Raw genomic sequence first — 288,358 nt, 5'->3', positions numbered from 1 at the left:
CCCAATGGCTCCCGCTACCTGCAGCCTGCCGTGCGTGGAGGGATGTGTTTGCGACAGCGGGTACCTGCTCTACAATGACCAATGTGTGCCCAGCCAGCAGTGCGGCTGCTGGCACAACGGGCAGCACTACCCTGTGGGCTCGGAGTTCTGGGAGGACAACACCTGCTCCTCCAAGTGCACGTGTCCCGCACGGGGAAGCAAAGTGCAGTGCTCCAGTGCCTCATGCCCTGCAGGCCAGTACTGCGGGGTGCAGGATGGGAGACCAGAGTGCCTCGAGCAGTCCTACGGCATCTGCCACGTCCATGGTGACCCTCACTACAACACCTTTGACAAGGTGACACATAACTTCATGGGCAACTGCACCTACACCCTGGCCAAAGTGTGCTCCAACACCACCTCCCTGCCCTACTTCAACGTTGAGGCCAAGAACGAGCATCGTGGCAACCCCAGAGTGTCCTATGTGCGCGAAGTCGTGGTTGAGGTGTACGGAGAGCGCATTGTCATTGTCAAGAACGAGAAGAGCCAAGTGCTGGTAGGCAGTGGCGCTGGCATGAGGGTGGCGCGGCTGCTAGGCAGGGATGGCTTTTCTTGGAGGGGCCTGGCATGTAGCTGACACCTCTACTGTCCTAGGCAGGGGGCAGAGGGCTTTCTCCCAAAGCCAGTAGGGTTCTTTGTTTTTTGGTTCTGGGGGGGTGGAGGAGGAAGGGGCTATCAGAGAACATTGCCCAAGCCACGGGGCGTCTGGGTGTGAGGGCATCACAGGCACTGTTTTGCCATGCCTGGCCTAGCAGCTTAGGGACACGGCCAGGGCCCATTGTGGTGTGTCTGCCCTAGGTGAACAACGTGCGCCGGACCTTGCCGGTGAGCGCAGCACAAGGTGCCATCACGGTGAGCAGGAGCGGCCGCTACATCGTCCTGGAGACAGACTTCAACCTCCGAGTGTCCTACGACACTGACCACTCAGTGGAGGTGAAGGTGCCCACCACCTACTTCAACCTGACCTGTGGCATGTGTGGGAACTTCAACAACTACAAAGAGGACGATTACATGATGCCCAACGGGCAGCAGGCAGCAGACTCCAATGCGCTGGGGGAGAGCTGGCAGGTCCCAGATGAGGACGACTCCTCTTGTGGTGTCCCCGTCCCCTCCCCACCCTGCAGTGCCGAAGAGGAGAAGCTCTACCGTTCTGACCAGTTCTGTGGCATCCTGACTGCCAGGCCTGGCCCTTTTGAGAAGTGCCACGGCGTGATCAACCCCCAGAGCTACTTTGAGACCTGTTTCTATGACCTTTGTGCCCTCAATGGTGGCCAGGACGTCCTGTGTGGTACTCTGGAGGCCTACGCTGACGCGTGCCAGGCAGCCGGCGTGACTCTTCTTCCCTGGAGGAATGCCACCTTCTGCCGTGAGTACCAGCCTTGCAGTGCCAGAAGGGAAACGTGCCGCTCCTTGAGCACAGAACCTCTGGCCAAAGCAAGTCTTTGCTCTTCCCCTTCCCAGAAGGTCATGCTTCCTTGAAGGCTTGCTGATCCTAATGGTGCCCTTCCCAATTACAGCCCTGCAGTGCCCTGCCAACAGCTACTATGACCCTTGCATGACCGGCTGCCCTGCCACCTGTGTTGACCGACAAGCCCCGCAGAACTGCTCCAAGCCCTGCATGGAGGGCTGTGCGTGTACCTCTGGCTTCCTCCTCAGCGGAGACACCTGCGTGCCCGAGGCCCAGTGTGGCTGCCTCTTTGAAGGCAACTACTACAGCGTGAGTGAAAACCCTGCCCCGGCTTACACCCCTCCCAGGGCACTCCCCTGCCTCTGCTTCCCTGCCTGATGTGCTGACGCTCGGTGCTTCTCCACCTGCAGGAAGGCGAGTACTCTGTGAACGAGGACTGCACTCGCCAGTGCCGCTGTGAAGCCAACGGCCACATGGCTTGCTCTGAGATGTCCTGTGGTGAGGACGAGGTCTGCAAGATCCAGGATGGCCAGAGGGGCTGTTACCCGGCCAGCATGGGTACGTTCTTTGGGTGTTGGTGTGTTTGGGAAGGGTGCACCAGCTGCCTGCAGCAGAACTCTCACGTTGGTGCAGAACTCCTCTCACTCTCTTGTTTGTTTCAGGTCCATCAACCCCACAACCTGGAACCACAACGCAGACTTCACATCCAACCAGTCCTACACCGAGCTCAGGTACTGCCATGTTGCACCTCTGTCCTCTTGTGGCAGGTGTTCAGTGAGCCTTTGATATGACTCGTTGCAAAGAGATGGAGGGTCTGTGGGGAAGGAGCACGTAAGACATAGCCAGAATGGCGATGTTCTCCAGGAAAAAACTTACTCCTCAACCTGTCTGTCCTCTGGTTACTCTCTGATACAGTAGCCTACTGCCTACCTCAACACGGTTGGCCATCCTCACCTGGCCATGAGCATGCCAGGGATGTATGTATGCCCTGCGGGACACAGGGCAACAGTGGTCTCACCCTCACTCTTGAAACTTTCTTTTCTGCACCGTATCCAGCTGCCCCAGCAGACTGCAATCTCAACTGCACATTTGATGACAACTTCTGTGAGTGGGTGCAGCCAGACTCCAACAGCATTGCCTGGATAAGGCACAAGGGTCCGACGCCCACACCAAATACTGGCCCGTCCTCTGACCACACAACAGGAGGTAGGAACAGCATTCAGACAACAAAGATGCGTCACGTGTTTCCTGGCCTTCCTCTAGAGCCATGTGTGGCGGTCTCCTCCAGAGCCAGAGCCTTACTTTTGGAAGTGTTGAGTCCTGGGAATCTATCTGTGGTACCCTCAGGGCAGGCAAGGCCGTGCTGTGCAAAGAGGGATGTAATGCAAAGCTTGATGACCCAGCTGTCTCGGGGGAATGGGTCTCTCTTCCAGGACATGCTGGCTTCTTCAGAAGCCAGTGATGAGTGGGTCCCAAGGCAATGGGCTCAGGCAAGGATTGTGACGATTCTTTGGAGCTGGTGCCATTGCCCACTCCAAGCCATGCAGCTGCCACGGCCCAGAGACCATGGTTCGTGGGTGCACTCAGGGCTGGAGAGGGCTATGGCTGGCAATGGAGCTCTCCCCTCCTTTTGCCTGCCTTGAGCTGGAGCTGAAGGTGCTCCCCAGACTGTTCTTGGGCTGTCCCTTGCTGCTTTGTCTAGAGTTGATGGTGTGTGACAGTGTAGCTCCCGCTTTGTTTCAGATGGCTACTACATCTACCTGCAAGGGAACGCTGACTCCGCCGGCTTTGTGGCTCTGCTGGGCAGCCCGGTGTGCGGTGCAGGACCGCACTGCTTCCGCTTCTGGTATCACATGTTTGGAGAGGCTAAAGAAATGGCCCTGCGGGTGTATGTGGTTTACAACGGAGACCTAGTGGAGGTCTGGAGCAGCACTGGGAACCACGGGGACAGATGGCTCTTGGGAGAGATCACTGTGAACAGCACAGGAGACATGCAGGTAAGGGGCAGAGGCTCTCACTGCCATCTGAGAGAAACCATGCTTACTAATGGCACCTGACACATGTGGCTGGAGCTAATGCTGTGAACCATCCTTTCCCGTAGATTGTCCTGGAGGGTCAGTGGGGTGAAGTTTTGCAGAGTGACATAGCGCTGGATGATCTGTCCATTGAAAAGGGACCCTGTGAAGGTAAAAGGCTCACCTTGGGGAAGGGCAGCTGAGATGATACTGTAAAATTGTTGCTTGTCTTCTCTGGGCAGAGTATTGGGGTGTTTGGGAAGGGTGAACCAGCTGCCTGGAGCAGAACTGACTTGTTTGTAGACAAGTTCTCTCACACTCGTATTTGTCCTAGCTCCACCAACCCCAGAACCTGGAACCACCCTGGCAGGAACCACAACACAGACTTCACATCCAACAAGTCCTACATCAAGCTCAGGTATTGCCATGTTGCACCCTTAGCATCTTCTCCTTGTTGCATGTGTTTTGCTGGCTTTCATTGGGGCTCATGGCCAAGGGATGTTGGGTCTGTGGGGAAGGAGCTGCATGTCTCCTTTCATCATCCAGAAGTGCTCTTAGGAGGTGCCTTGAGTGCAGACATTGGTGCTGAGGAGTCACTGTGCCATCCCTGCCTTGGGCGTTTCTGGTCACGGTGTTGGGGTGTTTGGGAAGGGTTAACCAGCTGCCTGAAGGTCTAAACGGACATTGGTGCAGAACACCTCTCACTCTCTTATTTGTGCCAGGTCCATCAACCACAGAACCTGGAACCACCTTGCCAGGAACCACAACGCAGACTTCACATCCAACCAGTCCTACACCAAGCTCAGGTACTGCCATGTTGCACCCTTGGCATCTTCTCCTTGTTGCAAGTGATCAGTCAGCTTTTCTAAAGGCTTATGGTCAAAAGAAGAGTCATGGGCCTCATGGTCTTCGTCCCGGGTGGGCTGCACAGAACAGACAGACAGAAGTGCCAAACTGAACATTTCCTCTGGTCTTTCCCCTCTCAGGGACATGTGTGGTGGAAGGAGACCCTCACTACCACACATTCGACAAGCAGCTACACCACTTCATGGGCACCTGCACCTACACCCTCTCTAAGTTGTGTGAGAGCAACAGCTCCCTGCCCTACTTCAACGTGGAAGCAGCCAATGAGCACAGGGGAAGCAACACCCGCGTCTCCTATGTCCGCTACGTGGACATCGATGTGGCTGGGCAGCGCATAAGGCTGGACAAGGGTGGAGTGGTGACGGTGAGCAGAAGGGGGAGAGGCGGTGGGGGTGTGCAAGAGCGGAGAGCTATGCCAAACGGGTTGCTTCATCCGTGCCTTGGCTTCTGTCCTTCCAGGTCAACGGAGTGGTAGAGGTGCTGCCCTGCAGCCCATCCCCAGGCGTACAGATCTCGTCCAGCGGATTTTACACAGTGGTCACAACAGACTTTGGCTTGAGAGTGAAGTTTGATGGGAACCATCGGGTGGAGGTGACACTTCCAAGCACCTTTGGGGAGAAGGTTTGTGGTATGTGTGGCAACTACAATGGGATAGCAAAAGATGACTTCCTGAACCCGGACGGTTTGCTGGAGCCAGACTCCAACAGCCTGGGCAACAGCTGGCAGGTGTCCAACGACAGCAGGTAGGTGCGGCCCCCAGCTGGTCTGGGGACAAGTTGGGTTGAGGAGAGGGAGGGAGGCACCAGGAGAAGCGCACAGATGACCCAGAGGCTCTGCTCCCTGTCTTCCCACAGCTGCTCAGCTGGACCGCTCCCCACCCCAGCCTGCAACGAGACGGACAAGGAAATCATTGCCAGCAGCTCCTTCTGTGGGCTCCTCAGTGACTCCAGTGGCCCGTTTCAGATGTGCCATGCCGTGCTGAACCCCAGCAGTTACTTTGAGACCTGTCTTTATGACCTGTGTGAGCTGGGGCTGGACCATGACATCCTGTGCAAGAGCTTGCAGTCCTATGCGGATGCCTGCCAGGCGCTTGGCGTCAAGATCCCTGTGTGGAGGAATGCCACCTTCTGCCGTAAGTCCACACGCAGTGCCATGGATCCTTACTCTCAGGAAAGCACAGAATAAGAATGAGAGAGTGGGGGGGGGGGCATGAGAAATAATTTTATCATGTGCCGTGGGGTATCATGGGCAGTTGTTAGTGTCAGAGGGGCCTTTTTCTGTTTCATTTGATCTGGTGTTACTGAGATTGCCCATGGAGCACAGCAGACCACAGAGAAAATAGACTCTTAATTTTTCAAAGGGAAAAAGTTAGCACAAACAAGTGTTGTGTTCTCCAAGTAACAGCCATGTCTTCTGCCTCGACAGCCATCACCTGTCCCGCCAACAGTCACTACGAGCCCTGTGCTGCAGCCTGCCCTGCCACCTGTGTTGACCCAATGGCTCCCGCTACCTGCAGCCTGCCGTGCGTGGAGGGATGTGTTTGCGACAGCGGGTACCTGCTCTACAATGACCAATGTGTGCCCAGCCAGCAGTGCGGCTGCTGGCACAACGGGCAGCACTACCCTGTGGGCTCGGAGTTCTGGGAGGACAACACCTGCTCCTCCAAGTGCACGTGTCCTGCGCGGGGAAGCAAAGTGCAGTGCTCCAGTGCCTCATGCCCTGCAGGCCAGTACTGCGGGGTGCAGGATGGGAAACCAGAGTGCCTCGAGCAGTCCTACGGCATCTGCCACGTCCACGGTGACCCTCACTACAACACCTTTGACAAGGTGACGCACAACTTCATGGGCAACTGCACCTACACCCTGGCCAAAGTGTGCTCCAACACCACCTCCCTGCCCTACTTCAACGTTGAGGCCAAGAACGAGCATCGTGGCAACCCCAGAGTGTCCTATGTGCGCGAAGTCGTGGTTGAGGTGTACGGAGAGCGCATTGTCATTGTCAAGAACGAGAAGAGCCAAGTGCTGGTAGGCAGTGGGGCTGGCATGAGCGTGGCGCGGCTGCTAGGCAGGGATGGCTTTTCTTGGAGGGGCCTGGCATGTAGCAGACATCTCAACTGTCCTAAGTAGGGGGTGGAGGGGTTTCCCCTAAAGCTACTGGGGTGCTGTGTTTTTTGGTTCTGGGGGGGTGGAGGAGGAAGGGGCTATCAGAGAACATTGCCCAAGCCACGGGGCGTCTGGGTGTGAGGGCATTACAGGCACTTGTTTGCCATGCCTGGCCTGGCAGCTTAGGGACACAGCCAGGGCCCATTGTGGTGTGTCTGCCCTAGGTGAACAACGTGCGCCGGACCTTGCCGGTGAGCGCAGCACAAGGTGCCATCACGGTGAGCAGGAGCGGCCGCTACATCGTCCTGGAGACAGACTTCAACCTCCGAGTGTCCTACGACACCGACCACTCGGTGGAGGTGAAGGTGCCCACCACCTACTTCAACCTGACCTGTGGCATGTGTGGGAACTTCAACAACCACAAAGAGGATGATTACATGATGCCCAATGGGCAGCAGGCAGCAGACTCCAACGCGCTGGGGGAGAGCTGGCAGGTCCCAGATGAGGACGACTCCTCTTGCGGTGTCCCCGTCCCCTCCCCACCCTGCAGTGCTGAAGAGGAGAAGCTCTACCATTCTGACCAGTTCTGTGGCATCCTGACTGCCAGGCCTGGCCCTTTTGAGAAGTGCCACGGTGTGATCAACCCCCAGAGCTACTTTGAGACCTGTTTCTATGACCTTTGTGCCCTCAATGGTGGCCAGGACGTCCTGTGTGGTACTCTGGAGGCCTACGCTGACGCGTGCCAAGCAGCCGGCGTGACTCTTCTTCCCTGGAGGAATGCCACCTTCTGCCGTGAGTACCAGCCTTGCAGTGCCAGAAGGGAAACGTGCTGCTCCTTGAGCACAGAACCTCTGGCCAAAGCAAGTCTTTGCTCTTCCCCTTCCCAGAAGGTCATGCTTCCTTGAAGGCTTGCTGGTCCTAATAGTGCCCTTCCCATTGCAGCCCTGCAGTGCCCTGCCAACAGCTCCTATGACCCTTGCATGACCGGCTGCCCTGCCACCTGTGTTGACCGACAAGCCCCGCAGAACTGCTCCAAGCCCTGCATGGAGGGCTGTGCGTGTACCTCTGGCTTCCTCCTCAGCGGAGACACCTGCGTGCCCGAGGCCCAGTGTGGCTGCCTCTTTGAGGGCAACTACTACAGCGTGAGTGAAAACCCTGCCCTGGCTTACACCCCTCCCAGGGCACTCCCCTGCCTCTGCTTCCCTGCCTGATGCGCTGACGCTCGGTGCTTCTCCACCTGCAGGAAGGCGAGTACTCTGTGAACGAGGACTGCACTCGCCAGTGCCGCTGTGAAGCCAACGGCCACATGGCTTGCTCTGAGATGTCCTGTGGTGAGGACGAGGTCTGCAAGATCCAGGATGGCCAGAGGGGCTGTTACCCGGCCAGCATGGGTACGTTCTTTGGGTGTTGGTGTGTTTGGGAAGGGTGCACCAGCTGCCTGCAGCAGAACTCTCACGTTGGTGCAGAACTCCTCTCACTCTCTTGTTTGTTTCAGGTCCATCAACCCCACAACCTGGAACCACAACGCAGACTTCACATCCAACAAGTCCTACACCGAGCTCAGGTACTGCCATGTTGCACCTCTGTCCTCTTGTGGCAGGTGTTCAGTGAGCCTTTGATATGACTCGTTGCAAAGAGATGGAGGGTGTGTGGGGAAGGAGCACGTAAGACATAGCCAGAATGGCGATGTTCTCCAGGAAAAAACTTACTCCTCAACCTGTCTGTCCTCTGGTTACTCTCTGATACAGTAGCCTACTGCCTACCTCAACACGGTTGGCCATCCTCACCTGGCCATGAGCATGCCAGGGATGTATGTATGCCCTGCGGGACACAGGGCAACAGTGGTCTCACCCTCACTCTTGAAACTTTCTTTTCTGCACCGTATCCAGCTGCCCCAGCAGACTGCAATCTCAACTGCACATTTGATGACGACTTCTGTGAGTGGGTGCAGCCAGACTCCAACAGCATTGCCTGGATAAGGCACAAGGGTCCGACGCCCACACCAAATACTGGCCCGTCCTCTGACCACACAACAGGAGGTAGGAACAGCATTCAGACAACAAAGATGCGTCACGTGTTTCCTGGCCTTCCTCTAGAGCCATGTGTGGCGGTCTCCTCCAGAGCCAGAGCCTTACTTTCGGAAGTGTTGAGTCCTGGGAATCAATCTGTGGTACCCTCAGGGCAGGCAAGGCCGTGCTGTGCAAAGAGGGATGTAATGCAAAGCTTGATGACCCAGCTGTCTCGGGGGAATGGGTCTCTCTTCCAGGACATGCTGGCTTCTTCAGAAGCCAGTGATGAGTGGGTCCCAAGGCAATGGGCTCAGGCAAGGATTGTGACGATTCTTCGGGGCTGGTGCCATTGCCCACTCCAAGCCATGCAGCTGCCACGGCCCAGAGACCATGGTTCATGGGTGCACTCAGGGCTGGAGAGGGCTATGGCTGGCAAAGCTCTCCCCTCCTTTTGCCTGCCTTGAGCTGGAGCTGAAGGTTCTCCCCAGACTGTTCTTGGGCTGTCCCTTGCTGCTTTGTCTAGAGTTGATGGTGTGTGACAGTGTAGCTCCCGCTTTGTTTCAGATGGCTACTACATCTACCTGCAAGGGAACGCTGACTCCGCCGGCTTTGTGGCTCTGCTGGGCAGCCCGGTGTGCGGTGCAGGACCGCACTGCTTCCGCTTCTGGTATCACATGTTTGGAGAGGCTAAAGAAATGGCCCTGCGGGTGTATGTGGCTTACAACGGAGACCTAGTGGAGGTCTGGAGCAGCACTGGGAACCACGGGGACAGATGGCTCTTGGGAGAGATCACTGTGAACAGCACAGGAGACATGCAGGTAAGGGGCAGAGGCTCTCACTGCCATCTGAGAGAAACCATGCTTACTAATGGCACCTGACACATGTGGCTGGAGCTAATGCTGTGAACCATCCTTTCCCGTAGATTGTCCTGGAGGGTCAGTGGGGTGAAGTTTTGCAGAGTGACATAGCGCTGGATGATCTGTCCATTGAAAAGGGACCCTGTGAAGGTAAAAGGCTCACCTTGGGGAAGGGCAGCTGAGATGATACTGTAAAATTGTTGCTTGTCTTCTCTGGGCAGAGTATTGGGGTGTTTGGGAAGGGTGAACCAGCTGCCTGGAGCAGAACTGACATGTTTTTAGACAAGTTCTCTCACACTCGTATTTGTCCTAGCTCCACCAACCCCAGAACCTGGAACCACCCTGGCAGGAACCACAACACAGACTTCACATCCAACACGTCCTACACCGAGCTCAGGTACTGCCATGTTGCATCTCTGGTGTCTTCTCTTTGTGGCAAGTGTTCAGTGAGCTTTTCTATAGGCATGTAGCCAAGGGATGGAGGGTCTGTGGTAGAGAAGCTATGCATCACTCAGCAGTGCTCTTTGGATACACCTTGAGTGCAGAAATTGGTGCTAAGGAGTCACTGTGCAATCCCTTCCCTGGGAGTCTCTGGTCATGATGTTGGGGTGTTTGGGAAGGGCGCACCAGCTGCCTGCAGCAGAAATCTCATGTAGTGCAGAACTCCTCTCACTCTCTTGTTTGTTCCAGGTCCATCAACCACAGAACCTGGAACCACCCTGCCAGGAACCACAACGCAGACTTCACATCCAACAAGTCCTACACCAAGCTCAGGTACTGCCATGTTGCACCCCTGGCATCTTCTCTTCTGGAACGTGTTCAGTTGGCTTTCATTGGGGCTCATGGCAAAGGGCTGTTGGCTCTGTGGGGAAGGAGCTGCATATCCCCTTTCATCACCCAGAAGTGCTTTTAGGAGATGCCTTGAGTGCAGACATTGGTGCTGAGGAGTCACTGTGCCATCCCTGCCTTGGGTGTTTCTGGTCACAGTGTTGGGGTGTTTGGGAAGGGTGAACCAGCTGCCTGGAGCAGAACTCCTACACTGGTACAGAACTCCTCTCACTCTCTTATTTGTGCCAGGTCCATCAACCACAGAACCTGGAACCACCTCGCCAGCAACCACAACACAGACTTCACATCCAACACGTCCCACACCGAGCTCAGGTACTGCCATGTTACATCCCTGCTGTCTTTTCCTTGTAGCACGTGTTCAGTTGGCTTTCATTGGGGCTCATGGCAAAGGGATGTTGGGTCTGTGGAGAAGGAGCTGCATGTCCCCTTTCATCATCCAACAGTGCTCGTAGGAGACCCCTTGAGTGCAGACATTGGTGCTGAGTAGTCACCGTGCCATCTCTGACCTGGGCACCTCTAGACACAGTGTAGGGGTGTTTGGGAAGGGTGAACCAGCTGCCTGCAGCAGAATTCCAATGTAGGTGAAAAACTCCTCTCACTCTCTTATTTGTGCCAGGTCCATCTACCACAGAACCTGGAACCACCTTGCCAGGAACCACAACGCAGACTTCACATCCAACAAGTCCTACACCGAGCTCAGGTACTGCCATGTTGCACCCATGGCACCTTCTTGTGGCACATGTTCAGTGGGTTTTAGACGGGGCTCATGGCAAAGGGATGTTGGCTCTGTGGGGAAGGAGCTGCATATCCCCTTTCATCACCAAGCAGTGCTCCTAGGAGGTGCCTTGAGTGCAGACATTGGTGCTGAGGAGTCACTGTGCAATCCCTGCCCTGGGAGTCTCTGGTCATGGTGTTGGGGTGTTTGGGAAGGCTACACCAACTGCCTGAAGATCTCAACCCACGTTGGTGCAGAACACCTCTCACTCTCTTATTTGTGCCAGGTCCATCAACCACAGAACCTGGAACCACCCTGCCAGGAACCACAACGCAGACTTCACATCCAACAAGTCCTACACCAAGCTCAGGTACTGCCATGTTGCATCCCTGGTGTCTTTTCCTTGTTGCAAGTGATCAGTGAGATTTTCTAAAGGCTTATGGTCAAAAGATGAAGGGTCTGTGGTAGAGAATTTGTATGTCACTCAGCAAAGCTCTTTGGAGACCACCTGAGTGAAGAAATTGGTGCTGAGCAGTCACTGTGCAATCCCTGCCCCAGGAGTCTCTGGTCATAGTGTTGAGGTGTTTGGGAAGGGTGCACCAGCTGCCTGCAGCAGAACTCCCACGCTGGTGCAGAACTCCTCTCACTCTCTTGTTTGTTCCAGGTCCATCAACCACAGAACCTGGAACCACCTTGCCAGGAACCACAACGCAGACTTCACATCCAACCAGTCCTACACCAAGCTCAGGTACTGCCATGTTGCACCCCTGGCATCTTCTCCTTGTTGCAAGTGATCAGTCAGCTTTTCTAAAGGCTTATGGTCAAAAGAAGAGTCATGGGCCTCATGGTCTTTGTCCCGGGTGGGCTGCACAGAACAGACAGACAGAAGTGCCAAACTGAACATTTCCTCTGGTCTTTCCCCTCTCAGGGACATGTGTGGTGGAAGGAGACCCTCACTACCACACATTCGACAAGCAGCTACACCACTTCATGGGCACCTGCACCTACACCCTCTCTAAGCTGTGTGAGAGCAACAGCTCCCTGCCCTACTTCAACGTGGAAGCAGCCAATGAGCACAGGGGAAGCAACACCCGCGTCTCCTATGTCCGCTACGTGGACATTGATGTGGCTGGGCAGCGCATAAGGCTGGACAAGGGTGGAGTGGTGACGGTGAGCAGAAGGGGGAGAGGCGGTGGGGGTGTGCAAGAGCGGAGAGCTATGCCAAACGGGTTGCTTCATCCGTGCCTTGGCTTCTGTCCTTCCAGGTCAACGGAGTGGTAGAGGTGCTGCCCTGCAGCCCATCCCCAGGCGTACAGATCTCGTCCAGCGGATTTTACACAGTGGTCACAACAGACTTTGGCTTGAGAGTGAAGTTTGATGGGAACCATCGGGTGGAGGTGACACTTCCAAGCACCTTTGGGGAGAAGGTTTGTGGTATGTGTGGCAACTACAATGGGATAGCAAAAGATGACTTCCTGAACCCGGACGGTTTGCTGGAGCCAGACTCCAACAGCCTGGGCAACAGCTGGCAGGTGTCCAACGACAGCAGGTAGGTGCGGCCCCCAGCAGGTCTGGGGACAAGTTGGGTTGAGGAGAGGGAGGGAGGCACCAGGAGAAGCGCACAGATGACCCAGAGGCTCTGCTCCCTGTCTTCCCACAGCTGCTCAGCTGGACCGCTCCCCACCCCAGCCTGCAACGAGACGGACAAGGAAATCATTGCCAGCAGCTCCTTCTGTGGGCTCCTCAGTGACTCCAGTGGCCCGTTTCAGATGTGCCATGCCGTGCTGAACCCCAGCAGTTACTTTGAGACCTGTCTTTATGACCTGTGTGAGCTGGGGCTGGACCATGACATCCTGTGCAAGAGCTTGCAGTCCTATGCGGATGCCTGCCAGGCGCTTGGCGTCAAGATCCCTGTGTGGAGGAATGCCACCTTCTGCCGTAAGTCCACACGCAGTGCCATGGATCCTTACTCTCAGGAAAGCACAGAATAGGAATGAGAGAGTGGGGGGGAGGAGGGGGCATAAGAAATAATTTTACCATGTGCCTTGGGGAATCATGGGCAGTTTTTAGTGTCAGAGGGGCGTTTTTCTGTTTCATTTGATCTGGTGTTACTGAGATTGCCCATGGAGCACAGCAGACCACAGAGAAAATAGACTCTTAATTTTTCAAAGGGAAAAAGTTAGCACAAACAAGTGTTGTGTTCTCCAAGTAACAGCCATGTCTTCTGCCTCGACAGCCATCACCTGTCCCGCCAACAGTCACTACGAGCCCTGTGCTGCAGCCTGCCCTGCCACCTGTGTTGACCCAATGGCTCCCGCTACCTGCAGCCTGCCGTGCGTGGAGGGATGTGTTTGCGACAGCGGGTACCTGCTCTACAATGACCAATGTGTGCCCAGCCAGCAGTGCGGCTGCTGGCACAACGGGCAGCACTACCCTGTGGGCTCGGAGTTCTGGGAGGACAACACCTGCTCCTCCAAGTGCACGTGTCCTGCGCGGGGAAGCAAAGTGCAGTGCTCCAGTGCCTCATGCCCTGCAGGCCAGTACTGCGGGGTGCAGGATGGGAAACCAGAGTGCCTCGAGCAGTCCTACGGCATCTGCCACGTCCACGGTGACCCTCACTACAACACCTTTGACAAGGTGACGCACAACTTCATGGGCAACTGCACCTACACCCTGGCCAAAGTGTGCTCCAACACCACCTCCCTGCCCTACTTCAACGTTGAGGCCAAGAACGAGCATCGTGGCAACCCCAGAGTGTCCTATGTGCGCGAAGTCGTGGTTGAGGTGTACGGAGAGCGCATTGTCATTGTCAAGAACGAGAAGAGCCAAGTGCTGGTAGGCAGTGGGGCTGGCATGAGCGTGGCGCGGCTGCTAGGCAGGGATGGCTTTTCTTGGAGGGGCCTGGCATGTAGCAGACATCTCAACTGTCCTAAGTAGGGGGTGGAGGGGTTTCCCCTAAAGCTACTGGGGTGCTGTGTTTTTTGGTTCGGGGGGGGTGGAGGAGGAAGGGGCTATCAGAGAACATTGCCCAAGCCATGGGGCGTCTGGGTGTGAGGGCATTACAGGCACTTGTTTGCCATGCCTGGCCTGGCAGCTTAGGGACACAGCCAGGGCCCATTGTGGTGTGTCTGCCCTAGGTGAACAACGTGCGCCGGACCTTGCCGGTGAGCGCAGCACAAGGTGCCATCACGGTGAGCAGGAGCGGCCGCTACATCGTCCTGGAGACAGACTTCAACCTCCGAGTGTCCTACGACACCGACCACTCGGTGGAGGTGAAGGTGCCCACCACCTACTTCAACCTGACCTGTGGCATGTGTGGGAACTTCAACAACCACAAAGAGGATGATTACATGATGCCCAACGGGCAGCAGGCAGCAGACTCCAACGCGCTGGGGGAGAGCTGGCAGGTCCCAGATGAGGACGACTCCTCTTGCGGTGTCCCCGTCCCCTCCCCACCCTGCAGTGCTGAAGAGGAGAAGCTCTACCATTCTGACCAGTTCTGTGGCATCCTGACTGCCAGGCCTGGCCCTTTTGAGAAGTGCCACGGTGTGATCAACCCCCAGAGCTACTTTGAGACCTGTTTCTATGACCTTTGTGCCCTCAATGGTGGCCAGGACGTCCTGTGTGGTACTCTGGAGGCCTACGCTGACATGTGCCAGGCAGCCGGCGTGACTCTTCTTCCCTGGAGGAATGCCACCTTCTGCCGTGAGTACCAGCCTTGCAGTGCCAGAAGGGAAACGTGCTGCTCCTTGAGCACAGAACCTCTGGCCAAAGCAAGTCTTTGCTCTTCCCCTTCCCAGAAGGTCATGCTTCCTTGAAGGCTTGCTGGTCCTAATAGTGCCCTTCCCATTGCAGCCCTGCAGTGCCCTGCCAACAGCTCCTATGACCCTTGCATGACCGGCTGCCCTGCCACCTGTGTTGACCGACAAGCCCCGCAGAACTGCTCCAAGCCCTGCATGGAGGGCTGTGCGTGTACCTCTGGCTTCCTCCTCAGTGGAGACACCTGCGTGCCCGAGGCCCAGTGTGGCTGCCTCTTTGAGGGCAACTACTACAGCGTGAGTGAAAACCCTGCCCTGACTTACACCCCTCCCAGGGCACTCCCCTGCCTCTGCTTCCCTGCCTGATGCGCTGACGCTCGGTGCTTCTCCACCTGCAGGAAGGCGAGTACTCTGTGAACGAGAACTGCACTCGCCAGTGCCGCTGTGAAGCCAACGGCCACATGGCTTGCTCTGAGATGTCCTGTGGTGAGGACGAGGTCTGCAAGATCCAGGATGGCCAGAGGGGCTGTTACCCAGCCAGCACAGGTACGTTCTTTGGGTGTTGGTGTGTTTGGGAAGGGTGCACCAGCTGCCTGCAGCAGAAATCTCACGTTGGTGCAGAACTCCTCTCACTCTCTTATTTGTGCCAGGTCCATCAACCCCACAACCTGGAACCACAACGCAGACTTCACATCCAACAAGTCCTACACCAAGCTCAGGTACTGCCATGTTGCACCCCTGGCATCTTCTCCTCTGGAACATGTTTAGTTGGCTTTCATTGGGGCTCATGGCAAAGGGATGAAGGGTCTGTGGGGAAGGAGCTGCATGTCCCTTTTCATCACCCAGAAGTGCTTTTAGGAGATGCCTTGAGAGCAGACATTGGTGCTGAGGAGTCACTGTGCCATCCCTGCCTTGGGCGTTTCTGGTCACGGTGTTGGGGTGTTTGGGAAGGGTGAACCAGCTGCCTGGAGCAGAACTCCCACGCTGGTGCAGAACTCCTCTCACTCTCTTGTTTGTTCCAGGTCCATCAACCACAGAACCTGGAACCACCTTGCCAGGAACCACAACGCAGACTTCACATCCAACCAGTCCTACACCAAGCTCAGGTACTGCCATGTTGCACCCTTGGCATCTTCTCCTTGTTGCAAGTGATCAGTCAGCTTTTTCAAAAGAAGAGTCATGGGCCTCATGGTCTTTGTCCCGGGTGGGCTGCACAGAACAGACAGACAGAAGTGCCAAACTGAACATTTCCTCTGGTCTTTCCCCTCTCAGGGACATGTGTGGTGGAAGGAGACCCTCACTACCACACATTCGACAAGCAGCTACACCACTTCATGGGCACCTGCACCTACACCCTCTCTAAGCTGTGTGAGAGCAACAGCTCCCTGCCCTACTTCAACGTGGAAGCAGCCAATGAGCACAGGGGAAGCAACACCCGCGTCTCCTATGTCCGCTACGTGGACATTGATGTGGCTGGGCAGCGCATAAGGCTGGACAAGGGTGGAGTGGTGACGGTGAGCAGAAGGGGGAGAGGCGGTGGGGGTGTGCAAGAGCGGAGAGCTATGCCAAACGGGTTGCTTCATCCGTGCCTTGGCTTCTGTCCTTCCAGGTCAACGGAGTGGTAGAGGTGCTGCCCTGCAGCCCATCCCCAGGCGTACAGATCTCGTCCAGCGGATTTTACACAGTGGTCACAACAGACTTTGGCTTGAGAGTGAAGTTTGATGGGAACCATCGGGTGGAGGTGACACTTCCAAGCACCTTTGGGGAGAAGGTTTGTGGTATGTGTGGCAACTACAATGGGATAGCAAAAGATGACTTCCTGAACCCGGACGGTTTGCTGGAGCCAGACTCCAACAGCCTGGGCAACAGCTGGCAGGTGTCCAATGACAGCAGGTAGGTGCGGCCCCCAGCTGGTCTGGGGACAAGTTGGGCATGCGGAGAGGGAGGGAGGCACCAGGAGAAGCCCACAGATGACCCAGAGGCTCTGCTCCCTGTCTTCCCACAGCTGCTCAGCTGGACCGCTCCCCACCCCAGCCTGCAACGAGACGGACAAGGAAATCATTGCCAGCAGCTCCTTCTGTGGGCTCCTCAGTGACTCCAGTGGCCCGTTTCAGATGTGCCATGCCGTGCTGAACCCCAGCAGTTACTTTGAGACCTGTCTTTATGACCTGTGTGAGCTGGGGCTGGACCATGACATCCTGTGCAAGAGCTTGCAGTCCTATGCGGATGCCTGCCAGGCGCTTGGCGTCAAGATCCCTGTGTGGAGGAATGCCACCTTCTGCCGTAAGTCCACATGCAGTGCCATGGATCCTTACTCTCAGGAAAGCACAGAATAGGAATGAGAGAGTGGGGGGGAGGAGGGGGCATAAGAAATAATTTTACCATGTGCCTTGGGGAATCACGGGCAGTTGTTAGTGTCAGAGGGGCCTTTTTCTGTTTCATTTGATCTGGTGTTACTGAGATTGCCCATGGAGCACAGCAGACCACAGAGAAAATAGACTCTTAATTTTTCAAAGGGAAAAAGTTAGCACAAACAAGTGTTGTGTTCTCCAAGTAACAGCCATGTCTTCTGCCTCGACAGCCATCACCTGTCCCGCCAACAGTCACTACGAGCCCTGTGCTGCAGCCTGCCCTGCCACCTGTGTTGACCCAATGGCTCCCGCTACCTGCAGCCTGCCGTGCGTGGAGGGATGTGTTTGCGACAGCGGGTACCTGCTCTACAATGACCAATGTGTGCCCAGCCAGCAGTGCGGCTGCTGGCACAACGGGCAGCACTACCCTGTGGGCTCGGAGTTCTGGGAGGACAACACCTGCTCCTCCAAGTGCACGTGTCCCGCGCGGGGAAGCAAAGTGCAGTGCTCCAGTGCCTCATGCCCTGCAGGCCAGTACTGCGGGGTGCAGGATGGGAAACCAGAGTGCCTCGAGCAGTCCTACGGCATCTGCCACGTCCACGGTGACCCTCACTACAACACCTTTGACAAGGTGACGCACAACTTCATGGGCAACTGCACCTACACCCTGGCCAAAGTGTGCTCCAACACCACCTCCCTGCCCTACTTCAACGTTGAGGCCAAGAACGAGCATCGTGGCAACCCCAGAGTGTCCTATGTGCGCGAAGTCGTGGTTGAGGTGTACGGAGAGCGCATTGTCATTGTCAAGAACGAGAAGAGCCAAGTGCTGGTAGGCAGTGGCGCTGGCATGAGCGTGGCGCGGCTGCTAGGCAGGGATGGCTTTTCTTGGAGGGGCCTGGCATGTAGCAGACATCTCAACTGTCCTAAGTAGGGGGTGGAGGGGTTTCCCCTAAAGCTACTGGGGTGCTGTGTTTTTTGGTTCGGGGGGGGTGGAGGAGGAAGGGGCTATCAGAGAACATTGCCCAAGCCATGGGGCGTCTGGGTGTGAGGGCATTACAGGCACTTGTTTGCCATGCCTGGCCTGGCAGCTTAGGGACACAGCCAGGGCCCATTGTGGTGTGTCTGCCCTAGGTGAACAACGTGCGCCGGACCTTGCCGGTGAGCGCAGCACAAGGTGCCATCACGGTGAGCAGGAGCGGCCGCTACATCGTCCTGGAGACAGACTTCAACCTCCGAGTGTCCTACGACACCGACCACTCAGTGGAGGTGAAGGTGCCCACCACCTACTTCAACCTGACCTGTGGCATGTGTGGGAACTTCAACAACCACAAAGAGGATGATTACATGATGCCCAACGGGCAGCAGGCAGCAGACTCCAACGCGCTGGGGGAGAGCTGGCAGGTCCCAGATGAGGACGACTCCTCTTGCGGTGTCCCCGTCCCCTCCCCACCCTGCAGTGCTGAAGAGGAGAAGCTCTACCATTCTGACCAGTTCTGTGGCATCCTGACTGCCAGGCCTGGCCCTTTTGAGAAGTGCCACGGTGTGATCAACCCCCAGAGCTACTTTGAGACCTGTTTCTATGACCTTTGTGCCCTCAATGGTGGCCAGGACGTCCTGTGTGGTACTCTGGAGGCCTACGCTGACATGTGCCAGGCAGCCGGCGTGACTCTTCTTCCCTGGAGGAATGCCACCTTCTGCCGTGAGTACCAGCCTTGCAGTGCCAGAAGGGAAACGTGCTGCTCCTTGAGCACAGAACCTCTGGCCAAAGCAAGTCTTTGCTCTTCCCCTTCCCAGAAGGTCATGCTTCCTTGAAGGCTTGCTGGTCCTAATAGTGCCCTTCCCATTGCAGCCCTGCAGTGCCCTGCCAACAGCTCCTATGACCCTTGCATGACCGGCTGCCCTGCCACCTGTGTTGACCGACAAGCCCCGCAGAACTGCTCCAAGCCCTGCATGGAGGGCTGTGCGTGTACCTCTGGCTTCCTCCTCAGTGGAGACACCTGCGTGCCCGAGGCCCAGTGTGGCTGCCTCTTTGAGGGCAACTACTACAGCGTGAGTGAAAACCCTGCCCTGGCTTACACCCCTCCCAGGGCACTCCCCTGCCTCTGCTTCCCTGCCTGATGCGCTGACGCTCGGTGCTTCTCCACCTGCAGGAAGGCGAGTACTCTGTGAACGAGAACTGCACTCGCCAGTGCCGCTGTGAAGCCAACGGCCACATGGCTTGCTCTGAGATGTCCTGTGGTGAGGACGAGGTCTGCAAGATCCAGGATGGCCAGAGGGGCTGTTACCCAGCCAGCACAGGTACGTTCTTTGGGTGTTGGTGTGTTTGGGAAGGGTGCACCAGCTGCCTGCAGCAGAACTCTCACGTTGGTGCAGAACTCCTCTCACTCTCCTGTTTGTTTCAGGTCCATCAACCCCACAACCTGGAACCACAACGCAGACTTCACATCCAACAAGTCCTACACCAAGCTCAGGTACTGCCATGTTGCACCCCTGGCATCTTCTCCTCTGGAACATGTTTAGTTGGCTTTCATTGGGGCTCATGGCAAAGGGATGAAGGGTCTGTGGGGAAGGAGCTGCATGTCCCTTTTCATCACCCAGAAGTGCTTTTAGGAGATGCCTTGAGAGCAGACATTGGTGCTGAGGAGTCACTGTGCCATCCCTGCCTTGGGCGTTTCTGGTCACGGTGTTGGGGTGTTTGGGAAGGGTGAACCAGCTGCCTGGAGCAGAACTCCCACGCTGGTGCAGAACTCCTCTCACTCTCTTGTTTGTTCCAGGTCCATCAACCACAGAACCTGGAACCACCTTGCCAGGAACCACAACGCAGACTTCACATCCAACCAGTCCTACACCAAGCTCAGGTACTGCCATGTTGCACCCTTGGCATCTTCTCCTTGTTGCAAGTGATCAGTCAGCTTTTTCAAAAGAAGAGTCATGGGCCTCATGGTCTTTGTCCCGGGTAGGCTGCACAGAACAGACAGACAGAAGTGCCAAACTGAACATTTCCTCTGGTCTTTCCCCTCTCAGGGACATGTGTGGTGGAAGGAGACCCTCACTACCACACATTCGACAAGCAGCTACACCACTTCATGGGCACCTGCACCTACACCCTCTCTAAGCTGTGTGAGAGCAACAGCTCCCTGCCCTACTTCAACGTGGAAGCAGCCAATGAGCACAGGGGAAGCAACACCCGCGTCTCCTATGTCCGCTACGTGGACATTGATGTGGCTGGGCAGCGCATAAGGCTGGACAAGGGTGGAGTGGTGACGGTGAGCAGAAGGGGGAGAGGCGGTGGGGGTGTGCAAGAGCGGAGAGCTATGCCAAACGGGTTGCTTCATCCGTGCCTTGGCTTCTGTCCTTCCAGGTCAATGGAGTGGTAGAGGTGCTGCCCTGCAGCCCATCCCCAGGCGTACAGATCTCGTCCAGCGGATTTTACACAGTGGTCACAACAGACTTTGGCTTGAGAGTGAAGTTTGATGGGAACCATCGGGTGGAGGTGACACTTCCAAGCACCTTTGGGGAGAAGGTTTGTGGTATGTGTGGCAACTACAATGGGATAGCAAAAGATGACTTCCTGAACCCGGACGGTTTGCTGGAGCCAGACTCCAACAGCCTGGGCAACAGCTGGCAGGTGTCCAATGACAGCAGGTAGGTGCGGCCCCCAGCTGGTCTGGGGACAAGTTGGGCATGCGGAGAGGGAGGGAGGCACCAGGAGAAGCCCACAGATGACCCAGAGGCTCTGCTCCCTGTCTTCCCACAGCTGCTCAGCTGGACCGCTCCCCACCCCAGCCTGCAACGAGACGGACAAGGAAATCATTGCCAGCAGCTCCTTCTGTGGGCTCCTCAGTGACTCCAGTGGCCCGTTTCAGATGTGCCATGCCGTGCTGAACCCCAGCAGTTACTTTGAGACCTGTCTTTATGACCTGTGTGAGCTGGGGCTGGACCATGACATCCTGTGCAAGAGCTTGCAGTCCTATGCGGATGCCTGCCAGGCGCTTGGCGTCAAGATCCCTGTGTGGAGGAATGCCACCTTCTGCCGTAAGTCCACATGCAGTGCCATGGATCCTTACTCTCAGGAAAGCACAGAATAGGAATGAGAGAGTGGGGGGGAGGAGGGGGCATAAGAAATAATTTTACCATGTGCCTTGGGGAATCACGGGCAGTTGTTAGTGTCAGAGGGGCCTTTTTCTGTTTCATTTGATCTGGTGTTACTGAGATTGCCCATGGAGCACAGCAGACCACAGAGAAAATAGACTCTTAATTTTTCAAAGGGAAAAAGTTAGCACAAACAAGTGTTGTGTTCTCCAAGTAACAGCCATGTCTTCTGCCTCGACAGCCATCACCTGTCCCGCCAACAGTCACTACGAGCCCTGTGCTGCAGCCTGCCCTGCCACCTGTGTTGACCCAATGGCTCCCGCTACCTGCAGCCTGCCGTGCGTGGAGGGATGTGTTTGCGACAGCGGGTACCTGCTCTACAATGACCAATGTGTGCCCAGCCAGCAGTGCGGCTGCTGGCACAACGGGCAGCACTACCCTGTGGGCTCGGAGTTCTGGGAGGACAACACCTGCTCCTCCAAGTGCACGTGTCCCGCGCGGGGAAGCAAAGTGCAGTGCTCCAGTGCCTCATGCCCTGCAGGCCAGTACTGCGGGGTGCAGGATGGGAAACCAGAGTGCCTCGAGCAGTCCTACGGCATCTGCCACGTCCACGGTGACCCTCACTACAACACCTTTGACAAGGTGACGCACAACTTCATGGGCAACTGCACCTACACCCTGGCCAAAGTGTGCTCCAACACCACCTCCCTGCCCTACTTCAACGTTGAGGCCAAGAACGAGCATCGTGGCAACCCCAGAGTGTCCTATGTGCGCGAAGTCGTGGTTGAGGTGTACGGAGAGCGCATTGTCATTGTCAAGAACGAGAAGAGCCAAGTGCTGGTAGGCAGTGGCGCTGGCATGAGCGTGGCGCGGCTGCTAGGCAGGGATGGCTTTTCTTGGAGGGGCCTGGCATGTAGCAGACATCTCAACTGTCCTAAGTAGGGGGTGGAGGGGTTTCCCCTAAAGCTACTGGGGTGCTGTGTTTTTTGGTTCGGGGGGGGTGGAGGAGGAAGGGGCTATCAGAGAACATTGCCCAAGCCATGGGGCGTCTGGGTGTGAGGGCATTACAGGCACTTGTTTGCCATGCCTGGCCTGGCAGCTTAGGGACACAGCCAGGGCCCATTGTGGTGTGTCTGCCCTAGGTGAACAACGTGCGCCGGACCTTGCCGGTGAGCGCAGCACAAGGTGCCATCACGGTGAGCAGGAGCGGCCGCTACATCGTCCTGGAGACAGACTTCAACCTCCGAGTGTCCTACGACACCGACCACTCAGTGGAGGTGAAGGTGCCCACCACCTACTTCAACCTGACCTGTGGCATGTGTGGGAACTTCAACAACCACAAAGAGGATGATTACATGATGCCCAACGGGCAGCAGGCAGCAGACTCCAACGCGCTGGGGGAGAGCTGGCAGGTCCCAGATGAGGACGACTCCTCTTGCGGTGTCCCCGTCCCCTCCCCACCCTGCAGTGCTGAAGAGGAGAAGCTCTACCATTCTGACCAGTTCTGTGGCATCCTGACTGCCAGGCCTGGCCCTTTTGAGAAGTGCCACGGTGTGATCAACCCCCAGAGCTACTTTGAGACCTGTTTCTATGACCTTTGTGCCCTCAATGGTGGCCAGGACGTCCTGTGTGGTACTCTGGAGGCCTACGCTGACATGTGCCAGGCAGCCGGCGTGACTCTTCTTCCCTGGAGGAATGCCACCTTCTGCCGTGAGTACCAGCCTTGCAGTGCCAGAAGGGAAACGTGCTGCTCCTTGAGCACAGAACCTCTGGCCAAAGCAAGTCTTTGCTCTTCCCCTTCCCAGAAGGTCATGCTTCCTTGAAGGCTTGCTGGTCCTAATAGTGCCCTTCCCATTGCAGCCCTGCAGTGCCCTGCCAACAGCTCCTATGACCCTTGCATGACCGGCTGCCCTGCCACCTGTGTTGACCGACAAGCCCCGCAGAACTGCTCCAAGCCCTGCATGGAGGGCTGTGCGTGTACCTCTGGCTTCCTCCTCAGTGGAGACACCTGCGTGCCCGAGGCCCAGTGTGGCTGCCTCTTTGAGGGCAACTACTACAGCGTGAGTGAAAACCCTGCCCTGACTTACACCCCTCCCAGGGCACTCCCCTGCCTCTGCTTCCCTGCCTGATGCGCTGACGCTCGGTGCTTCTCCACCTGCAGGAAGGCGAGTACTCTGTGAACGAGAACTGCACTCGCCAGTGCCGCTGTGAAGCCAACGGCCACATGGCTTGCTCTGAGATGTCCTGTGGTGAGGACGAGGTCTGCAAGATCCAGGATGGCCAGAGGGGCTGTTACCCAGCCAGCACAGGTACGTTCTTTGGGTGTTGGTGTGTTTGGGAAGGGTGCACCAGCTGCCTGCAGCAGAACTCTCACGTTGGTGCAGAACTCCTCTCACTCTCCTGTTTGTTTCAGGTCCATCAACCCCACAACCTGGAACCACAACGCAGACTTCACATCCAACAAGTCCTACACCAAGCTCAGGTACTGCCATGTTGCACCCCTGGCATCTTCTCCTCTGGAACATGTTTAGTTGGCTTTCATTGGGGCTCATGGCAAAGGGATGAAGGGTCTGTGGGGAAGGAGCTGCATGTCCCTTTTCATCACCCAGAAGTGCTTTTAGGAGATGCCTTGAGAGCAGACATTGGTGCTGAGGAGTCACTGTGCCATCCCTGCCTTGGGCGTTTCTGGTCACGGTGTTGGGGTGTTTGGGAAGGGTGAACCAGCTGCCTGGAGCAGAACTCCCACGCTGGTGCAGAACTCCTCTCACTCTCTTGTTTGTTCCAGGTCCATCAACCACAGAACCTGGAACCACCTTGCCAGGAACCACAACGCAGACTTCACATCCAACCAGTCCTACACCAAGCTCAGGTACTGCCATGTTGCACCCTTGGCATCTTCTCCTTGTTGCAAGTGATCAGTCAGCTTTTTCAAAAGAAGAGTCATGGGCCTCATGGTCTTTGTCCCGGGTGGGCTGCACAGAACAGACAGACAGAAGTGCCAAACTGAACATTTCCTCTGGTCTTTCCCCTCTCAGGGACATGTGTGGTGGAAGGAGACCCTCACTACCACACATTCGACAAGCAGCTACACCACTTCATGGGCACCTGCACCTACACCCTCTCTAAGCTGTGTGAGAGCAACAGCTCCCTGCCCTACTTCAACGTGGAAGCAGCCAATGAGCACAGGGGAAGCAACACCCGCGTCTCCTATGTCCGCTACGTGGACATTGATGTGGCTGGGCAGCGCATAAGGCTGGACAAGGGTGGAGTGGTGACGGTGAGCAGAAGGGGGAGAGGCGGTGGGGGTGTGCAAGAGCGGAGAGCTATGCCAAACGGGTTGCTTCATCCGTGCCTTGGCTTCTGTCCTTCCAGGTCAATGGAGTGGTAGAGGTGCTGCCCTGCAGCCCATCCCCAGGCGTACAGATCTCGTCCAGCGGATTTTACACAGTGGTCACAACAGACTTTGGCTTGAGAGTGAAGTTTGATGGGAACCATCGGGTGGAGGTGACACTTCCAAGCACCTTTGGGGAGAAGGTTTGTGGTATGTGTGGCAACTACAATGGGATAGCAAAAGATGACTTCCTGAACCCGGACGGTTTGCTGGAGCCAGACTCCAACAGCCTGGGCAACAGCTGGCAGGTGTCCAATGACAGCAGGTAGGTGCGGCCCCCAGCTGGTCTGGGGACAAGTTGGGCATGCGGAGAGGGAGGGAGGCACCAGGAGAAGCCCACAGATGACCCAGAGGCTCTGCTCCCTGTCTTCCCACAGCTGCTCAGCTGGACCGCTCCCCACCCCAGCCTGCAACGAGACGGACAAGGAAATCATTGCCAGCAGCTCCTTCTGTGGGCTCCTCAGTGACTCCAGTGGCCCGTTTCAGATGTGCCATGCCGTGCTGAATCCCAGCAGTTACTTTGAGACCTGTCTTTATGACCTGTGTGAGCTGGGGCTGGACCATGACATCCTGTGCAAGAGCTTGCAGTCCTATGCGGATGCCTGCCAGGCGCTTGGCGTCAAGATCCCTGTGTGGAGGAATGCCACCTTCTGCCGTAAGTCCACATGCAGTGCCATGGATCCTTACTCTCAGGAAAGCACAGAATAGGAATGAGAGAGTGGGGGGGAGGAGGGGGCATAAGAAATAATTTTACCATGTGCCTTGGGGAATCACGGGCAGTTGTTAGTGTCAGAGGGGCCTTTTTCTGTTTCATTTGATCTGGTGTTACTGAGATTGCCCATGGAGCACAGCAGACCACAGAGAAAATAGACTCTTAATTTTTCAAAGGGAAAAAGTTAGCACAAACAAGTGTTGTGTTCTCCAAGTAACAGCCATGTCTTCTGCCTCGACAGCCATCACCTGTCCCGCCAACAGTCACTACGAGCCCTGTGCTGCAGCCTGCCCTGCCACCTGTGTTGACCCAATGGCTCCCGCTACCTGCAGCCTGCCGTGCGTGGAGGGATGTGTTTGCGACAGCGGGTACCTGCTCTACAATGACCAATGTGTGCCCAGCCAGCAGTGCGGCTGCTGGCACAACGGGCAGCACTACCCTGTGGGCTCGGAGTTCTGGGAGGACAACACCTGCTCCTCCAAGTGCACGTGTCCCGCGCGGGGAAGCAAAGTGCAGTGCTCCAGTGCCTCATGCCCTGCAGGCCAGTACTGCGGGGTGCAGGATGGGAAACCAGAGTGCCTCGAGCAGTCCTACGGCATCTGCCACGTCCACGGTGACCCTCACTACAACACCTTTGACAAGGTGACGCACAACTTCATGGGCAACTGCACCTACACCCTGGCCAAAGTGTGCTCCAACACCACCTCCCTGCCCTACTTCAACGTTGAGGCCAAGAACGAGCATCGTGGCAACCCCAGAGTGTCCTATGTGCGCGAAGTCGTGGTTGAGGTGTACGGAGAGCGCATTGTCATTGTCAAGAACGAGAAGAGCCAAGTGCTGGTAGGCAGTGGGGCTGGCATGAGCATGGCGCGGCTGCTAGGCAGGGATGGCTTTTCTTGGAGGGGCCTGGCATGTAGCAGACATCTCAACTGTCCTAAGTAGGGGGTGGAGGGGTTTCCCCTAAAGCTACTGGGGTGCTGTGTTTTTTGGTTCTGGGGGGGTGGAGGAGGAAGGGGCTATCAGAGAACATTGCCCAAGCCACGGGGCGTCTGGGTGTGAGGGCATTACAGGCACTTGTTTGCCATGCCTGGCCTGGCAGCTTAGGGACACAGCCAGGGCCCATTGTGGTGTGTCTGCCCTAGGTGAACAACGTGCGCCGGACCTTGCCGGTGAGTGCAGCACAAGGTGCCATCACGGTGAGCAGGAGCGGCCGCTACATCGTCCTGGAGACAGACTTCAACCTCCGAGTGTCCTACGACACCGACCACTCAGTGGAGGTGAAGGTGCCCACCACCTACTTCAACCTGACCTGTGGCATGTGTGGGAACTTCAACAACCACAAAGAGGATGATTACATGATGCCCAACGGGCAGCAGGCAGCAGACTCCAACGCGCTGGGGGAGAGCTGGCAGGTCCCAGATGAGGACGACTCCTCTTGCGGTGTCCCCGTCCCCTCCCCACCCTGCAGTGCTGAAGAGGAGAAGCTCTACCATTCTGACCAGTTCTGTGGCATCCTGACTGCCAGGCCTGGCCCTTTTGAGAAGTGCCACGGTGTGATCAACCCCCAGAGCTACTTTGAGACCTGTTTCTATGACCTTTGTGCCCTCAATGGTGGCCAGGACGTCCTGTGTGGTACTCTGGAGGCCTACGCTGACATGTGCCAGGCAGCCGGCGTGACTCTTCTTCCCTGGAGGAATGCCACCTTCTGCCGTGAGTACCAGCCTTGCAGTGCCAGAAGGGAAACGTGCTGCTCCTTGAGCACAGAACCTCTGGCCAAAGCAAGTCTTTGCTCTTCCCCTTCCCAGAAGGTCATGCTTCCTTGAAGGCTTGCTGGTCCTAATGGTGCCCTTCCCATTGCAGCCCTGCGGTGCCCTGCCAACAGCTCCTATGACCCTTGCATGACCGGCTGCCCTGCCACGTGTGTTGACCGACAAGCCCCGCAGAACTGCTCCAAGCCCTGCATGGAGGGCTGTGCGTGTACCTCTGGCTTCCTCCTCAGCGGAGACACCTGCGTGCCCGAGGCCCAGTGTGGCTGCCTCTTTGAGGGCAACTACTACAGCGTGAGTGAAAACCCTGCCCTGGCTTACACCCCTTCCAGGGCACTCCCCTGCCTCTGCTTCCCTGCCTGATGTGCTGACGCTCGGTGCTTCTCCACCTGCAGGAAGGCGAGTACTCTGTGAACGAGGACTGCACTCGCCAGTGCCGCTGTGAAGCCAACGGCCACATGGCTTGCTCTGAGATGTCCTGTGGTGAGGACGAGGTCTGCAAGATCCAGGATGGCCAGAGGGGCTGTTACCCGGCCAGCACGGGTACGTTCTTTGGGTGTTGGTGTGTTTGGGAAGGGTGCACCAGCTGTCTGCAGCAGAACTCTCACGTTGGTGCAGAACTCCTCTCACTCTCTTGTTTGTTTCAGGTCCATCAACTCCACAACCTGGAACCACAACGCAGACTTCACATCCAACCAGTCCTACACCAAGCTCAGGTACTGCCATGTTGCACCCCTGGCATCTTCTCTTCTGGAACATGTTTAGTTGGCTTTCATTGGGGCTCATGGCAAAGGGATGAAGGGTCTGTGGGGAAGGAGCTGCATGTCCCTTTTCATCACCCAGAAGTGCTTTTAGGAGATGCCTTGAGAGCAGACATTGGTGCTGAGGAGTCACTGTGCCATCCCTGCCTTGGGCGTTTCTGGTCACGGTGTTGGGGTGTTTGGGAAGGGTGAACCAGCTGCTTGGAGCAGAACTCCCACGCTGGTGCAGAACTCCTCTCACTCTCTTGTTTGTTCCAGGTCCATCAACCACAGAACCTGGAACCACCTTGCCAGGAACCACAACGCAGACTTCACATCCAACCAGTCCTACACCAAGCTCAGGTACTGCCATGTTGCACCCTTGGCATCTTCTCCTTGTTGCAAGTGTTCAGTTATGTTCTTTATAGGCCAAGGGATGGAGGGTCTGTGGTAGAGAATTTGTATGTCACTCAGCAAAGCTCTTTGGAGATGCCTTGAGTGCAGACATTGCTGATGAGGAGTCACTGTGGAATCCCTGCCCTGGGAGCCTCTGGCCACAGTATTTTGGTGTTAGGGAAGGGTGCAGCAGCTGTCTGCAGCAGAAATCTCATGTAGTGCAGAACTCCTCTCACTCTCTTGTTTGTTCCAGGTCCATCAACCACAGAACCTGGAACCACTTTGCCAGGAACCACAACGCAGACTTCACGTCCAACAAGTCCTACACCAAGCTCAGGTACTGCCATGGTCCACCCCTGGCATCTTCTCCTTGTGGCACATGTTTAGTTGGCTTTCATTGTGGCTCATGGCCAGATGGAGTGTCTGTCAGGAAGGAGCTGCATGTGCCCTTTCATCACCCAGAAATACTCTTTGGAGACCCCTTAGGTGCAGAAATTGGTCTCAAATTTTTTTGTCTACATTTCTTTCTCAACCTCTATTATAGATATCTATGTATAGATTCTTTATGGGTCCAAAACCAGGTTGCAGAGCCGGACTTTTGAATGTTCTTGACTGATGTCATCACTGCTACATCTGAGCAGCAATTACAAAGTCATCCAAAGTGTAACAAAGCACCTGCAGAGGTCTGATAGAGATTCAGAGGGATTTACTCATTCTGTCTGTCTTCACAGGCCATGCTTCCTGCACTGCCTCCGGAGATCCACATTATAAGACCTTTGACCAGAGAGTTCATCATTTCATGGGAAATTGCACTTACACCCTCTCCAAATTGTGCAATGTCTCTGAGAGTTTTCCATACTTTGATGTGTCCACAACGAATGAGCACAGAGGATCTAACACCAAAGTCTCTTATGTGAAGTCAGTTCATGTGGAAGTCTATGGCAACAATGTGTCTTTACTGAAAAACAAGAAAGTGAACGTAAGAAAACACTTGATTAAAAGACATTTTTAACATTCTTAACCTGACATGCAGAAAATGAGATATTTTCTCCAATTGTAGAGTTCATAGCAAACTTTCTCTTTTTGTTAGTTAAATGTTCCTCTCTTGTCCAACAAATTTCTTTAGGTGAAGAGTTCTTTAATTGCTTCCACTTCCCTTGTGCTCGAGATCATCTCTTTCACTAATATATTTTAGCTGCTGGTAGTTGTAGGAGTCCCAGCAGCCATACACTAATTTTTAAAACTTGCTGTACAGGTGAATGGCAACAGGATGAATCTGCCCATATTTATTGAAAAGAAGATCAGCATTCGAAGCAGTGGTGGATATGTTCTCTTGGAAACTGACTTTGGACTGTGGGTGAGATATGATGGAAATCATTATGCAGAAGTCACTGTGCCCACTAATTACAGTGGTCTGCTCTGTGGCCTCTGTGGTAAGTCACAGGTTTAGTCACTTTTTAGTGAATTGTGAATACTTAAGCTTTTTGTCTTAGCATGTCATACACTGCACACAACTAGTCCTTGTCAAATGGACCATCATTATTTACCACACAGATAAAAAACTGCAAGAATTTTTCAGTTTCTGAGAACTGTTAGAAGAAAACTCCTAGTAACGTGCTATCCATTTGGAATGCTGTGAGGTAGAACTACTACTGGTATTTAGCCAAATAAAAAATCCTCACTTCAGTTCTACATTTAAATTTAGGAAGAGCAAAGATTTGCATGCATCTACTCAAGAATTCCAGGAATACATTTTTCTGTTATTTGCTTTCTGATGTATTGGCCTTTTCTTGGGTGTGAGGAACGCTACACCACTTAATTGTCTGAATCATAAAAACTTCAGGCTGTTTGCACAGCACAGAGCAATCTTCAGAGTAGTTTACCATCAACATCCTCCAACTTCCCTGTGGCTGTTTTCGTATGCTGCTTTAGGAGATATTTATGCAACCTGAATGATCATGTTTATAAATCCAGGGAGGCGGGGGGGATAAGTTAAAAAAATCTGAAATCCAGATGATTATATGAAATGTATTTCAGGATTAAAGTGGGGCTGTCAAAATTATAAGAGTAGCTCCTCTTTCAAGTTTCTGATTATTACTTGATTTGGATCATCTGAAATTTCCTAGTTCAGTTATCTCTCCGTGTGCTTTTCACACTTTCAATTCAGAAAATCTGCCTAAGAACATAATGGTGCAAATAACATTTCATCTTTAGCCCAGAATTCTACAAGTAGGATCCAAGAAAATGAGTTGTGGGGGTTTTTTAGCTAAGCAATTCTATCTTGTATGCAATGCCACCTTGTGACATAGGTACTTACAGACTCCTTGCTTCAAGTCCACAGTCTTGTCAATGGTCAAAGTCTAAAACACAACTGAGCCTTTCTTATTTTGCCCAGTACTCAATGATGTTGCATATATCTTTTGCCCAGTTCATTTTGCAGCCTGAAACCTAGGTTTATTCTACAGGTGTGAACTTCATGTGCCCCATATATCTCTTTTTACCTTCACAGGTAATTATAATGGCGATCCCAATGATGACAACATAAAGCCCAATGGTGACATTGCAAGTAGTTCCACTGATCTTGGGGAAAGCTGGCTTGTCCCTGAGAATAACACCTAGTATGTATATTCATTTAATCACACAGCATTTGCTAATCAAACTATAAAATCAAGCATCCATCCACTCACTGGGTTTATAACCCAGTACCATTTTACATCTTCCAACTGTCTGTTAGAAGTAGGGAGCTGCCCCTTTACATTAAATAGGGTATAAGAGGGCATGTATCAAAGTCTTGTTTTCCAAAGCAGAAACTGCTGAATGTGAGGTAGTATTCAGTCCCGTTCCCTGACTGGAAACCAAACTGTTTGGAATCCATAGATCTTTTTTTCAGCCGAGAATACACCTTTGAACAGCCCAGAAGGCACATAAAACAGAGTCCATTCAGTGACAGGACTGATGTCAGCATTTCAAAAAAGCTGGATAAAGTCTTGTGACCATAATAAAATACACTCTATTGTGCACTGTTGTCATCAATCTTCCACTGACAAACCAATAGTAAGATATGTGAAACACACATTTGTTCTTTCCCCAGCTGCTCTAATGGGGTAGAAGAGAAATGTGATCCTCTGCTGGAGAGTGAAGCACAGAAGAACACAGCATGTGGCATGATCACAGACCCAACAGGTAGTATGCTGGTACTTCTCTGAGAGTCATGTGACAGAGCACTTTATAGCTTGTGTTGTCTCCTCTCTACAGTCCGTTGTTCTGAGCTCACACTGGAAGCATATAAAACCTCCAGTGTGAACAGCCAACTGATGCATGTTCAGTCAAGTTATGTCAGCTATTCAGACAGGTGCCAATGTGTCCATGAGGACTCTGAGAATGTGTGCAGGGAGCTATAGCTGGTCTTTGCTTTATAGTGACTTGCCCCCTGCTTGCTACAAGAAATAGTTGAGAGGGCACTGACATTCCATGTATTACAGGTGATTTATCTGAAATTCTGTAGATGTTCCCTGCATTGGAGAGCCCCAGCAGTTGTCTAGAATTAGTGGCTTGCCTAGCCAACAAGTCCTAATTTATGTAAGCTATGTTGTATTGATCATGCAAAAAGAAGAAAGCCTGAACCACAGACCAAGTCTCATTGTGCACACTCCATTTCAACGTTGGTTTAACTTACTAAAGGAGTTAACCTGGAGCACTCACATTTGCCGTGACATAAAATAGATAGTGGTAGTGGCCTTATAATTAGCAATATTTTTTTTTCTGTACTTATATATATCTTTCTTGATTCACACAGGAATCTTTAAGGATTGTCACATCAAAGTGCCTCCAAAGAATTTCATTGAAAACTGTGTTTACGACATGTGTTTGACTGGTGGACAGGCAACATCTTTATGCTATGGACTGCAGGCCTATGCTGAGGCGTGCATCAATGCTGGGATATGCATAGAGTGGAGGAATGCTACTCTTTGTCGTGAGTGTTGTGACTTTTAAATATCTATTCTGGATTTAAACCTCAAAAGTATGCACATTCTCCTCTACCTCCTCTACCTTTTTCACACGTATTACTTCATTTTATGTAATGTTTTGAGTATAGTCTATCTTTTGCCATGTCTTAGGCCTGCTTCAGTTTCAGTACCACTCCAGTATTTGTATAAAACACTAATTTGTGGATACATGTAGATCTAATCCTTCAAGTTTTAAGGTCAGTTTTCTGCTTGCCAGACATCTTCTAAAGAACGTTTTATCCATAAACTACACACCTGAAGAAAAAAGAAGCCCTCTAAAGGTTAAAAACACTGAAATAAAATAATTCTTTTCCATTTTTTTTCTTTTACATCAATTTTGATTATACCATTTCCCACTGTGTTACCTTCTGCAGATTTGCACTTTTGTTTCTGTGATCAACAATTAGCTCTGCATTGAAACTAGCAAAAAGAAAAACCCAAAACCCCACCCAACCAAAAAAACCCCAACCAACCAACCAAACCATTGAGACATTCTGGGAGCTTCTCAGTTCAGAAAAAGAATTATTGTGACTTTTGAATGGCTTTAAATCACCCAGTAAGTCAGTCCTAGGAGAACAGAGCATAGAGAATTCATAAAAACAAGACAGAACAAGAAACAAGCTTCTAACACGCCAAATCAGATTAAATCTATGGACATCCAGAGTCCATAGTCTGAGGCCATAGCCGAGGATCTAAATTTCTATTGTTTGATTATAGTGATAGAGAAGACTCAGTCACATTAAGAGGATTGGCTCCCTCCATCAGCAATTCAAACAAAAACTCAACCTCAATAAAGGGCAGGTACTCTGCTTAGATGACTAGACATGTTGGCTGTAATTGTCTGGAGAGGACTGAGAGATCCTTCTGTAGCCACAGAAACAAATGACAGTCATATGTAGTGATTTATCACAGAGTCTAGTCAGAAACAGTATTTAGGGTATTTTTTAAAAGACAGAAATGTGCAGATGCTTCAGGATTTCTGTAAAATATAATGTCTTCCCTGGGGAGTATGCTTTGAATGATGGAAGCAAATTCTACCATGAGCAGGAGTGGTGTAACAGTATAATGTATCTTCCTCAAGGGGTCTCAGTTAAAGACAGAGTCTGATTTTTAGTTCTATTTTTAAATATATGGCAGATGTTCAAATAGTAACTACAGTAATGGGACCATATCAGGTGGTACATGAAGAGATTCCTCTATTCCCTTAATGGAGTGGCTTTATGTTTTTAAGCCTGCAGAAAAAAGTTTACTGAACCAAGCACAATGATCCTGTATGATCACATCAGACCTCAGGTCAAAGCAAGGCTACAATGTTTGACTGACTTTGTGAGGGGAAGTGCAGGGTGGCCCACCTGTCTTACCCACCTCTATGAAAAGCCACCCATCTCAAACTGCAAGAAAATCCTTTGTACGCAACACTCTCCAATGTCAGTTCCTAACACCATTTCTTAGTCATTTTCAGAAGAAAACAGGGAAATCACCAGGGAAAAAAATATTATTGTTTTGCACTATTGAGTGATTTTTTTTTTTTTTCCTTCTTCTCTCCAGCAATGTCCTGTCCTGGAGGCAGTATCTACAATGGCTGTGGTACTAGGTGTCCCTCTACCTGTCTGAACTCAGCAGTTGATTCCTGCAGTCCCTTACCAGTGGAAGGTTGCTTCTGTAAGACAGGCTATGTTTTGAGTGGAGACAAATGTGTGCCAGAAAGCAGCTGTGGTTGTATTGACGAAAAAGACCAGTATCACCAGGTAAGTTACCCCAGATACTTAAAGCAGGGGGGAGGAAAAAATCAAACCAGAATAGGGACCTCATTCTTTATCACCACAAGAAAAAAATATGTTAACAACACTAATGCAATTATTATTTACACCATTAATTATAACAAAATAGACTCACTTTGCCAGCCACCTTGATCCACAAGCTGCGTGGCTGCAATTACCCAAATGATCATACATCGTGCACAAATACTAATAATTTGATTATCCCTTATGGTACTACCCTCCAGTTTATCTTACAGTATATACTTCTACACTCTTTTTTCCCACTCAGCTGGATGAAAGCTGGTTCACCAACGATTCCTGCACTGAACGCTGTACCTGCAGAGCTAACAATAACATTGCATGCACACCCTGGGAGTGTGGAGTCAAAGAGGAATGCAGTATTCAGGATGGTGTGCTGGGCTGTCATTCCAATGGTAAGTCCTGTCTGAAAATGGTCCTCAATGTCAATTCCATAATTAGAACCTTCTCCTTCTAGCTTTATTATAAATTTCTTATGTGATGGCAAAGAAGTCCCAACTGACTTCTGCCAGTGCTAAGAGATGAAGAGACATGATGGTCTGTCTTGCAAGCACAGATCTCCCTCTGCTGTAGTGGATATCAGCAAAAATTGATGCTACCCAAAAGTTGCAAGGTCATTTGGGTTCCTCTGGTCTCGATAATACACATTCAAGTGCTGCAAGGTCTAAATTTATAAATAGAGAACTGCATTTCTGAGACTCTGGGTGATGGCAAATGCATTAAGTATCTATGTACATAAATATAAACCTATTTACTTTTTATTTACTCTTAGTTCTATATTTATACATGTAATTATGTATTTTTATATAGCTGACTAGAAAATCTCTGTATTGGTCCTAATTTCACCTATCCTAATCCTATGATTAATCCTAATCATAGCTACAACCACATATAGAAATGTTTAAAGAGGTTCATTTGCTGCCAAGTTGACCATTTGTACATACTTTGCAAGTTAAATTTAGGAGACTCTTTCTGGAAAATTCTTATTTCCAAATAAATGTCATTGGCATGAACCTGAGATACCTCTGTGAAGGTTTCCCACATAATTATCAGGATTAGGTTGCTGCACTAATGCAAATGTCTGTGGTCAGCTGAGTCCATGGTGATAGCCAGTTCAAAGTTCTTAGATCATTTTTTCACCTTCAGGCGAAGCAACATGCCAAGTGGCAGGAGATCCCCATTATTTCACTTTTGATGGACTGATGTACACTTTTATGGGTACGTGCACCTACACTTTGGTTGAGGTTGTTGACAGCAACGGTGTCATTCCCATAACCATCCTTGGCAAGAATGAGGACAGAGGACTAAGAGGGGCCACATACTTGAAAGAAGTCTACATAGATGTCTATGATGTACGAATCACCCTTCAGAAAAGCCAAGTAATCCTGGTAAGTGGTGGTGCTTTTTTTTCCATCAAGAATTATCTTTAAATTAGCTCACTACAGTAGCTGTAGGAAAAAGGCTTTTCATGGTTAGTAAGGAATATGTATGTGTATGTTTAATATTTGTGGGAACCTCAATTAACTGAATGTCATGGGGAAATGTAATTTCTCACTAGATCCCAAGGCTTCTGTTTTGAGTTTGTATCTTGGACATGTAGCCCAGACTCTCCAGATCAGAAAATTGTTTCCTGAACTAAAAATGGGGCTCAAGGGCTGTTGTCAACCCAATTGCCTATAGCTAGCTAGGAAGAGCAGAGGAAAAGCCAGTCATGTTGTATTAGTCTAGAGTAGCACTGGGGGCTGTGGCAGTACCACCCTATGGGTGGGTACAAGCTTGCACACTACTAGGAATCTTTCCAGCTCCCTCTTAAAGGCACAAGCTACAAGTCCTGCCCAGCTCTCCTCAGCTGAAAAGCTGATTTCTCCAACCTAGAGTTGGAATATAAGATGGTGGAAGTGCAAAGGAGCTAAACTTGTCACAGAGAAATATTCAGCATTGCAAAGAATAGAGATTGTGAGCAGGAAAGCTTTCATGGAAGTATGGACTGACAAATGACATGTCTCTCCAGCTGAACGACGAGAGAGTCTACACTCCAGTGGAGAATCGGTTGCGAGGCGTGTCCATTGGAAGTGTTGGCAGATTTATAGTAGTGGAAACTGACTTTGGTGTGGTAGTGAGGTATGATGGCAATCACCATCTGGAAATCACCCTCCCACATTCTTATTTCTCAAAGGTAAGATTTAGTATGTAACCATCTGGCACTGTTTCAAAACAGCTGCTTTGCGTGGTGACTGGCACTTTTATTCCCGTGTTTTGCTGTCCTCTCTGCTTTGTAGCTGCATTGTAACACATCATTTTTTTTTTCCTTTCTACTTTTTTCTTTTCACAATAATTTTCTTGTGTTCCAAGGGGGTAGAAAATGGCCTGGCTAAGGAAATGCATCCAGCTTATAGAATTAAATACCTTTAAGGGTTAGGGAACCACAGATTACTGCAGTTCCTGTTTTATTTCTCCATGGGTGCAGTAAGACACTAGTGAGTATGTCTGAAATGTCTGGTACAAGACTGGGAGGCAGTGGTGATTTGGTCACATCGTTTCATAGGTAATGAATAAGAAGTTATTGTGGAAGCTGATGTAGAACAGATTGTGCTTAGAATATGGTTCTTGTTCATTTCCAGGTACATGGCATGTGTGGCAACTTCAATGATAACCGTGAAGATGATCTCTCCTTGCCCAATGGTACAGCTGTCAGTGTCCCACAGTTTGGAAATAGCTGGAAAGTGGAGGAAGACAGTGATGAAGGGTAAATGTGACTTCATGACTTCCAGTGCCCTTGGCAAACAGTCTCTTTTCAATTGTTTTCATTGTTTGCTACTTTGTAATGTGTGAGAAGTGTATGTGAGACTTCTGTTTGATTTTGAAGCTCAAGAAAAAGCCATCACTAGATGAAACTGCTGCACTGGCCACAGAGAAACCACAGCCATTCTATTGACCTCCAACCACACCTGGGGAATTAGGGGCAGTCCACACTGTGGCATAGACTCTGTTTATTTTACTCTGGAAACACCTAGAGCTGGACTTGTTGCACTGGGGCACGGAGAGGGACAGCAGGTCCCCAAGGGGCAGGGAGTAACACAGATCAGAAAAATGTGGCCTCACCAGCCAGTTCCCATCCCACACTACCCAAGGGTGGAAGCCAGCATCAGCCAGGAGTCCAGATCACCACACAAGTTTGCAGTGACGAGACAGGTCTGAGGTCAATCCTCTAGTCATGATTGAGTTCAGTGGGAGTAACAAGATACAGGCACAGCATGGCAATTGTTGGGCAGGTCTGCTTCTACCTAGTCTTTCGCTGGTGGGCAGAAAGAAGACTGTAATGCCTGGAGTTATTTGTTTGATACCTTTCAGTAGAAACAAACTTTTCTGTATCAGTCTCCCTCTCAGTGATGACTTCGAAACTTACATGCACCTGTGTCTGTGCTTTCATGCAGCTGTTTTTCGGACTCAAGAGAAGATTATGATCCTCCTTGCACTGCTGAAAATAAACCAGTCATTGAAAGCCAGTGCAATGTCCTAAAATCAGACAAATTCAAAGCATGTCATGATCTAGTCAAGCCTGAAGACTTCATACAGAGCTGCGTCTATGACATGTGCCAATATGATGGCATGAAGTCTGCTCTCTGTGACATAGTTCAAGTCTATGTGGACACCTGCAGGAATTATGGAGTCACCATTAAATGGAGGAACAGCACATTCTGTCGTAAGTGCACAAGCAAGTGATAAACCTGAAACTTGGATGGCTGATAGCATGGAAACAAATTAGCAGTATTAGATGAACAAGTTATGTGAAAGAAAATGAAACCCAAATTCTCACAAAATTCAATTCTATTATTATGATTTTTATGACTGTGTTGCACTGAACTGTGTTCATGTTGAGATAAAGCCAGGACTAGACAAGTTATGGATAGCAACGTGGAGTTAGAATGCATTTAGTAGAATGCCATGAGGTATTGCACTGAGTCTAAAGTGGAAAAATAATATAACCAAAAGACTAAAACAAAGTGGGATACTGTGTTAGGATACAGGGCTCAATGCCTCTCACTGTGTTTTGGATGAAAGCTGGCAGCTTGACAGCTGTTTAATAAGGGCTGCATTCTCAGATTAGTTTCCAGTGTATGTGCCTCACTCCCCCTCATTCAACAAAGCTACAAACAAATTATGTAAAAATGAGTAAAGATTACATAGTGAGTTTCTTTTCACAACTTAGTATTACATTGTGGAAATAATTCTCACATAAGCAAACCAGATGAATGCTGAATAGGTCCATCAGAAATTCCTAGTTGCCCCCTTTCCATGATAAATATTGAACAAATGAACAGAGTGTTCTGCTATCCTGTTTCTTGAACTACCCCCTTACACATCCCTAGTCACTGGCAGAAATAGGGTATAGAGCTAGATGAATCTTCACTCTGACAATGCTTATCTGTTGTTCTTGCATGTGTTTATGTCTGTGGTTATGCTAGATATACAGTTGATTTGCATCACTGGAAGGCTGAATATTCTTAGGGAATTTTCCCTAAACACTCCCCTTCCTAGCAGTGCCCAAAGAGGTGTTTGCAGCTGAACTGGAATACTGAATGTGAACAATGTAGTGCGAGGTGACACCGGGCCCACCTGTCACAGAACCGAATCGACAGCTCCAGAGAGGGTTCTCAGTTTTGTTGGGTTTTTAAATAAAATATTAACAATTAAAATTAGTTGATGATAAAAATCAGCTATTAAAAGGCAATTCTGTACTACCATCCTACAGGCCAAGCTGTAACTTTCAGGCAGGCACATGTGTTGGCAGTGCACTTTCTAAATGTGTTTAATAACACTGGTTCTATTCTCTTCCCCCACACAGCATTGTCCTGTCCAACCTACAGCCATTACACCGACTGTGTCTCCACCTGCCCATCAACATGCAACGACATTTTTGCCTCTTCCCTTTGTGACAAGACAGAAGAGTGCACAGAGGGCTGTGAGTGTGATGATAAATACGTGCTCAGCAATGGCAAATGTGTACCTCTGGGCAATTGCGGCTGCAGGGACGATGACAACAATTACTACAGCGTAAGTACCTTACCAGTGGAGCAAATCTGGCTGCAAAGCTAGTAGCAAGTTGGTCCTGTGTATATCTGAATGAGAGAGAAAGACAGAAATCTTCAGGGTCTACCTCTTAAATACCTTTCATCTGATTAGTAAAAGCTGCAGGCTCAGGTATTAGGAGGTGCAGGAGCTTGGTACGTTGCACCTGAGGCCAAAATTAAGGGATATTCAAAACTAATCAATTAGAGCTATTCAGGCAGTCTTTCCTAGTCCTGTTTTGTGTCAAATTCTCATGCCAAAGACAGTGAGATAAACAGACTGGGACCCCCCACCCAGAATCTCAGCAAACACTACACCTGAGTTGAGCAAATGTGAACTTGCTAACTAGACAGGTTGCACCTCGCCAGCCCCCGCACCCTTTGCTATTGAACGTCCATTGCTTTGCAAACATGAGCACCTTGGTAACGTATTTTTAACAACACTCATGCCCAGGCTGGGGAGACCTGGATAACTCCACACTGCAGCAGAAGATGCCAGTGTAAGAAGAACGGTGTCATCGAATGTAACAGCTACAGCTGTGATTCCAGAGAAACCTGTGTGATCAAAGATGGGAAAAACAAGTGCAGTCCAACAGGTATGTGCAGGCACGTTTTCACTTGGTGTTCCATGAGGGCTGGAGAAGGTGGAAGGATGTGGGTGTCCATTCGTTCTTCCACAGCATTCCCAGAATTTTCCACAGGGAAAAAAGGCAGCTTTGGCAGTCCTATTGACAACACATTACTGAACACAAAAAGGCCTTAGTTCTCTTCTGTTTGAATAATCCATGGCACCTGACTCCTGTATATTCAGACTTGAGAGTAATGAAGTGCTGTCCCTCTAGGTTTTGGGAAATGTTGGATCATGGGAGACCCACACTACGTCACCTTCGACGGTCTGGTGCACCACTTTCAAGGGAAATACACATACATTCTGGCTCAGACCATCCCTGACCTGCCTGACACTCTGGTGCAGTTTAGCATTGAAGGCACGAACTATCCTTTCCATCTAAGTCGACACATTACCTACCTGAAAGAGATTCTCATCAATGTTTATGATCACACAGTGAAATTCAAGCAGAACAAGCAGATTCTGGTAAGTCTTCCACTGACAGCAGAGCACAGAATAAGACTTCCCCTTGAGTAAACACCTATGAATAATAAATGTATGTTCTGAAGAAGTTAAGTATTAAAGCTAACTGTATTATTACAGCAGTGCTATTGTGCAACCACAAATGTGATTTTCAGTTGTGTCAAGTTTTTTTTTTTCTCTGTAGCTACAAAGGATATGATTCTACTTAAAACAAATAAATTAATAAATAGATTTTTAGAAATAAAACACTGAATATCCCAAAACTTACAGTAAAGCCATACAAGTTTTTATCAGTGGTAGGGAAAAGTGTGAATTATGCTAGGAAAATTGCATTTCTTTCCTCTTTGTTGGTTCCTAAGTGTATACCTAGCTCACATACACAGTGTCCAGATCACTTTTCTCCACACACGATTTTGTTAACTTTAGAAAACTTAATACTGAAGTTTTTACCTGGTTAAATTACCCAATAAAACCAGAGGAGAGTGTTCATTTGTAGCACTGACCTGCGCTGAACCCAGATTTTAATTTGGTCTATATGTTATGAATTTAAACTTATTCTCTCCCTACTAGTTGGATGGTGTGAGGGTGAGACCCCCTGTTCGGCCTCATGAAGGTATTCGTATATATCAGAGGACATCAAGAATTTACCTGGAAACAGACTTTGGCTTATACCTGAGCTTTGATGGTGATCAAAATGCAGGTAAGTGATACTAAGACAATGTGCAGGAATATTTATGCATTGGCTCAAGAACTGTTCTCATTCCAAAGGAGGTCTAAATCCAAGGCAAAATTAGAAACCTTCACCCTTTGAGTCTATGGCCCTTTGTGATAAGAACTTCCAGAAAATTAAACTAAAAAGTACCTCCCAGGAACCAGTGGAAAACGTAAAACTGGCATTTCTTTATCTGGATCCACCTGAACTTAAAAGAAATGAGATGTAGAGTTTGACTGTTCTACCTTTTTTCATGTCAAGTAAGGCCAGAGTGATAAAAACAAAAGCAGATTACTTTAAATTGCTGATCAGGATGATGGGATGAAGTCTGGATCTGTCCCTTTGCCAGCTTAACTCAGTCATAGGACTGAGGTCCTCAAGCTATACAGCTGTGTGTACATCCTTTTCCACGCTTCCTCTCAAGCCTATTCCAGATAATCCCATTCTTCAGTGTTTTTCAACAGGACTCATATCATCACCTACACACAGCTCATGTAAGGTGAACTCCTATTACCGCCTCTGTTCAACGCAGCTACTCGTGATTTATAACCAAATACAGCCACGTTACTTCTGAGTGTATGGTGAAAGTGCCAGGACACTTATACACACGACCATCATTCCAAACCCTAAACTTCAAACTGCAGAAAGGAAAGGTCTGGTTTATAGGAATGCCGTTTCTCAACAAGCAAGTGAATTATAAGTGAAGGTCAAAAAGTGGGTGGCACATTCAACTTGTTCCAAAGCAGTAAGCAGTATGCACTAAGAGCACTTAGGTGGTAATGTCATATTATTCAATAGCTTATTGGCTGCAAGAATTTACTTTTTTTCATGGCAGAGCACAGAAACAGCCATGAATATATGTATGAACATGAATGTTAAGGGCTGTGCATATGCTCTGCATGAGGCCCATTGTCATATGACCAACTCTGCTCTGAATCACGAAATGGGGTACTTAGCACTGTTTCCCACCTCTTCTGTACATTCAGAAGCACTGATTTCTGTGTAACGGTTTGTGGGTATTCTTCTTCCCCTAGATATAAAGCTGGCCAACACCTACATGAACAGAGTGGAAGGCTTGTGTGGTAACTTTGATGGGCAACGCAGAAATGACTTCACGAACCCAGATGGTGTTTGGGTGAAGAGTGTGAATGTATTCGGTGAGAGCTGGAAAGTTCCTCTGAAAAGAACATCTCGTGTCAGGTACTTAATTTTCTACTTATTATCCCTGGCAAGTACAGCCACTACAAGTGAGTGAATTAAGCCATAGTTAGTATCCTGTCTTATTGCCAGTCTTTCTTTTTCCCTTGGTCTGAGTGTAGGGACTTTTTCTGCTCATCACTAAGGTGAACCATCATAGAATTGGTGCCCTTCTGTCTAGCCAAAAGAGACCTGAACTATCACTGCATTGCTCCAGTTCAGCATCCCTCTTTGTAGCCACAACCATTACAATTGCCAGGGCACAGGGATTAGTAAGATCTTTCCTGAAAAAGATAAATGCACCATGTTATGCTGAATGGGACTGAGGGAGAGAAAATTTTGGTTTAGCATCATCCCTCCCGCTAGAACATGAAGGTAGCTTTGAGCATCAAGATGAATTCACAGGTCCTCCCAGGAGGCTCTTGAAGAGTTTGATTTCCTTACTTTCATGGCTGTCTAGTGTTTTCTGCCATTACACAAAAAGTAAGGACATTCTTTTCAGTATAAACAAGTGTGGTATTTGTGGTCAGGTAAATTCTGTGCTAATTAGTCCATACAGAACACTGAAGCAAGCAGGGAAAATTGTTTACTTCCTTCTCAATTTACTTTAAAAGACCTTTGGAAGTTGCTTAGCCTCTAACACAGAACTTTTTCAGAAAGTAAATGGAGTTGTATTAGCTGTCAGGATATAAATTGGCTGCAAGAACTTGTCTGCCACAACAGCAGAAAGCTGTTGCCAGAAGAGCAGAAAACTGTATGAAGGCTACTGCTGAGCATAAAGGAGCTCTGAAAGCTGTGCCTAGCAGAGAATTCTGGCACTTCAGGCACGCAGCCAGTTGTTCAGTGGAAGTGAGCATATGTCCAAGAAAGAGTGTCCTATGCCAGTTGTATAATTCTAACATTCAAGTTTTATTGAATACACTGGATGAAAGAGGCATTGGATGAAGCCTGTGTCATGCAGAATTTCAAAAGATACAATTAAAGCTAGCCCTTTTGATTTAAATATCTCTAAGTCTCTGAGATGCTTGGAAGTGTTCTAGTAGGTCTTTGATTTGCTTTATCTGTCTCGTCATTCAGGAATAATCATGAGAGACAAATAAGCTTACACTTATACCACAAGAAGTAGTACTCTTGTGGTGTTACTTAGCAAGTAGTACCCTGCATGTTGCTGTACAGAGAACTGATGGTTTCATAATGACTTCATTTCCAGACGAGATGTCAGCCCAACAGCTGATTCTGAGGAGGAACCAGATACAGGGCTCTTCCAAGGCTGCAATGAAAATCAGCTGGGGAACGAAAACAAAACATCCAGATGTCAGATCCTGACTGACTCAAATGGTCCTTTCAAAAACTGTCATTCTGTGGTCTCACCAGATTTCTATTTCACGTAAGTGTCAACTGTAGACAGTTCCTCTCCCCGTCTGCAAAATCATTTTGGTGCTAGCTTCTGACAAGAACTTTGCATCTTCAGTGTCCAGGGTATTAACAGGAATTGAGGTTAGTACGTGTCATTGGAGACCTTAGCCCAATGCTTCCATTGATACATTTAAATCCCCTTATTTATTTTTAAATAATTGTGATGATGTGTCTTTCCATCTATTTAGAGTTTCACTTTTCACTTACCTTTAGAAAGCAGCTTTCCCCTTTTCCTACACCGACAGAGCAGCTGTGATAAGCATCATCCCTGAAGGCTGGGATTTCCAGCATGCTCACAGTGCCTATCCACCTTCAGTGAGAATTTGCTTCCTGGCTCGATCAGTTTCCTTTTAGCAATTCTAAGTCCAGCCTGTGTGCTATAGCCACAAGTGCTGACACTGTCAGTGACACATCTTGAATCTTTCATGGAGAAGTGCAAAAAACAGGTTAATGAACAGTAACTCATTTGGCATCTTCAAGAAAGCTGCCTCTGCTGTGTTTCAAGGCTGCTCTGGCCTCCTACATCTACAATTCCTTTTGAGCTGTATGAAACCTGTTGATTCACCCCCACATACATCATTCATCCATCATCAGCCACAAAATTGCCAAGTAGCTGCCAGTTTTATTTAGTCATATGGTTGTAATTAATGTTTAAAGATGCCCACTTCAAGGCCTGTCTTAGCTGTGAGAAGAATGCTAATTAAGCCAAATAACCACTGGCTTCAAAGTATATATCCCAATTCTTCACATAAGCCTACTTTCCTCCTCATCCTAGAACTTGGTAGGGGAGCCTGTTTTACCTTCTTTGTGGTTGCCTGATTTTTCTGAGGTGCCACATGCTTGCAGACCCCATCCATCTCAGATGTCAATGCCTCTGAAAGTCAGGCCATGGATATTCAGATGATAAGCAAAGCTGAGAAGCAAACAAACACCAAGTAAAACTGAATTCTGTGTCAATATTTAAGGCATACAGACATGGAGAGGACACCTATGTATTGAAAGATGTGTATAGTCCAGCTACAAGACTTAGCAGCACTAAACAGGGCTTTATAAGCAAAACATAGCCCAAATCAGAGGCAGATAGCAAAGAATAACTTACTGTGACAAGTAGTCAGGTACCTTGTTCATATCCTCACATGCTAGCAGTAGCTGCACAGCAAATGACCTGATCTTCCCAGCCATGTGGCTGTTTGGTTTTTTTTATTCCTTTTTATTTCCTTTATCCCCTCCTGTCAGCAAGATACAGGAAAATGGAACTAACTCAGAGCTGGGCAGAAAAGCAACTGCAAATAAACAATAACAAAGGTATTGAGAATGAATTCTTTCTCATGTTGCACATAGGAGCTGCCTGTTTGATGTGTGCGTGCAAGGAGATGAGGATGCTATCTTATGTCGCAGTCTGGAGGAATACGTGCTGGCTTGTCAGCAGCAAGGAGTCAGCATGGATGGCTGGAGGCAACAGACAGTTTGTGGTAAGCACAGGAAGGACCAAAGTATGGTTTCTGCCTACAGGACTCTCAAAATCTGAGTTACAAGGCTTTTTCTAGACTCACCGTATATCAAAGCTTCTCAGGGAGTAGAAGTATGTTGATTCACGCTTCAGTCACTGTTCAGTGTTACATGCATATTTGCTCTTCTTTCCTCTCTTCTGTGTCTTACAGTGGCTTTCACATTTAGAACCCCACTTAGAAAACTACTTAGGAAAGCAGAGCAGTCATCAGAAGTTTTGTGTAAGAACAAAAAATGTCCCCATTCCCAACTGGGAAAAAAAGTTACAATTTTTGGAGACCATCACAAGCCACGAATCTGAAGGAAAAGCATTTCATTTCAATCTGGTTTTAAATCTATAAAACATACTGACTTTTTTTTTCTGTGAAATTTCAAGATTAAAAAAAAAAGATTCAGCTGAAAACTCAAAACGATCCAGACTAAAGAATACTGAAATAAAACTTAAAATAACCTCAATCCTTTTCCCTCTAATTTTTTGTCACGCTGGGGGATTCATCAAGCCATATTTCCCCTGCATCACCTTTGAGCAGATGACTTTGAATTCCCGGTGAAACACAGTTCCCAGAGTTGTGAAACAGCCCTGATACTTGCAGGGCAGCTACCCTGAACATCTGAGAAGTTATTTGACACCAGTGAACACCATGAATGAGAACACAGCATACAAATAGCTTTGTTTATGCATTCCCTGTCTTCTGAACGCTTTCCTTACAGCTTCAGAACTATCACGTGTGCATGCACGTCTCTGTGTGTGCCTGCATCATATTGCCTCCTTCAGAACAGTAGCATCCTCTGGATGGATTCAGTGCCCTCAGAGGGCATCGTGCAAGCAGTGCCCAGCAGCCTGCTGTAACTAGACTCTCCTTATTTTTACAGGTATATCGTGTCCTGCCAACAGCAACTACAGCTCATGCACATCCGCATGCCCAGCATCCTGCAACGACCTGACCAGCCCCTCTGAGTGTGAATCCCCCTGTGTGGAAGGCTGTGAATGTCTCCCTGGCTACGTTCTTAGTGGCTTTGACTGCGTGCCTTACAGACAGTGTGGCTGCACATACCTGAACAAATACTATGAGGTACAGTCTCTCCGCAGGTCAGACAGCTCCTGCAACATCAAACGATATTTTCTTCTGCTAATTATTTTTACAATCTCCTTATTCTTCTCAGCACATAATTTTGCATTAGAAACAAAGAGCAACTGTTCAATAAAATTTGGTCGCTGGAGGAAAGGAAGAGAGACTAGATCACTTGCTCTGCCTCTGCAAAATACTTTGCCTGCCAGAATACTCAAGGCAGGCACTTGGAGAAAATCACCTCCATGCTAATTCTTCACCTTTACTATGCTAAATAATAGCCTCAGAGGCTCTAAAGTTTGCAACACACCAGTTGCAGAGAATTTTTGCCAGTCACTCTGGTCCCTCTCCTCTCAGTGGCATAAGCAGGGTTAAAGGTCTGTAAAGTTGCTATGACACAAAGGGAGCCCCGAGCAAGGCCAGATTCTGACGAGTACCCATTGCCACTGCAGGACAGAATAGCTTTATAATCTCCTAGACTTCTAGTTTTTGACACTACAGAACTGGTACAGAAAAGGCCTAGGCCAGCAAGGATTGTTTTTATGGCAGGAGGGAGACACTATGAACAGGTGGCACTTGCCAGAAAACTGGCACGTGGCATTTCCCTGTTGCACTGGGGGCATGATGCAATGCATCTGCCCATCTCTTACCTCCAGCAACCAACAGTTAGACATTGTCTCATACCCCAAACGCTTCTTTTGTCTTCTTGAGTTTCAAAGAGCTGGATTACTAAGATGCTTCCTTTCTTTTTTGTAAAAACTACTAAAAATAAAAAAATCTGCCATTACCATTCATCAAGAAGGCGTCACAGAGAGCAGCATGGGGCCCCAGTACTCCCATGTTTTTTTCTGGCTGATTTTAGTATTTGTTTTAACTTTAAATTGCTGTCTTTCAGATTGGAGAAATATTCACCACTGATGACTGCTCTCAGAGGTGCCAGTGCACAGAAAGCTCCACTGTCTCTTGCTCTAACATAGTGTGTGGAGCTGATGAAATCTGTGGCATTTCAAACTACAGTCGTGGATGTTACAGGAGTAAGTCAACCACTATCATGTTGTCTTTGATGCTAAGAAGCCTTGGCTTACTGCTTATAGGACATTGCTGAGGTGGGGATAGTTGCAGCAGTGTGTACAGCATACCATGACTCTTGCTCTGATGTTTTGTCATAGGAACAGTCTATCTTTCCCTTATTCCAGTTGTTAGGTACAAGTAATGTGCCTTAAAATACAGGAGATGTCCAGCACTGGGGGTCAGCAAAATCTAAGGAAGAACAATTCTCTCAGGGATGGGTTATCTGAGAGTCTGATGTATTTCTCCTTCCTTTTTGCAAGGTGGACCCTGTATGCCAAATCCTTGTAAGAATGATGGAGTTTGCTCTGAAGCCACCAACAGCACCTCACACCTCTGTGAATGTTCCGACCTGTACACAGGACCAGTCTGTGAGGATGAGAGGATAGGTAATAACACTATTTCTGATCCCACCCTCTGCATTACACACAATGTTTCCAAAAAGAGGTGTCCTTATGCAGAGGACTGACCTTGCTCTTCGCTTCCATGCTGTAATTTAGTAACCCAGTGGGTAAGAGCCTGTGGTCACGCAAGCAGAAAGAAGTGGGGGCAGATCCCCCAGTGGAGAGGTACCAGAGGACATGATGGCAGGGCTCTGTAGAGCATACAGGGCCTGGGCCTGACACCACTCCAGAAAGGTACATTCATCAGAGAACACAGCATAAACCAAGCAGACAGGCCAGAGTTGAGGGAAAGGTTCTGTCCACAGTATGCTTAGCTTTCACTCACAGGGCTCTTATTTCTTCTTCAGTTGAAGATCCTTCCTCAGAGGATGTCGAGGGTGCCAAGGACCATACAGTTGCCATCGTCGTTGGAGTTGTGGCAGGCGTAGTTGTCATCGTCATTATCATCTCCTCTACCGTGTACCTGGTCAGGTAAGGTTTTTCCAAGCATTGCTACATTCAGCAGAGTCAGGACACATACACCCCTAACCCTTAAAAAACCCATTAATCACATACCCACGGGGCCAGAAAGGAATACAGCATTCAGCATCTCATCTGAATAATGCCAGGGAAAAGCATCACTTTTTCCCAGAATGGAGCACGTGCCATTTCCTTTACACAGGGCATTGGCATCTCTACCACAAAACCTGGCCTTCTCCAGTATCTGACCTCATTCATGCTCACACTGTTGCTTTTACCTCTCACTACAGATAAGACCAGAAATTAAATCTGGTTGTTGGTTGTGTTTTTTATCCACCATACAGAAGGAAGAGGGACACAGTTACGATATCAAGGGAATCTTCTTTGAGATGGTCCAGGGACGGATCAACTGACAGAATAGGCCAGCAAGATTTTGGCTACATTGTGAACTCTGCTTTTGATCAAAATGAATCCTGAAATACACACCTGTAATTAGCAGTGTTTTTCCAATTGATTGGTATTACTTTCAGCTCTTTTACTGTAACAGTATTTCTAGTACTTTGAGAAGATGTAATAAATAAATAAATAATTGCTTTTGCTGGAAATCCTTGTTTCTCTGAAGTCTCTCTCAGATCTCATGTTGTACCCCAAAATTGAAATATGTCCTAAATCACATTATAGACACTATTGTCTTCAGAGGTTCTTTGAAATACACAAAACCCAGACAGAATTTGTCAGCACACTGATAAGATGCACAAATCATAGACTGATGAGGTCAGAATTAATTATAGCATCCCAGGCAGGTCTTCATGAGATCATGTCACCCAAATCCTTCTTCCATGGAGAGGGGAAGAGTTGGACACAGTTCTTGCTCCTCTCCTGGTAGGGTATGTCCATCTGAGGAGAGAAATAGGTAAGATGACACTGAGCTCATTTGATGACAGGTGGAGTAAAAAAAGACAACCCTGTTGCCCCCACTGGCAGTCCTGGACTAGAAGATGGGATTGTTTGAAGCAAAGCCACCTCCTCACTGTGAGGGTAGAGTGGACAGGAAGCAGGGCTGACATCAGCCTGCGGGTGCTAGGCAAGAGCATACCTTAACAAACACTTTCTGAAGGATGAGATGGTGTCAAAAATTCTCCTTGGGGTTTCTGCAAAGTCTGAAGCTGCCACTCTCTGATAAACCTGGGTAAAGATCTGCATCAGCTCAGTCCCAGGCCATGCCAAGGACCCCCTGCAGCAGAGGATGAAGGCCTAGTAACGCACCAGACCCAGCCAGACCCCCATGGCTCAGGAGACCAAGGCTGCCTGAGCCTTGTCCAAGCCCTGAATGAATTTTCAGTGCTATAAATGAAGCTTTGGGACATAAGGAAAGCATCATTAACCCTTCCCTGATGCTTTCCCAGTCCTTTGTGAGTTCACATCTGATTACAAAAAAGAACAGTGTGGGCTTCCCATCCTTTCTGCCATAATGCTGGTTGTTATTTACTTGTGCTTTCTCCCTTTTCCCTTTTATCCATAAACTCATGTGTGCTGTTAAAAATACTTTTCTGGCTAACTTCCACCAACAGTTAGGTAGACAAAAGGCATTTTATTCTGGTCCATTCACGAGCATGCCAGCTGTCTGTACACACACAGAACAGCTACTTCGGACGTGAATGGCAAGGGGCTGTCAGCCTCATTACAGGATGAGAACAAATCAGCACGAGACCTGCTCAGGCACAAACGAACTGTCAACCTTATGCTGGAATTTCACCACCATTATAAAAGCATCTTTCCTGCCTGCTCAGCAGCAGCCTCCCATTGTGCCCTCGTGCTTGCTAACAGCGTGATTCCGTGCCCGCTGAGTGGTGCCGACCATGCTCTCCTCCCCTTGCAGTCAGTGGGAGGACAGGCTGGTCCTTTCCCTGCAGGATCCCAGCTCTCCCAAGCAACAGAGCCCAGCAGTGCCTGGGTACAGCAGAGTTCTGGGTTTTCGTGGATAAGCTCCCCCCCACCCCCCCAAGACAAGAAGAATTGCCTTGGCTTTCCACTGCAAAGTTTTGCAAATACTTCAGGCTTGAAACAAGTGCAAAACTGCAATTCAATGCTCCACCACATTAACCATGTCAATAGAAGGCAGCCAGATGATCAGTCTGCTGCTGCTCTGATCTTTTAAATCAACCAACTTGCTCACCTGACTTTGAAATGCTGAGCTTTAAATACACTGCTTACTCATTGTTTACTCCAACTCACCCAGAGAGCAGGTTAGTTGACAGCAAACCCTCCTTCTCAGCATCCTGTGCTGCCAAGAGCCAAGGAGAACAGCGGTACCTGTGCTCGGGCTGCCTGCCCCTAGGTCAGAGGGCTCTGGCCAGGCTTGATCATGAGACTCCTCTGATGTCCCCAAGGAAATTCCTGTGACACAACATGAAAGACACATGAAAAGCCCTCCTATAAATCTTTTTGCCTAGAACAGCCATTTGAATTTAGCCTGAGCTCCACCTCTTCACCAGGAAAGAAGTGAAACGGCAGCATCCCCTTTCCCTCTCGAAACGTTCCCTGGTGAGGGATGCTCACTTACCCCCCGGCTCCGCACACCGGAGCCCACCCCCGCGGGCTCGAGGGGCCAAGGGAACCGTGGCAGAGACTCCAGGGGAAGAGGAGGCGGTGCCCCATCTTCCCCGAGGATGGGACGAGCTTTTCCACCCGACGGGCGGCTGTGGGAACACCCTCTGGAGCGGAGCCTCCGCAGGCGGAGTAGAGCGCCTGCTTGGCTGCCTGGCTGGCTGGCAACCCCACCATCCCCTCCCCGCCCCTAGGGATCGTGGAAATGCCGCCTGCCCCGGAACCCGGCCATTTATAGCGGTCGGGAGGAGCCAGGACCCGGCCTAGCTTCCGCCGCTGCCCATCACACCCCCACCCCGCCCTCCCCGGTCCCCGGAGAGGCAGAACGGTCACGGCGGCAGCGGGACGGGAGCTGGGGGTAAGCGCTATGGAGGGGGTGCGGGGGATTTGGCCCGAGCCGGGTGCTAGACTGCAGGGGTAACCCGGAGCCTGGGGACGGGCTCGGCACGCCAGGCGCCCCCCTGGGAAGCTGTCCCCCCTCCACCGGAGCCGGTCCGGACCCGGTAGGAGCAGAGCCCCAAAGGAGCGCGGCCGGGAAGGGACCGGCGGGGTCTTGCGGTGGGAACCGTTCAGGCCGCTGGCCGGGAGGCGGCCGTGCGGCGGGTGAGCCGGGCACGGACTCTGCGGGTTGGCTGCCCGCCCGCAAAGGCTTCACCCTTCGCGGCAGCGCTGGTCGGGAGGGACGGCCGTTTCGTTCCGTTCCGTACCCCGCGGCAGCCCATCGTTCGCAGGCAGGACCGGCCGCCAGAGCCAGGGCCCTGCAGAGAGGGGGACCGCAACAGCAGCAGCAGCCAGGGGGCTCCTGTCTGGGGTCTGCGTGCTGTATCACTGTGCCCTAACGATGTCCCTGCCTGCCACCCCCCAGGCTCTCCACTGTGCCTCTCGTTGAGCCTGCCCAGCAAGAGGGGCATGTCCTGACCTCACGCTCTTGAGATGGCAGCTGTCGCCAGCTTCAGCACCACCTACCCCGGCAACCCTGAGCCCGGGGACCTGATCGAGATCTTCCGGCCAGCTTACCAGCACTGGGCCCTCTACCTGGGGGATGGGTACATCATCAACGTAACACCTGTAGGTAAGGCGTACCTGTAGGTAAGGCTGGTGCAGTGCAGCAACATGCAGAGGGGTCTTTAGGGTGACCTGGGAGCCCTGTCATCCACCATGGGTTACTGTTGGAGCCCGTGTGCAGGTGGCCTTTCTAGGAGCCAGCCTGAAACCTCTCTGAGGTCTTGGAGGGGCCAGACAGGGCCTGCATGGCTCAACTCATCCCACCTTCCCCAGATGAAGGGCCCCCAGCCACGTTCTCCAGCGCCAAGTCAGTGTTCAGCAGAAAGGCCCGGGTGAGGATGCAGCTCCTGAAGGAGGTGGTGGGAAACGACACCTACCACATCAACAACAAGTACGATGGTACCTACCCTCCCCTCCCGGTAGAGGAGATCATCCGGCGCGCCGAGTACCTTATCGACCAGGAGGTGTCCTACGACCTGCTTGGCAACAACTGCGAGCACTTCGTGACGCTGCTCCGCTACGGCGAGGCGGTCTCGGACCAGGTAAGTAACCGGGGTTTACCCCTGCACACCCCACAGGGCACCTCCTTGCTGCTCTATGTGAGCCTCAGGACCGGGGTACAGCCTGAAGACTGCACCAGGACAATAAAGCCCCAGGCATGGGATCCAAACCACGCCTCCCAGGAGGCTCACCCTGTGGTCCGTCTGCACCCTGGTAGTTCCCTCCTACTGAATAACAAAGCCCGAGGATAAACACCCGGGTGTTACCACTCCTGCCTGCAGGGCAGGTGCCTCTCATTTAATTGCCTTGATTATCTCTGCCTGCTCTTTATTAACATACCTGGGGGGTTAAAAAAAAAGCTTATTGCTTTCCCAGCTTGTGTTTCGTTTCCCCTGTGCAGGCCAAACGAGCAATCGGCGCCATTGGGTTTGTAACAGCTGCTGCTGGTGCCTTCTCCTTGCTGGGCTTGCTCCGGAGCAGATCCAGAGAGAAACAGTACTGACGGGCTGCAGGGCAAGCTCGGAGCTGGTCAGCAAGCTCCTGGCCAGGAGGGACCCAGGACAGTTTGCAGCCACAACTGACGCTGAGACTTACTAACAACTGTGTTGCCCTTGCTGAGAGCAGCACCAGCCTGCTTGCCAGGCTGATTTTTATTGCCTGTAACGACTTTTTGTAGTAGTCTGGGAGTACTTGCAAATCCTCTGTTCTCACAGCCCTGGTGTTCTGCTGAGGGCTGGCACAGGCTTTCTCCACACACCCTATTTTTATCAGTTATGTCCTCTAGGCTCTTTTTGTGAATAACCTATTTCATCCTTAATATTTTTACTTTTGTTTGTTTGATTTGTTGGGGGGTTTTTTAATCGAAAGTAATGGAAAAGCATTGCTGAGGGTTTATTGTGCAACCTCCAGCTTGGCCTGTGCAAGTGGAAAACCCCAGGTTCCCATGCCTGCACAAGGGCAGACAAGGCAGGAACCGTGTCTCAGAGCCTGTGCCTGCAGTGCTAAACTGAGATGCTCCTGCAAGGGCAGGAGGGAGGAAGGAAGGAAGGGTGGGTGGGACTTACAGGGTGTATCCCTCAGTGTTTTAAATGAGTGCTCTGGTTTTAGCATGATGGTGTTTTGTTTGGTTTTCCCCTGCTTGGAAAACGTCTCTTTCCCTTGGTTTCTCTGTCTCCCTTTGGGAGCAGCAGACCCCCAAACTCTGACAAAAACCTAGCTAGCTCTTTGTCTGTCATTTGTTTGTTCCTTCACAAGTACAGTAATTGTTGGCACTGGACCTAACCAAGCTTACTAGATGATTTTTAAGCTCCCCTCCAATACTGTGATTCTAGCCTGGCAGATTCTAGTCTGCCAGACCACTGAGTTTAAAGACAGACCACCATGGACTGCAAGGGCAGCCAGGAGCCTTTGCCCCCACCCCCACTGCCAAAGCTGGAACCATTGGCTTTTCAGTGACCAGAAGGTGAACTTAAGCAGTTTGTAGCCATGGCACAAGCAAGATCTTTCTCCAGCGAGCAGGAAGGCAAAGCCAGGGTCCCTATAGTGCTGTGGTCAGTGCAATTGAAGAATGAGTTGTGCAGCACCTGTGCCCCATCTCCAAACATACTGAGCCCTGCTATTCCCTTGTCACAAAGCTGACGTGTGGTTTGTCTTCGGGGGAAAAAATGGGTTTGGAAAAGTGCAATTTATTACTCTTCACTGAGAGTATCTGGCTTGCATGTCTGGGACAAAGTTACTTGCAGACCACGTGTAAGAATATTAAATCCTGTGTTGCTTTTGCTACATGCAGCTGCCTGGACTGTAAGAAGAGATGAGAGCAAAACAGCTGTCTCTCAGAGGTTTGCTATTTCTGTCGATGCTTAACATGTACATAACAGGATCAGAAGGGGGTTTTTTTTAACATCAGTTGTTTTGATATTTGAAATAACAAAGCCAAGACTTCTGGTTGTATTTTGTAGTGGCCCCTCTTACAATATTTAAATAAATGTTTTTTTTAATATGGAAAAACATGTAATAAAACTGAAAGTCCTATTTTGCTTCTTGCAAATGTAATCAAAGCTTCTTTCATGACTAAAGTAATTAGGTGGTTCAACAACTTGAAGCTAAAAGAGCAAGCAGAGGGGCTCAGCTGCTTGTACCCATCCAGCAGCTGTGCTTCAGAGCCCACGAAAAGCCCTGTTTCTAAGCACAACCAAACCTAACAACCTGCTTTCTGTCTGAGCTGGGCCAGGATGTGGTGGGGGCAGAGCACAGGCTGGAGGGATCACGTGTGCCTGCAGCAGCTCTGCTGCACTCCACAAGCTTAAACCATGCATATCCTCCCCAGTCTGGGTTTACAGCAAGCTGGGAGCTTTAACCTTTCCTATTCTCAGGGCATTATGTCTGCAAGAACTGGCAAGGGAGCACTGGGCAAGGACATCGTGCATGTGTGCCCTCTCCCATCTGTAATTCACTCTGGCACGGAAGAAAACTGGGATTACTTCATCCGGGGAGCTTTCCTGTGGTTCTTGGAAACTGCAGTATTTAATTCAACTCGGGGTTTTGCAACTGTGTGTGTGCTCCTCTGGGCCATCAGCATGGGGTCACTTATTTTGGGCTTCCTTTCCATCAAGCCTGGTGGGGGCACTGGTAGAATTTGGGTGAGCGGTGTCTGAGGGAGTGAACGTGTGTCACGGAGCAGCAGAAACCGTCGCTTTGCTGTATTCGGTATTTCTGAGTCTTTGTAGTTCCAAGACCTGCTGTTGCCATGGAGTAGAGGCAGAGCTGTTACTTTACCAGCAGCTGAGAAAACCATCATTGCCTGAGCTGCGAGGCACAGCCAGCGTGGGCCCAGCCTGCCCTGAACGGGAGGCTTTGTGCAGGGATTCCAAACGTCTGAGCCGGGAGCACGTGGCAGAATGAAAACCCAGGCTGTTCGGGGCCAGCGGGGAGGGCTGTGAGCACCACGCAGCCCTGTGCCCAGCAGCAGAGTCTCACCTAGTCCCCTTCCCGGTGTTCATAGGTAGGGTTAATGTAAATCTCATCCGTGGATTCTGCTGCAAAGCTCTTTGTGTTTATGGGAGGCCAGTTGGGATCCCTCTGCAGCATCCTCTGCCACTTTCGGTACTGGCTCTTCGACTGGTACCCAAAACAGGCTTTAATCAGCAGCCAGAGGTGCTTGTTCTGCAAGATAACATCCTGTGGAGTGACATGGCACAGGGTCAATGCTGCTGCCCTCCACAGGGAGGGAGGACCACTCAGGGACAGAAGCTACATGTGCAGCCCCTGAGCCCTGAGGGGAGCATCACGCTGGGCGCCCACACCCACTCCCCTTCCATAGTGCAGCTGCTGGATGCCACAGGAAAGCTCTGCTTGATTGTATCAGGACAACACTGATCTCAGTCTGTTTAGCTGGAGGGGACAACCCAGGGGCATGTTTTTCTTCCTAGGGCCGTGGGATGACTGGTCACTGCCCCTCGTTGGAGGGGACAATACCTGGTGCTGGACACCACCAGCCTCAACCCACAAAATGCTTTTGGGCTTAGTCATTACTGCAAAACCCGACTGCACAAGCCAGCACATCTCTGGCTGGTTGATGGTCGGGCAAGAGGAAAGTGGTGGTTTTAAAATCACTGACCCACGCTGCAGTCTGCCCCCCCTGCAAGCCTGGGCAGCGGGCTCCTCCCAGGCAGCTGCACTCAACGTCATCGCTGCATAAAATGGATTTGACTGATACACATCGAGTCTTACGGGGAAAAGGAACAAAAAAAATCCTGGTTGAGGGTTTATGGTCTGCAGGAGGACAGTGCAACTGCAAACAGGGGTAGAAAGACCTAACTGCACAGTGCTCCTGTTCACCCCAGGGAGGTGGTGGTAAACAATTGCACTTACCTCTGTAAAAAATGATATGCAGAAGGTGACCAAGAGCATCAGTAAAACATAAACCCTCCAAATCACAGGCGTGCAAAGAAGCTGTTGGAAAAGACACAAACAGCAATTAGTTTCAAATGCCTTGCCAAGATTTGCATCTGTTCCTAATGATTTGAGAGGCTGACTAACATTTTCCCAGTGGCAAGCATGGAGGAGGCAGTAGGAAGTGACAGTAATTCCTTGTCACAGACATCATGGAAGGTTTGATGCCAGATTCCCCACAGCACGGAGCTGCCTAACTGATCTCAGCCACTGAAGCTGCTGCAGAAGCCTGCAGATCAGGGACAGGGTCTTGTGCCCAAATACTCTCTGGGAGCTGCAGCTAATGCGCATGTGCAGCTCCTCTGCGTGTCCCTAAGGACAGGCCTCCACCTGAATCCATCCCCCATGCAGGATGACTGGGGCCAAGCCATGGGGCTCAGCTGTTCCAGACGCTGGGCAGCATGCTGGAGGCAACTGCCTGCACTGAGCCCTGGCTGAGGGCCTGGCCCTGCGTCAGCTCATCCAGCTCCAGGAGGCAGCGGGGGCAGCAGCAATTCCTGCCCTCTCGCTTCACTGGCCAACAAGCCGCCTCCAGCCAGCAAAACCACAACCCACCCCATTGTGCTTTTCTGTTCAGAAGAAAAGCTCAGCAAGGTATAAGCATTTTTGCTTCTCCCCAGTGCCACCCAGTCTTTAGAGGAGAGGAGGACCACCTCATTAATCAAGCCCTTGTCAGAAGGACGTTTAGAGCAGTTTGAAAGGGTTGCCCAGTCAGCATCAGGTCAGCAAATTCATTTCCAAGATTACTGTAGCTGCAGCTTCTGCTCTGCCTGCTTAGGTAAAGGGCCATCAAAATATGTGGCATGAAAAGGTGTCCCGTTTGTGCTTACCTGCATGCTGCTGTACACAGCATCAATGTCTGCGAAGAAGAGGAAGAGGCAGACTGCAAGCTGGAGGGCCAGGAGGACTGAAAATACATCTGGAGGAAGAAGAGCATTTGTGGCCCTTGCAAAGAGTGGTTTTGGTGACCAAACTCTGCAGATAAGCTGACAGGAGCCCCAAATGCTAGTGCTGTAAAACTGCCATCAGGTAAAATGCCTTTTGCTTATTTCCCCCCCGTTGAACTGAAGGTAGAGGAGATCCTCCCCAGCAGCCTGTCACAAAGCTCACCACCTACACTGTTTGTTCTTGCACAAGTGATTTGGCACATCCTGATTCTTACACAACCACAGAAAACTTGCTTGAAAGGGCACTGCTGTGAGGCACACCAGCATGTCTCCTCCTGCGCTCACTCCTCTGCGTGCTCAGCCATATGCCGGCACCGTAGGCAGCAGAGGAGGCTGCTTGTCCTCATGGGCTGCCTCCCAGGTGGGGCAGGGAGTGAAGGTGGGCTATACCTGCACCTTCCACACAAAGAGTGTGTCGGGCTTTGCATCGTCTTCCAATGGAGCCGGAGGCCACAGAGTGATGAAAATGGCTCAGAGGTCTGGAGGTGCCAAACTCATGGCAATTACCAGGAACTGGGCATCTTAAAACTAGCCAGTACCTTGGGTCAGCAGCTCCCAGCCATCTCCTGGCAACATTCTCACTGCCAGGGACTGGGAAGGGGGACAGACAGGGCTAAGTGGCAGAAACAAGGCACTGGCCCTTTGCTTCCTCCTAAGGATTGTCCCCAGACAGGGATATAACACATGGAAGTGTGTGGAGATTTCTCAGCTGAGTCTGTCCCATTCTCAGCCTGGCTGCTTGCAGGGCAGCTTCCTCCTGGTCCCACCTGTCTTCTTCAGATGACCAATGCTCTGTGAAATGGGTTTGGGACCTGCCTTTTAATGAAATACCTACAGAAAATCAACTCTGCTAAGATAAAGCAAACTCCTGCCCTCAGTCAGCCAATGGCCATAGGGCTAAACCACCTCTGTAAAACTCAGACAGAAAAGAAAGATGATTGTGAGAGGATTTTAACATTGGTATCACAGGCTTTTCTCTCTCATCCCTAGGAGTGGAAGTCAGACAAGGTAAGACCATGAATCTCAGGGGAACTCCTTTTGATGCGTGTATTTGGAAACAAATACATCTGATCCTCATACACTGTGTTCCCAATGCTGCACAGGACTGTGCTAAATCCAGCACATCGAGACACACTCTCCTTTTTCAGCTCTGCTGCCCTTTATCTCAAGGAAGAAGCTAACACAGGCAGTGTTCACCGAGCTGCTTTGAAATGGAGAAGTGGGAGCTCACACCCACCAGCAATTATTTTACACACCAATAACTGGTGTGGGTACAGAAAACCCCACAGCATCCCTTCCCCAGCAGTCACTTACAACAGGGCGATTTTGAGGCAGGAACAGGAGTCTGTGGAGTACACGATACTCCAGCTCTACTTACAGTTGGTGTAGATGGGCTTCCGGAAGGGTTTTCCCTTGGAAAAGACAAAGGCCACAATGATGCAGTTGATGGAAGACAGTGGCCACAGAGTAGTGCTTTCGTAACTGAGGACAGTAAGGGCACTGCTGCTGGTGTCGTTTCCCCCTGGGCTGGTCGGGGACACGGTCTGGTTCCCAGGAGAGCAGTGTCTGTCAGGTAACACCCAGCATTATGTTCCCTGTTCTTCCTGACCCAGCCAGCTACATATCACCCCACAGGAGTGAAAACCACGTGTTTAAAAAAAAAACAAACCAAAACCCCCAGGAAACCCCTTCTTAATTTTCTGGTTTGTGCCGAATCGTCAGCTGGGCGATGGCAGCTGTGTTTGAGAGACATGGCTGTGAAGACACGTGCCCTGGCTGCCTGTGCACCACTCTAGGACACTTGCCCTCTGGTGTCCATGTGCTTCTGCACTTGCAGCCATTTTTTAAGTCAGGTTGGGTTCCAGAAACCCCAGACCCTGGACTGTTCATTCCTAGAGGAGCTGTGCAGCCGGACCCAGAGGAGGACAGCAACATTGAGCAGAGGGAGGCAGGTGGTCCCCAGGCACCCCAGCTGCTGCCACTAGGCCAGTGATGGGTGTCTGCCACAGCTCCATGACATGGGCACCACCACCTCTCCCATGCTTCCACATTTCCAGGTAGGGAGCACCACATGTGCATGGAAAACATGCCTGTGTTAGCCCTCAGGTTGGCCCTTTACATCTCTGGATGGCATCTGCAACAACCTAATTTTGCCTTGGCAACACTCTGCTGAGTATGCACATGGATATTGGGGGGGGTGGGAGGGGAGGGAGAGGGGGGCAGAATTGTCCCACTCAGGTCCTGCAGTGTGCCTGGCTGCAGCCCACAGTGACAGCTGGTGTGTCCCACACACAGCAGCAACTGATCTGCAACTGGGATCAGAGACAAAAAGAGGAACTTACCTCTGGCTGGCCAGTGCTACATACCAGGGCTGCTGCTTCACCAGAAGGAAGCCACAGGTATGCAGTATTACAGTAAAGATGACGTTGAGGGTGATGGAGAGCAGCAAGGGAGGAGAGATGAGCTGGCCAGGAGGGCGATAAGGTGCCAGCTTTGGATAGGCTTCAGTCAAGCTCACTGGAGAGAAACCAGAGGTGTTTGCAGTCTGTGGCAACCCAACCCACCAGCATCCCTCTGCACTGGCTGGGCAAAGAGCTGCACGCGGACGCCCCCATCCACACACCACAGGTGAAGGCTGCAAAGCCTGGCCCTGGTAAACAGGCAAGAAAAGGCTTTGGTCTCTGCTATTTCCCACCCAAACCTTCTCTGAATCCCCCTCTCAGGAAAACATATAGAGAAGGTAGAGAATATCATCCCATCCATGGGCGTCTCCTTGGGTATCTAAGAGCCATGCTGGGTCTCACACTGGGATCACATGGGAGAGCCAGGAGACAAGTTACACTATCTGAGTCCCACCAGCAGTCACCAGAGCAGCTGCTCCCCTTCCTGTCGAGTCTCACACTCAAACCTTATTGGTTACACACAGAATTTGCAGCGGGTTTCCAATGAAGTCAAATCCCAGGCTCTGGGCCCCAGGAACTGGTCTAGCATCGATGGTTATGATGTTACAGCAGAAGGTGGCTTCTCATTTTAATTTTTATTGGGAAATGAAGTCAACTCTTTATGCTCAGGCTCTCAAACACACACAGCTGGCTTCCCCGAGCTGCTTACTTGTCAGGCAAACTGGAAGGGTGATGATGACATCCTGTATCAAACACTGGTAATCCCCAAAGATCTGCAGTTGCTGGAACAGAGACCAAAGGCAGCACCACCTGAGAGCTGGTGACAGCTTTGATGACACAAACTGTAGCATGACATGCTATTTCTGAGCAATGTCAGGCCAGCAACAGCACCTCATGTCCCTGGTGCAACCCCATGAGGACTAGCAAGCCCAGCTTTCCAGTTGTCAGCCAGGTCTCACTTGAACCCCTTGCTAACTCATAGCATTGTTGCTGGCATTTTAATGTTTTCCCACCCTTCCTCCAGCAGATACCACTGCCCCTTGGACCACCTAGAGCAGGTCACGCACCCCCAGCCCACAGTAACAGCAGCGACAGAGCTTCACTTTGTGTCAGGTTTGAAATGTCTTTGAGCAGTGGGAACACAGACAAAGTTACATGCTCAAACTAATGCCTGGGGAAGCTTGCTTCACATGGTGACCCACCAGCACTGCCTGTTTGCTACCAAGCCTCAGATCTACCTTGCAGGTTCACAGCAGCTCACTTGGCTGTGGGACTGCACACAGGAGGCTTGCATGAGCTAAGGCCAGAGAAGTGCCCAGAGTAAATCCATACATTAATTTCTTTTGCCTTTTTCCTTTGTTTGGCTTTTAGGGATTAAAATTTTAGGCCGTTCATCACATTCCAGTGATATACATGGTAATTCTTCCTTAACTACCTTCCTTCATCTGCCCGAGACACTCACTTCTTTTAAAAGCTTTTTTCCCAGCACAGAAGGCACCTGCTCTCCCAAAGTCCCCAACAAATCCTGCTCCTGGGTCTCCATCACCCAGCCACGCAGGATTCACCCCCCTTCTAATTCCCTTTCTTCATTTGGAAAAGACAAAGTTTTATCACTGGGCTTTTTCCCTGATTCTGTGGATCCCGACAACCAACCTACCCCCTGCCATTAATTATCCAGCTTTTCACATATTTGTTGTTCCTTGAAACCCCACGTGCCTTTTCTTCCCTGCTGAGCAATACCACTAAAGATAAAAACATACGGTGAGCACTGTGCTGATAAAAGATGGGCACGAAACACTTACCCAAAACAGCAGAGCAGCGCTGACAAACACAATCAGTCCATAAAGGGTCAGGTATTTAACCACAGCGAAGGAGGCAACCAAAGCAGCTCGACCTTCCCTGCTCAAAACACAAAACAAAGCTAACACCCCCCCCTCCCCTTACAGCTGCAATGCTGCAGGTTTAGTGCCACAGGTGGTTTCTGCTTCCCAGCAGGGCAACTCCTTTTGTTTAGGATCTCCAAGAATAGGAAACAGTTCAATTTCCAAATACAAATATTTTGGTCATAAGATACTGCAGAGCCACTTAACTACCCTTATCTGCAGCATTTTGGTTCTTTGTTTTTATTCTGCAGCTAAAATTTTAATAACCTGGCTTAAGCTGCTATTGCTTTTTCATTACTAATCTGCTCAATGGTTTTGTGGGAATCAAACCCATCTGCAGACAAAGAGGTACTTGTGCTCACGTACCTCTGGTTAAAAGGCACTATTGCTGGCTGCTCCAGGGCAGCACACAGTGTGTGGATATCAGTATTTTGAAGCAATGACAAGCAAATCTGTTCTGTGGCAACCGGTATACCTGAACCTGCCCTTTCACTGGACTCCTGTGCCTGTTCAAAAAATACCAGCCACCACGGGCAATGCCCTCCCAACACCACAAAGAACCTCACACCACTCAAATTTGAGGATCAAAAGCAACTCAAACCCCTTCAAACTCAAACCCCTTCAAACTCAGCACCCTCCCTGCTGTATTTTACGTGGGTGGTTTATCAGCTCTCCCACTCACGCCACCGCAGACCAAGCTCGGAGCAGGCAGCAGCGTCTCACGACTGCGCCAGGCAGCACCCAGCACACTCACCTAATCAGCTCCGGCACACACTGGATGTTGGGGATTTGGGAGGTGAAAGGCGAGGCCACGGATGCCTCCTGCTCTGACAGCGATATCCCTGCGTGGGCCATTTTCAATGCCTGAAATCCATGGGAGCCAGAAGATGGAGATACATCCACCCACCCTTCCTCCCCTCCCACCCTGCACAGTGTGTTTACTGGTGCTTTACAAGTTCTGCTTCAAGTGTCCTTTGTAATTGATCTTCTTCTATTCTGTGGCCCAGCTGATCTCATTTTCCAGATATCTTCCCTTCCCCAGAGCTTAAATATTTCTTTTGTTCACTTAATCCCATTATACCTATTTACACTCCTTTGAACTGCCCTGTGTGCTGTTTCCCATGCTGGAGTTTGTGCCTACCTCTCCTGCTCGACAGTCTCCTGAGGTATTTAAATTGCCATTTTATCCTCTTTCTATTCCTTTCAGTCTCCTGTTCATATTTCTTTTATTGGTGTCTTATGAGCTCCCTGTCACCTGGCCTTGTCACCTCTGGTTTAGTGCTCAGGTGTGGCAAATGCTAAAGCATTATTACAGAACTAAAATAAAATTTATTATAATAATATAATATATAATATAATACTTATTTTTGTGGCTAAGACCCTCAAATTTACAACTGTAAATTGGAAATCTGAGCAAGTGTGTAAGAAAAATGTTCCCTGCCCTGTTTCGGGGAGGGGGCTGGGGACAGATCAAAACAGCAATCCTCTATGATCATGTATGTTAGTATTAAAAGAAAAAGCATGTAAATAGTATTTTAGTTACATGCTGACCAAGTGTACCAGAAAACACTAGTGACAAGTGGCGCTGGGCTTGTCACAGCACTCCTTAGGTTGAAAGAGATGCAGTTTAACAGGAACGTACGTACCCCACAGTCATTGGCTCCATCACCACACATGCCCACGTAGTAACTGATGGAAGAAGGAGGAGGAAAAATATGTTAAGTCTTTCATGTAGCTGTTGGATCCATGGTGGAGCACCTGCTGGCTTGGCACTTTTGGGTACATCAGAGCAGGGGCCTCATGTTGGCCCTGAAGTAGGCAGCGAGGCTCTTTTGACAGGACAAGTGTTGGGGCAGAGTACACAGCAAAATTAAGATTAAGTTTTGAAAGATACTGTAAGGGAAAGGGAACTCTGCCACTTTTTTCCAGACTCTGTTTTCCCTCTGGTACCAGAAGCCATGGAAAGCTAGAAGTGTGCACATTTGCAGCAGCTCCTGTGGCAGCAGCTTGGCTTTGACTGGCATTTTTTCCTTGGCCATCTTTGTAGACCCAAGGACACTGGAATTGCCAAAATAATATAGCACCTCCTAAACCACAACACATGACATCCCTCTGAGAGGGCAAGGAACTTCATCCCAAGAGAAAGCACCTCATAACCAATAATTCACTCTCTTTCAGGAAGGTATCACACTATGTTTATGCAATATCCATAGTTAGCATGAGTCCTGTTTGGGGAGGAAGCATTCCTTTGGGGGACCTGAAGGCTCATCTTTGGGGTCAGACTCCCAGTGGCATTAGGTTGTTTTCAGCTTTCCTAAAGCTGCCTCCAGGACAGCACCAGCAGACACACAGGAGGGGCTGGGGGAGGGGGCTATTTGTATACATGGGGGTCTGCCTCTGTATGTTTCTCTCAGCCTCATTTAATGCTGCCTTCCATAACACACCGGTGAGCAGTGGTGGCTGCGTCTGCACAAGGGGTGCAGGTACCCCTGAGGCAGAGGGATCTCTGTAGGGAAACTGGGAAGAAGGTGGACACAAAGAATATGAGCAGGGGTCACGTGAGGAGCAAAGGAGGGTCAAAAACATGGGCCTGGAGCAGTGCTAGCTGGGACAATCACACTTTAAAGAAAACTCGTTATTGATTTGGTTCAAGGAAATAAAAAAACGAGAGAACCTTACTTGAGTTTCTGAAACTCTTCAATGAGGCTGGACTTCTGGCCAGGAGACATCCTGGCAAAGACAGTTGCATTCACCAATATCTGCATGAAAGACCAATGGGTTGCCTTGGGGAGGCATTGGTGCATCCATGGCTCCACCCAGCCAAGCCCAGTCCTCCCTGACACATTCATAAAGCCTCTAATCCCATCTCCCAAGGTTTTTCTACCCTCAGGGTTTGGTTTTGCTCTAACATCTGATTCATCCTGCCTTGTTTTCTGCTTCGCCTGTTCTGCAGGAGGTGCTGGGAAGCCAGTGATCACCACGTGCTCTACAGCAGCCTTTAGAGCAGCAAGGTGTTGTAAGTGCTTCCCAAGTGCAGAACAGATGGTTGATGACAGCAACAATAACGCCACTCAGCCTGAGGTTTCTCCTACCTGAAAATCTTGGCCAGAGAGTATAAAATGCAAAAATCTGTCCCAGCACCAGCTATTTTATGGTCTGTGTGACAGGCATCGAAGATTTCTGCTGCTAGATGTGGGAGTTTGATGTTCCAGATGCCCCTGCTGAGCCGAGGCCACTGCCAGCTATGGCAGTTGCACGTGGGAATGGGGTTGATGATTTTTAATTAAACTGAAACTAAGAAGGTGACCATGGAGCAACTCCACTGCACAGCTGCTCACAGTACCACCGCCACCCTTGTCACCTGAGGTCTTAGAAAATGCTGAAAGCAAGTTGTTGGGGTTAAACCTGAGGCGCGGTGGGAGGCTGCCCGGAGTTGTCAAAATGAGAAGTGACAATGTTACAGCCATCCACAGAAAAACACCTTTCTCTAGCAGGAACACCACCTCCACTTAATAAACAGGGAGGGCAAGCAAGTGCTTTGTTTCCTCTGGACTTACTTTTGGCAGCAAGCTGTAGAAAAACTTCATAATAACCTGATAGGACTTTCCATTCATTGCAAAATGGTAGTTGCAGGTTTCTCCGTCCAAGGTGATCTTTTCCTCGGTGTTGGCACATGCCTCCTAGGAATAAGACAGACAGCATTTATTCTCAGCCCGAGGTCGTGACACACCATTTCACTTCCACCTCAATCAGCCTCCCGCCAGGCAACCGGGGCACAGCCTTTCACAGCCGCCTTTTGTAAAGCTTTACTCCGGGCAGTACTTATTTTCAAGCCGCCTTTCCACGCGTAACTAATCCCCCTTAAGCCAAAGGCTGCAAGTTCAGGCACTTAAGTTTGGCCCAGCAAAGAGTCGACACAGACCAGTACGCGTCGTCACATTGATTCTGCACCCTTCAAGTGTGATCACAATGCCTGCTGCATCTGCAGAACCTTGCCAGCTATCCCTGTAGTTATTCCACTCATTCCCCTGAGTGAAGAACTGCCGGATTGATCATTTCTCCCACACAGGTGTTCAGCCCATGCCACACCTCCATGCACCCTGGGGTAGATACGAACTAGCCCCTGGGTTTCCTCTGTTCCTCAGAGCTGCTTCCAAGTCCCCAGCATGGAGCCAGTTCTTAGCCTTTAAGAGCTCTGCTAATTCCCCCCGGCACGCGAAAGCAGCTGCCCCTGGCTGTGCTGACCCGGGGAGCAGCTGTGTTTGCTTTGCAGTTTTCTTCCAGTCGCCAGGCAATGGAAGCTGGAGCAGAGCCCTCCGGTTCGTTTGCTTCCACAAGGATGACTTTGCTACCGGCATGAATCATACCTGCGCTCCTGGCCACTGTGACAGCTGTCTGCAAGTTGTCTCCTGCAAGGACAGTGGAGAGTCAGGCTCCTCACACCTGCCATAGCACGGTGGCAGCCCAGGTAGAGACCATGGACGTGCAATGGAGCATTTTGGAGAAGTGAATCTCTCTCCTTTGTGTGTGCCATGGCAGCGAGGACAGACACAGAAGCAGCCTGGGGGATTTACCTGTAACCATGACACTCCTGATGCGAGCAGCAGCCAGCTCTTCCAGCACAGGCTTTGTCTCAGGCTTCAGACGGTTCTCCATCACTAGGAGGCCCAGGAACACCATCCCAGACTCTGCCTCCTCTCTTGGAGCAAGGACAGAAACACACGTGCAGTTTCCCATGGATGGCACAGAGCAGGAGAGTCTCCCTGTGTTTTTTGTTCTATGGGAAAGCCGTGCTCAGTGGGAAACACACTTGCTCCACAGGGAAACACAACTGCTATGAGTTCAAGACAAAGAACACTCAAAAAATGCCAACATCTCTGCAGCTTCAGCCAAGCTGCTGATCCTCTACATCATTGCCTCTAGGACAGGACAACACAAAAGAGATGGGTGTGCTGAGAGAGGGACAGGGATTTGCAGGGACTGGCTGAACCTCACAGATTACAGCATACAGACTTTCTGTTGCAGCCCCAATCTGTTGCCATGTAGAACAATAACCAGCTTTCATTACCCTTTGCTAACGGATTTTGAAATTCAGCTCTGTGAGCCTTGTAAGAGCAGTAGTAAAGCAGACAATTAACGTGTAATTGGCATCTGTGGGAAGGTGTTAGAGGTACAGCTTCCCAATAGGTTTCCTTTGGCAAGAGGGGAGGGTTAGGTTTGGGTCAGGGCAGCCTGTAACAAACAGATAGGAAAGCAATGCCCCATCAATACCAGCAGCTCACCAGCACGCCTCACCTCTCCAGGTTGCTCACATCTACATCCTTGCCCAGGTTTAGCACTTTATGAGCCAGGGCAATGACTCTGAAGCCTTGGCTCGTGTATGTCTTCAGCTCCTTTAGGAAATTATCTGGGACTGTTTACAGGAGAAAAAAAAGGTTTCATGGTTAGAATATTCCATCCTTGCTGATTGCTTTTCTAGGGTTAAATACCTGTCCTTTAAACCATTTTATAGCCATCAGTACAGCACTGTGGCCTCTCGCAGAAGTCAGGTGTGAGGCTGTGCTGCTGGCTGTTCAAATAAGCCATCTGTGCATCTGTTCTAAACACATGTTAAGGTGCAGGTAGATAAGCTGAATTACTGGCCAGAGGACAAATGACTGACTTCATAATTCTGTCCTAAGCTTTACCACAAACCTTCTGAGTGACTGAGGACATTGGGTTTGTGTTTCTGCCTTAATGTAAGAATCCTCCCAGATCCTAAACTTCCAATTCTCTGATCATTCCTGTGACTCTAAAAGCAGAGTTCCTTTTAACTTTGCAGTATTTTGTACTCACCAGGTACTGCAATCACAGCCCTACAGTGCGGTACCTAATTATTCATTAAGCCACAATCAATACAGAAACAGTCAAAGCAGGATAAGAGGGAGCTATTTAGAAACCTGAGGAAGCGCAACATAATTTTGAAGACATTTTTCTTGCTGATGTTGATTTGTTTGGAGGTTTGTGTCATCAGATCTTAGGTGGTTCTAAACTCTCTTTCCATTGCCCCTCAACACTGTTTTCAGGTCAGCCCCATCTGAAATCGCAGACCACAGATCCACAGACCACTGGTGCTGGGTTTGCTTCACATCCTTTTGAACTACTCGGTGAGTGCGACCCGAGTTTCAAGTTTGCAGACAAATTTGAGTACAAGACTATAATCGTCTTCACGGATAAAAAAGAACAGCTGATGTTTACTTGCAGAGAAAGGACAGAAGTCTTGGCTCAAGTGTTAATACCAATTATCCCTAATAACAGTAATTTGCATGTCCACAGCAAGTTTTCCATTTCTGAGACTGAAAGCTTTACAAGCTGGGTCAGTAACTCAGTGCTGAATTTACAGGGCAATAAATCAGGAGGAAATTTAAGACCTTGTACACACTTGCAGAGACATGTGCAATTACCATGATCCTACATCTGCTCTGGGTGTTTTGTTGTACCATTATTTATGCTCTATATCTTTAGCTGGTGCTGGCCAGCTAAGGGATGTATAGTAGCTGTGCATCTTTAATTTATAAACAAAGAAAACCTGCTTGTAGTTATTAACTAATGACACTTAACAAGCCCAGGGCTTGTTTCTGGGAGGAATTGTACACATGGAGTTGCGGCCAGTGGAAATCCTTTTAGGACTTCAACCCCAGTATAAGCTCTGGTCTGGATAAAGTCCCAACATATACTGCAAAGTTGCCCTTTCCCAGTTCTATACCAGTATCTTGTCTGCAAAAGCTGGACACTATTTCTGGTGCTCCTTTCATGTACAGGTCGTACTGTTCCTCTCCGATTTTCTGTGAGACAACAGACATCCTCTGCAGCGCAGAAGAAAACGGGAATTGGTGCAGGATTGCTATTCCTTCCACAGGAGCCTGGAAGAGGTCAGGAAAGCGAGATGTTATCTGAGTCATTGAGGACACAAAGCAAATCCACTCTGAACTTTAGCTCATTTGAGTCTTTCTTGCTAAGACGATTTATTAATAGGAAACTGTTTCACTTTTGCTGCCTTCTGGCTATGGGATCCTATGGTTTAGGAACCATGGTCTCAAAAGATCTGTCTTTCCAACATACTTCCTAGGAACCTCAGTGTTTACCTTTATATTTAACCTATTTTCCAGGCTTTCTCCCAGACTTTCACTTAATAGCCAGATATTAATTCAATATTCCTGTATCTACAGTCCTGGAAACTGAAATTTGATGAGTTACAGACATTACCATGGGAACAGAGCAATCCTAGAAACGAGACTGATTTCTTTGTTGCCACAGCCCTGTCTTCCTGGTATTGCCAGCAGAAATCACAGTCCTTCCACTGGGAAGAAGCTGGCAGGGTTGACATTTGGATTGGAGACATAGCTATTTTCATATTTCAAAACACAGAGCTTCCCAAGGGGGCTTTTGAGATCAAGGGTGAAGCAACCACCACACTTTGGGATGAGGATAATAAATCTGCTAGTAGAGTTGCACAATCGCTATCAGGACTCACAAACCCATGGCCATGCCTCTCAGTCTTGTCCTTACTCACATCAACTCTTCCTGAAGATGAACTCGTCCTTTAGATATTTGTGCCATTTACATGGTTTCTCTGCACTGATCTTCACTAAAACTGATTGTGTGGTTTCATTTTGCTGGCAGCTTTATAGGGTGAGGACTTAAAGGTCTGTACTCTTTGCAGTAATAGAAGGCAGAGTTGGAAATGAGGGGCTGGTCAGGAAGTGGTTTAGATGCCACTTCAGGACCTGCACCTCCACTTTAATCAGAATTTGCTTTTCTGGCCTTAGGCTTCTGGGGGCTCAGTTTTGGTGGTAGATGCAGCACAGTACCAAGAGCATTTGAAAGGCAGTTTGCAGCTGAGCCCAGGTAAATGAACAGCATGTGTGCCAGGAGTTTGCCCTTGCTGCAGGCTGAAAACAGAGAATATTCGTGCTCAGAAAGAACTGGACTTACACTGCTGGCCTTCGGCCCCGGTCTAATGATGCAGGTATTGAGAGCACTCGCCCCATCCTGAACTGTGCTGGAGTCTTCTACCTCCTGTACAAGGAAAATTGTTATTTCTCAAACTTTATTTTTTTGCTTCACACCAGCCTCTTAAAGCAGCAGCAGCAGCACATGGCAGCCTTTCCTGCTTACTGCTGGCATCCAGTTGCAAAGTATTTTGTTATGATCTAATAAGGCTTCCTATCCATCGTCAGGGACAGCTTCCCTGCAGCCTTGCTGGTAGCAGAATCCTACATGGCCCTGTGTCTTTTGAATTGAGGAGAGAAAAAAACTCTCTCAAATTTTGTGGTTTCTCTAAACTCAAGTTCCACACATTTAATGCAATATCAATGATGAAGGGGAAAGGAAGTAATTATTCTCATTTTGCTGGCTTTATGTTCCAGTCTCCTGCTTTTAAAAGCCTCTCTCACTGATGTTCTGTGCAGAAACAGGGTGATAATTTTCAGTGTAGGTTGCTTTTAGTCCTCCAGCTCTGTTACTTTACATGCTGCCAAGGCTCATTCACCCTCTCAGTCCCCTTCTGCTGTCGCGTGGCTCTGCTGCTGCCTGCTCTTCCACAGGAGCAAGCAGCAGCCTGATGCCTTCCCGCAGCGCTGCTGAAAGAGCTGCCATCTGGTTTACTTATTGATTAATCTCTCCTGAGCAAAAGGCTGAAGGAGAAAGGATGATGAGGCAGTTACTGCAGAGACCCAGAACCCCTCCAGGCTAGGATGTGGCAGGGAGAAGAGCAGCCCCTTTCCTTCTCATGCCTCTCCTGCTCCCACCCACCCAACTCCCCATCCCTGCAGTTGAGCCCTGAGGCTCAGCCTCTCACCACCTCCCCAGCTCTGAGATTTGATGTTCATTCAGCTGGAGGCTCCCGCCTTGATTTCTCCATAGGGATGTGCCTTTGCTTATCAGAGAAAACAGCCTTTGGCATAAGGGCACAAAAACCTGCCCATGCATTTCCCTGGCTGACTTGTGGTCTCTGTACCATGCAGCCAACAGCATTGGCTGATCATCTGCTTCCAGCAAGCAGCAACCAGGCTCCCCCTCTGCTTCCCCCCACTCCAGGGTTTCCATATCAATTTAAGAGAGGAAATGCAGGCAGCCCCAGCAAAAATGACTGCTGGACTGTCAAGAAGCAGCCAGAGTGCTGCAGATCCATCGTGAAGTCAGTAGAAAATTCCAGCTGCTGTCACCAGGGCTGCAAGAGATTTTTCCCTGCAGACAAGTCTTTGAACTTGACTTGTGAGTAAATCCCTGTGGGCTGGGTTGGGGTGTCTGTGCTTTGGCTGTGAGCAGAGCACACGAGTCACATTACCCAGTGTGTACCCTCAAACATTTTCAGATCCAGGGGATCTCCTTGAATCTTCTTATCCAAAACAACCAGTGAATGACAGCTTGCCATGGCTCCGCACAACGGTCCCCAGGGCAGGGGAGTGCTGGATGGGAACTTATGGATTTTCTGAAACCTGATTAAAAGCAGAAGGTTAGTGGGATGGCTTTTAAGAGGGAAGCAGAGACACAAGTCCTCAGCTAACACGTACAGGTGTTGCTCCACCATGTTCAGTGGAGCTGAGCCCAGTCACTGCAAGCAACATGCTGTTCTATCCATCCTTTGATAACAGGCAGGATGCTTTGAGGAGGCCAAAAAGTACCCAATAATTAACTGGCATGAGTTCAACTTGATGTGAAGTAACTGAGACAATAAAACACTCAGGGGGCTGGCAGGGAAGTTCTGCTTGGCAACTGCTACTTGGTATGAAACAAAGCAGAGAAGACACTATCTGAGAATAAACAACTTGCAACAGGGATCTCAAAGAAGTTTGGCAATATGCCCTCAGAGGAGACTGTGAAGGTGCAGCATGGAAAGGGTGGGCATCTTCTTGGGCCAGTGCTGTACACCCACCAGGGTGGATAGGCACCCTCAGCCTGCTCAGTCTGGGAGCCACAAGCAGCCTGACCTTTACTTCCAGCTGTAGGTGTTACATCTGCATAGCCACAGATGTCCACAGAGGGACACCAGATGCTTGTCCCTCACACCTGGGTTGTAAAAATGGGAAGTTATTTCTCAGAATCCTCCCTTATCGCAATTTTCCCTCTAGGAAACTGGCTGGCCGACAATCTGTGTCTGCCAGACCACAACACAGCCCATTACCATTCAGGCTGGTATATTAAGGAGAAGTTTAAATAGATTTTATTTGCCTTTGATCACCACTAGCATCCCCTGCTACTAACACACGTGCAGTGAAATGCATTTGGAAGCAAACAGCGTGACAGCTCACAGCACTATTAGAAGGAACAATGAATCCAGGTCCTGTTGTCCCTCTGGGCCATCCAAGCCTGTTCTGTTTCCAGCAAATTATACCTTGTTCTCAGGCTGGTCATAATTGGCTTATTAATTAATTAATACTTGAGAGACACCATGAAACTGCTTAACATCACATAAAACCAACAAACATTTATATCTTATTAAGCATACAATAGGAGATTTTGTAAGTTGAATTAAATTCCTTTGCCGTCGCTGCCTCACAGTATTTAGCCTTGCTGACAGCTAGCCTTGTGTTTAAAACGGAGCATTTAACAAAGAATGATTATGCAAATAGGCTAATGAGATCAATGCAGACAGCAATAGCTCCTCCTTGTGTTTTGGCAAGCCACCAGCACTGGTTCCCAGCTGGGGGCACAGACTGGACGTGCCTGCAAAGACACTTCTGTTTCCATACCTTACAGAAGGTGGGTTTTATTACATTAACTCACTCTGATTTATGGACCCAGGTTTGTTCTGCTGCTCCTGTGACCGGACACAACTTGCAGGCTACCCGGGTGGAAATTGCTCTGGCATTACCATAAGCTCTCTGCCTTTGGTGGGCTCCGAACCTGTTTGACATGCACCCACATCCAGCCTCCCTGCGGCACCGCGGGGGCAGCAGGAAGAGATGGAACCATGTGCCAGTGTATTTGGTCCCACCAGAAGAGTGTTTTATGGGTTGACACTTACTAATCACTGCTCATTAATTTGCATCAGACAGTAATCTTCTCTCTGTCCTTTGAGGAAGTATTGGGAACGTGAATTTTCTGCTCTCGCAATGAATTCAGCCTTTCATTCATTATGGAGTGATTATCTCTGTGGTGTTGAAGTATCTGATATATTAACAACTCCTAATGAAGCCTGGGAATAGATACAGGGTGTCTGATTTGTCCTGGCCACTGCAGAAGATTAATATTTTGAGTTTGGCATAGCAGGCACATAACAGAGCTGAAGCCTGTCATTATATTCTAGCAATATAAATTAAATAGTATAATGCTGGATAGAGTCCAGCTTAATGTTTACCTAGTAGGTATTTCTTGAGGATTTCGGTGGTCTTTGGGCTTGGAATCAAGATGGAGCCTGCTATGGGCTTGAGGGAGTCCCTAAGGACACACAAGCTTTGCAGGTCTGATCTGTGGCCTCATGAATTTTTTCACAGCATTTGCAGAAGGCAGGTGAGATTTGACAGGCACCAAAGTTGGTAACACTTCGTTTCAACAGAAGGAGTATTATCCTAACATTTAAATGATGAAAGGTTTATTGACTATCTTAAGAATATTTATTGAGCTGTGCTGAGAATGACATAATTGAAAAGCTCTGTGTATATTCTCCAAATCCCCTCATGGCAATTAAAGGCACTCATACTGCTGCTGACTTACTTCTGTTTGTCTTGAATTAGCAGTGACCTTTAGGGCTACACCTGCTGCAGAGGCACCCAGATGCTCCCTCAGAGAGAAGGGGCTGAGCTGGGACACCCATTGCACTCTGCCCCCACAAACACACCCCAACATCTCTTGCTGCATGCTACTTGCTGTCATGCAATATCCTATTCAACTGCCTCCCTCCTAAAGAGATGTTTGGGCAGTACATTCACACTGGAGATTGCTTCTCTCACTTAAATCCTTCCTTACCGGCTCCCCTCAGAAGGGATGACTCCCCACAGGTCCAGTCCATCTTCTGTCAGTGTGCCTGTCTAAATTGAAATAAACATCTAGTTACCCTGCTATTGCCCACCCCTTCACCATGCCACATCCCCAGAGGTCCTTCCCCAGCTCCCGGGCAGGGTAAGGAAAGCCTCCTGCCACAGCATGACCACACTGCATGGACACCTGTAGAAGACTTTTCCCTAGGGTTAAATCAGGGTAGATGGGGTGGGGAAAACCATACATAATCCCACATCCCTACCAGCCCCCAACATCTTTCAGTGCCCCAGGAAGCACCTTACTTTGTCAAAGCAAACAAGGTTGACCTCCCCACAGATATTAATCCTCTGTGGGCTAATGCAGAAAATCTTCTTCTTCTTCAGCCTCCTTTGGGCATAAACAGTGCCTGTTGTCAAGGCAGCAGGGATAGTGGGAGGCACAGTGGCAGTGAGGAAGAGGAGGGCCATAATCACCATGTCTGTCCCTGGCTTCTGCAAACAGTGAGAGCAAAAGTTGTGGTGGGGTGGGAACAGCATCCCTCCGCTGCTGCAGCTCTGCAGGGGGGTTCCAGCACTCCTGCCCAGGAGCAATGTGTCCCAAGCTCTACCCCTGGGGATGACAGATTTATTCTGCTTTGTTCTGTTCATCTCCCTGCCCTCCCCACCACCATTTCTGCCATCTGAAAACTTGATTACAGAAGTGGGCAGTATTCCACGGATCTCAAGTGACCGAGGGCTCAGAGCTGCTACCTGCAGTGTGGAGGCATCCCTTGCTCTTACCTTGTGGGACATGAACACACACACTGTGTAGATGAATCCAAGCACACCAATGGCAGAGAGCCCTATGATGAACTTGAAGGCATCTCTGTAGAGTTTGAAGTTCACTGGCTTGGGGTAGAGGATGGATCTCACCAAGTCACCTTTAGCCGTATTGAACCCTGCGTGAAGACACGTGCGTGACGTAACAGCAGCGCACCACGTCACTGCTCTTCAAAGACAGGTAACACTGCTGGAGCCTTAGCCATCAGGTGGCCACGAGCACTTCTGTGCTGGACTTGGACTATAAAATGAGGTCAGCCCTCCTGACAGCTGGTTAGTAAAGAATGAAAGAAAGAAATACCAGTTTGCAGCACAACAGCTCTCAGTGGCCTTCTGCCCGTCGTCTTCGTCTGTATGACTTCTGTCCCGCAGAAGAGGACGTGTCTCCGATAGTCCTCCATGCTGTGTGTTTTCCAGGGCATTGGAGACTCCGTCAGGGGTAAGGGGGTTTTGTTAACTGGAATGCTTTCACCTAAGAACAACAGGGTGAAGCTTCACTTAAAGGGGATTTAAAAATCTATCCTATTAAAAGACAATGGCACCCTTTAGGTCCTCACGCTTGCCTGGCTAATCAGCTTGCTTATGTACTTACACACATGGCTTTGTGGCGATGGCTATTATAGCTTTAGTTTCAGATTAAACCAGATGGTTTCTCCCAGCAGTTTGTGTCAAGGAGCTCGAGTCAAATTATGCCCCTAAACCAAGTTCCTGCCTTGTGGTGGCTGGATGTTTAGGTCTAACCTTGGCCCCCGAGCTCAGACACTGCCTACTTGAACAGAACTGCTGCAAGATTGCACTCCAAAACCTCAGAAAATACATATTCATTGTATTTGAGGATTTTCACTTCCTGCTCCTGACATTATATTAATCCTACTCATTTTTAATGTGGATAAGAAATGCATATTACACAATGGCAGTGTTCAAAAGCCCAAGACAGCTGTGAATTATTCAGGCACAGTTTTGTCACCTCCTGCTGCAAACTGTTCTAATAAATAGTAAACAATTTGCTGTCAGAGCAGATAGAAATATCTGCCTGACAGAGAACCTGCACAGGGCTTTAGCATTTCAAACTCCAAGACTGCACCTGTGAGCATCCCTTCATTCACAGTGCAGCTTCCATCAATCAGGACAGCGTCACATGGGAGAGCAAACTTTTTTCCATCTAAAATAAGCATGTCTCCAGGGACTAGGTAACTAGATTCCATCTCTTTGCAACCTGTAGAACAACACAGAAAAGAACTTTACTTGGTCAAAAGTTCTGGGCAATTAAAAAAAGTCTCGAAGCACACATCATCATCACTGATCTTCTACACTGCATGGTTTAAGGCCAGCGCTTCTTAGAAATAATACTGGCTGAAAAGCAACAGAACAAAGATTGGCTCTTGTCTAAACATCTCCCTCCAAGTGATTGTCTTCAGCTTTATTTGCTCAGTGTCCATAAACCACTCTGACCGAGAAAACCTATCCAAGACCTTTACGTCTCCTATCACCCTAGCAATTGCCCATCTCAACATCTTTGGGAGGCAAAAATAGCTATAATCACTATTTTGCAGGCAAGGAACAGACACAGGAAAGAAAGCTCATACCTCAGTGGGAGCCACATATTGGCTTCTTGAAAATTACTCACAAGCAACTCGACAAGATTGTGAAAGCAGCCTATAGCAGAGCAGGGAAGCAGGTCTCAGGAGGCCAGAGCTGTTATCTAGCTGCTTGTTTGTGAAATTAAATTTTTTCCAAGCTGTTCTCAACTCTTAACACAAATTACTAGGTTCACCTGTATCATTACAGATGCTGCAGATACAGATGATAATGATACTGATGCGTCACTACTGAACCACACAGGCTGTGCCCACATTTCTCCCTGCCCTGCCCAGCTCACCTTCCTCTGCCCTGTCCTCCCTGCAGCTCACCCTTCATGTTTCAGCCAGAGAAATCAAGAGGAGCACTGCAATTCCAGATACATTTCAACATGTCAGTTAATTATACAGGCTGGTGAGGAAAATGAGGCAGAGATGACTCACCTTCGCCCTTGGTGCAGACTGTAACCTTGACTTTGTTATGCTCCTCAACAAGGTCATGCAGCTTGGTAGACTGCTGTTGGTGGGAAAGCGATTGCAATGTTGCAACACCAATACTCCAGTGAAGCAGGAGGCTACAATTCACTCATCATGCTAATGTGGCAGAAACTGAACCCTGCTGAGCTACGCAGGCAAGGTTTCACATCACTTGCTAGAAGTCAGGATGTGAGTTCATTGGGTTAACCCAGAACTAGCTGTCATGGGAACAGCCCTAATTTTCTGCTTGCTTCCGATTCACGCTGCTGTTATCTCCCTCAACATTATTTTTTTAAGGACTAGTCCTGATTCATACCAGAATAAGTCTCCTCAGCTGCAACAATTGCTATCTGCAGTCCCTTTGGTTTCTTTGTGCCTAGTTTTATCCACGCTAGGAGCCTATCAACAGGACAGCCAAGTAAAAGGTTATCATTAAAAACCTGCCAATGCAAGAAGAAAAACAGAAATTCTAATTTAGTTGGGTGTCTGGGCTTTGCCAGTTTTTGCAATCTAATTCAGAAAATTACATATCCTGAGATAATGATGAAGTTAACTGTCATTGCAAGGCCATTAGAGAGAGTGCCTTATCTTGATTTAAAAGTTGCAATCACAAAAAACTAATCCTGAGTGTGGTTTCTTCATTAGTGCTGTTCATGTGAAGATGCCAAGCCAGCCTGAAGAATATCCAGAGGCCCCAAACATTGTCATTCTTCCTGCCCAAATTATCAGTCACATGATAAAAATGGCCTCCACAAAGACAGCTGAACAGACCATGTCTGTTTGTCACCCCCTGCAATGTGAGGACAGACACCAGCACTTTCAATACAAAGGTGTGCTCCAAGAGACATGACTGCATGTTCAGTATGGGAGCACCAGTCACCCCACAGATATCAGTCTGAGATAAGAAACACCATGAGCAGCCAAGACACCTGCGCTGGCAAAAGCCCCAGCTATTCACAGAGCCCTTGCTGAGATCAGCAAGAGGGCTGGAGCAATAACAGCATTCCCTTGGCAGGGGATTCACATGGTTTCTCTTCCCACCCCCCCCACCCCCCCCCACCCCATTATACCCATTCTTGATGTGATCTCTGCCTTCCCTGTGCATTTAAAGTGGGTTCAGAAATCACAGAAATGTTTTCCAGATTCCAGGGGGAGTGTGTTCTGCAATTCCCACAGGAAGCACCAGGAATCTCACCAGGCTCTATGGGGATACTGAATATCAGGCAAATACTAAGTCAGGCTCAGCTCCATCAGCCTTTGCCATGGAGACAGAAGGCTTCAGGTTTGTCACAGGTGAGTGCTCGAGGTCAAAAAGTGAATGAGCTGAGATTTAGAAGATTCTTCCAAGCTGCTGTATCCATGACAGAAGCACTGAACAAATTTGAGAAATAAAAAGTCGCATTTCTTTTTGCTGCAAGACCTGTTATTTAGCAAACCTTAAGAGGAGTGAATCCTCCTGAAATGACAGTAGGAGCCAGACTCACAGTATTAGCCCACCTCCATAAAGTCTTACAAACCCCAGGTATCAGACTTCAATCTCCTTTAATTCTTGGGAAGTTCAATACCCAGGTATGACCCCTTTAACTCTTCTACAGAAACAAATCTGTAGTGATACAGCAGAATACACAACACCAAAAAAATAACCAGCAAGAGGATACAAACAGCTACTCGTGGTGTCTGACAGGTGAAACTGCTCACAGAGCACGGGATGGAGAGCTGGCAGGTTGTGCAGCAGACTCACCTGTCTGAGGTCATACACAGTTAAGCCCACAGAAATGATGGACAGGATTATGATGGCCACTGAAAATTCAATGTAGCCTTGGCTCAGCCACAGCGCGAGGGTGAAGGCTTGGAACACATAGAAGGGGGTTAAAATCTGCAAACACCAAATGTAAGGCATGTCAGAAGAGAATGAGTGTGGGAAGAGGTGAGAACATTTCATTACAGCGTCCAGGAGTCTTGAATTCCAATCTGAAGGGCTGCTTTGTCATCCCAAGGCATCATTCTTTCATGGCTGTTTTAGAACATTAAGAGCCTCCAGCTCTGAACTTAGCAGCTTACACATAGTTCATGGTGTTTGTAATTAAAAGCTGTTGCTACCCAGTTACTATGCAGCAGCAGCTAAGCTGGCAACTTAAAGTCAGGCTTAAGGGACTTTAAGTCAGTTGATTTCCCACCGTAACGGTCTAACAAAGGTGACCTTAGCATTTCTGATGCTAAGTAATTGCTACAGGGGAGACACTACCTGAATGTGAAAAAGACTGCATGGCCATAAAAGTCTTTAATACTTTGTGTTTTCAGAAATTCTCTGTGAACATGATATTTATTTGGAGGGAGAAAAATGGTAAAGAACTAGTGGTCTGTGGGGCTGTCTTAGGCTCCAGCTAAAGAGAAGGCTTGACTTCCTTGTACTTCCACGTTTTTAGCTACTCTACATTGTATCAGCCTTACAGTAGCAGCCATCCCTAACATGTTATGCTACGGGCCCACTCAAGTCTGACAAGATAACATTGGTTCTCGTGGTATTTAACAGAATGGATTCCCAGAGATTTGCCCACTGCTTGGCTTGTCTGAAGGACTTTTCTGTAGAGCTGGTATAACTAAAATAGTCACTGAGAGAACTTTCTGCATAAAGATTGGGACTGAAATGAATTATTCATCTGACAAAATTTGGTCCCTCAATGAAAATTTAATACTTTCTTCGACATTCACTAGGACAAAGAGACAGACACTAAATCAGGGTGCCAGCCTTCAGACACTGAAGCTGTATCTGGACTGAAATACCACAAGCTTATGAGGACCAGTCTGCCTCCAGGCACCATCATTAATATTTCAAACATGAAGCTTCAGCCTCGGATGGAAGTGCAAAGTTCAAATTAAATAAACCTTTTAGAGTGCTACACTGGAGTTCTCTTCAAAACCATCTCCAGTGGGCACTGAAAGGTTGGTAACATCAAATCCAACCAATTTCAGGAGCCCTGGAGCTTTTAATGTATTTTGTAGGGTTTCAAAGAAACTTAAAGTCCAGACACATACTGTCTTGGAGTTCCAGCATTCTCAGCACTTTTCTGTTTTAAAGGCATTCAGGCAGCATCCATGGTCCACGAAAGTGAACACAGATGGCACAATGGTATCCCACATGCAAAGCCTCTGCTTACAGCTTGGCTAAAGTATATGTCCAGCATTTCTATATGCAAATTCAGCAAGTAACCATCCATAAATGTCTCTTATCCAGTCTTGGGAGTGTGTCCTTACTTAGCGGGGAAAAAATTGTCTTGTGTCTATGTTGGGACAGTTGGAAGTTACTGAGCGAATAAAGTGACTACAAAATAGGAATTCTGGAAACAATTTCCTCTCTTCCAAAGCACGCTTGGAATTTACACTGCTGCCAAGGCCACAAGCAAGCCCAGCAGCAGCATTTCTCTAACACTCTGCACTACCTCTGGGCTACTAAAACAAAGCTATTAAAGAGGAGCAAGCATGTCTCTATGTCTGTCTTAGTTGTACCAGTAAAATTTCTCTGAAGATCATTATCAAGAGCCAACATGAAAGGACACAGTTACTGGTGTGGCTCTGGTCAGCCCTAGCAGCTGCAAACAGCACAGGTACATCTCACTGCTCAGTCACAAGGCAAGATGCCCCAGCTGGCAGGAGATGTGCAGTCAGGAATAAAAACTGACAGCAGAGGAGGAGGAGGAGGAGGACATCAGTCTTCCAAATGACTGCTTTCCAACAAGGGACACAGGAATCGTAAGGGAAGCATTTAGCTGTTACAAGTACACAGCACCAAGCACCCTCTTAGCTTCACATTCTTCCCAGAAACTTTCTGCCAGGAATGTGTGCTAACAGCCAAAATGAAGGTTCGCCAACTTTTCTCTGTGATTTATGCCTATGAAGCATCAATCACCCCATCCCAGAGCACCCAGGTGAAGTCTTCATAAACCTCTCCCACCAAGTGCCAGCCTTACTGACCTCTTTAAAAAGTAACTTCCAGATAGGACGAATTTCAACTTCGATGGCATTAGGTCCACACACCAGCTGCCTGTAGGAAGGTAGGAAAGAGTTCCCCATGTTACAGCTTACTCACAAGGTAAGACTTCACATGGAAAACTGCACACCTAAATAAAATTAACACTTATCTGACAAAGTCGGTCCTGATGGCACCATATGGCTGAGCAGGACAAATAAACCTGCCAGGAAGCTGTTCTATCAAAGAGGACTTTGCACAGAGGCAGATTTCTACCATTTTCTGCTGAAGAGACCATCAGTTTTATGCTAATCCCTGTGATAAGCTTCCTAGAGGGTTTTTTAAGCAGAAAATGGCAAAGACAGTCAAAGGAAGCTACTGAGCCCTGATGCCCAGGTGGAACAGGTGCTGTTTTCCCAATACTTAATCTGGCATCACTGAGAAGATAGTGACCTCAAAGAGCATAAGGGATAATGATTTTGCACCTTTCTGAACGTCACCCACGCAGTTTACACTGTCTTATTACTACAGTGAGTAGGAAGAAGCTGACATGAATTTGAAAGGAAGGACTAATAGGTCCCACTGTCACGATTAGCTCATAGGTCTACTCATATGTACACCATACCTGATCTTCTGTTCTTCCCTTGTGAGGCCAGCTCCAAACTTGTGGTGTATGCTGTGACACGTGTTCTTGTCTTCTAACGATCTAGGATAACAGGAGAAGGTTCAGACAAGGGAATCCTTTACCACAGTGGGTTTTGTAACAGGCCATTGACACTCACCCGACTTTCTTGAATTCTTTTACAGAAAAGTCCCAAATATAGCGGATTTTCTGCACCTGGATACATCTCACCTGCAAGACAGCAAAAATTCCTTTTACCATTCAAGGGAAAACCATCTCACTGTTACAGGAATGCTTCCCCATGCTTTAGGAGAAAGCTTGATCTTACATAAAGAGGGTTTGCTGGAGGATGCTGACAGAACACCCTTGGGAGTGCCCAGTTATCTGGACTCCTATTTTCACCCACCTCCTCCCTGCCACCTTTCTTCTCTGTTTTATAGGTGACTTGCCTTTAACTGTGGGTTCATTATGGCTCTGCTTATGACACAGTCTTTATCAGCAACAAAAGGACTGTCTGAATTGCTGCCAGCAGGTAGTGCCCATGTGGACAAATCAATCTGGGTCACTTTCTTCCGGGTGTATCTGTGAAACTCATCCTAGAGAAACAGAGTACAGATCAGTGGCAAAAGGCTGCCTGTGATAACGTTTACTGACTCTAGTAACTCTGTGATAAAGTTTACATGAGGTTCAGAGAACTACTGTGGTGTCACTGCAGTCACGGAAAGTGTAACCCCATAGTAACAGGGAAGTTAGTATCAGGGGTTTATTACTAATGTGTAAAGCACTCTGAGGGCAATCTTGCAATCACCTCCCCTTGCTTTGATTCATGCTGTGGAGAAATTTCAGAGAAGATGAAACTAAACCAGCAGATACACTTCATCAGCTGCTGGGTGGATGAGCTAGTCAGCAGTAAAAACCCTCTGAAACACTCCTGGTGCTTCAGCACCAGGTACTTGGCTGTACAAAACTCCTGTAACACTGTGCTATTTGTCATACATCCATAGCCAAAAGCAGCTTTACTGCTACAGGCTGAATTGTCCCTTAATCAATTCAGTCTAATGTAACTAGTCATAACAAGCAACAGAACACGTGTTTAGTGGTGTGAGTGCATTTGTTTCAGGAATATCATTGCAATGTTGAGCATTAGGTGTCCTAAGCATTTGCTCTGATAGAATCAGCTTGGCTTTTCTTTTCAGTCTTGGAGACCTATAATATAACTAATACCTAAAATCTAGCTCTCTTAAAGCCATCTCCTCTACATTCTCCAGTACCTTTAAAGCAGAAAGGCTATTGATAACCACATCTTCTGAAGACAGTCCCTCACTGAAGCAAGTTGGGCTCATGTACCTAACGGAAGGGGAAAGGCAGAACTGTGTTAAGGAAGATGTTATTGGCAGAGGGCAGCCAGAATGCCTGAGGTCTGCATGGTACTCAGCCTTCAGCCAGAGTAGCTGCACTCTTGTTAGTGTAAACAGGATCTACAACATGATACTTCAGACTTCTCAAATACAAATGGATAATCCTCTGAAGCTGGAGTCACACCTGCCCTCCACTTCCAAACCTGGACAGTGTTCATAACCTGCTCCATCATGGAGAGACAGACAAGCTGCTCTAACTGTGAAAACTGCAAAAGACAGTGAGCTAAGAGGGTTCACCTACCGTGGTCCTAAGGAGAATAACATCTGCTTCTTCCAAGCTGCAGGGGATGCAGTTTGCCCATACATCCCACTCTGGCTTCCAGTAAAACAGCAGCAGCAGAGCCCCACAGGACAGGATGTATCCAGCGATGCACAAGGCCTTTCGGCATCTTTGGGTTTTGTAGCCAAAAATCTCCTGTACAGTGGAGAGAAAGCATCCTTTGTTAACAAGTTTGACCTTGGCATTTCTTCCTCAGGAAGGTCAAGCTCATTGAAAAGAAAGGCAGATGACTGAAGCCCTCCTTCATAACTGCTTGAGGTCATTTTTGGAAATGAGAGCATGCTGATTGATACAACAGAGTTAGGAATACTGCTGAAAGGAGGATGCCACTGGGCTGCTGCTGAGAGGAGTGTTTTCACATCAGGTCTCTCAGGATTAATGAAGAATTAACTCCAGTCTGGGGCTTTTACCATCAGCTCTGCAGCTGACCCATCAATGGTGACACTTCTTTATCTGCAGTGCTAGCACCAAATAGCCCCTCCTGACACCCAGGAGGGAAGAACTTTGGTTTAAGGCTGAGATGAAAACCTAGAGAAAGAAGTTTAATTTGTTGTGTTGCACTCACTGCTGGGAAAAAAATACTCTATTGCTTTGCATCAGGTGTCTCCATTCCTGCTGCAGGGACTCATTTGTTTTCCTATACAGAAAACTTTCTGGGCATCTCTCAGCTCTCTTTCCCACACCAAAAAGCCCAACTCATCCTTGTGATTTCACCCTAGGCAAGGACAGGAGAGCACTAGCTCTCAGAAGCAAGCAGAGGTGACAGCAGCATCACCTGGCCCACTGCTCTGGCACCAGCACAGATGCTGCCAGCCACCCATTGCCCATGGGTGCTGCAGGAACAATCCCATGTCATCATCAAGGTGAGGTACACAACCCACACCACAGGTAAGAGTTACACGCCCCCAGAGCGGCGGGTGCATGGATCACCAGCCCCTGAGGTAACAAGCAACCCTGGAGATGTAGGTAGAGGTAATGAGTAAAAGGAAATGTTCTTGCCTGTCTACTCATGACTACACTGAATGTGTTCTTTAGAATAGTTGGCCAACTTGTGTATACAACACAGTGGGGTGGTGTAACCTGTTGACATGGCTTATGTGTTTGAGAGGAGGCAGAGAAAATGGTGGTTTAAATTATAAAAGAAAGAAAGAAGGAAGTGTCACATCTGAAATATGTGTCAGATAAATGTCAGAAGGACAATTTGGTGCTTTACAAGATAGAGTTTGAACAAAGCAGAGTTCCTTGGAGAGGGCTTGTACAAACAATTGCACTGGTCTGACTTCAAATACAGTTTTCAAGTGATTTAAAGCCTGTGGAGTAAGCATCTATTTAGGTTTAAGAGAGCAATTAACTTGATCTATCTGAACTCTGATCATGATCAACATAAACTAAGCTGAAATCAATGCAGCTCAACTGAAATCAAGATAACCATGAGGCCCTTATACCAGGTTAGCAAAATCCATTTCAAACCAGCTCTGTAGCTTTTAGATGTGCAGCCCTGCTCTATAGAAAATGTTATTCCTTCAGAGACCACAGAAGTTTAAAATCAATAAGTGGTGCTTTCATGGTGGAAGGACAAACTGCAGCATCCACTACTAAGGAAATCCAAGATGATTATTCACTTGCCTTTTTACAGCAGGATTTTTATAATTACACTCCAAACACAGGCCTGGAAAACAAGGAACCTGTTACAAGGAGGCTGGAATGATAGGGAGCACTGGGGACCAGAATTCATCTATCCCCACAGGGATGGGAGAGGATCAGCTCAGCAGCCAGAGGTGAAGGGAAGGCAGAGGAAGAGCTGTGGCATTAGCACAGGGCGAGCACAAGGACAGGAGTCACCCTGTGAGAGCATCCAAGGGTTTCTAGTGTGAGCTGAACAGGAGCTGTTGCCAGCAAGTGGGGCTCTAGCACACAGCTACATGCTCAGCATAGTAACTGAGGAACCCAAAAATGCACAAGACACAATAGAAGATGATCAACAGAAGTAAATCATATGTATATAAAAGGGCTGGTTTAAGTGAGCTGTGAGCTCCTGACATCTGGGGTGCCTGTTCCCACAGGCTGCAGGACCCCAGGACAGCCAGGTCCTCATCACTGTGCCAGCACAGGGCCAGGCACAAGCCTTCTGTCACAGACAGGACCCCAGGTGCCCAGGCAGAGGGATGATCTCAGCTGGCACCCACAGTCCCTGCACAGCTACAACACATGGCTGATCAGCTGGATCACTGTGTGCTGGCAAGGTGCAACAGCAGCCTGTGCTCCTGCACAGCCTGTGCTCAGAGAATACACACTGGCACTCACACAGTACTTGGGAGGAAGCATTGAGGGCCAGAGCAGAGGAAACCAATGTTCATAGCCGATTGACCCCACTGAGCCTGTCCACAGTGAGAAGAGGTGTCCCAGAAATGCAGTACACAGGGACAAGCCTGCTCCAGCAAGCAGGACTGCAGGAAGATGGTTTGCAAAAGCCAACACTCAGCCTGACACAGCCAGCCTTGCACAAGACAGAGTCATGTCAGTGGCACTCAGGGCAGAGCCAGGGCCCTTCTCTGCTTGCAGGGGTGCAGCCACATGCCCAAAGGGGCAAGATAGGTGTCTCTTGGAAGCAGGTGCAGCTCATCCAGGGTGCACAGTCTTCCAGCTAAAAGGCCACTTGCAGCAACAACCTCCCTCCACCCATTCATCCTGACCCTTCATCCTCACAAGGGAGTTGGCATCCCCATTGCTTCTTCAGCAGGTAGAGGCAAGCATTGAGGGCCATACCCACATACCAGCCAGTGACACACTGAAGAACACAGTCTGGAGCAATCAGCATGACACAGATGATCCCTAGCTGACTCCTTACCTGCCTCCCACAGCAGATTGCTCATTTTGTGCTGGATCCAGGTTGCTGCAGTCAGCCTTAAGCTCCCTAGTCTAAAACATCTCACACAAGCAGCAGTCAGAACCCAATAGGTATTTACTGAAGGCAACCAGAGAAGCTGCTGCCCCACCACTATTAATAGCCCTGCAAGAAATCCTGATGCTGAGGTGCAGGTGTGCTCTGCAGGGCAGGATGGGTCCCACCTGTGGATGCCCTGAGCACCACCTGCATCCCCATGATGAAGGCACTTTTTCAGTCCCAGAGGATGGGCAAACAGTGACACTGAAGATGCTGAGAAGCACCTCCCAGCAGCTTCTGCTTGATGAGGACACTCCTATCCCGGGAAAGTGTGCTGGTGCTCCCAGTGCATGCAGCACATGTACATCTCTAACAAATATGGGAGCGTCAGGACTCTATTTTACACCTGTGCAGAGTCATCTACTTCTGTGCCCACTGTGTGCATTAGAAATATCTGGATTCCAGTTGCTCCTTGCACTAAAAGGTGGAGGAGAAAGTCTCACCACCCTCACCAGACTCTGCATAACCAGCCTGCGGTAGCAGGAAGAGATTCATTGTGTTTGCAAAGCACCCGGTGTGGCCCTTTCAGGCTGCTGCACATGAACAATAATTGACTGCAATCAAAGACAGAAAGCAGATTCAATTAACATTAATAAAAACCCTTGTAGGGACAAAGCAGCTCCTGCTGTAAAAGACAGAGAAACAAGGAACGCCTGCTATGAGAGCTGTGGTAGACCTGCTTCCTAGAAGTGCTAGGCAGCAAAGACCCTTGGATTTCAGGAGAAGTGATTTGATCACTACTTCAGATGTTTGTCCAGGATAAAATTCATCTGTAAGCACTTCCCCTATGAGTTGCTTTCTAATACATAATGACCCAGTCATCAGTGTACCCGTTAGTAGGATGGAAAAGATGATGGAAAAGACAATGGAACAGGCAGTGGGGAAAGGGATGCTGCTTACTAGCCAAAAGACTTCTGGTGGGCAAAGAGCTTTCGTGCCTCTGGACTGAAGTGTTACATTCCTTACTTAGGTCTTACTTTGCAAAAATCTATCTCAAGTCAGCCAGGACTGGTTCAGGATTTTGCCTTCACCAGAGCTGTTGAAGAGATGGTGCTTGGATGGGGAGTGGAGGTGAAGAAGAAGCATGGGCATACCCAAAATGAGCATGTGGCATAAAGGGCACGTGAGTAAAACAAATCCCAGAGCAGCCCCCCTCTCCTTACCAGCTCATTCTCTTCATCCTTATTGAGGAGCATGTAATGGTCCTTCCAAAGTTTTTCCTCCATCTGACCACGTTGTTTTCAATCCTGGATGTCCTTGTTGGTGGGGTCAAGCAAAACTTGAAAGCAGTCAGCTCTCACCATGGTCCCATCTGCTGCCTGTGAAAGCCTCACAGTGCACACGCTTCTTATTATGCTCCCGGGAGAGGAGGAAAATCCACCCTCACATGTTAAGCCCTTAAATGCCTTCCTTATGTAAGCTCTGTGTTTCTCTGCCTCCCAGCTTTGCTGCGCTTGCTGGGGTGGGACTGGCTGGAACTGAGCTCTGGTGGCCGAGGGAGGGAAGGAGAGAGGGAGGGAAGGAGGGTATCTGCCATCCTGTGCGGGGGAGATGGCTCCGCACAGGGCTCGGGGGGAAATCGAGGCACACGGCAAGGAGAAGGGTGGGAGAGTGCTGCAGCCCCACGCAGAGCTGACCCCAGAGCAGCCACCCTAGTGCCAGGCACCACCTCCAGCGTGCCAGAGAGAAGCATCTGCTCAGCAATGAGGCTGGATGGCTCCTCGGGAGAAGACAGCTGGGTGACACAGGAGCCTTGAACAGCATGCAGCGTGAATCCCCCCAAGGAGGGAGACATGGGGGCTCCATCCAGCCCCCTTGGCAGGGACAGCAGCGACAGGCAGGCCTGGGAGCCCCACTGCACATCATCCAGTCTCTTGTGTCCCTCCTCTCTCTTTTCAGGTATTAACCTGAAATTACTCTGTCTTCCCCCATTCACCTTCTGTCACAAAGTCTGGAAACAACTGTTGGGCCAAGCAGGAAAAACATCCTGTGAATAGAGACAATGGTGCTGAGTATGCTCAGACCCTTTTTGGCTCAGCCACAGAGGAGCGATTTTCTATCACCAATGAAACCAGGAGATTTGAACTCCATAGAGAGACCCAGCCTTTGCACACAGTGTTATTTCCCCAGTGATGGCAAATCAGGAATTCTTCCAAATTCTTCTTCCCCCAGGTGGGAGAGAGGGCAATGTCCAGGGACTGCAGTGCAGCATGTCTGGAGTCCTCAAGTCTCCTGCAATCTGCAGCACCATCCTGGAAAGAGCTCCAACAACTGAGGGAAATGCCTTTCCCCAGGCAGACTAGTGGGTAAAGAAAAGCATAGATCCATGTTCCTTAGAAACAGAGCAGGGAAAGGCCAGGCTGGCTGGCCCTAGGATGGCCAAAGAGCAATTGTGGCTTTGCTTCACCCTGAGTCTACCTGGGGCTGGGTCTGCATATTCCAACCAGACCCATCAGTGGGGGGTTCTACCAGCTGCTGTTGTGTCCATGAAACAGCAGAGTTGGAACAAACACTGCTGAAGCCTGAAAAGTCAGGTGAGTGGTGGGAAAATAAGGGGTTTTCCCTTTTTTTTTTCCTCCTAAGCATCCTCATTTTGAACTGTCGAAAGCCTGAACTGAATCAGATTTCAATGTAAATAAACAGTCCCCCTTTGTCTCTCCTCTGAGAGGGCATTGATAAACTCATCCAGCAGACTGTTCTGAACACCAGGCACTGCCATGCAGCTCCCTGGACATGGTACACTCGAAGCCATCCAACTGCCCAGATTTCAGAAGCAATGCCCACTTCTGAGGGCCCTGTGCCTGGCCCTTACACAAAGTCCAGCTGTTGTCTTTTGCAGACATTCCTGTTGCAAAAGGCTCGTTCACCAAGAGAGGCACAACCCATTGTCAGGAGGTGATTGCCTGCCACCAGCCAATGCTTCCTGTAACTCTCCACAGGAAGGAAGACTCAGGAGAGGTGTCATTAGCTGGGTGGTGCTACTAGTTCTCTCTATTTGGTTCATCTAGGGTGAGGTGCGTTTCATTTACAGGAATATGATCTCCAGTCTCTGGACCGGAATCTCAGCAGTTTCCCTCAGGATTTGGCTGGGATAGAGTTTGTGTGCTTCATAGTAGCTAGTGAATGGGGATGTGTTTTGGCTTTGTGCTGAAGGCAGCATTGCTAATAGAGATGTTTTTGTTATTGCTGAGCAGTGGTGACGCAGAGCCAAGGCCTTTTCTGCTCCTCACCCCACCCGCAGTAGGGTACACAAGAAGCTGGGAGGGGCCACAGCTGGGACAGCTGACCCCAACTGACCAGAAGGATATCCCACATCACATGACATCATGCTCAGCACATAAAGGCGGGGGAAGAAGACAGAAGGGGGACATACAGAGTGATGGTGTTTGTCTCCCAAAGGCAGCGTTACGCGCGATGGAGCCCTGCTTTCCTGGGGACAGGGGAACTCCTGCCTGCCCATGGGCAGTGAGGAATGAATTCCAGAGTTCGCTTTGCTTGTGTTTGCAGCTTTTGCTTTACATTTTAAAACACCTTTATCTCAACCCAGGAGTTTTCTTACTTTTATTCTTCCAATTCTCTCCTCTATCCCAGCAGGGGTGAGTGAGTGGCTGCATGAAACTCAGCTGCTGGCTGGGGTTAAACCATGACAGATGCCCACCACTACCACCGCAGCCTGAGCTTGCAAAGTGCTCCCCAGGCTGTGCAGGACACCTCCAGCCCCAGTCCACTCAGATATGGAACCAGCACCTGAAAAGGCAAAAAAGGACTGAGGGAATTGTAGGCCAGCCAGCCCAACATGAATGCACAGATGGATGTGAGAGAAAATTCTTAATCAGTCAGCATGGAAGTACCTAGGGGATAATAAAGTGATAAGGAGCAACTAACATGGATCTGTCACGGGAAGATCCTATCAAGCCAATCTCATTTCCTCCCTGACAGGCAGATGCTCCAGGGAACAAGAGAGAAACAGCTAATGTGGCACACTGAGGCTTTTGACAGAGCTTCCCCTGAGATATGAGGATACTGAGAAATAGGGTTCTTTTGTGATGTGCTGAAAGGCTGAACCCTAAGTAGGTGTCAGTGGTTCACTGTCCATCCCTGGGGACCCAGAATATTCATGGTTTTTATTAGCAGCTTGGATAACAGGATGGAGAGGACAACTGAAAGGCGTTCACGACACCAAGCAGATGGAAGCACCTGCTTTAGAGGAAAGAAACAATGCAGCATGATCTAGGGGTGCTGGCCAAATAGCCTGAAGTGACCATATGAAATTCAGCAAAATGCTGCACTTAGTAGCTGGAGGAAGCAAGTACGAAACAGTAGTGGCCAAGCTGGTGTGTGGCAGAGAAGGAGATGGAGCTGGCTGCAGGCTGTTTCCTCTTGCCAAAAATGTGACTGTCATTGCGAGTCACAGCAGCAGGAGACTGGTGTGGTCTGTAAGATGGGAGGAAATAATTCCACCCAGCTCACTGTTAGCAAGTCCTCAGCTGGAGTTCAGGCTCCAGGAAGATGTGACCCAAATGGCAAGAGATGAGATGGAAGATTTGACCCATGAGGGTCAGCTAAACAAACTCAGTTGGATAACTGAGTTTGTTTAAACACAAAAGGAGAAGGCTGAAGGGAAACATAATAGCTCTTACAATATACAAAAGAAGACAGCCGACTATTTTTCTTCTATTCTTAATAGAGACAAGGAGAAATCAAACTAATGCCATGTTAGATTAAGCAATTAGTTTTTCAGAGTTAGTTACACATTCAGGAAGATTTTCTAATTTAAAGGATAGTAAAATGCTCAAAACAGGCCACCTAGGGCAGGAGAAATCTTGTACAAGAGAAGATTTCAAGGAAAAGCAGGACATAATTTGCCAAGGGTATCTAAGGGCAAGTAGATCTTGCCTCAGAGCAGGGAGATGGACCAAATAACCACGTCAGGTCCCCACCATCCTCATGCTCCTGTGATTTCCACAGGAATCCCTGTCCAAGCTCAGCAAAGCACAGCCCAGGCTCTAATTGCAGTGGGGCAATGGCTCTCTGTGACTTCAGATCCAGGGAACCTTATTTAACAGGGCCATCCCATTTATTCCTGGCACCAACCAGGCTGCAATGAGACACCTGCACAGCAGTGTTCATCAGGACTTATATTTGTCCAGTCCCACCTTTGTTTTTTTCTTGTATATTTTCTGCTGGTGTTGTGTTTCTCCTGACATTCCTGTCATTCTGCTCTCTTCTTTCTCCTCCCCAGGGCTCTGCTCAGGTTCATTCCCAGCACTGGTGAGTGTCTGATACCAAGTTATTAAAAAACTTGGCTGTGTTGAACAGCTGAACAAAGCTATTGAATAGCAAAGCCAGGCTTGATCTCAAACCCTTTGTCCCAGCGCCCAACTGCTAGCACCTACCACCTGGATCTCTTACCCTGAGTGCCCTTGCTCAACCTCTACACACTGTGCCCAGCCATCTCACAGGTTGGGTTATATCTGAGTGCAGTCCTACTAGATGTCTGAGATGCACATGTTTAGAACTTTTAAACACACCACAGGCTTAATGAAAGCTTAATGAATGCATTCTTCATCTCATCTGCAGGCAGGGGAACCTTGAAGGGATGTTTACTTAGAAGCCCCCTGGCTTGCTGAGGGGAAGCATGCTGCTCTGTGTGGTGAAGGGTGCTGCACTGCGTGGTGCTCGCTTCAGCCCTGCGCCCACGGGGAGGAAAGAGCTGGAGAATTGCTCTAAAACACAAAGCCCACCAGCAAAGCAAGCAAAACATTCAGAGCTCCATGCAGATGGACTGAAAGTTGATAGGGGCCATGGCATGGCACTTTGTCTTGGGGGAAATGGTGATTTCAGAATCACTGCTGGCTCCTGCTGCCTCCCCCAGTTCTGTTCACCTGGCACAAGGACGTGCTGCAGTTCCTGGGGCCTCTGCAGAGCTGTGCTGCTTGACAGCAACAGGCAGCCCTGCTCAGAGGAGCTGTTAGACACCGTCTGGCACGTGTACAGTGACCATGTACAGCAATAAAACGTTGTTCAGTGAGGAATGGCTGAGGGAGCGTTGCTGGTTTTCATGGCTTGGAGCAACTGAATCAAGATTTACCTGGCCTTGGGCAGGGTGCAACAAGGGAGCACGAGAGAAATGAAAGGTGTCTCCTGGTCTCTGAACTGCTTCCCAGGTCCCAAAGCACTTCTTCCAGCACCTCCCAAGTTATCTGTAGGTTCAGGAGAAAGAGTCTGATGTCCCCTTTCTCTAGCCTCACCCTCTTCTTAAAAGGAAGAGGGTGATCAGCCCTTTACCTGGACGAATCTATCACGTGGGCTAGGAAGAAGGCTGGGACAGGTACACAGTGCAGTGGGAGGTTTTATTCTAACCCCTCTGCTAACCATCTAGGAAGTACCAAAGTGATCTATTAATTTGATTTAAACAAGTCATACAGGCAGATCCTTTGACTCCCTGTTGCCTGCAGTGACCTGTATGGAGTAAACAAAGCAATGCCAGTGATAAGCCCCTGCCACAGTCACCAGCCACAAGGGACGCTGTGAAAACAGGACGTTCCCGTGCAGGGACAGAAATGCTTTGTATTTCAGACACACGGGATGTTTCTTCCAACATGAGGACTTCTAAGGGTGAGTGTTGGGCCCTGAGAATTCAGTTGCTGACACCAGCCACCTGCAGTGTACAAGAACTGCATTCTCTGTTTCCTTCCTTCGAACTGGGTGGCCCAGGCAGCAGCTGCTTGTGCTTTCCTTCCCCGCTGATCCTTGGCAGGTACATTGTCTCCACAGCCTCCTCCCTCATTCTCCCAAAGAGCCGTGTTGTGCATCAAGTTTCTTAGACAAAAGGCACAATGTGAGTGGAAAGCTGGTACGCCTTGTAAAAAGGCTCTGGCTTGTTCATATTATGCACACCTACAGCTATTATTGGCAAAGGTCTGCAGCTCTCAGAAGGAGCTTTGTTGGTTGTGTGTGCTGCCGAGCAGGCTGAGCTCTCGAGTGGTGATCAGCAGACAATAACTGTGATGACTGTATCAAGACAAACAAGTAATAAATAAATGGGAAGGACGAAAATAAAAGTGATTTTTCTGTTTCCATTAACTAGGACAAGTGCATTTCACAAGGAAAATCAAATCCCGCAATTAGCTGTTCGGAGCGGCTGCACGGCTCAGTGACTGGCTGTGCTCCAGGGAGGCTGCCCCTCTCCTTTCCCTGCGGAAGGCTAACCAGGGTGGACAGTGTCTGCTGGCAAAGATCACTGGGGGTCCTTCCAACTGCTGGCCACTGCCAGTCACAGAAGGAGAAAGTGACCCTGGAGCATCATTCCTCTCCGGGATTCTTCAGCGGTTTGGATTGCTTGGGCTGCAGGCAGGGAGTGTGGAAGCCACATCCAGGGCTGCCAATCTGTCTCTGCCTTATGCATCCTTGGAATTTGCAGAACATCCCATAATACCCCCACAAAACAACTCTTTAAATGGCTGGGATTTATTTCTGTTTCTCTGCTGTTCTGTCAGTGTTACAGGCTGGGAGTGCCAAGTAGAAAGTACAACTGCTCAGACAGACCTGAGCACCTGCACTGTACCTGCCTCTCTTCCACCCATGTGGGGACAGGCCAGAGCAGCACAGCAGGTAGACAGGCAGGGAGCTGCTTGCTGCCATCCTGATCTCCAGACACAGAAGATCCTTTGAAATTAGAGACACCCTCAAAATGTAAAATGCAGGAGTGAATCTTAAACACGCTTGAAGTTCTGTTTTTGCTTTTTCTTCAGTCTGACCCTAAATACATTCCCAGTCCAAGTTTTGGGGACCAGCCCAGTGCTGGGATGCAGACTGGAACCTCTGATGTTCCACCAGAGGTGAGGGAGAAGAACACAGGGTGTGCACATGAGCTGGTTTCTGCAGCAAGGATGTGCCTAACACATCTCTCCTCTCCTGATGGCCACTAAGTGATGCTACGGAAGCTCAGGGCAGCTGGAACACACCACAGGCAGGGCTCTGCTGTATGAACTGTGGCTGATGCCACTGAGGGAAGATAATGTGTCCTAGTATGGCTGGAGACATCAGCCTGGCACAGGAAGATGGAACACAAGACTGACACCTCAGAGTGGCAGAAGTTAAATATAACATAGCATCTGAATTGTGTTTCTTGCAGGTAAGGCTGTATTTCAGCAGCAGGCAAGCAGGTCTTTGCCTTGCTGACCCCACAGGCAGCACAGGTTTGCCATGAGTTGCTATTTTCATGCTGTCATTTGTGACATAAACATAAATGACATGCCCAGGCTGCAGCATTACTGCAGTCGCTGGCTCATCACATACAGCAACATATTTCTTGTGTGCAGCTCATAACTAGGACAGTGAATTTGGTCTTGTGTTCGTGTACCTGAGAGGTCAGCAGGAATAACTCCACTAACCTGCTCTTTGGTGTCTCTGTAAGCTGCAGGAGCACGTAGAGCACCCAGCCTTCACTTCCCAATGGATTTTGCTGCAAACTGGGAATTCATGCTACCTTTGAAGACACTTTTATGAATCAATGTGAGCCCTTTCTGCCTCATGTCAGGTTGTGTGGCTTTGTGGGAGGTGTTTACCATTAGGCAAACTGCAGCAGGTAGGAAGGTATTAACTCCACTTGCTTGTGTCAAACTTATCTAACACAGGGAAAAATGCTTTGAGTCAGATAAATGTTTTATTAAAGTTGAAACATTTTTCTTTTCTTTTTAGAAAAATAATTATTTTTGATGCATGGTAAACAGTGTTCAAACACTGCTCTGGTACAGACAGATGGAATCAAAACAATCCATAACCTCTTCTGATTTGCTCTTGGTTTTCCACAGCTACTTTTACTCTTAAAAGACCAAAGGAATCTTTACCATGACTCACAACCTATCTGATTCTCTGGATTTCTGTGGCAATGCTTTAAGATCAAATAGTGGGAACAGAGAGTCCCCAGCACTGAAATGCTCCCACACCAGGAAAATCATGGGGAAGCTCCAGCTCAGTTCAGAGGGGACAATTCCCCTGCAGACCTTATCCAAAGAAGCGCTTGTCTTGGACTGAAACCTCCCTGACCCATCCCCTCTTCTTTCATCCATCTGGGGACCAAGACTACAAAATACAGTGAGCAGGGTGTCAGCCCAGCATCAAAGGGCTAAGAGATCATGTGCTGGCAGAAGGTTCCTTTTTTTTGAGTGGGTAAGACCTGCAGAAATGTGCAGTGTTACTGTGTTTATGTACAGCAGAAGCAACACAGCAGAGTGAGTCAAAGTCACTATCAAAGGTTAACAGAGGAAGGATATGAGTGAATGACACGTTGTGTAGCATGTTGGAAACCAGGGCTAAAACCTCACATGGTTCAACTTAAGAGCATGCCATGGAATTTAATAAAATTATTCTGAGACCTGGCTGACTCTCTGTCTTTTAATTCAGGCCTTTGGCCCACGGGAGTAGTAATCCCTTGGATGTCTGCTTCTTCTGGCACTGGTAAACCAGGAGCTGATGCCAGGTGGCCACCCAGCTATGCAGTGGCAGCTCTAGTACAGCAAGCTCACACCACAAGGTGTGTAGACCCACAGGATGACATCATAATTTGCAATTATTGTGTGTTTCATTCTACTTTTTTAATAGATAACCCTCAAAAAAGAACTGTTAAACAATGAAGTCGTTCTGCTCTGTAGGTCAGTAGATTTTTCACCTAGAAATGCAAGTACCACGTGCTCTGAACTGAGAAGAGGACAAACAGAGGGCCTGACAGCAATGAGCTACCAACAGAGCTCTGCTTTGGTTCCATCATGGGAAGTACTTAATGGTGCTGGGAGTAGATGCTTCTAGAAGGCTTTTGCTATTTGCAGCTCCTTCCAGCTCCAGAAAGCCAAGAAGTAACAGAAGGGGCAAGAACCCAAACAAACACCAGGTAACAGTATCTGAAACCCTGAGAGCTGTAGGAATCCCAGGACCTGCTTATGTTCAGCAGCCTCTATCAGGAGTAAGTTCCACATGTTTTCTCAAAGCAGATCTCCCCAGAGGAGCCCTGGTACCAGAATTAGCTGCAGGAGCCTCCGCTGCATAATGCAGTTCAAGAGAGGGATGTAGCAATGGGGTGTTTCAACCACGAGTACTTCGCCAATATTCAGCAAGCTGTTCCATTTACAGCTGGCAGCCATTCAGACATGGGCAAGGACACGGGAGAAACACTGTTGTGACTTTATGCTGCTGCTGCAGCCAGCTTTTCTGCTTCCAGCTAATTTAAAATAAGCCAGAGCTGGTTCGTCTCAGGAACAGGGTCCTTCCTCTGCAATAGTCCTTCTGCAGCCAACTGCAATTGTCCTGGATATGTGTCCTCTGCAGTTTCCTTCAGAGCTTGTCCTCATTGCTGTCGAATGTTGGATTGCTATGGCCTCCCATATCTTCCTGCACTGATATTGCCACAGAGTCTGAGAAGAAGGTTTCATTCAGAGGTGGCCAGGCTGAGTCCTGCTCCAGCACTTGCTGCAGCCTCTTGTAATGGCTCTTCGAGTGGTACCGGAAGGTCTTTTTCAGCAGCAGCCATAAGGGTCTATTCTCAATGACAGCTTCCTGTAAAAGCAAGAGCAAAAGGAGGGTTCTGGAGGACTTGGACAGCACTTTTCCCTCTTCATCTTACTCATCCACATCCCTTAAAAAACCTTTCACTGACCACTTCTCGTATCACCAGAGATCCCCACCAGAAAACTGGGATGAGCTCCTCCTGACAGGCTTCAGTATCTGAGTAGAAAACAGCACAGACTGCCCATATTCCTCTAGCATGGGGCAGGGCCTCATACATCCCACTTAAAAGAGTAAAAAATAAAAACTGGATGACTTTGTATTCCCTTATATCTCATCATTCCAATGCAGGGCTTTGAGGAAAGAGAGTAAGAGGTAGCAGCAATGGCTTCTGTTTTACTACATACTCCCAAGCTGGGCTGAGGAGGAGGAGGGGGAAGGAGTGAGACCTGACCCTTTCATCTCTCCCATTAGTGCTGACAGCTACGTTCAGTGAAGCATCCTCACCTCGACAAGGAAGGACACAGCAAGTGTGACTGCAAGCATTATCACCATGGAGATCCGCCACGTGGTAGGGGTGCAGACCAGCTGGGAACAAAGCAGGAGAAGCTGTAACTACATGTGTGCACACCAGACACGGGTGGGAGCTTAGCTCATACAATCATTTAGCTTGGAAACAACCCTCAAGATCATTGAGTCCAACCACAAACCTAACACTACCAAGTCCACCACTAAACCATGTCCCTAAGCACCACATCTACATGTCTTTTAAATACTCCAGGGATGGGGACTCAATCAGTCCCCTGGCCAGCCTGCTTCAGCATTTGATAACCCTTTTGGTGAAGAATTTTTTCCTAATATCCAATCTAAATCTCCCCTGGCGCAACTTGGGGCCATTTCCTCTTGTCCTGTCACTTGTTACCTGGGAGAAGAGACCAACTCCCACCTGGCTACAGCCTCCTTTTAGGTAGTTGTAGAGAGCCATCAAGTCACCCTCTCAGTCTCCTTTTCTCCGGGTTAAACAACCCCAGTTCCCTCAGCCACTCCTCACAGGACTTGTGCTCTTGACCCTTCACCAGCTTTCTACCATCAAAAGCCAGAGTCCCACACTGGCTGTACACTGCTGATGAGTCAATATTGCTACTTGTCTTGAGGAATTATTGATAAAGATGCTTTTAAACTTACAATGCAGCAAAGAAAACTGTGCTCCAGAACTGCAACAAGAAATCTAAATGCTTCCTTTCTTTCCAATACAGGAAATAGTTTGAAGTCTGAGTATTTCAGCTCCAAACCCAGCTCAAGCTTCCCACAGCTGGCAGCACTGGCTTTCTGGCTGTAGCTCAACTTCTTTTGGAGATGCTACTCAGATCCAAAATCCAGATCAGCAGTTTCTCCACGGTTTGCTTTCTTACTGGTTTCTCATTGCCACTCCCTCCTTTTCTCTACTCAGCAAATCCAGCGTGCTCCCTCCAGACAGCCTGCGAGTTTTGCAGCTCTCCCCGAAGGCAGTTTAGCCCCCCACAGCTGCAGTGCTGAGTGTCCTGTCACCACAGCCCACAACAGGACTAAGAGTTGCTTTCAAGTGCCATCTTGTGGTAAATTCTTTAACTGGGTCTGAGCCGCTGCGCTGGAGACAGGCAGCCTTAGCTGGGCTGCTTGGAATTCAAGATCCAGCTCCATTTCCCTTGTCTGTTTCTCTTTCCATGTTTCGTGATTTCCATTTCTAAGTCATACAGGGCAGGAAGCAGCTTCTTGTCCAGTTCTTTTTATCCAAAGTCACCAAACTTCACTCTGATTACCAATGTACTGAAAAAAAAATAGCTGTGTGCTGCTTGTGCTGTTTTGTTCCTGTGACTCCTACTACAAGGCTGTGAGAGTGTCACAGTGGAGGAGGTCAACATCTCCCAGCCTCCACACACTACTTGCCAGGTCCTCTGACAACCCTATCCTATGACTGATACAGAGCTTATCCTTCCCTTACATTTCCCCTAGGATGGATTTGCTCAGGCAACTCCCAGCTTCCATTCTGCCAGACTAAACAAGCCAAGCCCCATCGGTATTTATTAACCAAGGATCAAGACGGAACCTCTACTGCCACGACAGCCCCACTAGTGTTTCTCTAGAACTGTTCTAAACCCAAATGCTGCTTTAGGAAACTGCAGGCTGTCTGAAATTTAAACTGGGAGCCTGAAAATATTTGGGACTGAGAACTGAGAGCTGCTGTGAGTGCTGACCGGTAGGTCTTTGCAAGAGGAACTGTGTGCACGGTGCATGCAGCCAGCCTGAGAAACACACAGTGCATGGTGCCTTAGTTTAAACTTGCAGGGCCCATCCCCTTTCTTCTCCTGGCTTCAAAACTATAAAGCCACCAACAAGCATGGTAAGCTTGGTGATGTCATCTTCTGTTGCATGGACAATGTGCTAAAACAATCAAAAGTACATGTGTGCAGGTGCATACCTCCAGAAGGTTTTTCAACCCTATCATCTAAAATCCATCCCTTTAAATCTGATTTGTCTTTAGAGGTGCCATGTATCCCTGCAAAAGTCTGTGCCATTCATTAAAAACAATCCCAGAGCACTTACAAAGGGAGTGGCTGTAGGAAGAAAATCCACCTTGGAACAATACTCACATCCATCTTAGAGTAGAGATCATCAATATCAGCAAACACCAAGAAGAGGCAAATGCCCAGCTGCCCTACAAGCACCAGTACAAAAACATCTGAAGGGAGGAGAACAAGCAAATAAAACCACAGGTGTGTAAGCAATCTCAGCTGGTTACCTTTACCACAGGAGACTCTAATCATTTTCTATGTCAAACAGTCAAAAAAAAAAATTCCATGAGATCAGAAGGAACTTTCAGGAACAGAAAAAGGAAGAGATTAAAACCCCAGCTTTACTTAGTCAAACAGATATATGTAAGGTTGGGACAGGCCAACAGATTGTAGCCACAGATTTAAAATGCCGAGAGAGTATTTTGAACATTTGGCCTGACCTCTCACATCTGAGAAGCTCAGCATATCCTGTCATTCTGAAAAATGTCCAGGATGTAGTCTTGCTCTTCTTGATATGATAAGGAGCTCTGCCTTCAATTTCAGTGATATCAGGACTTTGCTCTTGATCAAGATCTAAAGACCCCAGGTAATGGTGCATCCATAGGCAAATGCTCCAATGACGAGTAAATTCACTTTCTCCTCAGCTGGCATGCACCAAACTTCATCCCCCAGCCACTCATGCTGATTTTGCCTGTTTTTTTGGAGACTGATGACCCACTCATCTGCTATCCAGAAGGAATGTCTCTTCTTACTATACCAAAACAGCAAAGCCATGAAACCTGCAGCAAACTCTTCAGCAAAAACATTGAACTCAGCTTTGTCTGAAAAACAGCTGCAGAAATTGTCCCCTACAGAAAAAAAAACCCATCTCTCCCATGCCTCACTGCAACTTCCAGAAGTGTCACAGTCACATGTGCTCATCTTCCCTTCACCTGACAATCTTTCAGAGGCAGAACAGACCTATTAGACTGCACTGCAGCCCCTTCAAGTTACTGCCTTTGATGTTTCCTCTTCAAAGAAGTTACTCACCACTGAGTTAAGCAAATGCTAAACACCTTTGGTTCTGGAGGAGGAAACAGGGCCTCTCCAGATGTGAGGATTTCAAGGTATGTTTTCTTCTGAGACAGGCCCATAAGAATGCCCTGAACATGAGTTCTCTCAAGTACTGCTCAACCAGCATGCTTTGGGGACAAAGGCCTCATCCAGAGTTATTCTAAAGACCAAAGCAAAGTGACACCACCTAATTCTCTCTCTTCTCAAGATGTCTCATTCAAGCTGCCTTAAGTTTTAACATGATGCTTCTGCCAGCCAACAGCACCTTCCTGCTACTCCTTATTAGTTTTTATCAAACTCCATTTGTTTCAGACCTCCAAATGCCAGGGCCAAGTTCTTAGCAGTACAGAAGCACAAAGTATGGGCCCAGCTCAGAGAGCTGCTGGTCACCAGATGCCACTGGCACTAAAACTTCTGAAAAGGTGGCCTTTAGTCATTTAGAAATCTAATATTTGGCTCATGGCTTTTTGGCTGGCAGCACTTTGCTCAAGTTTTTATTTTTCTCTAGTGAATTGAGGGTCTGAGTTGACTTACAGATCCTTCCCTCTCTTCCTGTACTTACAGTTTGTGTAGATGGGCTGCCTGAAAGGTTTTCCCTTGGAAAACACGAGTGCTACAATGAGGCAGTTGATGGTACTGAGCAGCCACACTGTGGTGTTCTCATAGCTCTTGTAGCCATTGTCTGTTTCCTCCAGGGCTCCATCTCTCATCCCATGGAGCTCCGGACTGGAAGTAAAGGAAGAATTCTCCACACTGTTGTTCTCTGAGAGGCAGGCACTGAAAAAGAGTGTCACACTTGTCATTGAAACATCACTGTCCCAGTTATTTCCCACAGCTTTCACTACCACTATCAGAAATCCTCCCTCACATCCTTGACCTGCTCCTGCTATCACAAGGTTATTGGCAATGTCCTCAATCTCACCCATTGCATTGATCTTGCTGAACTTGGCAGAGCCTAAGCTCAAAGCTAGTTGGATACCTGGTCTTCCCTGCTATCAGATACCCCCCTTAGTGCTGAACAGAAGCATTCTCACCATATGAGAACTGGCTGGATTGCAGACAGCACTGCTTAATTTGTTTGCACACTGTGGGCAAGTATAGGATATACCTGCCTGTAGCTACTGTAGTTAAGCTAATATACAGTAACATGCAGACCTGTCCCACTAGGTCTGCCCTGTGTCACCCAGAGTCCCAAGAAGGGGACCTACCTGTGTATATCAGTCTTGGAATACCAAGGCTGCTCCTGGACCACCACAAAACCGAAAATCTGCATGCTGAGGCTGAAGAGGATGTTAAGTACAACAGAGAGCAGCAACGGGGGTGAGATGAGCTGGCTTGGAGGCCTGTAGGGAACCAGCTTTGGATAGGCACCTGTGAAGCTCACTGAAACATGCACATGTTTACTAGTGTGTCCAAATACAAGCAGTGCTGCTGGATATACTTGTCATCAATGGCCAGCACTTCTACAGTCTATAATGCTTTCTCTAACATACAAATGCTATACCAAGTATACAATATGGAGTTATTTTCTCACAAGATTTTATTGGCCAGACATTAATTAATGACATTTGATTATTATGATGTATTTTGGGAAAATAAAATTTGCTTTTTTTGTTTTTAGCTCATGTCAGAACCAAGGATATAAGGGTATGTTCAAGCTCTCCATGGTTTGGGACTTTCCACTGCCCATGTTCCATGCATCCTCCTGGACTAAGCACCTAGTGATCAGTTATTTGTGCAGATGGAGGACTGCACTAGCTGACCCAACAGGTTTTCCTCTGTTCTCAGGTTTAACAAAGTTAGCCAGACTTTGGGTAAAAGAGCTATACAGAAAGGATTTATGTAGTGTTCCAAATGGGCTACTTAAAGCAAGGTAGCTTTCAGCAACTGGTATTGTGGCTGACCCTTTAAAGCTTGATTTAATCAAGGCCTTTTCCAGTTGACTGTGTTCCAGCAGGGATGGAAGACAGCTGTGTGGTTTTGCTATATGCTTGTAATGCCCCTGTCCTTGCCATTTCAGCTTCTAAAGCTCTCCCTGCATTTACTCTATCTCAACAACCCCATCTTTCTCTTTCTCCTCCAACACTGGTTTCCTTTCTTGGCTTACAACTTCCTATTCTATAGCACCTGAGATCTGTCATCTCTTCTCCATTTTCATCTCTTTCCACTCATGCCTCCTGCCAACACAGCCTCAAATACACATTGGACTCAAATCAATCTCTATAGTTTTTCATTTGGGTGTGGATTCTCAGGTGTCTTCTTAATCTTTCTTCCCAAATCAAGAGGAAAAAGCCAGAATAGACTTTCCACTGCATTACATCTGGTTTTGCTCCTTCTAGAGATAGCAACCCAGTTACCAGCAACATACATGCACCACTAAGAATTACCCATCTTATTTTAGAGAATTTCTCAAGCAAGATGCCTCCTCTACTAATCTAAACATCCTGTACTCTGTGTAGTCTCTCTTTTCTTCATTTCTGTACATAAAAATATGCATTTCCAAGGAGGTGAAAAATATTTGAGATCTTTCTCTCATTAATGCATAGGATGACTTAAAGAGCTTACTTGTTACACCAATTACAGTGGTAATAGCCAGATCTTGGAACAAAAACTGGTAATTCCCAAAGGAGTTTAGTTGCTGAAAAGAAGAACAAACACAACAACAACAACAAAAATCACAAATCAGACATTTGCCGCAGGCTTGTCTCTATCCTTTCCAGAAAGTCATGTTAATTTCATGGAATTAATGCTCTGCTGTTTGTTTTGAAATGCCACTCAGCAGATAAGGGGACCACACAACCCACCACCCTGCCAGCAGATTTGTCATCATTGGGCTTGCAGTGAATACTCTCCTTTTGTGCATTGTTCAGACTAAGGACACTTCCAGCTCCCTGAATGCAATAAAAAAGAAAGCTATTTGAAGAGATGGACTTTCTCAATGCTGGGTGACTTCTGAATGCAAAGCTCTCCTCTCTATTTGGGAAGAAGCCATGCAAAAGTGGTTTAAGGCACTCCAGGGGGGTTTGTTTACTGTCAAGTTAATTCATGCTTTAAATGCTGAATAGATTGCAACAGCATATGCTTAGACCAGATTCTCCCTTTTCACAAACATATGCCCTCATCCAAAATACTGTTCAGTATCTCAGCCTTCTTTTTGCCCAGCTGGGATCCTGACCCCACTGGCTGAAATTAATGGGAAGAATCTTTCCATTTTGGGTTTTTTTTGCCATAGAAGTTTGCAGCTCAGATAAAAGTAAAGCTCCACACCCTAGTCTTAGTGTGGGTTTTATACCATGTTTCTCCTACAAGGGACTAGCAGCCAACACATACCCAGTACAGTAGGAGAACACCAAGGTACTGAATGGTGCTGTACAGTGCCATGTACTTGAACATGCAGAAGGAAGTGACAAGGGCAGCACGGCCTTCCCTGTGTGAAGACATGAATAAAGGTCAGCAATTAGGTGATGGGTCTGCTCCTGTTGCAAGTCCTCTTAAAATGCTGTTGAAAAACAAGGTATGTGTCACAAGTAGAGAAGTCTCTGCCAGTATGTTCCAGCAGGTGAAATAAACAAAATCTGGCCTGAATTAAAGTAAAATCTTCACTTGCAGAAATCTTGCTGCAAGCAGAAGGGCTTGATTCCAGTCATCTATGTTTCCAAGGCTACAGTTTACCCTGGTGAGTTTTCCTGCTGACATTAATCATGCAGGTAACAACTCCATGTGAGGAAAAGCCAAGCAACTGCTCAGTGAGTTCAAACAAACAAGTCCTCTCCTCCTGCAGCGAACATCTACCCAGTGAAGCTAACACACTCTCTCTGGTTATTCATCTGCTCCAGGAAGCAAAATCAGGACCCTAGCATAACAGATGCTAACACTTTGCTTGCATAAGGTAACAGAGGCAGAGCCTAACTGTAGTGTGCAATTGTGGACATTTGATTCAGCTTTATGGAGCACTGTTCATTTTGCTATTTCTTTTGCATACAAAACACTGCTAATGACATAAAGCTCTGCTGTAGATGACCTCCTCCTGTAGTTTTGAAGGAATTAATACATCCTAAAGGGATTTCAGATGGGAACTAGACAAATGGCAATCTCAAGGTCATAGACATTTATTTTTCTCTAAATATGTGCATTCTGGCCTGGTGGGAACACTCAACACTAATATTTGTCTCCTTTATGTCATAGGAAAAAAAGCCATGCTTACCTGATCAGCTCTGGCACACATGCTATGCTGGGGGTTCGGGATGTGAAAGGTGAAGCCACAGATGCCTCCTGCTCCGACAGGGATATCCCTGCATGTGCCACTTTCAGAGCCTGAAAGACACATTCTTCTTCAGTACTCACAAAACAGGAAGACACAGCAACTGACATGTCTGCTAACAGCAGTCCTTTTTCACTCCTTGTGTGGGCTTTGCCCAAAAGGTTCCTCCAGTGGGATGTGGTTGAGGCATCAAGTTCAGAGGAGTGGGATCAAGAGTGCAGGAAAAGTCCATTTCCCACTGACCCCAAAGCCATCTACCATCAGCTGCAGAAGACAGGTTTGGCTTTGTGTCCTCTGTCAGCATTTATTTGTAGTCACACCCTGTGTAGACAGCCTAGGTCCCCTGCGTGCTTCCCTCAGGAAAACCCTTGGGATTTTGTGTTAAAGCAAGGGTTTCACTGCCTAGGTGATGCTGCTCTCACTGCCACAAAGATGTGTGAAGTGATGGAGTGAGCTGAACCTGCCCAGAAGGGAGCTGAACATGGCTGAACATGGGCCCTTCCTTTTAGGAAACAAACAAGCAAACAAAAAACACCAAAGAAACCACAACAGAACTTTCTTGCACATCTAAAATGTGCATTTCCATAAACCTTGTAGCCCTACAGCTGTTTCCAATGGAAACTCCTCCTCCCTCTCACCTTCCCCACCCCAAGACACTGAAGATGTTGACAGAAACCCCTGTGGAGGATTTAGAAAATCTTCTGGTGTTTTTTGCAAAGGAAATTAATCATTCCTTGAGACCACAAACTGCAACAATCTCTGGTCTAGGACAGCTTTTGAATGGTAAGGACCACACTGCTGGATCAGGCCTGAACTAGTGCTGAACAAGCTGCTCTGTGAATAAGCACAGCACTCCCACCTGTTTGGGGTATTCTCATGGCATTGCTTGCATTTTTCATTTTAAAAATAATTATATTGTAAAGGACTTTCACTTACCCCACAGTCATTGGCTCCATCTCCACACATCCCCACAAAGTAACTAAAAAAATAAAGCGACCTGCAATTCAGTGCTGGGGAAAGTGAGACACATAAACAGGAGGGAATCAAAGACTCCTCCATGCATGTCATTTATGCAGGTCATGTAAGCCCTTTGTTAAAAGCTCTTCTGGAAAGCTGAAAGACTGAAATACAAGCCTAAGACTCTGGACAGTGCATGGGCCTTAGGCTTGCACCTCAGCAAAGAGTTCCTACTGTGACAGCCTGAAGAATACATTAGCCTGCAGTTTCATGTTCATTACAATGGACACAGTCTCCCACCCTCACTGGGTTTAAGGTCAATGCTAACAGAGAAAAGGGCTAATGGTGACAACCCTGCTCAGAAAGGAAGGACTGCAGACACCAGCATCTCCTGTTCCCTGGGAATAGACATGAATGAGAAGGCTGCTCTGGGGTCCAGTCCTGATAGTATCTCCTGGGGCAGAAAGGGAGTGACAGAGGCAGCTGGAGTAGGAGAACATGGGTTTAAGAGGGTACCTGGAGACAGCTCCCCACCCTGAGCCTGAAATCACATTATGAAATTATGAGGCCTAAAGTAAATCCTTGTATCTGCAGCACCCAAGTAAAATTAACCTAGTGCTTCAGGACCTGACTCAAGGTTGTGTCATTTACTGCTGAGACCTGAATTTCAGTGCAAGGGAAGTTTTCACCAGGAGGCACTACTGGTGGTCCAGGGAGGCCAGACAGGAGCTGGGGTGCTCATAACTGGTTATACCAGGCTGATAATCTGATAATCTGGTACCTGCTCTTGGGAAAGGCCAGGGGCTAGCTAGCTGAGGTGAGGGTTGGAGGGTCTTCAAAAGACTTGGGAAACAGCTGAATAACAGGCAACAAGACACCTGGGACTGAGGGACACACACACACACACACACATATCTGTGGCTGTGAACTGCACAGGCATACCAATCCAGACCATCCTGCTATGTTTTCTAACCCATCACAATGAATCATCAAAAGACTACTAGTGTCAGAGAAGCTGCAGTACTGATGTTCTTAAAAATCTTGGGTAGACAAGTGCCCCTTCCTCCATCCCAGAGAGAGAAGAATGAAGGGTGATGTTAACAGTCAAAAGCCAGAAACAAGAGAGTGCTAGGTCTTTGATAGGTTGCCAAACCAACATGGACTTCAGTGTCTCTTTTTTCACAGGCTTTTGGAATTTAATTGCCAAGCTGTTACATCTGTGGAAGTTTCAGTTTTGTGCATGTTAGACAAAAAATAGCTCTTACTAGACTCTTTCCAATCCTGGAAAATCATCAAAGTCTTCCTATTTCCTAGTGCTCATTAGGAACTTACTTCAGCTTCTGAAACTCTTCTACAAGGCTGGATTTCTGACCAGGAGACATTCTAGCAAAAACTGTTCCGTTCATCAGGAGCTGTAAGGAGAATAAAGGAAGTGATTATTTAAGCACTTGAGGTAAGAGTCACAGTAATAAACTGCAGTAGAAACCACCAAATTCACATTTCCAAACAACCAATGCTAGACTCCAAAACAAGAAAGGCTGATGGTCAAAGATAGAAGATAATCTTAAGTTGTTTTTTTTTTAAATAACAGTCACAATAAGGACAAGAGTCCTGGTGTTTCATTTGAGTTACACAGATGAACTGATGATCACAGATTACCAGGCAGCCACTTATTAGAAGGGAATTCACAAGACCATCCTTTCCTTAAAACAGACAAGTCAAGCTGAATTGAATGCTGTGTGATACATGTTCTCCCTCCTGTTCTCCAAAATAGGAGAGAATTGGTGTTGTGCAAGGGCCACCTGTATGGGCACAAATGTTCTAAGTCATGTCCTCACACCATGAGTCAGGTCTTTTCCTCTCATGTACAGAAAAGATCCAGGGATTTTCAGATTTTTCCCCCTATATAATGTCAGAGATTCATCCAACTCATGAGTATTTTAGGGTTGGAACTGTTCCCAAAAGATGTCCTAATACAGATCTTTTCAGCTAATTATGTCAGGACAATCTGAATCTACTGAATGGCAAGCCTACTCCAGTTAAATAATCCAGAACTTACCTTTGGAAGCAAGTGCCTGAAATGCTGTCCTACGATTTGGTAAGTTTTTCCACTCATGGCAAAATGATATTGGCCTGATCCCAGTGCCAGCCTGATTCTTTGTTCAGTATGACTGTGATCCTCCTATCAAACAAGAGAGAATGAGTGCTGGTCCCAGGCCCTCAAAAGCTGCTGTGTGCATTTACACAAGCACTACTACAGAAAGAGAAAGGGACGTATCGTGGGGAGGGCACTTGAGAAGACTCTGGGAGACCAGGGTTCAAGGCCTATTGCTTTTGCCTGAATTTGTAAAGGGATTTAGGTGTATAATGCCACTAATTTCACTGTGACTGGGTGCTTCATATATCTTACAGGTGGCCCTGTGCATTGCCACATTTGATAGAACTTACACAACAGGGCCAACCTGGTAGGCTGCACTGGAAGTGAGAGGGGCTAGAGAGAGGATATGGGCACCACAGTTAGGCATGTCTTTTTGCAGTGAAATACAGTGAACATGCTGTTCAAGCTGAGCTCTGGTAGAAAGGAGCCACTCAACAGCCCCTGCAGAGATTTCCTACCATCTGCCTGACTAATACTTCTCAGAGGAGGGTCAGCACCTTCAGACATACTCTTCAGGAAGAGAGTAACTGGTCTTTGTTTCAGTTTCTTTGTGGAGATGCTTGAGGAAATATAATTTTTTAGCACAGGTAGCCTATATTTCACTGGGTATATGCAGTTTCTTGACAATCTGTGTTCTAATTCTGCAGGTGTGGAAAGTGTTAACTCTCTGCCTGTTGAATACAGCTGGTTCATTCAGTGCAGTTCTATAGATTTTAAGTCCACATCTATACTACTGAATTAGTAGTGAAGCAAAACATGCTTTAAACTGGAATCAACTAAGCATGGGGGCTAAGGACAAATCTTCCTTGGGTTTGTGCAAAGCTCTTCTCAAATCTAGCTAGGCCCTTAGAAAAAATCAGTTCACAAGACAACATGCTAGGAAGGAAGCTCTGGGGGAGCACATTTTTATAAAGATCCCTTCTTTTTAAACATTCTTCTAGCACAAAACATTCTGGCATGCAGATGATAGTGAATGACTGATCTCTCTTACACCAGCCTAATCCCACTGCATTATTTAAAGCACTCCAACTTTGTTTTCCTGCTGCATAACACCTGCTTTGCATTTGCTCACCAGGCTTCCATAATCTTTAGGTTTGTTTTCTTCCAGTAGTTTCCAGGTTATAGATGCTGAAAAAGATCCAGGTATTTTGTTTGCTTCCACAAGAATCACTCTGTCTGTTGGAGGAATCATCCCAGCATTTTTGGCAACAGTGACAGCTGTCTGAATGTTGTCACCTAGCAAAAACAAGGAGACTGTTATGTAAAAATTTCCATAATGAGGATTTGTTTATGGAGGAAACATTAACCTTTTCCTCAATTCTGAGTTTTCAAATATATCCACAAGAATTAGTAAGATTTCAGTGTCTGAGCCTAAGGAAGTTTTTGACATAGATTAAAACTTTGCTGATGAGGTCTGTCTCAATAATTAAATGTATTTTCATCTGGAGGATTTGTCCTGCCATTCATGCTCCATCTCTGCCCATTTATGACAACAGAATTTCATTAGGCCCTATAAAGAGGGGATGTTGCATGGCATGTTTTTGTGTATGTCATCTGACAACCTTACCACAGAGAACAAATGGACTCACTGGAAAGCATCAGAGGAATAGGAAAGCTCTGACACAAGCCTGTATGGTTCAGCTCATGTCATTATTAGAACACAGATGCTTCTTGGACTATAATTGTCTGAAAGATACAAATATTTGTGCCATCCTACCAGTGGTGGTGACACTCAAATATTGTTGAACTCTCTGTCTGGGCCAGTGGCCACATAAATAATCCACCATTTTTAAATACCTGTAACCATAACACTCCTGATACGGGCAGCACTGAGCTCTGCCAGGACAGGCTTTGTCTCCTTCTTTAATCGATTCTCCATTATCAGCAAACCCAGGAATGTCAGATCAGATTCTGCCTCCTCCCTAAGAGTAAAAAACAGACAGATAGATTAAATTCTTCTTTTTGCCTGTAGTCTGTCTGTGCATTGGATTTGCTGATAGCAAGTTCTAACTGCTAACCATCCCACCTAACCCAAAAGAATTAAAATAGCTCATTAGTTTTCAGCAGTCCTTTATGGTGCTATTTCAACACCAGCAGAGCTTAATTCCCACTGGCAGCAAGTGGTGCTGGTTTGTGTATGGAGGATCTTCACTTGATCTTTCATCTTTCTATTCTCTTCTTCCCTTCTGAAGAGTGAGTTCAGTACATAGCCAGCTTCCAGCTTATCTTTGCTTAATTACCAAATCAAAGAACCAACTTCAACCTACCTGCTCCACACACAAACATGGAGCCTGATGGACTGTTTGGACTGTTTTCCATTCATGCACCACCCTCAGCCAACAAGAAAAAGCACCCTGAATTTCCTGCAGGATTCCCAAATTGCGGTGGTCTGATTTTGAAAGTTCATGCACACTAGTCCTTCTAATTTGAGGACTGTACAAGAAACACACCTTAGTAAACATACCTGCTACTCTTGACAGTAGGACCCAAGCAAACAGCATTGGGAACTCTAGTTCTGTTCCCTCCTACTTTTTCCTTTACACCTGTGCTATTGTCTGGTTTACAGTTGAGAACATACAGTTGAGAACAGAATTTGGTAAGCATTCCCATCTCTGAGTCATAAAGTAGAGGTCTCTAGGGGAGACAGGTCGACTCTGAAGAGACTAGAAAAAAAATAAAAGCTTTCAAATACTTATTTTAGCCCTTGCAGTAAGGAGGAGGTGATGCCAAACACTTGCATGACAGTCAGAGTAGCTGAGTCAGGTGGTGCTGAATAGTCACTGCTGTTACAGCAGATCTTGTTTGACCTCCAGTTTTCTTTTTTCTCCTGGCAGTATCTACGTCACACACACTGTAACTGCACACACAACTACAAAATCCATGCCACATGACACACTGGGCTGGATAAGTCTGTTATAACACCTGTCACAAGAATTAAACAAACCACTTGCACTTTGCCCCAGTGTCACTGGCCCTTTCTGCAAAGCAAAAAGCCCTGTGAAAGAGCAAGTGAGCCCCATTTGGATTAGGACCTGCAGCTAATAAACACAAAGGACAGCAAATGCTATGAGTATCACAAACAAAAGCTAGAGGGATTTGGGCAAAGGCCTATGGATTCATGTGTAGGTGTTCTTGTGTGATGCTTGTGGAAAACTAATATCATAAGCACAGCAGAAGAGTTTGCTGGCTTCTCTAGAAACTAAAGAAAACAAAAGCTAGAAAGCTGAAAGATTGGACCAAGACAGCAGCAAATGATAGTCTGCTGACTTTGACTGGGCTAGAGAGCCAGTGGTGTAATGGGGGTCATCTGCTGCGTTTGCTTGATCAAAGAGTCAGGATAACAAAAAAGAAAAGAGAATTCTCTTCAGCTGAAAGCCCAGATAAATGTGCAAGAAGAGGGGTAGAAATTCTGGGCTGGGGGGCGGGGGGGGGGCGTACTAGGCTTCAGAGTGTACTAGAGTTATGCTTCCTATATTGATCCACTGTTAACAAATGTGTAAGGATTTGGGGCATATGCTATAAGTATGGAGTAATGAAGTGCCCTCCACCCATTCTCAGGCAGATCTACATCTAGATTTAAATCAAATCCTCTCTAGCCTAAATCTAACAAAACTGCTTTTGTAGGGTTGTTGTGGTAACAGTACTATGTGAAGCATCACTAGCCCATGGTGGAATATGGCTGATACGAAGCAGTCAGTGGCTTACCTTGTTACATCAGTAGATTGCTTCCCTGCCTGTAGAGATTTCCATGCCAGTCCAATGACCCTAAAGCCCTGTGCTGTGTAGAGCAGAAGCTTGCTTTCAAAGTTCAATGGGACTGTGCAAAAGAGGAAAATAAAGTTCATCAGGGCATGTGACTGCTTTCTAATAAAAAGGAAGCTTTGGAGCAGAGATGGTTCCTGTCCCAGAGGGCAAGTACACCTATAGCCTACCAATAGCCTGAGGAAATCAAGCAAAGCTGCTAAATTGAATTCTTCTTGGTAAGAAAATCATTCCCTTTCCTCAGTCACTTTGCACTTAAGATCCTAAACTATTCTGCACAGACTTACCTTCTTCCAGTGTGTCTTAAAGCTGTGCTATTTTAGCTGCCCTCCCAAGGCTTGGAGAAAACTTTTTTGATGTATACTGGACCAGTAGACAACTGTTTTCAAATATCTATTCTGACAGAGGCTGTACCCCTTCTACAAGAGTTGGTACTTGCTTTTATCTCTGGGCATTCTTTCTTTGCTGAGAAGGTCTGCGTGAGATTTTAGCCTTAGACTAAGCACAACAGACAGACTCTAACTTCTCAGGCTGAAGTTTCAAGCCTTAGACCCAGAAATCTCATTTGGACCTTCTACTTCATTGCACCATCAAAGTCACTTATATATACATGTATCTATGAAGCATTTAAAATGCCAGTTACCTGTTTCCGCTCTACATAACATGGCTACTGTTTCTGGAGCCCCTTTTGTGAAGACCTGTTTTTCTCCACCAATCTCCTGAGCAATGACAGACATTCTCTGCAAGGCTGAAGAAAATGGAAACTGATGTGAAATGGTAACTCCTTCCACTGGGACCTAGGAGAAAAGCAAACTGGTTAGATAGTGCAGCAAGGATTTCAAGCTCAGGCCAAAGGATTCTAAATCTGTCCTTTGGGCCACAGCAAGAAGCTAACCATGTATAACAGGCTGATTTGTCACAGTGGGACAGAAAGACTGATATATAAACAGGCAGCAAAATTTGTACAGAAGTATTTAGCTTAAGCATGTCACTGACAGTTTTAGCAGACTATTAGACATAATTTACTGTAAGGAACTCACTAGTCCTGCTTCTTTAACAAGATTCTGCTGGGTCTTACACTGGTCTTGCAGAGCGAAAAGGGATGTCTGAAAGTGCCCCCTTTGGTGTATGTCACCAGTAACAGTTTGACATCAGCTATCAGACTCCACTGCAGTGCCAAGTGCTTTTGGAGATCTTCACCACTCAGCTGATTTTGGATTGAATCTCAAGCCACCAGGACAGGCAAATTCCTGAGCTGGACAATCTGGCATCCAGCATCCCCTGCTTCTGTTGTGAGCTGCAAGCTCCTGCCCAAAATCTCTTTTTAATCAGAGCAAGCAAGGTAATCTCTCTGCAGGCAGTACAAGAAAGACAAAGTGTGGAAGAGCTGTCTTAGACTAGGAAAACCAAGTGTTTCTCTACTGAAAGGTAACTTTTACACTGACTTGATTATGAATGTGAATCTTGAAATAGCTTACACTGCTGGCTTTAGGCCCAGGTCTAACAACTGTGGCATGTGTGGATCCTTGACCTTCAACTTGGTGTCCACTGCAGTCATCTATCACCTGTATATTGAAAGACAAAAATGTTTCAGATCACAGCACCAGCAGAGCTCAAAGGGATCTCAGGAATCATTCACAGCCTTGTCTTCCCTCAAAGCAAGGCTTCGTATTTATTCTTATGGGGGGTTGTCTGATCTCACACTAAAAAGCCCCAGCAATGGAAAACCTACCACCTCAATTGGCAATTAAATACAGAGCTTCACCAGCTTCACTAGAATAACTGCTGTACTCTTGCACAACAAATAGATTATGCCCTCTCACTGCCAATAAATTCCTTATTCATTGCAACCCACTTAAATATGTGTTGTGGTTTAGCCTCAGACGGCAACCAAGTACCACACAGCTGTTCGCTCTCTCCTCCATCCTTGGCAGTAGGATGGGGAGGAGAATCAGAAGAAAAAAGAGTAAAACTCATGGGTTGGGATAAAGACAGTTTACTACAGCAGCAAAGGAAGAGGAAAACAACAACAGCAATACTAATAAAAGAATAGACAAAGCAGGTGATACACAACGCAATTTGCTCACTGCCCAGTTGGTCCCCAAGTAGTGATCCCTCCTCCCCAGCCATTCCCCCCTTATACACTGAGCATGACGTCATATAGTATTGAATATCCCTTTGGCTAGTCTGAGTCAGCTGTCCTGGCTGTGTACCCCTCCCAGCTTCTTGTGATAATTAACTCTATCCCTGCCAAAACCCAGGACAACATGCAAAACTCTTTAGATATAGCACAGACCCAGTGGGAAAATAATAATTGTTTGTATTAGTGTAAAAAGCACATCCTGTGCTCTTGAAGTACTCCACAAATCAGCTGGGTTTTTTAATCATCACACAACATGACTGTGAGGAACAAAAATATTTTATGGTGTCAAAGGGCACACAGTTGTTCATGTTTCACAGGAATTATTTAACAGTATTATTCCTGTTTAATTTATAACTTTGATGGGTGTCTGCCTAAGGCTGACATGGCAAGGTGATGGCCCTGGGGCAAAACACCCTCTATCTCGTGTCATTGAAATTTATTCCTTGAAACTTGGTTGTTTTACATATTTTGCAGATACAAAACAGGCATTAATATGGATGTTGTCACCCACATAACTAGTTAATCCTGCTCTGAATCTCTTACACCTTGCATCAGCAATGGCTTGTGGCTATACCTTCCACCAGGTAATTATGGGCTGATTGGCTCTTGCCCATCTAAGATTTGCAGCCTCTTAGTTTTCATAAATACTCATTTCCCCCCCAAAACCTCTTCCGCAACTGATCAGAGAGTGAACAGCAACACTGATGGCTGCTTGTAGGTAATGGGACAGAGGCTGAGAGCATTGCAACGTGCTTTCACAGCATTCAAACCTCAAGACAGTAGAAATACCTCCACATTGACATACCCCAGTGGGGTCTCCATGATATCCACCACTCCCAACCAAATGAAAGAAGTACTCAAAGTACCCCTAAGTGAAAGTTCTAGGCAGAAAGAGTGAACATTTCTCCAAAAGCCTAAGCATGTGGTATGTCTCCTGGGCTTTAGCTGATTTATTTATGTGTCAGAAGTGGCTACTCGCTTGGAAAGGCTTGGGACATTTCTGCTTTGCAAGAGCACCAAAACTCCCCACCACCATTACCATAACAACAAAGTACAGCTTTACCCAGTTTGTGGCCTCAAACATTTTCATATCCAGTGGGTCTCCTTGGATCTTGCCCTCCCAAACAATCAGCGAATGACAAACCACCATTGCTCTGAACACTGGGCCCCAAGGCAGGCTGTGGTCTGCAGGGAAGCTATGAACATCCTGGAAGCTAATGCAAAAGAGAGCATGAAAAATATCATCAGAGAACAGCAAAACACATACAACTAAGAGAAAAAACAATCCTTAGCCAGGGGACTGTTAAAGTTCTATCCTGTGGTCAAACCATAAGCATGTTTCTGGGGACTTGACCTCCCCCATGAGTTATTTCTCACACGCCTGTTAAAGGCTGGGATGTCCATGCTCAGAATAGGTGTATTCTGCATAGTTGATTAACAGATTAACAGATTATTATTAAATATCATCCTTGCAGCTTGTGTAATGACCATTGATCTGTGAAGCTGATATAAGTTTGTGCATTTTTGTGCATGCACATTTCTGGAAATGCAAATGGGCACTGAAGGAACTGAGCAGCAATGTCATAGGCAGCAATGACTTCCTGTCACAAAGAGCTGGGGCACTGCTGCAGCTTTGAGATTTCACCTAGCATGTCTACTTGCAGACTATCCTGCCTAGGTATGCTATGTCAAATGCTGATGAGAGTGTCTGCATCTTTTCATGTGGAGCAGGATCCCTAGCATGAGGAAATAAACTCACTTTCCAGAGGCTACAGAAATAGTATTTGAAATCTAAACATGGGGAACTTCAACCTGTTGTTTCACATTAATTATCTTTCAGATCTGTTCATATATCTACCAAGAGAATCCAGTCACTATCCCACCAAACTTAAATGCCATTGGTGTGTCAAGGAGCCTTACCAGTTTCTTTCAGAGGGCAGCAAGCCCCAAAGATCCAGGCCATCTTCTGTTAAGGTGCCAGTCTAAGTTAAAATGTACATTTAAATTAACTTCCCACATGAGAGGTCCAAGAGGAATAAAAAAGAAATACTTATTTTAAGAAATTATTGTCCAGAAAATGCCAGCACAGTGCAGAGCAAAAGTGCTACCAGCCAATCCTACATTCCAAGAAAATCAACAATATGGACCAGTGTCCATTCAGACAACACAACTATACAAGGTTGCTCAGTGTGTTTCTAAAATACAATAGAAACACTTGATCAGAGCCCATACTGTCCCACCCCCTAGCCTGGCTCCCATTAGTAGCACAGGAGTAGTTACTAACACATAGCAGTTACTTTGTCAAAGCAGACGAGGTTCAGCTGTCCACACATGTTGATCCTCTGTGGGCTGATGCAGAAGATGCCCTTTTTCTTCAGCCTCCGCTGGGTATAAATGATGCCTGTTGTCAAGGCAGCAGGCAGAGCGGGAGGGACAGCAATGGTGATAACATCCAAAGCCTTCTTCACCACTTCCCCTGCCTCCTCCTGACATAAAACAAAAAGTGGTTATCAGCAAGAGGCTGGCAAGGAGTGCTGCTTGAATTGTCTGAGTGTAACACTCTTCACCCCACCTCTCCTCCACTGCAGGTGCTTCAGGCTGTGCTGCTTTCTGGTCCATCACATATTCACCTCCCTAAGAAATTAATTGCTTTGATTTAACCAAAGTTTTCAAGGCTACAACACTGCTAAAGAGCAGCCTCTATGCCTTCCTTCATTCTCCATGCCAGTAAACCTGCCAGGTAGAGCTCACAGTCTACTCCAAAGCATGAGTTCAAATATGCCAGCTAGGTTATTGCACCCTCAGTCAAGCCATTATGCATGATACAGCACACAATGCCAGTTACATGGGCATTCTTTGCTCTGGACTTCACGTTAGGCTGACAGGTGAGACATGGGATGGTGCTGAAAAGGAGGGCAGAATGCATGAACTGAAGGTTTTTTCTGACCTTACGTTCTAGGAGTTGTGAAATGAAATTGCTTTTACCTGCAGGAAGAGACATGGAAGTAAAAGTTACATTTTTGAAAGCGATCTCTAATTTGGGAGATTAGAGGTTGGTGTAAAAATGACTGCCAGTATGCTGAATGTCAGCACTGTTATTCTTGGCAGTTAATATCACTGCTAAAGGATTGAATGCATTTTAAATTGGGGTCCCAGAACTGAGACACTGCAAACTAAAGAAGATTTGCTGTTCAGAAGGATCTGCAAAACATCATAGAGTTCTATTGTTACTGCTTCTGAGCTTGGGACTTTGACCATAAATCATGTTGCATTTGATGAGCTGAATTTTTATCATGTTCTCGTTCTGCCTTCATTGATGTTGTTTCAGATCACAGAAGGCACCAATCTGATGATATTTTTTATCTATTTTACATTAGAATGAAGCACTTGCCACCTTTAGACATACAAACTCACAGAAGCATTGAGTACATCGTGTGACTGAATTTTACACCAGCCTAACAAGACAGTTTCAGCTGCTGTGATAACATCAGCATGTGTTTTACATATTACAAGCAGAAAGTCAAAAAAAAAAAAAGGAAAAACCACAAAGCTGACACCAGGACGTGTTCTTAAACACACTCTGTTTGATATCCCAAGGGGAATTCATCTTCTGAGCCAACTGATTGTAGATTATTCCAAAGGAGGAAAATTATTCAAAACCTGAATTGCGGAATCAACCTTGCAACTCAGAACTCAGACTTTACCTTGGAAGATAATTATAAGGGCATACAATGATTTCTTGAAAGTTTCTGAAGAAGTTCTGTAGGAATTAGGCTTTAAAAATTGCAGAACTTTGATTTACAATGTAGAACTATTTCTTACATTGAACTTGATGCATGAGAATCAGTGAATTGTATATAAAGGGGTTTCAGGCAAACACTCCAGAGCTTTAAAGACCAAAATGGCAGGTGCACAAATAGCCCTTAATTATCCTCATTAGCCTCACCTCCACCCACCCTCTCTGCACATGGGTTAAGGAGCTCCATTTAATCTCAGGCCTGAGCCTTCAGTCCCTGTCTGAGCCATGTTCTAGGTGTACCTCGCTCTAGCACTGTCTCCTGGATGTACACCTTTAGACATGTGTTGCAGCCTTGTCTTGTCCTCCTCTTGCCCTCATCTCCTTCTGCTTCTGACTGGTGTGTCTTGATTATGTAACATTTTGTCTTACCTGGGACTAGTGATGGGCTGTGACCAGCACCCAGCTATTCCCACCACATTCCAATACTGTGTGACTGCACACTGGTCAGTGAGGGCACTACCTGTGCTCTGGTCACCCTCAGCTCCTGGCTTGCCTTCCCCTGGGGAATAGCTGGCCCTTACTGCTGCCAGTAAGTCTTAGTTCTACACTGAGAAACTTGGTTAAAATTATAATGCAGAATTAATTGACCATTGGTGTATACGACACATTACAGAACAGCTAACACAGACTCCACAGAGGGAATTAATATCCCATAAACTTCCTTGAGAACTCTGGAAAATATCAGCAGAGATGTGGGTGACCCAAATGATATGGGATAGTTGGCATTGCAAAAGTAATTTTCCAAAAGCTCTCACGGATATTAAGCTGAGTGATACCTAAATGAAGGTTATCTCCCTCCCACCCCCAACAGCAAATGACTATACAAAGATACTCCAAAAAAAGGGCAGAAAGAGTTCTTTGAAACTTCAGTAATTTCATGGATCTGTGTTTACTGTTCAGGGGTCTATAACATGGAAGAAAGGTGGCTGGAGGGGTGGCTTATGATCTCTAAATCATGAACAGTACAGAAAACATCAAATGGAAAATAGTTATTTGCTACTTTGAAACAAAAACCTACAGCGCCTTCAATGATTTAGACAGCAGCTTTAAAAACATTTTTCATACAGTACATAATGAAACTGGGAATCATTGCCATGGGTGCTGTCAAATCCAAGTCATAAATGAATTCAGAAATATATTAAACCACACTCTAGGAGATTTTCTGTGGCTATTACAGCTAGATGATCTAGAAAGAAAAGACTGCTTACTGAACTGTTAAACCTTTGAGAAGTTAGAAGACTATACCAGGAAAGAATTCTTCTATATTTGTCCTGCTTCCTAACCATTTTCCCTAAGCATTTGATACCAGTTCCTCTCAGAGACAGTGGACAGCAATAGATGGGTCTTTGATGTAAACTGAAATTTTTGTAAAGCCGCCTTTTCACAATGACACATCAGTCTGTGCTCCATATAACCCATGACTCACTTCTGATTCTTCTAGGAATGTACAAGAAGCACCACAAAAAACTTGGTAAAAGCTACTTAGAGAGGGCTAAGCTCCTGGGATCTCTGATTTTCAGAGCTCTAGAAAGCATTATGCTAAATCCATGCATTGATAATTACATGTGTCAGCAAGCATAGGGCAGGCAACACACAGAGGCAGCTGACAAACAGAATGCTGAAGATAAAGTATGCAGGGCTTGCAGAGGATTTGTTAAGACCTCAGAAGAAATTACTACTGGGAAACAGCGGGGTTTTGCACCTTTGAATTTTTGTACTGTCACAAATTCAATTCCATAATAAAATGGCCTCATACACTGAGGCAGAAAGGAGTGACAAAGACCACATTTTTATTTATAAACGTATATGAAGCCATTAAAGTTTCAAGTTTCTTGAAACTGGGTGTGAACATCTCTCCTGCCTTCAGTAACTCACCCCATTGAGTGCAAACACACACACTGTGTAGATCATTCCAATGCCTGCAAATGCTACAAGGCACATCAGGAACCGGAGGGCATCTCTGTACAGCTTGAAGTTCATGGGTTTAGGGTAGAGAATGGACCTCACCAGATCCCCTTTAGCTGTATTGAAACCTGGAAAGACAAACTAAAATCATTCCAAGGGGAAAACATTTCAAAAAGTTCTTTACAAAAAAATTGAGGGCTCTAAAATTACTTGTAATTTCTGTAAATTCAGAAAGATGGCCCAGAACTTTCATTTCAGTGTGTGAGCTGCTCTGCAGAATATAGAGGAAAGTTGGTTTTCTCTTAAGGAGAAGGATTTTTTCCAATGTCTCTGAAGCAAAACAAAATTCTTCTTTTTAATCCTATGCTAGTGGGTTTTTTGAAAAATCATGCCAAGCAAACGGAAACAGTGCAAAACAGCTCAGCTCAGCCCAGGATATCAATTCTCCATCTGACTGTTGTGAATTTGGATTAACACCTTTAACTTAATGTGACTGGACACATTATAGTGAGACTGTAAGAAAAAGCACGAAAGTAAAAGCAAACTCAAGTGTTGACCAACCAGTCCGCAGCACCACAGCTTTCACAACTCCTCTGTCATCTGCCTTGGTCTGTATAACCTCTGTTCCACAGAAGAGGACGTGCTTTTTGTAATCCTCTGCACAGTGCATTCTCCAGGGCTTGGAGTTATCAGCTTGGGGTAATTGTGTCTTTGTAACTGGAATACTTTCCCCTAGGAAAGATTAGCTCAGATGAGGACACCGTAAAATCAGCCTGCTGACTTTCAAATAAGTACAGTATCTAGGCATCTAGATGGCAAGCTATTTACTAGAGAAACCAGTTCAGAAAAATGTTACATTTATATTGGGAAATCTTCAGAGTAAGTAAGTTTGAAGCCTAGCAAGCAAACAGACACTGCAGAGAAGAGCTCTCCTTTGCATCAGTACAACAGCTTCATGTAAGTCTGAGAACTGAAAGCTGTCCAAGGACTCCAAACCCTGGCTGCAGATACACAGACTTGAAAAGAGACCTGATCTGGTGATGCATGACTCCACTTGATGGCCACAAGTAGTTTACCAAGTTTGAACCTCATGTACAGGTCACTACACTATTCCCTCAGGCAAATTAAACATGATGTTCCCTATTTGCCTTTCCTGGTATAAGGGAGAGCACTGAGCTCCAGGCTTGACAGCCACTATACATCCTATTTATGTCACAGCAGATGCCAAGGTAAAGCAGAAGAAATATTTTCTGACAGCTGAAGCTTTGTAAATGAAAGGGGGATTTCTGGAATTTCGCATTTACATGATATTTCAGAACTGTGGGTTTCAGTTCCATTCAGACCAAGACCAAAATTAAAAACAAGAAACAGAACTACAAATATCTCCTGCACCCAAAATCCTGCTTTGCAGTGAACCCTCCCACATGGTGTGTCCTCCACTGCTATAACATAAATGTGGGACTAAATGTCTGGAAGGCTGATGCTCCAGCGAGTTGGAGATGGCAGAATGATCAGTGACAAGACATTCAGAGTGACTAAAAGAAACCACTACAGCCTGAGTCTGGACTGTGGGCCCTGTGTGGGAACAGCTTTGCTCAGTATCTATTGTTTCTTTTTCTGTCCTGGTCGCTCCTCTTCAGTGTCCACTCTTTCCTTTCTAATCAGAGGATCCCTTCCTAAATTCTGCATGCCAGTCAGGAAGAATGAACTGCATTTCCTAAAGTTCATCTTGTCTATCTAGATAAGCTGGGGCTAACTACAGTTCTGTCTTTATTATAGCAAACACCTGAAAGAATCCCCTTCTATGACTATCTCGTAGTAAGGGTGATACATGCTAACACTCTATGTTCTCTGCCCCTGGCTGAAGCCACTGTGCTATGATGATGTTTAGATGGTAAACCAGGGAGGGATGAGCTGTACCTGTCAGCATGCTTTCATTTACAACGCACTGCCCACTGGTCAGGATGGCATCACAAGGCAAAAGGGTTTTGCCCTCTTTCAAAACCAGCATATCTCCAGGAACAAGGTGGTGTGATTCCAGCTCTTGGAAACCTGTAGGTGACATGTAATGCAAACTTTGTGCTTCATATATTTTCCCATGGTAAGGGAAAAAAAACCAAGGAAATAACTGTGAATAGATTGTTAGTTCTTTATAATGGCTGATAAACAAAGGACCACAGGCAGGATGTAAGAATACAGCCTCAAATATTTAGTAAAGCCTAGGCATCACTTCAAACTGCAGAATGCCTTATCTCTCCAGGAGCCCAACCAATGCTAATTGTTCCAATGCACTGACCTAACTGAAGAAACTTGGATCTATGTTTCCCAGTTCGACTCCAATTTTTTGGATTGTGCTCTAAATACTATGGCAATGACCATGCTTGAGTGAAGCAATAAGGTGGACTCAAAGCCACTTAACATGGTTGGTTTTGCCAGCACAGCTTTAAGAAAAATGACATCGATTTCCTGGTAATTTTTTGCTAAGGCTGTGCTCACACAGTTATGAATATGCTTGATGTGCCATAACCTCTATATCAAATTCACCTAATCTGCAGAAGCTAGTTAATCAAGCTGAGAGACAGAAGGGGAAACTGGTCTAGAAGGAATTTGATACTATATATTCTTAGGTTTGATATAAATTGCTATAGAAATGAAACACATTGAAGAAAGAAGTGTAGAGGAATCACCTTCCTTATTTCTGTAGACCGTGACCATGATGTTGTTATGAGACTCAACCAGTCTGTGCAGTTTAACCGATTGCTATAAATCAGAGGAGAAGACACAAAAGTGATACATCTTGCATGATGCAATCCATCTCTTAACAAATATTTCCTTTTGTTATGTGTGGTTCTGAGAGCCCTTGTAAAGTGGGGCTCTGCCAGGAACTACTCAATCATACAGAGAAAGAAATTCCCCACCCTAATTATTTAGAAGGTGCAACAAAAGGTTACAAAGCAAAGGACTGGAATGGGGAAAGGAGATGTGGGTAAAGAACCACACGGAGGTTGTGATGATTCAGGCCAGGCCATTGCACTTGCTACTACACAATGTCACGAGACTAAACCTCTGAGTAACTCTCCCAGAACTACACATGCACATGTTGCAACATCCTGGCCTTTCCCAGACATTAGAAACAAATCCACCTTGTGGAAAAAGGTGGGGTGTCTCACCTGTCTAAGATCATATACAGTCAAAAAAATTGAGAGGAGAGACATGATTATGATGGCAACAGCATACTCCATGTAATCTTCAGCAAACCACAGACACACACTGAACAGCTGGAACACGTAAAATGGGTTTAAGACCTGTTTGGAGAGAGAGAGCAATAGTCAAGAGCTTGCCACATTTAAATGGCTCAGTCCACCTTGTTAGAAATGGGCTGGAATAAAAGCTACTGAGACAAGTGTGTCTCCCAACCCCCCTTCTAATTTTGTTAGCAGCAGCTTCAGTCTAATCAGACTGGACCATCTCCATCTGACAGAAAGGCCAAATAATCTGGACCAAAAGGATGTTATGTGGGGTGTGAATGGCTCAGACCAAGCCTTCATTTGCTTGCTTCTTTACAAGAAATGTAACAAAGGTGAGAGAAGAGCAGGTTGTGCTGTGAGGCCAGAGCTCACATTCGATAGGCACATCTCCACTAACGCTCTGTTTAGCCCACATATAGCCAGTTCCTGTCTGAAAAAGATACTGGTGCTTTATGTGGCGCTGTGTCCAGAGGCATGAGCTCACTGGATCTCTCTGCAGCTGTAGACATTGCTTTTACTTCACCTCTGCTGATTAAGAGACAGACTTCACTCTTAGAGAAGCTGCTCTGAGTAGGTTTGATTTCCAGTGCAGCTTCAAAACATTCACTGACCCAGACCACCAGAAAGAGCTCCCAGAACACAGACCCATACAAACACCAAGCAGCTATACAGGCATGGGGATGGAGGATTCAAAGCAACAGAGAAAAATGAATTCATGGGAACAGCTTTACACAGGATTTGAAAAAGGAATGTGCTTGATGAGTGAGTACTGGGAAGCTAATTCAGACACAGAATCCATCACATTCCATATGCACACTCTGCCTCCCCAAGTAGCTTAGAATAAAAGCAAAGAAATGCTTAACCTCTTTGATGAGTAGTTTCCAAATAGGGATCACTGGAACATCAATAGTGTTTGGCCCACATATAACTCTCCTGTATGGGATAAAAATACATCACACAGATAAATTAGTAACAATGTAGCTCATTCAAAGAGCTGCAGCTTTCAATAGAACTGAGAGTGAGAGCTTGTATCAATCCCAGTTTAAAGGCTGTGAGCATCTTCCTCCAAGAAAAAAGTAAAAAATTAAATGTCCCTATGTGCTTATGTCAGAAAAGATGATTTTACCAGTGAAATCTACTTAAACAGGAGGTGCAACACAGCCTTTCAGGCAAATTTTTCCATCATGTAAAAATTTCTTTGAAGCAACATAAACAAAGGAATTCTGCACCTAAAATTAAGTGATCTAAGCCCAGATAATTTTGCATGAGGTTAATGAGCCCAAATAATTTTGCATGAGTGATTGGAAATTAAGATTCCACATGAATTAAGGTCAGGAGCTGAATTTTCAGTATTCAATCAACTGAAGATTATTTCTTTATTTAGCAGTTTCAGGAACACCTATTCTGTAAGTTGCCCAATAATACAGTAGTTTGTGAGAATAAAGAACTAATTGACTTAAAACTTCAATACAATTATGTGGAGTCCCACTGAAGAAGCACACACACAACTTATCTGCACCATCTCATGGAGAATTTCTCTTGCTCCAGATAAAAACTGCTTAGAGTTAGTTACAGGACATAGTTATCTCCTGACTGAGAACAATAAGTGATGAATACTGAGACATTTCAAAAACTTTGACAAGTAATACACAACATTCTCTAGTCCTTTTCATTCAATTTTTCATACATGGCCATTTAATCTAAAATTATGTGTGTATTAATGGATACACAAGAAACTCAAGAAAAGTGCACCAACAGCAGTGAATTTACATGTCTTTGAAATTTATATGTTGAATACTTGTGTTTTAAAATGTGTACCTGAAATTCTGTTCACAGCAGGTGAGACCAGAACCAAACCGAGCATGTATAGCTGAGCAAGTGAGATGGTCTTCTAGGGCTCTAAAATATAAAGGAAGTGTTTTCCTTAGGACATTATTCACAAGGAAGATTGACTTCCTCAGAGACCAGGGCATTGAACTCACCCAACTTTCTGGAACTGTTTTGCATAGACATTCCAGACATAGTGGATTTTTTGTACTTGGATACTTTTCACCTGCAAAACAAAACACAGCTAACAATATAAGCAACATAGCAAACAAAACCACTACCAGGCCTACTCACAGATCTCAGCTAGACATCTTCACTGGGGTCAAGCACAGATCAAGCAAATTATATGGGAGCCCAGAGAGGGAGAGAAGACAGGATTGCATGTACTAACTCCCTAGTTATGTTATAGAGTGGGATCCCCACCTCAGTGCAGGTTCCAGTCAGCTTTACAGACCTTTAGGTCAAATAAATACAAAGCATCATTATTCTCTCCCCATTTTCTGAAGCAAGGAACAGAGCCCTCACTCTCACAGAATGAGGGAAGTGATGTGATGCACTGCACTGAGGCAGTGGTCGGTACACAGGCAGTTGTCAAAGCTCATATTCAGTCAACAACTCCCTTATCTTCTGTCTGACAGGCATGGTGCTGTGTCCTTCAGCTGAACAGATATGTCAACCAACAAGAAAGGCCATCCCATGATATTTCCTGACTCACTGCTAATGCTAAGCTCTTACAGAGCAGTTACCCATTAGGAACACACACGGCTATTTGTAACTCGCAGAAGGAGTCTGTCCTGTCCTGCACAACATACCAAAGCTTATTAGAGATAATGGCTCTTCCTATCAGCTGGAAGAAGGCAAGGCTTAAGTATTTAAGTAATAAAGAAATCAGCTTCAGGGAACTCTCCCTACCCAGTGCAGTAAGCAATATCATAGCCCAATGAAATCTATACTCAACTTATACACTGGCTCAAAACCAAACCATAACTCCAGTCATTAACCTAACAAGAGGTTTGTAGTCAGGATTTCAAACAATAGGAGCTGCAGTATTTGCAATGCTAAAAACTGGAGTGGGAAATGAGGGCCTCAACTCCCTGCCGGAACAGGTCCTTGGACAGCTCTCAGGCACTGCACATTACTCTGTGGACTTAGGTAGCTAAAACGTCAAAAAGGGTTTATAATTGACATGCAAGTAGAGGCTTTTGAATTGCCAGTGAAGGATTAAACTGTTTGCTCTTTGCTGCTTTGAAATCTGTTCTTATCCATCTAGATGTTTTGAGTGATATGAAAGTGTTGTTCAAAGGGCCTATTATTTGATGGTTTTATTGGGCTTTTTTATGTTACTTATTCAATCCTCTGAAGAATGTTACAAACCAGTCTTCACTTTCATACTGTGCCAGTTGATTAAACTAGCTGGCACTAAACTTTCTTATGTACATTAATATATGCCCACACAAAACAGCAGTAATAGCAATGGCTTTCTCAGCTGAAGTTAGGTTTATAATGAAAATATCTACTAAAAAATTGTTGTAGATATAAAAATAGATGCTAATGAGTTAGAAATCTATTTCCTGGAAGGGAATACAGCTCCTTTATGGGTTCCCCAGTGCAGTGATCTAGTATCTATAATCAAGAGACAGATATTAGCAGACGTACCATTGCATTCCCATTGCTCACACCAATGTAATGTGTAATGCTAAGGAAGACATATAACTGAACTGTCTGGTACTTCTTCTAAGATGCAGGTAATTATATCAACTCATGAGAAACCTTGTGATCTGCTTGGATCAATTAATTGTTTACCTTCACCCCACCCAGTGTCTCACTAGGATCTCAAAGCTATGGAACTGGCAGAGGCAAAGATACATTTTTTCAGGAACAGTCAGCAGTGCAGGACCTGACTCCAGCAAACGTAATTGAAAGGACAGATTGGAGCATACCAACGTGAGAAAGCAAAATGTGTTTCAGACCCTCCTTGGTGAACCTTTTCTGGAAATAGATGCAGCTCTGCCTGAGCACTTTTTTGTTCTATTCCCCTGTAGCTGCATTCATTCCTGTTCTCATGTTACTGTGGGAGCTGTGATGTTCAGTCCCTCAGAGTTTCCCTTCAGACACATAGCCACCCCTAGATTCCATGATTCCTATGCCACCAATGAGTTTTATATCTGGAACTCTGAATCTTCACTACCTTGTCTTGTCCTCCCTATAACATAGGTCTTCTCTCAGGAGCAATGAGGATGCTTTTTTCATAACCCATCTCAGAGTAAGAGAGGATTTTTACAGAGGTCAGTGCAGTTCTCCAAAATCTCTGCCTTGTTTTCAGTGTTCATGGAGCTGCAGCTTTCTTGGCTGGGTATGTTTCACAGCTCACTTGCACTCTGTGAATCGTGTCTGAGGTTTGCTGTCATCTCCCAGGTGCTGCAGGGAATACTTTACTTACTTGCAAACTCGGCTTCATTACGGCTTTGCTGAAGATTGAGTCTTCCTCAGCAGGGGCTGGATAATCCGATCTGCTTTTGATAAGTGCAGACACAGAGATCCACGTCACAGTCTTACGAGAATAAAGCTGAAATTCATCCTAAATGAATATAAAAGAGAAGTGTCACAATTTCTCTCAAAATCAGACCAAACTCACTGTCACCTTGGAGGGAGTGATTACAGTAGGCCTTCCTAGAGCCCTGCTCCAGCTTTTTTTAAAAGGCTAACCAACAGGGGCCTCTCAGCACCTGTGACTGGCAGATAAATCAGCTGAGTGGGAGTAGAGCCACAGTGCTCTCAAAATGTGAGCATTGCAAGTAATTCATGGACTGCACGCCTGGTGTTTGGCTGATAAGGACAGACAAACAGTACAGGACAATCTGAGATGCAGTGATTATACTGTTAAAGGGATGATCAAAGGAACATAGTGCTGTGTTGCAAAATGGATGTTTAGTGCCAGTCCCTTTTCACAGTCACTCCTGTGTCAACATTTCATTGGAACAAGCATGTTAGCACTGTGCCTCTCTTAACAGTACATTAGAAAAGGGTTTGCCACAAACTGAGTTCACAATCCTGTTTGGATTTTGTTTTGGTTTTTTTTTCCTACAAAATAAGTTCACCTTTGAAACTGACTGACCACTAGTGTCAGTAGTACAGTCTTAGAGATTAGAGCAACTACTGTAATGAGTACCCTCATGGTAACCTTTCAGTCCCAAACACTGAACCAGGTGCATTAAAGCCAACTATTAGCCTGACTTATACCATACTCGGTGTCTCAGCAGTTTGGCTGATTACCTCAGCCAGGCAGGTTCTGAAAGCAGCTATTAAACCTCATTTGGAAATGACAACAGAAGAAAAAAGTTCTGTACCAAGTATGAATCCTTTTCAATAATTTAAGGCTTTAAAAAAGAACTTTAACAATGTTTGTATATCTGCGTGCTTTTCTTCTTAAACTTGCATTTTGAGTAGAATAAGATTTATTTTCTGATATTTATCTTTACATTTCAGAATTAATAGACATTGGGATGCAAATTGAGATGGGAAGCAGTAAATAACACAGGTACTCATTGTTTGAACTAAAATGAGTCAAAATTCAATACCAGAAGTAAGTTAATAGGTTCTTGTATTGCAGTTGCAGAGATGATGAATGAAGAATGAATTATGAATGAAGGTTTTATGTGAAGCAAAAGAGAATTCCAAGGATCATGCTGATGGGATTACTTGTATCCTCATTAGCAGTAGCCATCACATTTGAGAACTGACATAATCAGAATGTAGGGAAGAAACCAAAAATGCCATTTTAATACAAAGAACCATGAAGGAAATCTGAAATTGTCAAATGCCCAGAGCATACTTTAAGAGAGCTTCCTGATAACAAGAATGTACAATATGATTCTTGTTTAATTACGTAAAGGATCATTTGAAAAGTTCTTGGCATGGCAAATCCATTTAAAAAGACACAAGAATAAGTAATTAAAAATGCAAATGGAACTGAAGGGAGCTAAAACCTAATATGCTTCTATTTAAAAAAAAATACCCCGAGCCTATTAGGATGCAGATTGTTTCAACATGAATTATTCAACAGGCAACTGAATATTCAAAATATTAAAAAACCTGAGATTTTCAAACCCAAGATTTTAACTGCATGCTGCTCTGCTCCTTTGAGAAGCTAGCTCAAATACAGTGGTACAAGAGATCCATTTTGCAATTGCGTGCTTTGCAAATGCCATTGTTCAGGAATCTCTGAAGCAGAACAAAACAAACTTCTTGAATTAAACCACTCCTGCCAGACCTTGGAGTTTTTGGCCTCAGCTGTGATTCAAAGTCTCAGTTTCCTTCTTTTAGTGTTGCAGTAGCTTGAATGAAATGAAACCATGGTTTGCCTGTGCTGCAGTGCTTCAGTACAGTCCTCAACAGATAGAAATCTGTATAAGGAAACTGCTAGCAAAACATAACAGCCCTGAAAGCATTAACTTCAGGATTGCAGGCTTGTTCAGCATGGGGAAGGGCTGATGGAAAATGGAAATATATAGCCAAGAAAACAAGCAGTCTCAGCTTGCCCTCTTCCCTACACTGATCCCTTATCACAGGAGCATGAGGGATGAGTTGGACACTGCTGGGGACAGAGGTGGACTAATCTTTGGTTTGGCCCACTGGCTAAATTTTGGTAAAGGGGCAGCTTCACCAAGACAGCCAAGTGATGGAAAAAGTATCTGCTGGACCCTGCCAATCAAACAGATGCTTTAGAATTTGGAATCTGTAATGTAGAAAGCACAGGAATAGTGGAAGGGAGGAATAAGGACTGAAAGCAGATAACACAGTCCTGAAGCCACAGGTATTACAGGTTTTTCAGCCCAATTTCTTTTAGCTTGTTGTCTGATCAGCTGTTATCCTCCATTCCAATCATCATTTTACAAATAATTTGGTGAAAACTTGAGAGTTCTTTAGACCAATCATGATAAGCATAAGATATTATCACAGGAAACCAGCAATGTAAGAGTTCATCTAACTGGATTCCTTCCAATTAACTCATCTTCCAATTAACTTCATACTAGGGACTAATTTAAAGATTAAAGTAGGCACCTACTGTGGTTCTAAGCAGAACAATGTCTGCTTCTTCCAAGCTGCAGGGGATGCAGTTTGCCCACACATCCCACTCTGGCTTCCAGTAAAACAGCAGCAGCAGAGCCCCACAGGACAGGATGTAGCCAGCGATGCACAAGGCCTTTCGGCATCTTTGGGTTTTGTAGCCAAAAATGTCCTGTACAGCAAAGGCAAAGAAAGAATCATTACTATTTCTCTTAAAGAAACACCTGGAATACTACACGTTCCCATCACCCACTGCTCTCCCATAGATATTGTTTGTTATAGCACTATGAAAAAACAAGTCATAGAACTTGTATTTGACCTCCATGTTCCACAGAAGTTTTCATCCACCTTCACAAAATCTGGATTGCTGTAATCTGACCAAACCTTTAAAATAGTTTTATGTAGTTGTGAAACTCAGCATGAGACACTATTATGTGTGTGGATGAGTTGGAATGGTATCAAAATAGGCCTTTTAGACTCAAGTCAGGAGTACAGACTTGCCTGCTCAGCTTTTTTAAGGTCCCTGTGTGAGACAGCTGAAGAACTTGAGTATGTCTGCTCCAGGGGGTGGAGAATGGTGCAGACCCACTGCAGCAGCTGAGACAGTGCCTGCTTCAGAATGAGAAGCACTACTGCTGTCCTGCCATAGCAGTGAGTTTATGTTAATGGACCTACACTTCAGAGACTCAGTGGGTGTCTCTGCATGGTGTCAAACAAACAGCTCTGTGTGGCTGTACAAGCTGGAGCTGCTTTGCACAACTCGGCACAGACACAGATGTCAGTGCTGCTTCCACCTTTTGTGACAGCTCCAGTGTGTGGGGTTTGGACCTTACAATGTATCATTGCCCCAACATCCCAAAATAGTAATAAGTACTGCTAGTGAGAACAGCTAATGAACACCTGCAGAATGCTTTACATGTTCAGAGAGCCAAAGGAAGCAACTCACTGTAGATGTACATGAGTAGGTATTATTATTCCATTTTTAAAGCTGGGGAAATTGTTACAGTGACATATGGTGACTTGCCCAAAACTTCAAAGTGATGACTGTGAGCAATACAGTGTAAGAGCTGCCACATCTTGGTACCATGGCTAAACTCCTTCTCAGTAGTGCCAGCATGGACTTGGGAAAGGTGAAATGAAATATATACAGTGAGTTTACAGAGGAGACCCAGCCCTGATCTAAGATGGGAGATTGAATGGCTGCAATTACATCAGGTAACCAGGAGAATTTGCTAACATAAGGGTTAAGATTCCTCAACCTCTTTCCTCCTAGTACATCTGCAGCAATTGTGCAATCTGCTTCTGAAGATCAGATATCTGCAGCCACAGATACTGTAAGATCCATTCATAAGGTGAGAAGAAAAGGCAATGTAATAGGAAGGATGAGTAATGCATAATTCCTGGTTCTGCACTGGTGTCTTTGCTTGTTATGCAAAAAGCAGGCCCTACCCAATGGTTCCACACACTGCCTTGGCCTAACTGCTCTATGTTGTTCTCCAAAAAAAAGATTCTTTCTTCTTAGGTAATCCCCATGGGCTTTCTGAAGGGAAGAAAATGCCAACTGTGGGGAAAAAGGTATAGTACACTACACATGGAAATGGCCTGCATCTGGTGATACCACCTTGAGATGCACACATTCAGCATTTTTAAAAGCTTCTGTAACCTCTGGACAACCCAAGAGAACAAGGCCAGTCTGCAGCAGAGAGAAGGGAAGCCCAGTGAGGCCAGCAGAAAGGCAAGGTGGCTAGAAGGTTGGTGTGGCAGTCATGTGCTATCAATATTCACATGCTCCTACAAATAAATAGGTAAAGGGCTCCATTCACCTCTGTCTAGTTGCATCATTAAAAAAAAAAAAAATCACAAAATTCATGTCAGCACCAGCATGCAGAACACGAACACCCAGAACATCGTGAACTTATTGTTCACAGCAGTGGCTTACTAGGAAGATCCAGATGTTTGGATCCAGACTTTGCAGCTTGTCAGCAAGGCTATGGAACTCCCAAGGAGACAGAGACAGCTAAGGGCAGAACTGTTAAAAGAACATGCCTTTGGACTTCCCCCAGCAAATGAGTAGACCTGGAATAACTGGAATAATATTTTCAAATTGGGATAAACATGAATATCAGGGTGGGGAAGAATGAGATTGCTGCCATGTGCATCTTGTTTCTATCAGTGAATCATTCCTTTAATTTCCAGCCTTTGTGCCTTACACCCAAAGTCTGAGAAGTCAATAAAGCTGTGGTTAATGCAATTAGAAAGAAGGTGGGCATTTGGCATGTCATTTGGGATTATATTCTGTTGGCAGTGTTCTTTGCTGAAATTCTTAATGACTCCCCAAGCCTTTTATGACAATATAACATAGAGCTAGGGCAGAGTGTGTCTTTCTCTGCCTAGAAAACCATTCATCTATATATCTCAACATGTACCTGATCCCCCCTGTGCCTGCATATTTCCAGGGCTTTGCTTTCAAGAATAGTTTCCCTGAAAAAAGAATTGTAACCCCTTAGATCTCAAGACATTTCCCAAAACTAATCATGTCTCAGTATTCCTCATCTTGAAAGACAGGAGAAAGGAAGACAAGGAAAACAGTTCAGGTGGAGAAAAATGCTCTTAACATATCCACAACACAGCCTGCTGGATCTTGCTGCTACTCACAAGGCACTTTCCTGGGATGGATGGATGGATGGATGGATGGATGGATGGATGGATGGATGGATGGATGGATGGATGGACGGACAAACAGATACCCTCAAGATGTTCTAACCCAGTGCACATTCTGCCCCATGAACACAGGATGTTGGTTCAGGTTCTTTGGTCTTGATGAATCACAGAATTGTAGGGGTTGGAAGGGACCTCAAGAGATCATCAAGTCCAGCCCCCCTGCCAAAGCAGGTTCCCTAGGACAGGTCACACAGGTTGGCATCCAGACGGGTCTTGAATATCTCCAGAGAATATGAACATGACATGAATATAGGTGTTCAGAAGCTCTAAAAGAAGTAAGCTGGGAAAGAAAAAACATCAGATGCTAACTGCTGGTTTGTAGCTGGATGTCCATGAAGGAACCTAAAGCCGAAGCAAAGCATTTTCCACAGTTTGGAAATGTCTGGAGCCGGTTACCTGGGCCATATCCTTCAGAAGTAAAGCTAGGCTGGGAAATAGACTGAGCTCATACCTAGCTTGTGCCAAAGCTCCCTGGGCTGGAACCTTTCAATACTTCAGAATAAAACATTCTGTTTGGTTGAGACTATAGCAATGAATGCTGCATTCATAAGCATGCAGTACCTAAGTAACTTCTTGTTAAAACAGTATTAGTACAAGCATTTCTCACTTGTCAAGTCAGTCAACAGTGGAACTCTTTAGAAGGATTCTCAAAACCATTATCTTCTTAAAAAAAAGTGAATATTCAACCCACAACAACCCACAACAGAGGGATACCCACAGAGTGGATACCCACAACGTGCATGAAGAAGGAGGAAGAGGAATCAGGTTTCCAAGCAGGTTTATCTAACCACATGAATTACAGTAATTAGGGTTTGGAAATTCTTCAAGCTCATTCAGGATTCATTAGGCCTATACTACAAAAATCTCCCAGTAAATCCATGTCCACTATGGCAAACAATACTTCTGGGGCTGGCAGATATCCTAGTGCTGACGTCACCAGAAAGAACATGTCTGTCAGGTTGGTTTTATGTTGTTAAGGAAAAGATAATAACTTTTGCTGGGTTGTACTTCATTGCACAAAGAGGCTGCTGATGCAGACACGCTTCTTTTGAAGGTGGGTCTGATGAATACAGATTTACACCTTGAGAGCTTTTCTACTGTGTGAGCTGTTTTTTAGGGCTCAGTGCGTGCATTTGGCATATATAACATTACATAGGCCAGATCACTTGGGTTCTTGGGGGCACCAGACTAAGAGATGGTGGAAAACAAACTTAACTCTCTGTAAGACTCCAAAGGACTCCTTGTTATCTCACAGGAGGTAGCACTGTCTACGACGGAGGCTGGTATGCAGGGCTCATCTCTGTAGAATAATTTATAATAGATTTTAGTGTATTGTAAAACTTTCTTCCCTCATCCATTAACATCCTGTTTCTCTTAACACTCTCAACAGTGAGAACAGTGACTGAAACAAAATGGTTTAGCTTGTGAGTGAAGGGTCTAGGAAGGGGCCATGGATTATTGGACAGAAAAGGCTGCCAGACCTGCTCAGTTGGCAGAAAATATGCTTATTCCAAGAAAGGTTCTCAGCTGCTTTTACAGTCATACAAAGCCAACATTCAAGGGCTTATCACTCTAGTACTGAGCAAGTCTTTGTTATTTATGTTTAAAAGAAAAATTGCCTGTAACTGCCAGGTCATCTGGACAGCAGAACTGAAATGCAAAAGTCAAACAAGTTCAGGCACCCTTTTCTCTGGTGAAATCAAGGACTGTAGCTACCAGCAAGGAGCCTAAAGAGTGGCTGTGAACTATCATATTTCTAACAGCCCAGTCGCCAGGTATCCTATTACCAACAACCTGTTGCTATAACAACAGGTAATAGGATTAGACTTGAAAGACTGGTTAAGATTCACAAGGAATTTAATAACTGAATCTCATTCTTACCAACCAGAACCTATTTCATCAGATGTTTGTTTCTGCTCCCTCTGAAGCCAGTAGCAACATTCTAATGGAACTATTGTTCCATTAAGAGTAAGGTTGTACCTTTTGGATTCCACCTTTGTTTTTTTTTTTTTTTCCTAACTCAAAGTTTATAAAATTCCTGGCTCAGACTTTTATCATTTCAGAATTTTGGCACCCCAAAGGAGGCAGACAGCTGCCAATATGCAGCAGAAAACAGGTTCACCAGCTGACTGATTGCAAGTGTGCCATTCCTTCAACCATAAGCAACTGGGGAACATGTGCTGAAGATGGGAGTCTGGTAAATCTTTCCTGAAGCATCACCCTGTCAAAGTCTATCACAATCTTTTGCATGACAGGACTTAACGCTTTGCACTTTAGAGTTTGTGCAAAGGGAATGATTTGTCCCAAGCTGCATAGAAAGGAGCATCAGATCAGCAGAGGGCATAAAGCTGTGTTTTTCCTCCCTCTTCCTACTTGACCAACAATTACTTCTCAAAAATACCTTCAAGGAGATTTTTGTGAAAGGGGGAAAAAAAAGCAAAACAACTAAGCTAATTCCTAAAATAAATCCCCTCTTATTGCCATACTTACAGCCCTTTCTGAGGCAAGCTGCTGTGTCCACAGTGCTGCAACACTACTGAGATCTTTCCAGGATTAGGAAGAGGTGCTCTGAATATACATTTCTAAGTTTAGTTGGGTACTAGAAGAGTGAACTCTGGAGGAAATATGCTCCAGCCACATAAAATAATCCCAAAGATGTGCACAAGAATATATAAGTCAGAGTGATTATTCTTAAATACAGGACTATCTAGCATCTCAGCGATACCGAGAAAGGGAAACACTGAAGAAAACTTAGAAATATTTCTTCTCATTAGAGCTCCCCAACTTCCCTCAGCAAAATGGACAGCACAGCTAGTTCAACACAGGAAAGCATGGCCTGTCCAGTGTCCAAATGCACTACTTGCATGCTTTCAAAATTACTTGAACTATTTCACTCTGGAAGAACTGGCACCTGCAATGTCAACTGGTACATTACTACACCAAGTGATATAATCTTGTTTGAGGACTCAAGAACTGCTTGTTAGTAATTTAGTTCAGATGCATTGAAAATAACCTTGAAAAAATATTTTTCATGGCTTAGAATTTAAAAAAAAAGAGATGTTGCAGGGTCACTGAGCCCGTTATGTGCCAGTGAAACTTGCTGTGGCTGCCAATAATTTTAAATACATGATTTTAACAAAGAATGCCTGCACATAGTTCTTTTTACCCCATGTACTCTCCTTCTCTTCTCTGCTTAAATACAGCCTTCTTTTTCTCTTTCTTCCCAGCTTCTCTCACCTACCTAGTACGTTTTTCTTTTTCACACAAATACACACAGAAATTGTTCTCTCTTTCTACACACATGCTGCTTTTTCCTCCTTCTCTTACAGTGCTACAGTACCTCAGACAGCCTCACAGAAAACTTCCTCTCCCTCATACTTGTAACTTTTTTCTCTCTTTTACACATACGTAACAAAGACACATAAATACCTGCCAAATCTAGCACCTCCTACTCAACTGGCTTACCAGTCTTTTTTCTGTGATTTGCACTTGAGAACCCCAGGTGAATGAGTGCTGCTCATGCACGTGGCAGGCACAGAAGCATGGCAACTACCAGGCACCCTGAATCCACTGACTGGACACTGTGCACACACACCAGCTGTGCATGGAAAACCTCCGACTCACAGCGCAGCCCCCAGAGCACTGGACGCACACACGTGCTCAGTGTGAGACTGGTGACAGACAAGAACATTACTGGGTCAGCTGGGTCTGTGCAAGAACCACTTGGGTATCTCAGTAGTCACAGCTGGAACTGGACACATGCAGGGTACAATGATGTGGCTTGACACAGCACCAGACAGTCTACTTAACCCTAACTTGCTCAGGTTTAATTCTGGCATCACTAGTGACAGTGACAGTGGTGGGGAGAGAGTGACAGGGTGTTTATGGTCCTAAAAGGACAGGGGCAGGGTGGAGCACTGACACAAACCAAGTGCCCTTTGGATCTAGAGAGCAGTGGCACATCAGCACCAGGGCTAGAGCCAGGAGCGGGGTGCTGTGATCAGGTTTAGTAACTCCATGGCAGAGCAGATTGTGTTCTGCATTGCACCCAGCTAATTAGTCTCCACCCTCAGAGCCAGTGACTTGTGCTTCCTGCAGTGCTCAGCTCATGCTGCTGGGTGACTGTACTGCATTCTCCAGCACATCCCAAATTACCCAGGAAGAATATGACGTTCCTCCTTGCCTGGATGGCAAAAAACAGACTGAAAATCTGTGTTTGTATCTAGGGATAACAAATACCCATGTTTTTTTCATGACATGGTCTCTTTTCCACTAAAATGAAATTATCAGTGAGTGAATTTTGAAGATTTCTCCAGGATTCCTGGAAGTGAACAGTCATGTTGGCTTGTAAATGACAAGCCCTAGCTCTGCTGGGGCTGTTGCACACGCAGAGATCCTACGCACACTCATAGCAGAGCTATGGTGGCTCTGCAGCACAGGAATTTTGAGAAGCACTGCATTTACCAGACATGCATGAAAAATGTTGTGCTGTACAGCTACATCATGTGTCTGCTATCTCCAGAAGAATCTGTTAGACAGACAGAATGTATACATAACAAATAGCTGATCCATAACATGGAAATAACATAACATGCCAAAGCAGCTAAGAAGCACTGAATCTACTACAATCATGCACTGGGATTACTATTTTTAAAAAATGCCATGCAGCAGATCAGATATTTCCTGTAAACACAGGACTTATTTCCATATATTCTGGAATGCATATAAACATACTCCTCCCTGGAAAACTCTGGAAGGAAATCTGGTTGTTCTGTATTTACAAATCCAGGTTTATACAGGTGCTCAGGCTGGAATAGTGTTTCCAGATTCCATGTGCTAGTAATTTGTGCAAACATAACACGTGTTTTTATGTTCCAGAGAAAGCCAAGGTTCCCAGTCCTCATCTAACTGGAGCTGATCCTAGAGATTCAGCTGTCAAATGGTTAGGAACACCATCTGGCCCATCCTTTAGCTCATATAAGACCAGCTCTACCTGAATCTGTGATTCCACATGAATCTTCTGTTGAGCCACCCCCTGATGGAAGGGATAACCAATTAAATACAGTGGATACACAAAATGTTTTTATCCACTGAAAAAAATTATATCCCTTTTTAACTGTATGTTTCTGCTATTGGAACACTCATATAGCATAACTAAATTACAGACTATACCATGTTATCACAGAACATGTGCCATCTGCTGCTTCAATTGAGAAAGACCTAGACAGAGATAGAACTCACCATCTCATTCTCTTCTCCCTGGTTAAGCTGTGCATAATGGTTCTTGGCAGGATTTTCCTCCATGAAACGAGCCTCTGGAGACTTTCTAGAGCACCCTCAGGACAGGTCTTCAGCCTTACGTGCTTGAACTTCCACACTGAGGAAGTGCTCCAAGTACACGCCTTTCTTATAACTCTGCTGTTTGAGGAATGGAGCTCCTCCCTCTCTGTGGGGTTAGCAGGTAACATTCATCCCTCCCCTATTCTCTTGTTGGGAGTATTGTGGCTGTGAGGTTACATGTGAAATTCACTCAAAGGCACTGCAAGAAAGAAAAAGTTAGATCTCACAAGTGTTTGCCACAATATGACTTCGTGTCCGAACTCTGACGGGTGCAAGCAAGTACTGTTGGCATGCAACTTTCAGGGGAGGGCAAGAGGGCAGTATTTTAATTCAAGAGATTATGGAATCACTGGAGACCAGGAGTGGGTCCAAATGAGAAGGAAAATGGCATTGCTGTTATTACACTCTTAGCAACCAGCCTGTGATCCCCACATGTGCCCTGGAGAAAAATTCAAGCTCTGGAATTGCAAACAGGGGCCTGGGTTTGTGTAAGTGGATTTAGGCACTGGCTGTGGGTCAGCATCCAGCCATATAGGACCTGTAACCAGGATTTTTATTCATTATTTGAAATATCATCACAGAATGTCTTCTGACCTCACCATATAACTTTGGGAAATGTCAATGACGTTATTTACTCACTCATGGGGGGAAACTGAAGCTCCCCACTTACATCACTGAGCTGGATGCAAATGTCTCTCTGACCTTCAAATTGTGGCCAAAAGGAAACTGGCAGAAAAAGTGTGCTGAGGGGTTTATCACCTCATTTGTTGCTGTTGCACTTGTTTTACTCTTTCCTTGTACTTTGGTAGTTAAGACTGCATCCCAACAAAGAGGAAGTCAGTCAAGAATTCCAGGAGGCTTGCATGGATGAAAGAGGAGCTCCTGGACAAACTCAAACCAAAAAAAAAGGAAGCTTACAGAGGCTGGAAGGACAGGCAGGTAGCCTGAAAGGAATACAGAGAAACTGTCTGAGCAGCCAGGGATGACGTTATGAAAGCTAAAGCCCTGATAAAATTAAATGTGGCTAGGGATGTCAAGGGCTAGAAGAAAAGCTTCTATAGGTTTGCCAGCGATAAAAGGAAGATTAAAGAAAATGTGGGCCCTCTCTGGAAGGAAATGGGAGACCTGGTTATCTGGGATATGGAGAAGACTGAGGTATTCAACCATAGTGCCCAAGCCTCAGAGGCAAAGGCAAGGTCTGGAAGAGTGAAGAACCACCCATTGTAAGAGATGAGGTTCAAGACCATCTAAGGAACCCAAAGGTGTACATTTCCATGGGACCTGATGAGATGCATTTATGGGTCCTGAAGGAACTGGCAGATGAAGTCCTAAGCCACTATCCATCCTATTTGAGAAGTCATGGCAGTGAAGTTCCCACTGGCTGGAAAAGGGGAAACATAACTCCATTCGTAAAAAGAGGAAAAAAGGAAGATCCAGGGGTCTACATGCCAGTCAGTCACACCTCTCTGCCTGGCAGGATCATGGAGCAGATCTTCCTGGAAACTATGCTGAGGCATATGGAAAATAAGGAGGTGAAGCCAACATGGCTTCACCAAGGGCAAATTATGCCTGACAAATTTGGTGACCTTCTACGACAGGATTACAGTGTTGGTGGACAAGATGATGTCATCTACCTGGACTTGTGCAAAGCATCTGACACAGTTTCACACAACATCCTTGTCTCTAATTGGAGAAACATGGATCTAACAGATGGACCACTGCATGGATAAGGAATTGGCTGGATGGTCGCACTCAAAAGAGTTGTGGTCAATAGCTCAATGTTCAAGTGGAGACCGGTGACAAGTGGTGTTCCTCAGAGTATCGTGACAGAAGCTGTTTAACATCTTTGTTGGAAACATGGGCAGGGGGATTGAGTACACCCTCAGCAAGCTTGCCAATGACACCGAGCTGTGTAGTGTGGTGAACACACTGGAGAAAAGGGCTGCCATCCAAAAGGACCTTTGCAGGCTTGAAAGGTAGGCCCATGTGAAACCTCATGAAGTTCAATGAGGCCAAGTGCAAGGTCCTGTACATGGATTAATTAGGGCAATCCCAAGCACAACTACAGGGTGGGTGGAGAAGGTATTGAGAGCAGCCCCAAGGAGAAGGACTTGGGGATATTGGTAGGCAAGAAGCTCAACATGACCCAGCAATGTGTGCCTGCAGACCAGGAAGCCAACCATGTCCTGGAGTACCTCCCAAGCAGCATGACCAGCAGGTCAAGGGTGATGATTCTCCCACTCTACTTTGCTCTTGTGGAATGCTGTGTCCAGCTCTAAGGTCCCCAGTACAAGAAAGACATGGACCTGTTGGAGCGCGTCCAGAGGAGGCCAGGAAGATGATCAGAGGGCTGGAGCACCCCTCCTAAGAAGACAGGCTGAGAGAGTTGGGCTTGTTCAGCCTGGAGCAGAGAAGGTTCCTGGAGAAAGGAAGGGGAGACCTTATAGCAGCCTTCTAGTGCCTCAGGGGGGCTGACAAGAAAGCTGGAGAGGGACTGCTAACAAAAACATGTAGTGACAGGAGAAGGAATAATGTCTTTAAGCTGAAAGATGGCAGATTTAGAAAGAAATTCTTCACTGTGAGGGTGGTGAGGCTCTGACACAGGTTGCCCAGAGAAGCTTTGGCTATCCCCTCCCTGGGAGGGTTCAAGGCCAGGTTGGATGGGGATTTGGGCAACCTGGGCTAGTGAAGGGTGTCCCTGCCCATGGCAGGGGGTAGAACTAGGTGATCTTTAAGGTCCCTTTCAACCCAAACCTGTCTACGATTCTACGAAGTTACACACCAAATATTTTAGGAATGAGGACAACAGAGGCAAACCTGTTCTTCCAGCAAATATGTTTAAGGAAACTAAAATATTATTTCTAGGGTGCCTGAAACAGACCATGATGTGCCACTTTAGTTCCAATTTATTAGCATTTTACTTCCACGTGGCGTGCACTTGTACAAGTGCCAGACATCTAAGGCACCTGGAGAGACCACTGCCTATCCTGAGAGGGCAGGCTCAGAGAAACTGATAGAGGAGAAATGCAGAGAACAAAGAGACAGTGAGGCAGGTAGGTCCATTAACACAAGAAATAGTGCTCATTTCTGACAATATGAGGCAGGCACAGACCTGCAAACCTGAAGTGCACATATGCACAGCACAGGGACAGATATGTTTATAAAATGCTGGTAACAAGAAGTTTGCATTGGAACGATGTTGCTTGGTCTTGACACTTTAAAACACTTTCAAAAGGAACACAAACCAGAGGCTGGACAGAAAAGAATGTAATTGTTTCAGGCTGTGTAAAGGGTGATTTTTTGCAATGAGATCAAGGGGGAACAAGGTGCTCTCCATACCCCAGCTTCAGCATTACCCCTTCCTTCCCTGCACTGCACTGAGGTTACCTTTGAGGCTTTCAGCTTTTCATTTTGTTCTTCTGAGACCCAGCAACAGCATCTCCAGTTATGACATATGAATCACAATTTTCAATTAAAAATTAAAAAGAAAGAATGCATTTATGTCTATTTCTGATAAATCTGATTATATAGGAAAAAACTGAGCAGTACTATCTAGAAGCTATAAAAGATAGAAAACAACTGCAAAGGTACCTTTTTCAAGGCAGGTGATGATTCTGTGAAATGACTCATTATTTTGGGAGGTTCCAGGGATGGAAAATAGGAGTGCCACACATGCTTCTTCTGCCTGCTTTTGCTGCTTCCTCAAATGTCAGCCTTGCTCTTTCTAGTGTCATAGAAGACTAGGGTGTAGTAGAGGTCCTTGACTGCCCTTTCACAGGGAGGACAGATGAGCTACACATAGATTATCCCACCAAACCTGGGTCTCCAGGAAAGAATTAAGACTCATCTATTCATTATCCATAGGCTTATTCCAGCTTCTGTTGATAATTTCTGCTCCTACACAACACCCTTACTAGTGAGAGTCCTATCTTCACAACTGAAAACAAAGAAAAAAACAGATTAAAGGTGTAAAACACTTGTAATTTCCCTAGTTTGGTAACCTAGCATAATAGTCCAGAAAAATCTGTTAATCCAGAACCAATGCAAATGGTGAAATTTGTTCATTTTCTTAAGCGGGTTCACTTACTCCTAGAGAAAACACCTCTAAAGCACGCTTTATTAGAACCTTTAGTTATACGATGCCCTCTACTGTTCAAAGCAAGAATTACGTTTTGGTTTTGTCTTTTAGCCCCAGACTGCAGCTGAGCATCACTGTATAAACACAAGCCCGACCTATAAAACACTCCAAATCTCTTCCTCGGATTATCTTAGCACAGGATTCCCAGCTCTGGGAAAGGTAACTGTGGACCAGCTGGTGACAGCCCATAGGACACAACGGAGAAGAACAAGAAAGGGATCAGAAAACACAGAGGAACTCAGGATTGTTTAAAGAAAAGGATAACAAGACAAGTCATGACAGCAGTTTTCAAACATGTAAATGCTAGTTAAACGTCAGGTGAAAAAAATTTTCTCTGTGCCCACTGTGGATGGAGCTAACTTGCTGCAAAACAGGCATAAGACAAAACTTCCCATTGATGGCAGCGAGCACTGGCATTGACAGGTGAAAACTCCACCTGAGTTTTTTACTGGGTGAGGCACACACCTCTCAGACATGAGGTAACTGCAGGTGATTCTGTCGGAGGGCAGATGGGCAGGTCTACTGAACTGCCCTGGTTACTCCTCTGCCTCCCAGCTCCACAGCATCCTGCCCACAAAAATCCACCAACAGCTCACAGAAGCCCATAGAGACACACCTTGTGTTTTCCAGCTTTCAAGGCAGCGCTGAGACCCATTTCACAGGCTTCTTCAGCGCCACAACAGCTGGGAAATCATGTACCGGTCTTATTTAAGAGCCTGGTACAACCCCAGGCCTGCTCCAGGGGCTGGGCCTCTCTGCTCTGATCAGCCATGACCGGGCGGGACAAGCCACAGAGGCGAACCCAGGCAGCCTCCGTCCGGCCGAGGGGGACAGAGGTGGGGCCCTGAGGTCTGGCCCCACCGTCTCTAGGGTATAAGGGGAACACGAAGCCTGCCTGTGGAGAAGATATCACCTCTCCGCTTCTGGGCGGGAAACCTCCAGCGCTGCTCCCTAAAAGCCCGCCCTCCCTCGCCGCCGCGCTCGGAACCTTTGTGCGGGGAGGTGCTGTTTCCAGCCGGCTCGGCTGCAACGGACCGCGGTGCCCGGAAGCGGCGGCAGCCCTGTCAGCCCGCGGCCGCTCCACCTGCCCTTGCCCGCGGTAGCCCGGGGCGCCAGGCGCAGTAGCGGAGCCCCGGCCGGAGACCGCGGTGCGAGCGGCTCCTGCGGGCCCTCCCCGGCCGTTAGGATGTGGCGGACGCGGGCGGCAGCGGCTTGGTGAGCGGGGCGGGCCGTGGCAGGGGTCAGGGCGGGCGCTGAGGGCTGCTAGCGGGCCTGATCCCGGGGCGCGGCGGCACTGCCGAGCGAGCGGCTGCCAGAGGCGCGACCCTCTCCTACCTCCTCCGGCCGCGGGGTTCAGCCCCGGGCGCGGCGAAGGTTGGAACAGCCACCCCGGCTGAGCAGGCCCGTGGGAACGGGGCTGCCTGCGGGGGAGGCCGGAGCCAGGTAGCGGTGCGGGGGGGAAAGGGTGGGTGGCGCCGGGGTGAGCCCGAGGCCTGCTCTCAGGCAGGCTGTTCCCCGTCCTTCAGCGCCCCCGGGACGCGGGGGTGCGGCCTGGAAGGGAGCTGTGCCCTGCGTACCCGCCCTGGGGAGTTGGGCCCTCTTCGTGTCCGGACGCCGGCCCTCCCCAGCAGCTGCCCACCTTCCTCTTTCTTTTCCCCGGCGTCGTGCACCGTTGTAGGCAGGAGTGGTGAAACTGAACGGCTGGGGGATCTCGCCGCCTTCCTCGGCAAACGTGGGAGCAGCAGGAGGGAAACAAGTGCTGTCTAGTGCTGAATGAGAGAAAGGAAGTGCCACAGAGCTTTTTATCAGGTTACATTGGAAAGACTGCACCACAGTCATAGCTGTCAAAAGCGGGTGAAACTTGTCTTCCCAGAAAGTTTGTCCCAGCTGAGGTGGGGATTTATTTAACTCTTAAAGTGGAGCAGTAGGTGTAAAGCGTTAGATATGGTGAATTCCAGATGGAATGCTTGGCTATTGTAGTAAAAGCCCCACTTTTTCTTGCTTTACAATGTATCTATAATCTCATTGCAGTGCTAGAGTAGTCAGGCTGCAGGCCTGCACAGGCACACACTAATGGCAGAGCTGCTCATGTCTGAAAGGTTAATTTTTGTTGGTAGAAACAGCTTGCCAGAAGCTTTACATTTGAAACTTAATACATACTTCACTTAATGGCATTGTTCTGGTACCCTTTTCAGTGTAGCTGCAACTTTCAGTGACAATTTTATGGTGGGTTGCTTTTTTGATCAGCATTCATCTGTAGTTTTCAGCAGGAGGAGAAAAGAAAAAAGGGAGGTTGTGATATAATGATAAGATTAGATTTTTTTTAACAAAATACAAGTTTTGCATGTACAATTAAAGTAGGTAGGGTTTGAATTATGTGTAGGACTCAAATAACAAATGTTGATCAAGTTCTTGCCATAACAATTAGTGGCACAGCTGAACTTTTCCTTCAGTTTAATCATACAGAATGAAAGTTGTAAAAGACAGTGCATTTCAAAAAAACAAGCACAGAGAAGAAAATTATACCATACTTAAAACTGCCTTAACGCAGATGAAAGCTAATAATGAGAAGTGGCTGCCATAGTTTGTGCTACCTCTTGGCCTCTGCTGAAAATCTTAAATATCTACCTAATAGTAGTGACTGCAAAATAAAATAATGGCCTAGTCATCAGCTTGCTTTCAGGACTTAAAGCAGTTCTAATGTGGAGGTACTTACTTCTATTGTTATGTAACCCGTTCTGTATGGGTACTATCTTGTGCTTAATTTCCAAGCCTCCTGTAATTCCTTGTCAAAGAGGAGAAACTTGTTACTACTTTAGGGATTATTGTGCTTTTGCTTATTGTCCTTTTCCTAGGTGCTGTGTTTGTTACTGCAAAGGCACAGCCTTCTAGATAATTCTAAGTAGTACAGCAGCAAGAGGATGCCCTCCAAAATTGTAGTGACTCTTACAAATGAGGACTTTCATAACAGGCAGTGAAGTTCCCTTTTTCTCAAGCTTTCTAAACGTAGGTTTTCAGGAGTATTGGTCTTCAAAGAGAGGAAGCTATCTCAATGCACACAATTCTGATTTTACAGTTGTCTTCCAAAAGCTCAATTTCTGGGTCAGAAGTTCTTTTGTAACAAAGTCTTCCACTTCTTTGGATGCTAAGAGTATGCCTGTGGTAGACAATGTCATCTCTAGTACATTACATGGAAAATCTTTATGCAGAGAACCATGTGGATTGCAGAGCATGTTATTGGAAAATGCTGTTATCTCCATTTCAGATGGTTCATTTACTGTCTTTGACATCTGTTAATTTTAAATTATAAATTGTAGGATTGTAGAGTGAATAATTTGCCTTATCAGTGCTGTGAAGCACTCTTGCTTTATATTTGCCCCCTTTGTAAGTAAGTACAATTGGAAATCTTGAAAAGCACCAAAGACAAAGCATTAATTTCAAGACTTAAGTCATATTTTACATCCATTAAATGATTTAGTATTAAACATTTTGATATGATTTTGAGACTAAATGTTACAGAAGAACTTACTTTTCCAGAGCTGTTGTCTTTTCCCTAAACTAACAAAGCTACAGAACTATCAGAACATTGAAGCATGCATATAGTGTAATTTGAAGATATGTAAGGAGATTTTTTTTTCCAGCCTAGGAGTATGTTCTAATAAAGTTAGGATCATAAGTTCCTTTGTTTCAACATGTACATTTCATGGTAGAGTTCTGGTTTCAGAGTTGAATCTTTAAGATTGAAATTTTCCATCTTGCATGAATTGCAGTTCAATGAAGCCTTTCAACAAACATGGTGCAGCCATCTCCAGAAGTAATCTTGTCTATGTATGACCAAAGGCATAATGATAGTGCTGTAATCCTAGAGGTGCAGAATATTAGAGTGAAAGGAAACAAAAGATGTCATCAGTGGATGCTTCAGCTCCTAAGGAGAATCTGTTTTGCAAAGGAAAAGACAAATGTATTTTAAAAAATAATTTTGTCAATGGATTATTTTTTGAAGCTTAAAAATTCTCCACAAAATTAATGTTATCACAGAGTTAATTTTGTGTGACATTACAGGCCAAACTCAAGTCTTCTTTATGTTGGAAGATAATCATTCATCTGTGCACTCCTAACTTCTGTGTGCCCAGATGGTGTTTTACCACAGACATGTTAATTGACTCAATCCAGCGTGGAAGTCAAATTTGATTCATAGTAGACTTCATAAACAGCATTTCAGGTTTTATTATTAATCACTAGAAATGCTATAGCAGTTAATGCTGTTTACAGCTTTTTCTGGTAGCACAATAGCTGGAAGTTGTACATGAAGAATGAGGCTGTAATTTATCTGTAACCACCTAAAACGTAATGTGGATTGCTTCTAAAGAGTTTGAGTTGATGGTGTGTTGAGGAAATCTGTGACTTAAGGCTTTTGTTTCTTTCTTGTAGTGTCATCTGCCGGAGCCTGGCAAACAGCAGCTATGGAATGAAAAGGAAGTCGCCACTCCAAAACTTGCACCTTGTGTCCCGCAGTATTCATCACCCCCACTACCCCAGCTCAAAATTTCAGAGGCCTCCACTAAGGATATCTGTTCAGCTGTTCTCTTCTCTCAGTCGTCTTCCCCTCCACAAAACGAAACTTTTAAATGTAAAATGTGGATACCAGCCCCACAGGAACTTTTGGCTGGCCAGGCTAGCCTCAAGGCTTCTCAAAATTCGCTATCTTATATTAGGATCTGCTGTAGGTGGTGGTTATACAGCTAAGAAGGTATTTATCTGTGGAAGCTATTTTAGTGTTTCATGTTTATTGTTATGATATACATCAGAACAGTAGTTTCTGATATAGCCACAAACATACAAGATGTCATTGTTTGGTTAACTAACGACAACAAAGATGAGTGAATATGGAAAGCAGATCTTAAAATTTTTTTTAAGAGAAGTATTATAGATTTTAAAAGATCCTAGTGGTATTAGTCAAATCAAAAAGACGGTAGGTTAGTATGTTTTATATGTTGGTATTACTTTTCAGTAGATGCTCACATGCTTCTCTACATAAATTTCTTTTTCTATTTCTACTATTGTTTTTTTCCCTTTTTGTATTAGACATATGATCAGTGGAAGGACATGATGCCAGATCTTGATGAATATAAGTGGATTGTTCCTGACTTCATTTGGGATCTTGATGAACATATTGACTTCGGTATCACAAAAGCTAAAGCTCGTATCTAAAGACTAGTACATGCACACCTTAAGCATAAGGGCGTAGGTCCTCAGTGCCTCTCTCCAGTACTATCTTTGTTGCTTTAATTTGGCCAAATTTGCATTGTTACAGTTTGGTTTGTGTCCTAACACAGTGTTTGTATCAGTGTGTTTGTAGGAAGAAATTAAGCTTCATTTAGTATTGATATTCCATGATTCAGTAGGCTTTTTGCATATTTGCAGAGGAAAGTTAGAAATCTAAAAAACAAGCACTGAGTTACTACTTAAATCTGCTGGGTAGTAAGGTGGTGGTGTTGGTGGGTGGGTTTTTGGATGGGATTTTTAAGGTTTATGAAGATTTCATTACATGTGTGAGCATTGCACAGATAAATGAAGAGATTGAATATCAGACATATGCTTTGTGTTCATTACTAGGTGACACTAAACTTTTATAGTACACTAAAACTACTAATTTTTTAACTTTTTCAATATTGGCTTATTTATGAAATTGAAAAATAAGTTTTTCTTAAACTGTACAAGACATGTGAGCGTAGTTAGTGTCATACAGTGTTTAAATATCCTGTACAAAGAATGTGAGAGAATAACACATGAAATGTGAAATGCAGCCTTAGGTTTTAGCGAATTTTCAAGTACCTGAGGCAACCAACATATTGGGAAGTTCAAAGTCTAAAAAAGCAATTGGTTTTCAGGTCTGGTATTTCCCAGCACTGGTGGGGGGAGGTGCATGTTGAAAGAAACTTTAAAAAAAAGCCATGTCCTGTTCCTAGGTTTCACAGCCTAAGCCATTTTTGTTCCAAAAATAATAGGAAAAAACCACTACTCATTTGCTGTTGTACTGTTTTTCTAGAAAAACTTATCAAAGCCCTTCCTGATGCAGATGACCTTGCCAAACTTCTGCCTGACTTTGACAAGATCGGAGAGAGCTTCACATCACTGAAGGGATTTTTTTCTCCTGGTGAGAACAATTTTTCAGCTTAGTTTATACTTTCAAAATTAAAACTATTACAAGATGGGGTTACAGATATGTCACTAGACCCTAAAAGAAAGTGGACCCTGAAAATGCATGCCTTTGCATTGAATATCTCATCTGAAAGTGGTATGGACACAGGTAAGTGTAATGTATTTTTAAAAGGAAAAATTCTGGTAGCAAGTACAGAGGACCAAAATGTGAAACTGAATAGAAAACTAGAATTCTTGTGCAACTCTAAACAAACAGATTGACAGCTAGGTTGCTTCAGTGAATTGTAGAAGCTGGACAACTCCAGCTGGAATTTGGCAAGAGTGGTGCTGGACACTATCAATACCACAGGTGGCACAGGACAAAAAGAGTTGGGATACTAAGAATGATGGTTCTTGATCTTGCAAGCATGTGAAATGAGATTAGTAACAAACATATTCTTTTGGGTTGAATAGTCCAGAAGGACTTGCTTGAAGATTTATCTTAACGGCTTCATTTCAAAGGAGTAGGAGTCCTAATTCCATCACAAAAGACAGTGGGGTGGTTTCTCAATTCGGTGTGGCCAGGAAGTAGTAGGCTTAATGGAATTCAGGTTTGAAGGGACTTAAGTTTGTTTTCATGAAAGGTTGTATGTGGTGTGATAATTAATTATTATGGTATATAATAGGAATAGTCTTGCACTTTATTACATACCTGGGTGAAGTTTTGAGCTACGCTCAAAAGCAAGCCAGAGATGATGATCAAATCAATCATTTTCAGTTTTAAAAAGCCCACTAATCAGAGACATTTATTGGAGGTGTTATAGTCATTGCTCTGTGTTTGAAAATGTTTCTCTCTCCGTGTGCATTGAAAGTGTACTTGAATTTTCTTAAAGTAGTGTCAATGGCGGAACTAGTTTATTAGTCTTAAACTCAGTGAGCACCTAAGTAGGGATCAAGTTCAACAGTGACAAGTAGATTACAATCTCCTATGTAATCTGGCTGTTAAAAATTTTGACTGCTTAAAGTAGTGGTGTTATTGACTTGTATTATGAGATGTCATCTATTATTTGTTGTACGCACGTGGACATAGATGCCATTTATGATTGTGTGGTCCTCCAAATGAGACAAAGATCCCTAATCTTTGTTTTACACTTTGTTTTGTGTTTATAATTTTTATTTCCCCTCTTCTGCTGATTTTTCACAGGTTACAATTTGGTTAGTGAAGTCATAGGAGCTTCTGATCTACTTCTGTTGTTAGGTGTGTAAAAGCCATTTTTACTGCCCTTAACCTGCCTCTTTAAAGCAAACTCTTAAAAGACAACCATACTGAGAGGAGTGAATATCAACATAAACACAACTGTGTACAGCAATTTAATGTCTAATTACAAATATTTTCCAGCTATTTTAAAAATACTTAGATGTTCCCCTGTGAGGATGTGTAGAGAAATAGCTGTAATTTCTCTGCCACAGTCCTTAGCAGATGCTTTTTTATTTTCAGAGGCTTGTTCTGAAATCTGATGTCATTACAATGGAAAAGACTTTAAATTTTTTTCTTGCTACAATAATACCAATGGAATTTTGTGTTTTTTGTTCATGTTTATCAGAAGTTATTGATTTTAAAATGTCTTTGGAACTTCAGTAGTCCGATTGTAGCTATCTACTCCCTGGTGCTACAACTAGAGTCGCAAACTAGATATAAAATTTTCATATTAATTTTGAACTGAATTGCTTTTTCTGTTTCTTCAGGTGAATGTCTTTCTGTAGGAACTTCAAAGATTCTTGAATTAATGATTCATATGATTTGAAACTTGAATTTTATATTAAGTGTAGTTTGAGAGTTTGTAAGTGCCTCTTGTACGTTACAGTGAATTTCTGTAATTATGTCTTAGGTTCTCCAGGAGAAACAGCATTCAGAGCTACTGACCAGGGATATGACAATGACAAACAGTACAAGAAGGTAATTGCTTTCTCTCAAAACTAAAAATACCTTGGCAACGGCTGATTTTTTTTAAATGCTTCAGTAGCTAGTTGTGGGTATTTGAAGCAGCTTGAATAGAATTTATCTCTGAAAATTACTTGAATATGCATTGTTGGTTTTGATATATAAACAGAAGGATGATAATAAACATTTTTGTGTAAGGAAAATACAAAGCAGTCATAAAAATATTTAGGTATTGTATTCTTGAGAGACTTGGTTTGTAATAGGAATGTAATTTTAGGTATATTGTGTGCATTTGCAATTTTTCAGGGAATGTTATCAGCAGCACTTGAGCTTGTAGCTTAGTACTGAGATTGGTTTATGCCTTTATAGTTACTTTCAGGCATTTATGCTTGCAACCTCATTTCTGTTGATATTTTTGCAGTTGTGATTCTCACTTAAGGATATCTGCCTTAATAAAGAATTTCTGTTTCTTAAAGCAATCTGTCTTTTTACTGTCTTTATTTAGGCAAAGTGTGTATCATGTTTTTGTTACTATATTCTGAAAAGAAAAGTTACTGTATTTTGCTGACTAGAAGTTGTAGCATTTTTTTCCTTGAACTAAAGAAGGTGAAGTTTAGCTTTTTGTGTTTTTGAATAGATCTTATTTCTATTTAATATATAAACCATGATATGCCTCATTCTTTAAAGGCTTTGCATTTTTCCTTTGTATATTTTAAGAAAATCCTTTTTTAAAAAAAGAAGGAAAAAAATCCGTAAATTTGTAAATTCTTAAATATTTACCTCTGCAACTGAAAGTGTCTGGAGCTTTTACATAAAAGATATTTCTGTATATGCAGGCATGTATACATTTATTATACATTAATTCTGCATGGCAATCTGTAGTGAAACCTGTACGAAGCTTGCTTTATATAATAGGGGTTTTTTTCCCCCTGTGGAACAGTGGTGATTTGTAGATAAGAAATAAATTTAGCTTTTTGTTTCCCCTTTGTAAGTAAACTTGTATATATTGCTTTCAGTGATTGCTTGGCACAGGTTTCACTGTTTAAAATGAATAAAAATCTTTACAACTGACTTGTGAAAAATTGGCCATCTTAGCTTATTGTCTTTGATAACTAAATTAACTGAGATTTTTACTGAATACAAGTAATATCACTAATAGTTTTTATTCTTTTTTTTGGAAGCAGCAAAAACTGCATTTTAATTTTGCCAACAGAACTCTGGCAGTGGTACAGGAAATACCAGCCCATATGAAGTCAATATGATTTGGAAAATTTAGTCTACCATGCTAATTTTTCTTAATCCAATTATATGTGCTATTCTGCGCATGGAAACTGTTGGTTTGCTAATAAATGTGATGAATTCTGGTCATAACATTTCAAGCAGGGCACATTTGAGTACCTTAACAAAGCATAATCAGTTTATTGACAAGGGAAATTCTTACTGTCAAGACAACAAACGGGTTAGGTGGCCTTTTTTTCATTCGGTGCTTTCCACTGCCAATCAATATCAGTTTGAGTTGTGATTGTATGGATACATGAAGTGCTGTAACATGGTACTAAATGTGCCTGCTGAGCTGATTTTCTTTGTTTCATTGTGAAAAGATGAGTAACTGGTAAAGGAATCTAGGAATTGCTCTTTAGAAGGAATGGTCTGTAGTACTGTTATTGGGCATGGTCCTCAGATAGGTCTCAAATTCCCACAGAATAAGTAAGAAACCAGTTTGCAATTAACTTTGAGAGAGTGAACGTTGTCCTGCAGACTGAATCAGGCTGTACTGCTTCTTGCCAGTTAATACGATGTTTTTATCATAATCTCTCATTTAATACAAAAGGTACAGTTTTTTGAAAAGAGAATGAAATTAAAATTACTGGAGTGGTCAGATAAATAATTTAAATGGAGTTTAAATCTAGTAGTACTTGGATTACAATAAGAAATTTTGGTCTTGAAGGGGAGAAGTTAGCTTTGAAAGCTCCAGTGTAGTAAAATACTTTATTGTAATGTATGTGTGGGACTAATTCAGGTTTGCACTTCCAGTAGCATTGTTACCTTCTTAGAAAATTATCTTGCGCTATTGTCTGTGTCCAAAACCAAATTCCTAAGGAGTTTCAGCTTCCTTTTAAAGCAAACAAGTTCCAAAGCTTAACCCAATTTTTCAAAATAATAATATACTGGTTATAGCTGTGATGAAGTGGGTGTGAAAAATGTGACTCGAGTATTGATCTAGGGCTTAGGAGCCAGACAAATAAATAATTCAAACCCAACCACAGAGTCTTTTATCTGCCTTTGGTTCTTTGATAAAATCTCATGCCTTGAAGAACCTGGTGCACTCGAGGATTTGGCTGGGTGTCGACTGCCTCGTGCAGCTGACAGACTCACCCTCAGTCTATGAGAAGTTTCCATCATTTTTCTATTCATAGCATCCTTACATTCCCAACTTAATTCCCAATTTCATGTTATAGGTACTCTGGATAAAGTCACGACATTCATTCAGATTCTTGGGTATTGATCTCTTTGCCTTCCCCATCATTTTCACCCCTTTATATCCCTCAGCATTTAGTTATTTTTCCTGCAAAGGCTCAGCTATGAGCAGTGACACTGCAGGCAGTGGGAAATAGTGGAAGGAGTCAAGGCATGCAGAAAGATGGGGCTTTTGTTGCTGGAGATAATGGGATGCATACTTTAGTCATGAGGAACTTTAAATTAAAGAGTTAGTCAAACCTAACTGAAGTGCAGCATATTAACTTTTCATGGAAAATAATGTATGTTTAAAGTATATGCAGTAACATTGTCAGCACACTTGTTTTGCCTTATTCTATTTATTGTGGTCCCAGGTTCTTCTGATGCCTTTGGAGGGTTTATGCCACTGTGTTTGTCAACTGGTGTTATTCCCTTTTACATTGTTTCTTTGCTAATGAAAATAATAATACAATGATTGTAAATGTTTTGGGGTTTGAAATCCCTTTAATTGATCAGTGTTTTCTGGGTAAAATTCTTTATAATAAACGTAGTGTACACTGAACTGATTCATTTTGAGGAGGGGGGAACTCTGGTAGTGATATAAACATTCTTGTGTCCTGCTTGTATGTTGAATTCTGTGCTTTATAAGGTTTTTGGTACTCCTTTGTAATATATATTTTAATTCAAACCTATAAAGTAAGAAGTCAAAAATAAGATTGAGTGATATGTACAAAGAAGGTGTTATTGAGAAGCCTTTTAAATTGCTGTACTTTTTACATGATGTTTTATTAAATGGTGTAAATGCAATTGAAAAAGGCTTTTTCATACTTTGCTGTTCCAAATGTCTTTAGAAAGTAATTGCACAATTACATTTGGTGAATTACAACACTTGTTACAGTGCCTGTTTCAAAGCTAAAAGGCCTTCATGGCAGGCTTTGTTCAATGTTTTTATCTTGTCTGTTCTTGACCCACAGCATAATTTTTAAAGGGACCATGTCAGGTCATATTGAGAGCTCCCTTGTTTGTGGAATGGCAACATTTTATTACTGTCCCTCTCATACCAAGGATAGCCATGAGGCTATCTCTCCTCACTGTTTCTGTTTTGCCTGATTTCTTGGCACTGTTCTAATGCTTCTGCTAGTCTGGCAATATAGAAATTTATTAAATCTTAAAGTGGTTCAGTAAAATACAAAAGTGAAGGTTTTTCTATTCTTAAAATGTTATGCAAATCACTGTTTGACAAATGTTTATATTTGTTCATTTGATTATTTCTCCTTTTATCCATCCTCTCCTGTGTTGTTTATCCTTATGTGTACATGCCTGTGTGTGTATTTTGTGCAACAAATGTGTAACTTGATGGTAGATATCTTGAATTCTTACACCAAAGTTCTATTTTGGGATTTGTTTTGATTCCTGCAGTGCATTTTTTTAAATCTTTCATGTTGTTGAATGCTTTCTTAGAAGAAGATGTAATTATTTTTTCTAAAGAGCTTTATTTAAATAGCTTGTCAATAGTTCATTCTGCATTCCCTGAAATAAATTGTACGTAAAGTTCCAGTAGGTTCCATGGTATTTCTAAATCAATTTTGAAAGACAGCTTGCCATTACTAGAATATTGGGTGTGGAGAGAGAGGAGAGGAAAACTGAGCTCTGTGGAGATGCTGAATAGGTCAAGGAATAAGCGTCAAGTGGCAGGGATTTTTAAGTGATTAGGAAGGTTTATGACAGCATGAATTTAAACCACAGCATGTTACAGAAGTAGAAGGGGCTTTTTCTTCCTTTATGCTCTAGAAATTCTTTTCCTTGTACTTGAAAAGTTAAGAAGCAGGAAAAATCATCTTTCTATAACCTGTCTGTATTGCTGAGTATAAGAACAAAATGAGGTCTTTTGTGTTACTGATAAAGTTGAGCCCATTAGCTGCTGTGCACAACTTTGTGTGGAATATCCAGAACGTGCTCTCTGAATCCAGGCCTGGTTAAGTTGTGAAAAATTGCTAAGGCTTAAGAAGTTCTGGTCTGAATAAGTGAAATGAAATCCTGAGTGTATTTTAAAGCCAGGATAGTTGATTTATATTTAGATGCTTAGTTGAAGTTGAATATAATTACATAATGTAGCTAAGTGTTTATTGTCTTGTTCTGCCTGGATTTAAATGCAGTTTTGCTGGCTGTATCCACTCCCAGCTGGCCAGCAAGACACCTTGCTAATGAAATGTCATTTTTGTTTGAAGTGACCCATTCATACCTGTTTTTCATCTGTCTTTGTCTCGCCCTTTGATTTAACTTTGTTCTCCTTACACCCCAAATTTTTCCTCTCCTTTTTATTATAAACTCATGGCAGGGCCTGCTGGGGGAACTCATTCTGTTACAACAACAAATCCAGCAGCATGAAGAGGAAGCACGCCGAGCCGCCGGCCAGTATAACATGGGGTCTTCACAGCAGAAGCGAAAGGTGATGGCTTAAGGGACAATATGTTCTGTATTCACACTAATCAAATACTTCAGCCTTCTGGTTTTGAGCTAGAAAAATCTAACTAATTAAATCATGGGCCCAAATAATTATTGCAACTTCACTACTGATGTATGTATAGTTCTGTTGCAGTTTAACTGAGCTGCATTTAAAGCATGGTGTTAAAAGCTGAAGAAGTACTTGTGTCACTTTGAAATTGTATGTTCTCTGCCTCTATATAAACTGTTATTTAAAGTTCATATGTTAAAAATGCATTGAAGGAAAGTATATGAATAAATGATAAATTGGATTTCTCTACTGTTGGTTACTGTAGCTGTATAGTACAGCTCTTTACAGGTAGTGTATATTTGGGAACGTTTTTTTCTGCTTTATACTGTTACCAATCTGAAAATGACAGTGACTCCTTAAAACCAACTTTGCACAGACAAATAAATACTGCTGTTAAGAGTCTCTACTGCATATTCACCAAAGGTATTCCTTTGTCTATTTTCTTTCCTAAAGCACGGTTTATACTGATACGCTGTGGCTGTTGAAGATCTGCTCATCATTTTATTTACTCTAATTTGAGCTGTGATCATTTTATTCATTATTATGCGGCTGAGGTGAATTGGAAATACTTCATAAATGGGGATATTCAAGTTGGCTAATCTGTTACAACCTGTAATTTTTAACCATGTTGTGTTGTTGGCTGCTTTTGTGTCCTCAGAAAATCTTTCTGATTGCTCAAATTTTTGAACAGCTTTGGAATTGAGCACTGGATACAAAACTTATTCTTCTGTACATCTGCAGATAACTCCCAAAGAAAGAGGCACACAGTAAATGTGAATTTTAGACAGCTGTATGGCTGCAATTGTCGGGTTTTTTAGTCTGTCAGGAGAGTAAATCATCGATCTCTGAAGCTAAAGTACCATTGTAACTTTAAATATTTTACTTTCTTGCTATATTATTTTTTGTGGTTTAGAGTTATAACCCTGACCACTCTAAACTGTTGTTTTAATTTAAAATATAAAATGTGGTGAAAGACAATTTTTCTTCATATTTAATTTTTCAAATTTAGTTAATATTCTCACTGGATTTAAAATAACACTGATTTATTCTGTCTTCAGTAAGGAATCTAGGCATTGTGTAATGAAATATAATGGGAAAGCAATTCCTTGAGATTATTTTTTCTCAAATGGTGTCCTATAAATGTCCTCTCATTCATTCCCTTTCACATGGGTATTTTAGTAGAAGATTACAGATGTCTTCAGTGTTCTAAATAGTCTCTGTTTATTCAGTTTCTCTCTTTTTAATAGAGAGTTCCTTCGGCCTCTCTCATATTGTATACAGTTTGAGAGAGCTTGAAATTTATTACAAAGTATTTGAATAGGATTACTGGAAAGGCAGTATTTGATATATAAAAATGTGTCAGCCTAATAAACACAATCAGGAAAAAAAAATCAGGAGTTTGATATTACATTTGTTTCTGACTTAAATTCAACCTTGTCAGTACCTTCTTGCAACTAATTCTACAATTGCCAAGGTGTCAAATAGTTGTAAGGGCTATCTTTGTTAATGTCATCCTGACACCCAGAGCAGGTACTCTATGTTTTTGGAGTGTTGAAACTCTAACTGCCCTTGCATATAAAAAAATAATAATAATTTTGTATTCCGGTGTGCTGTTTGGCACATGTGCCTATTGACAAGGAATGTGTCCTGTTTGTGACACTAATCTTTTAGCCTGAAACAAATTGAAGGAGATTCTAAACTATTTTCTTTAATATCTTGAGATGAGGGTGTAACTGAAAGATGCCAGTCATTGATCAAAATTATCCTTTGGAAGAAGAAATCGTTACTGTCATTGGAATAAGCCATTCCATGCCCTTTTGAGGGGGCACAAGCTGACCGTGTTTAATTTTAAACTCAGTTGGCTCGTTTCCACTCTACCTGAGAATCTGATCATTCCGTTTCTGGAAGTTCTGTTGCCCAGTTTGCTTCGAGGTTTTCCATTTAAATTATTCAATATGAAAACTACTTCAGTTGTAAACTGAGTAAAAGTAAGAATTCTTTCACAACCAGGAGAGGTTATTGTAAACAAAAATGTAACTGCTTCATGTTGATTCCTTCTGTCAGGCTTTTGATAAATATTTAGCACTGTAATTGATTGGTAGAGCTGCACTGTGCATGGCTGCTTCCTCATGCATTTTGCCTGGGCCTTGATATGTTTTGTTTATGTTGCTGGAAATCATTGTAGTACTTCTGTAGATGATCAATTTAGAATTACTTATAGTCTGGTTGGAGAATGTACAAATCCAATAACTGTGGTTTCAGAGGCACTGAATTTTCAGAGGCACATGCCTATTTTATACAATATGTGGCAAAGGCTGCTGGAAAGCAACCACTGTGAAAAAATGAGTAACGAGGAGGAGGTTCTGGTATTCTTAGTAAGCAGGTATCTGCATTTTTGTGTGCAGCAACCCTTGATTAAAAATGACCCTACAGTCTTCTTTTCTAGTCCTTTATGGTGACAATGGGGGAAGAGGTGCAAACCATGCTGAACAAATATTGATGTGCCTATATGGAGATTTTTTTTTTAAATTTATTGTGAGTAGAAATAGATCATAGATATTTATGTGTGACTGTTAGTACTTCAGATTGTTAGGATAATTCTAGTTTTTATTGCCAACTTAAACATTTTTAGTAATACTTTGAATTAAACGTTCAAAATACTGTATCTACCAACTGCAGCTAAGTGTTGAAAGCCTCCCTAAACCAAATGCTGAAGCATATATACTATTCATGAACTCTCTGTTACTTTTGACATAATTTACCTAATTGTCCCTGTTAGAATTAATCATCTAGATAACTATTGGCAACATGTAGCTGTGCTTAGCAAAAGTATAGTGTAAACAAAAGTATGTTATTGTACTTAAAAGTGCTCATGTGGATAGAGGTAATCTGTCTATACATATGTATTTCAAGGATAAACCAGGGCTCCAGAAGTACTTTCATGAACAACTTGCTTAAGAGCAGAGTGGGGAAAACATTAACAGCTCTGAAAATCTGCCACACGTGGAAACACTTTGTTTTCCTTTTCTTTCCTTTATTTTCTTGCTTCTTCTGACTCTTCACACTGTTCTCTTTGCCCTGCTATTTTTATTTTTTCCTCATGTTTCTGAGGTGTTTAAAGTGTATGTAAATGTTTATTACATGCACCATCCTGTGGCAGCACACAGCAAACTGTGCTGAACTAACCCTGTTCCTAATGCGCTTTTGCTGTCACTGAACTAATCAACAGAAATGAGAATGAGTTACATTTGCAGCTCTTCCTCTTTGCTATTTGTGAATAAGAAAATAATTTGATATAGGTGGAAATACCAGCTTAGATTGCTTTCTATAAAGTGCAGTATTTAATAGATAAATAATCTAAGTGACTGTGAATAACTATGAATTTTTTTGTTTAATCTGTAACAGCTGGTGTGAAATTACAGAAACAAAGTTGATTTGTGTCTAAATGACAGCTGTCCTCTGCATGTTAGATAATATGCTCTCACTGATAGGAAGCTACTGGAGTTATAAATGTCCTGTGAGCTTTATTACATGTACACTTTATTTATTTGAATTTTGAAGCTTTTACCTACATCAGTCAATAATTTTTTAGGTTATAACTTTTTTAAAGTTAATATTTCATCATGCAACCATTAGGTTTTATATTATTTGTAAATATTTACATCATATGAACTTGTGTTGGCATATTTACGCTTTTGTCTTTGTGTTATTAAAAATTGATTGTTTTGAACTGTTACTAAATCTTCTTGATGAACCTATTTTTAAGAATATTTAACTTAGAATGGCTGTAATTGCCTGATCTTATTACATGTGCCTTGAACTTCAAAATGTTTTGTGTTCTAACATCCTATTTTTTCCAGTTTTTAATTTAAATAATACAAAAATAACCTTTCAAGACTGTCCTGACTAAGTATAGGAGATGGAGTTGTGCAGGTACACTTTGGAACAGAACTCCAAAAAAGAAATATTAAATAAGAATCCCCCTGAAGCTTCAGAAATAGTGAAAACTCTCCTGAAAGTAGTTTCTTTAGCAAGCAGGGGTTTTAGTAATTGCATCCCATTAAGAATGTGCTAGTTCAGGAAATGAATATATGAGATCCCCACAGTTTGACCACTAAAACTGTGTTTAGGTCAGTGGCCAGAAAACCCTGAGCACCATATAGAGGTTTTTTTTTACCCAAAGCACACTTCCCTAGTATTAAGTCTGGAAAGGTTAAGTTTTGCATTTGCATGGCCTGGAATTTAGACCTTTTTTATGTGAACATCCTGTAGCTGATAAAACTTTCTATCAGCCTTAAATCTAAAATATTAATTGAAGAATTTTACTTGCTTTAAAATGCATGTAAAGTTAAATTTCTTATGAGGAATGAAGCTTTTGGTTTGTGATGTGGTTAATTGCAATGGATAAGCTAAAGAATGTGTTAGTAGCCATGATTATTTTTCTTTGTAGGTTTCTGACAAAGAGAAGATTGATCAACTCCAAGAAGAACTTTTACGCACTCAGGTAAGTTTTCTCAGTTACTCATGTCTTCAGTAGAGATTTATGTGCAGTTTTTACTACATAAAAATACACCTGTAATTGAGATCTTTGGGAAAAACAAAGTGGTGTTTTTCAATCTTTTTGCTTATCAATACAGAGTTAGCTGTGTGTGTGCTGACCAAAGGTCAGCCTAGTCTGTTCTTTCTCTGACAGTGGCTGAAAATGCAAGGGTGGAGTGTAACAGTAGGACAAATGTGTAACCCTCCTTTCCAAAAACACCTTTCTTGCCTTCAATGCTGTATATTCTTGAAATATAAAGTTAGCCAAGAGTCTTGTGTAAATACAGTGTTGCTATTGCAGTTTTTAACTTGCTATTGTGCATGCTAACTTTACTCCTAACATTCTACAGTTCTTTTATATTTTCAGTGTTACTAAATACATCTTTTATCTTTTGTATGTTTAAATGCTGCATTTGTTGCACAAAGGAAATGGGTTTACTTTTGAAGCAGTTATGCTTTTAATCCCTTAATCTAGGAAATGTCATTGCTAGTAAAGAAGCATTTAAATCCATTTGCTGACCAAGTTATCAGAGATCTGAGAGGAAAAATAGACATCATATAGGATATGTGGGATGAAACATTCAGATTATAGTACAGTGGCATTCAAGAGAAGCAAAATACCTTTTTTGTTTTCTTCCATCAAGAAACCTAATTGCAGTTACAGTGCTTAGGTTCTATATGAACCATACAGTGTTGTTCAAAATCTGTTTTGTGTAGCTGTCAGCAGTTATTTCAATTAAAGTTGTTCCTCTGATTAGACTATTTGGGATGAAAATTTCTGTGAGCAGATCAAAAGTTTTTTTTTCTTCCCCCTCTTTGGAATTTAAAAGAACATTTAATTCATTTAAAAAACTGAAGAGAATGGTGCTGTTAAGAGTGGTGTCCTTTAAAAAAATCCAAAAGAGAAAAATTGAACAAGAATGACAGTGATTGGGAGGATTTTTTCATACATGTTTCTAAAAAAACATCACTTCACAAACCCCAAGCCACTTTGAATTTCTGAATGTCTTCCATCTAGTGAGTTGAACTTCAATATAATCTGAGGGAAGATGTGCTTTTGCAAGTGAAATCCTGTTTTCAATAATTTCTCTGTTACTTCTGTTAAAGAGAAGCCTGCTTCATTATCTGGCAGAAAAGGAAAAGGTCTGCGGAGATCAGCTTTAGGATCACTGCTTTTCGAACTGGCCTCTTAAAGTGCTTGGCCTAACTTCAGAGGACACAGGAGTTAGTTGAAGAACAGACATTTGAAAACCCCATTTTTTAATATCAATTTCTGTATATAATGAATACATACAAGTTCCTTTGATCCCCTTACATACAATTTAGTTATAAAATCTGCTAGCTTTAAAATAGCTGTGAATCTTACTTGCATACTTCATAGAAGATACTACCTATGAGCATATGTTATTTAAGAGCAAAGTCAGGAAAACCTGGTTTCACATTCTGAAATCTGATCTTGCCTTCGGTAGCTGGTGTAAGAGTTCCCTGCACCAGCTCAACCAAGGAGCATTTCCAGAGCATCTGGGTCAGCTCTCGTAACATCGGCCAGTGCATCGTGCAGCTTCAGGTCTGGTTTACAAAGAATATCCCTTAGGGAGTCCTTTCGGAGCTGGAACCACGATTATATGACTTATGTGTCTTGTTTAGACAGCAACACTGTCCTTTTAGGTGTGTTGCCTTATGAAGCCCTTATATGTTTGTTTTGTTTTAATGGTGCTTTTCAGTGCACATGTTGTGTAAGGTGGGAGACACTTTCTGCCTCATTAACTGACTTGAACTTCACCAAATCTCATTCCAGAGTAGTTACAACAGCTTGAGATTTCATTTGTTCTTAAAAGTAAGGCCAAATGTATTTCCACATCATAAAAAACAGCTTTAAGAACAGTTATCAAGACAATATTAATGTCTTATGTTCAGAGGGCTCTCATAATCTCCTAAACAGGACTAAGCTGGTACAGTTGTCTCTTGAACTGAAGGTATATGCTGAAGAAAGTCTAAACTAAACTTGCAAGTTCACATTTAAACCCTGTGGTCTTTTTGATTGAACAGCAGTTCCCACTGATGCTAATTCTGTCTGTGTGTAGCTCCTTTGAAAATGATGCTTGTTTAAAATGCCTAAAGTTAGATGTATGTGCCCAAAGTTTGAACGTTGTGGTCTTATTAAAACTTTTGAAGCAGAGGTGGTGTGTTGCTGAAAAAAAGTCTTCTCTTGATGGACTTGTATTTTCAATAAGCTCTGGTGATCACTAAAGTCTCTGTATTTTGAAAGAATTGCCTGAGTGATAATATATTTTTGATAAATAAAACTTTGTTCATGTGAGTTACTATTTGTGTAATTTCAAGAGTGTATTTGTACCACTGTTTTATAGCTCAAATACCAAAGAATGCTGGAGCGATTAGAGAAGGAGAACAAAGAATTGAGAAAATTGGTACTACAAAGAGATGACAAGGGGATTCATCAGAGGAAGTTAAAGGTACTTATGTGCTACTAATCAGCATGGAAATGTAATTATGCTGTAATTTCCATGATGCTATTCTAAATTGTATTTCTTAATTCATACATGAACTTTTAACATTTGCTATATCTGTGCTAAATTTTTGGTATGTTAAGGCTTTTGTAAGTATCTTCTTTCTGTTTTTTTACCTATACAACTTCTGACAGTGGCTTCAGTTGAAGATCCCAAAGAGTTTACCAAATCTAACTGAATAACTAAGTGGGAAATGTAGGTTGGGTTTTTGATGTAGCTTTACTATATTTGCTAATAAATATTATTGCAACTCTTCTTACAGAGTCTCTGATACTTTTGTGCTTTGTCATGGGTCTTACTGAGTTTGGTAGGAATATAGATACAGGTTTGGAAAATGTCTTTTAAGAGCCCTGTATAAATCCAGAGATCAACCTCAGCATGTATTTGCTTTTGTCAGCCAACATCCTGAGCTATCTATAAATTGACACTCTGTCACTTGCTGACCAGTATGGATCTTCTCTTTCATCTGGGAACATCTTATTTTTACAGGATGAGGGTGATATATCTGTACCCTTCTTCATGCTTATTGTTCATCAAGCTGAGGAGTCTGTAGATGTTTAATTCAACTTCTTAACTTGGAAACTCTGAAGTCCAAGTACTCTTGTTCTCTTATGCTATATGCAAGAGTTCTCATTTTGCTCTTTTGGCAAGATATGTCTGCAGCTGTAGCATTTTCATCCACAAAAGGAAAGGGATGACTTGACTTGGTGGTGTACTTCCTAAGAGAGATCTGTGCTGCAGTGTAAAAAGTAGGCTTCAAACCATCAGGAGCAAATAAACACATTTTTACAGATGAGTTTACAGTCTATACAGATGAAGTAGTCTGAAACCCAATCTGTTCTGTTAATTGGTTGTGTTCTCTCTACTTTTTTTGTAGAAATCCTTGATTGATATGTATTCTGAGGTTCTTGACATCCTGTCTGATTATGATGCCAGTTATAACACTCAAGATCACCTACCTCGAGTAAGTAGATAAAGAATTTAAGACTTCACTGAAAGACATATATCTGAATAGAGGATTTATTTATATTCCACAATAACTCAGAGCTGGTTCTAGGCTATTTTCTTGTAACTCTGGGTTTTTGCCTAAGGTATGTTCTCCATTTTAAATGCAGCAAGAGAATTTTGAGAATAACCAGTGTAACTATGTTAAAATCTGCCTTGGTTCATAGATGGCATCTAGATGCAGAGATTGCTGCTGTGCTTAGCCTTTCATTTTAAGTTTTTTCAATGAGGGCACCCCAACCACTCCTTGCTAACTCCTGCCAGGAGTGCTGCTGTTGAAGTGGGGGTTGAGAAGGGATTTGGCTAGCCTAGCAGCTGTAGGAGGTGAAAAGCCAGGAATGCTTCCTGCTTGCACAGCCAGCTGTAGCACTGGTGGATTCTGTAGGAGGCCACTAGAAACCAATACGATGGGGAAGTGACAGCAGCTACATGAGAATTCAGCCTTCTTCATGCAGAAGCAGCATCTACCAAATGAGTGGCCTTCAGTGCTTCACCTGCTGAAAGGATTTTGAACAGAGAAGCAACTGCCCACCACGAGAACAGCAAACCCTCTCTCTCTTCATGAGGTGGCCTGGCAGGTTAGGCCTGTAGGGTGCTTTATGGACTCTGCTGTCTTAAGCACAAGTTTTTGTTTGTTTGGGGGTTTTTTGCATGACTAAAAGTTAGCATTTATACAAAGATTCCATATTTAAACCAATGCATTTATTGTTAAACATGTCAGCCAGTCTGGATATAGATTAACACCTTTAGGCAGCTTTTGTCTAAGCTTCCAAAATGTCTTGCTGAAAGCTAATGTCTGTTCTAACATTCACTTAAGGTGGTGGTGGTTGGAGATCAAAGTGCAGGAAAAACCAGTGTGTTAGAAATGATTGCCCAAGCCCGCATGTTCCCTCGAGGGTCTGGGGAGATGATGACACGTTCCCCTGTTAAGGTAAGAAACATCATAATCTCTTCATCAGCACTTGCTGTACTCTTTTTTCCCCTCTGATTATGCAATTAATTCAGGTATTTCTGAACATTTGTTTATAAAATGACCTGTAAGCAAGTGAGTTGTTGTAGTCAATGATCTTCTGCCGACCTCTGTGATCCATGTATACTTACACTGTCAGAGTAGTAGCAATTCCTACTACAACTAGTCCTATGCTAAATAATCATTACATGTAGTTGTGTGTCTGCAGCAGGAAGTACACCTCTGCAGTAGGAAGTGTACTGCTCTGTTTTAGTTTTACCATGCTTTCTCATATAAGGCTCTTGCTGTTTAGGTAACTCTTAGTGAAGGTCCCCACCATGTGGCTTTATTCAAGGACAGCTCTCGGGAGTTTGATCTGACCAAGGAAGAAGATGTAAGTATCAGGGAAGGGGATGGAAGTTAAAGTGGTTTTTATTAATTTGTGTCTTTGTGGGCTGTTAGGCCCTGTTTAATTAGGATGAAATATGTTTAGAGGGGAAAGTCAATATGTATATATGTGTAGTTATTAAATTACGTCTTTGTATGTGTTTTTGGCTGGAAGCAGGTAAAATGTAGAAGTTCTTGTGCCATTATGGTTTACAGACTGTGTGGCTCTGCAGGTAATCTGTCATTTAGCACCCGACGTACCAGACTTAGTTATTCAACATGAATTTGAGAGAGTATATATAAACTGAGATCTTAATCCCTAAGTAAACTTGCTTTGCTTACGTTCATGATTTTTCTTCTACCGCAGTTGTAAGGAGTTTGATGTTCTGTTTCTCTCAAAACAGCTTGCCGCTTTGAGAAATGAAATAGAAATCAGAATGAGAAATAGTGTGAAGGAAGGGTGCACTGTTAGCACTGAGGTAAGCCTTGTCAGTCTTTACTTGCAAATATCTGTATCAGTACAATATACATGTACAATAACTTTTGTAAGTATCCTTCAAATAGGAGACTGGTGAATCCAATCTGTGTATACTTAATACTTTACACAATACCAAGTGTATTTGGACTGCTAAAATCACTTCTATATCACAATTACATGCACATAGACTTCCCATTTAAAATTGCAGGCTGCTTCTGGTTTAAAGCATATCTGAATGTAAATATGTGTCTATTTAATTTTAGATAAGTATGTTTTTGTATGTAATTGCATGCAAACTAGGTGTGTGTTTAAACATTTAATTTCAACTTTACTTCACAGACCATCTCCTTAAGTGTGAAAGGTCCTGGTTTGCAGAGAATGGTGTTGGTTGATTTACCTGGAGTCATCAGTGTAAGTATGCAATAAATAAATTTAAAAAATAAGTCTTTAAGACATTTACATGAGGTAGTGTTACGGGTGAGAATATTAGCTGTTGATTTTGGGGAGGGTTTTTTAAGCATTTCTGTTTTTCTTTTTTCCTTTCAATATATATTTTCATTTATGTATTAAAGACTGTGACATCGGGTATGGCACCAGATACAAAAGAAACTATCTTCAGCATCAGCAAGGCCTACATGCAAAATCCTAATGCCATCATCCTTTGTATTCAAGGTAATAAGAGTCTAGATGGTTATCCAACTAGCAGGTTTGTTTATTTTTTTAATTCTGATTCTTTTGTGACTCTGAGGATTCTGATGATTTTTTTTTTCATTTGTGGTAACTTGTATAACGTGCAGAACAGCATGCTATGAATGTCTATAAATAAAGGCACCTTTGGCATCCATTTTTGATGAAAATTTTTTTAACATTAAATAAAATTCCAGATTTCTTCAAAATATTATTGGAGGCAACAGACAATATTAGACTTTTTTAATATTTTGAGCAAGGTGGTACTTGTTCAAAAAATTGCACAGCTACAACAAACTAATAGTTTTATGATACTGAGAGCAAAGGAAATTTTCGTTCTGTATACCCAAAAATTGACTACGGGTGTCATTTTACTGGTTTTAAGTTGCAGCACAAATCTTATGTGATGCATATTATATCTTCAGTACTTCATGTTAGATTATATTGTCCCCAAAATATGACTTTGGTTTGGTTTATTTTAGATGGATCAGTGGATGCAGAACGCAGTATTGTCACAGACTTAGTCAGCCAAATGGATCCCCAAGGAAAAAGGACAATTTTTGTGTTAACTAAAGTTGATCTTGCAGAGAAAAACGTGGCTAGCCCAAGCAGGGTGAGTTGAAACTCATTTTTCTCATATTGTGAAGGCTAAAATCACGGATGGAAAAATACTTGAGAACCTGTCAGAAACATTGGACCTCACCTACCTTTTCTATGTGGCTTTGAGTGCTTATTGGCGTATTCAGTGTTATTTTTTTAATTATTGTTTTTCTTTGGGGTGCTGCTTTGCCTTTCATGATTAGTTACATGACTTCAGTCACAGCTTGGCTACAGCTTATAATACCGATTCCTTTCATGTAGGCAACCTTAGCAAGTTCCATTTTCTGAGACGGTTTTAGGATATTCTAGGAAAGGCCTTTTCACTTTATTTTGTGGTTTGTTATGTTATGTCTCATTTGCTTTGTGCCTTTAGATATTTTTTTCCTTTTCAATATGAATAGAACTCAGTCCCATGACAAACAGTTTCTTACAGTAGTCTATGCATAGATCTGGTTTTAAAACTGTGCTAAAGGAAAGAATGTCTCTGTGCAAAGTTAAACATGTAATATTTAATCCCTTATTTTTGTAGATCCAGCAAATAATTGAAGGCAAACTCTTCCCAATGAAGGCTTTGGGTTATTTTGCAGTTGTTACCGGAAAAGGTAAAGGGAGCTCTGTTTCTGCTTATTTTCTCCTTGATAGCAGAGAAAACCATCTAAATGGAACTGTTGCAGCACTCTTTTCTTTCTGCAGGGAACAGCAGTGAAAGCATTGAATCTATTAAAGAATATGAAGAGGAATTTTTTCAAAACTCAAAGCTGTTGAAGTATGTTGCTATTTATTCCTTTTACTAAAATGAGCCTGTGTTGGTAAATGCTAGCATTAGTCTTTCCTTGTTGAACTTTGAAATTTAGTCTGTGTAAATTAAGTATTCTTGTTCAAGTGACCAAGTTAGCTTGGTTTCCCAACGCTTGCTCTAAGTCAGTGGAATGACACCAGCATCTTCAGGCAGCAGTTGACACAACTGCAGGTCTGAGTCTCTTTTCAGAGGTTTTTGTGTCTCTCCCTTGGTTCTAGAAGAGCTAAGTTCACAGATAGGTACTTGATAGAGCTGGGAGGACTGAATCCCACCCAAATATGGATTGTAGTGCCTCTAGCTATTAGTTGTCTTGGTGTAACAACATTTCATTCATTTGACTAGCTTGTATGTTCTGGTGCAAGTTGATTGAGCAGAGCTTTGATTTCACAGGCTTATATTTTTGGGGAAGGTAAGCTGCATGGTGTTTGGGACTACAGTATCTGCACTGCAAACTCTAGAATGAACATTTGGAGGGATGATTGGGTTGTTTGGGTTTGGGTTGTTTTGGGATTTTTTTCCCTTGCTTTGGTGGTTATCTGCATTGAATATTTTGGAGGAAGAGACTGGAATTTGGGTGAGGTGCACATTGATGTGCTATTGTCTACAATAAAACCCAAAACTTCATTCTTGTGAAGAGAAAACGGGAGCCAGAAAGCATGAGTAGGTGTAGAAGAATTTCCTCTAGCTGTCTTTCTTTACAGGACATCTATGCTGAAGGCACACCAGGTAACAACAAAGAACTTAAGTCTTGCTGTGTCAGATTGCTTTTGGAAGATGGTGAGAGAGTCTGTGGAGCAGCAAGCAGATGCTTTTAAAGGTAAACATATTTTCAAATAACAATTGAAATAGCAGCTTACTGTTAAATAGTTGGATCTTCCACACACATACAGTACTGTTTTGCCAGCATGCTTGGGCAATTGTGGTTCATATGTTTTATATGCACCATTTCTCATGTATTGGTAACTGCCAATTTAATCTTTTCAAAAGCACATTAAAAAATTCATGGCATGAAGGATCTGCTTGCTCTAAAAGCCAAAGGAGTAAATAAATATGAAGAAAAAAAAATCAGGCAAAAATTTTATGGGTAAACCACAGTACTTCATTGGATTCAGATGGTTTTTAAAATTACTTTCTATATAAAGATACTATTTGATCAGCCAGGGCAGGGCTGACTTTTACAGAGCTGCCAGTTGAATGGCTCTTTCCACTGCATTCTTTGAATGCATGAATCCCACAATTTGCAGACATAATATCTAAGAATAGACAGCACAAAACCTTTGCTTAGTTGTAGACGCCCTTAAAATTCTTAGAGTGTTTGTCATAAGCAAGATCTGTGGCACTTTTAGGAGCAACTTAACTTTGAAGATAGTCATGAAGTACGAATAGACAATTAAAAAATGAAGGCTTTGTTTCTGATTTTTTGCAGCCACACGTTTCAATCTTGAGACTGAATGGAAGAACAATTACCCCCGGTTGCGGGAGCTTGACAGGGTAAATTACATTACTGCCCTAATTTGTGTGCTACAAAGTGTTGAAGATTAGGGATTAAAATTTACGCCATTCAATTTCATTTGTAAAGTTTTCTTAAAGTTAATGTAAATTAAATTTTAAAATGTGAAGACAGTGTAATTTATTCTGGGGAAAGAAATACAGCGCTCTGTCTTATGAAATGGTGTGCTTGCTTCAGAACTGTGATACTTGAACACTTAACTGTATACTAGAAGAGTTAAGGACTGACCTAACTTGCCCACAGGAAGAAGTTGGTGTTTCTTTGTGATGTATTCCCAGGTCTTTGAAACACAGTAATGAAACAGTTATGATCCAATTTTCTAATTCTTTTGTAGAGATCCTGAATATTCAAATGTCATGCCTGGCCAGAGGCATGCAAGGGATGGGTGGGAAGGTGTATGGGAGATCAGGGTAATGTGACAAGCACAAACCTTGTCCAGAAAGTGTCAATTTAGACTTAAAGGATGTAAAGAAACAGTTTTGTTTTTTCACACTTTTTTGATGGAAACATGATCAAACTATACTTAATCTTATTCTTTCATGTTTTTCCTTTTGTATAGAATGAACTGTTTGAAAAAGCAAAGAATGAAATTCTTGATGAAGTCATAAGTCTGACTCAGGTCACACCAAAGCATTGGTACGGTAATGCCCGCTCTCCCCTCCACACACACTTCTTTTGTTCTGTTTTTTTAACAGTATAATAAACAATAGATATTACTCAAAATGTAAAGTATGTTTTCAGATGTTCACTGGAGGTGTGAATCACTAATTCCTTTTAACTTCTTGTTTGGGGATTGGCATTGTGCGTACCAAATATATACACCACCCTTCTTTAAGGCAGACTTAGGTGTGAGACAGAGATTGGCTTAAGTATTTTAACACAGTAGCAACACTGCATAGTAAAGATACTGTAGATGCAGGCTGAGAGAATATCTAATGTAAAGGATTAGTTTGAGAGCCTGTACCACAGCTAAAAACCATGAAAAAAGATTTCTTCAATGCCTTTGCATTTGCAGCATCCTGCATTGAAGTGTTGCTTAATCATAGATTAAAAACCAAGTTAAAATGTCTGACTCTTAATAACATTAGAAGAATTCTGGGTGTGTGGATGTGTTTAGAGAAAATGGTGTGGGCAGTATATTAGTCTGAAGCTTTGTTCTAGTCCAAGCATCACGTGGGTTTGCCATTTTGGTTTGCTGGGTAATAGATGCTGAAGTACTGGAGCCCATGTCTAACCCGCTGCCTTTTATGCTGTGGATCAGGTGGGCACGTGACATGAGTATTTCTGTGCACTTCCTTGGAAAATTACAATGTAGTGGTGATTTTAGTTTTATAACACTTAATGAGCTATAAAGTAGAACTGGAAACCTAAGTCGTGAAAAAACACTTCTGTTAGCCATTATATGCAGCCTAAACCCAGCAGGGTATTTGATGAATGCAAATGTTTCTATCCTGTTAAAATTTCCATTCCTTCCAATTAAGCTTGATTTGAATTAAGCAAAGCAAAAATGTTTTGTTATTGACATGTCAGTAAAGGAGGAATGAGATTGCGTTTGTTCTTAATCGGAGGACAGCCCTTCTCCAATTATTTCAGTTTTTAAATCCATAACAGATGGTTTCCAGCACACTCTGTAAGTGAAATAAATTTGCCACATCCCCAGTTCTTTTAATGGTGATCAAGAATGACCAATAATTGGTCTTTGAATGCTATCCAAATCATTCTATTGTGAACAAAGCTTTTTAAGGAAAATATATTTTACTGGTGGCAGCTTTTTATTTTTAATGAATTCTTTCAACATTTAGATGCTTGAGTTCTTTTTAATTTTGTATAAATACTTCTTCTAACCTAAATATGTCAAAGATCTGTTACAACAGTACAAGAACTAGTGGCTTTGATCCCCATTTATGCTGGTACATCAGAAGGACAACTTCATAATTGTTAAATATCAAAAAAGGATTCTTTAAACTCAAAAGAGATGTTTTCAGCTGTGCCATTGTTGAAGTGAGGGGATGAGTGATATTTACGAGAAGTTCTTCAGCCTTTCCCCGCAAGTGGCCGAATTAGAGTAGGAGCATCATCAGGGACGAGGCTTGTGTCCTGAGCTTAAGCCCATTTGCTATAAGGGGCTTAGTGAATCTGGTAGTCTTGAACCACCAAAAAAAGCAGGTTTTATTCTTCAGCTCTTACCTGTCACTATTCTACCAAATTTGGCATTCATATGACCTGTTGGTAAGCTGATTTAGCATGCTGAACTAGCATAAAACTACCCTGCAAGAAACCCTCAACCTGTATTGGAGACTGTGGCAGGAGCAGTAGGAACATGCCTGCCCATGTGTACTGGCTGCTGCATCGTACTCTGGCTTTTAACTCAGTTCTCTTACTGCAGCTGCAGAGTTTCCTGAACAAGTTTCTTGTCATTTAGAGAGGTTAAAGTTTGTTTCCATTTTTACTTCTTGAAATGTGTCATAAAGAGGAGAGTGGTGCTTAGTTTTATTGTGACGTGGGGCACATTTATAAATGAATGTCAATATACGTTTTAGTAAAAGGTTGGACTACTCCACTTGCTTCATTGTTTATGAAGTCTGGGAACAATCAATGGAAATCCCAGATGGAAAGCTACAGCATGTTCCAGCAAACAAATCAGAATACTACAGAAACAAATCCCACATACTTTTTTGGGAGTGTGGACTCTCTTCAGTCAAATCATTTCGATGCTTTACAGTCTGTCTCCTTGTCGTTCCCCCACCTGCCATGCATATGTGCACATACTCTGAATGGTTATATTGGTCTAATTAAAGGCTGCAAGGAACTGTTGTGCAGTGGCAATTGTGAGAGTCATATTGGCCAACTTCTGAAGCTGTTTGTGCTGCTGAAAACATATTTTTGTGTCCTTAGATACAAGCAGATTTTGGTTGAAATTGTGTCGTGATGTTAAGGAAAATTTCCTGTGTTCTGTAGTTGTTTTCTCAGTGTTTCTAAGAAACTGCATGCATACTTGTTGCACACTTTTGTATTGGAAGCCATCATGTGTGTTACAACTTCCTATTTTAGGGAGGAGATTCTTCAGAAAACATTGTGGGAGAGGGTATCTACTCATGTGATTGAGAACATCTACCTTCCAGCAGCACAAACTATGAACTCAGGGACATTTAACACCACTGTGGACATCAAACTCAAGCAGTGGACTGACAAGCAACTGCCTAATAAAGCAGTAGAGGTGAGAATTTAGTTATCTAAAATACTGTTTTTAATCTGTACAAAACCTGTTCCAGTGTAAGCATAGGTCTAGAGAAGTAAGGTGGTGGTTTGAAGGGCTGACCATGGTTCCTCTAACCAACTTTCGTGTCAGAAAAAGCTAGCAAGATCTTGATGTTGAGAAGGAACATTGTATTTTTGCTCTTCTGATTAATTTTCCCTATTAAAGACCACAGAAACCCTCCTTTTAAAAGGTTCAAGAAACCCTTAAGTACATTCATATTTAGTGATTTATGCAAGTTTGAGAGAATTGTAGTTGCTACATCGTGCCAAAGCAAAGGCAATGGGTGAGACATCAAAGGAAAAGGCAGTTACCTACTCTTGGACATGTACGTTGTTTTCAGAAGTATGCACGCTTTCATACTTGCCAGAATCATCATGAATTTTCCTCTACCAGCTGGTGCATGGAATAATGGTCCCTTTCAGTAGGTACTGTTTGCTGACTTTCTAGGTGGCATGGGAGACTTTGCAAGAAGAATTTTCCCGCTTCATGACAGAACAAAAAGGAAAAGAGCACGATGATATCTTTGATAAACTGAAACAAGCTGTCAAAGAAGAAAGTATTAAACGACACAAATGGAATGAGCGAGCAGAGGATAGCCTGGTACAATGTAGTAGGGGGTTTTTGTGGTGTTGACTATGTGCACTTGAAATCTTTTACTGAAGCTGAATGATCAGCGTTTTTGCAGTCTTTTAATGTAATCATAAAATGATAGGGTGGTGTGTACATCTCTCCTTTTCTGTATAATGTTTTAATTCAGTATTTCTCAATTCCTTTTATTATAACTTTTTGTTAATTATTGCCTTAAACCAATTCTAATAGATGTTATTTATTTGATTAAAGTGCTCTGCAATCCACTTGCTGCTTAAGTACAGCCTTATGAGAATTGTTTATTTGTCATTAGTTCTGTTAAATATAGCCACATAAAATAGCAGCATTTATTATTATGTGTGCCAAATAAATGCTGGGTTTATAAATATTTTTTTAAATGTCAGAAAATTTTTTGGGTGTTTTTTTTTTTCACTAAATCCTGAATAAATGATTTCTTTCATGTCAAAACTATTCTATCTTGCAGCGAGTGATCCAGCACAATGCCTTAGAAGATCGGTCAATATCTGATAAACAGCAGTGGGATGCAGCCATTCATTTTATGGAAGAGACACTCCAAAGTCGTCTCAAAGACAGTGAGTTGTGTGATGTATTCCACTCTTGTGTCCGTTCTTGACCTCATGTCTAATGTTAGTACTGTAACTTTGGCTGGTTACATGTATTTTGAGTGACATCATGTTTCCTTTTCTAGCTGAATCTGTTATTGAAGATATGGTGGGTCCAGACTGGAAAAAAAGGTGGTTATACTGGATAGGCCGCACCAAAGAACAGGTAAAAGAGGGGAAAAAAAAAATCTGTGAAGAAGTTGTAGTGCACTGCCTTTAGAAAACTGTATTACCCAGTAAATTTGTAAAAATACCGACCCTCTTTGGACTATTTAAATCATTCAATTAAAACTTACTTTAAAATACATTGCAGTTACTCTTGCTAATCATTATTTTAAATATTACAGCACAGAGAATGTCATATCCTTCTTGCATATTTCAGATACATAGTGGTTTTTAAACTGTTTTCCATTCTTCAGCTGAAATACATCGTTACTATCATGCCATTGACCTAAATGTTAAAGTTCGTCCAGTGGAAAGTGATGAAAACAGGATGGAACCTGGGCTATTCTTTTCTATCCTTTCCAAGCATGCCTTTTAAGCATGCAGTTTTCTGTCACACTCCATTTGGATTTAAGTAGTATGTAGTAACATTATCACTGGCATTCTAGTAACAGTTGTATCTTCTGATTGACTGTTTCCATCATAACCTCTCTTCTCCTTTGTTCATAGCTTTTGGAATTTTTATTTAAATAGCACTTTCTGTTCAGTGCCCAGAGATGATGGGCTTTTTATGTTACTCTTTCTAGATGTTTCTCACTGAATCATACTTTAAAGGAGTAAGTAGAGTTTAAAAGAATACAGTAGAAAGTAATTGTTTCAGAGGAAGGAGTTTTGCAGTCAACTGTGTGCAGTCAGGTATGGGAGAAAGGCAGTGACTTCAACGTATCTTGCTTGAATTTAATGAACAGCAACTTAAAGGTATGAATCCATGGAGAGTTCTTGCTAGCTGCTAGGCAAAAATGACAGTTCTCATCAGTGTCACAGGTAGTATGTGAATGTGAACCCTGCTAGCAGATATTCACGGAGGGAAAAGGAGACTAATACCTATGACTTCTTTTTTTCTTTTGCCACCCTTCTCTTCCTCTTTTGCATTTCCATGCATAATGAAAAAGAAAAATTCATAGTGAGTTATCCATTTAAAAATACTATATTTATGATATCTTTGCACAGATAATATTTTGAGGCACTTAAATGTAGTAGTTGACAGCCAGAGATATTTTCTGTTCTAGCTTATTAAACAGGTAAACTGTTTATTGAGGAAGGGCTGATGGTCTCTGACACTATAATAATTAATGCTAATGAACCATTCCTGTCCTAGAATATTCGTAATGAAACAAAAAATGAACTTGAGAAATTAATCAAATGCAATGAAGACCATGCAGCTTATCTGGCAAATGATGAAGTGACGACTGTCAGAAAGAATCTTGAAGCAAGAGGAGTAACAGTGGACCCGTGTCTGGTAAGATGCAGAATTAGAACAAAACATATGGAAGCCTCCTGTGACCATTAGAATGTTCCTTCTAGATAGCATATAAAAACTCATCTAAGTACTGAATTTGTAATCCAGATGTTTCCAAACGAATTACTAAATGACTGCTTGCACGCAATTCACACATGTCTGTGGGCTGTCAGACAAATGCAGTACAACACTTTGGAATCTGTCGGTTTAGACTGAAATCAGAATCTGCTGAGCAGATTTTTCTGGCCTGCATTACAACAAGGCTTGCTTAAAATGATTGTTCAGATGTTATGTAGTGGAATCAAGGCCTTTGTGGACCAGATATGATAAAAACATTCTGTGTATTCCAAAGCTTTCCACTGTGCAGTTTGAAGTTCATAGGTACACTAAAGGGAGGGGAATCTTGTAAAAATACTTGGAAGAATGCAAGGGTTTTTAGCATGCCCTGAGGGAATGTGTTGTATGTTTAAAATGTTCTGGAATATTTGCCTCATTGCAGTGTAAGGCTCTTAACCATCGGTAGACCTTTTATCTAATAAATGTAAGTTTTTAATAATTTTATTTAGAATTCAAACATAAGTAACTAATAGATGTAGGTTTCCTTTAACAGCAATTTATTTTTTGCAGTAACTTTGGCCACACTTTCAACTTTCATATATGTACTTCTTCAAGGTAGAAGAGTTATTTAAATACCTGCTGCTTCTTTCCAATACAATACTTAAGAATACCTTTTTGTAAAGTTCACCATAGTGATCTACATCCTCTGCATGAGTTGAGTTTCCTTACTAGCTAAGCAAATGATTTTCTTTATTTTAAGCAGTTTTTTGGAGAGCCATATCTATATACATATTTAAAGAACTAGAACATAAATAAGCCTGATACAGAAAAATTACAAATATTTGTTCATGTGAGACCCATTAAATATTAATTAAATCAGACTAATGAATTAATGTGTACCAGTCAGAATTGTATTCTCAATCTTGATGTGAAGATTGCACCATGCAAAGAGCAGAACAACTTGTCCTGGTTTGTAGTATATAATTTAAATATATTTTGGCTGCAGGGTTTTGAGGAATCAGTTATGTTACAAGCATGGAAGAGCAGATTTTTAAATTGACAATTGTCTGTAATGTTTTCCAAATGTAACACATTAATCATGTCCCAGTTGCTGACAAATTGCTGAAAAATATTTAAACATCTATTATGCAACAGTGATAGTGGAATTTAGAGCTACGCTTTACAATTAAATGTAATTATTAAATTATGCGTGATAGTGTATGTATTTACTTGGTCAAATTTAAGTGCTGTTTTCCTAGATTAAAGACACATGGCACCAAATTTATAGAAGATATTTCTTGAAGACTGCTTTGAATCACTGCAATTTATGTCGAAGAGGCTTCTATTATTATCAGAGGCATTTTGTGGACTCAGAGGTAAATTGAAGAACAGGCATATGCTGCTGTTTTGCCTTTTATTTTCATCACAGGTGAAAAAAAATTCCTACAAGTATCTTAAACTAGCCTTGAGAAAGCTGGTGATCTTAGAGGTTTTACATAAGGCTTGTTAATTGATAAAATGCCATCCTGGTGCCAAGCATTAGTAGTGTTATGGTATCACCATTAGGTATCAGCCCTGTCCTAAACATCTGTTACCAATGTGTATTGCAAATACGCTGTTAAAAGCAGTACTGTACAACTCCTGAGATCTTGTTGGTATCCATTTCTCCCACTTGATGCTTACCTACCTCACTGATATTAAAGATTCAGAAGACATGCACTAATGGGTTTTATGGGATAAATATGATAATTAAGTGCTTAGAATCAATGCTTGGAACCATGTGATCAAAAGGGGTGGAGGGGGGGAACTATGGAGCCTACAAACAGATTTCTTGAATGACTTTCCAGTTTTGAAAATTCAGCACTTCTGCAACAAATGCACAGAGCCATGCAAAGAAAAGAACATGGAGTTTTCTTACCGTTGTACTTGAAATTTTAAAAAAGATACTGGAAAGGTAGAGGTTCTTACTTTGTGTTTTGCTTTTCGTTATATAAGAAAAAATGATTGCAATGGAGCCAGAAATCTTTACTACTACAGAATTACCTTTTGCTGTAAGAGATAAAAGCAAATGAGATCAGAGTTGAGAGCTGCCTCTCTGTGACACTTAACCTCCTATTCCTGTTGTTATCTCTTTAATGTGTCCTAATGTGAAGCTATTGCTCACTCCTGCCATCCTTGCAGGTGTAGCAACTGTTTCTTGTGCTGTTAACAAATACAGCACTGTCATCAGAAGCATTTGTCAGACAGGGAGTCACAATGTGGAGTTCAGCTGCTGTCTTTCAGTGTGTTTGCTGTGAACAAGCGTGGTGTTTCAGTTAGCCTTGGGTTATACTCAGCAGCCTGTGTATAGTGTGTGCAAGTTGATTTTCCATTATATCCCTTGATACAGCTGTTTCTCTAAAAGCAGTAGATGTAAAGGGCACACAGCCTGTTAAATAGGGCTGACACGGCTCCTGAAGTTTTCTGGTGTGTTTCCTTGCTACTTACAGCAGTTACTCTGTCCGATTTTAATGCGAGATCAGAGTTCACAGTGGCCAGTAAGCGTTAGGAGTTCTGTGTAAGCGCAGGATGTTCACTGGATGTCAAGTCTGACACCGCACCTTCCTGTGTTTCAGCTGGAGTGTAACGATATTGTCCTCTTCTGGCGGATACAGCGAATGCTGGCGATCACCGCCAATACGCTGAGGCAGCAGCTTACCAACACCGAAGGTAAGGCTCCCTGATTCCAGTGTGTGAAACAAAATCGGTTTGAAACTTTCTAGTGCTCTTCTAGCCATGTGTTTCTTTCATCCTTAGCATGGCTGGCTGATTTTTTTTATCCTTGTTAGGTGACTGAAAGATGTAGGGTAAATAGAATTTGACAATCTATTTACAGTAAATGATTTAGTGTAAATAAATGTCAAATAACTAAAACGTGCTCCAGCTGAAAATATATTCAGCTTATATGATGCCAGTTGTCAGTATCTTTTTTCCAAGCAGGAAGAATTTTAGTAAACAGCAACTATATTCTTTTTTTTTTTTTTTTTCCCTCTGGTCAATCTGGCTATAGACTTTAATTCTAAAATGTTTGATTTAAAAAATCCATTAGAATAGAATTTATTTTTTAAGTCATGCAAAACATGCCATGTAACATCATCTTGTACAGTAGTAGCTTTCTTATCAAGTGTCGCTTACGTAGTTGCCTGCTAGTGCCATAGTGCGATTCCTAATAACAATCTTTGATCTTTTAAATAGTTTTCAGCCTGCTTCTGCAAGAAGCAGCAAGTGACAGGTTTGAAACTTGGTGCAAGTTACTCACCATGGACAAGAAATTGTAGAAAATGTAGAAAGCTCGGTCCTGTCTCTTCAGACCCCCTACCTCATTGACAACTGGGCTGTCTGTGTCCTCAGACTTTCAGTACCACACTCTTCTGACATCATTAAATTATTTTTCCATCTTTTACCTTTAATTTACTTGGCCTTGATTCATCAAATAAGGTTGGTGTTGATTGGAAAACTGTGACTCTTAGAAGGAGGCAACAAGGATGCTTACAGTAACAGAATTGTTGCACACAGTCTCAAAGGAGAAACTGCTGAATTTAATAGAAACATCTTTATCTCCTCCTAAAAAAGGCATCCAGTAATAATTTGAAGAGAAAATATTCTTTGAAATTCAAACATCCTCTCAAAGAATTTCCTATCTTAATGGCCAAGACAAGGAGCTCATGCGTTCAGTAGTTGCCATTTCTCCAACCTGATTAGTCAGTCTGGTAACATAGAATACCTCTCCCTTAGACCTTCCCAAGATTTTGTCCTTGGGTTACTACAGGTGCCAAAGTATTAGCAGGCACCTCTTTTAGGGTGGTTTATTGATTTGCTTTTTTTACAGTAAGGCGCTTGGAGAAGAATGTAAAGGAAGTGCTTGAAGATTTTGCTGAGGACAATGAAAAAAAGGTGAAGCTCCTAACTGGCAAGAGGGTCCAGCTTGCAGAAGATCTCAGTAAGTACCTACTCTGTAGTCATTTGAAACTTACTTGAAATTAAGCAAATTCTGACCCACTGACCTCGGGAACATTTAATGTGATACAGGTTGTTCATGTGCTAGCATTTAAATACTGTCACAAATGGAATTTTTCTTAAATACAGTCAAGTCTTACTGATTATGGGGTGGACATGGGTAGTATAGAGTGATAAAATAGCATAACTTACACTAGATGTAAAATCACTGATACCTATATATTGCATCGGTATATTGAAAATTGCTCTTATAAATGAGTAATACTGTAAAGAGAAATTCTTGTTTTTCATGTACAAAGTTAATTCCTATCTCAGAGACCTGTATCTGGGCGATTGTCTTGTCTGTGTAAGGAGGATTTGATTCCATCTCTTTTCAAGTTTTGTGTGAAATTCACAGCCTTCCCTGACTTTCAATAGTTTTAATACAGACTATCTGGAAATGCCCATTATTAACTGGCCAGCACATTTTAGGCCATGTATACAGAAACAAAAGAAATTAAGATCTGATAAGTTTTGTATATTAAGCTGAGGTGACCATTGTATGAAGGGATTTAACAAGGAAGAAAATCTAGCAGATCTAGCCTTCCAGAAGGATTACAGCAGGGTAGTGCTGCGAGTCACTCAAAAAGTGTTAAAGGGTTTTATGGTTAATATAGTCAGATTTTAAACAACATTGTGTAAGGGAATGGCTCAGGCTGAGGTGATACTCCTGCTGTCTACCTGCACATCCAATAATGTTTAGACTGACTTTTAGCTGATGGGGCTTGCTCTTGCCCACATGTTGTTGATTTTCCCAATCACTCTGCTTTTTGTGAGGTTTCTACTTAAACCCCAGCTGCACACTTGGAATGGTGGGGGAGATAAGCAATGTAGTGCAAAAGGGAAAAGGAAAAAACCTTGTGATAAATAGAATTCATCTAGCTATATTAATATCTGCATCTTGATATCACAGGTGACCTTTCTTCTTACGCCTTTGTTTTGTGTTTGATGTAGCAACTAAATTTCACTCAAAATATGACTGGATATCTAATTCAGAATAAATGAATACTGTGGTCTGTGCTGCCTTTATTTAGCAGTGTTCTGATATCCAGGGTTCTTTAGGACAGAGAAGCTTTCAGTTGCTGCTGGTTTCCTAAATGTGACTTATGTCTTCCAGTTTTTTACATCCAAAATGTCATAAATTGAATGTTGTGCTTACAGTAAACTCAAAATCTAAGCATTTCTTTTTGCTAGTGTTGGTTTGGTTACACTGGAAGTGTTGTTACTAAAGTCCTAGTCGGTATTTGTCATCCTTCAGGAAGTGTTGCTGTACTACTTTGGAGTTGTGAGTGGGAGTTTTAGCGAATCTAGGGCAAGTTGTCTGGGATTTTTGACTGGTCTCTGAAGCAGCTGCTGTGACTATGTAATTTTTATTATAGATTGATAATTCTGTGCCTCTGGCATTGCTTTTAAAACCCTGTATTAACCTTCATGTCGCTGCTCTAGAGCGAGTGGAATGTGTTTTACATAGACACATATACACACACACCTCTGTAGTGGGACACAGATATTTAATGAAGAAATTACCTTTTATGAGTTGAGCAGTGCCACATGCTTTCTTGCTTTGATGCTGGATGTTATATTTTTTACCTGAGCAAATACTGGCATAGAGTACAACTTGCTGATTTTGATTTATCTTTAAATATAGTGAAGGAGCACTATAAAATATGTAATGTTTAAGTGAAACTGTCTTTATTTTGTATGAAATTGACTTGCAATTTTTGCAATGTCAATTTTGCTTCTCACCAGTGTCAGGAATAACCTCCCATTTCAGTGCAGTAACAGCTGGGGTCCTTACATGGTAAACTAAGCCTAGACCTGTAAGAGCAGCCTGCCTGTGTGTTTATAATCCTAGGTATCTCTGTTAGTAAGTAATGCTTCGGGTTTGTAGTATGCATTTCCTAAATAGCTGTGGAGCTGAAACACCGTCACTGTGCTGTGTCTCTGTAGGCTCAAGGGCTCACAGATCACACACACATTTTTCTAAGGAAATTCATCGTTCTGTGCTGAGTGACCATGATGTCATGTTCTGTTTTATTGTACCTGTGGGAAGATTTTATAACCACCATACTTAGCTCTGTAGTCAAATCAGAAATGTTCTCTCAACTTTCTGCATGCTTTTATTGCTAAGTGGTTATAATTTTTATGGGCAAATGACAGGAAAAAGGGATTTCTTTGCCATTCCTTTAGTGAATAGAGTGCTTTTCTGTGGCACAGGTTTCTTTATACTCCTGAGACAGACTTTGATAGCAAAGAGCATTGAACTCTCAGGTGGCTATACAAGTAATTTCCTTCTTACAGCACTTAAGCAGGATCCTGATTATCACTAAGGAAAGAAAATCCTGACTCCCACAACATACATTCATAAACTATTTGTGTTTTAATTAGGAATGGAATGGCAGGGATCTCCTGAATCATGAAGTCCAGTCTCTCTCTGTTCCAGGCAGCTGTGTTTACATAACCCAGCTCATTCACCTATCTTGAGCTCCATCTTTAAAGCGGTTAACTTGTTGGGACTCATTATTCATCCTGAAAACATGTTGCAGGATGTCGTTCCTCTGGCTACAAATGGTCTTTTAATTTCCAGTCTAAATTTGTAAATATGAGGCTGGGATTCACTTCCTGATTGGAAACTGTACTTGTGAATCTAAATTATTTATATACCTGAAGTTGGGATGCTTCCTATTGATACCGATGCTATGGCAACACTGTCTCGCTTCGGTTACATCTGTCTTTTAATGCTCAAGCACTGGAAGTGTTCATTGCTTGTTCAGGTTACTGTTTGATGTCAAACTGTTTCTAACATGGGTGACCCGGTCTTGTAATGAGAGCTCATACAAGCTCAAAACTTCTTCAAGCAAGTTTCATGATCTGCCTTCTACAGCCTTGAATGGTATTTTAACCCCATACATTAATGTTCCTTGACTCTGAGTCTTGCTGCTTCTCAGTGTTTTTCTCAGGTTTTATTCTATATATTTTAAAGAGTGTAAACAGATCTTTTGAACAGTTTCCAACAAGTTATAATGCACTGAAGGTTGCCTTTTCTTCAAAAAAAGGTATTAAATGTAATGTAAATTTATTCCTTATCATAAATATCATTCTGATACTTTTGTACCAGTGAATGACTAAGCTTATGAAAGTAAAGAAGCCCTGGAGACCATCTGCAAGGAAGTATCATAAGAGGCAAAAAGGGCCAGAGCAGGAGATGAATAGCTGAGTTGGAAAAAGTTACTTTGAAAAAGTCCTAAAATGCAATCAGTTCATAAAATTACCTGTACAGAAAGAAGCCTGTGATCAGTTCATCCCAGTGTCCTGTCCCTGGCAATAAGCAGGCGTGGGTACTTAGGGAGCAGCACAAGAACAGGTTTAAGCATAGAGTAGTGCTTGCCTGGTATGTTCTTTCAGCATCTAACAATCTGTGGTTCCAAGAATTCCTAATCCTGAGGTAATATCTTTGTGATTAATAGCTATTCATGGGGGTTTTTTTTCCTCCTGTGAATTTCTCTAATTGCTTTTTGAACTTGTGTAACCTTTGGCATCTGCAACATCCTGTGGCAATTAGTTCCAGAGTTTAACTACACATTGTGTGAAAAAGTACTTCCTTTTGTTTGTTTTTGAGCCACCTGCCAGTTTCATTTGGTTCTCCTTATTTCTTGCACTGTGAAAAACATTCAGTAATCTTTCTCTATTCATTTTTTGTGCCCCTCATGACTTCATAGATGTTTATGCTACCAGCACTTGCTCTGCTTTTTTTCTGGCTTGAAGACTTCTCTGTGTGCTTGCTCCTGGCATGGACCTTGTTTCATAGTTTCAAGCAGCCTTGCCACTCTTCCTTTTTCCTTTTTCCTTAGCTCTGGCTTGCTGTTGCTGATGAGGCTATCCAAGAATTACATTTGCTTTCCATTTGGCACATGCATCTTGATTGTGCTTCTTGATGAAAGAAAAAGTATTTTGATTTGAAACTTATATTCCCTCCAACTTAGTATTTTACTATATGTTTAGTTAAATCACTGTCTTAAATGGGCTGTGTGCTTGGTTCTCAAAGATGCAAAAAGGGGTAGAGGGAGTAAAGTATAATGGTAGATGTTAATCTTCTAAAAGGAGAATTTCTGCTCATAAGAACACCTCTTCTCAGGACTCCCTATTTGTACTGCAGGCTTTAAGGCACTGCTTGTAGCTGGAGGGAAGCTCTAGTATCTAAGGGTGACAGAGCGGTCCCTTCAAGTGCCTGCGGTTGTTAGGCTTTGAGCTGCACTCAAAGCTTTTCCAATTTCTCTTCTTTAAATATAAATTACCCTTTGTTTCTACAATACCTTTTAGAAGATGGATCAGTCAGTGTATATCTTTTCATTCCATCAATAATCTTTAATAATAATTAGTGTTTATAGCATTTACTAGTTGATACTTCATTCTCCTGAATTCCTGTTTAACCTCTCTGAAGTGACTGCCTTTGAACATTCATGCAGGCTTCCACTGAACTTTAAAGTTTTTAAATTTTAAATGTATTTTAAGGGCATTTTTCTTTAATGTTGAACTCGAAGTGAAAGGCTTCCCAGAACTACCTAATTGTTTCCAGGATTCAGCTCTACTGGACTTGCTCTTATATAAATGGCCAAAGCAAACTTCCTTGGTAGTGTGAACTTGGTACAGTCGTTCAGTTGCCGTACAGCTTTCCAACACAAGATGGCAGTGAATGGCCTTTATAGGAGGCGTGGGGAGGATGAGCAGAACTGGTGTCAGCCTCCTCTCTGGTTACTTTTTCTTCCTTTCTGATGCAGAGTGTGGCTTAGGCACTGGGCATCGATTTCTTGTATGTTCAGGGTTTTGCCTCTGGCAGGAAGATGCACTTTCCTAGCCTTATCCCTCTTGTTTTCCTTTCTGTTTGAGGGTTTTTTTGTTTGTTTTATGTATAGCTTACAAATAGTAAGGGCTGGCTGTTTTTTCTCAGTTACACATTTCTCATTAGCAGCTGCATGGAAAGTATTAGTTTAGTAACCTTGTTTTATAAAAAAAATGTATAAAGTAATGTTTTAATCATTTTGGAAAGGAAATAGGATTATCTAATGTCTTATCCTAAATCTAAGCTACATATATTTGTGATGCAATAGCATTTAAAACATGCTAGGTGGTGCACATGTACACTGAGTCCTTAGGGTGAATCCCAGCTTCAAGCAGTCAGCAGGAGCTTGGCCATTAACTTAACTAGAGATGAAATTTCACAGATCCCAGAGAAATACACATGCTCTATCTTCACTTGTTTCTTCTGCTTTATTTCTTTGCAACATTCATAGTTTAGCCATTTAAAAGACATCTTTTATGTGTACAGGATAAACACATACAAGGATAGTACATGCAAAGTGTCTCTCCTGGGTCAGCACACTATTCATCCAATATCCTGTATCCTCACAAGCTAAAAGAGAAAACCATAACTTGGCCAGATTATAAGTAAAACCATGTGCATTTACACAGGGAGAGTCATTGGCAGCAGGTGGGAAGGGCCTTGTGAATGCCTGTAGAAACTTGATCCTGAAATTACTAGGTATGAATGTGAAGGGGTCAGCCTCCGAGTTCGTTTGTCAGAAATATTGACACCTGTACAGGTGTCGTGGGCTAGCTGCGACTGCCTCCTGCACAAAAGCTGTTTGAAAAAAACACTGAGCCCTCACATGAAGAAAAGATAGCTTAGGGCCACTTGTTTAAACTCTGTCGTACGTTTGTAAGGTATCAAATATAAGAGTTTGCAGAACTTAATTATTTTCCTCTAAAGACTGAAGCATATAAAAACTAAATAAACCAATGTTACATTGATATGCTCTCAAGTTTTATATCTAAAGTTGTTGTAAATCAGTGCATTAAATTATTTTCTCTTGTGTTGAATCCATTCATGTTGAAGATAAACTTTTTGCAGACTTTAAGCATGAATGATTTAATATCATCAAGAAGATGATAGACTTACTAATTTAACAGAGTTAAAAGCTAGTGTTAGCTAAGGTTGGTACTTCTATATGGAAGTTGCTGACTCAGGATCTGGAATTCCTGTGATATATTTGACTGAGCTGAGTGGGTTGTCATGTCTGTTATATGTAGCAAACTGATATAAATCCAAGCAAGTCTCTCTCTTATTACTCATTTATGCAAAGTTGGGGATGAAGTCTGTGAGCAGTACTGTGCAGATAATGACTTGCTCTGTGGTTACTTTTTTGTTTCCTTTGATTACTGTTAGGTGCAGAATAAAAGTGTGCAAAACTTACCCTATTTTGTGGCTGTTACTTTAGTCAAATTAAGTTTCAGTCCCTTGAGAGACTCTCAGCACTATTTTGATCTGACCTCTGTCCTATGTAACATTGTTTATGCATGTTCCTTAAAATCATGATTTGACTTGGCTTTCTAAAGCCTTTGCTTCCATTTTCTTTCCTGTTAGGATCTTCAACTTTTTTAAAAGGTATTTCACAGAGGGCAAAGCTCTGCTGTAGGAGAAAGGCCTTCCCTCAAATAAGCAACTCTTGGGTAATTTTCCTTAGAAAGCAGAGGTAGGTAAAACAGCTCAAAGGGCATTTACTAGTAGCCCGTAAATCAGGAAATCCAAATGGAGCTGTAATTTCATTAGAGCGTGCAGAGCCAGGGCTATTTTGTGCTCCCACTACTTCTACTGGAGTTTTAGAAGCCACATAAGTAAAAACATGGTCACTTCACAACTGAGACACGACTCACAGAAGTGAAGAGCTCTCAGTTACAGTCTGATCCTGAGTTAGCAGAAGGTTACACCAGATGTTGTGGCCTTCTAACCAGACAAAAGCAGGGTGGCTATTTCCCTCTGGGAATCACCAAACAGATGTCCAGACTCCAGTCAACACGTGCAGGGTAGCTGCTGTCGTCATGGCCCAGGACATGAACACGGGCTGCGTCTTGTCAGAGGCTGGTTATCACTGCGAGCACGTTCATTCCTGCCCAAGTCTCAGTCAGTCTAATAAAGTGCTCGCGTGGGCTGTCTGTGTCTAACGAGTTCAAGCTTGTGCTGGTGTCACTGCTGTGCTCATGGCAGTATGACTCCTGTCCTCTCTTTGAGATTTGTAGAGGTCCTGGTGCTCCATGCTGCAGGAGGTCAGGGAACAATGTGCTTGGAATCTGTGTGGTTGTCGTCAATTCCCCTTGTCTTTATACGTGATGAAATTGATAACAATGTATCCCATTATTTTTAGTAGATTTGCTGATTTTCTGGTACTCTGTTAGAATGCAAATTAATTGATTTTTGCATGATTCTCATGGTTTTTAATTCCCTGTCAATAAACATATCAAATTAACCCAAGCAAGTGTGCTTTGACATGAAAGACATTGGATGACTGTTTTAAGTTCTGTTTGGGTTTTTTTGGTATGGGGTTTTTTCGCCCCCCTTCAGAGTTTTGGGGCAGCTGCATGAAGTTAATGAATTAAAACCAGAAGAATGTGTAGGACGGTCTGTTTCAAAGTGCAGATAAGGTAGTTCCTGTTTTGTGTCATGGCAGAAAGAGCTTTAAAAAGCTGCATCTTCTCAGAGGGGGAAGTAATCCTCAAGAGAGAACATAGATCACTTGTAAACCTCCTGTGATGGAGTGATGGTTTACTTAACTTAAGAATCCCAGATGACCAAAGTCTGTCTGCTGTGATTTCTTAAAGTTATTGATGAAGAGTTAGGTGCTGATGTCCAGGTTCTAAAAAGGATCCTTACAAAGTTCAGCACATCTGTCACTGCCTAAGCGAAGCCTATCACTTAAAGCTGACACTGAAAAATAATGATAAACTGCCACGTGAGTAATGATGTGTAATGCCAGTTAATCTTACCCTAGACCCACATCTCTTGTACTTGAGGATCATTTTCACCTGGTCTACCAAATTATTATCTTTTTCCCTAAAATTTCCATAATAATGCAAGGATCAAAAGATCTGATAGGATGCTGTTTTCTTTTTAGTTCTGGTTCCTCATGAAGGTGCCTATTAATCAAACTTTAAATAAGTACTTATCATAGGGAAATTAATATCTGTGCACATGCAGACTTTTAAACTGACCGATACACATACTTGCTTTGAACAAGTGTGGAACTGGACTGAAACATTCCCCATCCCCAAGCTGGAGTAGTCAGCGTTGTGTATGTTGCACATTGTTAATGTTGTAGTGGGCTCCGCTTTGCTTCTAATTTGGTAGTTTATATAAAACCAAAAGGAAAGGAAATATTTTCTGCAAGGAATGATAACAACTTAAGAAGAAATAACAGAAAAACCTGTTTTACTTCAGGGCATGATGACTTAAGTTTCTCACTATCAAAACTGTAGTTTATTGCTAGTATATATTTACACTTTCCTGTAAATAGTCCTGATAGTAGTTAGCATATGACTTTATTGTTTAGCTGAGCATGCTCTATTTTGGGTGTGGAACCAACATTTATCAGTCATTTCTTATGTTAAAGTCTCTACAGTTTTGTAGCCTTAAGATTACAGTAAACTTTACATAAGTAATTTCCCTTCAAAGTTTTATGTGTCCTTCTGCATAAGAAAGTTTGGGGGTTTTGGTGTGTTTTTTGGTTTTGTGGTTTTTTTACATCACTGGATGAATCATTGGGTAACATTTCTGGTTTGACTTTATATTTTTCACAATTTCCACTTAAAATAATTAGCATTATCGTGTTCTGATTTATTCTGGCTTAACAGTTTTTGATGAAATCTTTCTGTTAACTCTGATTGAAAATGTGTCTAATACCTTGTCTTTCTGCTAAGCTCCTTCTGGCTGTCTAGTAATTTAGCACAGCTAAATTATGTTGGAAGATTGAGTTATTAGAACAATTTTAATTAAAAACCGATGGTAGGCAGAGGACTGAAAGGTTCCCAAGTCCTCCTTTGCTATTGCAGACATCATGACTCTCAAACTTGCAGCTTAATGTAAACTGATAATTATGTGTTCATTAAGGTAACTGTAATGCCAGTATAGAAATGTCTGCTAGTTTGTCACCTCTCATCACGATTTGGTGATAGTTTCTTTTCTGTAGGCAAAAGGGGCTGATGCCCATAGACACAGATCCTGTGTAAAGTCTGTGTCTGTCAGTTTTGCTTCAGCCCTATACCTCTCTTCTCATACGCTGTCAGACGCAGGAGGACTTGGTGCTTGCCAGCCCGAGGAGCCCCAGGGACTGCTCTGAGAAATACAGTCGCCTTCTGTTCTGTTCCATCGAGGACAGGGGAGATGTGTTTTCACAGAGGATTCCTTAAGCTGCAGAGGATTCCTTAAGCTGCAGAGGATTCTTGTGTCTGGGGCAGCTTGAGATCAAGGCATTGATTGATTAATAATACACAATTTCATCTGCACAATGCACAGTTCCTAACAATTCCGCATTATTAGCAATGCTGGAATAATGTTTGAATGCTCTATACCTTGTAAAATTAGCCAAAGTGTTTTCAGACAGCTGTCCCCTGCTGCTGTCTGGTTATCTCTAACCTGAAATGAAGGTGATACTGTTTCATACTTGCTCAGATGTTCATTATTAATCCCTGCTTATCATATGATATTAATACTTGCAGTAAAAGTGACTTCACTGATGGCTCCTGTGGTTCCCTCTCCCTCCCCCCCACCCCAAAATGACTTCTTAAGGCTAAGATTTCTACATAACATACACCAGTTTTAGAGGTGTATTCACCCACAACAGGGAAAAGAAAAACGTTCTCTATATATAGTCTCTGTAGCAAACAGGCTCATTGATATTTTCTCCTGTCAGTGCCATACAAAAGGGAATTTTTAACCAGGTTGGCAGCAGGCAGTTATCCATGAACTCATATCTGTGAGATTGATATCTTGACTGAGCCTTGGAAACGTGAATAATGATATTAACAAGTTCAGCACCATGTCTTGTTCTAGGGTTTAAAATAATTATTTCTGAGAGGACACCGAAGTGCTGTCTTTGTCTACTTAGTAATGACAGCATCTCACGTGATGACCCTGTCCTCGTTCTTTCTGGAACTGGTAACTGGAGTACAGGTATTCTACATGTTGCTCAAATTGAAATACCTTTTACCACAGGATGACAAAGGGATTTAAAGCAAGTAGAGAAGTTGTCAGTAACTCTGGTGAATATAATGTTGGCTGTTGTGGATCTCCTAGCTTTATATGTCTAAGAGGGGAAGCCCGGTTTGTTTATGTATTCACAAGCTTTGTATCGTAATTATCCCATTCTGGTGGGCATAGTTTGAAGTCAGAATTTATAGAAAGCACTCAAAGGGGCTCCAAGTTCAAATCTCATTATAGATTGCATTATGTATAAAAACATTCTCTAGTAATAAAAGAAAGCTACTACAGTGTAGCATCAGTTGGTGCCTTCAGTCTAACAAGCAACTAAAAAGTATCCTAGCTGTTTTCTGCAAGCTTGCACTTTAAAGGCTGTATATTTTTAACGATACCTGGATTTACTACATGGACCATTATAAATTCCATTTAAACTTTCCAGGATTCTGCAGTGCCTTTATTACACTGAGCTAATTGTTTAAGAATCATTCACATGATTCATCCTCCTGCTCAGCCTTTTTTTAAAAAAAAAAAAAACTTTTAGCTGCTGAAACTCTCTTGACAAACCAATATTTATAGCAGTTTGACAGCAGGATGAGGAAGAGCGTTTGTCTTTGTAATAGCTTAAAGAAAAGGCCTTTCCAGCACCCAGCCATGCAGTTACAATCTTGACCTCTTTCTTATGCTGGGAACATACATACAGCAGACAAGCAGCACCTCCCATGTGTTTTCTTGACCCTTTGACTGTCCATTCACTTCCCATCTGTTTTGCTGCCTTAAAGGAATAGAGGGGGCCCTCTACTTATAAATCTGTCTTTGCAGCTGATAAATGATGGTCTGTCTCTTTAAGGGCAGCCTGGGTGGTTTTGTCTTTTTTTCCCTTGCCCCCCTTAAAACTTCAGCTTTCCTCTTGGCCTCATCCAGAGGAAAATATGGTATGTGAACAAGAGGAAACTGGCAAAAAATGTGATGGGTAGTTTCAAAGGATTTTCTAAAATTCAGCAGGACATGACCCTGCAATGATCAGTAAATTATAGTAGCTGTGAGGTTGTGTGAGACAAGCATGTTGATGCAGGTCCTGTGACTCTTAAGTGGAAAGTCTGTGTTTTGGGGCATTATTTGGAATGACTGTGAGCGTGCTGCCTCATACTGTTAAAATAAGAAGAAAAGCTTTATATGTGGCCCTGAAAATATCTGGGAATGTGGTTCAAAAGGCTGAACTCAGAAACGATGATTTACACACATACACACGCCTTCCTTCTCCACCTGACTGTTCACAGGTGGCAGCTATGGGGTTTGTGTCTTAGGTACCCCCAAGCTAAAATTCAGCTTTCAATAGGAAACTGTGGACCAACATTTCCAGTTTTTAATGGCTTGCTTCTGGGCATTCTGATGAAATTGGACTACAGACTCTGCTTTCCTTTTTATTAGAGGAGAGATGATGCATTCACAGCAGTAAATTCAACATTTCTGCCTCTTTGGTTAATTAACCATAATACAAACGTAGCACAGCAAGCAGTGAGAATGTTTATAGGCAAGGAAGGGATTAAGAAAGGAAGGAAGATTAAAAAAAAAAAAAAGAGGACTAAAGTCTAAGCACAATCCAGAGCAAAAGGAGTAACAACCATGAGCTTTCAAATATCAAAGCCGTGTAAACATTGATTGGAGGTAGAAATCACTTTGATGTAGAACAGGAGGATTTATAATGAGGTATTAACACATTTTTATTGTGGTTGTTTAATGCTGTAAGTTTCAGCAAACTACAGAATAAAGAAGAATGTGTCCAGAAAGATTTTACAATTTTTCTTGATGGTGCAACTTCAAATTTGATGTCATGCACACAAACTTGTGAATGGCAGAAGGGAAAGCTTTTTGATTTGCCCAAAATAAGCAAGTTTTCTCCCTGTTTTGGCAGAGATAGGCATGAACAACTTTAAAATTCTGTGCTAAAACTATTGGGTTTTTACAGGTATGTGTGTACAATTTGAATGTCAAAATTCATTTATCTTCAGAAGCATAAGCAAGACAGGTTTTGTGGGTGGAGGCCACACCTCATATTAAACCAATTAATGCAATTAGGATTGATCTAAAAAGCTTGTTGCTACTTACAGCATGGTTGAAATAAACCAGTAATGTACTTCTGTTTTGTAATTTGTGTTTAGTATTATTTAGAGGTTATTTAGCCTTACCTCAGGAGATTGGTTTAATAACTTACTTTAGCTGCTTCACTATAGCAGCAATTCCCCAGCTTCTGCACTGTTAATTAAAGATAAGCTTGGCTATCAAAGGCAGCAATCAGTAAGCAAGCACTCCTTGTAAGACTGAATATTTCAGGGGTTTCCCTTCTGACCAGCTTATGATATTAGGAAAAGCAAACTTTATCTGTGCCTGCGCCTTTCTGTGTTCACAGCGAATCCAAATCCTCATTACAGATCAATTAGTCTGGTTTTGAGCCTTTTAGATTTAGGATCACAGGATTAATGAAAAAAAAATGAGTGTGTAGCATTATCATTTCATATGGAGATAAGGAGAGACTGAGCATGAATGAGGATTTCAAGACGCCTGAATAAAGAGTTTCCTCATTCTGTCAGTGAAGTTTTATGGGCTATGGAAGGAGGATTATGGGAATATTCATGACCAGATCAAGAGGCATAATGAGTTGATGTATGAACCAGCTTATCTTTTAGGTAAACACAGGGTAAATGGGAAGTAGAATAGCCATTCATTGCCCCTAGGCCTGTGAATTTTACTGTTCTAAAGATGGAACCAAGGGTTTAGTTACAGTTGTTCTTCATGGATTTCATTGGATTTTTGATCACTGTTTAACAGGTGCCAGAAGAGTTAAGTATTTGTAACTTCAGGTCTGCATTAAAGCCTTCCAAAGACCACCTCATCATTCTAGCATCCTGTGTAAGCAGCAGTATATATTTAAACTTCTACACTACTATATAACAAGCATGTAGTACTTCATCAGCCTTCTGTGATACTGGAGCACTGTATAACAGTGCTGAGGTAGTTCAACCTGATAGAAAAATAATTTGCTAGCAAGCTGAGTGATTTTTATCCATGGCTTGTTTGTACATGGAAAAACACAGTATCACCAAACCTAGAAAGAGCAGCAGGTCACCTTTTGCCTATCCCTTAATTTACCTCTGTATTAAGCATTTTTATCCCAAATCCAAATGATGCTCTGGGTTTGGCATGTTGATAAACTGTCCTCCAAACAAAATGTACTGTAATTTACAATTTTTATCTAGGTGTCAATCAAAACCCTGCAAATGTGGGCACACAGCTTGTGCAATTCACAGAGACCTCAGAGAATCCTAAAACACGTTTGGGTTGGAAGGGACCTAAAAGATCACCTGGTTCAACCTCCACCAGCCCAGGGTGCTTAAAGCCCCCTAAGATGATTAACATCTCACTCTTGAATTGTAACAATTAATTGTTCCACATGTGATGTCACACGGTGCTGATGAAACGACAGGCTGTTACCCCGGAGTTGCAGACCCTGCGCTTGCACTCTAGTAGGAGAGCTCTGCCCAAGCATTTCTATTTGCTTTATTAAGAGGGATGTTGTGTAAATGTATAACTCTGCCACCAGCCTATTTAAAAAGTAAACCAATTTAGCTCTGTGCCACAGAACAGGCTTGTGGGAAAACGGGATGGGTTGGCTGGGGTCTGCTGCTGCGAAAGGCTTTACTACTGCTAAGAGCACAGGGCATAACATGGATAATTGCAGCCATTTGGCAGTCCCTGTAACTGTTCTTTTTTAAGAATAGCCAGCATGTTTTTTCAAAGTATTAAATTACCTCAAGACCTCGTAATTATTACACTTAAGCAATCATTTCAATTCAGTCCAAGTATAAAAACTAATAAAGTGTTCATATATGGAGGCAATTTTAGTATGTCTGTTCTCTGAGCAAACACAGCTGATTCAGTATATTCTGGTGGAATACATATTTGCTATCCTGCTATTTTAACATGCCCTAATCAGAAAATTAAAATAGATTTTGTTGGCACAAACCTTTTTTTAAGAGTGAAATAAAAATTATGGATTTTTGCTGATGCTATTAATTTTCAGGACTGGAGTATTTCACTAGCAAGAGGTTGAGAAGGGAAAATATTTGCATTTAATACTGCTAAATTTGCCTGCTTTCATTGAGTGTAATGGCTTGATCAATGTAAAGCACATACTTGGGGAAAGCGTGTAACATTTTTAAAAAAATAATAAAGCTATTGAAAGCACAACATCAAGAGATCTTCTGGGTCATGAGATCTAGTCTTCTGTTATCCCTGGCAACTGCTGCTCATTTTGAAGAGTGAGGTCCAGGATTAATAATTTCCAAAAATGCCCACTCTCTCTATGGTAGAACATTATTTCAAAGGCTAATTTTATAAATGTGCATAGTGTCAGTATTGGAAGCTGAGACAAACGGTTGCCTAAATAAATGCCATAGAATTAATGCTTTTGTTACACAAGAGGTTAGTGTACTGATATGCAAGCACTAAATGTTATTTAAAAGGATAGTAATGAAAACACTTTGAATGTGCTTAGTAAGGAGAAGTGATCATGAGACTACTTTCTTCCACTGGCAGTAGTTTTCTCTCTGTTGAACTGAATCAAGGATTTTATTATTTCTTTTTTATCCCCATCTGCCCCTTGGTAAAAAACAGCTACCGCTGTTTCTTAACTTCCAAAGTAAGGCTTTTGCCTTCACACTGACTGTAATCTTAAATTAATATCAAAGTACTTAAAAAAAAAAAAAATCAGCTGAAGTTCAGGAAAGTTCTTTGGTATTTTCTTTAGGATCCATAGTGTGTTTCAGCCTCGCTGTACATCTGTGTGTGTAGATAAGCACCACTGGGGAAGGGCACACCAAAGCCTTGAAAGTGGAAGTGGTTTGCCCTTTGTCAGCTAAGAATTGGCATTACAAAGGAATAACTTTGAGATTTCTTCGTCCTTGGGCAGGCTGTTTTCTACATTTTATTTCAAATACTAACTCAAATTTTCTACTTCTGTTAGAACAGGGCTACAGGGGGTTGTTGAGGTTTTATTATTAACATTATTATAATTACTCTAAAATGGATTTCATAACGGTCTGTGGGATTCTCACTTTGTTACTGGATGAGGCTAGTTCCTTTAGCTACATTCTTAGAGCACTCCCTTTAGAGGTGGGTTTTTGGTTGTTTTTTTCTTTTTTCCCATTCATGCTTATGAATCCCATTTAAGGCTGATTGTTCTGGTTTCTCTCTTATTTTGCTGTTATTTCAGCTCAGGAAAGCAAGTTTATAACACATGGTACTGCTAAAGAGAACAAAACATTAATAAAACCCTCAAACCTTGTATCTCAGACAAGGGAACATACGGCTTTAATCCAATAGTATTTTTAGCTTGAAATAAAAAAAGAAGTGTTTATGCTCATCTCACTTATTTTTGTCTGTCCTACTGCTTTCCCCTTGTTCCTTCATACTTCTGAAGTGTGTGTTTTTCATAGCTGTAATCACACACAGAAGGAGCTTCAAATGAGGATGTGGTGAGAGAGAAGCAGGAAATCTTGCAGGCTTTGGATTCCAGCTGTGTTCTAAATCTTGCTTCATAAGCAGTTTAATAAATCAAATAGGTTATATGATGACAAGTTTTGCAAGGAATTGAGTATAGAAGTGGAAAGATGCCTAAACCCTTGAATTTTTCCCAGTCAGTTTTGCCTTTTCATTCTTAGTAACTATTTGTAGTTGTGTTTGAGTCATGTTTTTGTGGAGGAATAAATTCCCAGCTTTAGCATTAATATAAAATAAGATTCTGCCCACATCCACCTAGTTACTACTGAAGTGTAAGGAAATAAAGTGCAAGTTTTAAACATTCTTAACATTGTGTATGCCCTTTTGAATAGGTGTCTTGAGTTCCCTGAAATTCTCCCTCCTGAAAGGGCACTAGCTTCCACTCCTTTTAAAATGATTATTAGTGCTTGTGACACTTGCTGGGGAGAACAAGGATATTTGGTTACCAGAGAAAGGAAGTGATGGGCTTTATTGAAAAGACAACGGCTCCCTACGTGTAGCAGGTGTACAGTAGTGATACGTGCTGATCTGATGGAAATTCCAAGGGGTTTGAATACAATGTTTCTAGCAATGGATTGTACATTTTTACATTATTAAATTATGTTACTCATAAAATACGTGTGTAGAAATTCTTCAAATGACACAGGGGTTCATTTCTTCTGGTGTAGAAAAACTATTATAAGTCCTAGTAGTTAAGAAACTAAATGCATTGAGCAATATTGGTGGCAGCATTAGTTTTGTTCATGTTTGCAGGGGGTGGTTTTCTGGGTGTTTTGGTTTTGGGGTATGTCCTCTCTTAAGTAGTAGGTGCTTGAACAGAGATCTTCTTAATTCCTCCAGAAAAAGTTCGGGAAATCCAGGAAAAACTTGAAGCCTTCATAGAAGCCCTTCATCAAGAAAAGTAGATTGTCCAAGCAGGTAATCATGTTTAGATGATTAAAAGGTTGCTGCAGTTTTCTCATTGTTCAGTATTAAATGATAATCCATCTCTTTCAGGTGCAGACCTTGTGAAAACTTTTTGCTTTCTTCCGGTGCCTGGGTGCTGCTGCTTCTTGCTTCTAATCTGCAGAAATACACTTTCAGCTCTTACACTACCAGCAGATACAAAGCTTGGTAGAAATACAATTACTGGCTAGTTATTCAAATATTATGAAACACTGCAGCTCTCAGTTCATTATTTTTATCTGTGGTAAGAGAAAGAGGGAGTAACTAGCTGGAATCAAAGTTAAGAGAACACTTTTCTTGTCTACAGAAGCATTTTCTTTTTTTCCTTAAAGGCACTGTGCATTGTTAGCAAAAATATTTGCATGCAGGGGACTTTTTTTTTCAATATTAATTCTCAAAAGCATAAGCTTAAATGTTGTCATATACTTTTTAAAAATATATGCATTTTAAAATACTGTCCTTTCTGTTTCAACAGCAACTTTACACAAGAATACGGCCTTTTCCAGGATACCTGGCACAAAGATGACTGAACAGAAATGGCTTGTGTGCCATTCTCTTTCGTATCTTTTAGGGAGCATCCTGATATGTTGGAGGAGAAAGAAAATAGTCTCATGGGATTGAGAAGTTCAGTTAAAATCCACCTGCTCTTTTTAATTTTTGAAGCTATGTGCACATGACGACAACCTGAATTGTGTGTCAATGAGATAGCTTTGGGAGCTTGCTGAAGTTGTACATTTAAGTTGGGTTTTTTTTCCAAAAGGAAAAAAAGCTTCTATTTTTGGCATCTGTCTTGTATGGTAGAGCTGGATCAGATTCATAAAATGATTTTATCTGTTGTCATTTTCTTGCCTGCAAATGATCCTCGGAGCTTGACATGAAGTTTTAGTATTTGTATGTACATTAAAACGCCCTTCTGAGTAATGCTGTTTGTATTTGTTATGCTCTGTGTTGAGGCACTCTGGTCACTCTGGTACAGATTTGAAAGCAGGGTGTTGACACCTCGAGAGGAAGTTGTGGGGTTTGTTAAACTCCTAAACTCTTGAGAGACACCACCCAAGCAATTCTTGCAGTGCTTTCAAGCGAAAGTGCAGACTGCTATTCACTGACACCTCAAGAGGTCTGGCTCAGGAAATAATATCAGCAGCTCCTCCTTTTACCTATTTTTTCCTAATATATGTTGTTACTTTTAAATCATAGCCGATTACATTTCATTTCTGGGGTTGCACAGACTCCTATGTCCTTGTTAACTCCACCCTTCACCATAGATACAAAGTAAGCTGGTGAAATTGGTGCAAAATGTAGAAAGATACTCTGTAAGATTCCTGATTTGTCCAACCTGTTGATCTAAAAAAGGAAAAATATAACTAATATTTTTCTAATAGCTACTATAAGACCAAAATAGCTTTCATAAGAATGTTATGCACAAGGTTCTGCCATTCCCACTTGATTTCTATCATTCAGAACAGTGAAAATAGTAAGTAGTCTTTCTTTTGCTGCCTTTCAGATTTGCCACAGAAATGTCACTTCTGACAAATTTAAGCATGTACAGGCTCTGTGTTACAGGTGCCTGGTGATTAATCACCACCATTTGTGGCAAAGCCCGATGGTCTGGATACACTTCTGTGGACTCAGGTACCAGACCTGAAGCCACTTGTTTTGCTGTTGTATGATTATGATTATGTACATTGGAAGATTGACCTAGGTTTATTTTTTCCCTTTTGGAAAAGCTATAGATTTTGATATGTGGCAATTGAGAGGAATCTGAATGTTTTTGAACAGCTACTGTTCCTGTTTACTCTGAGGAAACACTACAAAATTTGGTAAGATGTTCCCCAAATGTTCCAACATAAAATATTCAGTGAAGTGCACAAAATGGTAACGTAGAGCTATTCTTAGATTGGTGTTGAAAGGTTTAGTAGGTCAGCATGATCTAGCTGAATGTCTGGGAATCTTCTGTTTACAATTACTTCCTGCAAAGGAGTGAGAATAGAAAAAATGAAAACATGGCTTATGTCATCATGGGTTTCTGAAGATAAATTCAGTCGTGTTTGTGCGATTCCAAAGGCAGGTTGTGTAGCAAGTGAAACAAGTCTGTACTTGTGTTAAATCCCTCTTTGTAAAAAAAAAAAAAAAAAAAAAAAAAATCAAAAAAAATGAAAACCAGAACAAAACAACAACACACAAATTCCTGCAGTTACCTAGAGATCACTGCTTGAAACTTCTGTGTAATGTAAATGTTGCGAACTGTCGCATCCGGTGGCCCAGCATTCATCTAGTGTGATGTTCCTATAGTTTTAGTTCCGACTTCTCTGTGCTGCTCATCTAAGACTTGGCATGATGTATTCCATAAAAACTAGGTATTTATTGAATAATAATGTAACTGAAGGAATAATAAAATGTGGGTTTTGAACACAGCGCTATTGCACCGAATTCAGAGGTCACTTTGGATTTTTTTTCTCATTGGTTAAACTGTGAAAAGGTGTATTGTTAATGGTATTCAAGTGTCTGATTCAGGAGTGTCAGCACCAAGTCAGTGGTAACTGTGCAAAGTGTTATCTTTTCCTATGTACATTAGTTGTTATGTTACCATTTCTCTAGTTTAAAAAGGTGTCTTACAAAAAATCCTTACATTGAAAGCTTAGTTCTGGAAGTTTAGATAATGAACTGATATTCAGTATGAATGAAGGCTGGTTATGGAGTAGGAGTTTCAAGTGCATTTAAAATAAATATGCTTATTGGGACAACAGATTTGAGAATTATAGTGAAGGCACCTTACCAGCCCATGAATTCAGGAATATATCCTTTTTTTTTTTTCCTTCTGTATCTTCTAGCTCAATAAAAATTTTACAAAATAAATTGGGGGGGGGAAATCACCATGAAACACTGGTGTTAACAGTGCTGCATATTTGCTCCACAAGGTTTAAATTACAGGCATGGGCATGTTAGAATGGGTGAAAGGTTATAATTCTATATTAACTAGATTTCATAATTAAACCAACCAAAAATGGGCTTGATGAATAAGAACAGGTGCTTTTATGCTGTTTTTTATAAGATTCTATGTTAGAGGAAAGAATAATTAGGGAAGGTTGATCTTATCTCCCTAGTAAGTTAGCATCACTTAACAAAAGTAAAAATGGGCTTAGTAGGTGCTGTTAGTTGGCCACTTGAAAGTTGTTTGTGAGGAGTATCTTACTAGATAGTTAGCTCGTTATGCTAAGCAGCGCAAGAAGGATGTGCTGCTGCAACACTTTTTAGAAAGTAAACACAATTATTTGAGCTGTCACTAAAATTAATGTGATACTGAAAAGTGTGTTACTCCAAACTGGTTTGCACAAGTTCAGGAGATTTTTCTGTATTGTATTAAAGATGACACAAGAAATTTCACAGGTTCAGTGGAGAAATGTTGAAATTCGGGATCTCTGACTGACTCAGGGCCCTTTGGGTCATTTAGAGCTCTCTGGTCCTGGCAATGTTTGGGGGATGTGTTTATGTCAGTGAATGTGTTGCCATATGAATTCAGTCAAAGAAAACTCACACTGCAATTCTGCAAAAGCATAGAGACTATACATAGAGCATCATGGACTATTTGGAATGTATTTCTAGGTGTCAAGGTGCTTTAGGAAACATTCCAGTCACGCTTCAGATGGGATCTACCATGAGGAAGGTTACTCGGATGTTGGGTTACCTCACAAGAACACATTGTGTATAGCTATCTGCAGGGGGGGACCTAATAAACTAGCTTCCCATATTTTCCTTGTACCTTTATTTCCTCAGGAGGCATCTGACTGGCAAACTCCACTGACTGAGAGGTAGAAACTTGCCCATTTCCAAAGCCTGCAGAGAAAGTAGGGGTTTGACTGCAGTCCTGATTGCCTGATGAGCCAGCCTGCATGCCTCATTCCAGTTTTTTGCCCAAAATACAGTGATAAACCTTTTGAAGGTTTGTCAGTAGTGTGATTGTTAACACCTTGGATTATGCTGCTCCTAATAGAGGATGATGTGAAGTTCAAAATAAAAGGGCATTTCATCCTGAGTTTTATAACAAATAGCTTAAGTGTTTGTATTCTCTTTCATGTATTAGAGACTACTTTTCAAGAAAGAGCTGGACATTACTGGAGAAGTCTGACAGCTGCCACATCCCTAGAACTGCAAAGGATGAGCGTGCTCTGTTTGTGCTCTATTGCTATCAGCCTTAAAATTTAGAAATGACATAAACTCTGCCCTTGAAACTGCACGTTTGTGTTTCATAAAGGAGTGTTTCTTTCAGACTGCTGATATACTGTAGGTGAAACAACAAAGGCCTCTCTACACGTAAAAATTATCTCACTACAGAAATCATAACCACCAATCGTTCTCACTTCCTTTTCAAGCAACTGTTCTCTCTTTTCTAGCCTCATGAAGTAAGCCTTAGGCTAACAGTATGTCCCCTATATTTTAGAACATCTCAAGCAGTGTTTTGCCCCATCTCCACAAGCCAATCGCCTATAGCTTTTGATGTTTAGAGATGGAACATTCATTGCAACCTTCCTTACAATGAGTCTGTTCTGGTTCATGTGAAAATCAACATCCTTTTTTTGTGTTGCTGCCTGACAGGATGCTACAATACTATTAGCATTTGCAAAGGGTTTGCTCCGTCTAATAGCGCAACCCCCAGATCACAGACTGCTCAGTTTGTGTTTCTCTATTATGTGTAAGACACAAAGAAGCTGAAGGCTGGCAAAGGCCTGTCAAATCTTGTAATGTAGCGAGCGACCCCAGAGCTTCATTCTGCTTTATATCATCCCTTGTTCCCCATCCCACCCCTTTCCCTGAATGGGCTCTGAGGTAGGTAAATGAATTCAGCGGTATGGTAGGCGGATGATTCCTTTCTGACCTCATTCCTGTACCATTTGTTTCCAGCCTTGTTGGAGGGAAGGGGGACATATCTGCATCTTTTGTTTCAAATAATTTTCTTGCAGGTTGGGGAGTTAATGCAGACCTTGTCTGAACTCACCCGAGCGGAAAGTGTTCTGGGTACAAGTCCTGACACGCTTGGTCCTTTGGAATTGCCAGATTAAAGGAGAAAGCAGTGAATTGGAGTTCTTTCACGTTTGGCATTGCTTAAACACCTGGACACCTTTTTTTTTATATATACCTTCTCCTGTTCCTTGAAACATCTGTCTTAAACAAGACAAGAAGCAAACAAAGAATGACCTTTGAACAGCCTGATGTTGCATGTTTTATTTGGGGAGAATTTGTTGGGGCTGAGGCAGGAGCTGAGCATGGCATATGCTGAACAACAGTGGTTTGTGAAGGCAGATTTCAGACCTGTGCCTGAAGTTGGCAGAGCACTTCCTGGGTTTGAACAGAGTCATGTTGGTTTGTGGGGGGATTGGTCTATGCTCATGTGTTTGATGGTAAGGAAAGCAATGGTTTCCTGCATACCAGGACTGAATTTTAGGAGTGATGAAACCTTTCATACCGGAGTTGCCAGAGCTGTGTGTCCTTGAAGATAATTTTCTAGAAGGAACACGACCAGTAGCAAAATGTGAGGTGGAAATGCCACCACAGCTATCCCACATAGTCTGAAGTTTGCCCTCTGCACTGCCAATGCTGGGATGTTTGGAGGCCTTCTTACCTCCCAAGTGATGGATTGCAGAAGTATCAGACATAGCACAAAAATATTACTCCCTCCAGGTCTTAATTGCACACAGCAGTAAGTTTTCAGCATCTGAAGTGTAAAATCATAAGTAAAACACAACAGGAGCCAGCCTTTTATTTGACTCTGTATTCAGGGAGGTGTTCGGCTGAAGGGGAGTATTCTGGGTAACTTGAACCAACAGGATACACCTGGGAGGAAAGTGGGAGCTGCCCAACAATCCCCATCTACTCAGCCTGCAGCAACCCAGCAAGAGGCCTGGTTATCACTTGGGCTCATGGCTTTGTGCTGCATGGACACTTTGCAGGCAGCTTCCACGAGCCAAAGCAGACACTGGGACACGTCTGCAGGAGCATCAGGCCTCAGAGCAGGCATGAGACACAGACATAAAGGGGGTGAAAGAGGATGGGCATGCCTCAGGTAAGGGTGTACCTGGAAAAAGGGAAATACATTGGCCATTTTGTGTTGGGGGACTGTAGCTTCAATGTGCAGGTGTAAGGGATGTTGTGTAGCACGGGGATGCTTATGCATGTTAACGTATCTTTGGCACGTGCTTGTAGAACTACACAGTAATTACATTACTGAGCTTGAAAAGCCAATTTCCACATCCTGCACAGGTTCAGGGCACCCCCAAAACAAGCTGCTGATGCTTTTGGATCCCTCTGTGGCACACTTCCGTGTCTCAGGCGGAAGATGAGTTCATCTAACAGCTGTAAACTCAAACCCACCTAACCCAAAAGGTATTTGCACGTGCAATTTGTTTAGTAGTGTAGGACTAATTGTGGACTAAATAGTTCATCCAAATAGAGCAGCTTCCCTGCCTCATCCCCAGGATTTTTGCTAAAAGACTTTATATTTCCACAGGGTTCCAGTGCTGCTGCAGCTGCACAGCTTTGCATGAGGCCCTGCTGGCTTCCTCACAAACAAGGATATTTAACTGCCAAAGGCCCTATCAAAATATATAGAAATAACTGAAAATGTAAAAATCCTCCACCAAAGCAAGAAGGCAATGCTGTCCTTTGTGTTCTTGTAGTACCTCTGCTCGAAGCAGTGAACAAAAGATTATATTTTATCTTGACTTTTATCTGGCAGCTCTGATAAATTAGGTCTTTTTTTGCAAGGAAGCTTTTCTTAAGCTATTAAATGTTTGTTTCATGGCCCAAGATTGGTTGCCACCGGATACTTTTGCCATAAGGAAAATAAGAGCTTCTCTATTTAAAAGGCCTTTTTCCCTCCTGTCGGTTTATAGGTCCATCCTTTCAGCTGGAGAAGGTAATATTTCCCCTCTCAGTAAAAGAAAATAATTTTCCATGTCATGGCACTTGAAAATTAGAATTCAGCAGGGCTTGTGGAAGCACAGCCAGCCACAGGTTACCTCGGGAAGTTTTATCCCCATGCACTGCTTTGTAGCATGTTTACATGCACCCTGTTTGCTTTCCCTGCCAGCACGTCCTCATCCCTGCCCTCTTGGCACGTAAATTCCTCCCACACCAGGTGACATTCCCTGGCCTGTGATGTGCTGAAGATCAGATTAGATGCTCACAATAGTGCCGTCTGGCTTGGAAAATGCACGGTGTAATTCACAGTACTGCTCACGTCCCTGCTCAGTTTTGATCCCAGGGTTTTGGGTTTAGCTACAAGTGTGCAGCACATTTTTATAGACACACTGGTATCTCAATGTATATACTATGTATGCAGTGAAAAAATGATGCTGACTACCTCAGAAACAGTGATTTGCTGACTGGCCTCTGCACAGACGTATCTAATCTGGCCAGAAAGACAAATGCAATTAGCAGATGAGTAACACAAGAAACACTGGTGAGTGGTTTGCAGCCAGAGCCCATTTTCACGTGCTGAAGCTTAGAGCAGCTCCCAGATCAGCGCTGAAATCAAGCTTTGTGATGAAAAGGCTTGTAGCCTGTTGGGCCAAGAGATGGGGATTACAAGAATATTCATGACTCCTGAGAATCAGCAGGTGAGACCTAATGCACTCATTTGCCCCTCGGCCCTTTCCCCAGCTCATCCTTTTGGCAAACAGCGCATAAAGGCCGGGTTCCCAGAGTGACTGAACTCAGTTCCTCACGGGTTGGGGTTTTTTTCTTCTTCTTTTCTCCCCTCCATTCTTTATAAAAAAGATCTGAGTGGTTTTGCCACTTGTCCCAAGCACAAGCACGGACTCTCCTTTTCATTTCCAAAGAGCAACTGTGTGGCCAAACCAGAAGTCTTGTGACATTACTTAAGAAAGCAGAACGGTATCTTAGCATCCGAGGACTCTTTTAAAATGTAAAGAGCCTTTCTGGGAGCTTGGATAAGCTGGAGAGGAATCTCTGTGACATATGTGCATTGTCTTAGGAGAGCATGGGTTGAAGCCAACTGGTGGGGCTCTGCCTTTACTATATGAGGTATTTGTCATGCCTGTTTTTGTGTGCCTGCTAGTTAGTAAACACCCAGTGCATAGAGCCTGTGCAGTGTGAAGCAGTCACAGCACGTGATTGATGCAGGACAGTGTTACAGGGGAGAGTGGCGGGGGATGCTCTGTGAAAGGGAGATTCCCTGCCCAAGATGGGGAAAGTGAAACGCCAAGGCACGGTCTCCAGCAGGCCTCACCAGCCAAGCTGTTGCAAAGTTGTCTCTCTCACTGCAGTGTGGGCAAAGAGGGATTCTCGTGGCAGCTGATCCTGGCCTGGCTCTGACAGGCTTTACCAGCCGGCGTGAAGTTGCATGTTCAGCGTGATGGGGTAGGGAAGTTGTCAGCCCCTCAGCTGATGCCTGGACGGTGTGGCCCCTTTGAGGCCTACAGTAAACCAAGCAGAACACGCTGGATTTTTGCCTTACATCAGCGTTGTTGCATGCTTTTTCTCTGCAGAGAAGTTAGTGTTAGTACTGTTCGCTGGCTCCCATGATCTGGCACACGCCTGTACTGCCCAGCTTGTCATCCTCCTGAACGCAGGTTGCAGCTGCAGGTCAGTAATGAAGCAACTTGGCGGTGAAAAGCATCACACCAAATGCAAGGGAAGGACATTTAGGCTGCTGTCAGTCTAGGCTCCGTGCTGCTTGCCCAGGACTGGGTGAAACTGGAGTACTAAATCCTTTTCTGTACCTCCCTGGTGTAAAGCAAGGGCAGGTGCTTTCCCAGGTCTGCCAGCCTTCCCCACAGGAAATAGCCAGTTGAACCCTGCTGGCTGTTCTGAGGCAGAGGTGACTGACCAAACCCATGGTTTGGTACAAATGCACCACTGTGCCAGCATTTCCTGTAGCCTACAGCTTGCAGAATGTCTGCCAATGAAGCCACAATGACTGTTCTGCATTATGGTGTAGGTAACTTTGTAAGGCTTTCAGCCCTCCCAGGAAGGATGTTTACAGCATTTTAAATCCCCCTTGGAATTTCAGTCTGCAAGAGTTGTAGTGCCTGGCTCTGACAAAGCTGTTATTACACTTGTTTTGGAAGTGTCTCAACATAAGGATGCTTGTTTGTTGTATCCTGGTGACAGCATCTGAACCAGATTTCAGCAGTTTTCTTGTCAGCCTGAATGTAACTCAATAGCACTTAGTTCTGGGGCTGGAATTTGGTCCCCAGCAATTGAAACTGAACTGCTCGCTGCTCAATATAGTTTTTCTAGTAACTGATGCATCTAGGTCAACAAACTGACAGGCATTGCTCATTTTACTGCTTGGCAAATATTGAACTAAAGTCTTCAGCACTGTAACACTGTTGACAGTTGCAGGATAATGGTATTGTCCTCTTTTGTTACCGTGAAGTGCATCTTCGCGTCCGATTCTGGCACAACGCACTCTGTAAACAGCAAGGGATGTTGTGATCTGGAGTCCCAAGTGTTTGCTCTGACAATATAAACTTAACTGCCTGCTCTCTGAAACCAAACATCCTGTCTCTGCCATGGTTACTTCAAACCCAAGCTGAAACAAGCCACGCTCTTCCTGAAAGCACTGGAGGGGGATGGCATGGCTGCTGTTGAAGGAGCTCTTTTCTCTTTTGGGAAAGCTTTCTGCACCACGCTCCTTTATTATGCTGCAGGTCTGGGTTGAGGACCCCAGAGCAGGCTTCAAGAGGCTGAAAGTGAAGGGTAATACTTGGCAGAAAGAAGAAAAAACCAAACAAAACAAATCTCTGTGGATTAGTACAGTTAACGGTGGTCCTTGTGGAAAGGAAATGACGTGCTGTAAGCCCACCATTGGTTCTTTCTCTTCCATGCCAGCACATCAGAGGAGACAAAATAGTTATGAGCCAAAATGCAGATGACAAAAAATGCCATCACATGCATCTTATTACCTGGGCAGAAACTGCTCCTTGCTTCCTCCTTGTCCTCTCCAAAATTAAACCTCTCATGACTTCTGTGAAGGTCTAGGGTCATTTGAGTCCCGACCTCCCCAGTTTCAATCAATGGTCTCTCCCTTCTTCAGTAGCATCTCTGGCTCACTCATGGTGATGTGAGTTGTCGCTCTGCCTCAGGTTGGAGTAATTTGGCTGTGTGAAATCCAGTGGGGACACGTCCCAGAGAAGTGGTGCCATTGACAAAGATTTCTTTTTTCCCTGCTACCTTCGCCCTTTGTTCACTGTAACTTTGTCATTTATTTCATATTTAGGTCAAGGGTGAAGATCTGCTTTGATCTGCCTTGCCTTTGCTTCACATCTCCACTTTCACCTACAGTTTGTTTGTCATGTGTGCTGTGTGGAATCTTTCTTTAGGCCAGTTTGCAAGCTAAGATGGAAGAGAACCTAAATTACATTGAATCTGTTCAAAAAGTGTCCAGCTGCTCCTTTAACACTGTCAGGAGGTGAATCTGCAAGAAAGAGAGCCTTTGCAGCTGGTTGGGCCTTTCTTCTGCCCACCAGCTTGCAGGACTGGTCCCCTCCACAGGTGTATTCAAAAACTAACCCACAGGGTTTTTATACCCTCTGTGGACACACAAATAGGTGCAGCATGTGCTGTTTCTCAGCTTTTTGGGTTGAGCTGATGGTGTTTCCTTTTCCTTGGTTTCTCTCAAAAGCCCAACAGCCTTTGAGGTTACTGCAGTCACATGCTAAAAAGCAGCCAAAGGTCACAGAAAGAGGCCAGCATGAGTTTCACTGCCAGGTGCCAGGATGGGACGGGTCCTGTGATGTACTGTTCAGGTTTTGCCATGTTGCAGACTTGCCTTAGGTAATTCAGAGCTGAAGGAGGTGGGAGGTGGGACTGTAATTGTGTTCCTGGCCAAAATAGAAAGGCAAAGTCCCACACTTCAAGAAAATACCACTGTAATTCTTCCTATATTAGTTCAGAGGGGCTCGTTGATCATGAGGCTGGAAGCTTTTGTGGCGGGTGTCAAGTGACTGCTTTTGGGGATGATGCACCTATTGTCTGTAAGGTTCCTTTTATCAAAAAGCAGCTGCTGAAGCCTCTGTTTCCCCTAAACAAAACTGTCTTGAACTTCCAGCAGAGAACAAGGCTTTCACTGTGCTGGTCTTGACTGAAATCCCAGCCAGGAGGGAGAAGTCAGACCTGTTTCTTGCTTTTGCAAAAGCAAACTTTTTGAGTTTCAGGGTGGTGGGGGGGTGGGGTGTTTTGTGGTTACTTTTGGTGTTGATTTTTTTTCAGCAATAGCCATGAAATGGACAAAGAAAGTCATCAGCCCTGAGAGAGGAAAAACTGTCCATGCCATAAAGGTGATGTATCTTTGCATCCCCCTGCAAATATAGGTGACAGAAGTGGTGACTGTTCTGGCCAAGCCAGCCAAAGGTGTGCCCAGCAGAAGCCAAGTTCCCAGCTGCTACACATTTTGGGGGGTCTGGGTTGTTCACGTGTGCAAAGGTGATACTGACCCTTTTTATACAATAAGGTCATGTGACTTTTGCTCTTAGATGATGTACATCCTTATGCATGCCATGCTAGGAATGGGGCTTGCAAGTCACTTGCAGATCCTGGCCTCCCTTCTGATTGACTGCTCATAGTGACTAGCATCACCTCATTATCTTTGCTCCTTCAGAAACTATTGGCTTCAAATGTGTTCTTGAAAATTGTCCAAAATTGTATCTTAACCCCAAAAAGACTAATTTTTATTAATAAAATATTTGAGAATTAGACTTTTCTCTAATAAATCCACGGTCCAGTTCCTAAGGGAAAATCTCTAGAGATTCTCAGCATTTCCAGCCTATATTCAACAGCAACAATTAAACCATCAGGGATTAACCAGCTAACATAAGAAATGTTATTGTGAACAGTTACATGTTGGTAATGTTGTTTCAGCCACTGATAATCAGTAATTTATAATGGCAAAGAACCACAAAGCTTCTACTCTAGGAAGCATCCACCAGCTCCACCTCAGAGAAGGGGGAATGTGCGTTAAGCCATACTGAGTGTGCTGTAGGCATTCAGCTGAGAACTGCTGGCTGCACTGGTTGTTACCCACACAGTTGATTTTAGGGTAAAAAGTAGCTAGAAAAGCCCAGAATAAGACCTTTTTTCTATTAAAAATGTTAATTTATGGACCTCCAAAATGTCTGGCAGGAGGGTTTTCCCAGAATTTGTCGGGTTCCTTATGCCCAATAATTTTACAGTAACTACTAATGTGAAAGATGCCTTCTGCTTTGAGGGAATACTGAACAAAGGCTTCAGTGTGACCTCAGCTAAGCCTTTCCTGGAGCCTGCCAACACCTGATCCTAGGCGTTATCAGAAATCCTGCTCAAGTGCAGCAGAGTAAAACCCCAGCGCCTTTTGGACAGGCAGGGGGAACGCAGGAGGGTGGCAGGGAGCAGGAGAGCTGCTGTGGGCAGACAGACCTGCAGAGAGAGGAGAATAGGCACGGTATGCCACACTGCACACTCACACAGGGCTATTCCGGACCTCAACAAAGCCCTGGGAGAAACCATTGTGTTTTAATTGTGCAAACTCACGTGGCTGGTGAGAAATACAAGGGTGGCTTGTTTGGTTATTCGAATTCTAAAACCAGTGCATTGGGCTGGCCTTTTTCTCTGGAAATGCCTCACTGTTGAAGTATGTTCTGCCTGGAACCCACTGTCTCTGAGTCCTCCTGGAAATAGCATTCCTGTATGTAAGGCTTAATTTAGGGTCAAGAGACAAAAGGATGCCCTTGGAATTGCATCATGTTAGATGACAGAAGTGGGGGTGTGTGTAAAGTCTAAGTCAAAAAGATTTTTGGAAGCACTGTGACATAAATACCCACATATTTGTGGAATTCCTTTTTTTTTTTCAGTAATTGTGCCTAATAAATTAGGGAATAAGTTAAGTATTCAGGTTTCCAGGTCCCCCAGAATGTCACTGCTGTTAGTTATGTTTTGCCTGGTCGTTACTGATTCCACAGTGCTGTGGGATTTGTTTGCAATTCTCTAGTGAAGAACGAAGTCAGGATTACCTCAGAGAAGATTGTCCCAGTCCAAGAGGCACGTGCAATGATGAGGGGTTTAGGTGATAATAAAGAGTAAAGGGCTGGCCAGCTAGCTGTGTAACTTCTCAAATACTTTCAAGACAACGCACATTGGTTTCATTTGTCATGAAAACAGACCTGTTGGGACTAAGATAGACCTGAGGGAGGTGTTTGCCTGCTCTGCAGGAGAGAGATTCGGAGGTATGATGCACACCAATGATCATCTTAGTTTTTCTATTAACATTAATCTTGGATTTTCAAAGTTGCTTGATATTGCTTGGGTGGGGAGCCTCTGAGTTCAGTGAAGTTCTTCCTGCTCTTTGTTTCCACTGACTCTGGATATCAAAGGAGTTCAGTGATCCTTGGCATGAAGTATTTGACCCAGTACCAGGTTTTGTGCTTTTTCTTGATTGTTTGTTTTTACAAGGGCATTTTCCAGTGCTACATAAATACTTTGTAAAGAAAAATATTTTTAGATCTTAGATTTCTTCTTTCTTTTATTATAATACGTTGTCTTGGGAAATTAAGAGACATTGAGGAACAAATAGAAACCCATTACCTGTTTGTAAGCAGCCTGTTACAAGGGCTTCAATTCCTACTGCTTGGTATTTCTAGGTGGTAAGACCAGGATGGGTCACTGTGATCATCTGCACCAGACTTTTACCTCCTGGTGTGGCTAAAACAGACCCGCAGCAGAGAAATGTTGTGGGCTGATTTAGCAATCCTCTGTGATGGATCTTGTCACCAGGTAAGTTTGCTTGCTGCAGGCACTGATAAACACTACCACCCTACTTCGACTAAGTTTGTGTTGTAGCTTCTAGCAGTGAGATCTCATTCTGCCTTTTATCTGCTGAATTAGGAGCTGTCTTGGATTGGACGTGTTTCCCAAGAGTGTTTATTATGACTGAATGTTGAACTTAGAGGTTAATAATTCTGATCCCTCCTTGCCTAACCTAAGGTTTTGAAACTGGGTTTCTAAGCAGCCTCTCCCAGCTTCAGCCAGAATACTTTCTGCTGTTGCTGCTCAATGGTCAGAGTACTCCGTACCCTGCTTTGCTGATGGAAACTAAGAGTGGCTGAATGAGCCAAAGGTGTAAAAGCAGCTCAGCAGCCCTGGCTGCTGCCCCTCCACTACCTGACCCCAGACCCAGATCCTGGTCAGGAGCCGGATCGTGGTTTTACGTCTGTTGAGGCCATATCTGGCCAGTTGCCATCCCTTGTGGGATAGACCTTATGTGGACATTCCCAAAGGCTGATGAGGTCTTTGGTGCAGTAAAAAAGTTTTTGCTTAGAGCTAAAGATTCCTGAATCCCACCCTGGTCATCTGAGGGTGATGGGCAGGTGCACCCCTTTCATCTTTGACTTTTTCAACCCAGCTTGCAGGGTCTGGCAGAACTTTGGATCACACTGCTTTTCATTTGACATTAGCACAATTGAAGTAAGAAAGTTTATGCCTGGAAACTGTTGGTCAAGCTCTGAAAGTAAAAAATATTAAATCCAGGCATGGAGAGCTTTTAAAAGAGCAGGAATTTCATAGAAATAAAACCGGTCTAGTCCATTAAGTTCCTCTCATGGACTTTTATAAGGACAATTATTAATACTGTTGAAAATTATACTCATGAAACGTGTGTTAATGGGAGCTGTGCTGGCTGCTGCCAGAAAAACTGCAACCTTTACAGCTCATGTGGAGACAGAAATATTCAACAAAGTAGTCTACGGGGTGCAAAGGTTTGCACGGTGCAGGCTTAGACTAACTTAACATATGCCCTCTGCGGCCCTGGTATTGTCCAAAACCTAATGCCCATAATAAAAGAGAGAAAAATTGGACCCCAAGCAGCAAGGATTGTAAGCCCTTGGAATTCTCCTAATCAGAGATATTCAGCTATTTTTAGTTTATAATGTTTAGTCAAATAGCAACAATGATTTTTCTTCTTTTTCCCAACTCAGCTGCACGGTATGTTGGAGGGGGTCTTGATGGCCTGTGACCTTGCCTTTATCTGTTGGTCTGTCACCGCTGGTCTTCAAAGTGCAGCTTAAAGGATCTGAGACTTCTGTGTGGCCTTGATGTGATCTGCTTTCCTGGTAAAGTTTTTCATTAACGGGTGCTTTTTTAAGCTGGCTGGAGCTTGCTTGGCTTGCTCTGTGGGACGCTGCTGGCTCTGGGGCTCTCCTTACCCCCACAACCAGGTTTAATAACCCTGCGTGGCCTGTGTTCGCAAGCTTTGTGTGAATGGTGGATGCTGCTTCTGCACAGTGGATGCTGCTTCCTGCCCCATTGAGCGGGCTCTTTCATTTCTCCTCCTGCCTCTGAAATCACCAGCAAAGGCTCTCAAAAGAGGAAATGGTTTTTTGAAGTACAGTTGGTTAGATACAGTGATAGAGCAACAACACCATCCATCTGCACGGTGCTTTCCTGCCTGCTACTGGTACTGCCCTTCCCTCCAGCCTGGGTCCCCATTGCTGCTGTCAGAGATCTGTTCCTTTTTCCTCTGAATCATGAGAGAACACACCTAGCAAAAGAGCAAGTTGTGCTGCATCAGACCAGTGGTCTGGGTAGCCCAGTATCCTGTCTCCAACATTTGCCAGCAGCACATGCCTGGGGTAGAGTGAAAAACAGGACAAGTGTGCCCGATGCTCCGGTGTGGTCTGCCAGCAACTCGTGGCTCAGGAGCCTTTCGAGCCAGAGCTCTTGTCTGTGTATTCAATTTAACTTGCTGGAGTTTTCCTCTGTCCAGAGGCTTTGCTCCAGCAGAATTTTAACCTCTCTCCTGTTGTCTGCACTTAACAAAGGATGAAAATCCATTCTAGGGCCATGTAGTTTGCTTGTGTGATCCCTGGTTTTGAGTGGCTTTTTCTAGACACCTGGAAGGGATTGTTGGCAAGGCAAAAAGACCTGTCTTTGTCACCGACAGTGAGCTGTTTGTTTGTACATCTTGTGCCTAGAGCAAAGGGGGTTGGGGCCCCTGCGCAAAATGACTTGGAAGGGCTGAGTGTGAGAGAAACCTGCCACAGCTGTGGCCAGGTCTGGGAGATGCTGACCTTTTCCTGACGTGGCAGATGCAACTGGCTGGTTCCTCTCAGGTGATTCCCACCACCTGTTCTTGCAAAGAGACTCTCTCACGCTGGTTTTGCTGCCACCAGCCCTGTGTGTCCTGCCCATCACTAAACACATGGGGCAGCAGGGGCCGATCGCCGGGTGTCCCAGCTCAGCAGGTTCCCCAGGAAACAGGCTGCAGCTCCTTTGCTCAGGCTGCGTTCAGTCTCAACCAGTTGGGGATCCCATGGAGCACTTCTGGAGAAGTCCAGAGGGGTTACTGTGCATCACTGTGGGGAGATGCAGCTGGGAAAGAGTATGCTGGGCCCCCCTTTATTGCAGACCCACCCTTTGGCACACAGGGGCTTTTCCCCCCCAATTGCAGCAGAAGGGTTGACAGACACTTAACTCTCAATCTGAGGGACTGGAAGAAGGACATCTCCAAAATGTTTGCTTTGCTTTAGTGCAGCCCATGAAGGGGCAGGCCAGAGCAATTACCAGCACGCAAGAAGATGCCTGCTATGTTCACTGGAGTGTGTCTCTTTGCTACGTGTCAATACAAACCTAGAGCCATTTTTCAGAGTTTGCCAATGGCTGTAATTGAAAAGGCATGAATTGCCCTCGAGAGATTCCCCACTGCTCTGCATTATTATCTGCTGGATGGCAGCTCTATAGGCCATGTATCATTTTTTTCAAATAACCAGTTAATTACTAAATAAAACAACCCAGCTTTCAAGCTGATTAGCCTAGATTAATGACCAGCAGCATGTTTCACTCTCCTCAACAATTTATCATGGAAAAGAACTATGTCTTTAATGATTTAGGTACCTGGTCTATTGAGGCTTGCTCCAATCTGTACAGCCTCCAATTTGGTTTAATTGCTCTTCTTAGTTTGTGACCTGGAAAAAACCAAGTGACAGCTCCCATTAGCGAAGCCCGGCTTGCAACTCGCTTGCAGTGTTACAAAGGCTCACTGGGTGTCTTTCTCTGCTGACTTCATTAAGAAGATATATAGAGGTCAAGTGTCACTTTGGCACAGAACAAGTACCACGCTGTTTATCAGCTGAAACAGGTTGAATCAACCTGTGTATTTTATTTAGGTTTATATTCATTCTTTTTTTTTTTACCTCTTGCTGGTTTTAAAAGCTGTTTTTAGAAGCTCCGTGTTTTGTTTACCCTAAGATTAAACTTACAGACTGGTCTTAAAGGCATTAATTGCAGTTCACTTATTGGTACTTTGGCATGAAAACTTTGGCATTGCACTCCTCCACAGTTATTCAATAAAGGATCTTTTGTTACAAGGGCCTATTCAGGGCCCTTGAGTTTGCTTCCTAATTAATATTACACTTCCTTGCAGTTGTGCTCTGGAGTACAAATGTTCACTTCCCAAGGATGTTCCCGCAAAGGCACATTGAATGTGTCTCTAAGTGCATCCTGAATTACTGACTTATTATTGGGCAAATCCCTGAAGTCTTCACTTGGCCAAAACTCCCACTTAGACAATGGGCCCATGGGAGTTGTCTCATCATTAACCGAGCTCCAGCAGTTGTCTGGCACTCGGTGAACTAAGTCATGGTCACTGCCCCTGAGGGTTTACCATCTACATTGGAGACAAAGACTAAACAAGGCTGAGAAGATAATGAGGCAGCGTGAGCTGGACTCCTGGACCCAGCATTGAACTTTGTTCTCATGGTGTTTACGAAGGGGCAGGGGGACCGCTGCTAACAGCACTGGTCACAGTAGGGGTGTCAAAGGCAGGTTTTGGCTCTTTCATTGTGCTTTTCAGCAGGGAGACCAAACCAGATGAAGTCCCTGTTCTGTCCTCTCCTAAGGAGATCAGTGGCCCTGCTGTTCCGGGAGCTGCTGGAGGGGGTTGCTTTGTACTGTCTTGTTCTGGGCTTTTCCATCTGAGGGGAAAGTACCATCAGGCTGACATTCTCAGAGGTTGTAAATCCCTGGCTGCAGCTCCCTGATATCCGCTCTGCAAATCACCAGACATGTTACCTGGGAAAGGTCTCTCATGAGGAGCAGACATGGCCACTGTGGTGGTGACACTGGGTCAAGCATCAGGACCACATCCGGCCCGTGTTGAGGCTGACTCTGTGGTACTGGCATCCGTGAGGCCGGCAGGAGAAGCCTTGGAGATTAGGGGACACTGGTGAGGAGGGAAAGGGCTTGTAGACAGCAGGAGCTGTAGTTTGTGCCTAAGGAAAGGTGAAGGGGGGAAGTGTTTCCATAGGTAAATCATTACCTTGCTGGAGGGGTGGAGTAAGCAGGGTCACAAAGCAGCTCCCCTTTATTTGCTACCAGAAGCATAGCAGGCCTAGGAGGGGATGGTTGTGACCACCTGACATACACATGTTTGTAGGGAGCTCAGACAAATCCATAACTTTTTGTTTCTTCCCCACCACAGGCTGGTAATCCCTTCTGGAGAAATCAGGATCTCAGGGAAAGATGGATGGGACTGACTGGTACCAGTGTAAGCATCGTTATCAACATCCTGGGACCAGTGTTAAACGTGCCATGAAGGTTTCTGCCAAGGCTGACAGAAAGCTCTAAAGGTCCACAGCACCTTTCATAAGGTTTTGTGAGGTATGTGAACCTCATTGATGCCGTGTCCCCTCCGTGCTCTCCTTATGAACTCTCATATGATCATTGCTGGAGAGGGAACTCCTATCCCTACCAAAAAAATAGTTTTTAAAAAATCCTTGCAATAAAAACAACATTAGCTTGTTTCACATAACTCTTGCTGCTTTTCTTGGGGAAAGACACTGTACTAGGGACTAAGGAGAACACGGGAAAACCTAGGCCTATGTAGCAGAATAATTCCGTGCAGCCAGCCTTGGAGAGGTGCTGATGCCACAGACAGGTGCTTATACCTCCCTACCTGCTGGGGCAGAATGACCCTAAGCATCAGAGTTAACATAACTGGGGGCTGCTGGCTTATTTGCTGGGCACGAGCATGAAATACAGGCCAAGTGTCATCAGGTTTCCAAGTTTTTCACTGAACTTTGTTCCTGTGAATTAGGAATCCAGCTGTCCCTACAGTGTTACCCAGTGCAGAAGAGCACAGGTCTGTTCCCACAGATGGTCCTTGCCCTCAGTGCAGCAACCTCTCCAGCAGCCCTCACACCCCAGGGTTATGCAGGTTGGGGACCTAGAGGAGAGATGCTGGTGGCAGTTGCAGAGCACGGCGGCTTGTGGCCTTTGTCTTAACCATCTTACAGCAGTCACAAAGCTTCATTCCCCTGACCCCTTTCTTGGCTCTGTCCTTCCCCCACTATGAACTGTTCCAGCAGTGCACAAGCTGAGCTGAGAGCGAATGTGAGCAGGTGTAAAGCCCTTCCCTAATCCCCAGCCATGCACCTGGGCTCCTACAGTGCACTTTGACCATGTGCCTCAGATCTTGGTTTCAGTAGGTAAGAGCTGCTTCTCATCTGTGCGAGCCAGTGCCCTGCACATGCTTTCTGGGTTCTCCTTAAGCAGCCCAAAATCTCCTAATCCTCTTTCTCTGCCTCACATTTCCTGCTGGTTGCACTCCTGAGTCCTGGTGCCCACGGATGGCTCTTTCTTGTCATGAGAGAAGGTGGTGTTTCCTTTCGGAATGACTGCGGCTGCCACCAGCTGACAGAAGAGATGTGTGACAGCCAGCAGTGGCCCCAGTTGCTGGTGTCCCCACTGGTTGGGAGAGGGCTGACATGGGGGGAAGCTGCGTCAGGGCAACAAGTCAGCCTGCAAGCAGCTATTGGTGCTGAGCAGTACAGACTCTTCAAGGGAGAAGGAGAGGTCTCTCCCATTTCAAACCCTCTCCTGTAGCTAATGTGGACAGGTCACGGCCAGGGGAATAAGGCACGAGGCATTGATTCATTGAGCTTTTTCTTGTAATGCTGTAGATCTTCCTTAATGTTCCCAGTCGTGCCTTCAGCTGTTCCCAGTGGGGCTGCTTAATGACATAAAGAGCTTAATGAGGAGAAGTTGTGGTCACAGCTGAGGGGAAGGGTCTGGTTTACTGCTGCTAAGGGTTGTGTGGTTTATCACATGCAGCATCAGCCTCTAAATACTTCTTAGTGTTGGGACTGGGAGGACAACTTTGCAGAGGTAACCCAGTAAATCTGGTGGGGCAGAAGCAGAGGTTGAGAAGGGAGCATGTCTCAGGACTGCACTGGTCTGAAAGCCTTTTGCAGGTGTCTGGAGGGGGCTGTTTGCTGTTCTGAATTGTGACTTTGCAATGGCTGTGGACATGGTGTCTTATGAGCCATGCAGTTGGGGTTTCTACTGGAGAGTGTTTCTGCCTGTTCCACTCTGTCTCCTGGGGGGACGTTGGATATCCAGGCAAGGCATTTGCTGATGCTGGGCCCAGGGCTATGGAGCTGGGGGAACCCACAGCCCTGGGAGGGTGGAGGAGCAAGCAGAGGGAGGAATCTGGTGTGTCTGTGAGAGTAAGGAACTGGGGAGAAGAAAAGCCACCCTTGCATGCTGTCCCTTGTGAGACCAAGAGGTGCATAGTGCAATTTATCTTTTCTACTTGCTGGGACCATCCCACGGTGAATCTTATTTGCAGGCATTCTTGAAATACAACTATACAAATGTATCTTAGACTTTCCCCCACTTATCTGAGCTGACTTAGCTCCTGCCTTCACAGGACTTAAACACATTTCTTAAGCATTAACCTTTCCAGTAGTAGTTCAGCTGGACTGGTTTGCTTTCCAGATGGAACTTGGACAGGTGGATTATCCCTAGGTAGGTTATGATAGTTCCAAATCTGTACTTCATTGGGAGAAAGTCATCAGGTGAAACCACAACTTAGATGCACACTTCAGGGTCTTTCCCTTAGGTTTCCACCAAAACACCCCTCCACCAGAGCTTGTTGAGACTTTCCCACCACTCAGGGCACCTTCACTAGGATGTTGGTGTGCAGGTGGACAAGTCTGCAGGCCAGGGTAGCAGTGCTCAGCACTCTTATGCTAAACATTGCTTCCAGCCCAGTTTCCATCTTAGTGTGAATTGATGCTGAGCATTTAGTGCAGAGCTGGTGCTAATGGAAGGTCATCTGAGGCCTCTCTGCAGCATAATTATGGGGCTATTTCAAGCTTTCTCCTTTGGTTTTAATGCAGATCAGTGTCATAAATTGTCAAGAATCATGAAGTGAAAGTGTCTGCAAGGCTGCTGGACCACCTGCCTTCTAGAACTGCTTCTTGCATACTAAATTTAGAAATTAATCACCTGAGACCCAAACTTCAAAGTGTTTGGAGTGCTTGCCAGCACTGAAAGCACTACCAGGGGCTAAGGGCTGGATTGTGCCACTAGCATAACAAGCACATGGATGGAGTTGGTGCTGGCTCTGCAGTGCATAAGCCCTGCATGGAGGCTATGTAGGCTGATTTCCCTGACTGACACTGATTCTCCTGCTTGTTCACGTTTGTTACCCAGTTCTGCCCTTAGGCTGACGTCTTTGAATGCACAGACTGGAGGATTGTGCTCATCTGGTTTGGGTTGTACATAAATTCCCATTCATTTCTACCCCACATGCAGCAGATCTGCCCCCCCTTGATTTAAAGACTTGGTGGATCTTTGGCTAGATGTGCTTTAATATCCTTTTGCGATATCAAGCTCTCATTGCACCAAGTCCCACTTCCCACTGACAACTTGCTTCTCTCTTCTGGCCTTTCTTTCCCCCTCAACTCAAAGGCACTTTACTTAATGCCAAAAACTTTTTTTGGAGGGGAAGAGGTGACTGTTGAGTCAATGAAAACTGGAACTCCTACCTATGCGTTTCATCCTAGTTTTCAGGTGCGGCATCCAGATAAGTTTTGCACCCTGGGATTCACTACAGGTGTAGCAGCACCAGGGAAGCTCTCTGCCCGACACATCCTTGCAGCAGCAGGGTGCTGAGTTCCTTCCTTGGCAGACATGCATGTTGCAGCACTGCACACTGCAGCTCTGCTACACCCCTCCCGTGCCGGGCATCCCCCCCATCACCCTCCTTCTGGTCAGGTTGCCACTCTATTGTTGCTTGAATATTTTTATCCCAGGGAACAAAAGCAAGTTGGAGGGGAATTGTTTGTAAGACCTGGGCTGTCCCCTAGACTTGGTGGGGGCTCCTAAAACAGGGATTCCCTTTGCTGGGGCAACCGTGGTTTTTCCGGGGTGGTGTTGCTATAGAGATGGTGTCCGATCTCTCTCTGTTAATATTGCCCTTTCGGAGGGGCCCTGAATAGGCGCTGAGGTAGGTAAATGTATGCGGTGACACCGAGCGGGTGATTTCATTCTGACAAATTCCTGCAACGTTTGTTTCCAGGCTTGTCTGAGGGCTGGGACCCAGTGTTGGGCTTTTTGTCCCACGTGCTGCCCTCGCGGGGACGGAGTTAATGGAACCCTTGTTCGGAGCCGCTGGGGCAGAAATTTTTGTGCTGAGGGAGACAAAAGCCGAACGGGCCACCTCAGAGGTTGCTTTGGGAAGGCTGTCTCTGGTGGGCTCTCAAAGGAAATGGGAGATAACGCTCGGCCCGGGAGACTCCTCCAGCGTTTTCAAGCGCCGTCCTCCCTGCCCCGCTGGCTTGGGCTTGCACATCTGCCTCCCGCAGCATCTTTTCTGGGGTGGCAGGGAGAGGGTTTCTCCAGAAGATATTAATAAGAGTTGTTTTTTTCACAGCCTGGCAAGTTGTGAGACACAGGCCAGAGATGCTGTTGGAGTGGGATGGCTGTGGTGGGGCTGGCGGCGGAAAGCAGCAGCGGGAAAGGGCACAACATGCTTGTTACCCAACTGACTGTGGGGCTGTGTGGGCTGGTCCCAGCACCGTGGGGCTGTCTGGGTCCCTGCTCAGTTGTGACAGTACCAAGAAGCACAGCTGGGAGTTGAGCAGGGGCTGAAAAGGCAGTGCCTAGGCTGCCAGCACCCAAAGCTGCATGTCAGCAGCACACTGGTTTTGTTTGAGGATCCGGTTGTTTATGTGTTTTCTCAGTGCTTGTGTGCTCTCAGAAGGGCTGCAGTTCCAGGAGTCACTTGGTTATGACCAACCACCAGCTGCATTCTGTGGAAGTATGTTCATGGGGGCCAAGTAATGCTGCACACCATGAGGGCTCTGAGGTGCCCGCTGAAGGTACCCTTGAATCACACCATGCAGGGGCAGGATCCCCATTGAGCTCCTCCTAATTAGAAGCACGCTCCAGGCCCAGGTTCTGCTTCTCCTCAGCCTTGGGGCTGGGAAGGCAGCAACAGCGAGGTCTATTAGGGCTGCTGAATGATGCCTCAAGGGTAGAGGCAGGTCTCTCTAGTGCAGAAGACCTCCAAGACAGGGCTGGGCAAAGCATTTAAGCCCCATGTCAGGCTGGGGTTGCTCAGCGCCTGCTGTTCTGCTCTCTGGGGACAGCAACATTTCAGGAAAAGGGAAATGCATTCAGGATAAATTTATCAAAGAGTGCAGGATCCTCTGAAGCAAGCAACACTTTGTCACTATAAAATATGGTCTTTCGATTCTAACGATTTATAAGAGAGGGAATAATTTCTAATGAATAAATTATTGGATTTAGTCTGTTTCTGCTCTGTAAGTGTCCTAGTTTTTCAGATGTACTTTGCAAGTTTGGGGGGGGGTCATTTGCTAGTCTGCCTGGGAGGGACAGGGTTCTGTGATGAGTGGAATGTAAAATAACTTTCTCCCAAGTCTTCCTAATTAGCAACACAGTCAGTCATATCACTGCTCTGACTGGGACTGAGTGTCTCTTGTAGAACAAATAACCAGATCAATCCAATTGGATGTTGGCATTTTTAACACAGCATATTTGGGTATTACATCAGTTGTAGGTATTGATGCAGAGATTATTAATCAAAGGCAGCCCATGGGCTCTGATCAATAGAAGGCTCCAGGTTGCTGGGTTTTCTCTTTTTTTCTTTTTTTTTTTCCTTTTCTTTTTTTTCCTGAGAGCATCTTTTTTTTCTTCTTTTTTCTTTCTCCTTAAGCTTTGCTGCCATTTCAGTGCTTTTTTACAGAGAGAGGAACCAGTTCTTCTGAGAGATCAGCATGTAACTAGTTGTACTCACACAGGAATCAGGGTTTGCTCCGCCGGACAGTTGTGATGCTCTGGTGTGTTGGCTGTAGTGTCCGAAATGCTTTGAGAGGCATCAGGAAGAACAGTGCTATGGAGGTGTAAAACATGTCTCTCTTAGGATGATCATTGTGTGGGGCAAGCAAGACCCTTCCTGTTATTGATGGGAGAAATCTGGAAAACAGAGGAGGGGAGTGTCTCTGCTTCCACCCTTGCAGTGGCTGCTGATACAGGGTGGGGAACAAAGCCATCCCAGTGCCAGCTAATCTCCCCTGGAGAGTCCCAGTGTGTCAGCTGGATGATGGTTTGGCAAGCACCCCTGCCTGCCACGCAGCCTGTGTTCACGTGAGCTGTGCCATTGAGCTCCGGGAGGCTTCTCACGTGCAGGGGCTGTGCGGAACAGAGACCCTAACCCAAGGAGCTTTGTTGGGGCTGCTAATGACTTTCCCCGACCCCCTGTTTTGTGCCTACCTCAGCGGGCAAGCAGGGCTTCTCCTACCTTAAGCCCCCAGACTGTTGAGAGGGGGCTGTTGGATTACTTGCTCCTTTTGTTTTAACAGAAGGGTTCGGCTTGGTTTCCACTTGCAAGAGACACGAGTCCTTTGAAGTGCAGACCTTAGCAGAAGCAGAGTTACAACCCCAGACCCACACCATTTACAACCACACAGCCAAGCAAGAAACCACTCTCAAGAGCACGTAGCAACATTGCCAGCCCCAGTAAATAATCCCCTAAACCATACAGCCCTCTTGCAAAGTAAATCAGGCTGAAGAACGTGGGGATACCAGGCTTTAGGAATGACACCGACCTCGCTGCAGCCTGGAAGTTTTTTGGTTGCTTTAAAAAAAAAAAAAAGCCTTCTAATATAATACTGCCATTTAAGAGAAATCAGAACTGAAAAGCAGCTGTCAAACTTTAATTTTCTGGCTAATGAATGGCCACAAATCCATTCTTTAATGATTCTTGACCCTAGAAACAAAATGTATTAGCACTCTCAGATTTTGCACAGTAGTGCTAAATGGGGCATGTAATGTACTAATTTAGTGCCTCTTTAGCATAATCACAACCTACATGCACAGCTACATTTCCTTGGCAGGCAGCTTTCACAAGACCTGCAAAGAACTTACGTAGGACATTTCACCCTATTACTCATTGCACTGATGCCTGGGAATCGATATATGTGATTTTTTTCCCTGTCTGTCCTTCTCCACAAAAAAGCATAAAATCATCCATTGATCTTCATGGGGTGATTAAAATGCCAAGAAGTCTGTGGGCTTTTTTTTTTCTACCTGCAATGGTGAAATATCTGGTTTTACTGTGTGTTTAGCCTGGGAATCTAAAAGCCTGCAAAAACATTGAATTTGGGTATAAATCCTACTTTCTGGGAGAAACACAGGCTCAAACAGTATAAACTGCCCTGGACAGAGGCTACATTTAGCACATTACTTTGGCAGAAGCACGTGATAAATATTCCTGGTAAACTGAAATTTTGTTTTGAAAAACACCGTTTTCAGGACCATCATCCTAAAAATACACATGGAGCAGTGGCTTGGCCTGAATGTCCCGTGCAGGAGGAAAGCAGCTGGAGAGGTGAAAGCACTCCACTTGACGACGACCAGCTGCCCCTTTTTCGGTTCCCTTTGGTTGCTGTTTGGCATTTGGGTCACAGAAAAGCACAGCCCAGTTATCTTGTAACGTGTCACTTAAGCATCCATAAAAGTACCTGTGGTTTGCCATGTTCAACAGCTTCTTCCAATCCCTTGTGATGTTTTTATTTTCTATGGATTCTAATTTTAATCTCTACTTGCAGAATCATGGGATGGTTGAGGTCAGAGGTTCTTCTGGAGGTTGTGTATTCCAACCCCCTGCTCAAAGCACAGTCAGCTCAGACAGGTTGCTATGTCCAGTCAGTTTTGAATGTCTGCAAGGAGGGAGACTTCCCAAGCTCTCTGGGTAACATACTCCACTGTCTGGTCACCTGCATGATACAAAAGTGTTTTCTTATGTTTAAGGGGAACCTGTGTTTCACTTTGTGTAATTGCCTCTTGTCCTTTTACAGGGCTTCACTGAGAAGAGCTTGGGTCTGCTGTCTTTACACCCTCCTGGCAGATGTATACGCATTGGTAAGATCCTTCTTTTCCTGGTGGGACAGTCCCAGCTTCCTCAGTCCCTGAAAGTTCAAACAAACCACAGAGAGCAACTTTGATCATGGAAGATCAACTTTGGGTCATTCTTCACGCTGTTCTACCCAAGGTTTTGTTCTCCTCTGTCATCTCCCTTCTCTGTAAGTTACTGCAATGGATCACCCCTTTGGAGGGGACATCTCCAATGCACTTTCAGGAGATGTGGATCCAGATGGAGCCACAAACATCCTGAAGATCTTATCCTAACACCACAACAGGATCCTTGGAGCAGTTTGCCTGCTTCTGCCTGGTTTCCACAGATGCATGGGGATGTGTTTTGTTACAAGACCAGGCTCCCCGTTTCCCCAGTGCAGTTAAGCTACTTGATATTTATTATATTTGCATTTACTTGATCTAAATTCTGTTGGGGCCACTGCAAGGGGTTCTGCATACCTGTGTGGTCTGCAGTGGGCAGAGGGCTGCACGTGCCGTGCACCGACACGGGGGTTGTCGTGAAATCGATCCTTCCTAAACCTCATTATCCCTCTGCGTGTGTGTGGCTCTGTCTGGCCTTGGAGCTCAGGCAGCCCCTGCCCACAGCCCCACAGGGCACAGATACGACTGATGGAGGATCCGGGGCACACCACACAGGCGCCAACATCCCCAGCCCTGGAAGCACCGTCTTTGCTCTTGCAGGAGAAGGTGTGAAGCTCCACACATCTTTTCACTCCTTGAGCATCTCGGCACTGCTGGAGGGGTTCAGCCAATTAGCGTGGCCAATCCCTTTCTAAGTGCTTTGATTTCCACGTGTAGGCTATGCTTAAGAGAGAAAAACCTGGAGACACGCCAGGCTCTTTCCAGAAGTTCAGGAAAAGGAAATGGGATTGTTAAATAAAATAGGCTGGGCTGATTGAGGAGTTCCTCAGGCAGGCTGCACAGGCTGGCAGCGCTTTCTCCACACAGCAGCGCTGCCCAGACAGAGCCTCGGTCCGCAGGGACCACCTTGTAGGGCTGGGGTCCAGCCCAGCAGCCATCCCAGCAAGTGTAAGGTCTGCTCTAAGGTCTGGGCTCAGTTATACTGGTGAGAACCCAGAGACAGGCCAGCTCGCTGGATTAACCCCGCGGTTCTGCTGCCTGACACATGCTCAGGACACGATGTGGAATTCAAGGCAGCCTGTGTGATAAACTTGCCTTTGGTGAAAAACCAAGTCCTGTTGCTCTCTCAGATAAGGCTCTGACTTTTAGGGAGGGTCATCTGTGCTCGAAGCCCAGCACTGCCCTGGCTTTGATTGATATTCTTTCTCAGGGCTGGGTGAGCTGTCCCAGCTGTGTCTGTCACTCCTTAGCCTGTAATTCCCACAGATATTTGGGATGAAGTCTTTGGGGGTGGGAGCATTCCTGGGGCTTGGAGGAAGCAGCACAGAGTGCATTTTAGGAGAGATTTTTTTTTTCTACATCATCAATACCATTCCCAAGCTGCAGACATGCAGCACACACTTGCTGCAGCTGAACCCCTGAGCTGTGTTATTAACAAGAAGTTAACAAGCAATCAAGGGTCAGAGCTGCTGCAGCTAATTTAAAAATATGGAGACATTTTATCTCTCCACAGATAATTCACAAAGAGTTAAATTTATACAGAGTTGACCAGGCAATACTCTTTTCTTTCATCTTCAACAACAATTAATGTTAAGACTTAATTACACAAAAAATATAGACCATAAGGAAGGGGGTTTTTGTGATAGGTGCTGAATAAATTAGTATTAAAATAATACTTAACTATTGCTGCCCTGTGGTGTGCACACAAATCACAGCTGACTGTTGCTGTGGAGGTGGAAACCAGTCACCCCCCTACTGATTTTTGTTCTGCTCTGAATAGAGTCAAATCTCCCTACTCCCGTTCACACCCTGGTTTCATGTGTTCATTTCTAAGGTGATGGCTGTATCCTCGGATCATCTGCAAGCCTTGAAATGCACCCAGGCCTGAAGAGTCTCCAAGACACACAGATGTCCGTTCAGCAGAGCTGGGCCCCTGTTAGCAGGTGGGTAAGGAACACGAGGTCCCTGCTATGCCTGGGAATGGGGTGGAAGGCTGCTACCTGGCTTCATGGAGCCCAAAACTTTGTGCTTGAGCAATGTCCAGAGCCCTGCTGTTGCTTGCAGGCTGGTGCAGGGATGCTGTTCCCTTGAGAGGGTGCAGTGCAGGTTGTGCTGGAAGCTAGTGTCAGATGTGTTTTTAGGGACCACAGGTTGCAGAGTCCCAACTGTGGGTCTGTGGGCCAGGATCATACGAAAGTCACAAGTCAGGCACTTAGGGTGAGTTTTACTAGGCACCTTCTCTCCCTTGTATCCCCCTGTGTTGATTTCTGGCTCCACCTTTTGAGTAGCTGGGCTCAGATTTGGCTGCATCATGCTAACCCGAGCCACACTTGCCTGCCAGGCTTCTCCCTGCTGCAGCTTCACACAGCAAGCAGCAGGACCAGCTCCAGCTGATGGTGAACAAGTGTACTGAGATGTGGGGGACCAGGAAATCCCTCAGCCCTTGTCTGTCCCTATAGCTGCTGGTCTGCCTTGCAGGGTAAAGGTGGGAAGGGGACAGCACAGTGCCAGACTGTGGGTGAGGTTCCCTGCTAGCAGCACTCACAGCATAGTAAGTACTCAGTGTGATCCTGCGCCCAGCCCAGGGAAGTGCTCAGAGCAGCCAGACACCCTGCTGCAACATGCTGGCATTTTGCATTGTGAAAAGCTCTGTGTGAGCTGGCAGATTTTCACTGAGCTGGGCAGCAGGGGCTGAATCCTGCTCTCAGCAGAGATTACTCAGTGCCACTGCATGTATGGAGGCATCACACCTCACCTGCCACAGTGGAGTGCTCCTTTTTTAAACAAAAAGTGCCTTCTTTTGTACATATACCATTTAGTTGGGAAACCTGGGTAAGGGTGGTCAGACACTGGAGCAGCCTTCCCAGAAAGGTGGCCAATGCCCCAAGTCTGTCAGTGTTTTAGAGACATTTGGACAATACCCTTAATAACATGGTTTAACTTTTGGTCAGCCCTGAATTGGTCAGGCAGATGGACTAGTTGGAAGAGACCTTCAAAGGACATCTAGTCCAACCTCACTGCAATGAGCAGGGATATCTTGAACTAGACCAGGCTGCCCAAAGCCCCATACAGCCTGGCCTTGAAGACTTCCAGGGATGGGGCAGCCGCAGCTTCTCAGGGCAACCTGGGCCAGTGTTTCAATGATCACTGTAGGTCCCTTCCAGCTCAAATACTCTATTCTGTTTCCATGGGCTATTGCAGATGTATCCCTATGACTATTTAGGAAGGCAGAAACAGTATCCTGGGATGCTCTGAGATCCCCTGGTTGATGCAGCAGAACTCTTAGAAGTAGAGGGACAAGCAGCCATGCTGGTCCTAGGAGGGTGCTGGTGGCACCCAAACCTGAAGTGAAACCCGCTGAGCTCTCGCTGCAGTTCCCTGGGAGCTGCCAGGCTCAGCCCGGTCCCAACACCCGCAGCCCAAAGAGGCAGGTGCCCTGCACCCCCGTCCTCTGTGGCACGTCCCACTCGTGCTCTCAGCAGCTCCTATATTTTTTTGTGACAACAGAGGGCACCAGCCGCCCTTGCTAATGCCGGGCTCTGCCCTGCCTGGCTCCCCGGGACAGCCAGGGCTGCGCAGGGCACCCTCGGACCTGTGGGAGAAGAGAGCCCGCAGAGCGAACCCATCCTTGCTCCTCAGGCTTGGAAGATGGGTGCGGCGGGGCTCACTCCCCCCGGAGCTGCGTGGGGTGCGTGGGGTGCTAGTGACAGCGTGAGTTGGCTTTAGCAGGGAGCGGTGGTCTGGATGCGGCTGGCACAGGTGTGTGGCGGTGCGGCACCCATGTGTGGGTGGGAACAGGGAGGACTTGCACCCAGGAGGGCACCTGTGAGCCTTTTGATTCCTCAAATGGTCTCTCTGCACCTCTACGGGGCCCGATCCTGCCATCTGCACCCAAGCAGAAGCCCCCGAGAAGTGAGAATTTGAGGTTAATCTGCAAGGAAACAGATCAGATCAGAGGCTGGGCCTGACTCTCCCCTGCTTTGCGCCAGAGAGCCTCACTGGCAGCTGTGTGACACACAAGGTTTGCCCACAGTGAAGTCCAGGGGCACAGCCCTGAGCTAGCTCCAAGGTGCTCCTCTCCAGCACTAGTGCCAAAAGAGGTGGCACATGGTGGTGGCTGGCTGCTTGAACCTGAAATCTCCAGCAAATCTGAGCAGCTGGGGTTTGGTGGCTGGCAGTGCCAGAGCTGGTCCATTTAGAGGTAACCCCTGTAAGACGGGGGCAGTCTGGGCTTGCCCACACCCCATGCAGAAGGAATGGGGCTGCTTCCAGTCTGCCCTGCTGCTGATCCTCTCTAAGTGCAGATCCTCTCTACTTCCACTTACCCAGTTGTGTTTCTCACCACTGCAGGTGCATTCAGCTCTAGGATGGCTGCGGAGGGATGCAGGGAGAAGTTGAAGCTGTATTTGTTATTTTCCTGTCTGAGCAGGTAAGTGGCAGGCACCTCTAGTGGTAACCCACAGCTTTCAATCACTGTATCACACAGCAGAATATTCAGGGAGTAAAGCAACAAGACACGGGCATATGAGCCCTTCTGATGAGCCACCCCTTTAGCAGAACATCCTGATTCATGGCTGTTGGGAAAGCAGGAAGAGGCAGCGACTTTACTCCTGCTTTCTTCCATGCAGTGCTGGATGGAATTCAACTCTGCTCCAGTTTGTGGGATGGTTTTTCTTTGTTTCATCTTAATTTGTGTGAGGAAGATAAAGGGAGGGGGGGAAAAATGATGGAGGGGGAAAGGGCTTTGGGCAAAGAAACAGCGTGTCACACAGTACTGAAAATGTCACTGGACCCAATGGCATTGCAAGAATCAGAGCTCCTCACTCAATTTAATCCCCCTAGTAAGGGTTGAGTGGCTGAGTGGACAGATCCTGGCAGGATCAGGCTGTAGAGCTGTGCATATGAACCATAACCTGGAGTCTGCACTGGGGCCCTGGTCTCTTCAGGCCTGCAAATTTGATAGATCTTGCTTATTGCAGCGGGGCTATTTGCATACCAGAAGATTTACTCACACGAGCACAGGACATTGAATGCTCTGTTTAGCCACAGCCTAGAAATACGAAGGTCCCAAGTTTCTTCCACTGCCAGGGGACATGTGAAAGCTTTGAACACATGCTACAGAGATAAGTAGAGACATATGGTTTATGCCAGGCCAAGATGTTTTTATAAAGAGTTTCTGGCCACGTCTGGTAAAACATTTAATAACTTCACTGCCAGCAGCCAAAAGGCAGTCAAATATTTAAAAGCAGTAATAAAAGTTCCTGTGTGAGTCAGAGTCCTACAGAAAACCCTACTAGTGAATTTCCCCATGGTAGCCTGCAGGACTAGCTGGAAAAAAATACCACAGAACTCTGCTGGTATGAAGTATTTTTTAACAAGTCCTTGGAAGTGGCATGGAATGTCCCTGCGAAGCCCCTGAAACCAGACCCCGGGCTATGTGCAGCCTCAACAGCAATTCCGGTATTTTTTCTTTAATTGCTGTAGCCGCAAATCCCATTTCACTCCCAGGGAACCGCAGAGAGGCCAATTCCAGCGTGACCTTTAAGTGGCATCTCACTTATAGAAGGATCCGCACGCGTGCGTGTTCCTTCAACCTGGCATCCAGCACGGGAGAATGTCTGTGCCGCAGCTGATGCCCTGTCGTGCGCAGTGGCCTGGGCTCAACTCCGGGCTCTGCGTTCCTGCCGAGCTCTGCTCTTGTGGTGCTAATGAAGTACCTCTTCTTTTCCTTTCAGAGGCCTCAGGTGATCCCCTTCTGCTTGGAAGCTGCAAAGAGACCCTGGGCCTTTTTGAAAATGAGTCTCATTAGGATCCAAGGCGGCTAATTCGTGCTGCTGCCTAAGCCCTAAACCAGCCAGCCCCAGTTTGGCTCTGCGGGTAGCAGTGCTGGGGGCCTGGGGCAGGGCAGGCACAGGTATCTCACAGCACCTCTGCCCTCAGGTTTGCAGGTTGGCAGATGCAGGTGTTCACCCTGCTCTTGCTCACCCTCTTGGGCAGGAGATGTGCTAAGGGGGAGACAGGACACAGGGTGGGAGAGGGGGGTGATGCTGCTAGGGCCTGCCTGGCAGGTTGGGTGCTTGGGTGCTTAGCCATCTCCCTGCTGAAGCAGAGCTAGCTAACTGCATTTAGCAAATTGCTTCACCCTGCAGTTCAGGTCTGGTTTGTGTGCTCTTCTCTGGAGCACACAGAGCCGCTCTAGGAGCCCTGCTTGGCCTGAATTCCCCCTCTCCATACCAGGACCTTGCCAGTTCTCTTCCAGCTGAAAATCTCTTGGGAGCTGCCTGTGTTTCTTTGGCATTTCCAGTGCTTTTGGCCACCAAAATGGGAAGAGGAATGTCATTTCCCATCAGGAAATATTTTCTGTCAGCTTGGTGTTAAAAAGTGGGGAAAGCCAGCTTTTCTCAGAGCTGTTTTGCAGATCCTCCACAGGCACACTATGCCAGTCTGACAGCATCAGTGCAGTGTGGGAGACATCACCAGAGAAGCTTTGAGCTGGATCAGGCTCACACAGATGAGGGTTGCCACCATGTCTGCTGGGCTACACAGTCTGTGGGCAGAGACGCCACCCTAGTTGTCCTAATTCCCCATCTCTTGCAGAGTAAAGCCTGCTACAAAATGCCTTGTACCCCTTTCTCAATTCCAAGGACATTTTGTGTGAACATCTCATCTTTAAAACGACTGTGAAGGCAGTTGCTCTCCTAATTGTGTGTGCAGGCAGCACATCCCCGGGAACGGAAAATGGGTTTTCTGCCTCCGGGTCTATAGAGGGAGCCTGCAAATCACAGCATGGGTTGGGGGTTAGCACCCAGGGCAGGAGACAGCCTCTCCTTCCCCATGGCCTTGTCTCGGGCAGACAGCCCAGCTCCTACAGCCTGCCTGGCGAGCGGCCATCCTCCCTTGGTGTCTGACCTCCAAAGACGTGCCCGTGGCAGGCTGCTCTGAACATGCAGCAGAGAGAAGAGACACCAAACCAGTGTCTGGTTACTCACCTCAGCCTCCTCCTTCACTCCTCTTCAGGGCAGGAGGTCTGCCCTCCTGGGCGTCAGGAGAGACTCATTCCAGGGAGGGTTTGACAGGCCAAATTTATGACAAGCCTGTTTGGACATGTTGCAGGTTTGGGTAACACTTGGAGAAAATGCTGTCAACAACGGAGTGCTCCTCCCCTCAGAAACCCCCAAGAGCCTTTCAGGGCTCAGCTCAGTGCTGCAGCTCGGCATTGCCAGCCAGAGGGTTTCCAGCCCTCCCTCGCAGCACGGGGATGCCTGCACACAGCCCCACTCAGGGTCACTCCCTCTGAGGACAGCTGCCGTGCCCCAAGGAGCTGCCACGCATTTGTGACAGCATGGGTTTGAGGTCATGGGTGTGATGTTCAGCAGAGCAGCAGACGGAAGCAACGTCCTTCCACCTTCAGATCTATTGAGCAATGCAGGGTGTTTATCTCGTAAGGATAGTGCAGCCCTGGAGCGTGTCTCTTGGGTCATCACTGGTGCAATGCCTGGCTGATACATCAGTCAGACTGGTGGGTTCATGCTCCCAGGAAGAGGAAATGTTCTGATCCAGAACCGCATTTGTCCACGTTTGCATTTGCAGCCAGAGAAGTGCAGGAGTCCTGGGGTGGGCAGAGGGATTTAGGCTAAGCAGGGCTCCCAGATCTCCAAGTTTGTCATCTTCTGTTTAAGAACATGCAAACCTGGGATGGCACTGGTGATCCCTGGTGAATCAATAAGGCACCCCAGCCCAAGCAGTATGGGGCAAAGCTGGGCTGGTTTGGGCAAGGAAAAAATCTCTGTCTGTCACTCAGATGCCTCAGGAGAAGCTGAAGTAGACATAAACAGTGGAGTGGCCTGCAAGTGTGCAGCACTGAGAAGACAGCATGCATCCCAGGCAGAAGACATCGTATCCCCAACTTTGGTACCCAACTTGGGAGCACCATTAGGAGCAGATGGTGCTGTGGATGGCTGCACAGTCACGTTGGTCACCTTTTGCTGATGGGATGTACAGGTGCTGGTGCTTCCTATGTAGTGGGGAATTCATGTTCCGCAGCAGTCTGCAGGGTTGTGGTGATTCATGGGGAATAGGAAAACCTAGTCTTATCTTCAGGGAGAGAACTGCTGAGCTTCAGGTTTCAAAGCCCTTGGTTCAGTGGAATTACAGGTTCAAATCCTGAGAGGGTCAAACAAGGTCTTTCTTACTCTGAGACGGATGGAGTGTCATGCAGTAAATTGCCCATGATTCCCTTTGCTAGATGCTGTGTTACTTTGAAAACAGCATCGTGACAAATCTCTGCTTTCTGCAAAATAAATAACTGCACCATTTATCAAAAAGGTTTGCCTTCAAAAACGTCACCACTCTCTTAAGAGACCAGAGAGTCCTGGGATTGAAGGACACTGGAGGAACACAAGACACTGCTTTCCTTTTCTTTTCTTACTATATTTTAGTTGATGTTTCTCTTTTTTTTTTGGCTTATTTGAAAAAGCCCAGGTGAGGAGTGATCCCTGGCTGTGACATGTCCCAGTGGACTTGGTGGAGTGTGACAGTGAGGGACATGTGCTGCCTGACTCTCGCCTGGGGAGGTGGGAAGTGACAGGCACACTTGCCCACCACATCCTTGTTGCCTGGCATCACCCCTGTGCAGGAGGAGCTCTTGTCCCCACAGCAGCAGTCACCAATCAAGCCCATTCCCAGGTCTCTTGCAGTGGAAGATATGGCTCCTTGTGGCTAGCGAAATCACTCCCTCAGGACTGATCAGCACTGGAATAACCAGCATGGTTCTTATCACTGCTAAGGTGAGATGACACATCCAGAGCTCCTACAGCGGCTGGAAGATGAGGTCCTGGACTCATTTCTCAGAGCAGCAAGCTCAGCTCCTCTCTGTGCAGCAGCACACACGACACAGCACCTGCCACACACAAATAACATCATGGGTGACTTCGTCCTCAAAACTTCTACAGGGAGAGCTATGGGCAGGAACTCTGGCGAGGCAGAGGAACAGTTCTGAAACGTTGCATTTCTCTTCTTTTAAAGCTTTCTCTGGTGGCCAACCATTTCCACATGCTTATTCCTTGTCTAGGACAGAATGTAAGGCACCCAATTAAACCTCAAAAAGAGCAGCCACTGTATTCAGCGTGGTCAACAGTGATTTCTTTTATGGTGTGTGCAACAGTGTCTTATTTTGTGCTTGTCATAGAAAAAAATTACTGATCCAGCCAGCACCTTACTTTTTAAAACGACAGATGAAGCCAGAAGCACGGTGAGCTGCTTTTATGTTTTCTGTGGGATGCCCTCAGTGCTTTGCACATGCCTGGGAGTCCTAAGTAGCGGGCAGGAATTGGCATCCCCTGTTTACACGTGGGAAAACAGAATTAAAAGAGTTTATGGCTCCTGTTTCCAAAAGCAGCCGCTAGCTTTGGGTCTCTGTCTTTTGGTGCCAAACTGTGAGAGTTTTTAATGTTCTGGCATGTGTGCAGAACAAAGAGCAACTGTTTGCTGGTTTAACTGGTCTGACTTGTACATAGCTCTGCTGAAAAGGTACCTTAGTGTGAAGTCTGCGTGGTGCAGTGGGGAAGCAGATGTTGCCTCCATCCCCGGTGCCCATCAGGTCTGGATTTTAGAAGTGCCCCAGCCGAAGCCAACAGTGTTTGCAGTGTCCAGCACCGCCCAGAGCTAGGCCAGGTGTTAGATCAAATGTCTGGAGCTGAGTGTGTAACATTTTTTCAGATGTGCTTCTCAGGGATTTTTTTTCCAGACAGATGCGGGAAGTCTGTGGTGGAGCTGGGAACAGAGCCTGTTCCTGTGCTGCCAGAGGCCACACGTCTGACAAGACACAGCCGCGGCCCCGTGAAGTAAAGGGGATTTCGTGGCGGGAGCCGGGTGACACCCCACAATTGCACCAGGGATCTTCTGTTCCAGATTCAGGAATTCGGGCTACGGCCTCGGAACCTCTGAAATTCAACAGGAGTAGCTTGGTGCTCACTTTTGGGCCAGTTGTGCCAGTGCCTCCTTGAACTCATGTTTCTGTGTGCAGCTCAGTTACAGGATGGCCTTAATGGGGGATACCCAGGCAGGAGGGCTCAGGGAGCTGGTGAGGTACAGCTGAAAAGCACATCATAGGGCTGAGCTTAATACCAGCTTGCACAGAAGAGTGTTTTATACCAGGAGCAGTATGTTGACTCCAATCACATGTAATAAGCTGCTTCTCAAGCTGGACAATGGAGTGAGGGTTGGGCTTATTGGTGGATCATGTATGCTGTGACTTTACTTGCTTGGTTCAGTTGTCCAGAAGAATCACACATTTAGGCTTGTGAGGGATGGCCACACCATTGTGATGTTGACTGCATGTGCAGCTCCCTGCAGGTCTGTCCTTTCAATGTTTGGACGAGAGCAGCTCCACAGCAAGGATTTTTCTGGCCTGCTGTTTGCACGAGCTCCCCCGTTCAAAGCTTGCTCCCTCGAGCCTTCCTCCTTTACTTGTTTAAAATGTGCTGTTTCCATAGGTTGCACCTGTTCTCAAGGAGACTACCCAAGGGTAAACATGGAGAAGGCACAAAACCAGCTCCACAAGTGCAGTTTCCATGGGAAATGCAGGCAGGTATATCTGTACAGGGAGTAAAATGTGAGGCCCTGGGTGTCTGCTCCTTTTCACTGTGAGAGTGGTGAGGCCCTGGAACAGGCTGCCCAGAGACACTGTGGCTGCTGCCTCCCTGGCAGTGTCCAAGGCCAAGTTGGATGGGAATTTGGGCAACCTGGGCTAGTAGAGGATGTCCTTGCCCATGGCAGGAGGGTGGGACTAGTTGGACTTTAAGGTCCCTTCCAACCCAAACCTGTCAATGGTGCTGTGATTCACCTGCTCTGGGATGCAGCAAGGAGCACCCAGTCTCTGACAGCAGAGAGTGCCCTGGTCTCCAGAGCAGTGAGACGGCTTGGACAGCTGAGCTCCCTAAAAAGAACAGCTGAAACCACATCCTAACCACCCCTCTGCCAGTGCAGGTCAGGAATTGCGGGTTTTTTCTTGAGTGAAATTTCAGTCAGGCTTTATTTTCTTTTCATTCCTGTTTCAGAAAACGGTAAGTACTGAGCTGTCACTAGGCAAACAGTATTGAGAGGAATTTCAGACTGAAAAGAAGGACTTGGAGTTTTCATTTAAAAGGGAAACTGGGAATTTTTTTCCAGCAAACCCACTTCCATAGAAAAAGGTTGTTGAAGAACGTTCTGGTTGAAAGTATTTCAGCCATCTGCCTTAAGAAGGAGGTGAAAACCCCTCAGACCCTTTCCACCGTGAGTATGCAGGATTTTCTGCAGCAAAAAACTGAATCTTTTACTGGTGGAAGCCTCTTTTTTTTTTCTTTTTTTGATCAATATCACTATCACTGAAACATGTAAACGCAAGGGGTTTGGGTGAAACTCTAGCTGATACAGCACAGGGACCAATTGTGGGCTGGAATCAGTGACCTAATCAGCCATTTCCCTCTCTAATTGCTCTGATTCTATGGCTTAAAGAATTACACAATGTGTATTTTAGTTGGAACAAGACACTATTATTGAGTAAAGTGCATAATAATTGTGTTTCAGGAGGTGAAATAAATGTCTATCGCCAGGCACTTTAATCCATCATTGTACTTTGCTAAATTACTGAAATTGCACTACATTCAACACTAAAATTACTTGTAATAAAGTGATTGCTGAACTGACACTCACAAAAAGAGATCTAATACCTACATTTGTTTTCCTAATTGACAATTTTGGGCTTTGATCTAGGAAGGGAGGAGCATCCACAGTGTTCATTTCACTTGATAGGAGTGGAGGGCACGTAGCTCCTTGCAGAGGCAGAGTCTTTCAGCACCGAAGGATCCTGCCCACATGAAGTACCTCTGATTTCCTGTAGCTTTCAAGCCTTTGCTTATGTCACTGGATAGATCCATTCCACCTACATTTACAGAACTTTTAGATTTTGATACAAGCCTCTCTTGTAAGGATGTACCACATGCTAATATTGCTCTGCAGTGTCTTCACTGGTTAATTAAAGCCACGCCTTGCAGACCTGTATAAATGACTTGGCTGAGGACACACGGCATGAAGGGAAAAGGTGTGTTCCTTGTCCCGGATCTCCAGTGGCACCTCAGAAGTGCCTATGACTTTTGTCACTTCTTCAACCTGCAGTGCCTCCATCCTGTGGGATTTTAGCTGACAAAAGCTCTTGGTTTCAGCTCCTGGATATGATGTTTCAATCAGGTCTGCCTAAACGAACATTATTTTTACAGCTTAGGTAGTACTCCAAAGATTAACCAACTGTATAATTAAGTGATGCTGAGCTAAACTCGGTTGGTTTTTTAAAGTCTAGCTAATGTATGTGGTCACATGCTTGGGAGAATGCACACAAGATTTTTCCATGGGCTAAGCAATATCCTTTTGTGAAGGTGTGTAACTCCTTTCTCATGAGATTGAGCAAACAGTTGAGGAAATATCTGTTTTATACGGGGAAAAACAATTTGCAGTAATATGGAAATGATCATTCAATTATTGTTTACAGTAATTTTATTACTGACTCCTGTCCTCGGAAAATTGACTTGCTTTCTGAAAACCAAACCCTTCTTTTCTTCCTCAGGGGTTTTCCCAGCCCAGCTCAGAACAGATCTTTAAGGCATTTAGTTGCAACATGTTAGAATTTCTCTTTGGAAGAAAAACACATGCTGGAAGTACTTCATCCAGGAAAAACTGAATGGTAAGTAAGTCCTCTCCTGCTGTTTCCACGGCCTCAGACAGAGGGATGACACTTTTCTTCATGGCAGGTGACATAATCTGTATGGTGTACAGACTCTCTTAACAAAGTATCAAGCTCTTACAGCTATGTTTCTTTTTTTTTTTCCTTTACATGAAAGGAGATGTGAATGTCTCTTTCAGCATCAGTTGCTGTGTATCGTATTTGCATACTGTAAGGTCTATTTTAAAAGTTTTAATAAGTTAGGCAAATATGAGGAATTCTGATGGGAAGGAATTAAAGCAGTCCATTTTTTTCCTTCCAAAGTAAATACGTGAGTTAATCTGAAAAAATGAAGAGTGCCAAATATTCATCCTATGTGCTGAAGTGACTCCGGGCGAAGGTAGACAGTTTTATAGTGCAATTTCTTTACTTGTGCTGGAAATGGATAGCTTCCAAGTGACACTTAGGAAACAATTAGCTGCTCAAGGATAATCAGATTCATATGAAAATGTAAAGATAAGCGATTTAGCTGTGATCTCAGCTGGAAAGTGACTGAGGGTGGTGGGCCATGCTCCACAGTAAAAATCCCCTTCCTTTTACTAAATGGCACCTTTGCTGAAATGTGCTGGGTTCCAGCAAGTAACAGCTCCCTTGACTTTCATTGCTAGGATGACACACAGCTGATTTGCAACACTAGAGATCCTTGCTGATGGCCAAGCTGCTTTGCATATAAATGAGACCCAACCTGAACAGCTGTTCAACTGGTGGATGTGAAGGATTTACAGTGCTGGATCAGGTCCCCGCTCACCACCAGTCTCTGAGGGAACTCCACTCCGGACTGCTGGAGTAATATTTCATACCTGCATGCCTAGAGCCTGGGCAGGGGGAGACGTTGGGCACTCGGATGGCCGAAAACCACCTTTTTTACATTTTTAAGGTAAAACGCTTGGTTGTCAGTCTTGCCCTCTCCCTTGAAGTTATCAGTGGCAGAGTGAAATGCTTTCTTACTCTCCATGTGTTGCACAGACCTGTGTCAGTGCCTAGAAAGATGAGCTCTGTAAGAGATGAGCTACAGAGCTGACGACCCAGGCAGCCTACCTCCATCACTCCCAGGGCAGCCAGGCTTCCACTGCCAGTATTCCATGGCCTGATGGTTTTGCCACCCCAGGCACAGCTCTGGCTCTGCCCATACAATGCCAAGGCAGTTGCATGGAGAAGGATAGTACTGACAGTCTAGCAAAGGCTCATCCTGCATCTCAAGGCATTACCTGTGGCATCTCCGTGGAGCTCTTCTGCTACCTCCACAGCCCTGCCCATCTCCAAACTGCCTCTGTGGTGGAGGCAGTGGGAAGCCAGGAGAACCTGGTGCGTCTCTGTCACTCTTGTGTTTGGCCTTGTGTTCACTGGACATCTCTGTGGTGTTGGCCATGTGTTTCTCCTTAAAGTGTACTCGGTCTGCTCTGCCTTTGTAAATGTGCTTTGGGGGGGAAGCAGGAGAAAATGTGATGAGGAATTCCCGTCCCCAGCCTCACTTGAGCTGTATGGGGAGGCCCCTTAGGAAACCTTTTTCTGTGATACTTTCAGCTTAGTTTCCAAATCCCCAGAGGCCTGGGTAGGACTGGTAGGCAGCCAAGCTTTGAGTGACTATTCATCTGCCTGAACCCTCCCTAAAGATTTGATTGTGGAGCAAACCACACTGTCAAGGGCAGTGTTAACGATGTGGATGTGTCAGAGATAAGAGTAGTTCTCAGCCCCGAAACATCCAGAGAGCATGGAGACAGTTTGGATCCTTGGCCAGAGCATCAGGGAGGCATATATCCCTAGAGCAGAAGTGGTGGTGTCCTAAAATCCAGGAACTAGAAAACAGCTGCACTCTGTTTAATGTCAGAGCTATCACTGCCAGTGGTCGCATTCAGAGAAATATTTAGAGGGCTTCCAAGAAAGCATTTGTAGATTTGAGTGTACAAGCCTGTGCAAGTGTTTGCAATGCTTGCACATGCACACAAAGCATCCTGGTCTTGAAAGGATGCTTTAACACTGCTTATTCCTCTGCTGAAGCTGGCAGAGAAGGGAATGAGGGCTGTGATCCCCTCGGCTGTGCAATAAACCCCTGATGATACGAAGCCTCTGGGACAAAATCAGGCACCTTGCACCTCTGCAGCAGGTATTAAGTGTGAAGCTACCGAGGGGGAACTCCTTCAGATACTGCTTATTCTGGAGGCAGAACTCAACCTGCAATGAACACATCCTCCTTTCCCGAGTGAGGGTGGTTGGTTTTATCTCCAGGTTAAGAGGGTGTTCAGATCCCAGATGGAAGAGGAAACTCTTTGGCTTTCAGAGCTTTGCTTACTTATATAAGGCCTAACAAACATGGTTGTTAAGGCCCCCTAGGAGGTCTTTCTCATGAAGCTGGGGGCTATTGGATTAGGCAAATGAGCGCCAGAGATTTGCCTAATAGCTTGACAGGCCATGAGGGATTAGAGTCTTGTGGGTCGTTGTAAATTTAGGGGACAGAGGTGCTGTGGCGTGGGTCTCAGCCGTGGATAAATGCCTTGTCAGTGTGGGTTAATCTTGTTTGCCTTGTCTTCCATAATGCTGCATTAGAGGACACAACCTCCGGCAGTTTAATCACTGTTGGAATTGAATTGAAGGCTTTTGTTTCTTCAGGAACCTCCTCCATTATGCAGCACTTTCAGCGTTACAGAGGTCAGTAATTACCAGTAATTTTTAACTTGCATTGGTTCAAGCTCCTGAAATAGTTACTCCTTTGGGACCAAAGGTTCAATTGCAGCTGGCTGAAGGCTGTGCTGGGGCAGCACACCAGCTCTGGAACAGCACTCTGCAATGCCTGAAGGACACCCCAGAGAGCACCTACCCCTCCCTGGCACACTCCAACACCTTTCATTTGGTTGAAAATGGGAGAGAGGGGTGACTGCCCCCAACAGCAGTGAGCGGTGGGACTGAAGTGCCAGGTTGTTAAGGGATTGTAAAGAAAACAGATGTAGGATGTCTCTGCTCCCAGGTCCCTTTACCTCGGTCTGATGGTTTATCACACATCATGGCTATTGCAGCACCTCTCACCTCTGCTCCTGACTAAACCACAGCTGGGCTAGGTTTGCTCCCAGGGCACAGGCCACGTTTGTCTCATTGAAGTGTAGGGAATGTCCCATACAGCCCCAGGTTTATCACACTCTTTTTAGATGTCCTCACACTTCCTCACTCCGTACCTTCCCCTTGTCCTCCCTACAAGAACACCAAGAGCCCTGCAGCACCGTGCCCAACACGGGAGCTGGGCTTCAAACACCTGCAGCCACTGAGGACACACAGCCCCGAGTCTCGCTTGATGGATGCTTGTCAGAGCCGAGAGAGACAGGAAAATTCACCGCAGCACCTCCCTGGGCGCAGGGGCAGCCTCCCCCCCCCAGCTGATTAGCATCTGCAAGGCACTGGAGGCGTCAGCGGGTGGGAGGAAGAGCTCAAGCCATTCCCTTTTGCCCCACAATGGGCGGCATCTCGCTCAGTTGTGCAAATCGCCCCTGCGCTCTGGGGGGTCAGAAGCCCAAACTGCTCCTTAGAAAGCCCAGCCCCCCCCCCCTTTCCCGTGGGCAGTGACAGGGCAAAGGCTGCCCCGTGTGCACGTGTGAATGACACAAAACCGGCAGACATGGTGGTGTGAAAAAGTGTGAGGTCTTGTCCCTGACACCTTCACTTCCCTGCAGAGAAAAGGGTTGTGAATAGAGACCTTGCAGGCTGGCCCTTTACGACCACATCCCCAAGACAGCACCGAGTCTGCCTGGGTGGATGGGCAGGGCTGCAGAGCAGAGAGGTGGGGGAGAAGCAGCAAGACCCTCACCAGCCACACATAGCGGAGTCGGCTGTACCACCCACGGGGTGCTGGGTCAGGTCAGGGCCTGAGGCTTTCCCAGCTGTCCCGCTCCATGAAATACCATCCACTTCCCAGGGTCTTCCTTACACTACAGGGGGTGGGAAGTTTTAAATTGCCATGTGAGCACAGAGTGGAGAAGCTCGTTGGAGAGCTTGTATAATGGTGGCTTTTCTCTCTGGTTTGCAGAACTTCATCACCTCCCTGGCTCTGCTCTCACCACACCACAGTGCCCAGCCCTAGGTGAGACTGAAGCTGGGAACCAAAATCTGGCCAGCACAGAGCCCAAAACACACCAGGGCATCTGATGGTATCTCAGAAGAGCCTGTGCCAGCCTGTGAGATGGGACCTGGCAGAAAGAGCAGCCCACCTCCTTGGAGGGGCAAAGGTCTGGGACTGAAACACTGAGAGGTAAGATCTACCCTGCATGTGCAGTGCTGCCTACAGCTCCTTCGTGCTGCAGCTCAGGGGTGGCTGACACAGGCAGGCAGCTCTGGAGAGCCAGGAGAGCGGGGCTGTACTGGCTGACATTAGTTCTGCTTGGGGCACAAAGGCTCCATCAGGTTTGGGCCTCCCCTGTGACCAGGCAAACACTGTGCTCTGGCTGCCGGTTGAGATAAGAGCTGAGTGAGCCCCAAGCTGCCCCTGCTGCAGGCTGGCCCTGCAGGGCTCTGGAGGTGCAGAGGTGGTCTAACGCCTTTATTACTGCTCTTCATTATCAGACTGCATCAATGAATTCTATTAATGTGCAAACCCCTGCATGACAAAGAAGCCCTTGATCTTCTTCCAGCCCTTCCTTCCTCCCAACCCCTGTAATGTGTCCTGCTGGAGCTGAGGAGCCCCAGCTGGGATAGACAGCACAGCTCTGCAGGTGGGCAAAAGTGAATACTCTTGAGGCAAGTTAGCTGAACCTGGATCCATCCTCTCCCAGGTTGTCACTGCTGGTTCTTGCATGGGGAGGAAATGTTGCTCTTCACCAGGCCAGAAGCTAGCTTGCACTTTGGCTGGATTTAAACTAAGGTTTCTGGTAGCAGCCCCTGCTTTGCAAGGCAGTCCCAAGAGGTTCCTGGGCAATTGTTACCAGGCTGGTAGAGCTGTAGAGCGGACAGATAATGGCACAATAGCCAAGGGCTACTTTGAGCAATGTGCCCACCTAACCACACTGCTGCTTGGTGTCCAACTCAAGCCAAATTTGGAAGAAACTAACATCTATGGTCAGTATGCAAATATGGCTATTAGTCAATCACCTTACTCCCCTAAATGGTGAGTAGCCCATGAGCCCTTTGAGCTCTCCTGCATGGCAGAGGGCTGCATGCCAGCATCTTCCCTTGAGCAGGGACACCTCTCAAGGTTACTCCTTCAAGTTGAGAGAATCATTATTACTGAAGATACTCAGTATATTGATGAGGAATAAGCACGCTGAAATGTTTAAAATCTTAGCTAAATGATATAAAGGATTGATTGGGCAGACAGAATCATAGAATCATAGGGGTTGGAAGGGACCTTGAGAGATGATCGGATCCAACCCATACAAACCTAAACTGCCTGGGACTAGGATGGGATCCAGCCACACCAAGACCCCTCTCTGAGAGGCAGTTTAGAAAGCAAGGGGGTCCTCTCTGAACCTCATGACTCAATGAGAGGGTCTCCCTGACAGTTTTGTCTGACCCTGTCCTCTACACAGTGAATAACCCAGTGTATCTCACCATCGAACCTTGTTAAACCACTGTCACATCTCCCATCCAACTTTGTTATTAGCAAAATGCATTGCTGCTTCTCTCTTGGGAGTGAAGTGCCTCTCTCTCTCCATCTGCGACAAGCAGTCAATGTTTTTTCACTCTGAGTGCTAGCTTTATAGGCAGAATAGAGTATCATGCAGAAGACTGCTTATGTATTGCCCATGACTCTTCCATGTCTTAATTTAAGAGTTTACAAATTGTGTAGTCCTGGGCTAGCAAAGAGCTATTGAGTTCCCAGAAGGAATTTCTTTGGCCACCTCCATCTGTACTGTCCAAACTGTAGAAGAAATACCCTGGGAAGAGAACCTGTCACACTGTCCATCACTGAATACAGTGGGCTCTTACCTCTTGCTGTGCCTTTAGAGACCACTTTGTTCTCTGATTCCTTTTCTTTAACTGGCTCTGTCTTTACTTGCTGGGGTCCTTGTACTTAGACAAGATGCAAATTTTGCATAATAAAAGGGCTTCCTAATAGCTGGCAGTGCATCCTGCTGCTCTCTGTCTCCTGTTGCTAAAAATTAAACAGATGTAAAATTAGGAGTTGAATGTCTCTGCATCTGGGGGTCCTTGTGCATAGCTGGAGATGAGAGTTTAAGATGTGCCCTTTTCCCAGGAACACCAATTGAACAGTTGAAGAAATAATAAGCCCGAACAAACCTCTCTCCAAAGAATTTTGTTTAAATACTGTAAATCATGCTGGATGAGTACATTTTTGCTCCTAGCTTTCCTTGCTTCTCTGGACTGCACATTCCAGTGAAATCCCAGATCCTTTGCTGGGAAATGTGTTTGAATGCTCCATCCCCACCTACTCTTTTGGACCCCTAAGGGGGACAAACAAACAGTAGGGAAGGTTTGCTCCAAATAAAAAAGAAGTTGGCAATTTTCCTTCACCAGAGGAGACTTTATGTGATTTGATATCTGCAGGTCCCAGTGCTCTATTGCCTTGAGTTCCTAGGCATGGTGCCCAGGCAGGACCAAGTCCTAGTCCAAAGCAATGCACACCAGCATTTTTGTTTCTTGGCATGCTATGCCAAGAATCTCTGTGTCTTTACAACAGGCTTCTCAATTGCTTGGCTTCGTCATAGGGTGGCAATCACATAAAAGAGGCTGTAGTAGGAGAATTTAATTTGTCTCCTGGCCTAGCAGCAGACCCTCTTGGGTGAATGGCCAGAGCTTGTAGTTAAAATCTCGCTGCAAAAAGTAGTACCCGTGGCTGATTGAGCTCACGATGTGTCCTGTAAATCTGCATTTCCCTGCTGTCTTTGAGAACACTGGGTGTTGGGAAACCTTGAGAACTGTAAGTGGAGAAGGAGCCCCATTAATTCCTGTCTAGACTGGCTTCTGAGCCCAGGTTCCAGAGATGAAAGGGCACTTTATTAAGACAGGGCATAAATCCACTCTGCCAACAAGTCCACACTCCTCTGGATTATTTACACCTCCCTCCCTCCCTCTGGTCATTGCCTGTCCCTATATAATCTACATTAAATTTCTGACAGGATTAAGCCAATATATCTTAACCTTTAAATATCAGACTCTGTGTGCTTTCGTTTCCAGCCTGTTACAGAAGAACCTTCATGTTCTCACAGATAGACTGAAAAAAAATAGGTGTTGTAGGTGTTTAAGGAAAGGAGCTTGTTATGATGGAGAGATGAACTGTGTGCTTAGAAGAGTTTCTTGCAAATGTGGCCTTTGCCACACCTACAGCTCCTCTCCCTGATGTGTCTGGCTCCGTATGTCACCAAGGGCCAGCCAGGGGCTGTATGGACAGAGCCATCTGCACTCCTTTTGGGATGAGGGGTGACAGCCCAGGGTCAGGATGCAGCCCCTTTCTTACGTGTGGCTGTGTCCCTCTCACTGATGTGCTCAGCAGGTAGGGAGGAGGGGTGCAGAGAGCATGGGAGCCCTGAGTGGAGCAGGGTTTTTTCCTTCAGAGATCTTATAATTTTTTGTTGCTTTTATGGTTTTGCTCTTCTGCTTTCTGTCACTGGAAAGTTCCTATAGATTGTCAGTGGGTTTGTTGGTGCTTACAGAAAGAGCAGTGCTGTATGAGCAGAGTAGATCCTGCCATCTGGTGTTTGCATGAGCTGCCCCACTGTCCCTTGCAGCCAGGCAATGGGGAGCAAATGGTGCTTATGGAAAAAAAGCCTCAAAGGGACTTGGGCAAGTATTTTTAGGCTGCAAATGTAAAATGTACACTCACTGTATGAGCATCTCTGCAACCCCTGGCTCGTGGCTCCTTCCTGGTGGGTCCTGTTCAGCCACAGGACTGAGAGGTGGGGGCTACAGCGAGAGGGAAAATGAGTGAGGGGGGTGCTGTGCCCTGAAATGTAAGGCACACAAGGTGCCTATAGACATGGCCAGCAACATTTCTGGAAGGCACAGAAGAGCTGCAGCTTGCAAGGTGACATCCAGGCACTACTGTGGGGCTGGGGCTTGTGTTTCTTGGCCATATGAGTGTCCCAACAGCAGGACACATCGATACTTGGCAAGAGTGATTAATACTCTGGCTTGATTTGTTTGAAAGAAGAGTTCACAAGCATCCTCTGTTGCAGCAGTACCTGCCTGTGGCAGGCCCCATGCATTTTCTCCATTACATGATACACCCACCATAGTAACAGTACGTGGAGATAGAGTTGCACAATGCTCAGAGCCCTGTGACTTTAAGACATGCTGCAGATTTCAGCACGTTGTGGCAATGACAGGCTAAGGAAACCATGAGTCCCATTGAAAGGACACTCTTGATTGTCTGTGCAGTCAGAGAGAGATCTCAATAACACCAAACCGTCCCAGGTCTGCATTTCTGCTGGCTGCAGTACTTGCAATCTCTTTGCATTCATTTTCTGTTGCAGTATTTAGCAAAGGAGCTTACTGGTGTGATTGGTTTGAAGCAAATGTTTACCTAAAGTGAGTTTGAAACCTATAAAAAGGACCATTTGAAGTACTTCCAAGATTTGCAGTCCTTTGGCCAAAGAAATCATGACACCTGACTTCAGTGTCCAGTCCAACATAACCAGACTGCTCCAGTTTTGAGTTTGCACTGAACTTGAAAAACTGTTTCCGAACCAAGGATCAGTCAGACTATAGAAATATTTCAAACAGATACACAAAAATAAATCAAAAGATGTTTACATACCTAAAGAGGAAAAGAAGTGGGAGGGGGGAGTGGGGAAAGAATCACAGAACTTATTATTCAGCAGCTTTCTTATTTATGGCACAATAACTTTTTACAGCAGCATTAAAGGTCAGTGTCATCTCCCCATTAGACACCCAGCTGTGTCTCTCTATGTGCCCTAACAGCTGATACTGCAGGTAACGTACCTTGAGTTTTGCCTCTTTGCCTTTACTGTCAAGTTTATTGCTATATATTTATACTATTATTTCTATGTTTGGGGCTTCAGTAAACAACAGTCATTAAACAGATTCTATCCTTTCCCTCCTAGCAGCTTTCTCTGAGCTGGAAGAGCACAGTATAACCCCCGCCTCCTTTCTGTGCACACAGAAAAAAATTCCTCTGCCTTGTCATCTTTTTTTCAATCCCAGGATTGGGTCAGGATGAGCAGAGGGCTCCATCACTCCAGGACACAGCTGAGCACAAGAGCCTTATTGAGCCTGTCCCAGCTAGGAGCCTGTTCCCCCTGTGCCCGCCGGGCACAAGCCAGCATCCTCTGTGCGGGGAGAGCACGTGGCGGCTGCTGGATGCAGGGATGGGGCACGCTGCGTTTGTGTAAGGACAGAGCTGGAGCAAGAGGCTTTTGTGTAGCAAGAAATAGCCCACAGAGCCTCAGAATTACTTCCCACCAGCTTTCCTTCGGTTCAAGGGTTTCAGTATCTTGGTGGGTAGAGTCAGCGGCGTGTCTTAAAAGCCATCTGTTAGTCTGGCCTGGGAGAGGAGACTGAACACTCAAAAGTAGGCAGTGTAAGGAGGAAAATGGCTAGAAAGGGGCACATTTTTTTCCCCATTTTATGAAGCATATTCTGACATTTCCACTCATCTAAACTCACCAGGATTCTGAGCAGGAACAAGCTCAGTTTCGTGGCAGTCTCTTGCTTTTCCAAGAGACTCTCACAGCTGAAAGATGGTATTTACATCTAAGGACTAAGTCACTATTTACCTGCGTGACTTGAACCTGATTAACAGTGTCACTAGAACTCTATGCTCTGCCTTGTAGGCAGTGCTGCAACAGCAGTGTGTGTAAATACACTGCACAGCTTGAAATGGGGAACATAGCACAGTGCTCCCCAAACCGTGCGATGTAGTTACCAGGGCAGATGGCCCAGGAGGACCTTCATCTGTCCTGCATGGTATCTGAGCTAGAGTTTGACAGCACCATGAGCATCCCTGCATCACCACATAGCCATGCAGTTGGCTTCACTACTCTTCACTACTCTACCTATCCTCTGTGGAACTATTTTGAACTCTGTTCCCAAGCATGAAGGACAGGGGGTTTATTATCTAGGTACTCCAATACAGTCTCCCATAAGGGCAGCAGGTGAGCTAGTGTAGGTCACAGGAAAGGAAAGCTTCCCCCAAACCTCCACAGGCTGTTCCACTGTTCCTCTTGCCTGTGCCCAGAACAGCCCTCCTTTCTGCAGGGCACAGCTCTCCAGCTCCTTAGAAACCCACACAAGTGCTCAGGTACCACCGTTCTGCAACAGCTGGAAAAATGGCATGAGAAGGTGCAAAACAATTTTGGGGAAAAAAATGAAACTTTCAACAATGAATGGATTAAAAAGTAATACTTTCCCATGAAACAAAATGCATGTTGTTTGCTAATCAACCATCCTTCATCAGATACCACTGCTGAAGCAAGAGCTCCTGCCAGCTGGCAGGTGTCCCATCTGTCATTTCCACCAGGAAGTGGGGAGAGAGAAGGAAATGGCTGAGATCCTCCAGGACATGCTGACATGGAAAACCTCACCTCCTTTGTACTGGAGAGATGCTGCAATCACCTCTTCTGAAAAAAAATTAAATAAGAGCTGCAGAGAGTTCCCCACAAGGCACAGAATTCCTGTAAGCTTTTGCTACCCAGCCAGGTGAGACTTTCTGTGCTCCCCTCCTCTCCCCCCAGCCCCTTCTAACTTTTCTGTCATTTCCTCCTTCTGGCATTTATTAATCCAGCTGGTTAACCACAGAGTCCAGCCCAAGAACAGAGCTCATCACAAATCCCATTCTCCATGGCAGACTCAGAAAAGACTGTGGCTGAACAAATTCACTTCTCTCCTTCTGTGTTCACTCCGAAGGGCAGAACTAAGTGCAGGAGATAGATGGTTACCATGAAATTCACACTAAAGGTTTCCTGTGATGTGAGGGACACTAGGATTTCCATTTGTAGACAAGCTCTGTTTTGACAGAGCCCATCATGATTCATGGACAATTTGGGTGCCTCTGGCTATGCAGTATTCATTGCATCCATCCCACTCCTGATAAGCAGATCTAGGAGCCCTAATCACAGGGGTAGTATATTCAATAACTCTTTAATTGTTTCTGATCTTTATCTCTCTTTTTCCCCAAGGGTTTTTTCCCTGTTGGAGAAACAGCGTTTCTCTTTGAACTGACTTTTCCTTTCAACATTTATCACTCAGGACTGCCCAAGTGCTGTTTCAGTGCAGAAAGAAGCTGCTTGCAAGCTGTTTGAAGCAGCTGCTTTTTTGGAAGTTTGCAGTGTGTGATCCCTCACTTAAACCATCTGACACTGCCTTTCCCTTCCTGCTATGCATGAGACCCCTACACCACACAACATGCTTCTGGGAGAGCTGGGGTTGAGCCTAGATGTTTCATGTCTGACCCAAAAGGAGCATCTCCAGAGTGCTGCAGGGATGCAAACCCATAAGCACAGGCTGCCAGCAGTGTGCTGAGTGACTAGTGAGAGGTGACCCACAGCCAGGAGTGATGTTCAAGCTGGGGACCGATACCAGCTTCAGCTGGGGACTGTTGGCACCCCTGGGGACAAACCTTTCAGCCTGGGAGCTTTGCAAAAGAAGCCTCAGAGCACTTGGAGGATGAACATGTGTTTAGGATAGAGGAACAAGTGAAAAATAGTGTGAGGCAGAAAGTAAAGCTACAGACGGCTTTCATCAGCAGAGTTGTCATGTCCTATGGCTTATGTGTGGGGTTTTGTAACATGGGGATAATTACTGGATGGTTCTTTCCATTTGCATCTGATTATTAAAACAAATAATGCATACACTGGCCTGAAAGTGATTTACATGTGCAGCTTTTCCCTGTGTGTTTGTTGGCAGCTGACAGAGCTGCTTGTGTCTGAGGATCTGCGGGGCCCGGTGTTGTGTCCCTGTTGCTGTCCTATGTGCTTCACGGCTCCTGTCATCTCCCCTCTGCTGGTCCCCACCTGAGCAGCTCCTGGAGGAGGGGACCCTCGCTGTGCACCGGAGTCCCAGCCAGGCAGGATGCAGCCGGGGCAGCTCTCAGTACTGACTTTGCCGCAGGCTTTGGCACGCAGCGCTGGTTCTCGTTCTCCAGGTGAGATTTAGCCCATTAGCACAAGTGTCTTTGAGGCCATAAAACACCCAGCGTGGATGGACTGAAAAGGGGGTGGGGGTGTCTTTTCAAATGCAGGCATGTTGTCAGCCTGTGCAGGTTACCAAGACCTGCGCTTTGGGCTGCATACTGGGGTGTACTGGGCAACAATGTGCGTGGGACTTCTGCAAGGTGATGTCTGTCCACACTTGTTTGCTTGTGGTCTCCTCCTTTCTCCTGCACCCTGGCACAGCAATTTGCAGGGGGTCTCTTTCCTGGTGTGGCTGTGCAGCTTTCCCAGCTTTGGCATCAGTCAGGATGAAAACTTTCCACCCACAGAAGTTTGCTTTGTGGGCAGAAGCTTCGTGCACAGCATGAAACTTTCCATTGTATTCATGATCAGTTTGGGGCAAAACAATTCAAGGTAAAAAATCCTGTCTGTGTCTGCCAACTCCATGGGCACCAGCACCCTGGGGCACAGACAACCCTGCTCCTTGCTGGAGGTGGGCCCAGGGGCAGGAGTGCTGCCAGCAAAGGGTGGCACAGCCTGACTTTGCAAGTCTGGCTGCAGAGACACGCTGCTCTGGGGAAAGGGGTTATGCTGGCTCAGGCCATGCCAGCTGGAAATTCAGGAGAGAGCCCGGTGGTGGTCTAGCCTACTGTGTGCACAGCCCTGGCCACTTTCCCCAACGGAGAGTGGAAAGCTTGCAGGTAGCAGGATTTCCTCTGTTGTGTGCACGCCAGCTGCCTGCCTGGTAATGGAAAGAGCTTGTATTTGGCAACCTCTGGGTTGCCAGAGGGCTGGGTGCTCATTTCCCAAGTGAATCCTGGTTCCTTGCAAGTCCCTTTGCTCCTCTTGCATTGTGCATCTGGCAGCGCTCCCCAGATTCTCTCACAGGATCCATAAGGCTGCTAGCTGAGAGGGTTTGTATTCACTGTGCTCACCCTCTGTGTGCTGAGCTAAAAAGCAGGCTCTTCCAAGGAAGGCAACGACATGCTTTCCAGCAGTGCAGAGAAAGGGTTTGGGTGGAGTGAGAAGGGTGAGGTCACGCTATAGACACACAGTGATCTTGGTTCACTTGGTGCTAAGAAAGCACAGGATGTGTGCACAGGTCTTGCTGGCCTCTGGCTGCTCCTGCTGTGTAAGGGTATGTTTAAACAGAGGGGAGGAGCTGCCACTGGAGAACATGTCCCCTTAGTGTGTCACGTTCTGGGCAGCTGAGACCACCTACCTGAGATGGGTGAGCTACCAGCTGCCCTGGCTGTAACAGCTGATGGGACAGCAGCCCGGCTCACAGCCATGGAAGGGATGGGAATGGGGATGGGGATGGTGTTCTCTGAGGCGAGGAGGCTCATCCAGGGATGGGAGCTCTGTCGTTGGCTACAGTCCAGGAGCTTCTGTGTTAGGGAGGAGACGAAAGGGAGATGAAGAGAGAGCTCTGAGATCAGGCTTAGGGCAACGGAGAAGTGATGGACTCTAATGAGAGGCTCCAAACAGAAAAGGGAAATAAACCTATGTGGGTGGTATCTGGCCCAGGACTGACTCATGGGTGTCTCTGGAGATTCAGAGCTTCTAGCTCGCTTCCCTGCAAATAATCTTGTGCTGCTAGGGAAAAGGCTCTGAGGAGAAAGGTTTGGGGAAGGGGATGTACTTGGCTCAAAAGAGGAGGTAGGGAGCTGTCAAAAGCATTCCTGAGATGAACTGTGTTGTGGTGGGTGCGTGCAGTATCTGACAGCCATCCTGCAAGGTGGTGGCATGGTAAATGCAACAGTTTTCAGACTGCCCAATTCCAGATGAATGCTGATGGCTTTATATTGCTTCCCTATAGCATAAACCAACCTTCAACTCACGCTAATAGCTTGATATGGGACTTAAATGTTCTAAATTAGAACAAAACACCAGTGCTTCTCTTATTAGGGGGTCTTTAGCAACCAGGACAGGTTTAATCATTGAGTGGATAAATCTGCAGTTGGATTAAAGCCTAATTGCCCTGTGATGAATCACGCTGTAATATTTCATATGAAGCACTAGGTTTACAACCAAGCCTAAGTGGAGAGGTCCACAGCGTCTATTGTTGCGCTCGGGTCGCCGATGCTCGTTCCTATTTTAACTTGATTCTGGTGGGTTGAGGGAAAATAGGGAAAAGAAATAACTTACCAGTTCTGCCAAAGCAGCACAAAGGTGTCTCACTCTAACTTTTTTTCCAAACTGGAAAATAAGCCAGTGTGCTTTGCCCTCTCTGCCTGCTGCAGTCCAGAGGCCGTTTCAGGACTGCGGTTACGCTGAAAGCTTGGCCGTGAGTCTGGCTGCCTGGCAAAGGCCAGAGCAGCGCCAGGCCAGCCAGCTTATGAGGTGACCTTAGTGCCGTGGCTGCGCTTGCCAGAGGTAGATAATTTCCCTAAATGCCATTCCTCAAGGTAATTTTGAGGGGCTTGCTGCTAATGACCTGCTGGCTGTGAAGTCCTGCCTCCAGCCACCCCATCAGAGGTTTTCTGCAATGTCCAAGGTTAAAGCCCAGGGCTTTGTCGTCCTTCTTAAACCTGAGGGAGGGAAACACTCTGTTTGCTAGGGGAGGCAGAGTATGTTTTGCTGGGTTTTCCCATTAAATCCCTATCTCCTAATAAAATGCTACAAGGAAAAATTCATTGTTCCTGCCAAATTTAACAGGAAATTGAGAATAAATATTTTACTTCAGCAAGCTTGCTTTTTAGCAGCCCAAGCTTTTCCTGGGGGTGGGTAGACGCCTGCCTGGTCTATCCTTTAAGCCAGCCCTGGCAGAGCAACTCACTCCAGGGGGCTGAGCTCGGCTTGAGACCACACTGGAGCCAGGTTTTGTGAAGGAGATGCAACTCTGACTGCTGTCACACTTTCCTATTCACCTTCTACAGGCTGTTCTCACAGCTGAGCTGCAAGCAGAGGAACATGAGTTTTGCCTCTAAACATGAAATCAGCTTTGTGTAAAACTAGTTTGGGGCAAAAAAAGGAGGGTGGTTAGCCCTGGTTGTGTTAGTAGACATACCCAGGGCGCTGCTGTGCTGCAGGAAAGGGGTTGAAAACACAAGAAGGGGGTGAATGAGCTGACACAGAGTGGCAATTACATTGTGGCAGCTATTGAGGAGCCCTGGCCTGGGACCAGCTCTGGGAGGAGAGTGTTCTTGAGTCTGTAGAATTGCTCGGGATATGGCAGTACTCCTCATCTGCCGTGTTGTGCAAAGAGAAAGGAACAGCCATTAGAAGTGATAACCAGCCTTAATGGCAAATGGGAAGCCCAGATAATAGAGCAGGAACAAAATGCATGGAGGTTTTTTCCACTCCTCCCAGAAAAACAAATCTTTTTAATCCACAGGGAAAAAAATTACCAGTGCAGCTCAAAAGCAAGGGCAAAGGCAAGCAGTGCATAACAAAGTAAATAAACTATTCTGTAGCAGCCCCCCTCAAGCAGCAAGGGATGGGTTTTACATGTGGATTATTTTTTCACACAGGCATCAAGGAGGTTGATGTGGGAGAGGTGACTGGTACCTGGGAGGGCACAGCAGCCTGCAGCTCACCATTCTCACTGTGTGACCCACTCTGCTGCCCAGCCCAGCTCCCTGAGCAGAAGCTATCCTCCCCACTCCTGCACACTACAAAATGAAGTCCCCAAGACTACTACATGGGCCCATCCAGGTCCTCTACAAAGGTTGCAAATGGCTGTAGAAAGAGCTAGGGTGTGGACCAGGGTATGGAGTAAGTTTGGCAGCCACCCCCTGCATGTGGGGGTGAGTGAGCTGGAGGAGGGGTGATGATCGCCACCATCATCTGTATGTTCTTGTCATCGAGGCTGAGTTAGAGCTGCAAGAGGTTGTGTTTTTTCTAGCTGAAGGGAAAATGACCTGCCTCTCAGTGCCTGACAGCTCTTAAACTGGACATTCAAAAGCCCACACGTAGTATTTTCACCAAACAAGCAAACATCTTCTTTAAGTGGATAATATTTTGCCACACAGCATCATTTCAGGTCTTTCTGAGAAAGCTTCATCCCAGAGGAAATCTTTTTAGTTTGCCTGTTTTTTTTTTTTCTCTTGCCTGATGGAAGCAGACCCACATCTTCCAGAAGGCACCACCAAGCTCCACAGCCTGAAGCTTGAGGAGGCCTCTTATTTCAGCAGGTCTTCCAAGGGGCTAACCCCCTAAAACCAGGGTAGTTTGATCTGCAACACCATCCCAGGGTCCTCCAGAGACAGGAGGCAAACTCTCATAGATAAAGCCCATACCTCTTCTCTGGTGCTGCTGCTGCTCAGCTGAACGGGTGTCTTGTGCCCACCCCACTGAGCCCAGAAAGCCCATCTCTGACCTACTCCTGCTCCCTGGTCTTTCTCCCCAAGCTTATGGAGGTTACTTTGGCACCACAGGTCTGCCTTGTGTAGCCAAGCCCCTTCAGTTATGATGCAGGATCTTCTCAGAACATGTTGAATGTCCCAGACCAAAGAAGCTACCCTTGATTTTCACTTCCATAGTGCAACATTTGCTCAGTTAAGCACTTGTGGTGGGAGTGCTTTCATTTCCAGGGAACACCAAGTAGGAGTACTTACTCTTCAGTAAAATTTTTGAAACAACCTATAAATTCATCCATGGAGCTGGAATTCCTTTCTAAAGCTGTAACTTTTTTCTAAAGCCTGGTAGATAAGGCTTTGTTTTCTGTTTAGCTGTTAAGTTAGAGCCGTTCCTGTAGGACCTGCAGGTTTCATCCTGCCATGGTCTAGCGGGACTTTTCACAGGCTACAAATTAGAGTAGATCAACAGTTTCGTATGGACACCAGAGAGGTAATTATAGCTATAAATGAAACGGTGTTTCTGCTTTGCTTGACAGCAGGAAAATGCAAAAGCAAAGCTGAAAACAAAAGGGGAAGAATATCAGAAAGAATGAACAGTAAGGGATAGGAGGGATTTAGGCAAATGCAATAAAAGAGGCATCTTCCTCTGAGGGATGTGAAAATCCAACCAACAGTTTCATCAGGGAGAAACAGAAAAGAAATACTGCTGGCTATAAAGACCTGGTCTTTTTTGTTCCCTAACCCCACATCAAGGATGATTCAGGCACCCTCCTAGAAGAGAGAAAATCCTTTGGCGAATGTAAGCGAAATCCTGGATTTATGACATGCAGCTCTGCAAAGCTCCTTTTCCTGGCCAAGCCATCCTTGGGATTGGCCTGCATGAAGGCGAGTGGGAACGCTGGGGAAAGTTGCTGGTAGAGCTTTTCATGTGGTTTCCACGGCTGGAGAAGCGTGACTGGGTTCTCTGCCTCCTTGTAAGTGGTCAGAACAGCTGTTTTATTTAAAGTGTGGGTTGAAGTCTCAGGTATGTCACAGGAAACCAGCACAGCAGGGAGAGAGACCAGACCACATGCAACATGCAGCTCTGGGAGATCACTTGTTTTGCTTGAGGGTCTTTGGGCTGGACTGAGAAATTCTGATTCATGCTGCAAGTTCCCAGGATGCTAGTAAGAGATTGTATGGATGCCATACAGGTGATGTGCACACGTGCTGCGCTGGGATCTGAGCTGCTGCTCTGGTTTGCTGTGGTTTGATTTTGCTTTCAAATGAGAACAGGCGTTGAATTGCTTCCAAAGGACAGCGTCCGTTCCCAGGGCTCTTGTTAAGGCACTTAAACACAAGCCCCCGCTAGTACCCGACAAACTGATGGGTGCTTTCTGAGCGCTCAGTGAACAGTGCCCTCTACTTTCAGGCAGCAAAAGAAACACTTGAGCTGGAACAGCACGCGTTGCTACATGTTGGGGGAGAGGGCAATGTAGTAACAGCATCTGAGGTCAGGAAACCCCAGAAGCCCTCCAGAAACAGGGCAAGCATCCTCCAGAGTGCCTGGGCAGTATTCCCTGAGCGTGCCACTCCTGGTAGCTGGGAGCAGCACCCCAGGCAGTCATGCTCAGCTCCCCACTGCCTGCATCCTGCTCACCCTGATCTGCCTGCACTCCCAGGAGCAGCATGCTGGACACCTCTGGATGCCCACCCTAGGGACAGCTCCTGGGCCACTACGATATATCGCAGTGTTGGGCTGCTCCACTACTGGGCACAGCCATCCCAGTGCATTTGTTGCTCCCAGCTGCTGATCTCAACAACCGTGGTTTATTTCTCATTGCTCCTGCTCCCCAGATATGTAGTTTGGTCATGCCTGTGCATGAGCAGGTCCCTGCCGCTGGCAGTTCTACTGCTGAGCAGTCCCTAGCTGGGTTTGCTCTTGGCTCTGCCCCCCTAACTCTGTTTTCCCTCTTGCTCCTACCAGCTGTGTTTGCAGTCTGATCTGTCCTGCTGAGTCCTTCCCATAAAGAAGCGGGAAGGGAAAGGAGGCAGGAAGATACTTTTTACTCAGCTCTCAGACATGAAGTCATCAGGTTATTTGGCTACCTGAGTCCGGCTTTCTTGACAGACTGGACTCGCTATTTCTTAAGCAGAGCACAATGCCCCTTTGTGTGGGGTTCCTGGACCGGCCAGGTTAGGTTTTGTTTGACAAAGCCTCTTTAAATTTCATTTTTTTTTCCCTCCATGAAGCTGTAAGAAAAAGATTTCTTTCTTCCTTCATCCAAACCTTAGCCTTGCGTTTGCTCAAAATAGGCCTGTGACCCCAGAGGTAAGTTTCAAGTTTGCAAACCAATCTGTAACCCGGGCAGCATGGGCATTTTGTAACGAAATCTGTGGAGAGTAAAGATATTCTGATTTCAAACCTAGAGAAAAAAGATGGGACCAGGAAGCCAGAAAATTAAATTTACTCCAGCATCTACCACAAGCTTTGTGTAGAAAATTACACCGCTGCTCTGTGTGCTGTTTGCTCATGTATCAAGTGGCACGAAGCAGTTGCAAGATGTCTTACAGGAATGGTGTAAACCTCTCCCCACGTTTCCAGAATGCCTGAGGTCCTCTTGTAAAGTGCATGAGAGAAGTGAGGGGGCTGGAGGGAGTTTCCTCTGAAAAGGGGAATCCAGAATGAGAAACACATTCAGTCACTGCAAACGGCAAAAACACACGCGCTTTGATTCCAGGAGCCAGGCCATGCGTGCCTCACATGTGCAGCTGCCCAGATTTATGGCCTGTTATCCTCTGAGGCAATTACTGCCATACTGCATTCAGCTCCAGGGTCCCCAGTACAAGAAAGACATGGTCCTGTTGGAGCGAGTCCAGAGGAGGCCGTGAAGATGATCAGAGGGCTGGAGCACCTCTCCTGTGAAGACAGGCTGAGAGAGTTGGGCTTGTTCAGCCTGGAGAAGAGAAGGCTCCGGGGAGACCTTATAGCAGCCTTCTAGTGCCTAAAGCGGCTACGGGAAAGCTGGAGAAGAACTGTTTACAGGCACGGAGTGGTAAGACAAGGGGCAATGGCCTTAAGCTGAAGGACATTAGATTTAGATTAGATATAAGGAAGAAATTCTTCCTGTGAGGGTGGTGAGGCCCTGGCACAGGCTGCCCAGAGACACTGTGGCTGCCCCCTTCCTGGCAGTGTCCAAGGCCAGGCTGGATGGGGCTTTGGGCAACCTGGGCTAGTGGGGAGTGTCCCTGCCTGTGGCAGGGGGTTGGACTAGACAATCTTTGATGTCCTTTCCAACCATTCTGTGATTCTACTGAGGTTTGTAATGGAGATCTGTATGAGTGATGCAAAGGTTGCCCACATAGCTTGGCCTTCTGAGAAATGACACTCCACCAGTGCTCGCCATGTGCTGTGGCCAGGAGCATCTGTGCTGGAAAACCACCATGGAGGAAATCACAAGTTAGTGAGTCACCAAGATCATTCCCAGCCTGTCAAGAGTCTCTCCATAACTCAGCTTTCATGTGCCTCTGCTTCTGCTCTGAAGCAGGCTTAGATGCCACCTTGGACAGCACAATGATCGACAGCACAATGATTGTTAGTCAATGAGGAAGGAGTGGGACAGACGACCTGGTTTGTTCTTCCGTCCCAAAGGGAGCTGAGCACTATGGGTGGGAGAATCACGCTGGCAGCCCTGAGCACCACCTCCCACACAGCCTGCAATGTATACAGCACACCCAGTGAAGCTCAGCAGAGGTGTTGCCCCATGCCCCTTCACCCTGCCCAGAAAAGGTGCTCCTTGGGACATGGCTGGGAGCACACTGCTGCCAGGATGCTTTTGGCCCAGCTGCAAACCTCAATATTGAGGTCTTCCCAAAGCTGTTTATGGCTTTGGTCCAGCTGTAAGGTCTAAATGGTTCAGGCTTTATCTGTGCACTGGGAGACAGCTTGCAGCTGCTCTGGCCCAAGAACACACTCCTGTGCCTTGGGCTGGACTGCATTTACATTACTTGCATCTGTGAGAACCAGGAGAAAGCTGCTGATGTGTGTTAAACAGGCCTTCAAGCAGAAGCTTTGTAGCATGAAGTGCGATCTCATTAAACCAGCCAGCAGAGACTAAGGTCCTTCCTTTCCAAAGTGAGGGCTGTGCTGCCCATGGGCCCAGGGCAGATGTGCCTTCTGCTCTCCAACGAGTCTCCTAGAGACCAGGCTGGAGAATAAACTGGGAGAAGACAGTAGTGTTGTGCTGCCAGACACGAAGCTGACAGGGACGGAACTGCTGCCCCATTGCTGTGCTGTGGAGCTGGGCTGCTTCCCCCAGCCTGCAGCCTGTGCCCCAGAGACAGCCCCAGCTCATCCCACCAGCCCACAGCTTTAAATGCCTCTCTTCCTTCATCCCCAACAAGTGAGGAGCCAGATGCAGAGCAAACCAGTTCCAAATGCTTCAGCTATGGACTCTGGGGTGGGTCTTGGGCAGTGATGCTGATACTCTCCGGCTGAGGATCTGAGGCTGTTTCCCTGTGAAGTGGGAGGGGTCCGCGAGGTGCGGTTTAGTCAGTGAGCAAGACCTGGTATTTTCAACATCAAAACAGACAAGAGAGTGGGAGGCATTTTCTGTGGAAGCACAGTTGGATAAAGCCTACGTTTGGGGATTGCACACAGAAATACTTTCACCACTTTCTTCTACAAGAGCTGAGCACTAATTCCTGTTTCAGGACAAGAAGTGTTTCAAGCAATGAAACTACTCCCTTAAAATCTCAGTTTTAAAGCAGTCCATCCTGCATTGAGTTTTTGGCCGAGTTCTCTCCACATTTTTCAGCCAGGTCTGTGCAGCACATGTTCCCAGCAGCAGCAAGTGGAGGGATTGCTGCTCCCACCACCCAAGAGGCAAAGAGGACTGGGTGATCTGCCCCTTCTCTATTTTCAGATCTGCTTGCGCTCAACTCACCATCAGTGGAAGACCCCCTCCATGCTCTGGCTCTTGGCTGGTGACAGCCACAGAATTATCACAGTGATGGGGACAGGTGCTGGGGAGGACACCTGAGAGCAGGGTAAATTCTTAGCTAGGAGTTATGCTGCCTTGCATTTTTGTTCTTTGATCAACTGCTATTTTAATTGATACTCAGACTTAACTCACTTTAACATGCAAACTGGCCTGAAGTAGATCAGTCCCTTGAACTGCTCAAAGATTCCTCAAGATAAGCTCTGGTGAGCCTTAATGAGGCAAATTCCCTATTTCCTACCTGCTCTGGCCCCTCATGGGAAGCACCCATAGGCTGTAGGTTGTTCCCTTCAGCTGCCTACAACTCTACCCAAAAGCCCCATTTGGAACCTTCAAGTTTGCAAACTTTGATTTCACTGTGGGCATGGCAGTGGGTGAACTTCCCAGTCAGTGTCAGGAATGCTTACGGAATAGAGGAAGACACCTCCTCTGAGCAGCAGCAGAAGTGCCAGCTGGTCCTTGAGTCAGTGAAAAGGCAGCATGGCTAAATCTGAATGGCTGAAGCCATTTATGAACAGGCATCACATTCAGTGGGCAATCTGGGAGCAAAAAATAACCAGAGAATAAATGTAAAAAAGCCTCAAACCTATTTTGAACCAAGAGAGCCTGCTGTACTGTGGTGAGCTGCTGTTCCACCATGAAAGGGACATTTACTATTTTTGAATGAACAAGTTGACTATTTTCTTTAAAAAAAACGCACACACACAAAAAACCCAACATAAGTGAAACACCTGGAAACAAAATCTTTTCTTCTGATTGACGTCATGTTCTGTTTGACCAGGTGAACAGTTTTGTTCTGTTTGCTGCCTTGTTTCAGAAAGGGAGTAAAAAGCCCCCACCTTTATGCTAGATCTACCTTAAAGGAAAGCTTTCCAAGCTAAAAATCCGACCATCCCCCATCTGTCCCTACCCTGCTCTTCTGGAGCGGTCCTTCATGTGGCAGCCACCTCGCAGGGGGTATCTGCACTCCTCCAGCTGACGCAGGGCTGTAGCACCCTCCCAGCTGAAGCTCTCTGCTCCAGGGCACGTGGCTGGGACACATTGTTGGAGGAAAGCCACCATGTGTCACCTCTGAGAAAGTCCCACCGCAGCCCACATCAAGCCCAGAAACATCTCCCAGCCAGCACAGCCCTGTGTGGCTGTAGTGACTGTGTGCTTTGCTAGTCTCTGGATTGGCTGCCTGCTTCTGAATTTTGCTTGTCCCGTTGCCTGTCCCAGTAGATACAGGCTCCCTCTCTGCTCAGCAGCTGCTGCAGCAAGTGCCACTATCTGTTCTGGTGTGGCTGTGAGTCAACAGAGGTGACAACTGCAAACATACCCAGGGACAGTCAGGTAAGATGAAATCTGGGTGTCCTGACACATGGAGGCCACCTCCTACATGTCTGTAGTCATCAGTACAGGTGATGCTAGTTAAGCACATGACTTGTTGGCGTGAGTTAGTCTTGATCTTCTCACTGAATGCTTACACAGATGTCCTCTGGGTCTTGTGAACATGTGTCTTCAATTAATTCTCATCAGCAGGGCTCAAGTAAAACACTTTTCCAGTTGGAAATGAGATGCCTTGTATAGTCCAAGTGCCGGATTTTCAGGCCAGGTCTGCTCCCATTCAAACTCCTAAGAGCAAATTTTCCAGCATGCAGAGAGGCAGCAACGACTGGTGGGACAGCTGGTGTGGAGCTGTTTGCATCCAATGCCCATAGGGCAGAACAGTTTGGGTGATGTGGATCCCACTGGAGGATTACCCTCCCATAGCATCATCACCTGGAAACTGGCTCAACACAAGTGTCTGAAAAGAAGACTTTCTCTCCAGAGTCCTGCGTGGATGCAGACACCCATAGCTCTTTCTACAGACACCACCCACAGAGGTTTAGCTGTCAGAAACAAGTTCAGTTGGGTGTTGGTGCCCAAGACATCAAAGCATGCTCCTCTGTCCCCCAGAGCTGCCTTGATGTCAGGGCAAAGAAGAAGAAATCCTCTGTTTTCAGCCATGTAGTCTTCAAACTGCTTAATCCTAAAAGATGCCTTGAAGACATAAGCAGCTACACGCCTCACAGCTTCAGTAAGTCACTGCTGGTAATTCAGGTGGGGATCTGTGTGTGGTAAATTTCCTCACCTCCACATTTAGTGAGGTTTTTTCTCCTTCTGAAACATCTGAGCTGGGCTCTCATAAGGGGACCTTCACGTCTCACCTGCTTGGGAGATGTCTGCAAGGAACAGGTAAAACTCATAGCCCAGGAAGGAGTAGGTGTGATAGGTAAGACTGGACCATTTTCACTACGGTCTCCTCTGAGAATAACTGCTTCCCAAAGAGAACACAGGTCCAGGGGAGCATTCCCATCCTGTCCCTCTGGCCGGGGTCACCTAAGGAAAGGGCTGGAGTGCATTGGCGGCGCTTTGAGGTTGGAGGTGTGGGGGGAACCTGCAATCCCAAACACACTTCTTATTTTTATCCAAAGTGCCAACTTCTGGAGGGATTTGCATGCTACCCCCTGCTCCCAGGCCATCTTTTAACAGGCCAGCCATGGCCTGTTAATCCATCTCCTTCGGCTGAAGGGGGCCAGTTGCAGAGAAATCAAAACAGCACCCGGGATTTGAGGTCTACCTTCGTTCTACACGCATCAAATCCATATTTTGCGTGCTTGCTCGTGGCCAAAGGATGGAAATCTCACTCAGGGAGACTCTGAGCAGATGGTGTACAGCGTTACCCCTGTGATCCCACCAAGCAGTCGCACAACAGCCCAGCTTTGCACAGCAGAGCACTCCCGCCTGGCAACGCTGGTGTGGTGCAGAGATCAAAGCCAAATCTACTCCTTCATGACTTTCCTATTACCCTTTTTTTTTTCTCTCTTCTACTTTTTCTTTCCATAATCAGAGCCTTGACTCCTTTTTCTTCCATATTCAGGCCTGAGATCAAACAGGCCAGACATATGCTTTGGTACTTTTTAAATTATTTTAATGATTTAATAATTTCTAGGGGAGAGGGAGAAGAGGGAAATGAAAATAATGACAAAGCCAAAAAAATGACACTGTTTCTTTAATTCAGGCACAGTCAGGAGTGCCTGTCTTCGCTCTTCTTTTTTTTTAATCTTGAGGAAATCATGATGATGACTGTAGTTGATGTATGCTGGCAAAATGTTTAATCAACATGTGCCTGAAAGCATGAATCACATCTATTTTCTTCTTCTTGTAGGAAATATTTTATACTGGTTAAGACTTTTTAATCTAAAAATGAAAAAAACCCTGATGCAAACACCTCATCCCTGTGAGGCAGGTAGAGCTTGTGTGCTGGATGGGCAAATGGAGGTGGAGTGTTTGGACAGCTTTCCCAGTGGGATGCAGGAAGCAACAAAAAAAATAATAAATCAGTCTCCTCTTCAAAGCTGGACCATATTTTCCTATTTAAAATACATTATTTTCTCTCAGCTGCATTTTATCTGGGGATGAATTGCAGCCACCACCCAAGACATGGTCTCATGCCAGGCTCACCCTCCCTCTCTGACCTCTGGGAACATCCAACCCAGATCACTGGCATCCCTACCAGTTTTAATGAGTCACCAGGCTGGGCCTGCGGGATGAGAAGTGTGGCCAAGAGGTGTGAGGAGAACAGCCCCACGCTGGGGAAGGGAACGATGCTGATGGTTTCATTCACAGATCCCCTCTGTGCCACGGCGGAGCCTCAGCTCGACAAGAGGTCTCATTTTTCACACAATGTGACACCATTCGTGCTCTAAAAGTTGTGGGCATCTTTGGGTTATGTAATAGCACCAAGCCAAAAGATTATGTACAATCTCACCCACGCTAGTTATTTTTGGAAAGAAGGCACTCAGCCTGCCAGCTGTCTCTGGGAAGAGGTCTTTTTGTGAAGGGAGATGGATGATGAGAATTTAGGATGTCATTCTGGTTCGCTTACTTAAATTTAAATGCACACTAAATGTTTCCTGATTATGGAGAGGTCATTTGAATGTACAAGCTACATCCCATCACATAGCTTTTTTACTTGCGTGTGTAAAAGTTAAAGCAGAAAAGTCAACACAAACAGAGCATCCAAATGTGGTGTATAATCCTCCTCTTATCTGCATGCCATTGCTCAAAACAAATACATTAATGTATTTTATGTTTCATGGTTATGAGTTGCCCTGAGGATAATCAAATCAAATGCACCAGCAGAAGATAAGGTTGCTGATACTGCTTCCCACCCTCTCCTGCTCAGGCTGCTAGTTTCACTCCAGCCACGTCTATTACTCTCCTGCAGTTTCAGTGCTGTTTCTTTAAAGATTGCTTTTCCATGTGGATAAAGTATGCTTTTTTAAAAAAAAAAAAGCTGTATGCTCTGGAGAAGTGAGACTCACTCACAAAGCTGCCAGCCGTGTGTGTGATCCTATGAGTGAGAAATAGTGCGGAGCAGTGGATCGCAGTCTCCCAAAAGGAGCTCAGTTCCTCAGAGCACACAGTCTATTCAACTGCCCCTGTCTCTACCTTGCCTGGCCCTTAATCAAGTGATCATATCGACCCTCTCACTCCTTTCAATGGGGGAAAATTTGTGGACAAATTCCTACCAGTGGGACGTTGGAGCTCTCCTGGGTGGCAGGATAAAGATACCTGTCACCTCCATCCAGCCCTGCTGCCGGTTCACGCTGGGAGCACGGCTGGGGAGCCCGGAGCTGGCTGTGGGGCTGGTCACTTCCAAATCCCCGTCAGAAAGTGAAATAAGACCCAGCTCCCCAATGGCTCATCAGACCCATTGACCAAGGCAAACAAGTGTGTAAGTGGTCCCATATGCTGTAGGTACGTTAGAGGGACATAAATTGTGCTTTGTGCTCACGGTGGTGGCAGCTTGCCCCTGCTGCGGAGCTGCTTTCGCCTTTTATTTATTGGAGGGGTCGATACTCTTCCCAAAAGATACACGTGAGCGGCACCACACATCCAAAAATGGGATCTTCCCCAGCTGATTAGCCAGGAGAAATACTTGAAGCGATGCAACTGCTGGTGTTTTGGGTGGCGAGTGCTACTGTCACAGGGTACCTGCCAAGCAGCAGATCTCTCCTCTGCTCTTTGTCCCTCCGCTGCTCCCACATCACCAAATGAAGATTGCACGGGCAAGGATAAACAAAGAGCCTGTTCATACCAGGGAAGTTTTGGGGGCAGAAAGGCCTGAAAGGCTCAAGATACGGCCAGGCTTAATGCCGTAAATCTGATTAATTTACCTTGTGACAATCGTAACAAAACAGCGAAGGCTGGGAGCCGGGGCTGCGGGCTGACCTTTCGCTCGCGCTGAAAGGCGGCACAATAGGGGCTGGGGCTGGCCAGGGGGATGACCCTGCCTTTCACTGCTACCTGCTGCTTCCGACAATGCGATCGGACACAGCTCGCGGGGTGATGAAAAACACCTTCCCGCCAAAAGCCCCTTTTTCCCCCAGCCTGGGACGGGGCCAGCCCAAGGGTGTTTGGCTTGGGGTAGAGCCGACTGTGCTTGGTGGGTCAATGGAGATCACTCACCAACGTTAATAAACACCAGGCAAAACTCCCCTGGGGACTTCAGGGTCGGGCCCTATGAGGCCACTCATAGGGCTGCTGTGCATGGAGGAGGCATGAGGGTCTCTGGGATGAGCTGTGCAGAAACAGGAAAAGGCTTTTGAGGGCTCTTGTCCCACCACTTCATGGTGCAGAGCCGAAACCCCGGCATGTCGGGTAGATGACCCTATGTGCACCAGAGTTTCCTGTGCCAGGCAGTGCCTAGGACATATCTGAAGGCATCAGTTTCTCTGTGCATCCCCTAGAGACCATCTTCCTTGGGTGCCCCCTCACTGCCTGACAAGCACAGGATTTATTCTGCCTTTGTCCCTTGCTAACCATGCCCTAAAACATGAGGAGGGCATGCACTGCCTAGAGCAGCAACATGTACTGGTGGGAATATCTGTCCCAGAGGCATCCCAGAGCAGTAAACAGGATTAAGTTTTGCTCAACAGAAATGTATTTACCTGAGGAATTAACTTCTGTGTTCCATACTTGTTCTCTGGACTTGTCTTGGGCTCCAGCAGACACTCCCACTAGGTACCACTTCTTGCTCAATTGAAGTGGGTTGGAGAGACCTTTGGGCAGGGAACAGAAGCTGTATGGGTGCCCCTGCACCCAGGGCAGTGCCTGGCCGTGCCCAGCACCATCCCAGCCCCATTCCCTGGCAGGAAAGAGAGACAGAGTGGTCTTGTACCCCCTTCGCATTTCAAGCTCTCTTCTTTACACTGCAATGGTTTGGCTTTAGTGCTTTTTGCAGAGTTACTATCACAAGGAAAGTTTGGGGGATTTCACAGTTTATTTTAGTTTTATCAGTATGAAAAAAATTGAAAACTTAAAAAGTAGGTGAAAAATAACTAAATCTTAATGGGGGTGTACACCAGGCAGGCAAAACCTATTGTCTGCCCTTAAATGCACTGGCTGGTGTCTCCTGATATGCATCGAAAATAAATAGTTAATAAAGGTGTTTTGACTGGAACATCTGCTGCAGTTCTTGGTTGGGGAGGCTTAATTGCAGACTAGAGTATCAAACTTTCAGAAGGTTTGGGGACAGAGATTGATTGGGGTCACCAGGTTATTCGGAATAAAATCCCAACCCTTATCTCTCAAATGCAGTGTCCAATTGATTTTCTCTGGACCATTACACACCACATACTGCTGCAAAGCCTGGGAGAGGAGTGGCAGAACATCACAATTCTCAAAATCCTTTCGAAGCAAACTACTGCTGTCCTTTGCAGGCTCTTTGGGAGGCACAGCTTTTCCCCTCAGGACTGAAGAACCAGTGATGAAACCATCATGGTAAAAGCCCAGCCCTTCCCCAACCCCAGGCTGTATCCAGAGACATGTTGCTAACCCCAGGAGCCATGTTTGCAAAGCACCCAGCCACAGCTGGTGGGCCTGGGCGATCAAAAAGTGCCAATTGCTATTTAGACAAATCAAGTGTTTCCATACAAATTGCTGAGCTCCATCTCTTCCAGAATTCCAGCCTGCAAAACTGAGGAAAGATTCAGTCTGTGACCAGAGCTGTCAGAGATGGGGATGCACATGGTGCAATTTGCCTAACAGGAAAATAAGGTGAAAGGGACCTCTTCACACCTAAGCTGTGGCTCATTATCTACCAAGTCCCAGGCAGCTTGGATTTGCCAATCAAATCATATTTAATCAAATTGCCAACACCAGCCTGAGCTGTCCTTTCCCACACTGCCTGGAGCTTTGCTGCCCTGGGGAAAGCAGGCTTTGGCATCCCAGCCAGCTCCATCCCCTTGCCACTGAAGGTCAGGTTTCCTGGTATCTTTGTTTGGTTGATAAATTATCCCCTTCTCCCATCTCTTGATGGGAGCAGGCTGGTGTGCAGCCTCTCCAGTGCCAGGTTTGTGCAAACCTGGGTAAAGCCCAAGCCAGGAGGGGTGGTGGGCAGAGGGGATCTGCTCGCTTGGAGACCTCCTGGCATGTTTTGTTCTGTGGCTCCTAATCCTTTCTGGTGTGCTTCTTGCTTTGTGGTCCTCAACATACTTCAGGTTTGGGGAGAGCAGCTTTTCCTTGCACCTCCATTGATTTACCAGCTCCAGGGTCCAGCAGTTGCCCTGGGTAATTGGCAACGGTGACATATTTGGGCTGAATTTTATTGTATGCGTTAGGAAAAGTCAGCAAACAGAGTTGAGTGCCGTGTCAAGTATTGCCTTTGACTTTCTATTGCAGCCGTTTTAGGGGCTGTTTTGTCCTTGGACTAAGAAAGCCTCTGTTCTGCCTAAGCCTTTGTCTGAGATGTTGGAAGTTAGTCTGAGGAGAGCTGTCTGAGAGACCCTGCTAATCCCTTTTTACTTTTTGAACAAGAAAGTCAAGTGTTTTTTATAATAATAATAATTTGAGCTAATAAGTAACATGCTGGCTGGAGCTGCAGCTGCCTGGGGTGGAGCAGATTTGTTTTCTCCAACTAATTAGAAAGCCTTAGCTAATGTCACACATGTCTTCATTTGCAGGTTTTCTGGAGGGGTCTGGACTCTCACAGCTAAATCAGCGCACGGGGGCCAGGCACCAACACTGGCTTCCCCCACCCCAGACCTTAGCCCCCTCCTTTCACTTACACCATTCAAACCCTGCTCTCCTCTTGCTGCTGAGCGTTTTTAGGAGGACCCCAAGCTCTAGTGTGGCCCCGAGGCGGGACACCCACCCCTGAACCAACCAGGGGTGCTTTGCAAGGGTAGGTTCCTCTTTCTGTGGGTAGAAATGTTTATTTTATTATTCCTTTAACTCCTCCACGCTGCGTTTCTGCCTCATCAAAACACATTAGCAAACTAAATCTCTGTCGGTGAGGGAGGTCTCGCTGCCTTTCAGGGATAACAATATTTTAAGTCTGTGGGAAGATTAAAAGTGCAGTACTAAGTAAAAAAAAGAAAAAATCATACAGCTGGGGAAGGCAAATGCCTGTAACTGTGTTAATTAACAATATTGTATATCATCTAAATGAAAGAAAGTTTAATGATTTCCTTCTCACTGATACATGCTGCTCAGTGCCAGCTCGGGCAATGAAGAAAGACTAACCTGTTCTACCCCTGTCCTGCTTTGATGATTGTTTTGCAAACACTTTAGGAAAGTTTTCAGATTCCCAAAATATTGATTTTTGGTGGAAGTTGAAGGGGAAGAGAACATTTTTCTATTGAGTGATTTTCACAATAAGATTAACTTCACAAGACCTCAACTTTGGCCCTAGCTGGCCTTGACAATGCCTCCCTTTTAAGAAGGTGATGCAGCTATCTATAATTAGCCACGGCTAGTTAATAACTCATCTGTTAATGTCCAGGCTCACAAATGGAAGGTTTCAATGTACAAGGAACCAAGGTTAGGCCAACAAGGATGAAATCGTGTCTATTTTGATTTAATGAATTCCATTTCCATTGTTGCTGCATTTTATTTGGACAGTCAGATGGATAGCTGGGCTTTGGGACCGCTTTCGGAAGGGTTCCGTTCTCCTGCAGCGCAGCAGCTCGGGCTCCCTCCGCCAGCCTCTCTGGCCATAACCTCCTTGCACCTAAAGGTAAGAGCAATATTGCATGTTCTGCAAACCTTAACTGCTAAACTGTTCAGTGCTTTGGTGGGGGTAACTTGTGTGTCATGTTACAGCTTCTAGTATCCCCTGAAACAATGGGAATGAACGGAGCAGCAGTCTCTGGCATCGAGGTGAGGACTTGCCCCTGGCTGCCTGGTGTGGGTCCTCACCTTTTGCAGCAGGTCAGAGGACAGGGCCCCCGTTCTGCATCCTGCTGTAGGTAGGTGACCTGCAGGGACAGAAGCCAGGCTGTCAATCATAGTCCTTAACACACTCCTATGGAGAGATGCTGGGGCCCTTGTTACTGTGTACTGCCAAGGCCTTGGCATTAGTGCCCCTTGGCTGGGTACTAAAAAGATTCAGTATCTAAAAAGATACTGAATCTTTTTAAAATAGCCCCAGAGTTTAGGGGTGTCTGGTTCAGGACAGCTGAACTTGCTGGCTTGGAGCAATTGTGGTTATTAGGCACTGAGCCTTATAGCCTCCTTCACGATGGAACTAGCACGTAATGCTGGCTGTCAAACAGAAGCACTGGTTCTAGCTAGCAGTGAGGCTTGGCAAGGCCCCTTGTCTCAGTAAAGACCATGATACCTATTTGCAAGACAATCACCAAATACCAGAAGAGTCTGTTTTCCCATTTAAAAAACAAAAATAAAAGTTACATGTAAAATGGCCCCAAAGGGACCCTTTCCCTGAAACCTTCTGCTTTGATGTTCTGTTGAAAAAGTCCTGCCCGGCTTTAGTTGTGGGAAAGAATTTTCCTCTTACTGTTGTTTTGGTCTGAAAAGTATAAATCTTTGTTTGCATGACTAGATCTCAGTCATGAAAAACTGACCTCAAAAATTGCTGCTGTGAGTTTCCTCTGTAGCGACTCAAAACGGGATGTGCTACTTGAGAAGATGCATGCTTGAGCAGAGTGGGGACCAGTGAGATTTGAGGAAGAAGAAACCTGTTGGAAGGTCCTCTCTTCCTACTGAGCATTTTCTTTAGTGCTGCACACTTGAACCCAGCAAGATGCTGTGTCACGTAAGGCAGCGTGCACAAGCCTGTCCTTGTGACACTCACAGTCCATGAGGAGCTCTAGAAAACAAACCCTTTTCCGGGCTCATAGCCCTGGCTGGGCTGGAGCTGCTCCTTCCCCCTGATGGGAGCCAAGGCCATCTCAGGACAGGAGGTTTTGGGTCCTCTGCAAGGACCGAGCCACGTGTCAACCTACATGCTCAATGTCCAGCCCATCCATGAATCAGGCAGGCACTTATCGAGGCTTTGGATGATTCTTCTGTATTCTCCAGACTTCTTGGGCTTGTAAAGCAAGACAGGAAATCTTGTAGAAATGGCTTTTCCTGTCTGAATCACAGCCAGGCCTGTTTTGAGGACTACCTGGAAAGAGCTGGAAGACAGTCTTGATGGAAAAAATTCCCACAGTTTGAGCTCTGGCTGGGGACTGGAAGCTGGGCAAAGCTTAAATGTGGTTTCCTCTAATCTTGGGAAGTCCTGGAGTGAGGATATAAATACTGACATCCTCTGCTGCTTTAGGCTGGACTTCCCAAAGGACATGAGTCCCCTATCATTCTGGGATGAGAGTGCTGAACTCACGCAGCTCCTCTGGAAATCCCCAATGTCCCTGGAAAGAACAGGGGCTTTCAAGTTGTGAATCCGGCCTTTCTCCCTCTGGAAACCAGATTAATTTCCTCAAGTAATTGTGCTTCTCTGATCTTGGACTCAGGCTTTCCGACAGTGAGTTCATCTTCTCCTTCAGCTGCACAGTCAGTGCCAGGAGAGCTCCCCTCTCTGGGAAGGACGGAAAAGTTGGTCGTTGCACCCAATAAAGCCAGAGCAGCCCTCAGACTTGCTCCCAAACCTCCTGCCTATAGTCTGACAAAGAAAGTTAAATCTTGTTCTAAGCCCAAGCAGCTCTATGGATGCTAGCAGTTGTTGCTGGCTTTCCCACTGGAAAATATCACTAATGGACACAAATCTTAGAGCTGTTTGTCTCTGGTAGGGTCCTGAGCATGCAAAATCGTTTGTTAGATTAAGTCCAACCTGAGCAAACTAAATTTCAGCTTCCACGGTGAGTATTTGAAGCCACAGATAGGAAGGCAAAAACAACAGTTCAGACCTAAGCAGTAAGTACCTGAACTTGGAAAACGCCCACCATTCAGCCTTCAAGAGCACTTTTCAAGCTGCCTGTAGAGAAAATAATTAAAGAGATGAAAGATACAGTGACTGATAGTAATAAATCACATAGGGCTGTCTTTGCCCTCTCAGCAAACATAAATCACTTTTGCCTTTAAAATATGGCAACAAGCATTCTTCCCAGATTGCTTTGAATTTATTAGACAAGGTCATTAGAAATGCATTAGGGCAAAATCTGAATTTATTAACTGAGTTACTTAATGGCTTAATTGTGCAGTTTGCAATGGGTATGTGCTTTGCCTGGTTCTCAGTCAAGAAGGAAGAAAGGCAGGAGCACACATTACTGTGCAGGAGGTGCCACTGTCCCCAAAGGCTGAATGCTGGGGACACTCATGGTGGCAGCTGGCATGAGGAGCAGGGGTGCAGCCCTCCACCAGGTCCTGGGTGCTGTGGTTGGGGCACAGGGTGTCTGAGAGTATTCGGTGAGCATCAGGCAGGTGTGCTTGTCTCCCTGGCAACTGGCTTTAAGTGGGCCAGTGGGTCCTTTGAGGAGGAAACCTGCTACAGGGCCTGCAGCTGGGCTAGAAGAGAGCTCAGTTTAAGCTTTTTTTGTGTGTGCTAATTTGGGAGGGCAGTTGGGAAGCTGGGGGGGTCAGATGAGTTCATCTCTGGTCCCTGGTGGGACCAGACATGCACATCCCTGCATCATGTGGAGCTGCCTTCTATGGACTGACAGGTTTGAATTGAGCTGAATGTGTGTGTGCAGGCAGGAGGCTCTTCCAGCCTTGAGTTTTGAGACACTGAGGCTGAAACCACTGCGCAAGGAGCTCTCCCTGTTGCACTGCCAGACTCATGTCCCTGCTTGCAGCACCCAAGGGGCTCTGTGGCACTGCCCTCCACAGCAGGGACCATCTGCCAGGAGAGGCATTTCTGAAGCAGCCAAACCCAACAGACTCATTCACACGTGTGCTGCTCTTCCTCTGGGACAGGATGAGGGAGCGAACACACAGCAGGTCTGAGTCACAGGCACCGATGACACGCCTGAGGTTTTGGTTTCACAGACCAAAGGGCGGTCACCGTGGCTGCTGTGAGAGCTGGGGTGTGCTCACTGGGTGCTGCTGACATCAGTGTGCAGCTCCGATCTGGGGCTGTTAAAGCATCACAGAGCTCAGCCCCTCAAACAGGAGAAAGACTCCAAATACCAGTGAGCTTTCAGCTCACTCAGAAGCTGCTACCACCTCGAGCACCCACAGCCTCTGACTGATTAAAATCCCATTGCCTTTATCTTCTGCTCTTTCATTAGTCATACATAGTTTTGTACTTGTTCAGCAGGCAAAGCCTGCATCAGACCCGTCAGCTGGGCCAGCATCATCCCGCAGCTCAGGAGATGCACAAGTGAAACTTCCAGTGAGGACTGGTTCCTTCTGGGGTGTTTGGTTCCATGAAACAACAACATTTGTTTAGGTTTTCTCCATTTCCAGGCAGAATTTGAAGTCTCCTTTCTCTCCATGTTTGTTCTGCCTGCACAGGAGAAGCCAAGTACCCCAAGAGTTAAACAAGAAAGCCTGGTAGATAACTGTCCTTAAAATCAATGGGTATTTTGCTTGATGGTGAGTTTTGTGATTAGAGCCCCGAATTCCTTACCATGGCATGTTTTCTCTCTCTCCCTGACGATAGGTAGCTCCAAAGTAGGGAAGAAGCTAAGAGGAGAAAACATGAGTTTAATGACTGCAATGACAAACTTTATTGCAGTGACTTTATGGGGGGAAAATGTGTCACAATCTTCACTGCGTAACAATGTCCCGACAGACATGATGTCATTGCGTCTTAAAAGGTGTTTGAGTTGGAAAATCTTTTCAGGGGTGTTTTAAGGGGCTGTTTAAATGATTAATAAGGCTTATGTGTGTGATTTATTATCTCAAAATAAAAACGTACAGTAGGTATAAAATGTATTTGAAAAGGATGACTGTGTTTATTAATGTTACAGGTGTTCTATTGCCAGACATTATCAAAATAAATATGCTTAACTGTAAGAGAAAAATGTAGCATCTGGTCAAATTTTACCCAAATTTTACAAATTTTTGCCAACCATACACTGGGGTGCATCACACATGGCATGGCAGCCAGGCCAGGGAGGGGATTGTCCTGCTCTGCACTGTGCTGGTGCAGCCTCGCCTCAAGTACTGGGTGCAGCTTTGGGTGCCTCAGGACAACAGGGACACAAAACTATTGGAGAGTGCCCAGAGAAGGGCAACAAGGATGGGGAAGAGTCTGGAGGGGAAGTCTTATGAGGAAAGGCTGAAGTCTCTTGGTTTGTTCAGCCTGGAGAAAAGGACTCTGAGAGGTGACCTCATTGGGGTCTGTGGCTTCCTGACAAGGAAGGGTGAAGGGGCAGGCACCGATCTCCTCTCTTTGGTAGCCAGTGATAGAACCTGAGGGAACGGTGTGAAAATGTGACAGGGCAGGTTTATGTTGGATGTTAGGAAGGAGGAGGGAGGGGTCAGGCACTGGAACAGGTTCCCCAGGGAAGTGGTCACAGCACCAAGCTTGACTGAGTTCAAGAAGTGTTTGGATGATGCTCTCAGTCCCGTGCTCTCACTTAGCTGTCCCTGTGTGGAGCCAGGAGTTGGACTTGATGATCCTTATGTTTCCCTCCCAACTCAGGATATTCTGTGATTTACATATCTATACATAATGTGCCCTGAAATGTTGTGTTAGAAGGAGGAAGTAGCTGGGCTGATTGTCATTTTGGACTTCGTATCACCAAGTGACACAAACATGAGATTTCACCTGTTTTCCCTGCTCACTAGAGTCACACCTTGAGTATATTTGATGTGCACTTTGATTAGCTGTACCCATCATAAACTATTTAAGGGTGTTTATTATTGTACATCTGAGACTATTTACCTAATGGACAGTATCTAAATTTACTCCAGACAGAACTTGTTGAAGTTAAACTCTTACTCCCTGCTCCGCAGGCACAGGGAGGGATGGCTGCTGGGGGTGAGAACAGCACATGAGTGATACCCAACATCAACCACAGCCGGCTGTTTCCAGCCTTCCAGTTGTTTCTCTTTGAAATTACTCTTTCCCACGTGTAGTGTCTACCTGCAGGCAAAGGTATAGCTTTAGCAAAAATCTTTCTGAGCCAGAGTCCTAATTTCTCTATTAAGAATTCAAAGAAAGACCGAGACTGCCTTTATTTCCAGTGGAAGTTTTGCTTATGGGGAAGTTTTCAGTGGCAAAATGGATTTGCATGAACATAGCTTATTTTGTAGATCTCTGAATCAGAGGAAATTAGTTTAGATGATTAGAAATGAGGAGACTTGGGATGTTCTCACCCACCAGCTGCGTGATAACTCCTTACTCCCTCATTAACTCTCTGAAGGTTGCAAATGCCCATGCAGACATTCCCATGCTCCGTTCATGTCCTGCCATGGTCCCCGATTGCCAGTGGCTAGGGCTGGTATCAGACAAACATTTCCTCCTGAGACAGGGGCAAGTCCCCTTGACCTGATGGCACTGAGATTAAGGGTCTAGGTGAGAAGTCCCACTTCCTTCCCAGGACTCCTATTCTTCTTCAGCTCTCTCAGAGGACACTGGGATGCCTCCTGCTTTCCTTGCATCTCCAACCTCACTGCCCTGGGAAGGGCTTCTCCCAGCCCTTGAGCATGAATACCAAGCTGATGGCTGCCTACATCCTGGAGGGCTGCAGTCCCCTCCTGCTGTCCCATAGCTACCCTACCCCACACCCAGGGCCCTGCTACCACTGCCAACAATGCAATTTTGGCATCTCCTGGCATTTCTAACTTTTATTGAAATAAGCCTAAATGGAAATTGCATTCTACCTCCTCTGGGGTTTCCATGGAGCAGATCTAATTATCTTTCTTTAATAGCACTAATTGGTGGACTTACAGCCCGGGCTGTTCAGCCCACTCCTGGGTGCTCCCTTTATCCCTTGCGCTGCCCCAGCCTCTCAGGCTGGATGGGATTTAAGCACGGCCCGATGGTTTGTGAAACCACTTTGACTTCTTGCCCTCAATCCGCTCGTGCTACCTGAGCTCCTCGACCTGTTGACAGAGGAGCTTTCCTTTGTCTTTGCAAATTGACACAGCTGCACACTTAGCAAACAGACTCAGATGCTGAGCTTTGGGCTGAATGGACCCTCCAGATTAGCGCGGGGGGGAATTAGCTTTAAAAACGCTAAGCTGGAGCCAGCAGCAGGAGAATGGAGTGAAGCTCTTTATCATGATTCGCTGCCATGGAACGGGGGGGGGCTCCCTGCTCTCGCAGCGATATTTACTTCCCTTTGGGGAGGACATTCCTGGAGCCGAGAGCTCATCCTGACCCCGCGCCGCCCGCCCGGAGTTAATTAGCCCACTGTATAATGGGGAGATTCGCCCGGAGATTACACGCAGTGATCTCCCACCACACACGCTGTTTGCTGAGTGCTTTGGGGCTCTCGGCGAGCACAAAAGCACAAACACAAGCAGCAGAAAACGCGGCACGGAGGGGTGGGGGGGAGGCATTGCTGCCCCGGTGCTTTGGGCAGGGGCTGAGTCCCGCCGGTGCCCCCCCCCCCTTTCCCGGGGTCACCTCCCCGGGACACAGGGCGCGTCAGCCCGGTAAATCGGCCACGGAGATGAGCTTGCCAGGACTGGAACCAGGGGGTAAGAAGGAAGCGAGGGTCACCTCTGCCCTTGCGCTGAAGCCCAGGCGCATCGGCCGGCCCCGGCCCTGCCTTGTCCGGAGGCCAGGGGACAAGATCGGCAATTAAGGCTGAACAACTTGTTAATGATTTTACAGCAGGTTAAAGAAAATGCCTCAAATAAAACTACGGGAGACCTTCTATAACTCTACATGGCTGTAAATATGTATTAACTTAATTACTATCAGCAATTACAGCTCAGTTTGGGGACGGTTAAAGTGGGCAAGTGAAAAAAGGGATTATTATCCTTAGAAAATGAGTGCAAAGATAAAAGGGATTTATTTCACGTTAGATAATGAGCAGAGGGCGAAGAAATGGCGCGTGTGTGTGTGCCGTGGCCGTGTTCCCCCCGCTTTACAGTGCTCATAAAGGGGACTGGCAGTAGCCAGGCTCTGTGCCCCTGGGTAAGCGAGTTTGAGCTGTGGCACTTCCCTGCCATCCCCCTGAAGTGCCTGGCCCCGAGCGAGGGGACGTGTGCCCACCAGTTACACCCTCCTGCTTGTTTACCTGCCGCTCAGCCGCTTCTAACAGGGAGCTCAGGTCCAGTCCTGTCTCCCACCCATTCTGCTCCTGGATGCTGCCTGCCTTGTTCTCTCCTGGGTCTGGAAGTTTGTATTGCTTACAGCTGCAGGAGCTGCTTGGGCTTGCTCAGGGTGGAAGGTTGGGATTTCACAGGAATCAGATTTTGCCCATAAACGCCTAAAGTGAGTCCGGGAAGAGCCAGGAAAGCATCTCTCCTTGGACTAAACATTCGTCCCTCCTTTTCATGGCTGGCTAAACTGGTTTCTAACCCTATCCCTTAAAGATAGATCCCTGGTTTCCTGTTAAATATGCCCTGATTTCCTTTCCTGGGTTTGAGTCATGTTGTAATGTTCTCTACTTAAATCAGGTGTGTTTTTCTTCTTCCTATCATGCCTTTTAGACATATGACCGAAGTCTCATTTTTCCAGGTTGCACAGAATCAGTTGAGCTCTTCAAGTCTCACTCCAGATCACACACTCCTGCCTTCAAATACTTGTCATGATTCTTTTGTTACCCGCCAATGTTTGCAGAGTGAGCACTGGAATATGGTAAGTGCGTTGCTGTGATTGCTCTCTCCATGGAGTTTAGGCACAGCTGGAGTCGAATCTTTACAAAGACCAGAAAGACCTCAACCTGACCCCTGCATTACCTGCTGGTCCCCTCTCCCTGCCTCAGCTTCCCAGCTCTAGCATGTAACATTGCCTCAGATGCTCAACCCCTGCTCTCGCTGGTATACTTGAAAGCTGAATTCTCAAATACTAATTTGTGGTTAAAGGCCAATTTTTTTTAGTCAAAAGCTCCGGAATACTTTACCCTCCGCATCTGCTTCTGGCAAGCTGATGCCCTGAATAAACCAGGTAGAGGTTGCTAGCAGTGGTCGGTGATGTACAGAGCATTTCCCAGTCACATCCTCCACAATCTGGGCTTCAGACTCCCTGGGGCAGCACTTCTGGGGTCTCCAGGGTGCCCTGGGCTGAGTCCAGGTGCTGCTCCTGCTCTTTGAAGATGCAAAGTGTCCTTCCTCACAATCCACAGCCTTTGAGACTGGGGAACAGAGCTGGAAACCTGGTGAGATAAAGCCTCTTTGTGATAGCCAGTTCTTTTGTCATGCACCGAGGCTGCCAACACAATCACAGTATCCCTTATCAAGTGCTTAGCCCAACCTGCCTGCTTGGGCCAGAAGGCAGAAACAGCCTGGGAAAGCCTGAGAGGTGGGGGACGTGGCTAAGAGAGGTAGGGACAAGGCTAACAGACCGTTCTGGAGACCTGAAGATGGAAAACCTAAACTCAGGCAGGCTTCAAGAATAGGGGAAGGACAGGGGGCTTCCGGACCTCCTGAGTTATCCTGACTTTCTCAACTTGGGCACAAGCAACCCGTTCAGGCTGGCTGCTGAGTGTAGGTGCTGCTGATCCTGGCTGCCAGCCCAGGACCCAGGTCCCCAGCAGCCACACGCTGTGCTGTGATCATCAGGACCCACCTGAGCACCCAGAGATTCCCATGACAGAGGGAAGGTACCAGCCCCTCTAAGTCACGGACAGGAACGTGGCAAGTTCAGGCTCTCCAGCTTGAGCAGAGAAGTTGCTTTATTGACTTACCAAACACATTTATCATTATAAAACATGACTTTTGCACATACTGCTTTTCCTTTCTGATCTACACCATCTAACCTGAGCTCAGTTCACTTTCATTCAGCACCGCTTTACTGCTCATTATCCCTGCAAACAGCAACCTAGCCCAAAGGCTCCTGCCACCATCTCCCATAAGAAACCCATCTGAGGAGGCTCTGGAATGACACTTGGAGCAGTAGCAACGTTTGAACACAATGGTATTTCCTATTGAGAGGGGAAAAAAAAAAAAAAAGAGGACCCTTCAACTTGTTTTCTCTCCCCCTCACCCCCCTCCTGAGGAGATATTGCCAAGACCCACAGATGGGATCGTTTACAGTTTCCTTTTGAGCTGCCTTGGCCCTTTCAGGTTTTGTTTATTCGAGCTGGGCTCTCAAACAGGGGCGGCTGGGACAGGGAAGGCCTCCCTTCCATATTCCAATTTGGATTGGGGTTGCTCAAGTTCCCCATCTGACAGAAGATGATTGATGAGGACGATGCTGGCTGTAAACTTGGGAGGGTTTGGAGACGGGGCAGCTCTGCTCTTTGCGGGACCTTAAATCCCGGTTGTCAGAGCAATGCAGGGAATGGCATCCCAGGGTAATTACAAACCAACAACAGGAAAAGCCAATGGAAATTGCAGGGGGACTGGAGGGGTGATGGGGTTTTCTTTTTGGTTTGCTTTGCTTGCGAAAACATGCACGTGTGGTCACAAGCTGAGGTCAAAATGTGCTTACAAAAAGCAGGATCTAGAGAGGATGGGGAGATCCACAGCAGAAAGTCACCTGGAAAGCTGCTGGGAGAGCCCCAGAGAGAAGGGAGGCATTGCTACATGCAAAAGCTTTGGTAATTATCCTGGCAGAAGTGGAATAAAAATACACTAGTTAAGAGCATGAAACCAACTGGCAACAGTGCTGGTCCACCCTGATGGTCCTCAGTGGCTCTTGTTTGCCACAGGTTCCCATAGCCACCTCTCCTGCAAGCAACTCTCCTTGTATGAGTGCCAGCCTCAGTTTCCCCAAAACCAAGATTTGGAGGGAAAGGCCTCCCAGAGAGGAGGAAATCCCTGTTTGACTCTTGGGCCTAGGCAGCGTGGGTGGGGGGCACAGGGGCTGATGCATGTGAGCCGTGCTCCAGGTACACAAGCAGCAAAGGTCTGCAGGGGACATTTATGGGGGAGCTAAACTTTAATCTGCTCTGGTGCATGTTCTGGGAGAGACTTCCAGCAAAAAAGAGATTCAGCAGCATCTTCTGTCGTGCCTGATGCCAGCAGGTTGGCACTCCCAAGTCACCAAGGGGCTGAGGCATACAGGAGGGTTGTACAAGACGGACATACCTGTGCCCACGCTGGTAGCTACTACCCCAGGTACTGGGTCACCAGTTTCTTCTCTACAAATGTAGGATGCCTGGCACAGACTGGCACTGCTTTTCATTGCTGCTGCTGAACAGACCTGTCCTGGTGTTAGACTTGCTGAACTACAGGGTGTGTGACCTGGGTTAGGTCTCCAGGAGCTGTATTCAAAGTTGTAAGTGACCTGAAGCCTCTAGACTGGGAATTTAACAAAACCAGGAGAGCTGAGCTAGAAGAAAGCAGCCAGGGGTGAAACAAGGCCCTAAACTAGATGCACTTAGAGTAGCTGCTCCAGTTAGACTGGATGACTCCGTAGGGCTGGGATGGGGAAAAGGGGATTTCCCCTCCCTCCACCAGTGCTCCTGGTTTAAATCCAACCACAACTGAGCAGCAAATACAAGTTACCACTGGCAACTGCCAGGTGACTTGTGCTAGGTGAGTTGGTGAGCTCCAGCCACACAGCCCCACCGAGAGCAGCAGCAGAGGAAGCCTGGGCTGAGGAGCCTATTTTCTTTGTGAATGTGCTCTCCTTTGCATGATCCCTACACACCAGCGCTGCGAATGCATCCTGGGGTGCTGTGATGCTGCACACCCATGCTGCAGATGCATCCCTGGGACGCAGCTCTGCCACCCAGTGCTGCAGCAAGCATCTGCGTGTTGCAGCTCAGCAGCCAGGGTACGTCGAAGACAGCAGCAGATCCGCAGCCCTGGGACTGTGCAGCTGGACGAGCTGTGCCTAAAGGGGAGCCAGTGCCTTGTGAGGCTGCTGAGCAGCCTGTAATCAGTGAGAGAGTCGTGGTGCTGCGGCTGGCGAGCCTGTAGCAGCTCAGGCATATTCATAACCACCTCGGTGACAGTGTGGTTACTCGTGTGGGGCAAGGTAAACGTTTAAATACAGAGAGGATGCTGAATATCTGAGGGTTCCTTGCTGTCTCACGGACCTGACAAACAGGGGGATTTGAAGAGGCATTTGAAGGGCAGATTTTTTATAAAGAACTTCCTCTCCTGGGCAGATGGGACAAAAGGGGATAAAGCCAAGCAAAACCACACGGCTGCTTATTTACAACTTATATTCAGGAGAGCTGAGCCATACATACCTCCCACTGCGCAGGGGTTGCACAAACACACGACAAGGCTCGGGTCCTGCCCCAGAGTTTCCAGTCTAAGATGAGGAATTAAAAAAAAAACAACCCAAACTCGGAGGAGTAGCAGCTCTGAAATCTCTCTGCAGATCTCCATCTGGTAAAAGAAGTGCAGACAGGGGCATGTTCTCTCCACATCAGCTGCGCAGCAAGAGCGGCTTAGATGAACTCTCCTGGCTGGTAATAAAATGATTTTACATATGTAGGAAGCAGGATGTGCAAAGCCCAGGAGTCTGATCTTGTTTCTGAGATCAAACAGAGTCTTATTGTACAGGGGTGTGGAGCTGATGTAACTGTCTAGTGTGCCGGACACAATCGCCGTGGTTACGCAGCTGGACCGGAATAAAGCAAGTCTGTATCTGAACTCATTAATTTTTACAACCAACTGAACCACTCTGCCTTTTTCTTTCGCCTTTTTGGTGGCAGAGGACCATCGCTGTGCTGCAGCAGAGGAGCTCTGCCCCCCAGCCACCAGCCCCTTGCCAGCGGTGTGGCCAGCCAGGGCTCAGCACAGCAGGGAGCAGCCAGACCCCTGCGATTCCCCCCCCAGCCCAGCCGCACACCGTGTCCCCCCCAGGGATCCCCAGCCAGCTGCACGGGTCCATTCCTGAGACAAGCCAGGAGCTGGGGGGATTAGGGATGAAAACGCGGGTTTAATGTGAGTGGAGCTGTTGCTCTGTCAGCTACAGGTTATGTCAATGTTTCCATTAGAAACCCCCGTTCGCGAGGTTTATAGCTTGGCTGTGAAAGTGCCCTCCAGGCTGGGCTCCTGCAAGCCAGGGAAACCTGGGATTTTCTGCTGAAATATTCACTGCAGCTGCTTCCATGCTTGCATCGCCTCCCACCCATGTGCAAACCAAGGAGCGCGCTGCAGGCAGCAGGACCTGGTCCCTGCCTGCCTACACTGCCTGCCTACACTGCCTGCCTGCCCTGAGGATGCTGCACTCTCCCCACAGGCAGGGCAGGGCTGCCTGGCCAGCCCTTGGGCCATGGGATCCTGCAATGCTGCAATGCAAAAAAAATGAGGTGAATTTACCAAGAGGCAAACCAAAAGCACAGCACCAGAGCCAGGGACTTAAAGCCACTGGTGAGCTGTGGTGCTGTGAGGGCGTGGGACTGGAACTCCCAGTTGCTTCTGGCCACCAGTGCAGGACCAGGAAGCCACCTTATGCTCCTTCACAGTAAGTATCCCTGTGCTCCCACACTGGCCCTCCTCAGGAGCCTGTCCCAGAGCTGAACATCCTGGTCCAGGTGCCTGAGACAAAGCCATGGCCTGGGGGTAGCAGGAGCCCAACACTTGGCAGGAGGTTTTTGCACAGCCACTGGCCCCTGTCAGAGGCTCCTCTGGCCAGCAGTGTGCTGAGCCAGGGTCTGACCCTGCCTTGGCTGCTTGCTCCTGGGAGGGGCTGCCTGGTCATGGGCCAAAAGCACATCCATGCCTCCTCCCTTCATCCCAGCCCTTCCCACTCCTGGGAAGCTGCTCCTGACACATATCTATTTGCCTATTTTAAAGAGGAGCCAAGAGCACTTGCAGGCTGGGATTTTGCTGTGAGCAGGATCTCCTGGGGCAGGCAAGACTCCTTTCTTCCCTTGCTCTTTCCACCTGGAAGGCTGGAAAAAAGGAGGGAGAGAGATGCCAGCAAGCCCTTGGGCATGATGCTGGACCCCCGATGGCACGGTGCCCAGGTTCCCTTGCAGGGGGACACACACACTGCCCAGCTGCAGGCATCCTTGGCTCCATGCATAGGTGCTGCATGTGGGCACCCTCCCCCACCCCAGGCTGCATATCCCTCCCCCAACCTCCCCCTGCCAAGGCTAATGGTCAGAACAGTGCTCAAGCCTTGCCAAAATACGCTGTAAAAGCTGCCCCTCTGTCCTAATGAGGTAATTGGTGGCATCATCCCATTAGAAGGCAGCCCCCGCAAAGAGCTCAATTAAGCAAACTACATCAAATGATTTACATCTTTCCCCTGAGCCAGGACCCTGACCCAAACCTGGCTGAGCCCCACAGCATCCCTCCTCAGTGGCGTAGCAACAGCCACTGCATCCTTGGCCGTCCTGTGCACCCTGTGCTCTCTTGTCACCCATCACCACCACCCTCCATCCAGGGGAAGGTGCCTGAGAGTGAGAGCCCAGGGCAGAGCCCAGCACCAGCTCTGGAAGAGCTGCAGCACCAGCCTGAGGGTATAAGTAGAAATATAAAATATTAAGGAATAACTTTTGGCTTTTTGCCCCTATGGAACCAAAGCCTCACCAGTTAGATTCACAGCTCACACTGAAGCATATCCTGCATTTTAGCATAGAGCCTCAGGCTATCACACTTCCCCAGACAGGCAGAAGCAGTGCAGCCAGGGTGGGTAGAGTGTGGGAGAAGGTGGGGAGCAGCTTCTGGTCCCCACACAGAAACAGCCTGTGCTCCGAGTTCCCATCCTGAACCATCCCACCAGACCAGGCTCTTTGCTGGGGCTCTGCTCTGCTGCCCCGCGTGCCCATGCCTCTCCAAACAGCAGGCTCCACTTGCCCAACAACCAACAGAGAGAGGGGAAAAAAGGGGAGAAAAGGAAAAAAACCCAGCTCCTTGCTGTTTTTCTGCTGCCTTTCCAGTGTACTTGAGTTACCATGGTTAGTTTTCCACTGTTCTCCTTGACCCCTGCAGCTTTCCCTTATGAGTTAGTGTCCTGGAATGTCTCTTTACGAGGTGCCTAGAGAAGTAAAGCTGACCTGATGCCAGTGCCCCCACACTGAGGACTTTATTAGTTTTTTAATTTTCTGTCTGGGTGCTCTCACTTGCCTCAAACTTTCCACAGCTGCTAGGATTTATTAACGAAGGAGGTTCGTTTGTGTCCTGCCTCCCCTTCCCCTGCCCAGTGAATTGGTGGTATTGCTTTGCTGTTTGCAATTTTTAATGGCTCTTGGGGGCAGGGGGGGATGGGGACAGGAGATCTGGTGGCAGATTTGGCACAGCATCTGTGCAAGAAAAATCTTCCACTAGATCTCCTGAAAACCCCCCAAAAAGAAAAAAGGAAGCATGGGGACCACAAACTGGAACAACTGGGATGTGGCGAGTGGAGCCTAAGCAAGGGACCAGCACTGGGACTGGGAAAGCCAAAACCAGACACGTCCTTGCTGCTGGGGTGCAAACCCCAAGAATTAAGAGGATACAATTATTTTGGTTCCCCCCAAAATGCATCAGTGCTTAAATATACAGGTAGGAGGGAACGCCCCTGTCTCCCACGCTGGATGAGCTCCATGACACTGGGCTGCAGGCTGGTGAGGAGGAGGAGGCTGAAGGGTGATGAAGGACACGCAGAGAGATGAGGAGGATGCTGAAGGAGCAGCGAGACCCTGCAATATAAACACAGCCTAAAGGATACAGATGGGTAGAAGGGACAGACTTTTAAGGCAAAAGGGACAAATATTTATTTGTCCATAAAGAAGTCTCCATGGCAATGAAGTGCCTCACAACATACTTGCTAAACAAGCCCAGCCCCACGGCACGCAGGCAGAGCTGGGGCAGGAGGACGTGATGCCTGCCTGGGTTCCGTGTTCCCAGGGATGGCTGGTCTGGCGGGGGGGTGACAGCCTTATATGGGGCCACTGGCAGGGCATGGGCAGGGGATGCTTCTGGAGGGACACTGGGCAGCCCCGAGCCATGCCCTGCGGGACTGCAGCAGGGTTATTTCTCTGCCCGTGGGAGGTGGAAGGAGTAGGTGGACTTTTAACAGCTGTGCCTGGTGCTGGGACATCCCAGGGTCGGACAGATGTGAGACACACAAGCCCACCCGGGGTTAGGCAGGCAAGGAAAAGGATGTGGTGCCTCAAAAGGCTGGGAAGAGAAAGCAGCCAGGGGGTGAGACGAAACACTGGCTGCCGCCCGAAGAGCTGGCAATGCCGCCCAGGCTGACAGCACCTGACACGCCTGGTACGTGGCTGTAGGTTACAGGGCACCTTGAGTTCATTACCGAGCACGCAGCATCTCCTGGATGGGCGCCAGCAGCAGCAGCAACACGCCTGTGCTTTACAGCCAGGGCGAGCCCTGCACGGACCACACAGGCAGCGTATCGCCACCCCGGGAGGTGCAGGGGGTTCCCCATCCATCCCGCCCCAGAGGATGGGAGATGGCCGGAAGGGACCTGATCCCGAGGCCTCCCCCAGCCACCTCACACCTACCGCTCCACTGTGAGAATTTGGCTGCTGTCTGACCCCAAAATATCTCAGCAGCAGCATCGAGCCCTCTCCCAGATCTTGTGCTCAGACAAATGTCACTGCAAATAACTTGGCTCCGACCCATGGGGACATAAATTCCATTATTTTGATGTCAGCTGCACAATTTGTTCCTGTAACAAGGTGTTTTAACCTCACTTCATATTCATTGTTCTGACCACTTTGATTTTACTGTAAATGACTGAATTCACTTTTGATGTGGTGCCAGTGCCCCATAAATCTTGACACTCGCTGTAGGAAGGGAAAGAGCCCTCCCCACGGTTTGGTTTGCAGAGGGTAGTAACAGAGAGGAACTACTGGGGCACCGTGAGGGTCCGTGCTGGGATCCTGCACCACCTAAAGCAAGGTTTGGCCCAGAGCATCCACCTGGTTTTTCCAGGCAGGGAAACACTCCGTGAGAGGGGAGAAGGCAGCAGGGAGGAGGAGCTGCATTTCTCTTGCAAACCACGAGCTGTGAGCCAGCTTCATTCAGAGATTCACTGCTCCTTTGAGGACCCAGCCAGTGCTTTGAGCTTGCAAGAAAACCCCAGACCAAGCACTATTTGTGTGGTTTGAGGTTTCATCCCAAGCTGCTTTTAAGTGTTTCGGTTCCCAGCAACTCTTCCAGAGTGTGCTGGAGGTGAAAAGCAGCAATAAAACCAACCCCCACAAAACCCACACTTAACTGAACGTTTCCAAGCCCAGCAGCACTTGGGGACAGAACCTTCCACTACCACCATCACCCAGACTCCTCCTAGTCCCAGTGGCGGTCAGACCAGACTCCTGTTTCTCCATCCAGTCATGCTGCTTGGTTTTGTTCCTCATCTGCCTGGTTCTGTCTGGACTGCCCATTAATGCAGCCTGGTGAATTTTGGAGGTACGCCTTGTGGGAGACTCGCTTTCCCGGAGCCTGCCTGCCCTGGAAGCACGAGTGCATCCCCAACCTGCACCCAGCAGTGACTGAGGCGCTGGCTCCAATGCTGATGCCAGGGTGAGGGTCGGACTCGTGACCGGGAGGAAGCTGTGGCCCTGTCGCCACCGAACAATCAGCGGAAAGGGGCCGTGGCCTTGGCCAGCGTCCTGGGGATGGGGATGGCTGCCTGCCGGCGAGGGCAGGGACTGTGCCACCTCCACAGGGCACAGTCCCAAGCTGCATCCTGGCCAGACGCCTTACCCTGGTGCTGCCCCGATGCCTTACCCTGGTGCTGCCCCACAGGCAGGAGCTCCTTTTACAGGGAAAGGATGTATGCAGCTCCTTCCCCAGCAGGGAACTGGGGTGGTGCCTGGTGCCCGGTGTGCAGTGCCTACCGCTGGGTGTGCAAGGCGTGCCTGGTGTGCGCAGGGCAGCGTGCAGTGCCCAGTGTGCGTGGTGCAGTGCCCAGTGCCAAGTGATGCCCACTGTGATGCCCGCTGTGCAGTGCCCAGCACACAGGGACGGGTGCGCATGGCGCGGCACCCGGCATGCGCGGCGCGGTGCCCGGTGCGCGGCACACAGCACGCGAGGCGCGGTGCAGGCTGTGTGGTGTGCTGTGTGGTGTGCGGCACGCAGCGCGCTGACCTCTCGCTGCCTCTGGCCCTGCGCAGGGGCCAGGAAGGGAAGTGCTGCCGGTCCCCGCTGCTTTCATAGGAGATCTGGAGCGCCGAAGCCTGCCCAGATCCTAATCAGTGTGGGAAAGCAGCGGCAGGGCCTGCTCTCGCCCTGGCCTGCTGGAGACGCCTTTTATTTCCATAAACTTTATCACAGCCCACAGCCCCTGATAAACCACCGTAAATAAACGGAGGGGAGCGTGGCGGCCAGCCAGGGCCGCTTGCAGACGCACGCGCTCGCTGCCGCCCTGCTCCCTGGGGGGACACCCTGTCACATGCCAACTTTCAAAGCCTTCCTTTTATTCCCCTGACGCTGCCCAGCACGGGGAAACCACATGGCCTCGCTGATGGGGGACCAGCCGGGCAGCCAACGCCCGCCGGCAAATTCTTGCCCTGCCCCAGCCTCCCCCAGTGACCCTGCTCCGTCGCCAAGCTGGGGTCCTGCTCCCAGCGCTCGGCACAAGCACTCAGGGGGCCACGGCAGCTCAGGATGCAGCTGGACCCCACCCCGGGACTTGGGGAGAGTGCTTTTGGGATGGTCACATCCTCTCAGGTCAGTGAGAAGGGGTCACGTCCCAGTGGAGGGCTGAGCGAGCAGCAGGTCTCAGTGCCTGCTTCTCTGCTACTGAATGTGAAGACTTCTGGGCTTTGCCACAAGTTAACATTTTGTGCTGCTTTTTTTCTTCTTTCCCTTTGCTAAAAAGTTTGGATTTTGTCTAAACAGGTTTACATTCCTCTGGGAGCATGGAAAAACAGGATCCAGGGGGCTGTTTTCATGCTGGCTTCGCAGGCTGACAAAGACAGAAGTTAACCCTTTTGCAGCTGCTGCCGGTGGAAGGCATCCCTGCACAGGCTGGCAGGTGCCCCATAGATCCCGCTCACTCCCAGACACAGCGTGCCCAGCTTTCCTGCGAACCCACCTCCCCTTCAGCATCCTTCCAATGCAGGCAGGGGCTGGGGGAAGCACAGCTGCTTGTGTTTTGCTTTGCACCCTTACTCAGGGTAGCCAGTGCAAAGCTGTACCTTACCCCAGCCAGCATCCGCAGGGAGCAGCTCCTGGGGCTGGGTACTAGGGTTTTGGTTCTACCCGTGCCTCCTCTCACTGCCTGCACCAGTGCAGGAGGGTTTCAGCTACTGCTGGTTTATCCCCTGCTGCCATTTGGGAGGGAGGCTGCTCAGCGGGTGCTGACAGCTTCTGCTGTTAAACTGATTCAGTTTAATACAGAAATGGCTCAGAGCACAGTGCTGTGAATTAAGGGTGTATAGATTGTGTGCCACGGCCCATGTGCCAGAGCTTTGTCTGAGTGCAGCGGGTCCAGGCCACTCCGGCCAAGATGCGGTGGGTGCCCATTGGTGACTGTCACCTGCCAGGGCTCCGTGGAGCTGCACAGGAACCTCTTCTGCCTGCATCTGCCCAGCTTCCTCTGTAGCTCCAGGGCTGCAGCAGAGGTGGCAGTGGGCAGCAACCCCCCGGGGACATCTTCCCCTGCCCACATCGATCCTGGCAGGAGCGTGCCACAGCACACTCCCTCCCTTCAGCCTCCTCCCAGCTTTTCACCCCATTTCTCCAGTTTGCCACAATCCCTTTTCTGTCTGTGGCCCCAGCCTTGCATGGCATGCAAATGCAACAAATACTCTCTCTGTTTCTCCAAGCTGGCTGTTAATGGGAGCGCTCAATAGCAGCCCTCCAGCCCCACAGTGGGCCATTGAGAGCCGCTCTCCCAAAACCGTGCCCCCGCTCCCTCCGCACGCATCCTGCGGCACCCTGCCCAGCCCTGCTCCTCCACCACCCTACAGGCATGGCAGGCACAGCACCCCGCTCCTGCCCACAGCTCCCGTCCCACAGCCACCACTACCCCTCGGGCTTGTTATACCCCGCTGCTGAAGGAAATTAACTTGGCCTGACGTGCCTCATTCTTGACGAAGCTATGTCAGATATTACTCATCTCCGTGCTTGCTTCCAGATGCTCACAGAACTGCCTGGGATCATTTGCAGTGATGTATTTCTGGGCTGGGAAGTGCAATGGTGGGACTGCAGCCCCCCACTCCACAGGACGGGTATTGTGGTTGCTGGACTTGGGGTACCAAGACAGCACGTCCTGGTGCTCTCACAGTTAACCACTCTGAGATCCTGGCAGGGAGTTTGATCCTAGTTTGAGCCTAAGAGGGATCAGGCTCAGCCAGTCTGAGAACACTAAACACACAGTGTGATGTTCTACAGTAACAAATTTGGAGGGGTTCTTTCTCCCACTTCCACCCTACTTTTGCCTCTGATAAAGAGACATGTCCTAGGGGAGCTGAGCCTTCCACTATTACAAATGAGAACCACTTTGTTTTCCAGGCTCCCCAGAAGTCTGCAGACAAACACACTGACTTTCTGCAACTGTTTCCACTCTTGGAAGAACATCCCCTTCTGTCAACAGGAACGCTTTCCTGTTGGATGTTCCAGTTACGCTCCATATAATCTTTCAGGCAAGGATCTCTAGATGCTCTGCTTCTCCTTGTGTAATATCTTGGCTGTGGGCCTTGGCTCTATTGGAAGCAAAGGAGTCTGAGGGCTTTGGGGGGCTTGGAGGATTTGGCCCATGGGACAGCAGTGGGAAGCATCCAGAATTAAGACTATATTTATGAGACTTCCTAGGCAGGAAACTCCAAGGCCACTGGTTTCTCACCCATGGGTCCTCCTGGGAGGCTGGGTATCGCGGGGTTCTGGTCCCCCCTGCAGTGATGGTGCACACCAAGGTTGCATCCACAGCGTGAGCCACCTCCAGTGTGGTTCCTGAGGGGCTCGGGCTCCTTCTGGAGGACTCCAGTCATGAGACAAGGCAAGGCCCATCTCTGGCATCCTGCCTGTCCAAGAGCCTCCAGGGACACGCCAACAGGACATTGGCCACATGACCAAGAGGCGTCCTTGAACTTTCCTCCATGGGGTTTTATTCTTTAAGGTGCTGGCAATGAGAAAATCCTCTCTGTGCCCTTCCCCCACCTCAAAGCATCCTTTATAAAAATAAAGTGCCCAAAATAGCCCTAGACAGTGCTTGACATTTGCCAGACAGCTGCTCTCCAGAGTGCTACAAAGGTTATGGATTGCTCTCTGCTTCCCTCCTCCTCCCGCCCCACCGCCTGCGTGAACCTTGGAGCAGGGCCAGGTTTCATGGGAGTCTCGTGGTTTGAAAAAGCCAGTTTTGGGAGGAAGCTGGGAAGCAGGGAGGTGTTTGTGGGTCACTGCCTCCCATCCCAGCTAGGCAGCTCGGAGCAGAGCCAGGGTGACCTCTACAAGGGGAGCTCCAACCCTTGCATTAGCTCTGCCCATGCCTGGAGCTGGCAGGATGCTGCTGCAGAAGCCCAGAGGCCATGCTGGAGGGCTGTCCCCACCTGCAAGGCATTGGGCACCTTTGGTTGGTCTTCCAGGTATCAAAAACACAGGCAGAGGGGATGCCCTGTGGTGTGTACCTCGCCAGGAATGGGGTCATGCCTGGATGCTGGGCCACAGCAGAACGTTGAAAGGCAATTTAAGCACCTGCAAGAGTCAGGGGTTCTTTCCTTCCCAGGAGACACTGATCTGGTGCATCTTTCTTGGGAGCACCCAAGAATTGCTGTAGCTGAGGACAGAGCACTATCTGTGGACAAGAGGGAGTCTGAACTGGCATGGAAAGTCCCCTTCCCATGGAGCTTGGCCAGTGCATCTTGTACTAGGACAAGGTCTGATGATGGAGTGAAGGGAATACCCTTTCTGTGGGGCCGGCATTTTCTACACTGAACAGAAGGTCACAATCCGGGCCTGAAAAGTGAAACTTGAACTTTTAAATGAAATACTTGAAATCCATGGTCTTAAGCACAGGGAGAAGGCAGCAGCAGCAAGGTATGCCCCAGGTTTTTTGTCTAGCAACTGAAGAAATACATGCATGTATTCTAAGCAAAAGAGTCAACAGCCTTTAAATAGGAAAAAAGCATGCACACAGGAAGGAGGTTTATCACTGAGGACAGGACAGCATCTTTGAAATGTTAAGTGCAGTAAAAATTGGTTTAAACTGCACAAGTTAGGAACAGAGGCCTCAAAGAGCACCTACGTCCAACTTGGAGAATGTAAGAGCAGCTTCGCTGGGCTCATGAGGCAAGGAGGCAACCAGCTGGGAATGAGGGCAGGGTCACAGTCAGCTCCATCCGTACCCTTGCAAAGTTTGGGAATCACCAAATATTGGGAGGTCTTCAGATGTGGGTTTGTTTTCCCTTATCAGAACTATGGGGCTCACACCCATGCTGGGCAGGGGTGTCCCTGCTCCAAGTGCAGCCCTCGGGACTCTGCTGTGGCTGAGAGATGAGGATGGGGGGGATGCTGTCCAAGGGGGTTGGTGGGTCTGGCAGAGATGAGGACCCCAGAGAAGCCTCACAGACACCTGGCTAGGTTGGGGTTTTGGGGGATTTTTCCTCCCACTTCTATATTTACACAAATTAAGGTTTCCAAGGAAGAGCCGGTACCAGCTGAGGCCACACTGCCAGTTTTCCACAGGATCTGTCTCATTTCCTGGGACCCAAGACTATTTTAAGGACTCCAGATCTCCAAGAAAAGTCACTTTTAAGATGTTTTACTGTGACTGTTACTCCAGCCTGCACGCTGACTTGTCCCTGCAGTTTCACCACCCAACAACTTTGATGTCTATGAGTCTGCCACGCTCACCTCTGAAGCATTTCCCATCACATGTCTGGCTGTTTATACCTTTGAGGCACGCAGCCACCCTTTTCTGTTTAAGGACTGTCTTGACCACATCAGTAGAGTGAGAAGTTCTAAAAATAGATGAACTGGCAAACTTCACAATCTGGAAAATGACACGCTTTTGAAATCTCTGGAAAAGAATGGATTCCTTAAAGTATAGTTTACAAATACTGATTTCATTATTTATGGTAGCTGTAAAGCACAGTACATTCGGAAAGCATCGTCCCATTGAAGAAGTGTGTTACTCATTACCACGGCTTTAGCGTTCCAGCATGTTCCTCAGCTGAAACTTAGCCAAGAGAACAAGCTGGGGGCATACACAGGGGCAGCCTGGGGGGAAGCTGCTTCTCATTTCATCTTGGAAAGGGGTGATGAAAAGGAGAAGGGGAGCGTCAGGGGGACTGCGTGAGCCTCTGCTAGAGTCTCTTACAGCACCAGAACAAGAGGACAATGTGAAGAAGCAAAAAAGTAGCAGGTTCCAGCTGGAAAGAGAAGGAAATAGACTTTCATGGAGTGAATGCTCAGTCCAAGACACCTGGTGCGCACAGGATGGAGCTGGTGTCAGAGTGGTGGGACACTTGTCTGGCTACGGCACTGGTGACAGGGTTAGGCATGAAACCCATGCATTTTGGAAAGAAACACCCATGTGTGAAGCATCCAGAGGATCTCAGATGAATGGATTTCCTCCACACTTGCACACTCAGTGTCCTTTCCTCCCATCCCTCCTCAGGATACCAAAAAGCTTGCATATTCATTGTTCTTCCTTCAATATTTTGCTCAAGCGCAGCAATCTCTGAACATTTCTTTTCCCTACATGCTGTTCCAGATAGAGCCTTCCTCTCCTCCAAGCCTTTTGAAAAGCACCCGGTTTGCCCATGAATCTTTTTCACGATCCCAGGGTTTAAATATCTCTGGGACCACTGTTTGTTTCCCTTTGTTGTCCCTCACTTACACCACTTTTTTCATTCCTAAAGTCACTGGTAGCCAAGGGAACACGCTCCTTTTTATGCCATCTGTCCTGGTCTTATTGTTTCTTTTAAAAGATTTATTGCATCATTGCTCCCTGCTCCCCTCACTATTTCCACTAGTGTATTTGTAGACGTGGGTAAGTATGGCAAGACCGCTTGCACCTGTTCCTCCGAGTCCCCCTTCTCCTCTGCATCTTGCCCTTCTGTGAAACCCTCCTGCGGGAATTCCTGGCCCAGGGTTGTGTTTCAAGCTGCAGCAGCACCTTCGGGGCGCTGCGGCCATGCTCTGAAGTCTTGGCACTGCAGCAGAGAGAGGTTTCTCAGGAATGTTCTGTAAGGATTTGGGGCCTTCTTCAACCGTTACAGCCATGTATAGATGTGTGAGGGGGTGTGTGTATATATATCTGTGTACCAGGGAGATTTCTGGCATCCCACCACAATGGTAAGCGATCAGTGGGAGGATAACTCCTCCACACTGAGGGCAGTGTCCCCATCCCCACTGCCAGTGCTGGTCTGCTGCAGGAACCCTGCTCTGCCAGCAGCTCCTCAGCATCTGCACAGCCCCTTGTTTTGGGAATGCCGCCTGGGTTTGGGACTGAGGGAATGGGTTTGGTACTGAGGGGATGCTGAGCCTCCTGTGTCCTTGTCCAGGCGGCTCTGCCACCTGAACACGCTCCCCCCTAAACCACACAGGCAGTGTCCCCAGACGCTGCCTCCCATGGTCAGCCCAGCTGGGCACACAGTCTGCCCTTGACTCTCACCTAATCGCACCGCAGGGCACAGACCGTCCTTCAGCACAGCGACTCGCTCAGATAACCCGCCCATGAGATCCAGCAACACAGCGGGCAGGTCCGACTCCCACTGCGTGCACCAGCACCCTTCCCAGCTCCCATCTGCAGCAGGTCAGCACTCACCGGCCAGGGGAGCAGGCACATTTGGGACCTCCCTGAGTTGTTCTTGGCTGATCCCCTCAGCGCAGGGAGCTGCCTGGGGAGGCAAGCAGCACTCCCACAGCAGGAGTTAATGCCCCGCTGCAATTATTTGCTCTCTGATGTATTTATAACTTTTACATCTATCTGACATTTTATAGCCAGGCAACATTACAAGGGACAACTGCTTTCCATTACTTACTGCCATAAGCTCTCATTCATGGCTTTTTCACTTCCCTGTGACATCATATTTGCTCTAGGGGGGCAGGGGGGAGGAGGGAGGGAGGGGTGGGTCAGCATTGCTGGCCCCCACCAACACAACCAAGGGTGCCCCAGGGCAGATTGCCACCGCACAGAGATGAACCTCAGCTCCAGCCAGTCCCTGGGTGAAGGACTGTTGCTTTCCCACCATGGATTGTAGGTGCTGCTTTTCTGGCAGCAGCCTCCCCATAAAGGTGACAATAAATCCCCCACACCCCAGGGTAGCCCAATGCTGGAGGGGTCCTATGTCAGGCTGCACAGAAAAAGGAAAAAGGAAAAAAAAAATGAGTAGGAGGGCAAAAAGCACCTTCTGTGGCCCATTTGTGAGAAAGAAATGACCAGGGTTAAAATTTCCATGGGAGGGGGAATATGCACGGCTCCCTAAAGCAGGAGACGAGCACATGACACCCCCCAGCCTGCCCTCCCTCGCACGTGGCCCTGCAGCTGCCCCAGCTTCGGTGTCAGCCACCGTGTTGGCATCCCCGTCCCATGCCTCAGCTGACACGGGGACAGCAAGGACTTTGCACCATCTGGGCATGGGGAAAACATGACCAAGGGACAAATGTCACCCATATGCTGATGGCACCAGACCCGGAGCACGCAGACGGCTCCTCCAGCAGCCCTGTCGTGCCTGCGGAGTGGAGGCGAGAGGACACCGGCCTGCTGCTGACAGCTCCTGGCACCAACCCTCCCTCCTTTCTCCTCCTGACTGAAATTTTCCAATCTGTGGGTCCAGGAGCCCAAACACTCCCCACCCCTCCCCCCAGGGCCAGAGGCAGACATCTCACTTCAGCTGCACCCTGCAGAGCACTGGAGCAGGAGTGCTCCTCCTCTGCTTCCAGGCGGGATGACCCAAGGCCAGACGGATCTGCAGTGTCTCCCTGGCACACTGCAAGGCTGCAGAAGGTTTTACAGGGCAACTGCATGCTGTGTGAAGGTGTCCCTAGGGATCAGTGGCTTGGAGGAGCCGGGATCTGGCCACTCTTGCACTCCTGATGCTTGCAGCCAGATGGGACACAGTCTCTCCTTTACC

General features: G+C 46.0%; 4 protein-coding genes across 4 annotated transcripts; 2 read left to right on the top strand and 2 right to left on the bottom strand.

Annotated features, from left to right (window-relative positions):
- Nucleotides 1-50,791: 50,791 nt before the first annotated feature.
- On the top strand, nucleotides 50,792-53,975 carry PLAAT1 (phospholipase A and acyltransferase 1). Its single transcript, XM_084267217.1, has 4 exons — nucleotides 50,792-50,826; nucleotides 51,334-51,540; nucleotides 51,747-52,015; nucleotides 52,375-53,975. Exons 2-4 carry the CDS (start codon nucleotides 51,402-51,404, stop codon nucleotides 52,474-52,476), a joined length of 510 nt encoding a protein of 169 aa, XP_084123343.1. The 5' UTR covers nucleotides 50,792-50,826; nucleotides 51,334-51,401; the 3' UTR covers nucleotides 52,477-53,975.
- A 975-nt stretch (nucleotides 53,976-54,950) lies between these two features.
- ATP13A5 (ATPase 13A5) lies at nucleotides 54,951-86,447 on the bottom strand (the record flags this gene model as incomplete). The annotated part of the gene is made up of 30 exons (XM_084267195.1): nucleotides 54,951-55,151; nucleotides 55,845-55,925; nucleotides 56,756-56,844; nucleotides 58,251-58,438; nucleotides 59,215-59,389; nucleotides 59,984-60,056; nucleotides 61,077-61,173; nucleotides 61,912-62,021; nucleotides 62,804-62,846; nucleotides 63,837-63,916; nucleotides 64,715-64,837; nucleotides 65,403-65,566; nucleotides 65,732-65,856; nucleotides 66,453-66,570; nucleotides 67,903-68,059; nucleotides 69,132-69,215; nucleotides 70,486-70,636; nucleotides 73,107-73,168; nucleotides 73,421-73,609; nucleotides 73,898-74,055; nucleotides 74,238-74,408; nucleotides 75,021-75,152; nucleotides 75,958-76,030; nucleotides 77,732-77,866; nucleotides 79,963-80,032; nucleotides 80,583-80,663; nucleotides 80,740-80,810; nucleotides 81,029-81,175; nucleotides 82,239-82,412; nucleotides 86,385-86,447. 30 exons carry the CDS (start codon nucleotides 86,445-86,447, stop codon nucleotides 54,951-54,953), a joined length of 3,585 nt encoding a protein of 1,194 aa, XP_084123321.1.
- Nucleotides 86,448-95,553: 9,106 nt separating this feature from the next.
- Nucleotides 95,554-136,481, bottom strand: LOC311194173 (putative cation-transporting ATPase 13A4; the record flags this gene model as incomplete). The annotated part of the gene is made up of 30 exons (XM_084267194.1): nucleotides 95,554-95,775; nucleotides 96,232-96,312; nucleotides 98,355-98,443; nucleotides 99,892-100,106; nucleotides 100,538-100,712; nucleotides 101,895-101,967; nucleotides 102,660-102,756; nucleotides 103,534-103,643; nucleotides 104,527-104,569; nucleotides 105,880-105,959; nucleotides 106,607-106,729; nucleotides 107,778-107,941; nucleotides 108,503-108,627; nucleotides 110,411-110,522; nucleotides 111,111-111,264; nucleotides 111,946-112,032; nucleotides 113,674-113,824; nucleotides 114,531-114,592; nucleotides 114,908-115,096; nucleotides 118,285-118,442; nucleotides 118,876-119,046; nucleotides 120,235-120,366; nucleotides 121,002-121,074; nucleotides 121,485-121,619; nucleotides 122,426-122,495; nucleotides 123,381-123,461; nucleotides 123,545-123,615; nucleotides 125,830-125,967; nucleotides 128,455-128,628; nucleotides 136,419-136,481. The coding sequence occupies 30 exons, from the start codon at nucleotides 136,479-136,481 to the stop codon at nucleotides 95,554-95,556; spliced, it is 3,618 nt and encodes a 1,205-aa protein (XP_084123320.1).
- Nucleotides 136,482-145,337: 8,856 nt separating this feature from the next.
- Nucleotides 145,338-196,453, top strand: OPA1 (OPA1 mitochondrial dynamin like GTPase). Its single transcript, XM_084267716.1, has 30 exons — nucleotides 145,338-145,405; nucleotides 145,741-145,837; nucleotides 146,705-146,812; nucleotides 148,001-148,054; nucleotides 148,686-148,753; nucleotides 153,534-153,644; nucleotides 158,161-158,214; nucleotides 160,619-160,723; nucleotides 161,655-161,741; nucleotides 162,600-162,713; nucleotides 163,045-163,125; nucleotides 163,523-163,597; nucleotides 163,936-164,007; nucleotides 164,169-164,268; nucleotides 164,766-164,896; nucleotides 165,413-165,485; nucleotides 165,577-165,649; nucleotides 166,384-166,499; nucleotides 167,109-167,173; nucleotides 167,752-167,828; nucleotides 170,244-170,409; nucleotides 170,899-171,051; nucleotides 171,524-171,632; nucleotides 171,749-171,828; nucleotides 172,984-173,124; nucleotides 174,441-174,557; nucleotides 175,797-175,890; nucleotides 177,050-177,160; nucleotides 193,640-193,717; nucleotides 194,220-196,453. Exons 2-29 carry the CDS (start codon nucleotides 145,762-145,764, stop codon nucleotides 193,702-193,704), a joined length of 2,676 nt encoding a protein of 891 aa, XP_084123842.1. The 5' UTR covers nucleotides 145,338-145,405; nucleotides 145,741-145,761; the 3' UTR covers nucleotides 193,705-193,717; nucleotides 194,220-196,453.
- The last annotated feature ends 91,905 nt before the right edge of the window (nucleotides 196,454-288,358 follow it).

This window comes from Gallinula chloropus (assembly GCF_964237585.1).
Source record: "Gallinula chloropus genome assembly, chromosome: 8".
Taxonomy (NCBI): domain Eukaryota; kingdom Metazoa; phylum Chordata; class Aves; order Gruiformes; family Rallidae; genus Gallinula; species Gallinula chloropus.
This window is presented reverse-complemented; position numbering and strand designations above follow the sequence as displayed.

Excerpts from the sequence above, each read along its gene's own strand:
- OPA1 (XM_084267716.1), top strand. The coding sequence starts at position 145,762 with ATGATGCCAGATCTTGATGAATATAAGTGGATTGTTCCTGACTTCATT. Across the intron at positions 162,714-163,044 it reads TGACACGTTCCCCTGTTAAG|GTAACTCTTAGTGAAGGTCC; the intron begins GTAAGAAACATC and ends CTTGCTGTTTAG. Across the intron at positions 173,125-174,440 it reads TAACAGTGGACCCGTGTCTG|ATTAAAGACACATGGCACCA; the intron begins GTAAGATGCAGA and ends CTGTTTTCCTAG.
- PLAAT1 (XM_084267217.1), top strand. The coding sequence starts at position 51,402 with ATGGCAGCTGTCGCCAGCTTCAGCACCACCTACCCCGGCAACCCTGAG. Across the intron at positions 51,541-51,746 it reads CATCAACGTAACACCTGTAG|ATGAAGGGCCCCCAGCCACG; the intron begins GTAAGGCGTACC and ends CACCTTCCCCAG. Across the intron at positions 52,016-52,374 it reads GCGAGGCGGTCTCGGACCAG|GCCAAACGAGCAATCGGCGC; the intron begins GTAAGTAACCGG and ends TCCCCTGTGCAG.